At 42.2% G+C, this 280,817-nt stretch overlaps 22 protein-coding genes, 1 long non-coding RNA gene and 1 other non-coding gene across 40 annotated transcripts in view; 14 read left to right on the top strand and 10 right to left on the bottom strand.

Moving 5' to 3' along the window:
* Window positions 1-11,080, top strand: part of ppp6r2a (protein phosphatase 6, regulatory subunit 2a) — a 15,455-nt gene extending 4,375 nt beyond the window's left edge. Inside the window, exons 3-24 of the mRNA XM_026362134.1 lie at window positions 430-684; window positions 769-955; window positions 1,071-1,208; window positions 1,293-1,358; window positions 1,446-1,558; window positions 1,656-1,769; window positions 1,955-2,081; window positions 2,427-2,579; window positions 2,865-3,089; window positions 3,183-3,247; window positions 3,472-3,587; window positions 3,726-3,811; window positions 4,760-4,840; window positions 4,949-5,046; window positions 5,260-5,317; window positions 5,806-5,933; window positions 6,063-6,187; window positions 6,282-6,426; window positions 6,612-6,700; window positions 6,826-7,018; window positions 7,421-7,528; window positions 7,925-11,080. Coding sequence (XP_026217919.1) covers window positions 458-684; window positions 769-955; window positions 1,071-1,208; window positions 1,293-1,358; window positions 1,446-1,558; window positions 1,656-1,769; window positions 1,955-2,081; window positions 2,427-2,579; window positions 2,865-3,089; window positions 3,183-3,247; window positions 3,472-3,587; window positions 3,726-3,811; window positions 4,760-4,840; window positions 4,949-5,046; window positions 5,260-5,317; window positions 5,806-5,933; window positions 6,063-6,187; window positions 6,282-6,426; window positions 6,612-6,700; window positions 6,826-7,018; window positions 7,421-7,528; window positions 7,925-7,973 — 2,691 coding nt within the window. The 5' untranslated portion in view covers window positions 430-457 and the 3' untranslated portion in view covers window positions 7,974-11,080. The remainder of the gene's footprint in view (window positions 1-429; window positions 685-768; window positions 956-1,070; window positions 1,209-1,292; window positions 1,359-1,445; window positions 1,559-1,655; window positions 1,770-1,954; window positions 2,082-2,426; window positions 2,580-2,864; window positions 3,090-3,182; window positions 3,248-3,471; window positions 3,588-3,725; window positions 3,812-4,759; window positions 4,841-4,948; window positions 5,047-5,259; window positions 5,318-5,805; window positions 5,934-6,062; window positions 6,188-6,281; window positions 6,427-6,611; window positions 6,701-6,825; window positions 7,019-7,420; window positions 7,529-7,924) is intronic.
* On the bottom strand, window positions 9,006-58,254 carry sbf1 (SET binding factor 1). 7 transcript variants are annotated; one of them, XM_026362127.1, is made up of 43 exons: window positions 58,028-58,253; window positions 38,954-39,039; window positions 36,876-37,013; window positions 36,629-36,757; window positions 36,367-36,477; window positions 35,031-35,108; window positions 32,577-32,606; window positions 30,636-30,741; window positions 30,279-30,411; window positions 30,019-30,127; window positions 29,009-29,122; window positions 25,244-25,321; window positions 24,939-25,052; window positions 24,648-24,776; window positions 24,216-24,314; window positions 23,899-24,106; window positions 23,385-23,497; window positions 23,088-23,237; window positions 22,901-22,969; window positions 22,577-22,738; window positions 22,221-22,486; window positions 21,950-22,122; window positions 21,769-21,842; window positions 20,599-20,791; window positions 20,362-20,489; window positions 20,095-20,270; window positions 18,261-18,397; window positions 17,949-18,156; window positions 17,648-17,844; window positions 17,386-17,523; window positions 17,186-17,281; window positions 16,758-16,832; window positions 16,043-16,215; window positions 15,740-15,916; window positions 15,504-15,605; window positions 15,237-15,422; window positions 14,947-15,073; window positions 14,732-14,862; window positions 14,262-14,606; window positions 13,828-14,033; window positions 13,554-13,641; window positions 13,328-13,459; window positions 9,006-13,208 (listed from the first exon to the last, which is right to left on the bottom strand). In XM_026362127.1, exons 1-43 carry the CDS (start codon window positions 58,080-58,082, stop codon window positions 13,110-13,112), a joined length of 5,838 nt encoding a protein of 1,945 aa, XP_026217912.1. In that variant the 5' UTR covers window positions 58,083-58,253; the 3' UTR covers window positions 9,006-13,109. The 7 variants fall into 7 exon arrangements, with proteins under 7 accessions (XP_026217912.1, XP_026217913.1, XP_026217915.1 ...); XM_026362128.1 differs by having other exon boundaries at window positions 22,221-22,477; XM_026362130.1 differs by lacking the exon at window positions 16,758-16,832.
* A 9,429-nt stretch (window positions 58,255-67,683) lies between these two features.
* adm2a (adrenomedullin 2a) lies at window positions 67,684-76,661 on the top strand. The gene is made up of 3 exons (XM_026363327.1): window positions 67,684-67,776; window positions 68,061-68,357; window positions 74,721-76,661. Exons 2-3 carry the CDS (start codon window positions 68,260-68,262, stop codon window positions 75,115-75,117), a joined length of 495 nt encoding a protein of 164 aa, XP_026219112.1. The 5' UTR covers window positions 67,684-67,776; window positions 68,061-68,259; the 3' UTR covers window positions 75,118-76,661.
* A 731-nt stretch (window positions 76,662-77,392) lies between these two features.
* Window positions 77,393-79,278, bottom strand: LOC113164168. Its single transcript, XR_003298973.1, has 2 exons — window positions 78,993-79,278; window positions 77,393-78,674 (listed from the first exon to the last, which is right to left on the bottom strand). It is a non-coding gene; the product is annotated as an uncharacterized LOC113164168 (long non-coding RNA).
* Window positions 79,279-85,921: 6,643 nt separating this feature from the next.
* On the bottom strand, window positions 85,922-91,780 carry glt8d2 (glycosyltransferase 8 domain containing 2). 3 transcript variants are annotated; one of them, XM_026364020.1, is made up of 10 exons: window positions 90,180-90,216; window positions 89,975-90,067; window positions 89,571-89,772; window positions 89,333-89,450; window positions 88,998-89,082; window positions 88,746-88,858; window positions 88,494-88,660; window positions 88,286-88,398; window positions 87,970-88,158; window positions 85,922-87,321 (listed from the first exon to the last, which is right to left on the bottom strand). In XM_026364020.1, exons 1-9 carry the CDS (start codon window positions 90,196-90,198, stop codon window positions 87,980-87,982), a joined length of 1,089 nt encoding a protein of 362 aa, XP_026219805.1. In that variant the 5' UTR covers window positions 90,199-90,216; the 3' UTR covers window positions 85,922-87,321; window positions 87,970-87,979. The 3 variants fall into 3 exon arrangements, with proteins under 3 accessions (XP_026219805.1, XP_026219808.1, XP_026219807.1); XM_026364023.1 differs by lacking the exon at window positions 85,922-87,321 and adding an exon at window positions 91,690-91,780 and having other exon boundaries at window positions 87,328-88,158; window positions 90,180-90,223; XM_026364022.1 differs by lacking the exon at window positions 85,922-87,321 and adding an exon at window positions 90,916-90,980 and having other exon boundaries at window positions 87,328-88,158; window positions 90,180-90,223.
* A 944-nt stretch (window positions 91,781-92,724) lies between these two features.
* Window positions 92,725-96,074, top strand: LOC113164640 (ankyrin repeat domain-containing protein 16). The gene is given in 8 exon segments (XM_026364024.1): window positions 92,725-92,800; window positions 92,802-93,067; window positions 93,533-93,753; window positions 93,951-93,993; window positions 94,239-94,347; window positions 94,440-94,601; window positions 95,204-95,282; window positions 95,469-96,074. Coding segments are annotated over 8 exon segments (1,113 nt in total). The 5' UTR covers window positions 92,725-92,728; the 3' UTR covers window positions 95,630-96,074.
* Window positions 93,152-93,239, top strand: trnay-gua. Its single transcript is given in 2 exon segments — window positions 93,152-93,188; window positions 93,204-93,239. It is a non-coding gene; the product is annotated as a tRNA-Tyr (tRNA).
* A 177-nt stretch (window positions 96,075-96,251) lies between the features above and the next one.
* On the top strand, window positions 96,252-104,834 carry gdi2 (GDP dissociation inhibitor 2). Its single transcript, XM_026363764.1, has 10 exons — window positions 96,252-96,407; window positions 100,901-101,008; window positions 101,302-101,401; window positions 101,627-101,761; window positions 101,999-102,197; window positions 102,320-102,451; window positions 102,612-102,711; window positions 102,955-103,126; window positions 103,343-103,542; window positions 103,735-104,834. Exons 1-10 carry the CDS (start codon window positions 96,363-96,365, stop codon window positions 103,885-103,887), a joined length of 1,344 nt encoding a protein of 447 aa, XP_026219549.1. The 5' UTR covers window positions 96,252-96,362; the 3' UTR covers window positions 103,888-104,834.
* Window positions 104,835-105,370: 536 nt separating this feature from the next.
* On the top strand, window positions 105,371-106,499 carry LOC113162845 (ankyrin repeat and SOCS box protein 13-like). Its single transcript, XM_026361081.1, has 4 exons — window positions 105,371-105,544; window positions 105,696-105,852; window positions 105,974-106,153; window positions 106,266-106,499. The coding sequence occupies exons 1-4, from the start codon at window positions 105,371-105,373 to the stop codon at window positions 106,436-106,438; spliced, it is 684 nt and encodes a 227-aa protein (XP_026216866.1). The 3' UTR covers window positions 106,439-106,499.
* A 102-nt stretch (window positions 106,500-106,601) lies between these two features.
* LOC113163007 (ankyrin repeat and SOCS box protein 13-like) lies at window positions 106,602-108,857 on the top strand. 2 transcript variants are annotated; one of them, XM_026361306.1, is made up of 6 exons: window positions 106,602-106,702; window positions 107,243-107,430; window positions 107,564-107,720; window positions 107,804-107,938; window positions 108,170-108,350; window positions 108,474-108,561. In XM_026361306.1, exons 1-6 carry the CDS (start codon window positions 106,660-106,662, stop codon window positions 108,475-108,477), a joined length of 708 nt encoding a protein of 235 aa, XP_026217091.1. In that variant the 5' UTR covers window positions 106,602-106,659; the 3' UTR covers window positions 108,478-108,561. The 2 variants fall into 2 exon arrangements, with proteins under 2 accessions (XP_026217091.1, XP_026217089.1); XM_026361304.1 differs by having other exon boundaries at window positions 106,606-106,702; window positions 108,170-108,361; window positions 108,474-108,857.
* Window positions 108,858-108,942: 85 nt separating this feature from the next.
* On the top strand, window positions 108,943-112,733 carry asb13a.2 (ankyrin repeat and SOCS box containing 13a, tandem duplicate 2). Its single transcript, XM_026361218.1, has 5 exons — window positions 108,943-109,867; window positions 109,955-110,111; window positions 110,207-110,341; window positions 110,442-110,633; window positions 110,989-112,733. The coding sequence occupies exons 1-5, from the start codon at window positions 109,601-109,603 to the stop codon at window positions 111,114-111,116; spliced, it is 879 nt and encodes a 292-aa protein (XP_026217003.1). The 5' UTR covers window positions 108,943-109,600; the 3' UTR covers window positions 111,117-112,733.
* Window positions 112,734-154,747: 42,014 nt separating this feature from the next.
* On the bottom strand, window positions 154,748-180,705 carry net1 (neuroepithelial cell transforming 1). Of its 2 annotated transcripts, XM_026362085.1 has the most exons (12): window positions 180,638-180,705; window positions 180,397-180,552; window positions 174,395-174,458; window positions 168,528-168,590; window positions 158,657-158,764; window positions 158,401-158,565; window positions 157,893-157,955; window positions 157,485-157,658; window positions 157,137-157,394; window positions 156,876-157,046; window positions 156,567-156,753; window positions 154,748-156,468 (listed from the first exon to the last, which is right to left on the bottom strand). In XM_026362085.1, exons 2-12 carry the CDS (start codon window positions 180,534-180,536, stop codon window positions 156,032-156,034), a joined length of 1,830 nt encoding a protein of 609 aa, XP_026217870.1. In that variant the 5' UTR covers window positions 180,537-180,552; window positions 180,638-180,705; the 3' UTR covers window positions 154,748-156,031. The 2 variants fall into 2 exon arrangements, with proteins under 2 accessions (XP_026217870.1, XP_026217869.1); XM_026362084.1 differs by lacking the exons at window positions 168,528-168,590; window positions 174,395-174,458; window positions 180,397-180,552; window positions 180,638-180,705 and adding an exon at window positions 161,394-161,713.
* Window positions 180,706-180,850: 145 nt separating this feature from the next.
* Window positions 180,851-187,247, bottom strand: rint1 (RAD50 interactor 1). Its single transcript, XM_026362083.1, has 15 exons — window positions 186,776-187,247; window positions 186,540-186,665; window positions 186,256-186,371; window positions 185,943-186,116; window positions 185,711-185,851; window positions 185,309-185,498; window positions 185,078-185,188; window positions 184,662-184,887; window positions 184,222-184,359; window positions 183,806-183,900; window positions 183,481-183,585; window positions 183,089-183,306; window positions 182,702-182,882; window positions 182,421-182,539; window positions 180,851-182,142 (listed from the first exon to the last, which is right to left on the bottom strand). The coding sequence occupies exons 1-15, from the start codon at window positions 186,995-186,997 to the stop codon at window positions 181,929-181,931; spliced, it is 2,376 nt and encodes a 791-aa protein (XP_026217868.1). The 5' UTR covers window positions 186,998-187,247; the 3' UTR covers window positions 180,851-181,928.
* Window positions 187,248-189,768: 2,521 nt separating this feature from the next.
* On the top strand, window positions 189,769-191,811 carry prl2 (prolactin 2). Of its 2 annotated transcripts, none has more exons than XM_026363897.1 (5): window positions 189,769-189,790; window positions 190,687-190,874; window positions 190,994-191,101; window positions 191,217-191,396; window positions 191,617-191,811. In XM_026363897.1, the coding sequence occupies exons 1-5, from the start codon at window positions 189,769-189,771 to the stop codon at window positions 191,809-191,811; spliced, it is 693 nt and encodes a 230-aa protein (XP_026219682.1). The 2 variants fall into 2 exon arrangements, with proteins under 2 accessions (XP_026219682.1, XP_026219681.1); XM_026363896.1 differs by lacking the exon at window positions 189,769-189,790 and adding an exon at window positions 190,550-190,574.
* Window positions 191,812-192,582: 771 nt separating this feature from the next.
* hspa14 (heat shock protein 14) lies at window positions 192,583-196,127 on the bottom strand. The gene is made up of 14 exons (XM_026362933.1): window positions 195,977-196,127; window positions 195,378-195,458; window positions 195,167-195,249; window positions 195,020-195,068; window positions 194,799-194,904; window positions 194,564-194,654; window positions 194,362-194,466; window positions 194,100-194,261; window positions 193,863-194,018; window positions 193,575-193,677; window positions 193,280-193,495; window positions 193,032-193,196; window positions 192,844-192,911; window positions 192,583-192,760 (listed from the first exon to the last, which is right to left on the bottom strand). The coding sequence occupies exons 1-14, from the start codon at window positions 196,031-196,033 to the stop codon at window positions 192,682-192,684; spliced, it is 1,521 nt and encodes a 506-aa protein (XP_026218718.1). The 5' UTR covers window positions 196,034-196,127; the 3' UTR covers window positions 192,583-192,681.
* Window positions 196,128-196,267: 140 nt separating this feature from the next.
* cdnf (cerebral dopamine neurotrophic factor) lies at window positions 196,268-197,870 on the top strand. The gene is made up of 4 exons (XM_026362934.1): window positions 196,268-196,614; window positions 196,997-197,124; window positions 197,214-197,355; window positions 197,515-197,870. Exons 1-4 carry the CDS (start codon window positions 196,542-196,544, stop codon window positions 197,685-197,687), a joined length of 516 nt encoding a protein of 171 aa, XP_026218719.1. The 5' UTR covers window positions 196,268-196,541; the 3' UTR covers window positions 197,688-197,870.
* A 101-nt stretch (window positions 197,871-197,971) lies between these two features.
* Window positions 197,972-205,694, bottom strand: helb (helicase (DNA) B). The gene is given in 14 exon segments (XM_026362936.1): window positions 197,972-199,153; window positions 199,389-199,485; window positions 199,487-199,606; window positions 199,853-199,999; window positions 200,092-200,290; window positions 200,388-200,447; window positions 200,694-200,778; window positions 201,234-201,379; window positions 201,543-201,684; window positions 202,028-202,193; window positions 202,523-203,455; window positions 203,694-203,944; window positions 204,168-204,521; window positions 205,398-205,694. Coding segments are annotated over 14 exon segments (3,018 nt in total). The 5' UTR covers window positions 205,609-205,694; the 3' UTR covers window positions 197,972-199,046.
* A 2,267-nt stretch (window positions 205,695-207,961) lies between these two features.
* irak3 (interleukin-1 receptor-associated kinase 3) lies at window positions 207,962-213,801 on the bottom strand. Its single transcript, XM_026364292.1, has 13 exons — window positions 213,485-213,801; window positions 212,743-212,952; window positions 212,316-212,374; window positions 212,185-212,233; window positions 211,776-211,939; window positions 211,338-211,402; window positions 211,136-211,250; window positions 210,510-210,628; window positions 210,169-210,367; window positions 209,919-209,981; window positions 209,062-209,229; window positions 208,558-208,915; window positions 207,962-208,468 (listed from the first exon to the last, which is right to left on the bottom strand). Exons 1-13 carry the CDS (start codon window positions 213,585-213,587, stop codon window positions 208,353-208,355), a joined length of 1,788 nt encoding a protein of 595 aa, XP_026220077.1. The 5' UTR covers window positions 213,588-213,801; the 3' UTR covers window positions 207,962-208,352.
* A 594-nt stretch (window positions 213,802-214,395) lies between these two features.
* On the bottom strand, window positions 214,396-216,863 carry LOC113164746 (beta-2-microglobulin-like). Of its 2 annotated transcripts, none has more exons than XM_026364196.1 (4): window positions 216,679-216,863; window positions 215,913-216,185; window positions 215,337-215,375; window positions 214,396-215,240 (listed from the first exon to the last, which is right to left on the bottom strand). In XM_026364196.1, the coding sequence occupies exons 1-3, from the start codon at window positions 216,743-216,745 to the stop codon at window positions 215,362-215,364; spliced, it is 354 nt and encodes a 117-aa protein (XP_026219981.1). In that variant the 5' UTR covers window positions 216,746-216,863; the 3' UTR covers window positions 214,396-215,240; window positions 215,337-215,361. The 2 variants fall into 2 exon arrangements, with proteins under 2 accessions (XP_026219981.1, XP_026219980.1); XM_026364195.1 differs by having other exon boundaries at window positions 214,396-215,230; window positions 216,679-216,862.
* A 791-nt stretch (window positions 216,864-217,654) lies between these two features.
* On the bottom strand, window positions 217,655-219,825 carry LOC113164593 (beta-2-microglobulin-like). The gene is made up of 3 exons (XM_026363957.1): window positions 219,673-219,825; window positions 218,485-218,757; window positions 217,655-218,224 (listed from the first exon to the last, which is right to left on the bottom strand). Exons 1-3 carry the CDS (start codon window positions 219,734-219,736, stop codon window positions 218,211-218,213), a joined length of 351 nt encoding a protein of 116 aa, XP_026219742.1. The 5' UTR covers window positions 219,737-219,825; the 3' UTR covers window positions 217,655-218,210.
* A 2,202-nt stretch (window positions 219,826-222,027) lies between these two features.
* tmbim4 (transmembrane BAX inhibitor motif containing 4) lies at window positions 222,028-226,248 on the top strand. Of its 2 annotated transcripts, XR_003298918.1 has the most exons (8): window positions 222,028-222,231; window positions 222,798-222,906; window positions 223,015-223,120; window positions 223,288-223,321; window positions 223,404-223,521; window positions 223,649-223,694; window positions 225,122-225,443; window positions 225,477-226,248. XR_003298918.1 is itself a non-coding variant. In XM_026362385.1 (7 exons), exons 1-7 carry the CDS (start codon window positions 222,141-222,143, stop codon window positions 225,326-225,328), a joined length of 711 nt encoding a protein of 236 aa, XP_026218170.1. In that variant the 5' UTR covers window positions 222,028-222,140; the 3' UTR covers window positions 225,329-226,248. The 2 variants fall into 2 exon arrangements, 1 of the variants encoding a protein (XP_026218170.1); XM_026362385.1 differs by having other exon boundaries at window positions 225,122-226,248.
* A 671-nt stretch (window positions 226,249-226,919) lies between these two features.
* lemd3 (LEM domain containing 3) lies at window positions 226,920-236,667 on the top strand. Its single transcript, XM_026362384.1, has 13 exons — window positions 226,920-228,303; window positions 228,759-228,799; window positions 229,030-229,099; window positions 231,252-231,325; window positions 231,708-231,787; window positions 231,872-232,017; window positions 232,192-232,293; window positions 232,841-232,943; window positions 233,064-233,242; window positions 233,465-233,546; window positions 233,624-233,729; window positions 233,824-233,902; window positions 234,466-236,667. The coding sequence occupies exons 1-13, from the start codon at window positions 226,920-226,922 to the stop codon at window positions 234,642-234,644; spliced, it is 2,625 nt and encodes an 874-aa protein (XP_026218169.1). The 3' UTR covers window positions 234,645-236,667.
* An 858-nt stretch (window positions 236,668-237,525) lies between these two features.
* msrb3 (methionine sulfoxide reductase B3) lies at window positions 237,526-245,247 on the top strand. Of its 3 annotated transcripts, none has more exons than XM_026363295.1 (7): window positions 237,526-237,678; window positions 240,078-240,227; window positions 241,559-241,667; window positions 242,188-242,265; window positions 242,507-242,535; window positions 242,857-242,954; window positions 243,343-245,247. In XM_026363295.1, exons 2-7 carry the CDS (start codon window positions 240,152-240,154, stop codon window positions 243,520-243,522), a joined length of 570 nt encoding a protein of 189 aa, XP_026219080.1. In that variant the 5' UTR covers window positions 237,526-237,678; window positions 240,078-240,151; the 3' UTR covers window positions 243,523-245,247. The 3 variants fall into 3 exon arrangements, with proteins under 3 accessions (XP_026219080.1, XP_026219079.1, XP_026219081.1); XM_026363294.1 differs by lacking the exon at window positions 240,078-240,227 and adding an exon at window positions 239,202-239,310; XM_026363296.1 differs by lacking the exon at window positions 237,526-237,678 and adding an exon at window positions 239,202-239,310.
* A 5,914-nt stretch (window positions 245,248-251,161) lies between these two features.
* hmga2 (high mobility group AT-hook 2) lies at window positions 251,162-279,929 on the top strand. 2 transcript variants are annotated; one of them, XM_026364135.1, is made up of 6 exons: window positions 251,162-251,213; window positions 256,277-256,411; window positions 257,395-257,481; window positions 262,242-262,292; window positions 270,374-270,406; window positions 273,681-279,929. In XM_026364135.1, exons 2-6 carry the CDS (start codon window positions 256,304-256,306, stop codon window positions 273,723-273,725), a joined length of 324 nt encoding a protein of 107 aa, XP_026219920.1. In that variant the 5' UTR covers window positions 251,162-251,213; window positions 256,277-256,303; the 3' UTR covers window positions 273,726-279,929. The 2 variants fall into 2 exon arrangements, with proteins under 2 accessions (XP_026219920.1, XP_026219919.1); XM_026364134.1 differs by lacking the exon at window positions 251,162-251,213 and having other exon boundaries at window positions 255,974-256,411.
* Window positions 279,930-280,817: the final 888 nt, after the last annotated feature.

Raw genomic sequence — 280,817 nt, 5'->3', positions numbered from 1 at the left:
CAAAGCTTGTAGACATGTTTTCAGTAAGGCTTAAAGCTGCAATTGCTGCTGAAGTGGCTTCTGCAAAGTGCTGGATTGGAAAGGTCTGCTTACCCTTTATAAAATAGGGATTTCACTTTCTCTTTCTTTATGTTGATATATGTTATTATTATTATTATTATTATTAGCATTAATATTATTAATGATAATACATTTCTCATAATTGGTTACTTATTGTAGATTGAAGGGCAAAAGTGTCCGTTTTTTCAATTCCTACTTAAATGTGTAAAAAGTTAAGGGGTCAAAACACTTGAAGTGATTATATCTCTAACAACATTTAACCCCACGCTCTTTCTTCTCCATGATGTTGTTTACCTTTGACTATGTTATTCTTTTAAATCAGGTTCTCTCCCCTTATTCATATATTTTCTCTGCTGTCCTACCACCCAGGGCTGTGTCCCCCATCCCAGCGGCCACCATGTTCTGGAAGTTTGACCTGCACACCACCTCCCACATTGACCAACTGCTGGACAGGGAGGACGTGACGCTGAGAGAGCTAATGGAGGAGGATGACGTGCTGCAGGAGTGCAAGGCCCAAAACCGTCGACTGCTGCTCTTCCTCGCCCAGGACCACTGCATGCAGGAACTGGTCACCCTTATCACCACAGAGCCTCCCGCTGACTTGGAGGAGAGGAGCCGCTTTAAGTAAGTCCCCCACAGTGGTGACTAAAGCAAAAATAACCAAAACGAACCCTACTGTTCTTATTGTCACTCTTTCTTTCTCATAAGATTCCCCAATATTGCTTGTGAGCTCCTGACTTCAGATGTGTCCATTGTAAATGATAAGCTGGGAGGAGATGAGTCTCTCCTTGAGATGCTGTACCGCTTCCTGGAGCAGGAACCGCCTCTTAACCCGTTACTTGCAAGCTTTTTCAGCAAAACCATTGGCAATCTCATCGCCAGGAAAACTGAACAGGTACATTGAATCACATTATGGCTTGAGAAAAAGTTCCTTGAATAGAGCATGTGGACAGCACTGTTAGTCTTACTGAACTACCATGTGAAAACAAAAGCACTTTGTATGTTTCCAGCTTATAACCTTTCTAAAGAAGAAAGAGGGCTTCATTGGTCTGGTGCTGAAACATATCGATGCCTCTGCCATGATGGACTTGCTGCTTCGACTCATCAGCTGTGTGGAGCCTGCCCCCTTGAGACAGGAGGTCCTCCATGTAAGCTATGTGACCTCTTCAGGGTAAACATTTAAACAAACCTTTCAAGTAACTAATGCACTCCATGCGGTTTCCTCCTCCTAGTGGTTGAATGAAGAGAAGTTGGTACAGAGACTCACAGAACTCATCCACACTGGTAAAGATGAGGAGGTAAGTGGTCAGGTCTTTGTCAGATTAAGACACTTTCAGAGCGTAAATTTAAGGAACTTCCTGTTAATTCAGCGATTTACCTTTCAGAGACAATCAAATGCATCCCAAACGCTTTGTGATATCATCCGCCTTAGTCGAGATCAGGCCAATCAGATGCAGGAAAATGTGGAGGCTGACCCACTATTGGCTGTACTAGAGTCGTAAGTTTACAACCCAATTAATGTCCCAGGAAAAGTAAATTTTACCAGTGCTATTTTTTTTAACAACACAAAATCTAACAGATAATTTGTGTTTCAGGCAGGAGAGTGTAGCATCGCTCCTCAAGAACATGTTTGAAGGGGAGAGGAGCGAGGCCTCCATCGTTAACGGAACTCAAGTGCTACTTACTTTGCTGGAGACCAGGAGGTCTGGGTGAGTCGATGTGTTTCACCTAAAGCTTTTAATTTTTGGGACACCTATCCTATTTTTACTTAATTTAATTTTCTCTTGAGTCATGAATCTTCTGAGCAATAAATCCACATGCTAATTGTGTTTATAATTCTTTTTATAATTTCAAGTCTAGTTTTCTAATGTTTTTGTCTGCTTGTTTCTCCTAGGTTGGAAGGGCTGATGGATCTGTATTCTCAGGGTTATGAAAGGTCTTACACTGTCAACAGCAGTATTTTAAATGCCATTGAGCCCCATTTAAAGGACTTCCAGCAGCTTCTTCTGGATCCCCCCAAGGTGAAACCATATTTCAATGCCAATCAGTTAGTTTCAAAACATAAACACAAAGATGTTTTTAATTACACAATTTTGAAAGTGATCATAGTTAATCCCCAGTAGATTGTAGTCAGTCCCATTATTATTAACTTATCATGTGTAAGTCTTATGTTGAAATAGTGCAGTAACCTATGGTGAATTGGCAGTACACACTTTGAAGGTTTTGCAGCCCTCTGTGTACATTTATAACATTGCAACTCATGCTGTATCAAAACATAGTTTTGTGACTCTGACACAATTACCACTAATATCAGCACTACTACCTTTGTAATACAAGTTGATGTACATTTCTTATTCCATTAACAGAAAAGTGCAATATTGACGACCGTTGGCGTTCTAGAGCAGCCACTGGGGAACGCCCGCCTTCATGTGGCCCGGCTGGTGGCCGCCCTGCTGCAGACCACTGCCCCTAGTCTCTGCCAGGAGCTTTGCAATCTTGCCACCATGGACCTACTACTGGTAGAAAAATCTTAATGTGGCTCTGGATATTGAAACTCTGTAGCTGTACCTTTTTGCTGTAGCACACATACCGAGCAAGATGTGTTTGAGCTGTCATACATTTTAAAAGGTTTTTAGAGGATATTTTACCTGATTCTGTTTGTAAACCGGAATAAGTTGTGTGAGATTTGCTCAGGGTTATGAGTCTTGGTAGCACGGCGTTGCAGCAACACCTCAAAACAAAAGATTTTAAATTGTGATCTGTGTGTGCTCACTCACTTGGTTTATATCTCTCTCTTTCTACAGGATCTGTTCTTTAAATACTCCTGGAATAATTTTTTGCACTTCCAAGTGGAACTGTGTGTAGCGGCTATCCTGAACCACCCTTCATCGGAGGACCGACCTAGCCCAGGCCTCCAGAACCACGATGGGAAGTCTGCAGAGTCTAACCCTCAGGTGCAGGAGGAAGCAGTGGAGACAGGCGGGAGCAGTGACCCACAGACCTCTATCCACAATGCCCTTGTGGCGCATGTAGGTGGCTTAAACAGCACAGTATACTGAGCTTATCACACCATTTTCTTTGTATTTTTTCATCTTCATTCTATGTCTCTGTTGTACCCTCAGCTCTTCCAGAAGTGTCGACTGGTACAGAGGATCCTTGATGCCTGGGAGGAGAATGATAAAATACAGTAAGAGACTCTGTCATTGATTGGTCTGCAATGGGCTTACACAGATTTATATTCAAACAACACAGTTTCTAACTCTACATCATTTATGTGCAGCCGCATTTGTGGTTATGGGCTCCTTGAAAATAACGTATTGATGACATCACAGATTTGTGAGAACTGTTGACACTATTGTTATTGCAGCATTGTTACCGTATTAATTCTATGTATGTATCTGTGACTCACAGGTCTGAGGGGGGCACCAGGAGAGGCAATATGGGTCATCTGACCAGAATTGCCAACATGGTGGTCCAGAACCTGGAGAAAGGACCAGTACAGGCCCAGATCACTGACCTCATTAAAGGTAACCATATATTGAAGTAGGCCAGGTCCCAGACAAGTTATCCAAGATTCAATATTCAAAAACCTTTATTAATCCCAGAGGGAAGTTGGTCCTTTAAATGAGAAATTTGGGAAAAACTGTATGTCCCTGCTCTCACAGAGCTGCCAGAAGACTGCATAGGTCGCTGGGAGAGCTTCGTGGACGAGACCCTGAGAGAAACGAACAGGAAGAACACGGTAGAACTGGTGAGATAATATTTAGTAGCACAACTCTATTCTGATAATTCAATTCAATTATTTATTTATGATCAATTCTTTTTTCTGCATAAAAATGCTTCTTTGTAACTTCACTTGTTCAGAAAAAAATGCACATGGGCACAGTGTAAGATCACCAGCTTCTCAACTAATTGTTATAACGAATTTTCCTGGCAAATTAGATATATAATAAATCTGAAGACATAAGCAACTAAGGTCCATAGTATTTTTCATTAATAAAGAATAGTAGCCCTGATAATACTATACTGTGCGTATACTATGTGGAGTATTTGGACATTGACAGTTTCTATTATTGTTCCTATATACAGCACCACAATGGAGTTGAAAGATGAGGAGCTTTCTCAAAAATGTGGCATTTGCCATTTTTAGCAAAAGAAGCTCAGAAGTACGAGGAAAATTCACTGACAAGAAGTTAATTGAGCAGACACAGTCCATTCCCTACTTTAACATGAAGCAAATAAAGGATGTGGAGTTGATGGCACGTATTGAGTTTGCATTTGGCAGCATTTGACCAATATGAAGTCCAGAGAGATCTCAAAGCAAGTAAAGGTGGCTGGAAAAATAATATAACATAAATCTATTATAAGCATGGCAAAACATGGCCAAATCAACAGTTTCCTACATTTTTAAATAGCAAAAGGCTACAGAAGACAATTAAGATTAGACTTTGCCACACATGTAAAATATGGTAGACTCACTCTTTAATAATGATGTGATTGCTAACAGAAGTAGCACGAGGAAAGCCGAGGTGTACAGGGTTGTACACTCCTGATCACACTTGATTGTTTTATTTCAAACCTTGAAGGAGTATAAGAGCAAGATTGTTATTGTCCAAATACCTCTCAACCTAACTGTATATATTATAAGACCTGTAGTAAACTGAACAAAGTTCACCAAACCTTCACATTGTGTCCTCAGGTGAGCACCCACAACATACACTCGTCCAGTGAGGATGACGACATGGAGAGTCCCTTCCCCAATGATCTGTCGCTACAGCAGGTAGGAATCGACTGAACATGCCAACTAGTTATAATGAGGTCACGTCCCCATAACATCCTGTGTCTTCAAATACATCAGCTTTACTTAGCATCCTCTTGACCTTCCCAGGCCTTCTCTGACTATCAGATTCAACAGATGACCGCAAACTTTGTGGATCAGTTCGGGTTCAATGATGAGGAATTCAGTGAGCATGATGAAAATATCAAGTAAGTTCTAAAAGTGTCTCACAGGTTGTGAGAGAACACGGTTTACTACTTGGCATCAAACCTCAGCAGAAAGTCTTGATTATCTTACAGTAACAATTTTTGATGTATGTCATATAAGATTAATATTGCGTTCTGGTGTCTTATGTTGATCCCTGAGCACATTAACCTACTGCAGTTTAATACTACCTGTTTCTACCTGTTTTCTGTCCTTAGTGCCACATTCGACAGAATTGCCGAAATAAACTTCAATCTAGATGCTGATGATAACAGTGTAAGTGTTTTGCAGGTGCTTGTGTTTTAGTCTATTACTTGAAAGTTGTGTAACTGTGTACAGATACTAAAGCTAATGCTGCTACTAATCGTACTCTGGACAAAATGGTACTTTCTTAGCTTAAAGCCCAAACACAAAGCTAGCTACAACAAGAAATATCAGAATCCTGGGATTCCAGAACCACGACACAAGATCAAGGACATGTGTCTCCAAGTTTCAGCCTTGATTTAAAACCTGTTACACTCCTACTCCTACTGTTGCGAATGCTACTGTCACTGAAGGGTAAATGAACAGTCAACACTGGTAAGGGTAACACCACCAAGTCTATGTCAACCACGGATCCAGGAGCTTAAATTTTCTGTTTTCACTTATTTTTAAAATTGTGCTCTAAAAGCTCCTCTAGTGTGACTCAGCTTGTCAGAATATGTAAGACATAAGGTCTTTGTTTGGCCAAAGCTGAAACATGCAGGTGTCTTGTTGCTACACAGGCCAATGCAGCTGCTTTTGAAGCCTGTTGTAAAGAGAGGATACGCCAGTTTGATGATGCTGAAGAGGAAGAGGACATTTGGGAGGAGAAGGAGATCAACTATGCAACTCAAGCAAAATCCAGAACAAGGTTCACCTGAAGACTTTTTTCCTTCTACGTTTGGTCCCCGTAGTGCTGCTCTGTACATGTCAAGTACTTTTGTCCTTTATTAACCTTCTCATCTTTCTCCAATTTGTCTCCATTGTTTGTCTTTTCCAGGTTTGGGGTCTCTCAAACCTCAGAGGGAAGCTCCAGAAGCAGCTTGGAGAACGGAGGCAGGGAGCGGGACCACGGATCAGAATCCGACGAGGACGAAGACTCCGAGCAGAACACATCAGAAACAGGTAGATGAGAAACAGCAGACGTACACAGAACACAGCCAAGCGTGGCTTCAGGCTGGGAGCAGTGCTTTATAAAAGTCCTTTGTATTGTTCCCAGGTCCAGGATGGACAGCGAATTTCAGGGACTCTGGAGGGACTGTAGCATCCCAAGTCCCAGCGGTGTGGGACAGCTCAGCTGGGGGTGGGCCGGAGACACAGGAAACAGGCTGGGCCAACTTCACTGAGTTCCAGCCCTTCTCGGGGTGAGCAGATCTCCTAGGCTGCTTTAAAACATGTTGTGAATCTTTATACTTTATTGGTCTAATACTTCAGAGACCCACTATTTTATCAGTCCACTGACTTTTCCAGAAACCAGTTTAGGTCAGTTTAGGACAAAACTAAATCTGAAAATGTTGATTCTCATTGTGTACCTTGTGGTTTCCTACAGAACAGAGACTGATCCTAGGTGCAGCTCTCCTGTGGACTCGGGCAGCAGTGATGCGGATAAACAAGCCAAACAAAACCACGAGAAGGGTGGTGAGTGTTTGCCTGCATCTTGTGTCCTCTCTGAATGGACACAAAGATTTCCACAAAACAGTTTAACAATCACTCGGCACATTCGTCGCTCATTACACGCTTTCCTTTTGTTTTGTGTGTGTCAGCTGATGCTAGAGCCTCCACTGGTGCTCAGCCAGAGGGAGAAGGGAAGAATGCTCCTCTCGTGGCCTCTGACAGCAGCTCCTCAGGGGGATCAGACAGCGAAGAGGATGACAAAAATGCTGGGGCTTCCCCTCCCACAGCCATCACCTCGGAAACAACCGCCACTCCTGGCAACAAGACAGCTGACCTCAAAAGGTTTGTATCATGTAGCTGAAAAGCTTTCTGTCAGATGCTGGGTGGCGAAAACCTCCTCTGTTGACCAGTCCACTCTGTGTGTGTGTGTGTGTCTATATTTGAAACATAATTACCACATTGAAGTAATTATAGACTGGATTGGGATGTGAAATTACTGGATTCGTTGAGTTTTGCAGTTCTAAGTAAAGTATATCCTGGGAGCTTCTCTGCTACTCTGTAGAAACTTCAGCTTAAACCAAGATTCACAAGCATCAATATCTAGATGAGCTGTAGGAAAAAGGTGCAATAACTTCATGAGGCACGTGATCACGACTGAATGCTGGGGAAACCGAAACTGAAAGCATGTTCATGAGAAACGAGTAGTCGCTCTCTTAACGTACCTGTCTGTGTTTCGCCCTGCAGTGAGGAGAGTCCAGTGTCTCTGGAGAAACTCTCTCTGTCAGATCCTCCGAAAGCATCAGAGCAGCAGCCCGCTGACGGTTCACCTGTAAACACACAGACTGACAGGAAGTAAGTGCACGTGTTGCTCAAACGTTTGATTGATTGAATTCTCGAGTCAGAAATGATTGACACATATTTGCAGTGATAATGACCGAATAAAAATGAAAAATCAATGTTTCTATGGACTAAATATTGAGAAAAGCTGAATGAACTGATCTTCATGAGAATCATTAGTGGCAGCTTTTGATGACTCATCACTGTAGTAGGATGTTAACAACGTGGAGCTGGAAAAAGTAGTTTGACAGTTTTGTTCTTTGTCAAACTTTAATCGTAGCTGCTGACTAAAAACAGAGGTTCCATTTTTTTTTTTACCATTTCCTAAAAAGCCTGAGCAGCAGTGTTTTCTCTCAGCTCCACCTCCAGGGTGGTGCAGATCTGACGGTTTCCCCTCCGTCCCCCTAACAGAGAGGAGACACCATCGCCCCAGGAAATGTCGGTCAACGGACCCGTATGAGCGCGACCCGCCCCTGAAATCCATCGGCGACGGTGTCGTGGACTTGTCAGCCTCCAGCAGAGGGACCCCCCCCCCCCCAAACCCCACCCCCCCTCTTAAAAAACAAAACAAAACAAAAAAAAACAAACCTCACAGCAACTATGGTGTTTTTACTGAATCACTCTGCCATGTTCTCGGACCTGGACACTGCCAATCAACACCAACAATGAGGCGGCGGAACATGTTTAAAACAAACAAAAAAAAAAAAGCAACAGAGAGAACGGAGTGTAGAGGAATCATCTTCAAAGCCCCCCCCCCTCCCCTCCCCTCCCCTGCCTTCCCCTCCCCGATGTTGCACATAATTACGTGCGGTTTTAATGTAGCAGCGATCTTTGAAACGACAGAATCCGAGGGGTAACATCATCATCATTATTTTTTTATGTCCTCAAAGATTTCCCCCCCTTCACTTGCTCAAAGGTGTTGGAAGCCCGATGTTAGGGACTTTACATCGTCTCCCCTGAATGGATAGCACAGGCTAACTTTTTAATGATGCCTCAACAATAAATACCTGTTTTTGAAACGTTTTTTTTTTTTTTTTTCCCTTCTCAAGCTTATGAAAAAGCACTTATGCAGCCATTTACTGTACATTATAGCACAATGCGAGTGTTCTACCCTCATCTCTGCTGGTTGTGTCTCATCTGTCCTCTCTCTCAGATATCAACGCTGTTCAATTAGTTTTTGTTTTTTTTCTTTTCCTTCCCTCTTCGGTTGCTGTTGATGAAACACCTTGTCGTCGTCAAACCACCAGGTTTTTGAATGTTTTGAAGTGCTTCAGGAGGGTCCGTCGTGGAGTAGGGACGGGTCAACGAACAGAGTTCTAATAGTATTACTGTCTTTTGCTCATGTGCAATAATGTCAATTAGCCATTTTATTTAAAAAATGAGAAAGAATCAGCCTAGCCGAGACTCATCGGGTGTTAGCTTGGGACAAAACACAATTTGGATCTAATCTTAACTTGAGGTTTCTGATTTTAATTCTTTTTTTTTTTTTTTCTTTTAAGTGCATGTATAACCAGTTCTCTGTTGACCTAGCTAGTGAGCTGAGACCTTCTGATTGTATTGACCTTTAAGTTCTTGTTACTACCCCCCTTAAATCAACCAAACATTATCTACCTATATACAAATATTATCTACATTTAAAAGTAATTTTACAAGCAATCTTGAGATTACTATTGTTGTCTGTTCCTTCTTTTTCTCTCTCTCCACCGAGCACTTACAGGGCGGGAGTGGCATCTGGTAAGAGTGACGCTGTATTTTTTTTTATTATTATTATTATTATTATTATTTTTATTTTAGTTTAATTTTATTTCTCTCTGAGCAGCAGAATTGGATAGAGGGCAGGGTCTGGGTTCTGCAGAGCTCCAGGCCTCTTTGGTGTACTTACTTAAATCATTTGACAGCGATCAGGTTCTACGATCATTGTTAAAAAAAAAAAGAAATTGAAATTAAAAGTGTCTGGTTGACCACATTAATACCAAAAACCTCACATTGCCCGTCTGGTTGTGTCTTTCCAGCATTCAGCTGCCTGGACGAGGACATTCAGTTTACGAAGTCTGCACCCTGTTCTAGTTGTAGATGGTGAATTTAGTTCTTTCACCACCTGCAGTTCTTAATATCGCGAGTTGAGGTCACAGCTGAATGTACGTGACGAGAAGCACAACTTAAAGCTCTGTTATGCAAAGAGGAAGCCAAACATCAAGTCCGTGTAGAAACGCTGCCGAGAGCTCAAGTTGAGCGGCTGCATCTTCTGTGATCTTGCAAATGTATAAAAGGTATCGACGCCTCGACTTTGAAGTCGCACAGTGGGCTTTGGTCCAAAACTGCCAATCAAAGGAGCAGATATGAATCAGCTTCTATTTCCAAAATTCAGTCTGTCAACACAGATTATAGTTATCTTACCTATTTCATATTATTCCATTAACAACCATTAACATTACCATGGTTCAACTGCTCAAATCTAAAGCTCCCAGAGGAAAGAGGTTCCTATTTTTAGTGCAGGCATCTTTGACTTTATTTCTTTGAATGGGAAGTCTCCGGGAGTGTTGACGTTATCTTCTCAAACTCTAAATGCTACAGTGATGAAACGGCCTCATATACAACAGCGCCATCGTGTGGACAGTTATGAAAATAGTCCCGTTTTGGCTCCTGAACCATAAGAGGTAGAAGTAGAAACTACTGAAGCCTGATACCACTCTGCCACCTGCCGGAGAGTTTAGAGAAACTCACGTCATTTTCCAGTCGTACAAGATGCACGGAGCTGTCACACTGGAGGAAATGCTCATTCTAGACTAGTGTTGTGTTTACGAAAGTGAAAACGCACAGGTCAGACTGGCTGTAGTGGACAGCTGAGGTGTGAAGGGGATCAGGTGTTGCAGTCAGTGTGGTAAAACAAATACTCTGCACTGACCCCGACTCTCTCTCCCTGCTCTGCTACACACACTCTACTACACTCTGCCTGGTCCTTATAAAATTACAATAGGTAAGACGCCACAAAACTGACGAGTCAAGCAAAAATAAATGTGTGACCCGAGCTGTAACCGTTGCAGCACACAGACGACACAGACGGACGTTTAAACCCATGGTTTTATTTGGATTCTAAAAACTATACTGATATGATTGACAACGTAACCCGGCTCAGAAAGGTCATTTCTAATACAAAAGAAAATAAATAAATAAAAAGAATGATGTCATGTTGTGGTTAATTTAGCTGTTGACTGTTGTAGAGTTACCACAGAGAGATGAGTAAACTAGAGTGAAATGATGAGCTGGGGTCTGACTGGATGTGGATCACAGTCACAACACGAGGACACAGTCTTCCTCCAGGCGGGTTCCGCTGTCCTGCTGCTCACCATCTGGTCCTCAGGGGGGAAAGGATTTGAACTTGCTCCTGACGTGCAGTTGATTTTAGGCAGCCCCGGTAGTTACAGTGTCCCACGTCAGCAGGCCAGTCGGCAGAACCCAGCCCCGGTGAGATTTCTGTGTCCGTTTCAATTAAATCGACTGTAATCCACATAATCCACATCCACAACATCCCACTACTGTGGGAAAGCAACACAGTAAAAAAAAAAAGAAAGTCCAACCAGCCTTTAAAAACCAGCACAAAGGCTTCCTCTTCCACAAACACACCATTGCCACTCTCGCATTAACGGTTGGTATTGAGTAAGGACAGCGTGTTCACATACAAACAAAAAAAGAAAATAAGAAAAGCATTAGTCACATTAATACAGAAATGAACAAATGGCACATTGAATTCCTAATTTCAAAATAAAGTGGTGCTTGAGGAACTTTCTTACCGAGGAGACAAGTTAAATAAATTACTACCATAAATGTTACATACAAATCTGGAGTAGTATATACAAAGAAGTTATTAGACAAAAAAAAAACCAAAAAAAAAATCTACAATTTCAAATTTTATGTTCAACAAAGACAGCAGTAGAACATATTTTACACCGGAAAGTTTGTGGTAACAAGTGTGGGTCTGAGTGGTTCCTGTGTGTGCTGAACAGGGGGCGAGTAGAGGTGGTGGTGGTGGTGGTGGTGGTGGTGGAGGTGTTGGGAGGGAGTCTCACAAACCATTGGACGAGCGATGACGTTTGAAACCTTCCAGCTAAACGTCTGTTTGTCTGCAACTGGTCTTTGTACAGGTTTCAAACTGAAACGCGTACAGACGAGGAGTCGTATCTGAGACTCGGCTCTGAGGAGCCCTGGATACATGTAAACAGTCACTTTTCCTCTCCGAGCATCTTTAAAAACAAACAAACAAACAAATCAAACTACTGTATTCTTCATTTGCTGTCTTATTCTCTAAACTGTGTGGGTCCTGCTCACGTTGCACTCTCTTCCTTTGAGGGACCATCACGTTGTTGTGTTTAATCTCCATCTGAGTCCTTTGGCGTTTGGTGTCAGCCGTATTACACATCCCCACATTCGTTGGACCAGCGACTGCAGCTGACCGCGTGGCGATTTATTTCCTGGACGACCACGTCGCTAACCAAACGTCATGAGAACAAGACATCAGCTGACAAATGACTACTTTCCTGTGCAGTATTCGTCCTCCCCCCTGGATCTCCATAGATTTAGTCACTACAAAATGAATCCCTCCTTTTTCCTACAGCGTCCCTTAAAAATCGGCATGTTTCATAGTGGTTGATTAAAGAGCGGAGCGGGGTTGAGCTTTAGCGAAGGTTTTGTCCACTCTGTAAACACTCGACACCTGACACTCTCCCGGTTTGATCTCTGCGACTGAATAATGGCTTTCACAGTATGTCGTCATCGTCTGCTGAGGGCACGTGATGAGCATTGATCTTCCTGGAACAATTTGGAGGTTTTGGAAAAAGGAAAAAAAAAAAAAGTTAAAGGAAATCCTTCATGAACCATTGAGGACTCCCCTCTCCATCCCCCTGCAGGTGCAACAGCACGCTCCACTTCCTGTAAACCTTCTATATATACTGTGAGTGGGCTACATCGGGCAGTGAGAGGCAACGAGAGCAGAGACCTCTGAGCGTTTGCTGCCACCTTGTGTGTGTGTGTGTGTGTGTGTGTGTCTCTGGGTTGTTTTGGTCAGTCAACCATCAGTGTACGTCCTTCTCCGCAGCAGTTGTGCACGTGGCCGGCGTGATGGGCGACCGCAGCTCTTCCGTCATTCCTCTCCAAAGTGTTTTAAAGGGTGAAGCGGGGTTAGTAACTTTTAACACATGGGAAAAGTCTGGAAAAAGTCTTCATGCTGCTCCAAGCTGCAGGACACCTCACAGAAATGCAACGACGTGCTGTAATATGCTTTATATTTGTGCACTTTGACATCCAGCGCACATAGTGGTCAGACTGTCGGGGACGTGTGAAGACAGCGAGTGCTTCTTCAGGGATCTGTGTTGTTGTTGTTGTTGTTTTTTTTCTTTTCTTACTTTTATTTTTTATAACAAAAACACTGAAACGTTGTGACGCGAGGTTATTAGTTCAACACTAGCGAACAAAACAGAGCTTAAGTGGTCAAAGGCCCCTTCGTCTCCCTGCTTCCCTGGGATTGGCTGGCAGAGATGTTTTCGGCAGAACCGCCCATTTGTTCCTGGTCGCATTGCTCCTTAAGAGTCCAAGCTGCGCTCTAGGCGTCTGACAGGCAGCTCTGAACACTGTCCATCCACAGCTGTGCGTTCAGGCTGTCCTGGGCACAGAAGTTGTACACTCGTTTGGTCGTCTTGAGCTACAAAGAAAACACACACACACACAAAAGGAGAGATTAGTTGTGTGTGCACATGGACACAGGTTTGATATATTGGGAGACGGTTCTCGTTCTGCTGCTGCTGTGACAAAGAGACTCACATCAAAGAAGGCTTTCTCCTCTATGTTTTTCGGCGCTCCCATGGTGGGCGTCCCTGGCGTGACAGACTCCACCTCCGCCAGGTCGATGACCCCCTTGCACTCCTTATCCTGCCGGCTCTCGTAGTATCTCAGCTGGGGACGGGGAGACACACAGAGGTACCGTCTAGCTCTGACTCATAATGTCTGTTTGTCAAGAAGCAACATGGCGTGTACATTCCCCTCCTACCTGATGTTTGGTCTTGTCCAGCACAAACCATCGTGGTTTCCATGGTTTCAACAACGCTCCTTTCTTAAACAGGATGCCTTCAAAACTCCTGTTGGGACAGGGTAAAAACAGATTGTTGACGTTTGCCATTTCTCTGACACTAGCAACTGTGGAAGTGGTAAATGTCTCATGACGTGTTCTTATATTAAATGTGCAGTCTTCACTCCTCAGCAACACGGGTTGTTTCCAAACGCTACAAATCCTCTGAATACGAGTGGCAGTGCTGGGCACCCACCTGTTCTCGCTCTCCGTGCTCTGGAATTGGCTGTAGAGGGTGCTGGTGCTCGGCCGACCGGCGACAGGTGTGGAGGTGGCGCTGGCCTCGCAGTCCAGAGCCAGGTTGATGGAGGATCCCACGCCACTCTCCTGCAGGTAGACGCCCTGAGAACGCCGCTGGTGACTCAGGTTGGACGACATTAGCAGGGAGCTGGAGAACGATGGCTGCGGAGGAAAAAGCATCAGTGAGAGTTTGTAGAAGCTCTAATAATAACAACAAATAATCTTGGAAAACCCAAGTGGTTTCATCAAACACTTTGAAACATGAAAACGATCAGTGTGGCTCTCTAGCTGCATTCTGCTTTTTCACCAAAAGGTGGCAGCACAAACCGTCCATTTTCTTCGCAGCTGTGCAGCTCTGTGCCGACAAAGACACAAAGAGCTCGGTCTCACCTTGCTCTCCAGTTTGGGCTCAATCCTCTGCGTGGTCTTGATTTTGTCCCACGTGTCCTTCCACTTCTCTGACGTCTGGCCCAGCTCCGCCTCCAGACTCTGCAGGTCCTGCAGCAGCTTGGTGATGGCGTCGGGCACCGCCTTGCTCAGGTTGTCGTAACACGGCCACACAATGCGCCGCTGCGACTTGGGCCCGCTGGTGTCGGGCTTCTCTGGCGTCTCCTCCGCCATGTGCTCCTGCCGGCTCCTCAGCTCCCAGTCGTAGGACGGCCCCTCCGACAAAGTCTCCTCCATGTAGAAGTCCCACACCTTCAGGTTGGAGATGAAGGTGTACGGCCGCAGCACCTGGAATTCACAATTACTCACTTTGAATTCCACAACTAATGACTGTTTGGTTAAATGTCCAATCACAACCAGAGAGTTTGTGACAGAATAAAAATAGACTGTTGTGTGTTTAAGCAGGGGCTCACCTCGTCATCTTCAGGAGAGTACATGTAGTTGTAGAAGATGGGCGTTTTCTTGTTGAGTCGGTCGATGTAGTCCCACACAGACTTACACACCTGAGGGCTTTTCCTCTCACCTTTCTCTTCATAAAGGACTCCTACGCATGAGCAGACACACACACGTCAGAACAACAGGAACTCACTGACTAGAGCTGGTAACTCTGAGACTCTGAGGTTCTTACCAAGCTCTATGCGTTCGTAGTCCGAGTCGAGCAGGAAGGTGCGAAAGCGATTGGACACGTAGTGGTAGGCCAGGAACTTTAGGTAGTACTGACTGAACTCAAACTCCATGGGGAACTGGTGGTGGATCTGAGAGTGGGAGAACAGAAACACGCGTACTGAAGATGAAGCTTTACTCAGTGTGTTCACACCAACGCATTTGTTTTTCTGTTTTGAAACATTCTCTAAGAGATTGGTTATTATGTCCATATATGTCCATCCACGCAGCAACTGAGTCAGACTGCAGACCCACCTGATGCACACAGTCAAGGAACTGCAGGAAGACCGGGGTGAAGCCGCTGCTCTGACTGGCTAACGTCTGGGCTCCGCGGTGGCTGAACCTGTGGCCGAACGACAACCACTCTTTCTCCACCAGTAGTCGGAAGCCATCAAAGGTTCTGTAGTAGGGGTCAGAGAGCAGCTGCACCAGGGAGACCACCTGCACACAAAAAAGCCGCCACACTAAGTCTCACTCCGAGAACAGTTTCCAGCGCGAAAATGTTTCTGGCGTCACTCGAACCTGTGTGGTGACGTCCCAGCCATCCTCCAGGCTGACCATGACTGATGAGCCCGTATTCAGGAGTTCCACCACGAGGACAGACACCTGCAGCACCCTGTGCAGCTGCACACACACACACACACACACACAGTTGTTAGAACAAATAACACACCAAGAGCAAAATGAGCAGGGACATGAATGTACTGCTCTGAACACCGACACACACACACAGTGAAGGAAAACCAGTGGGCACTAACCAGAGCCATCCACTCCGAGTCTTCAAGGCTGCGCAGAAAGCTCATGTTGGGGTCAGAGGGCGGGGAGCTCGGTACACAGGCCTTCATCAGCTTTTTAAAGCTGTTTTTCACCTGCCGCACGTCACACACCTCGATGGGAACCACCTCCCACTGCTGGAAGGAGTCCTGCTTTCCTCCCTGAAACCAAAACAGCCTTCAAGTTCATTCACCATCCGCGGAATATTTTCAGAGCTCAATTTTTAATGTCATTTATTTCGGACACACTCCGTTCCTGAGCATCAGGTTAAGGAACATCAGGATCACCTTAAGCTGGGCCTTGTCTCCTATGATGTAGAGGTAGGCCTTCTGCTGGCGGAGGAACAGCGCTTCGCTTGGCCCTCCATTGGGCTGCGGAGACTCTTTCCCAGCCAGACGCGTCCCCACGTCTGGGTTGTAGGCACTTAGACGTCCGCTGCCTCGAATACTTCCCCATTTACCTGTAAGACCCACACAAAGTCATTTTATGTCTTTGTCATTTTATTTTATTCTATTCTAAAGGGACATGACGTAACAGCAGAATCACTGAGCCTCATTTGGAGGTCTTGCCCATGTTAAGCAGCCAGTGAAAGAATCATTCCAGCTTATTAGGACATGAGGTGTAATAATCTGGAATCACTTTGAACACACAGGTGTGTGTAACATTCACAGCTATGTGTAGCCATGCTGGTAAACAAGGCAGAATTGATTGAGAGCTACTGAGTCCTGCCCGCTACATCTAGATGATTGACAGCTACATTATGATCAGACTCTTTCTTGTTGTCGACATTCAACATAGACACAATCAAAAAGGAAACGACGAACATTGGTCAGCTGAGCTGCAGCAGCAGCATGCACACACAGCAGCGGTGACAACAGACCGTTAGTCCCACAGAGATAGCACACTACCAGGGACCACGCCAAACACACGCTGACGCTAAGGTTAAAGAGATCTGATTGGTTAGAGGAGGAGGGAAAGATATGGGGGCGTGGCCTACTGTACCTCTAGTAGGGTTCCTGGCCTTGCCAGACACTTTGGGCTGAGACAGGGAGATGACTTTCGCCCTTTGACCCAGAGCTGAGGTCAAATGACAAAGACGGCTCATTAACCAACAATGATGGATGACAGATGACACTCACACACAGGTCGTTCTATAGTTGTGAGGACACTCATTAACATGATACACATCCTAAAGTTAACCCTTAATCAAGTCTTAACCCTCAAACAGCTCCTTGATGTGAGAACTGGACAAAATGTCCTCAAGATGGAGGTTACAAACTAAAATGTGTCCACACAACCATAGGAAGATGCGCACACACACAGATTCTCTGAAGATGAGATGAACAATGCATCAGCTCATTCAGCATCCTGAAGGACCTAGTGATACTAATGAAGAACCAGGAGCAGTATATGGGGACCTACTGTCTCACCTCCCCTGCTGAAGGTTCCAGGAACGTCCTCTTTGGCTCCCATCACCTGCTTCATCAGAGCACCGATCTTGGGCTGCCTCAGTTTATCTGAAGAGTCTGCGAACACACAAAACAGCTCTACAACTGTCTGGTTCATCCTTTTATGATTGGATTCAGGTGTGACGGGGCTCCTCTGACAGGAACACTTCTGTGTCACTCACCAGAGGTGTTCATGTGCGTGGAGGTGAAGCCGCTGAGTGTGTTTCTTCCGGTGTTCTCGCTATAGGAGGGCATGGAGCTGATGATGGCCTGTAGGTATTTTTCCTGCTCCAAACTGGTGGAGTCTGCCTGGGAGGGCACTACAAACAGAGGAATTGTGAGAACAAACCTTGTGATGAAGTATGTTTCCTGAGGAAATGAGTAGGTGTGACAAATCAATCAGGACATTCTAGATAAGAACACCTTAGCATTATAAGTAGGTACCTGCAGTGGGAGCATTGGGGGACTTGAAGAAGCCCACAACCCCCTTGGCGTGGAGGCCTGCAGAGCGAAGTAGGACAGCCTTAGTTCTTGAATTCCTCCAGCAGACCACAGGGAAGCGGTTCTGTCGGTAGCAGCGGCAGATTCTGTGGATGGTTGTGTCTGGGATGCTCTGTGGCACTATCAGCAGGCCAGGGTAGCTGTGGCAAATACACACAGTATATGAAGCACCGTGGAGATTCAACCTGCACACATTCCAAACCGCTCACCCATCATCTAGCAAGTCTACCAAGTGGTCTCCTACCTCCTGCAGATGGTGTACATGCGGTTAGCGGTCGAAATCCTGAAGGGCTCGTTCTTGGACCGCGTGAGACTGTTACTGAGCGTGCCCAGACCCAAGCGCTGGTAGTCACGACAACACGCCCGCTCCACCACGTTGCTCATGGTCTGTCTGTCCGAAGAGCGTATGGTGGAGGAAAGGGTGAGAGTGGTCTGGTCCACCTCCTCAGACACTGTTTAGACACAGCAGAGCTCAGTAAACTGTCTTTAATTAGAACAAGGAATTGGTTTCTAAACTTTTCTTTTGGAGTCAGCAGAAAACTCCAGCTGTGATTACCTGAGATTTCATCCTCATCAAATTCCGACTGCAAGCTGCTCCTGTTCTCCCAGGTGGGGGGAACGTACTTCTTTCTGGTCACGTACTGCCGGCCAATTGTCCTCTTGGCGCTCTTCACCAGGTTCTTGGAAAGTGTTCTTAAGAAGACAAGAACAAGTCAAAGAGAAAGAGAAGCTGAATAATTTGAAATACATCACAGTACTGATTCAACACTGTGAATCACTATGCCCATTTTAGAGCTGCTCGGCATCTACTTCCTGTCGGTTCTTTTAACACACAAATGCGCATTTAGATTTGAAGCAGTGTCCAACTCCAGCTGACAGTGAGTTGATCTGACTCAATAGTTGCCTCAGTGCTGCTGGTTCAGCGTGCCACAGGGCCAGAGTCAGAATTAATATGTCTGAATGAGGGTTTTTAGCATGCGTGCTCGCGCACACTCGAACAGCAGAGATGGAAAGAAAGGGCCTGATAAAAGGGCTGCCACATTTTCCGCTAATGAATCATTCAAAGGCTTCTTTCATTCTCCAGAAAGGAAAAGAGAGAAGGGGACGGGACAGAGAGTTGGTTTCCATTTGAATAAACAGGAGACAAATTAAAAAGGATACAGAAGAAAAGTAAAATGTATGAGACCCCAAACATACCGATTTCTAAGATTTGAGGCTGTCTAACTGTAATAAACATGGTCACTTTGACTCAAATGACTCGGCAATGCTTTCTCAATGTATCTCATCTATGCATTCTTCCATGTTGTTGCTCCAAACAATTCTCCTGTAGCAGTCACAGCACATTGGGACATAAAGGATGCACTATGGCAGCACAGCCACAGTAAAAGGTCTGAATGCTTAAAGATTTCAGTATTTAATCCAGAATTCTTTTTTTTTTCACTTTGTAAATTGATGGGAAAAACTGCAATTTTATTAGTGTGCCAAACATGAAGGTGTGAATGAGTTAGATGAGAACATAGACAGCATATCAGTCAGTTCAATGTGACAGTATGTGCAGCACCTTCTTAGTTAAGCTTAGCGTTAAACATAAAACAGCTGGCTCGTTCTGAATGGTTTGCTGAATCTGATGCAGGCTGTGTTGGGGGCTTGTGTCACATCATCTAATGATCCTGCGTTGAACAACTCCGGCAGCAATGATTTTATCTCTAGCCGTGACAGTCTAGAGGTAAGCAGCAGTTCATGTTACGCAGTAAACCACCAGGACACACAACTACTTATACAGTGGCAAGAAAAACTTTGTGAACCTTTTGGAATTTCATGGTTTTCTACATTAATTTGTCATAAAATGTGCTCCGATCTTCATCTAAGTCACAACAATAGAAAAACACAGTCTGCTGAAAATACACAAACATTATATGTTTTCATATTTTTATTGAACATAAAGCCCCAAGCCTAATGACTAAATCCAAAAGGTTCACAAAGTTTTTCTTGCCACTGTATGTGATTGGCTAATGCAGTTTCTGGAGGGATGACATCACGTCTCCCTGCGGTGCCGACTCCTGCTGTGTAAACACACTTCTCCATTGAAATAAAAAGGAAGGGCTTTGTTGTTTCTGAACATGGCCTAAGACCCCACCATTACCTCTGCATGTTTTGCTACAGTTGATTTCACGAAGAAGGGGACTAAACATTCTTGAGCATGAGGGTCAAAGGTTAGGAGTGATTTAACAGCCTGTCATTTTCCCTGATAGTAATAACGCTTATGATGCAGACTGATGGTTCCTTGAGGTTCAACTACAAGTTTTCTTCATTCTTTTCTAAGTTTCTCTTGTATAAACATTTCTGGTACTCCCAAATTTCAGAATTCCCTTTCCTAAGTATTGTCTTACTTGAGCGACTGGTTCTTGTCCTTGGTTTTGTGCTCCACCATTATCTTGCCACACTGGCCCACAGTGAAGGCGAAGGTGCCCTGGACATGCTGAGGATACCGCAGCTTGTGCATGTGCTTTCTGAAAACCTCAGCCAGGTCTGATGCAACCTCTTCATCGAACGCAATCTTCATTAGCTAATGGTGAAATCGGAGGGAGAAATAATGTGAGCACAGGCGAGATGGAGGGACTTGATATATGTGGAGGGAGTTGATGATGAAAGAGTACCTGGAAGGTGCAGGATCGTAGCTGGAGCCCCTCCTGGACGAACTGGTCCATGGGTAAAGTGACTGAGATCCTCTTCTCCTTGGTCAAAGACGCAATGGGGAACGAGCGAGTGACCACCTGCTCGCCCACTGCAGGAAGACAACACAGACAAAGAGCAGGATTAGCGGAACAAAATACTTACCTCACACAAACTGCCCACATACTGGATCTTGTTTGAGTGTGTGCAGCACGTCTCACCAAGAGGGTCTGTGGGTGTGCCCTTGAAGATGAGCCTGTAGGTGGTGAGGAAGATGGCACCCTCTGCAGGGAGTAAAGGTGGACCTCCCATCTGCCCAGTGGCCTCCTCCCGGCCGTCGGGAATCAAGTGAACCCTCATCCCATCCATCACCAGTTCTTCCCCTGCCAACAGAGTCGGCCTCAGCAGCTTGGGCTGCACAGACAAAATAAGAAATAACAAAGGAAAGATAAAATGAATTAATATTCCAGTGGGGACTCTGTTAAGTTATTTTGGATCAGAAATGTAATACGGCTGCAATTGTAAACAAAAATCTAATCTAAGTATTGACATAAAATGACAACATGTCCTAACTATGAACCACGGTAACTAGAACTGTCAAGTTAATGTTTAACTATTAGAACCAAACATCACTCCACTCCTCAGAATCTCATGCTTTCACCACCATGCTGATTTACTGGCTACACTGTTTGGGGAGTTAGGGCACACAGACGCGCGCACAACACGCACACAAAGAGAGAAGCTAATGTTGAAATAATTGTATTTCTGTTGCATAACAAACGCGTCAGCCGAGCTAGATCAGTGGCATCTTGGCATCGAAGTTAAAACTAGAAGATAAATATACAGAGAGATACGTAATAATATTCACTCTGGTGTGTTTATGGAGTAGGTTGTTAATGTCATATTTCTTTAAAAATATGTTGTGTTGTGTTGTAAGCAGTTCCCGAGGATAGAGCTTTATTACGTCTGTGGCCTGCTGAGCTCTTCTAAATATGAACAACATAAAATATGATGCTAATGCAGTCTTTGTCTGACCCCTTACAACATTTTCCATTACAGAATTAAATGCTGACAGTAGTTATATGTTCTTGACAAGACGTGTCATGCCAAGCTCCGCGCAGCCACTGTCCCTCTCCAACACAATGCAGCACAGGACTGACAGCACCCTCCAGGAGGCACTCAGAGACCAAACAGCACAGCAGGGGAGAGCAATCACCCAGCATGCACTGCTCAGATGTGCCGTGAAACACACTGTTCTGTCCCGGACAGACGTACCTGCCTTGAGACCATGAGCCTGAGCTGTAGAGATTGGTGGAGAGGGGGGTGGGCGGGGCCGGATGAGGGTCTGCATAACCTTTGTCCAGTGGGATGTAAAAATAGGAATTGGTTACCTTTTGGATTGGAGGCAGCCTCTTACTCTCTCTGTGGACTGCATCCAATGTCTCAATGTGCATCTGAACAATATCTGCAGCAAATAGAGAAGAGTGAAGGTGTGGAGTTTAAAATGACAGATTTTCCAGTGAAGTTTGGTGAAATAATGAGTGTGCGAGGTGTGTCTTGGTGCTTCCATACCTGGTATCATGGTATGGAGAGCCTTAAGATGCTCGTTGGTCACGCCACTCTCATTACAAACTTTGTCTACGAAACGGTTGATGAAGCGCACCACCGAGTTGGCCACATCTGAGCTCTCTGCGTCTTCGAAGCCGCTCTCTGTGTCGTAGCTCTCGGCCATGCTGCCTGCAATACTATAAGGGGAAAAAAACAGCTTTGACCATTTGGACCAAACAAAGAAGTGAGCAAAGCAGACGTCTGGTTCTATTAAGGCCCGCCCCTGTTTGCGTACCTGTTTGTGACGTAGCTGTTGCTGACACTTTCCACGTCTCCAAGGCCCGTGCTCCTCAGCAGGCGGTTCTTGCTGGTGTCCAGTGGCAGCAGCAGGTAGCTCATCCGGTTGGCGTAGTGGATGGCCTGGCTGAACACAGTGCTCTCCTCCTTCTGCACGCGTTCTGCCTGCATTTCCTTGCTGAGCGTCGGCCACAGTCTGTTCTGCTCCGATGCCAGCTCCAGGGCGCTGATTTCCCTCCTACTACTGGAGCCATCCTGCTGCTCCTGAGATCAAACCACAGGAGATTCATTAGTAATAAATCATGTCAAGACAAATAAAATACTCTGCTCAGAAGTTTGCAAATCAGAATTCACCAAGTTATTCTGCTGCCCTCCGTCCTCCGTTTCTAGGTACAGAGCCCTGATGTGGTTCTGGACGTCACTGTAGAACATGGCCTCCCAGAACTGCATGTTTGTCCACAACATGTGCTCCTGTACACAGCTGTAGGCAAACTGAGTGATGCCTGCACCCAGTTTCTGTCAGAGACAATTAACTCAGTGTCAAACAACATGAAACAGCTCTGTCATTATAGCTATTTACACTCAGAGAACTGTAAAGGCTTTGGGCTGTTGGTGTCTTAGCAGAAGTTGAACTTGTGAAACGTGAAATTACTTTAGTGATGCCAGTGAAGAACTTACTCTGCAGAAGGCAGTGACCAGTGGAAGTAGGGCAGCCCCAATACCATGCTCATCCATATGTGAACAGTCCTGAAAAGAAACAGATGTGCCAGGCTTATCACAGACACATTTGTTGCATTCTATGGGCTATAAAATGATTTCCTGTACAAGTGTCCAGTTGACGTGCTGTAGTGTTTTCAGGACTTACCTGTAAAGTGCAGTTCATCATGCGGACTATGTAATCAAACTGTTGGTCATCCAGCACAGCACGGTTCTGTAGGACATGCTGATTGAGCTCCTGGGTCAAACAAATCCGGGCCGCCCGGCCCTTTAGCGCCCGTAGAACAGCTGGCATCAGCTGGACAGAGAAAACAAAAAGCAACAGCTGCATCACATAATGACATTTTTAACAAGCATACAATAAGATGTTCAACCTGAGGCTACATTAAGTATATAGTCAATGTTGCGTAAAAGAATTTTGGCCCAGCAGAGATGTGTCTCTTACCTTTTTGGCCTCAAGCATCTTGTTCTCAAAGATGTATGTGATGCAGTTCCTGACCACCTCCAGCCTGCGGGCGCTATTAGCAATCATGCTGCCGTTTCTGTCCACAATGTCTCCTGCAGAAATGGAGACAGGGAGGTGATCAGATGCCCATTCAACATAAAAAACTCTTTGTCTGTCTAAGTGAAATGTTCTGTGACGTGCAAGGGAAGATGCTAAACTAAGTGGTAGCAGTTTTACCAACACAACTATCAAGCCCAATACTCACAGCCTCACAATCTTCATAATTTCACTAAATATAGTCCATGTTCCCACATTTCTTAAGACCTGTTAAGTACTATATATTTTTTCTGTCTCCACTAAGCATCAGACAATAACAGAAATATTCAAGTATTAAAAGCTATTTCGCCCTGGTATCCGATCAATTTTAGGACTTAAAAATGGTTTTACAGGCTAACAACAGCAATAGGAGTACAATTAACACAGCTTCAGCCCTGTAGTCCCCCCTCCAGCTCACCCAGTAGAGGCCCGGAAGGCACCATAGCCTTGAGCTCTGCCTTGACGACAGGAGGTGCAGTCTTGAGCTTAGCGGCAGCGTGGTCAATGAAGAGCTGCACTGCTACATCATCAAGATCAGGGAAAGGCGTCTGACTCTGTGCAGTGCTCTGGCTGTTTTCTGATGGTCGCTGGACTTTGTGCATGGCCACAGCGGGGTAGGGATTCTCCTGGACGAAGGGGCACACAGATAATTGCAGTTGAAGTAAAAGAAGAGAGCCAAAAAATCAAGAGAGAAGACCAAAAAGTTAAAAGGCAAAGACACTTGTGTGAGCCTACATTTTTGAAGAGCTGCTCAGCCAGCTCCTTTATGTGGTTCATGACTTTGTGTGGATAGGACTCCTCTTGACGTATTCGCTCAACCTCGTTGGCTACCAGCTGTGGAACCAAACAAAGACATAAGTTTACCTCAGATTATATTATCTTCCTTTCATATCTGACTCTGATGTGTTCATATTTGTGTTGAAAGGCATATATTCAGTTATGAAATTACTGATTTCCTGTGGAGTCTGTGGAAGCAAGCAGCAAAACCTACACACACGGGTGATATTCATGGCATTACAGTTTTAAGGTATTCTGCCCATCAACCTGTATTGGCCGTAAGGCACCATGAAATGCAGCAATGTGGCAGAAGAAGCAAAGAAGAAAAAGACTTCTTACTAGCCACAAGCGACAAAAGATTTACTCAAATTGTTTCAGCGACAGACTCACATCATCAAACAGGTCAGTGGCTCTGTAAGGAGGCCCCCGCTCTGACACAAAACCAGCGAACGCCATGCCGTCCAACACCTTCATGAGAAAGTCGTCCTCTGTCAGCGCCCTCTGGCCCAAGAAGGCCGCCTGTGGAAACACATGTTAGCACTGATCTGATCTCACAACGCCTGATTCTTTTTAAATGTTTAATGTTTAAATCTTTGTGTGTTTTCCCTCAGTAAAACACACAGGTGATTGGCCTGCTGTGGTAGATGCACTATTATTCAGAATGAAGTTCCATTTGTGTACCTTGTGGAAGCGGATCACTGGTTCGGGGTGAATGCGAATGATGTGTAAACACCAGCGATAGCCCTGGAAGAGCCGTGCGAACAGCCACAGGAAGACCGCCCGGATCTCCTTATCCTGAAACACACACAACAGTTAAAGCGTGTGCGCACCTACTCACACAGACAAAGAAAAATAATGGAATGAGGAACTGAGCTGGACAGAGAGCTTGGAAAACCTGCTGTTGTCATTAGAGTGTCAAATTGTAATTTTAAAACATCAAGATTAATTTCAGCCCACAGGTTTTAAGCTGTCAGTGTATTTCTTACCTGGATCTTGAGTGCTGAAGGTTGCACAGACTGTGGGGGGAAGGCGTGATCAGCGATTTCTAGCTCTGGATCCAAAATCTACAAAACCAAAAGGCAACCATCAATCACTACTGACTACATCTCCCTACCCTTCTACTCCTGCTCATCCCTGCTGCATCAGTGGCATTTGAGGTAACTGAATCAATAACCGAGAGATTATAGGTGTTTGTTCAATTTCCTCAGAATAGTCCAGGTGTTGTAAATTGTTTAGTCTATAAGATAGCATTTGATTTTGTAATCTAAATTCTCTATAACATTTGTATTTTTGAGAATTTGGTGAATTAGCCAACACATCCAGAGCTCATCAACAAACACTAAACCCTGGAAACAGCCTTTAGTCTCAGGTTCATTACATTAATATCCATACCAGCTAAATGTCAAGAGAGCAGAGCAGCTTAGCTCTGGTTCATGGTTGCTGCTCAACAATCTACAGCATCTTTTTTCCTGCAACCTTCACATAAAGCGGGTTCTACCTTTCAGACAATTTAACAAATTAAAGACGAGACAACCCACTGATCAGTTTTCCAGCGTCGTTATTAGCTATTGGGTCTTGTTTCAGTGAGGGAGGGAGGTAAGCCGGTTAAAACTTCTCAGATAGAGCGACAGTCCTTCAGTTTATACACAGGCCCATACCCCAGTGAACTTCTGTTTGACTCATTTCCAGTTTTCATTCCATCAACTCAGAGCAATCACCACAACACACAAGAGTCTCCAGGTTATAAGTCATAAAGCACACAGAGCAACCAATAAGTCCCAAACAAAAAAACAAAGGACACGATCCTTGACGTTTCATTAGATATATTTTCATGGCCTTGACATCTTAGGCATCTCAGCAAGTAGGTTGTGGTTCAGTGTGTGTTGCTTGAGTTCACTCTGAAACAGCTGCTAACAGTCAAGATTGTAAACAGGAACACATTTGAATGTTCATAGTTCAAGTCTAGAGATCATTCCTGGGTTACCAACAGAATGAGGAATGATTTCATTACTAGTTCACAATTTTACAGTAACTTAAAAATGTTTTCAATGAAAACAGAAGGGTTAAAAAAGAAACAAAGTTGAGTTGATGTTTGACAGAAATACATTGTGTCCTTCTTATTTTGCTTCATTCAAACAATCGTCTATTAGCTGTTACAGTCTTGCAGTCTTCTAGTTGTTACTTTATTGGGGTAACCTGATGATGATTTCAGCCTGTGCTTCCTCCTCCCACAAGCAAAACAGCAGCTGACTACTTCTTCCCTAAATAGTTTTTGAATAGTTTGGAGCTGTGCTTTGGGTCATTGTCCTGTTGTAGGACAAGAATGGCTCCAATAAAGTGCATACCACGGGGTATGACATGGCCAGACAGAAAATTTGAGGATGTTTTCTATGCTATTTAAATAGTTAAACTCACATTAACAAACACAATGGAAGAACTACTTAGTTTTGTTGATGACGAGCATTATGTCTCGATTTGTGCATGTGTGTTACAAAATAAGAGGACTGACAGAGAGCGAGGAGTGATTAACAGGAGGGGGACTTTGAACCGGGCTGAGTTGGAGGAAGGCTTCTCACAACAGATGAGACGTTGGACGGCGTGTGATGACATGCAGTTTTGAACTGAGGATCACAGACACAGTCCACATCAAAGCTTTCAAAAAGCACAGTTTTCACACAACCACACTATGAAGCAAGGCTGACGTTTAAAAATGAAACCATGAGACTGAAAAGCCTTTACAGATGCATTTAGTGTGAAGATTCCCCTAAAAGCATCAGTTGACAGCCAATGAAAGCACCTACAGGCTTCAATGAAATAGTAATACTAATGAAATACTAATAAGTGTGTCGACTGTGCACACTAAAACTAGAGTTTATTGTACTTCTGTCATTTAGCTGCTTAAACATAGCTGTTGGAGTAATAAAAATAGGAAATTGCATTTATGATGAAGATTTCTCTGGATCAAATATAATAAATACTGCAACCATCCGTGGGAAAAGAATGTCCGATTTCAAAATTCAGACAGCAGCCTGCCAACACTGTCTTGGCACATCTGATTCGAAACAGAAGTAAATCCCTCCAGCTTCTTCCAAATAAACACATCCTACCCTCTGCCTCAGTTACATCACGATTCTTTAAAAAAATAATAATAATAATACAGCACTATTACCAACAAGGTCTTTATGCTGGTGCCAAGTTAGTCAATGTTTTACCAGATACTCAGACACTCATCACATGAATGTGAATCACTGTGTTTTGAACGTGACCACATTCACATCATCAAACAAAGCTAATGCTAAAGCTAATGCTTTCCTCTGTAGCTGAGCTAGTGCAATCTAGTTGAAACTAAATTTATATTAGAGGTGGATTGATGGTATATTACACACAAAAAAAAAAAACAGTTCATGGTGTAATATACCTTACATGCATTTATGCATTTCAGACTTTTCTTCAGCTAGTGTTTTGTGGTATTTTGGGGATTTATCATTTAATTATTTCACCTCTTTGAGACTTAAATTATTATTTTAATGATACATTGCAAGAGATTCAAAAGAAGAAAAGTGTCTGTGGGGGAACTAGTAACAACTGGACACTACTTTCTGTAAGGAGTCACGCCAAATAGTGATGATATGATGATTATAGGATTATAATATGATTTATTTTATAAGCTATTAATCTGAAAAGTAGGTTGTGAAGTATAAAGATAAATTAGCATACAAACAGAAAAACTACAGAAGCTGCAGAATGTAACTTTTAAGTCATGATCCACCTGCATGACTTAACAAGGTGACAACCTGCTTTTTCAAATAAAATAATTTCTTGACATTGAATGTGAAACCTGGTTTCTGTAATCAGGTTAGGGGTTTAGAGAAACCTGATTTTCCCACATAGCACTTCATGGTGGTGGATACCATTTACAGGTAATGTGTAATACTGTCATGACGTAATTTATGATATGGCAGCACATGAGCTGGCAGAGCACCAAGCCAGCAAGGTAGATAGGAAAATTTGACTTGCAGTCGAAGATCTGATAGGGTGTGCCTGTGTACGTTAAATTATGACCAGGCAAGCCCAGTGTTATGTGATTATATAACAATTGTGTGTATTTGCTAGTGTATCCAGAAAATAATGTGACTAAACATCTTCCCATAAACTGGGAAGTATTTTCTGCAACAATGCTGTAATAATCTACACATCACTGACATTCAATAAAATGAGTAACAGTAAGTAAAATGTTTACTATGCATACTTTTACTATTTCAAAACTATACACAGTATCCTCGCTAGCAGAAAGCTGTAAAATCATTTGTTTACACACTTGAATATGTGAAAACATTTCTCAGAATGGGGTGCCACTAAAGTACTGCAAGGAACTCTGGAATGCAAGTGTTTGATAGGAGCTGGTTTTGTTTGATGTGTTCAACAACAACAATGCAGTGCAGGCACAGAACTACGCATTAAAGTGATATGGGAATAACTGTAACAGCATCATAAAAACTTAATTCTAACTTAAAAATACAAGACTTAACTCAACGCGAAACAAAAGAAAAATCACTCATCACTTAACAAAACGTCTTTTTGTAAGGTGTTAGCCTTATCTAAAAAAACACAAAGGGGGAAGAAAAACAATCTTCCTGGCATCTCGAGCCATAAAGCACAGCTGGGGAATTTACTGGTTGATGTTAATGAGATTTCCCGGTACTCAGTGTGTATTGTGGGTGTGGTCATTGTTAATGTTGCAGCTCTCTCACCATGGAGAGAAGAGTCTGAGTCTGCTGGAGGAGCGGTTCAGGAAGCGGGGAGATGTGGACACACTCAGGGATGGTCACCGTGCCCCCGTCCAGGTCAGCGATGATCACGTCCAACTGAGGACAAAACCACACATAGAAACAAACTTTTAATTTCTGCTTATTAAAGGTAATTACAGAAAGTGGAAGATAAGCACAGACGGGCAGAGAGAAAACAGCTCTGCCAACTGCTGCTCAATAAATGACATATCAAACAACAACACACACCTTCAGGTTTCAGGAAATGCTGCCCAGACAATTACCTCTGACCTGTGATCCTAATAACTGGTCATCAACTGATAATTGGAAGGTGAATACTGTACAAACAACAGCATCAGATTGTGATGCTGTAGCGAATAGCCACATGGCAGCAGATGTGTCTCTGATCTGAACCACTGCTTCACTAAGAGTTTATATGAAACATACTACCCACTGTAACTGATCCATGATCTATGTCAGAGGAGCTGAGAATATACTGTAAGGAAGTGTATAAAGGCCTCCTGCCACATTTGTTTTCCATAGAAGGACACAAACAGCAGGTGTTCTGAATAGTTCATCTTTCACACGGTGAATGCCAGGTTTTTCAATGATACTGCTTGTTTGTTTATAGTTGACAGAGTAGGTTGAGAGGAGTGGGCATTTTTCTTTCTCTGGCTGCCTGTGTGTTGCCAACATTTTCTGCTGCTTCAGGCTGCATCTCTGGTCGTTTTCCCTTTCACAGTACACAGTTGCAAACAACCATCTTACTTAAGTAAAGAGTATTCTAACTTTCTCTTATCAAGTAGGTCAAGAGAAATGGGTTTTGGACTCCCTACACTAAAATCAAATGTAGAAGAAAGCTGGATCGAAAAGTAAAGCAGTAAACTGCATCTGTTGATATCTATCAAGAGCTTTGATATTCTGCTGCTGTTGTTTCTGTAAAGCAAACTGACTTCATACTATGTGATCTTCAAGTTGTTGTTATGAGAACCCACCAGTTCTTGTGTCTCAGAGCGGAAGAATGAATTGACACCAATGATGAAGGGAGTGGGAGTGCTAAGGACCTCTAGCAGTTTTCCTGGTAGGATGGGAACGTAGGTGAAGCTGAGAGAGACACAAACGAAAAGAGATTTAGCTCATCAGTGGCTGTCAACTGTACCTATACTGCTTTACTGTTTACTGTGATTAGCTATTAGTTAAAATTTATTGCGTAAAGAGTGATGTAAAGACGTGCAGCTGAAGAGGGAAAACACACCTGTATTTGAGGGGGAACATAATGGCCAGCAGTCCACGGCAGGCATCTGTTAGCCTCTGGTAGCTGCTGGAGAGGAACAGGATCTTGTGCTCCGTCAGAGCAGCACAGAACAGACACAGTACGTTGACTATACCTGAGGGAGAGGAAGCATAAAAAATACAAAGTATAAGCTCTGTAAATGTTGAATTTTTATACCAGTCATAAACAAAAACAACTCATTTTGCTAGTGTTTCTTTTTTGTATATGTTACTTTGGTGTCATTTCTAAATAGGTATGACTAAACCTTTTGTCAGACACCTGAAACTATTATTAAGAAATGCAAGAGGCTTAGTAATCCTGTGTTACAATCACTCATACCAAGCTGTCTGAAGAGCTGGGCCACACTGCTGCCGCTGACAGGAAGCGAGTCATTGATGGGAGTCTGGATAACTTGTCTGTCGCCAGCACCTAATGTTATAGTCCTCTGTAACATTAGAGACAGAAAGAGAGGATAGAGGGTTTGAAAAGGTGTCATCAAGAAACTAGGCAGCGAAAGACGTTTTTTCTGAAAAATCAGGGTTTGACAGCTTGATTTAATCAGAGCGTGTGTGCGTCCAGAGAGCAGCGTGAATCAGCGACACAAAGAGAGACAGAATCCCATACGCTAAGCAGGCACACGACAGGTGAGGCACAAGCCATTCTAGCTGATAAGGACACATATGGAGCTGAGCAGGACTCAAAGCCAACAACCTTTACAGTGAAACAACCGTAGCTCCACCATCACTGCGCTTGAATGGGATGTTGACAGCCCAGCAAATAGACAGGTGTCATGCACTGGCAGTTCTCCGCTGCAGGCTAATGCAAGCACAAGCAGGTGGAAAAGGGACCAATCAGGGTGACTATGATTGATTCATTTAGGGTCACAAAGATTGCTATGACCTCCATTACAACTTAAAAATTACGTATAAATGGATATCTGATAGGCACCAAGACAAAGACAACACCAATTTTTGTGTGGTCTGGATAACAGGTGTACCCGGGGGTGGAAATAGGGATGCTGTTAAATCATAAATCTATAGAGTACAATAAAGTCACTGATAACAATGAGAGATCTACAGCACAAAATGGGAATCTAATAATGAAAAGATCACATAAATACTGAACACAGCATACCTTGGGGAACAATTTTTTAAACAATACACTTAAAATGATCTAAATCCCATGTCCTGGTGATAAAAGAAAACAAATAATGGCATGAGTTTTGGTTAACAGTGTCATCGAGTATAAAGATCAATTTCAAGGTTCACAAACCAGTTTGAGAAAGTGCTTCGTCTGGTAGTGGGTCACATTTAGCCAGTCTGTATAACTGTGTGTACAAAGTATGATTATCAGGAGGGAAAAGTGCAGCACTACTGTACGCCATGCTCTCAACAGCAGCAATAGCATCAGCAACCACAGGTGAGCTGTTAGCAATTCAGTAATGTGATCCAACATCTGATCATCTGCATTGTTCAAATGAATGTTTGCCTTTTGAAAGGGATGAATTATTCAAACAACAACTCTAGAATACACTGTTCTGATAGGTTGAAGCTCTTGGTTGTCAACATTGAGATAATTTACTAAGGTAGAGCAAAGTTAATAATTAAAGTTAAACTGAGCAATATTGTATGTGCCCATTTTTAGAGATTCCAAGCAATATATGACCTTTTAATACTGGCTTAGTGTGTCACAGACCTCTGAAAAAAACTTTATAGCTTTGATATACAACTATATTTAAGTATTTTATAACTCATTTACTAGTAAACACTGTAGCTGGAAGCTTCCAGACAAATTTATCAAACCTCACTGTGCTATACAGTTAAGAAAACTCCATGTAGACACATTACCCTCATCTACAAATTAGCTTAAACTCTGTAAATTACTTTTTATTGTACCTCTCCATGATTATGCTTTAGTCCTGGTGTGTATCTCAACTGATGTGGTTCACAATAGACTCATCTAAAATAGTACTGTGGAATCTTTACTACTTTTCCTAGTTTCCATTTAAGCTTTTGAAAAGAACTAATGTAACAAACCGATTTCAGCTTTTAAGGAAAGGTTGGCTAATGCCAGTATCGGGAAAGCACTGTGGTATTACATGTAAAAAACAATCATCAGTTGTTGGTCACATACTGAGTCTGTATCAAAGCATTTTTGATTGGTTCTCCTGCCACAGGAGGTGTGTGCGGATTGGCTGAAAGGAATATTTAGAGATATAGAAAGCTGAGTGAGCTGAGAGCTGATATGTGGCGAACGAGGAAAGAAGTCAGGCTGCCGTACCAATCTCTCCTCTCTCTCGTCTTGGCCCGGCTGCACAAGCACCCAGCAGAGAAACACATACACGCACCGCAGGATAAGACACAGGTTAGAAACACCATGGAGTGGGGGCACACAATGCCCAAAACTTGACAACAATATGACAGTAATGTATCAGCATGGCAAAACAAGGATGCTGCACAAACAATAACATCATGAACACAAACTGCAAGATGAGGTCTGTGTAAAAATAGTAGGCATGAGACACACAAAGAGCAAAACAAATTAAGCCTTGGTTTGGGATCTGGCAGCACAGAGACAGCAACAGATGATTGACTCTGTCATTTCACTTCTAACCTAAAGTAAACACACAGAGATGCTGGAATGTGAATTTGTCATATAACAGAAGTAACAATAACAGAAGAGTTTATTTTCGACTTATGAGAGACTCAAAGTTGAAATGGAAGTGATCTGCATGACCTCCTTGTATGGTTCTGAAATTATACCAACTACACTGGTGTGATAGGGGAATTAAAACTGAGATATTTTAATTCCAAAACTGTAACCACACTCAAGTAGTCAATTCCACTTGGCTGTTTGTCCATAACAGGTACTAAAACTGATACTGGAAACAGCAGAGTTTCTGCACTGCACAGTTCACAGGCTATTTGGCCGACAGAAAGGGGCCAATGAACTGAGAACAACTTGTGCAACTTTCAGTTCAAAGTGTGTTTTTTCTCAGCTATGCCCTAAAGGTCTAATGTGCTGCTCCTAAATCAAATCTCTTAAGTCAGTCACAGCACAAAACTGGAATTCCCGCTGTCACTTTAATTCATTTAAGAGACACAATTACACTTATTCCTGTAACAGCTCAGTTACTAATAGATGGGAAGCACTTGACTGTCTTCCATATTAAACAGAAGTTATCCCCAAACATGGGGAAATCTCACAATACCACACACATGCTCACAAAAGCACAGGTCAGTGGTCAGGGTACAGAGTGTGGGAATTCACCGTTTTCTTTCAGGGGACTTGATAAAAATATAAAAACACAGTGGTTTGTCACTTCTGGGTGTTAAAGATCGTCTTGCCAACCACAAATCTGCCCTGCTGCTATATTTTTTTAATTCACCATTTGGCATATCAGGCATTAGCCTGAAGTTTACTTCATACGTCAGAGTTGTGTGAGATATTCATGGATGTATTATGAAAACTGGACATTGGATTTTAACGTGGAACCCATTCATTCCTAGGAAAGTTGTTTAATGTCTGAATTCCAGCTTTAAAAATTAGGACAAATTGATTTGATGGCTCACAAAGACAGGTCTCTACATTTAGACAGGCTCCATTCTTTAGGCAGAATGAACTAAAATTGAACAAATAACTTACATCAAAATCCTTACATCAACTGCATCTTGACTTTAATAAAAAAAGGTTAATTGATTAGCAGCAGCTACATTCTACAAATCACACACTATTAACTATTAACTAGCTGGCTAACCATTGTATTAGCATATTTATATAGTACGTAAAAAGAAGCTCCATATGTCAGTTACTGGTGCCAACAACTGTTTTTGGTTTGTGTGTGACAGTGTTGCCATGACAATATGCGTAATGGCTGAGATCATTTCGTTGTCACTGCTTGTTGTGCAGGTTTGGGCAGATGTTAAACAGACATTTAGTGAGACTGATAAAAAAAAAAATGTGTGTGTGTGTGTGTGTGTTAAGTGGTCTGTTGTCCTCATGAGGTGGAAGAACAGAACTGTTTGTACTTGGCTGTGTAGCAGCTGAGTCCTGAAGGAGCTGTGTACATACTGTATACTGTATATGGGTGTTTGAGTGAGACAAACTGAGCAACCAGAGTATGTGTGTGTGTGTGTATTTTTTATCATTTTATTATTATTATAATTAAAATGCAGGTCTATTACAACACCACCGCATTTAGCATTCAAGTAAGAATGCATGATGGTAGAGGAATAAGCTTTAAATCTGGTATGTGCACTGATGAGTGTTTCACGTGTGTTAGTTTGTGAGGAGAGCTGTGTAATTGCCTCTGCTGTTTGGGTCTATGTGTACGTTAATGCTAATTAGATCTGATACTCTCATTCAGACACCGTGTCGTCCAGTAGAAAACCATCTGCCGTCCCATATGGTCACCTAGCAACTCAACTACGACCAGCACAGCCACCATGGGGTGTGTGTGTTTGTTAATGGTTGCAACAAATCACATTTCTGACGAACACAAGAGAAATAATGAAAAAATTAAATGTTTGAAATAATGAACATGATCCTGTGGAAACTAATCACAAAACACACAAAAAAAGCAGCTGAAACGCCATCAATCATGTGATTTTAAATGATTTCAAGAAAGAACACATTCATTTAGGAAAAGAAATCAACTCTGTTCTGATTGATTAACAGAATCGATAATATTGAGCTGATTGTTGATTGGTGAATTCTGCAGGACGGTAGAGTTACCTGGAGACAGGCCAGCAGCCAGTCACAGGCCAGGGCCTGAGGAACCATGTCTAAACTACATACTGGGGACTCATCTATCTGTAACACAGAGGAACCAGTGTACAGAAGGGTGTACACACATGACACACATGGGTTATAAATCTGGAAACAACAGTGGGAAGGTTCAACTGATGTAAATTCAGAAAAAGACAGACACTTCCTACTGTGTGTGCACTGTGAGCATGAGTCAATGTAACAGGGATGATTAATTTACTTTTCTTGGACAGAAAACTTTTTTGGGGGGGGGAAACATCATTATAACAAAATATATGTAAAGAAATCAGAAAATGGTAAAAATAGATGGAGAAATGACAAAGAAATTAAAATTCTTTTAAACTGTCGCAAGGAACAAGTTGGAATTAACTGAAATATTATACAATGTTAGACCTGTTGATGCATGTTCATGTTCATGCACAACAAAATACCAAAAATGAAAAGCTTTGTCAATCTGATGGTGTTTGAGTGCACATTGCTGACTACCATCAGCTGAGATTTTTCATGAGATGAGCTCTCGGGAACAAAAAGAGTCTGTCAACATAAAAAGCAGAAGGCTGGGTGCAAGTGATGGTGCCAAAGCTTGTGCCTCAGATATGGTCTGTTATGAGAAGAAAACACAGACATGTCTGTTTTATTTATCTGGTTTTAAATGGAAGGGCTGATGTGTCCTTCCATGGCCAACACTGGTTGATAAATATGATGATTTGGTCTGTATCAGTTAGTGGCATTGATTGTCCACAACAAAGTTTGTGTATACATGGCAATAAAATGAACTAAAATAATGCCAGAATTCAGTGTGTTTACAGGAGCTGTATATGTGCTGTATGAGATGAGATGTGCTGTAAACCCAGCTCTGTGAAGAATATACGTTTCCTTTTAAACATCACCTTTTTCTGTGAACATCAATCTTTTTAATAAATTATGCACAAACTAAATATGCACACGTTACAACCAAACTCTATTTTACATGCGGTAAGGTTTAATGGAAGTTTAGCCATGCTAACACACTAGCACTATGCTAAGTGCGTGAATAAACGGCACTGCTGAGCAAGGCGTAGGGTGACACGAGGAGTGTACACCACCCAGAGAGGCTGCACAGCATACAAACTCATACTGAAGAACGATGTCACATTATTACCGTTGATCAAAATAGCTTCAGTCTATTTAAATAGTAAAGTTTAAAATTTAAATAGTGAGTCTCAGATCATGATCTTTGACCTTTGCCTTTGTAGGGTCATGTAGTGTGTAGTTTGTACAGCTGACTTGTATAAAAAGGCACAAATATAATTTTGAGTTATACCTGAGAACCTCCATCGATTGGGATGATACAAGTGAGGAGATTTCCGATCACCGTTTCCAAGGGAACGGTCAGGCCATCCACATTGACGGTATAGATCAGACCTAGACAGTTCTGTTTAATCAAGAAGGAGAAAGGCAGAGAATTGGTAACATTTATGATGGATAACATTACTGAAATGTTATTAAATTAAATGCAAACTAGCCAAAGCTTACAGTATATCCATAAATATTAGAGAATTAGAAAGTATTCATGTGTGTCGCACCCTGTACACCTCTGTGTAGTCCAGTCGGGACACCAGCACCAGGCTCTTCGGAGCGAAGACCTTAGCTGGCTGGACAACGGACAGCTCCTCGTCCACCTCATCTGCCTCGCTGGCCCCAGCCTTCTGCAGCTGAACAGAGCAAATGCAGCTAAAATCACACTGCACTAAGATAAACTTGATTTACACACAGCATTTCCAAATTAATGCACTAAAAAAAAAAAAAACCATGAGGGTGTATCTGTCTCACTTGTGGGTTGTCCAGGTCCTCCCAGAAGGTGAAGCAGGCACAGTAGTGACGCTCTGAATTGATATCAGTCAAAACCGCTACAAAGAAGGAGGGAGGCTGGCGCTCTGGAACCAGCTGCCAACCGCTGGGCTGACAGAACTAGAGAGGAGGAGGAAGGAAGGAAGAGAAGGTGAAAAGGGGGGTGGCAGCCTTGGGGCCAAACAGAACATAGGAACATGAGTCGGAATGAGATGACAAAAAGAAAGAGTGTACAACCTGGCAAACTTAATGATATATCAGACAGTGGTGGGCCACATGTTCTCAAAGCACCTTAGGGTGATTAAGCAAGGGCTGGGCTGTCATTGACGCATCAAAACAGGTTCTGAAAACGTTCTGTCAGCCTTAATAATATGTCAACGCCACTAAAATCTCTGACTGTACAATCTGATCAGACGAAAGAATATTTCTTATCTCATTATAGTTGCTTCAAAGATGTCATTTTAAAATATTTACTTGCAAAACAACCCACTGTAATGGAGCAATCGACACTGTGGCAGTGCTGACTGGAGTGAGCAAACAAGAGAAAGTCAATATTAGCTATAAAGATATGTCATGGTCATTGTACATTATTCAAGTTGCCTCACTGATTTGATGTCTTGATCTGAAGTTAGCCTGTAATGTGGATGTATAAACATGTGACAAGTGACTTTTGTCTGTGGCTTCTATCTTAAGCCAATCCTGAAAAAGGCTGCTTATGAAGCAATATTTAGTCATCAGTTTCCCATCTGATTCATGAGTTTGCCGACTCTGCAGAACTGCAAAACTGACCTGCAATAATGTAGCAGTTTTCAGGTGTGCACAACAACCCTGAACTTATCTGGACAACACAGGTTAGAGCTAAATGCAACTGTCCGAAGCAGTTGAACCAAATGTAAAACAGACTTTACCCAGCCAGCTCCCTATAACAAAGTGTGTATAATATCCAATTGGGCCAATGTATGAATAGAGCAGGTGACTGTCTGGAGAATTCACTGCAAGTGAGGGGACGCGATTACAAAATTGGCGGTGTAACACTAGATTAAAACCACAGTTTGGTTCAGACCTTAATTTGTCTGGGTTTGGGACCTTTCGAAACACTTCACAACACGGATCACCTACACTCTGAACTGTCCCTGAACACAGCAAACCAGAGTGGCAGGTGGCAGCTAATGCTACTCAGGACACAGTGTTACTTTCCTGGGCATAAAGTCCAACAAAAAAAAAAAAAAAAAAAAGGCCTCATGACCTAATATTGATGATGACATCATCATTATGCTGTTGGAACCCCCATGACCTATGACACTTTCTGACATAACATGTTGCAAAAGGATTGTAGTTTGTCGGTTTTTACCAAATTCAAGGTTTTTCTCTTCCATGGAGCCCACTGCCGCTCAAAAAGCATAGTGCAATCAGGCACTGATGTGCCTTGACCTTGGACTTGGTCGTATCTCTTTGGAAGGTGTCCTTGGCTCTTGGTCTACCATTCACACTGTCCTTGTGTTCAGGCTGTGATTAATTTTCCTCTTACAGCCACATTCAGGGAGATATAGTTCCTTGGCCTTTAAACCTCTTTCTAATATTTAGTCACAAAAACATAAAGCTGGTTGGAGATGGCCCTTTATCATGCTCGTCTATAATTTTCTTTCTTTTCTCCTTAAACAACTCACCATTTCAGCAGGCTGATTACAACATTGAAGACATTGCTTGGTGTGAAATATCAGCATAATCCAATTTACAATCTTTAGTACCAACCCATTGGTCCAGGCCATTTTGATTTGTTGTAATATAAAATATTTTGTTGAATAAATAAAAAATGAAAGGCAACATCTGATTTTTATTTCTTTAATTACTTTTGTCAGGAAATTGTGGGCTCTTATTCTTTCTTGGAAGAACACCTCTCTACCTCTTATCTATGTCAGAGAGTCATCAATGTATTGATTCTTGCAGTAAATCTTGTTCTAACAATTGGACTGGCTACAGAATTAAACTCCTAGTCCTGACATGGTGACCTGCTCTAATCACTGATCTACACAGAAACATGTCTCTGCAAGTTAACTTACCAGCTCTATGCCTTGTGGGAACGGGCTGTCCTCCCAGTCTTTCTCAGGAAACCGCTGGAGAATGCGACCTTGACCTTCACCCTCCACTGCAGAGAGACACAACGAGATAACATATAGAGGTCAGCACTTGTTATTTAGATTGTTTGTTGTCCGTTAGTTTCTACTAATAAACCCATATCAGCACACTGACGTTCTTTCTGTGTTTTATCATTTGTATGTTGCGTATAAATAAACTCCAAATTCAAATAATCATGTCAAAAGAAAACTATGCCTTGTTGCGCCATGCCAAACTAAATTCTGCTGATTTGGGAAACTAGTCAATTATAAAAGAACGGCTCATGTATCATATTATTCTATTGACCTTATGTCATTTTAGGCTTCCGTGCCATTTACAGTCTTTCTAGTATGAGCATAATATGTTACAGACATACTGAAAACTATTTGTGAGTTGACACATTAGTTATATAAAAATGCATATCGTCAGGTTAGTGTTTTAAAGGAGTTCATACAACTCTATCGTAATGTGTTATAATGCTTGTTGGCTGCTGTTTAATGAGACCATTTCCTCCACTGGCCACGGCCTGAATCATCACAGCGGCACAATGACACAACAAAGGCCGACTTATGTAACCACCACAAGCCCGTCTTTCAATTTAATTCCATCTGAAGTCCTGCAGGCTGCTTAATGGCACCGTTCATCTGCAGAGAATACACACTTTATCCTCCTTATACAAAGGAATGGGAATTGAGGATAAAACTGCACAAAACAAAATATTATCCTACCTGAAATAAAAGATGTTTTCACCAGTGTTTAGACCTAACCTGGATGCTTTGTACTGAATTTTGCCTCAGAGAAAACAACAGAGCCTGTGTGTCTTTACCAAGGGAACTAAAACAGAAGCACAGGCGCGCACAGAGACAATACACAAACACAAAGTAGGCCAACTCCCAAAACACACAGGGACATGGTAGCAAACTAGGGACTTGTGAACACTTGTTGGGAGTGTTGATCTGGGATCAGGTCACTAGAGACAATAAGTTAATTTCCTTTTAGTTTCGAGATGACTGGTTCCTAAGCCCCAACCGGCTCTAAGGTGGAGAGGTTCAGTCTTAGTTCCTAAGCCTGCATTATTTTTCATATTACCCTGAAGCAATCTAAGGGGGCAGTTAAAATATCACATTTTTACATCCTGCTTCACTAAGACATGTCAACTGCATTTTTGGATCACAAATATTCTATCAAATGAGAATATTCCGCCTGTGAGACATTAAACATAACACAACAATACACAACCACAACAAGTGTTTGTGGCTGCAAAGTGTACAAATATGTTACTGTGAAGTGGTGCCAAATTTATTACAAGTAGTAAAGTGACAACATTACTGTCACATAACGATTATGAAAACAGTAAACTGGTAAAGTGCACTTCTTATGACAGACTATAATGAATAACCTGAAAGGGAATACGGGAGCTGATTCATGCTGGGACTTGATGTGACCACCCAACAACCTTCCTAGTTATTTAAAAAGCTGATTTTAATGTTGCCTGGTACAGTCTGACATTCTTTAACAATATGTTGTCACTGACTGACGAGCCGTAGGCGTGTCAGGCACACACATACACATGCATTGAAAAAACGCATACAAACTGTGACAGTGCAGATCAGGGCTGGTGCAGATACAATATGAGCCAATTATTGAGCAGGGTGGGGATTCTTCAATTCTTCAACCAGTTAAAGCAAGACATTCTGCAGCTGGGGGAGGAGTACATGAATAAGACAGAAAAGGAGTCTGTTGGGAGTGACACACAGGCCTCTGAACCACACACACTAGAGAGAGAGAGAGAGACACACACACACACACTTACTCTCACTATCATATTTGGTTTCTTCTTGCACTCTGTAAGGAGTGGTTATAAGCAGAGATCCAACTAGCAAACTTCAAACTTCCATGAGTCGAAAAATCCCCATGCTATGAAATAAGGCACTCTCTCTGAGCACATGTGGTCCATTTAATCTACTAATACAAAATGTTATTGTAAATATCACCATAACCATGATTTTACATGCCAGCATATTCCATTATTATGCATATTGTAGCTTTTGGTCATTGAGGCTTCTTCTCAAACTACAAACGTACCATAGCCTTTATCCTGGCAGTTGGCGCAATATAAAAATCAATCCAGATGATATTTGTCTTATACATCAGGCATTTGCAAGGAGGAATAATCACTGCAGTTGACTTACAGTAAAATCACTGTTCTGTGTGCAAGGTGTCATAAAAACTCTGTCACAGCCTTGTTCAGTGCTATCTCAAAACTCTTGTCACTTTCAACTTTCTTTCATTGCTCTGTTTTACTTGTCACCCTTCATTCAAAGCCTTTCTAAAGCCTAACTCACTAGGCCACAGAAAAGGTGCAAGAGATTCTGCAGAGAGCTGCAGAAAAACTTAAGGCACAGAACAAACCGCAAGTTATAAAGCAATCAGTCTTGGCAGGGAGCTGCACTGATATCTCAATTTCACCAGCTTGCACCAGACTTGGCTTCAAACTAGTGCCAGATCTGATGTGATGTAAAAGTTAAACAGTAATTGACAAGCAACTGAAAAAAAGGCTAAGCAACTATGATGCAAATGTTTACTTAAAACAGAAACACTTCGAACAAGTGAGCATTACTGGAAGTGACACACCAGCTGGTATAATGTATCATATCTCTTCAGCTGAACAAAGAAAATTCCTTTAAATAAATAAAACAAAGAAAGACCTATCTTAAAAAGCTCTGATTTTGTTAACCATGAAGAAAAATTGAGATCTTACATGCACCCTAAACAGAACCTTTGTGAAGAATGCTGCCTCAGGTCCTGCTGACTCCCACTCAGGTTTTTTTCTCCACAGAAATTTTAAAACCATATTCAACATTTGAAACTATCTGGCAGTTCTAATGTTTTGGTGGACAGAGGTCAGCATGGGAAAAGATTAAGTCTGGCCATGACTGGACAGGTGTCAGAACACAGCAGCTGAATAACAAAAGATCATGACCCCTGTCCACCACAGTCCAAACATGGCGGCTGATCAGCATACATATCCATCTAAGTCTGGTTTGATACAGGTATGAAACTATTCATATCTGGGCTTCTGAACTTTATGAGATTGGTTGCTGCAGCCAGAATGTGTCTTTGGCAATTCAGACTGTTTGGATCAAACTATTATTAAATTATTTTTTTCCAGCTCTTGCATAAATAGTGCTGCGTGTCACTGGAGTGATCTGCTGTTTGTCAGCTGAGCAATTCTCTACCATCCACAGAAGGCTTGACTTCAAGTTCTAATGAAATCTGCATAAATGCTTCTAAACTGCATGGCATGGGACCAGCCGTGTGTTTCTGTTTACATCTCTTAATGAGGTGGGTATCGTCACATACACAGCAGTGCTAAACTCACTGGATCTCCAAGGCCTGCCAATGAGCGTCCCTCCAGTCAATTAATGTGCTAATATGATTACAGAATTTATTAGTGTGATGTGGTGTAAATGTCAGCCCATAAGTAAAAAGAAAATAATTGTTCAACTAAAAAAAAAGTCTTGCACAGTACATATCTTGGTCACCATTTGAAATAAAAATCAAGGAATCTGTATAAGGATTGTTTGTGTATGACAAGGGTTTATCACACAAATCACTATTGCCTAATGTACTGTTCAGATGTGTTTTTTTAACCACCAAAGACTAATTTTAGTATCTGCCTCAAAAATCAAATATTTACAGTGGCACAAAATAAGGCAGGAATTTAATGTTTAAAATATAATCATTCATGATAAAAACCTGGAGGGTTCCTGGAAGATTACATTAACTTTGAATTTGAGTACATGATTTGAGTACACCCATATCAGTATGGGTGGACAAGTGTGACAACACCAACAACAGGTGTACAACAAATGCATGACTACTGATAATGAAATGAAAAAAAAGCTAATGATGAAAATGATTAAACAAATACTGCTTAATTGTTTGTAGAGGATTCTGCAACATCCCAGGCCGCAATATTCCCACCCAAACATGCTGAATTGCTAAAGATCGCATTTAGAAAGTGACCAGTCAGCTGTTTGAAGTAGATTCAGATACCTGAAGATATCAGACAATGATAATGTATCACATAACTTTATTCAGTGTTACAACACTAAATAAGATTACATTCATATATCCATGCAATTTGGAATCAAGTCGGCTTGATGTGGACGGTCACAGTGCCAGCAATGCCAGGCGACAGCTTGCAAATTTAAGTCTGAAAATCATCGATCTTGAATTGTATTTTCCCAAATATGTGCAAGACCAGCATGATTCTGCACTTCCTTGCAACCGTTGCATCACATGCTCTTTTTTCTGTTTCTGCATGTTTCTTCTGCCGGCAGGTGTTATAAAGTAAAATGAAATTCCCACCCACTAATTTCCAGTCAGATCCAGTTAGATAATCCTAAATGGCACGTCTCCAACAGGCTCTGTGCAAAGCAGCCACCACATACACAACGGCGAGGCAAGCTACTCTTCTAAGGAGGTTGGATTTTAACAAATGCAACATCTCAAAACATAAAGCTTAGAGACTAGCTTCTTATATTTTAAATGTGGGCTTTTCATTTGATGTTTAGTGCTTTAATCACAGACAATCATGACTAATTTCTCTTTTTTTCCTAAGTTTCTGTACTTCACTATCAGAGCTAAACTGCAGACATTCTGCTGAGTTGAAGGGTCATAGGACTTTGAACTTTTCCTCCTCCAGAAACTAGCTGCATCAATTAATTTGCACAAAACAAGTTCTTCAGTTGTCTGAGAAGGATCAGCTTTTTGTAGGCACAAATGTTATATCTTTGCTCAACACTTCCTCTTATACATCTGATAGTTCTTTTTAGACAGTTCAACACAAAAACTCAGCTAGTCTTCAAAGGCAGATAGCTTTACCTGTGAATGTTTTCTTTTTGTGTATCCTGATTACCTGGTTAATGTGACAGGAGAAAGACTACTACTTTAACATTAAGTCTATTGAATTTCCTACTAATCACTTTGTCTGCTGATGATTTAAATGAGGAATCTAACCTGTTTCCTTTATTGTAACAACTTGCAGAGAAATTTCTTGTACTTATTTTTAACTACAATGACCTACTATTTAGTATAATCTTACTCATTTGGTAATTAACGCTAGCGTCAAAGTAACCATTCACCAAACACCTGCTGAAGTAGTCACTAGTCTTACAAGTTCTCTCCTTCTTTAGGTATGGTATGTGTCGCACATTAACTGTTGTATTTTTGCTATCCAGATTCCAGCTGGTATTAACAAAGTAAGACTTTCTGGATTGCTGCTGGAGCTTAGCATAATCTGCTAAATGACTTGGGCGGCAGCTAACGTTATTTTGTCTGTTTTGTAATCTATACATTTTTTATGTATTTATTATTTATTTTCAAAAGGTCTATTAGGGTAATATGTTATAATATGCTATATTATGTGCCTGTTTAAAGAATCACACATTTCTGATGACATTGTTGTGGCTTTTGGGATAGATAACACATTTTCGGCATGCCTGGGAGCTGTACTAATTTGGCATGAATGGTAACATTGTAATGCATTGCACACAATTCAACTTATTTTCGTTATTTACATTATTCATTGAGTCATTGAGATGTGCATTCAGGGACAGTACGGGTCATCAGAACCCAATAGCATTTAGTGTTGCAAATCGGTTGCAATTTAATAAAACAATCCAAACAAAAACCAAGGTATAAACCAAATTGTGGCTTAATAATTATTTACATTTTACATTTATATTTAGTTATTTGGCATACGCTTTTATCCAAAGCGACTTACAAGGGTACAAGGTAGAAGGCAAAGGTAGAGTAAGTATAAATAGGTCATCCTAAATGAATCAAACCATGGATTTGCAGAACCACTACAACTCACAAAGAGCGCTGCTGTTTAGGAAGTATTGAGCATGCAGGCATGACTGCATAACAGAGCTGCTGATAATATAGGACAATGGTTTCCAAATATTCACTATCAGTCTGCCAGGCCAATTATGTAACAATAGCAGGTGACTGGAATGATATTAGTTTCCTTGTCAGTTTTTCCTTACAGAATGTGCCCGACAGCCTGACAATTATGATTAGCTTTGCATTCTGTTGATTCAGGTAATTTCCACCTTTGATGTATATCCTTGAATCTCAGACTGAGGATTCAACCATGAACTGAACTGCAGGGATCCCTTATTCTCCTACATAACCAATTGACGCATGTCATCAACTTGCTGAGACTTGCTGCAGGTCTGTTGCCTCATAAAATCTCACACAACCACCATTCATACCTCACTTTTACTCTCATCCTGTCATTTCAAACAGGGGTAAAGTAACAACACGAAAAACAGTTGTTGCAAGTTACACTGACTGAAAGCACTACTACTACTAACTACAGCCTCAAACCGACCTGATTTAACACCTTTGACATAATAAAACACCTAAATGCCAAACTGACAACTGCTGCGAGGCTCCTGCACTGTATTGCCTCATGTTTAAGATATTTTGTCCCCCTCGTGAATTGGAAGTAGTGTAACACCAGCTGTGTCTTCGCAGCATGAGCAACGCAGTCAACAAGTCACAATCAGTGCATTGAGCTCCTACAGTGCTGGGTAACCAGACCAGTGACGACGGACTTTTCGTCTGCTGCTGGCCTCTCTTTAAGCACTAACCATTGACAGCCAAATCAGGCCTCCTGTTTCTTTTTGCAAAAAAACAAAGTCAATTTGTTTTTATATACAATAGTTCAGCCTGGACATTTTCATCAATGCATTAGTTTAAGCTTTTTGTATCCATTATCATTGCCTTCCTGTTATCCACCTTCACAATCTTGCTGCTCTGATGTTATTTTTCCTTTTTTAAATAACAAGTATGCTAAATCACCAAATACAGTTAGCCTAAACTGAGAAGCTTCACAAAGAACATAAACTACTGTTACTGTATTAAGACTACACAACATTTAAGCAAAGATCAGTTGTTTGTCAAATACAAAAGTGGAGTTTGTAATTAAATTACAGAATTGGCTAGTTTCTAACTATGTCTATGTGAAACAAGAGGACATCCAGCTATCAGATCTGTTTTGTAACAAAGGCAGGTTAATGACTGGAAGGCTAGTAGTTTCCTTGTCAGACCTTTCCTTACAGCTATGATGTTGCATCAGTACATATTTCTGGACAATGCCTTGATTGTCTCTGGATTCTCTTCTGCTCTAATCTGTTCTTGGTTAGAATGTGGGAAATTCTGCACTAATTATTTTATAAGCTAGTGAATAGTATAACCTAATTGTCATTATCCAATTCAGAAATACTTATTTTCTAATGTTTTTATTAGGATTAACCAAACACATTTTATTTTTGTTTTTGACCCACATTAGGTCTAGACTAACTAGTGCGTTTTGTGGTACATTATAAATGGCAATATGATAATAGTTCCAGTAATAATACAATTTACCTAAAGTATGTGCATACATGCACAAACAGTGCTCTAGAGATAGATGAAGAGGAGCATATGTTTCAAGTAAGGTTAACAAGCAAGGTCAACTCCACTAAAATACAACTTTCTCTGTGCTCTACTCCAATCTGTGCGTTTCTGTAACAAGCTCACCCTGCCCGTCGCTAATTTACACAGAGAGCAGAGAGGGGAATTGTCAGAGGAGAGAGAGAGAGAGAAGTACAGACCCCAAGGTTAGGATTTACAGCAACAGAGTGAAAGCAAGAAAAACAATCAGGATTTGATCGATTTTATTTACAGATAATAAACAATGGGCCTGTAATAAATGCCCAGATATGCAATGATGCCAATATTTAAGCATCATTTGATTTTGTTTTAACTTGAAGAAAAACAGCAGCTAAAATGCTTATACTACATAATGAATAAACTAATTTAATCCAGTCATTAAGCAGCATGTCCTGACTCTGACTGCTGGCATATCACCTGAGAAAAAGAAAAAAAAACTAAACATGATACCAAAGTTACCACGAGAGCCTCAGGCAGGAGAGCAACCTAGTAAGCAAGAGGCTCACAGCCTACTTCTCAGAAATAATATAATGCAAGATAAGTCAAATATAGGAGAGAAGAAACAAACTGAGGAACAGCAAGGTAAAGACCATGAAAAGGCCGGAGCAAGAGAGGAAGTGTGGGTGGCTATAAGTAGTGGCTGCGTGTCAGTGTGTAACAGAGCTGGCAATAACTCCCTACACAAATTAGTGCAGCAATGCTCTCTGATACAGGACAGAGGTGAGACAGAGTGGTCATGTGATCAACGACTGATGATGGCCGTCAGAGTTGTAATGAGTGTGTAGCTCAGTGTGCACATCTGTGTGTGTGTGTGTGTGTGTGTGTGTGTGTGTGTGTGTGTGTGTGTGTGTGTGTGTGTGTGTGTGTGTTTCGTGCGCTTGGTGCTGAACCAGGCCGCAGCTTCTCGTTCGCAGGCTTTCAAACCACAGTGACGCGACATCAGGTCGTTTCCACAGCAACGGCAGCAGTTGGGACAAAAGAGCTCTGAGACTTGTGTGTTTTCATGTTTGTGTGCAAGATTGTGCTAAATGTGTGTCCTGGAGCAGGCTCACTATTGCACGTGTGTTGTTGTTGGAGGTCCACTTTTTATTAACATAACTAAATCTTATTTATTATTTTAAAGGTTAATTACTTAAACCGCCTCCATTAGGACCCATGAACATCTTTAAACATAATCACAATGTGCTAAGGCTACTGGGTGAAAACATACAAAACTATGACATCATAATATTCATGCTCCACACCACACCCCCTGAAAGCCTTCTTTCTGCTGCCCACCCAGGCTTTTATTACACACATTCATTTAACACATTAATACACAATGCTTCATGCACCTTCTGACACACACAGACACACACAGACACACACACACACACACAGACACACACACAGACACACACACACAGACACAGACACACACACACACACACACACACACACACACACACACACACACACACACACACACACACACACACAGGACAGTCCTGTTGAGTAATATGATGCAGTGTGAGTCACTCTCTTGATTAAAAGCAGCTCTGCAGTTACAGACCCATACTGGATCAAGAGAAACCAGAACATGGCTTTATGTCACCTCTCCACAGAGCAGCTCATCAATAGGCAACATTTGACATTTGGAGCTGTGTAAATTTGGTGTCAGATGATGGCAATCATGGTGTTCCTACATAAATAAATGAGCAAATACGTATTTAAAAGTGGCTGCCATTTTGGATCTGAACAGAGGGTGAAAACGAAACACCATCTGGCAACCACCACCTCGAGACAATGTAGGACATTTTCTTTGTGCAAAAGCTCTTCAGTAAAGTCACGTCCTTCCTGCAAAGCTAACGCCACCTCCTCTACAACATCCCCCCCAAAAAAAGGAAAAGCTTTCCAGGAGAGGAAATGGCCTCAGAGAGAGAAACAGCCAGAGTGACCAAAAGAGTTTTAGTTTCGGACGGTTGGTTACTTCAGATCTAGCTCCCACTGAAATATCGCAGACAGATGATAAATAAGAGTTTTTTTTTTATTCTCATTCTGCCTCTGCAGCTTTGGTTGGTGAGTGAACAAACAGACTGGGAATGAATGGGGAAAGCTGCCACTACTCACACAATGCAGGTCATCTGCTTTCCAGTCACTCTGAGCAGGCTTTCTGAACAAAGTACATTCAGGATTCATCTACGACTGAACGCAAACATTCATATCCTGGTCATAAACAGCATATCAGTACATTGGTTTGCACCATATTTCACTGCCCTGACAAAGTCCACTGTAGGTAAGACTGAAAGATGCTGGGAATTTTGAATTGTAATTGTGTCATGTATGAAAATAATAATGTTAATTTAGCCATGTGCTGGATAAGTACCTTCAATAACATGTGCTAATACAGAGCTTTAGCCAACCATCCACAAAAGAATCAGCAGCAATCTACAAGCAACAAGTGGATTCACTTTAGCCTTTAAGAGGTAGCCAAGAGCAGACAAGTCCAAAATACAGGAAGCAATTGTAGTTTATTAGCCCTGTGCCAGCATCAGCCTTTATTTAACTTTCTCTGTCTGAGGATGAACTGACCTAAGAAAGAGGCAAGGCTTGTAGAAACTTAGGAGACAGGAGTTGATGGTACAAATGCATTCTCTAAATGAACAGTGTGAGTTTATTGCTTTACCAGCAACAGAGCAAACTGTGAGTTAGCAACAGCTTTGAGACCTTTGTTCCCCTCTTCAATAATGCTTTATTGAATAAAATTGTATAGACTGCACAGCACTGAGCTATTTGGTACCCCTTTCCCACCAAGCTAGGAAGAGGGCTGGTTTGGAGCATCCCACGCCAAAGAACCAGCTCTCCACCACAAAAACTGGCAACAACTCTTTGGATAACTCTTTCCACTTTGGATAGCGTCAAGCGCCAAATAACTATATGTAAATGTACATGTAAAAGCATAGTTGATGGTCGGTACATAGCTAAAGGCTATGGCTAACAAAGGCATTATTATCACATTAACATTATTATCTTACATTCTATAAACTAAAGTTTGCAAATTGAACCAGCTCTGAACTAGCACTAGCACGAGCACTAGTTTGCATCTGTCAAAACGGGTGCAATTATTGTGAACAGCTACCACTAGCTAGTTCCCGCTTATCTAACATGTTAGCTGTGAACTCACCATCTGCAAAACTAAGAATTTTCCTAAAAGTGGTTGTTCTTTCCCATTCACCTATCCACCATGTGACACCAGACAGAGGATGCAAATTAGACCTGGCAAGAATTTAAAAATGAGCTGTGTTTGAAAAGCAGGATTTGCTGCATACAGCGCTGATGTTTGAGATACATGTGAATGAGAAGGAGAAAATCAGAGGAGAAAAATGAAATTGAAATCCCACAATGCCTCGCTCACTATAAATTATCTGCTGAATATAGCCACCATGAAACAGTCAGAAATTCACTGGCTTTGTCTTGCTAAAGTCTTTTCTTCTCTCTCCATTAATCCATCAGCTCGCTCAGCTTTCTCTTTCTTTTTAAAACTGAATCAGGAAACTGACAACAAAGCCTGGTGTACTTTAACAAACAATGCAAAATGTTAACCCATCATCCTAATATGGGTGCTTAAGTACTTCCCTGTTTTATGGCTGAAGTGATATAAAGGTTAAAGAAACCACAGTGTAACAGTCAGCCCTGCAATCAATTTCACAAAGTTCCTGTACTTCAGCAAAGCGACACTCCCAGTTAGGGGCTATTTTTCTAAATAAAAAGTGTTGTAGTTTCACACTATGTGTCAAGAAAAAAGGTCACCAAACGTCAGGAATAAAGTTTATAAGTTAACTTCGGCTTCTGAGGCTGATGTGACATCCAAGAGTGATGAGATGACAGTGACAGAAATGGAGGGAAGTATCTAGCACTCATCAGGGCATGACGATCACATGATGAGAAAGGCACATGGTCTGCATACTGACATGATGCCATCATGGACAATGTCACATCTTCTGGCTGTAAAGGAGCTTAAAGTGAATACTAGAATGCTGAGTGCAATATTAAATAAATAAATTACATAAGTCATAATGTCATTATTTGGACATCCTTGTGACACACACATAACTCTTATGAGAGTTCATTAAAAGTGAAGAAATTAGAGAATTAAGAGGCCAACAGCAACAGTTTTGTTAATGTGTTGATAAATATGTTTATTCACCACAGACACGGTGAAACACAGGTTAATGCAAGCTGTTTCTCAAGAACAAGATGCAAACAAGAGAAATGCAACAGGAAACATTATTTCTGTGGGCTAATGCACTTAAACACAACTTGTGTTTTGGCTCACAGACCTTTGTCTTCACTCAGTAACACACTCCATCCTACTAATCATCTCATCTTCTATCAGCTTTGCTATATTCTCATGTCAGATAGCCATAGCTCCAAATGAATCCCCGAAAATATGTTATACTATAACAGAATTGATCACCCACACATATGGGCCGGAAACAATATCTTAGCCAGGACAGAGACTTGTGCATGCCTCATAAGAGAACAGGAACCAGACACACTGACTGTAAAACAATGGTAGCAGACAATAAGGAATCTGTTGCCAACCGACTTTTTCAGGCTGATCTGAATCTCCAGAGTAATTCCTTTTAGATTTCTGGTTATCAACATGCAGGGAGTCAAATGTGACACATATAATTAACCCCTGTTTGTGGTTGTTGGCAACATTGGCTTTATACATAGCAATGACTGTGGGTTTTCAAAATTTAAAACTTGGATCGTATTTCCGTGTAGTGACTTTTTAACCTAGTGGCATACTTTGTAGACGTGACGTTCAACCTACTTTCAAAAATAAAACAATAGCTTCATTTGAACTGATATTTTGTCACTGTGACCCAGTTGTCAAATTCTTTTAATTTCACACCTGGGTCGATTTTAAAACTTAAACCTTAATTAATTGTTTGAGTTATTACCTTATGATTCCTAACATGACAGCCCAATATATACATTTTATTTCATAGTGAGGCGCTACGGCCATTCAGTTTACTCCAGCTTCGCTATTAAACTGGTGCAACACATTTGTGCTGCTCGTCATTAGTGTTGCTATTATTCAATTTGCTGTTAAAGCCTTTGTCAGTCTAAGAATGGGGATATGCTTGCTTTTTATTATGAGTTCTCGTATCCTGCGTTGATTTGAAGCATTGGTTGTGTGTCCGTGTACGCGAGATGAAATCCCGTGGAGCAGTATCAAATCAACTCTACAGCACCTTTGAATCACCACAACAACAACAACAGAACGTTCAAGCTCAAAGTTTTATTGAGCTTGTATGTAAGTACCTGCATCTAGATATCTGCGCTTTTATGTTTTCATTGCCATTTTTGCTGCCTTGGTCTAAGCATCATCTCTTCAAGTGTTACCATTGCTGAAGTCCACAAAGAAAAAATTCTGCTAGCACTCATAGACGATCTATCTCCCCCCTAGTGGAGTGAGCAAGGGCATTATGTATAAAATGATGCAGTTGACAGCTCTGCTGCTAACTTGCAACTACTTTGCTTTTATCAATCACACAGCAGTTAAGCAAATCTAATAAACGATACACAGATTTTTATCAGTTTTATTTGGTCTTAGTGGTCATACTCCTAACCCCTGACATAGACAGTTCTTGGTTCTAGACCAGCAAAATTGACTCGACTGTCTAAATGTCAAGAACTGTAAAACAAAGTAAAAAATGTTGTTACTGTGCTGGGTTAAGTGCTGAGTATGTCAGTCACATGAAAAAAAGCTTTCATCAGGCTACGCATAGACAACCAAGAGAATTAAACTAGCTCAAAGCCTGGGTTATAACAATAATCAAAATAACCTTAAAAAAAAAACACAGCAGCGAAGATGTGCCACATATACAGTACAGCAGAATAGACATCACAACAAGGCTGGATCAATAACAGTGCTTTTATCTACATATTCAAACCAATCAGAGACTAGATATAGGATTAGATTGAGCACATTGGGTGCCTGGGAGGCAGATCAATTTTTTTAATTCAATTTTTTCTGTAAGACAGATTTGAGCCAGATGCCATGTTAATAAAAGACAAGGCTTCATCTTCTCCAATCTGTATTACGGATGCATTTATTTTGCCATCAGGTAAAGAATTAGTGGAAAGTGACCGTCAAAGCTGTGTCTACTGTTAATATTAAAATTACACTGAAATGTTGGCCTCAGTGTGGGTCTTTCGTGTCTTTCTTTGCATCAGCAAGATTTCTAAGATGCACTGTGAAGAAAACAAGAGAACAAAAACATCCAGTAACTTTATTTTAAATATAATTTTGCACAAAGTATACATTAAAAGTTGTATCTAAAAGTAATGAGAATAATATAACATGAGCAGATGTTTGTTGGGTCCACATACAGTCTAAAGCTCGATCCTCAAACAGCGTGCTGCAGTGATGCGGTCACCACACGAGCCAACCAGCCTCATACAACTCTACTATTCCTAACAACTCTGCTATAGTCCAACCAAAACAGTTGCAGACATGTTGGAATCGCCGCCTAGGGATCTGAACGAGTGCCCCCTTGAGAACCAGCAGTCTGAGATTGAGCAGCATTGATTCAGCCTTTGTCCGGAGAGGAGACTGAGGAATTCTCTGAATTCCAGGGAAACCTTGAAAGCAGCATCAAAAGAGGAAGGCATCCCTGATACCCCCAGACCAATATACACGATAACATGTTTACATGAATATCTTTGCTGTCTGATCCTTTATTTAACTTTCATTTTGTGTTGTCAGTATCTATATTCAGTGTGTTAAAGCTATGTCTGTATTTAAAATGGCCCCATGCACTTGAACTGTGTTTGTCTCAATTTAAATCTATGGCAAAACACCAAGCCCTATGTTGCGCCCCTAGGGTACAGACATGCACACAAAGTTGCCCAACACAGCCTTGTCTTACAGGTTGCCTAGAGAGTATCTGAAGAAGATGGATGTGCCGACAGAGATAGTCTATATGCAAGAAAGAAAGAAAATTTTTAAAAAGCATGTGTGTTGGAGCAAATATGTACACCCCTACCCCCATCATGCACACACACCCTCTCCTCTATATCTGTCTAGCAGGAATGAGGGAATGAGGGCAGCTCTGGGGCCCTGGGGCCATCAGCTCCCTCATGAATAACAAGCATTCAGCACAGCAGGCTGCTGTAACAGAGACACATGCACTCGGATCAGTGCAATGCAACAGTGATATGATGGCTTCATCAAATGGATTCAGTGCAAATGCCTTAATAGAGCTAATGTGGGTTTATCTGCCTTTATGAGATGCCAACGCTAAAATGACTTCCTCAACTTGGTAATAAACGTTGCTGTGGTAACACAGGAAACACACAGAGGCTGCCACAAACCCAGAGGCAGTCATTTGAGTGGCGGGCAGGAGAGCAGCTCACGCCAGCACACAAACACAAGCATCAGTGCACCGCCACGACCCAGTGTCACACTCTGTCCCCCCTATGAAAGGCAGATTGTGAGGGCTATTTCTGGAGGGTCTGAAAGACTGTGGCCCTGCTCTGAGGCGATGGATGAAGTGGCTGGCCACAGGCAGGCACTGCTGGCAGCATCACACACACTCCTCTCTCCTCATGCTCACTCCCTTACTTCTTCATCTAGTTTCAATATGAGAGGTTCTGTTTCCATCGCTTACGTTCATAGAAATAGTTTGCAACTCCGACCATGACATAAATTAGTCATAGCGTTACCACAGTAACAAAAATCCCTACTTCGATTGTACATAAAGTATGTCACGATTCTTAAATACTTTTAAAGAGAGCGTGGTGGCCAAACCCACCCTTAACCCTACAAGCACGTTGTACTTGAATCAGACCCGACCCCTAGCACAGAAGAGTTTGTGTTCTCTTGCTTGACTCTGGGAAAGACCTCAGACACAGTTTCAAAAATCAGCGTCATCCTAACACACACCATTGTAGCTGGCCCACGCATATCCATGAGCCTGCTACAATGACATAGCTGCAGAGATCACATTCATGCTGCATGTCATTCTCCAATTCCTGATCTGTAAAGATATTAATACATCAAAAAGCATTAGAATTTGGTATCCTGCTTTGTCTCCAAGATGAATATGTCTGTATTTCAGGCTAGGGTGTTAAAATCTTCCATCACTTTATAATGCAATAACACAGACATTTATGGAAACAAGCCACTTGACAGATCAAGACACATTAACACATCATAACTGATCAAAACTCATGCTGTAACAAAGTAGTCTGGCTTACTCACTTCCAACATTGCCAACAATGGCTTCGTACACCCTAAAGGATGGAAAGAACCACTACAGTAAAGTGGTATATAAGAAGAGTTAATGTGAGACCTGGTATATACCTGTATAACCTGCTTTGATGAATATTTTGAATATTAAATGCTGTCTATGCAAGAACGTTGAAGAAACACAGACATAACCATCTAAAACTATACTTCAAATAATCTATTAAAAGAATAAGTCAAATCAAATTTGAAGCCAGCCACCTCCCAATAAAACTGGTGCCACAGGTTATATGTGAAACTCTTCTGCTAACCAAGCTGGCGACCAACTGTTACCACAATCACTGCTACAAAAGTGCCCCCCTCAGTTGCAGCATACTGCTGGATGGCTTTGGTTTGTTTACGATAATATCGTAGTACTTTTAAGTCTTACAAATTGTTAGTAACTGCATGACAGTGGCAAGATAATCTGAGTTTAGTAAACACAACCAGGCCACATGCAGGCTCAGCTTGCCCTGCATGTACCTCTTCATGCCCTTGCAGGCCTTTCAAGTTGTGAATGGTCCCCGCTTGAATGCAAGAAGGGGCTGGGCTCTAGCAGAGGAAGTGCTGGAGCTGGAGCTGTCACTCGGGCCTGAAAACAAACATTTTGCGTTTTGTTTAGGATAGCTGCAGCAATGATCAACACTCTCAAACTGCAGCGCCAGAGGCACACAGATGGACCCAAAACAGACCCTCTATGTTAGCGTCTGTGTATTTCTATGCATCTCTTGAAGAAGGCCTCCTCACACAGGCGTACGTAAATCAGCAAGTCCCTTTCCTTGTTTTCAGGCACGCACAGGGGGACAATTTAGAATCTTGCACCAAACATAAGTGTCCCTCGGGTTCCTTTCTGTTTCCTGTTTGGGCCTCGGACTGTATGGAACTGCTGTCAAAACACAGTAACACGCTGTAGTGTTTCTCAAGAGACCCTTGCTGAGAGGACCACACCCCAAAAGCTAGGGAATCTTTGTAATCCACAAGCAACCATCTTGGCTCATAGTAAGATCCAGTGATGGTATAACTTATCTTCTAGGTTGAACACAATGTGAGAAACATGACACCTTAGAGACAATCAGAAAAGGTGAATAGAAGATTCAAGCCTCTGCCCTCAGGTTAGTGTCTTTCAGACAAGCATAACTGTCGCAGACTGTTAAAAAAAATAAAAACTTAAATCATACAGATAAGTCACAGTTTGAACACCTACAAGGTGTTCTTTTGGTGCCCAGAGAGAGAGAGATGAACTGTGATTATGTCAGCCCTAAAAAACCTGTCACTGCCTACGCTTGCAAAGAACATTCCACCGACAATGACAACCTGCAAGCACTAACGCACATGAACACAAAAACACACACATGTACACCCTTAGACAGGATGCATGAAATATTTAGACACAAGAGGAAACTCTACTGTGCTGCAGAATTCCTGGTATTCTTATGACTGATTCCTAGCCAAATGTTTTCTTTATAGCCGTTTAGTTCCAAAGAAACAGATCTGGAAAAATTGAAATGCCCCCCAAAAAACATAAATAATAATAATAAAAAAAAAAACAGTGACTCCTGTTTCAACCCCACACACCTACAACTGACACACAGATATCGATTATTAATTGGTGAGCATGCTTTCAGGAGCCCACATACTAAAATCGCTCTCTATCTACAGGTTGATAATGAAGTGCAGAGGATCCCATGAAACTAGGGGAGCAAAAGACAGCATCAAAAGCATTAACTGTGCAGAAGCATATTGATCTAATTGCAGGAGGATGTAGACTAGTGTAAGTTAATGCAGGCTTGCCAGTGCATCCACGGGTGACAGAGATGAGGATAATGATGGGCGTAATCTCATAGCAGCTACAGCATTACAAAACGCCTCAACCTAGATGCATTAAGTAAAGTTACTGTAAACAGTGAGGCACGCCAACAATCATCATCACCCTTAATTGTTTCACTTTATAAGACATTGGAGTCTTGATCCATTAAAGCCACTGTGGCTTTTATGTCTGGCTCCCAGATGCTTTTTACAGGCCTGTTCTGCTCTGCATTGCACTAAGGCAGGGTAGAACAGGAAGTTTTTCTGCAGAGTTTGCTGTGTCCACGTTATAACATCCTGTATTCAACCACTTCAGAAAATAATACAAGATGCTATAAATGCATTCATGCAATCCTGAATGTGATGTAGGTTGCTCCAGCGTCATCAAGATAAAAGCCTGTTCTCTGCCTGCTGTTAGCCACAGAAGACTTGTCGTGTTACGATTTGCTTCCACTAAATAAATCATAGGTAAAAATCCACTTTAAATAAAAGACTATAGCACGTTACACGCTGCATACTTCCACTTGATAGGCCGGTTGAATATTTCATGATTAAACGGGCCATTATACTGCAAAGATCTAGGCCAAGGCTCAGGCTGAAGGGAGGGGGACTCAGATAACGGTCCAACAACACAAGTGAACTGAGCTTCGGTCCGAGGGGGCTCAGGGAGGGGCAAAGCCATCTGGGTTAATCCACACAAAACACACACGACGAAAACAATCGGCAGCTCCGCCGACTAGAAGCACCGACTTCCAGTTTTTTTTAAAAATCACGCTTTAAAATCCAAATCCGTGGCGTGAATTAGCAGCCTGGATTTTCGGGGTCTGTCTTTCCCAAGTAACCGGTGAGGACCCTGTAGCCACATCACTGACAAGTCGCCGTATAGCCAATATTGTACCAAAGTCTCATTTTTTTAAATGCTCATTAAACAGCGGACATAATAATATGTGTAAACGACAGACAACCGAGGAATAGGAAACTGAAAATAAAACTGATGAATAAATCTGTGTTAGGTCACAGTCGACCAAACAGCCAGCCTCCCCCCCTACGAGCGAGTCTTGCTAATGTTAGCTCTTAGCAAATAAAGTTAGCCTAAGTTTGTTGTCAACAGAGCGAGGCTGCCTGTTTAACTGAATAAAACATGACTGGAAGTTGAGCACTGTAATTAAGTCGAACACTGAATCGTGTCCCCCATCAGAAATACCGGGCACCAGCTGACAGGCTAGCATTTAAGTACCCTAATCCCATGAGGCCTGTGGGTCCCCGGCCTAAAGTTGACGGCTAACGTCAAGCTGACAGCGCCTAGCGCCGGTCAGCTGTGAGTGGCAGCCGGCCCGTCCCCGCCTCCCTCCCCGCCTCCTGTTTATCGACAGCTAATGAAACGCCGTTAAAGCTAGCAGAGCAGGCTAACACAAGCACCCACCTCGTTTGTCGAGGTCGTAACCGACCACCACGAAGTAGTCGGCGAGCCTAGCCATCTTCGGAGCTCACGGCGTTAGGCCTTTTTCGTTAAATCCTCTTTTCTTTTTGCAGTCAGTAGTCCATTTACGTCCTCCCGGCGACAGACACATCACGGGAGACGGTAGCATCCTTCCAGCTGTAACCCGCCGCCATACTGTCAGCCTGCCTTGCCCTGACAGCGGAGAGGCGTGAGCCTGCGCAGTGAGGGACTTCCAGGGAGGGGCTGCTCGGCAGGAATGTCCCACATGAGGAGCCAAACCAGCTCAGGGGCCAAAAGTCTGACCAGAACCTAGAATAAACCCAGAGAAGTTTTAACCATGCCGTCGCTTGAGGGGTGAAAGGTGGCGACGGTTTCAGTAGCTCGAAACTGAAAACTACCCACAAAAATCCTGTTGCATCATTTGAATGGCGGATGCAAGAGCAAAGGCCTGTTCCTTTGGGGGACCAGAATAGCTTTTATACCTCAGATTGTCATGAGATAAACCCAATCCTGTTATAGATTAGAAAAGAATATTAATTCTTATTATTCCACACAGGTAATAGCTTAGTCCATGTTTAAGTATAATCAATGAATACGTTTGTCAAAAAGTTTTAACCAAACAAAAAGGACAGAGAAAATTAAATTGGACAGAAAGTTAATTAGGGACAATTCTTCTATTAGATTGATTGTTATTTCTCAAGCTTGACCGTGTCAATGCTATCCATTCCGTTGTCTTTGTCAGATTTTGCAGTTTTTCTTAATTTATGTGATAGTAAAGTGAATCGTTTTGGTTTAATTCGTTTAACTAAGAAAACGTGGGTAGTGTGAGGTGTATGACATGCTACAAGAGCCCCCCCAGGCCAGAAGTCAAACTGTGGACTGTGGCTGTAACAGATTTCCAATCTTCCCCAACTCCTGAAACCTGTTGAATTCACATTCACACTCAGTTTGACCTTTTTACTGTGGGGTCAATCCAGTATTGTACTAAAAAGTACTAACATTGCTAGGGAGATGTGTATTATGTAGAAAAGGCTAGAAAACCAATTGGCAATAGATTGTCATATAAGCAGGAGCAGGTCTAGAAACTTATTACTGGTCTGGCAAGACTTGGCCTAACACTAGAAGAATAGTGGTACATTTGGAAAATGGGCCAAAAGGCGTCACACTGAAGTTTAAAAGAGCTTTAGTATAACAAGCTGTATGTAAATAATAATTAAAGTGTTGGTTAGTGCTGTATTGCTCATTTCTAAATTATTAAAGCATGCACAGAGTTAGATGTTGCTTCAGTAATTCAATTTCTCCACACTGGCTGCAAAGATCTTCTTCTCAACCTAAGTGTTCGAACAAACGAACGCCCCAAATAGTAAGGCAGTAGCTCAGTCATAATTAATTTGTCATTTGCGCATGTGTTTTGAATGTGCATCAGAAAAGGAAGTGGTTAGGTTCATTTAAGCCTGTAAAAGTTCAGCTGAAACACGCTGTATTATTGCCAGGGCAGAAAAGCTGCACTTCTACTGTTGATCAGGCAACTCAAGTCTTGGGTTTTGGTTGGAAATTAATTTTTGATAAGTTGGAATCATGTGGGCGTCTAAAGGAATAGTTCAGCCATCAATAGAGTAGATAGAGTTGGGTTTTTAGAAGAAGGGCGGCACATTTGGAAAATGGGCCAGAAGTTGCGAAGCTAAAGTTCCACTTCCTTTCTAAACCACGACAGAATCATTATTATTTTAGCTTCAAGAAACATGTCAGTGAGATAGATTTGACCAATCGGCTTGTGCAGCATCAATCTGTTGCCAAACCATTTTTCCAAAGTCTCTTTTATCTCATATATTTACCCAGCTGACAATCATCATTCTGGTTGCAGCCTTTAGTAGCAAGCACATGTCTTTGGTGAGAGAAATAGAGATGCTTATCATAAAATGTTTCTAACAAACATTTGGCTGTGGAGCAGGTTGAATTATGCTATGCTAAGCCACAGAAAACCACAGCATGCTGTGTTGTAATGTCAGTTTGATTGTGAGGAAGAACCTGAGGGCCCACATCCATGTGGCCTGTCCTTGGCTGTCAGGACTGCAACATCCTCCAGAGAATTCAAACACTTCCTGCGCTGTGACCTTTGACCCAAAGTGCTTATCGCTCTGGTTGAAAACAATCCCGAGCATTAAATGTCACACAAGAGCATTGTTTTTACCCACACTCCCACTTTTCTCACCCAGCTATCAACCAACCACTGCTCTGCTTTCCTGCGAACACGATGTGTGTGTCGGGACAAATTTTGTGAATACAGTTTTCAAGAATTCACACTGAGGTCACTGCTGTGGTACTGAACTGCACCTAAGTTTGAACCACTACCTCGACAAGTTGCGAGAGAGACTGGCAGAATAGATAAGAGGAGTCCAGTAGATGAGTCAATTTTGTGCAGCTAAAACACACACACAAGTAAATTACTCAAGAAAATTTTAGATACGACACGATCCAGAAACCAATACAGCATGGTTGGTCCATGGCTTTAATAACCCCATGTCTAAGAAAAGATGTTACAGATGTTTGAAAATGTTCTGGCATTCTTAGAAATTGTTTTGTTATGTATTTATAAATCCATTTCACAATTTCAGTTTGAAGAACTGAACAACTCGGACAGGGCTTGTTGGGAATTGCGTAGCCGGTTTGTTTGGCAAAACCCTTCGAACCCTCGCCGCCCTGTAGGGAAAACACACCAATGCACAAAATATGAAATAAATTTCCTAATTTTGCTGGTTGCTCGGCAACCTCGCTGCAACAAGTACCTCAGGAAGCTGTTGTGCCCAAATTAGATACTGACAAATGAATAACACCTCATCAAACCACAACTAGTCATTGTAACATGTTGGCTTTGTACTAAATAAAGAAAGAGCCTGTATCATGCTCATCCACGTGTTTCAGGTTTGATCTTAGGTTTAACTAAGCTAAACTATTCCTTGATTAAGTTGATAATTGATGCAGTTTTAGATTCTGTACAACTGTAGCAAGTAAAACATCCTACATCAATTGGAACAGCCTGTTATTGAATTCATATGTATTGCATCATTGCTGTTTTAGTATTAGTATTAGATAGTATTCTGTTGTCATAGCATGCTTTTTTAAAATTTCTTTTGTCATCTTTTATTTCTAGGAATAAAGAACAGGCAAGCAAGTGAGGCACCTGTCCCATTACTGATTCTCTGTAGTTTACACATGCAGCCTAATCAGAGCACGAAGCTTTTCTCTGCAGGAAGCAACGGCCACGTGACTTCCTGTAGACTAACCAGCAGACAGGAAGTGGTTTGAAGGCCCCTTGCACATCATTGCTCATCACTGGGCTAATCCAATAGTTGATTTCCCTTCAGCTCAGGTGAAGCATAGCGCCTGCAAATGCTTCATTGAGCACGTTTTGCATTGGTTCCCCAAAGCAGAGTTCAATGTATGGCTCTAGAGAGACGGAAATCATTTTACTACATACTGCTGCTACACTTATTAATCTTATGCAGGTAGTTGGGTTGTGTCGTGTGGTCGGTGCTGTAATTGGAGTCCCTTTAAGGCAATGTGGCAAACTGACTGACTGAGTTAGTAAATAGTAATGTAGCTATGTACACCAAAGGACAATGACTACTGGTAAAAAAGAAAGAAACTAACCAAAAACCATGTAACTGTCAGGTATTTGTATTGTCTTCTGTGACACAAAGGTAATCTATTGCATTGTAAATTTAACTGGAATCCGAGTAAATGACATTTAAAGTGGAATTCCAGCAATTTAGTAAAATTCTGCATGTACAACTCAGGATTTATAGCTTCATCAACAATGGCGACTTGTCCTGGTCCAGGGCCAGCAAAGCAGGCCCAAATCATGATACTGCCACGACCATGTTTCACAAATAGTATGCTGGAATTCAGAGTCAAGTCATCACTAAATATATCACTTCTACAAATCAAAAAGTTTAACTTTGATCTCATCAGTGTATAGAAAATCCGCCCGACAGTCTGTGCTTATCCACGTGGCCTTGAGTAAACCGCAAACAGACAGCAATGTTCGCTTTTCAAGGATAGTGGCTTCCTTTGTTCAGCTTTTTGATGCATACAATCCTTGTTCAATGTTCTCTTGATGGTGGACTCATTGATATAAGCCACCGCAACATAGGCCTTTAGTTTTCTAGATGTTATCCTACGGTTCCTTGGTGACCTCCTGGATTTTTTCCCACCCTGCTTGTGGTGTGCAACAGTAACACCAGTATTAAATGGATTCAGTAGTCTAGCTGTCTGACAGTCGACTAGTAGAGTCCAAACTTTCCTTTGTAAATACTTCAGAAATCTCCCTTTGAGCTGTGTTGTCCTACAGTCCCAGATTTTTCCTCTTCAAATAAGGCAGGGCCTAGAAGACTCACACCTTTCTGTCATGTGAATATAGGATCATATTTTATGTCATAATGTTATATAAATAGAGAAAATTCTAAAAACCTACCTCAGGTTAACTTAAAATAACTCACACTCAATAGCTATGCTCAGACTGAACCAATATGATTTCTTTTCTCTGAACAAATTTTTAAGTTAAATTTGATCATTTTAAAAAAGCGGGTGCAACTTTTTGAAGCTACAATGACACTATAAATTAGACAAAAATCATCCTTATGTTATGGTTAAAATGACATTACAAAAAGACTTAACAGACTCATCAGGGGACTAGACTGAGCTACAGCAACATGCTGTAGTCATAAAGTCAGTGAAGCAACTCCACCATAATATGCGGGTCACACCACACCAATTAGGGCTGGAGCAGCAAAACCTCTGAGAGTAATAAAGAAAAGATTTTATTGCTTGTGAATTTCACTTTTCAGGTTTGAAATATGGATTGAGATATTTCATCTCCCATAAGTTACAGCTTCTCATTCACTTCCTGTGTGCGTGGTTTTGATCACGTTAGATTGACAGTGCTCATGCCAAGTCAACATGCCACCATTAGTAATCCTATTTTGATTTAAACTCTGACTCATGTGACATGTTTTTTTTTTGCAATTGAAATCTACCCGCAACACTTTGGCAGAATGTTGGGTGATTGCGTAAGACCTACCATTCATAATGAGAATGTAATAAGACACATTTTTACAATGGAAGTGATGGGGGCCAACATCAACAATCCTTGTTCTGACAAAGAAAAAGTAGTAAAGTGTGTGTCTAAAGCTAAAATGAGGTTTCACCAGCCTGAGTTTATTCAATCAAGTAGATATCTCTCAAAGCTGAACCCTAATGTTCACCATTAATGTTTAAAAAGGGCTCGGGGTCATGCAGGTGCTCCGTGCAGGTCTGTCAGGTTGCACAAACTCAATTTAAAGTGTGAAACTCAGTTTTTCTTATTAGCTGCTGGGAGTCCTGGGAGCTCCTCTGTTATCAGCCACTTCTGTCCTTTGGCAAGATCTTTCCCACACTGAAATCCAATTCCTTGATTTGTGCACGCATAAAAACTGGCAGAAGACTATCCTGTTAAGCTCCTTCTTCCCTCCCACACACACACACACACACACACACACACACACACACACTTACACCACTACACTGGGTAAGCGGCCGTGCCAAACAAACTTGACCGAGAGCGCTCAGACAGAGACAACATGGCTTTGAGACAAACCCAGTTGTACACCACTTCAAATAAACAAAGTGGAAAAAAAGAAAAAGAAATAGTTTACTAAGGCAGCCAAAGGGACGCTAACAGCGGGAGGAAAAGTCAGACTGCTCCTCATGGGAAGCACCATAACAGACGGATTCTGAGCTGCAGCTGACGAGCAGTGTGTTCTGCTGATGTGACATGAGGTTCACTAGGGGGCAGCAATTATTAGACTTTAGACTGGTTTAAGATCTCCCTCCAAAAATACCCACAAAACGAAGCACACCGCACGCTCTACATGCATGTTCACAATCATATCAGGGGGACACACACACAAAAGATGCACGTTTCCCTGCCGGTGCTCAGACTGTGTCATTTATTTGTTCAAGGAGGCAGGAGGAAGTAGGAAGGTGTTTAATTAGGCGCGGTTTATTTTGCTGGAATCATAACTTAAAACAAACAAACAAATAAAAAGAACAGAAAATCTCTCTGAGGTCTTCTTTTTTTTTTTGTGGCTTCTACTAAAATGAAGGAAAAAAAACCCGCCAGACTGCTCTTTTAAATGTGACCCACGTTTTTATGTGTGGTCACCAGCGATTTCCTCCGTCTGCTTGATACTTGGTAATGGGTGTGGTCGGGCTTTGGCTGGCTGAGGCTGCCAAGGCGAGACACAAGTGCAAGTCCAGACGGACAGCTCGGCGTTCTAGAAACCAACACTGCCTACTGAAAAAACAGCGTTCCTACTCGCCATGGAAGACCACATGCCACTGTGTGCTTGTTTAATCTTAATAGTACTGTATATATTCAGACTGCCAACATGTCTGAAGGCCCAGGAGGATGGAGAAGCTGGGCTCTCTCTCACCAACAGATCCACAACGTTTGGTGGGCACTTGTATTTAATGCTGTGATCCCGTCACCAAAGGTGGATTTTTACAGCTGACTGTTAACGGGGTCAAATTAACATTCTACATCCACCAAATCCACCAGCATGTCCTGCGCTGGTGACATATTTTTACCCCGTAACATCCTGTTCTTTTCCGGTGATGCATCAGCACCTGTTAGTGTTTACACTACGACAGATTGTCACATGGTTTGAGGGACTGGATCATAATTCGTCTTCTGGTCCATTTACGCTGGTATTTAGTCACGTTGCCCCTTGTCTTACGAGAATCCACCCTTTAACTCGTCTGTGCAACAACATCAAAAGAAATGTGATAATATTCTGCGTTTCTTGTAACAAATCCTCTTTCTTATTCTTATCTCTACTTTGGAATTTCATTGCTAACCCAAAGTAGAATATAAACTATATGAATGAACCACAATTTGGCACTGGGTGACGTTTTTCTCCATAATTTTGAATCTCTTGCGAATTTACCGTAGTTCTGCCTGAAAATACAAAAAGTGTTACACACAACAGGTGTGTTTCTTCCTGTTTGAGTAGGTGTTTGAGAGAAATCACTGAAGCTTTTCCTCATAAATGAAAGTGTCGACAGCCCACGTTTGAAGGAAATAGTGATAAATTGATGAGAAGAAACACAGATCAAAGCCAGACTATGTTTCTGAACACACCTAGCGTTTTCCTGTGCGATCACCAGCTACTTGTTCTGTTTTCTACCGAGGCACCTGCCACGAAACGAACTTTACACGCCAGGGAGTTCACCTCGCCGTGGCCAGAGTTTGCTTTTGACATGAGACAACACTGGTTGTTTGCAATGGTTTATGCAACCTTTAAAGCAGACCGCTCTCATTCCATGCAAAGATTCACATTAACAAAAAAAGGACAATCACTCAAACGTCCATCTGCGCTTTGATCAGTTGACTATGTCCCCCAACTTTTTCTTTTCGGACACATTTCAAAGCCCAATCAAAGATAGAGGCTCTTTTAAAGACAGTCTTGTGCTGTGTAGGCCGGCTCCACAGAGGACTCACTAATTGGCACCTAAAACAAAAGAAAAGCCCCAAAGATCAAACCAGGCGGGAAGCCTGTGTTCACTGCCTGAGGCGGACTCGCTGGCTGCTGTCACATGCCAGAAAACTCTTACGTAAACCAGAATCAGGGAGGAAGTGACCTGTTTTGTCGGCCAAGTTGTGAGTGACAGTTCACTTGCTATCAGCTGTTTGTGTTGGGGACATCTGTCGTGAAATCGTTGTGCCATCATCGCCCTATCAGCAGGCACCACTGTTGATAGTGGGTGAAGGTCGAGTGAAGAATAAACACGAAATATTCAATAGGAATGAATGAAACCAAACACCGGAACGAGGTCAAAGGTCAGAGCCGTGCTGAGAGTGTTGAGCGTTACCAAAGATTATAACTTCCAAGCCTGGATTAGTGTGTCACTGCGAGGTCCAGTTGTGTTAGAACTATTGCAAAAGTGCACTCGAAGCAGCATTGGGAGAGGGGATCAAAGAGAGGCTGAGCTCCAAGGCCGCGGTGGTGAGAATTTGGCAACTACCACTAACAGTTCTGTCCCGGTGAATATCGCTCACGTATCTTAACAGAGCCAGAGGTCTTTGTTGGTAAAAGCGGAGGAGACAGAAGAGTCACCACTGCCTTGCTGAAAAAGTGGCACTCAAACGCAAAACAATGACTAGAGCCGGTTGCCAACTAGCACGTACGTTCTGCTTCTACCTGCTGGGAAATAACTCCTCATACCAGCATTAAACAAAGCAGCGTTTGTCACCACGCTCACTCGCCACAGACTATTTCACTTTCTCGTACCAGATGTGAGTCAGTCGGCGTAAAAACCATTTTTTTGCTGCAATGTTTGGTCGAGGTGATGGAAAAACGTGACTACGCTGTCTGCTAGGTTTTCTCATTTCCAATCCAGATGGTTCATCCACAAACACCCATATTTCAACCTTTTACTACTACAACAACGTCTTTCCAGAACCAGGAAAGGTGCCAACTCAACCCACTTGACACACTTTCTAGGAATTTATTGTTGCATAATTTCCTTTGAGGTAGGATCAGGTATCACCCACGTGCAGCTAAATCAGTTAATTAGATAAGGAACGGAGGAGCGATCTTGGACAGGGTGCAAAAGAGGTGAAATGGGCCTCCCACCATTAATCTGCGTCATTAAGCCAGCGTGAAAGATGCATGTTCCAACACGCGGTGTGCAGCATCAGCCTTATCTGCTCTATCTGGTAACAACTAATTTGAAAACGTGACAATGATGCAAATGAATTTTCAAGACTTCTGTTTTCCAGCTGATAAATCAAGCATAGCCCGGTGGTTTCTGAGTGAGCAGTGAAAGCAGCAAAAAAAAAAAAAAACGTGTGAAGGGGAGTTTAGCAGTGATGCTGCTTGGTGGGATGGCAGACGTGACTAGATAACAAAGTCCTGGGGATTCTGGGAAGGGTCCGATATCTATCTTCCACTCCCGGCTGACGGTGCTGATAAGAGATACGAAGGAGGTTTGGTCTGCTGGAGAAATTCATGAAAACCGTCCTCATTATGCACATGGTCTATTCTGATAATGCTGATTAGCAGCAAGTTCATGTGCAGAGTTCTCAGCTACATTGTCCTGTGGATCCATTCTGGTCTCGCTGCATTACATCCAGTGCGTTTGTGCATTTAAAAGCAAGTCCCCAGTGGTGCATGGGGACTTTTAAGACGCTTCTATAAAAACAGTAATAGACCTTTAAAAGGCATTAAAGCGCATTAATGGTGCTCAGTGTTCAGTTTATAGCAAACTTCATAAACACTTTGGCATCTTTGAGCTTCCCTATCACCATCATGTGACCTGCAGCTTTATTATTCCATTTTATTTTCTTTTACAGCCTTTTTTCTACAATATGGCACAGTGTGTTTTTTTTATAATAGTGTGTGTGTGTGTGTGTGTGTGTTAAAATTTCCTGATACTCTGTATCAGGAAAAGTCAGTTTTTGTGTCTGCCAATCCCATCAGTGCCAGCAATAGGAACTTAGTGTAACATGTAACAGCACCTTTGTCTCCACCGGCACATGAGCTCCGCCCACTCACTATTTAAACCGGCATTGTCACCCGGCGCACAGATTTCACACTGGAGAACTTGGTCTGGTCTTGACAAAGACGTTTGAACTCGTGGGGGAAGGAAAAAAAAAAATAAAAATCTTGTGAGCTTTAGATCCTGAGAAGGTAGGAATGATCTTTCCTTATATGATCCGCACTTGTTTTATTATTTCAAATGCAACAGTTGAATAGACTTGGGTGGCACTTTTGGATACATTTGGGAAGTAAGTGAAGTTCATCTCATGCAGCAGTTTCAATAAGAAGAAGTGAATGTGAATAAGAAGCTGATGATAAGCAGGCGTTGTGAGGGGAAATCAAAATCTGTTTGTAGAGTGGGTTTTAAAAGAGTTTAAATGAATTAAACATCACCAGGTGAATTGATCATTTGCTCCATCTGCTTTTTCCCAAAGGTTTCCACTGCTGGATATCTGATCATCAGCCATTTGGGACCATTTTTGGGTTTTTTTCTCCCTCTATATCATTTTTCTCCCCCCCACCCCTCCTCCTCCTCCTCCCCGCCACAACTGTCGGGATTTAAACTTTGCCCAACTCCCCTTGTGGTCACCCCCTCCTTTCCAGAGAGGGTGTAAAGTTAAAGTCGGCCCGGAGATGCGTTCCCTTCTGCCGCTCATTGTGTATTGCATCAGCCTGGTTTCCCTCCAGCAGCTGCTGACTCTGGCGCTTGAGGAGCGTCCCGACAAGAACAGGTAAGACGCGCACGTCTTCCACTTTATTAGGCATAAAAAACTCTCTCCACTCCTCTGATTACCTGAGTAGTTGTGTATTCTGAATAGAAACTGAAGTTAGTTGAAACGTTGTGCGTAAACGGGTACCTGCTTGGTTTGCGCGAACCCAAAACTCCTCATTATCAAACTTAAGCGTATCATTTTGTCATTTAATTGGGCATGAAATGATGCATTGTGCGTGTATTTTAAGAGCCTATAAGTACAGTTTAAAAGTGCAAATCGTTCAGTCTGTGCTGTAAGCATTTGGTTCTCCGCCGCTTTTCCACTTTACGCACACAACTCAACACAAGCGTGACATTCTCAAAAGCTTTTTTCTTTTCTTCTTCTCTGACTTAAAGGATGAGCCTCACCGTTATTCCCGTTATTCTCAGTTTCAGTGTTCACTTTACGCACGCTGTGTGTGTGTGTGTGTGCGCGCGTTTTAATGAATCACGCCGTGGTTACTGTGCGTAAAAGTGAAAGCGCCGCGTCCTCGTCGTTTGCAGATAGTGGCTCGTGTGGACTGCGAGGTCAAAGGCTCCCCCATCGTACAATAAAACACATTCTCGCACCTGGAGATAAGTGCTGCTGAAAAGCTGCTCAGCTATGCAATACGTGACAGTGTGAGGCACTGCTATGTGGAAAGAAACCAAATCATATCTATTTTATTTTAATATAAATATATATAAAGAAACACCAATGTAGTCAAACTGTGTTTATAATAAATAGATTTCACTGTGAACTTTTACATGTTTATTTACTAGCAGTGTAATAGTTACAAGAACTAGGTTAAAGTTGAGGTGATCATGAACTTGAAGTCAAACAGATCTACAGTAAATGTGACCCAGATTCAACTGGACCAGCAGATATGCCATTTCAAATCATTGCTATCAGTGTTGCAGTTATTCTACCTTCTACGCACACTTCAATTCATTGTCCAAACATTTCTCAGAACTTCTCTTCTACCTTGTTCCCCCCCCCACCTCCCAGTTACTCGTGACAACAGCCAACACATGAGTAGCTGTTTATAGAGGTTTTGTGTGGTTTAATCTCCCCGTGATGGAAAATTATAATTTCCAAGGCGGGTAAACCAGTCTGACCCTATGAATAGCGCAGCCAGGAATAAAAGCGTGAGCTACTGTAAATGGTCTTGTTAAGCACCTGCACTAAGGCACATCCTTTCAACGTTAGGCAACAACCAGTGTGATTGCTAAAGCCCAGCACACTTACAGTGTGGTCTACAGCACAGTGTTGTGATACGTGTGTGTGTGTGTGTGGGGAGGCCTGCCAGCACATGTGTGGCATCACATTTCTTTTAAAGATCAGTGAGCAATGTGGATAAGTCAGTATGTGAATGCCCTCTTCTGGTGAGTGCTGGATCCACAGCTCGTGGCTCAGCGTCAGCACTGGTGTGAACCAGAGGGAGGGTGGGCTGTGGACAGAGTGAGCACGGGGCCCTGCTAGACCCAGTCTGACTCTTCTAAAATCCATCAAGTGGATGATAAATAGTACATGTATTAGATTTGATTTCCATTCTGTGGATGATTGAAGAGGGTTAGACGTAAAGAGAAGCACCTACAGTATCATCTAATAGAGATAAGGTAACAGTAGAAGAAGCTCCTAGGGTGGTACTTCCTTTTAGGTGCTCTTCTCTTGCATGTGTTCGCATGTGTGTATGCTCAAAACAGCGAGCACCTGCTGTTGAACTCCAACCGAAAAAAGGACGGAAAGCCAAGCACCTGTATCCGCGCACCTGCCCGGCACAGTAATCCCCCATCATTCCCAGATCTTTGTTTGAGCGTGTCAGCGGTATTACCAGCATGGGTCGTCAGTGTGGTTTCGCATTTAGAAACTGATGGAGCAGCAAGTCTTGCTAGTGTAATTAGTCTGATTCATATTTAATTCAATTCAATTCAATTCAATCTTATTTTCACATTGCAGGGACATCACAAAATTTATCTAAACCTAAAATAATGAAACTGTGAACAGGTCTTTGGGGTACGGTTGGTCACCTTTGGTTCAGACGTCTACTAGATTCATTATCTATAGAAGTAGAGAAATCACATTGGCATGTAAATACTCTCTTTTTGGTGCATATTTCACTCACAAAAACACAATGAGAGGTGTCTCTCCCATGTCACACCTTTCTGCCTGACAAGCCTCGACATCTCACGTAAATTAGCTATCTGTTTTTTTAAAAGGAGAGTCGAAATTCTCCCTCGTTCTCAGCTCTGTAGAGCACAGCTCGTTCTGTTACCATCACAAGACGATAGCACCAGACTTGATTATGTTACATTTTTATACTCCACACGCTCATCGTGTGTGTGTCCATGTTGTCCCCAGCACGTCCTGATAAGGACAGGACAAAATCCCATAAAGGCGACGTAGGAATGCCTGACGGATGGTTTTCAAACAGGGAAAAATGGCATGTTCTGCGGTGAACACACAACACATACCCTTCATTGTCATTTTACATAACATCTTGGGTTTTTTGTTCTGTAAGGGAAGAAAAATAGCGGGTTCCCACAGCCAAAAAACAAGTTAAATATGGCTTTAGCAGCAAAGTGGCTTTACAGCACAGATTCCAGAAGTGGGAAGCTTCAAGACATAGTCCATGTAAACTGATTTGCGGTCAAGCTTTTGTTATACTGACCTCTCCTCTGCCCGGGCCAGGTTGTGACGACACTAGAAATCAGTTTGCGCGCATATGTTCTAGAGGGAACTTTTTCAAGGACAAATAGTCATGTTTTTTCTGCACGATTTGCTAAATCATTAACCTGTGCATGTGTGGAGTTCAGATGTTCCAATAACATAATATTTATCTGAGGAATAAACTGAATTCATCTCATGCAAAGTGGTTTTCTGTCTTGTTGATGTTTGCTGACCCACTCTGTACTTGGGAGTTGGCTTTTGGGTTTGTTGTCTTGATTTGATATCTCCTTTGAGATATGTTTAGACCTTGTCAAGGAACAACCAGTACATTACTCTCTCAGAAAACCACTTTCATGTTTGCAGAATTATTGAAACCGAGATTGCCCTTGCTGTAAATTGTCTCGAGAGAGGCCTCTTCTTGTTTGTCTTCTCCGTGGCTTGGGATTGTGGACTGCTCGGAGGTATATGCGCAACATAAACAGTTGTATGGCTCCGTGGGGCTTAATGTGACCAGAAACAGGCTGAATCTGAGGAGAGTGGAACCTATGATCAAGAAGGCAGAGAATTCCTCTGTGGATTAATGGCTAAGTCCTAAATTCCACGCTCCACATCCCTAACGCACCGGTTTCTTCTCCACAAAGAAAGCCATAAACTTGTAAAGCTCTAAAAGTGCATGTATATAATGTACATACGACAACCGGCTCTCCTTCCTGGGCCACAGCTGCCTTCTTCTGCATCTGATTGAAGAGAAAACACACTGTTGCCCAATGTTAATTGTTTTGTCGACTACCATTACAGTGATAAAGCAGTTCTTAACTTGGCATCCAGTAGCACTAAGTATGTACTAAGTATACCCAATGTCAAGTTTTGCTTGCATAAAGTAAATCACATCCCACTAAGGAGATTATGAAAACAGGTCCTGATTGTTCAGAACTGGTGTTTTGTGTGCAATAAATCACCAGTGCTTTTATTTCTTTCCCATTCCTTTGTCAAATTACAAGTGATTAGGGACGCCGTTGTAAAGCAGCAGCTTCTCTGGTAATCATTTAGTTTAACGGCAGTATGGTAACAGGGTAAGGCTGTGGTAGGACTTAGACTCTGTAGGGTTAGAGTTAGGGGTTAGGGCCATCTGCAGAGATAGGGTTGGGATTATGCTCAGAGAAGCCTTACCCTCTCCAACTAGGTTTAAACGTGTCATCGAACTCATTCCACACCTTAAAAGTAGCAAGGCGGCCTGCTGTGAGGTTAATACAGATGAAAATGTGCACAGGGTAGTACAAAAGAGTTGCCTTGGCCTTTTATCAAACTATAAAACCCCTAAAAATCATCTTCAGTCAAGTGGAATTCTTTCCTGAGGCTTTTATGCTAAGCCCATGTAAGGCGTTAAAACCACAATGAGCTGAACAGTTACAGATAGCTTTAATCGTCTTCCCGTCACGACCAACTCTATTACTGTTGATTTGTGGGATTGGGCTCTTAGCAGTCAAACTCATTTTTGTCCCTCCTTGATTCTTTTAAGTTCTAAAAGAAACATGGCAAACCCTTGGACTGGAGCGGCCTCTTAAAAGGCTGACTCAGAGCTTGGCATTTACTCTCGGTTTGGCCTCCACATACTTCACACAGCCAGTAAAAGAAAATATGACATTTAAATTTGCCTGTATACTCCCATGAGCTACTTAAAACGTGCTCAGGTAATAATATGTCTGGCTTTGAGTGATATAAACAAGAAAGAGCAGTGGCAGTCCAAGCATCGTCATCCAGCTTTGAGTGACTGTGGGCTGTATCAGTCGAAGCTGCTCAATGAAGACAGGGGGCCTAACTGCATCACAGTTAGCTGGATATTCAAGTAATCTAGCCAAGATGACAGAGGTCAACCTTAAACAGTGTAAACAAAGCTGGATTAGCAGCTGAGCAAAGGGGCCATGTGCCTCTGGGTTCCAGACCGACTGGGGCCTAAAGGCGCTGTGTGACAGTCATCAACACTAAATGTGTTACAATAGGAGTCAAACGTCGCCTTTAAAACATGTTGGAATCAGTGAAAGGTTGTGCACTATGTGATCGGGCTGTGTAAAAGAACCAATGTGCACATATACAACATGTACAGAGTATTTAATGTAGGGAGACTAGTGCTGCCTTGTGACCAACGTGAATAGCTTTCCCATGTAGTCACATGTAATTTTCACTCCGCAGACCAGGTGGGTGTAACTTGGTGATGTGGCATCATGGCACACTGAGGCTATCCTGGAAATAGGGCTTGTCTCCGCTGTGGCCTGGCGTTACGCAACTATTTATTCAGCCACTGCTGTCTGCAGTGGCTGAATAAAGACAGCGGGTCATCTGCAGGCTAACAAACATGCCAGCAGCGAGACGTCAGCTGAACGAGGCCCGAGAAGGCCACAGCGCAGACTTGGAGAAGCCGCCTGCTGGGATGTCTCACACAATAACACAAGTCAGTAAAGCAAAAGGGGAACACGCTGTATTATAAGATTAGCGGTGGCTTCTGCTCCACCAAACATGGGTGAGTGGTGCCAAAGCTGCCGCTGTGGGAGAAATTCTCCTTCGACTGAGAGAAGCAAACATGGCCAGTACGGTGCTGTGCAAAACAAGAGGCGAGAGCGATCACTTAGCATTTCCATCGCTTCATCCACGCTGTGCTGGTGATGGGTTAACACTCAGGGAATTCAGTCATGTGCTGTATAAACACAGCGGAGACCGTTCAGCGAGGAGCTGCAAGGTCAAGTCGAGAGGAGGGACTGTCTTTGTCAAACAATGAACAGATGGCGAGTTGGTCGCCGCTGTGTTTGGTGAACAGCTCAGAACCCCGCGGTCCCCAGCGCTGCAGGACGCTTTCGTCTTAACAGCTCATTAAATCCGACGGGAAAAGCCCCAGAAAAGCCTTAAAACAACCATAAAGCAGATTTTCTCTTTTATTTTGAGAGTTTTCGCTTTCACCTCAACACAATGTAAATAAACAGAATTTGATTCGTGGTGCACACTTGAAACACACTGGAAAGGGGACATTTAAACAAACGCGCGAGCATCTTCTCTTTCTGGGAACAAGTTCCTGTTTTCTCTGAACAATCCGCAAAACCTCAATGAGCTGTTACTGGAATGACTTTCTACTGCAAAGAAAAAGAAGAAGTAGCAACGTTTGTGTTTATTTCGCCGGGTAATAGCCGTGTATATTGAGAGATGCATATTGCTGCTGCAAACTGTTTTCAGCTGTAAAGTATTGTGGAAGTGACAGGAATTAACAGCTCGCAATTCAATTTAATGCAACTGAATCAAGACGTAAGAAACCCCCCAAAACAAATGGTTTGTTTGATTTTTTAACCTTCTCCTCTGGAGCTCATCAACACCACTCAGCCACAGCTGTCCGGGCTGAATCTCCCATAGCTACTGTTTGCTGAAATACAGACGGAGCATTAATCTCCAGCGAGGCACACTCAGGGTACATGTTGATTAAGGCAACAAGTCAAACCATTAGCTTTTAGAGCACGGTGTCCGTGTGGATGGGTTCCTGTACGAACCTAAACGACCTGTTTATCAAAGCAGCTCTTGTACGGCTAATCACATTTATGTGGAATTACCAGCGCCCTTACATCATTAGTTGTTATAGTAACATTGTTGGCAGCAGCATGAATGACTGAAGGTCAATTTCAGTATTTCACCCGATTTGTCTTTTCTCCTCAGGTTGGACCTCCTCAATCGGCTCTTCGACATTAGAGAGGACAAAACCTCGGATTCAAGAGGACAGTTGGACAAAGTCGTCCTTTCTCCAAAAACCAAGCAGACCATAATATGGCTGATCAGACACCCGCCAGCCTCGAGAGGGAGGAGAGCCTTGCCCAGCCTGGCGGGGGCCGGGCCCACTGAAGCTTCGCCCATCGAGAAGAGGATGCTAAGAGCTCGTCGCCATGCCCACTCAGGTTTGCGAGGGGGTCACCACGCCCAGCTGATGAGAGTTGGTTGCGTGCTGGGAACCTGCCAAGTGCAGAACCTCAGCCACCGTCTCTATCAGCTCATTGGTCAGAGTGGAAGAGAGGACTCTTCCCCCATCAATCCCAGGAGCCCCCACAGCTACGGATGAGCAGTTTACAGCTCCAAGCACCTACAGCAAGCCTATCTATATCTCCACTTATTTAACTCTTAATGTTTTACTGCTAGTATTTGCATTAGAGTTTGATGTAGTCCATTACTTGTGTTTAACTATCAGAAAATGACAAGTGTAGTCGTCTTAAATGACTGAATTTTGTGCCTCGCTACTTTTTGTGACGATCGATGGATCTGAGGATCTGACGAAGAGGACTGAATCCTTTTTGGAAATCCCTAATTTAACTTCTCACACCACCCTGAGAACATTTTTTTGAAGGACACTGAAACTCTTTTGATTCTCCCACCTGAAGCCAAGGGGCCTCGGTTTGATGTCTTAATCCTGTTAATGTAAGAATGAGGGCTGTCTTCAACACCATACAGTGGCCGGGCCCTGCCTGCCAACTGATCTCTAAAGCAGAGGTTACTCCATGGCTCATTGATCAAACACTTAAGCCCCTAATGTGGATTTCAACCTGCACTCAGAGCTGGAGCCCTGTCAGAACCAATGTATTCCCAAAGAACTTATAAACGACCCATTGAACCCTTTCACCTCGTTTTTGTGTGCCCCTCTTTTTGTTAACTTTGGAACTCCCGGGCCATTTCACAATCACATATGCAACTTCAGTAAGAACGCTGATATCGCTGGGATAGTCCAAGAATTTTAAGGTGGACTGGGAATTTGTCACTCAGCAGGTCTTTGTGTTTCAGGGCCACAGTTAGGATCTAAAACCAGCCACAACATTTGGGTTACACCCAAGTCTAAGAGCATTCTGAGTCAGCACTTAACCGCATAAACTCATAAAAAAAAGCACCCTGTGCTTTGGAAGGAATCTGTGTGTCCAAAGGATCAGTTTTGCATGTTACATTATGGAGGCCGGTTGGCCGGCGCAGTAGGCGTCCAAGTGAACCTTGGAACTATGGATCAGTGCTCTGTTGCACGGCTGCAGAAATATTAGCCCTTTCACATGTTTCATAAGTTCCCTGTACTCTGGGTTGACAGCAGTTTATTAAACCTGGCTCAATCACTTTGAGTCATATGTACCACCACAGCAGGAGAGGGGGGGACCCTGAGTCTCTCATGGTATATAATGAGAAAGGCATGGTTACATGTATCAGCCCTGTCGTCTGGGTTAGAAGTATAAATCTCATATAAAACCTGACTTTGCATAGGAAAACTACAAATCTACTTGTAATTTGGTTAAGATGAATTTACTTTGTATAAAAGCTCACGGGGCTGCCAAGGAACCGATGAATCAAAGTGATTAGGAAGGCAGATCAGAATATGAAGCAACTATATTAATAGTGAGGCCCTCAAGTCCATTAATGCATATTCCAACATGCTTGCTTTTTTCATTTGGTCCATTATAGTGATATAGTGAAGAAAAGGTCAACTAAATGGGTCTAAATGAGTCCTTAAGTGAAATGTTAAAGCTCTGCTGTTACATTGTGGGTTGCTAATGAGAGACCACAGCGGCCAAAATGTTAGCTGTAAGAAAGTCCAATTTTAAATATGCACGACATAAAAAAAAAAAAAAAAAAGTCCTGACATGCCCTTTTCTATATTTATGTCTGACTTTGAAATGGTGGGCGGATTATGGACTGAGAATAACTGAGGTCAAGTGAGGCTAAATGCTAAAATGTGCCTTTAACTTTCCAAAAAAATGCAACCAAAAACTATAAAACACAGATTTTAGTCTGGAAATCATCCACATACAGTAGCTTGGCCTTCCTTCCTTGTACCAGGAACGGAAAATGTTGGTATTACTATGAGCATTAGTTGAAAGTCACCAAATACCTGGCAATACTTGATAAATTCAATGGCTTTGTTATGTGCTCTACATTATATAACAATGATTTTTCATATTTAGCCGCTCAACCTTTTCTTTTTGTTTCTATCTCTGACCGCGGGGGACCTGGAGGTCACAGGGGAATAATCAGTAGTTCTTGAGTCTTAAGTCTAATCTGTTCAAAGGCTTGCTGAGGTGAAACATGCCATTCTCTCTGCTGTAACGGAGCTAATCGATGTCTCGTGACAGATCATTAAAAGGCTTTTCAACTGCAAAACAAAAAAACAAAAAAAAACCCTGGTGGATCTTTTTAAAATGTGCCATTTCACACGTGCATTGTGTGTGTGTGTGTGTGTGTGTGTGTGTGTGTGTGTGTGTGTGAGTGTGTGTGTGCGTGCAAGTGTATGAGCTCAAGTGTGTGCTATCAGGATGCTTATCTCTTGTGTTTGACCTGTGCTCTGGACCATTGTGCACCTAGTATTGTTTTTTTTTTTTTTCTTCTGTGCTGTATGTTTTGTGACATCAGACGCTGCGTCATGCAAAGTTGTGTGAGCAAACTGTGCCCGACCGCTAATACCTCCCCATAGGAACATCCTGAGTCTTTATGCCTGTCTACGTCGCACAGTAACGAGTGCAGAAAGTGAAAATGTTGCTGTTAGTGTTGTACAATGCAAAGTAGTTGTTTATTATTTTAAAGCTGATTTTCCATTTGAAAGTCACACTTTTTTTTTTTTTTTTTCCCTTTTTAGAGTCACGGGAAAGCACTTTAACGCAAGCACGTGTATTTAATAGTTTGCCACGACTTGAATTTCACTCATTGTAATGAACTTTGTGAAAGTCGGACGGGGCTCGCCCCTCCTCCGAAATGTTGCATCTGAGATTGTCTGCGAATGTGTCTGAAGATGTTCAGTGTGCTCCGTGTGATGTCAGGATGACTGTGAACATAGCGTGCACCTGTGAATATATATACACCAAACTATTTAAAGAAGGTTATGTATTTAAGTTATCTGTGTATATTAATATCTGTATGTCACCAAAGACTATTTATCTTATATTTTCCAATGCTCCTTGAACATGACATTAAGGTAGGAAAGGATGTGTTCAATGTAGTTCGAATGTTACTGTTTGACATGCTTCACTCTGTAAAATAAAAGAAGAATACTGTAGTGCGATGGAGTGTGAGTATGATTTAAGACTCAGTGTGTGTGTGTGTGTGTGTGTGTGTGTGCACCCCTACGTGACATAAAGACATACACAACAGAAGAATCACAATATGTTTTATTCAGTCTGTTTTAAGACTCTGCCCCATGCTACTGTGTCCTTGATCAAATTGTTGCTGGTCAATCATTACATGACAACACGACAAATCTAACAGGGGACACGCTGAATGAAACGCGAGATCGGAGCATTATGTGACAGCTGTCACGTTAGCACTGCAGGTCGCACGACAGGACGCGGTTAATGAGTGACAGAAGGTCTGGCGCTCACGAGCCCGAGAGGAGAGAGGAAGTGCAGGAATGTAAGGATGAATATGTTTCCCACTCGCTCGTTTTTGCAGTCTAAACCAATAGCAAATTTGGATTTCAGGAGGCAAAGCAGCATTTGGAAGCACAAGCTCGAGCTCAAATGTTCCACTTGGTGCCTTTTTTAAGTGCCTTCAGCCTTACAGTAGCCAACTCCATTTTTCCACACGGTTCAAGCGCATCAACACATGCCACTGTTCTGGACGGGCTTGTTCCAGGACTTCACTGCAGCTGCAGATGGGCTACGAATGAAAAGCAAAAAGAAAAAAAAAACAACAACTTTAAAAGCTCTTAGTAAGCAGCCTTTCCACATCATCAGCGCGCGTTCTCATTGTTTTGGATGAATGTTGAGTCTTAGATGAAGCACACTTGAAAACTGTTTTGTAAGCCTGTGCAATAAAGTTTGAACCTACTCCCGTGAGCGTCTATATTGCAGTTTCTGCCCTTGTAAAAATGTAATCAGCCTCAGTGTTTGATGTCTGCAAGCCGTTCACAATGCAGCAACTGCAATTTTAGTTACATGTGTGAAATCTTACATGGTCTGACTGATCACTGTATACCTCATATTCCATCGTGTGTCCTCCACTCTCAGAATGCCCGGCTCTTGTCTTGTTTGTCCCCAGAATTAAAGAGAAGTCATAAGGCTGGAGGGCCTTGTCTCCCCTTCTTTTGTTCCCTCCTCTGGAATAACCTCTCAGTCTGACTCTGTAGAGGCTTCTCACCTTCTTCCTGTCTCTCTCTCTCTCTCTCTCCTGTGTCTCTCATTCTCTCTCCCCTTCTGTGTGTTTGTTCCGACCTCTTTCCACCTCTTAATGGTGGAGAGGATGTTGTGTGCCTTCAGTCCTACCTGCTGGTGTCACATGTGTTGCTCTGTTCAGTTCAAACAACATCTATTGCACTTCTGTTTGTCCTAGAAGAGGGATCCTTACTCTGTTGCCTTTTCCCTAAGGGGTTCTTTAGTGGAATCTTTTTTAAGGTCTAAGGACAGAGGGTGTTTTGTCACACACTTCACCCCATGTGTCACCTTTTCCCTTGTTTGTGTGTTTTCCCAGAAACATGTTTTTTGCTATACAATGTCATCTAAATCCAGAATATTCACAAATACAACTAACTGTTTGAGTTTGCTCCACACAAGAAGGATACACTTATGTGAGCCATTCCTCGCCAAAAGGAGCTTTCAGAGACTTTAGCAATTCACCAGTCTACATTTAGGCAAACCATCTACAAATGGAGGCACTTTGGGACTGTGGCTACTCTACCAGGAAGCGTGCGGCCAGTCAAAATGACGCCAAGAGCACAACAAACACTCATTAATGAGGTAAAAAAGCAACCCAGAGAGACAGCCAAAGATTTGAAGGCATCATTGGAACTGTGGCAGGACACCACAGAGGTAGCTGCTGCTTACTAAAAAGTTTGTGAAAAAGCTCATTGACACTCCACAGCAGTATTAGCAGTATTAGTCCACATTTTGTGGACTGGTACTATTTGGAAAGAACACACAGTACTACATTTGGTGTGAAAGACCGTCGTAAAGTACGGTGGAGGCAACATAATGATTTGGGCCTGCTTTGCCGCATCAGGGCCTGGACAGCTTGCAGTGACTGAGGGGAAGATAATTCCTAAGCTTATTAAAAATTCTTCAGAATAATGTGAGTGTTGGAAGAATGGGCTAGAATTGGGAATCCCTGAACAATGTGCAGATCTGATCCACAGCTGCCGGAAGTGTCTGGCTGATGTTGTTATTATTAAGGGTTCACATACTTTTTCCACTAGCACTATGAGGTTTTTATGGTTGTTCTCAATAAAGACATTAAAAGATCACAATTTCCTTGGTGATCTATTCGTTAATACTCTTAAGACTCAGATCATGTTTTCTGACAAATTATTGCAATAAAAACATGAAATTCCAATAGGTTCACATATTTTTTTCTTGCCACTGTATTAATAGGTTTGCCAATTGTTGGGCTTCTACATCTTTTTTTTTTCATAATGTGCACAAGTAAAAAGTGGCTGCAAAACAGAAGAACCACTGAGTTGCATTAATGGAATTATTGGGTCTGGTATTTCCCATTCTTTCTTTTTCTGGCCCTTTATTCTTTTGAGTTTCCCAACCTATGAAGGTTTGCTGGAATAACCCAAACTCATTGGAACATGAGTATTTTATCTGTCTTGTTTTTCCATCCTGGGATTTTCAAACTTATCTCCACCATTTAGAAGTACACTACATTCCTTCTCCGTGTTTATCCTTCAGCCCTGTGCCTTTCTGTTATCACTCCGCTCCTGCATTTTAACACTATGAAAACAACAAATACCAAAGTGTCCACCAGTATAACTTATATCATATTATCCTGTCTACAGCTGATGTATGTCAGCCCGCAGAAACTGTGTCACATACCAGTGACCAAGCTCTCCTCGCACTTACAATTGAGGCTTTTAGTTGACTCTCACTGTCTTGGCGTCACAGATAATGAGAGACTGAAAATGTCATGTAATTTTCTAGACCAGAAACATAACTAGCTTCATCCAAATCAACCCGAGAGTCAAAAGCGCATTGTGTACACACTAGAAAACCGCTTACTGAACCGTGGTCAGGTCAAGTGATTGGTAAGGTCAAGTGATAGATGACTTTTTGCATTGACTTCAAACTATGTGGTGACTGTCAGGGGACTAGATCTGGTTTGGATTCAACATTTTACACGCAGCGGTTCTACACTAACTCAGAGTGGTAAAATATTTCCGCAGCAGTCAGTGAAATGCAATCCCGCAGACCTAGAATAGTGTAAATCAAAGAGCAGTCACTAATGTTAGAGAAGCAGAAGTACAAGCTCTGTGGCCACTTCTTCAGGTACAACAAGCTACTGCAAATTGGGAGGTCCATTTTATTCCAACATATAGAAGAAAGAATATATTTGAATGCTTAGCTCATAGCAGACCTACTTTTATTAAAGTAGATGCAAAGAATTTGTGACTAGATGGGTAAGTGCGGCAGAAAGAACCTTATGCACCTGTCCTCTGGATCCACACTAACCATTTTCTTCAGTCATAACATTTACATTCCAACACACGACATGATTTAAAGCCAACGTTTCTGCAACTGTGTACACTGTATCGCCAACAAACGTCCATACACATACTTTGGGCTGTAACATCTGTTGAGCTCAATCACAGATGTACATTATATCATCACTGGACTGCGCACGTGATATTGAAAACGACTTGCGAGGCGCTGAACGCCACGGGGCATCACGGTCCACACATTTATTTGGTTATATGCCAGAATCCCTTTCTCACACTGGAGGTCCACCTACAGCAAAGCTATCATAAGTGTACAAAATATAATACAAGAAATGCCACTCAATTAAGTTTATTGCCAAAAGTGTGTCCTTGTTCGTAGGTCATACGCAAACCGATAAAAAGCAATATTCATGGGAAAGTGCAGGAATATTAGCTTGTTTTGTATACAGTCTTCTTAGATTTGGGTTTGACGTCTTTGGAGTAGAGATTGTATTTACTCTCGACTTGCGTAGCTCACAAGTAAGAACGTAAGGTTTTATCACTGGAGCTAGTCAGTGTCATGTATTTGTATTTGAGATTTGGGAGGTTTATGCATGATCATGTTGTCGTTGCACAGAGAAACGCCCGCCCTTTTTTGCGCATGCATTTCACAAAGGTCAACTGTGTGGCGTGGCTGCCTGATAAATACATTACCTAAGCAAGCCTTTACTGAGGACCCACCACTGAAATCCAGATAGACAAAACAGGATAAACAGGATAAACTTAAAATATTTATGTTTACCTGTTATGTTAGAGGAACTTAAATAGTTGATATCATCTAACATAAGCTCAGTTATGTTCAATAATAATAATCCAAGTTTTGTAAGGTCATCTGTGTTGGCTAGATGTTCTTTGGGATATTAGATGCACTGCCTCAAACAAGATGAAAAAAGCTCTACTTTACAGGAAGAAACCTCCTGCAGAAACAAGCACACGGTAGGCGGTCATCTGCCTCTACCGGTTGGGGTAAGTGGAAAAAGGAGAAGGCAAGGAAAAGCAGACAACAACAAAAAAAAAAACCAACAAGCAGCAAAAACGCTCTCTTTCTCTGCTGAAATACGGCAGAAGGACGAATGGTAGGTTCAGCTCTGCAAAGGCAAAGTTTTTCTGCACACGTCCAGACGATCATCTTCAGTCTCAGATTCCAGGAAGGTGGTGCTAGAGTGCAGTGCTATTGTGTATTATGATAATGTGTATTATAGGATTTGTGAGTCTTTACAGCAAATATAAGAATACAGAGCAATTTATTGAAATGCTGCATTAACTGTATTCACTCCCAGGTTGTCTCTGAGAGGATCAGGCGATCTGAAACTGACTTGCCGAAAGAACACTTGGTCTTAGAGAATGGATCAGCATTTTAAATACCAAGAAATTGGATGATAACACCACCACTCTCATAACTGTGAGCTGAGCACAGAGCGAAAACCAGGAGTTGAACTTTGTACAAAGAAGAAGCGAAAACATCTAGTCTGGTTTGTTTCCACATTTGACTTTGTGTACTGATTAAATAAAGGAGACAACATGTTAATTGATAGTAGGCTTATTTTTGAACTTTAGACAGAGCTGGCAGTTCGTACCATCCAACTAATAAACGTCTTAAAGCTGCAGTATAGAACTTTATTTTGAATTTTGGACTTTATTTATACTAGAAACATGCTCCACACATTCTCTTATTTTGGAGGGGTGCTGTTGATGCTTGCCTGGCAGTGGTGCAGAGGTGCTTCTAAAAGGTCTTTAAGGGAGAGTTGCAGGAGGAGTGTGCATTGATTTTGAATCTGATCTAGCACCAGAGCGAGGTGCACATTGTAGATCACGTAGCACCTGGCAAGCACCTTCCTTTGGCCTTTGGCCCAGTTGAATTGTGCCTTTGCTTTCAGGAATAACGCTCTCTAGTTCTCTGGTGTCAGGTGCTTTTCGCTGAGATAGAAAAATGGCAGTGAGTCACTGCCTTGAGGATGAAAACGTTACTGTAACCTAGCAGGGGAGGCAGGGCAGGGATATGAACTAAGAAAAAGGTCAGTGTCTCTGGTAATCCACAGTACAATGGTACAAAGCCACGCAAAGCTTCACACGCCCACAGAAAACACAGAATGAAACGTTCAAATATCACGAATGCAGGAGAAAAATGGAAACGGAGGACAAGTGGTGCAAGGAAGGATTCCTGGTGTCATTTCTAATTTGCTTTGAACGTATACAGAGAGAGAGACCAGGCTGCCGTTGTCATAATACACCGCCGCAGCAGGAAGATGCAGCCTGGTTGCCATAAGCCTCCTGTAAAACATCATTTACCTCCAGTGATCACTGTTTTGAACGGATGCGTGGGTGGAAACAAACATGGGATGGGCAAATATTCCCAAGGGAAGGTTGTTTCTGTTAGAGAAAAGTCGACGTGACAAAGCAATCAAGCAAGTCCTGTCGAAGTCCGTCTGCAGCCGCCTGCCTCCATCTCTGCAGCTGCACGCTCACTGAGGGATACACTGTGTTGCAAATAGGTTCACATGCTGGATCAGGTGGAAAAACAGCATTCAGAGGGTGTATTTTAGAAAGTAGATAAGGAAAAGCGAAAGAAAAAGCTATGGAGGTGTCCCAGCAAACACTACATAGGCTCTACTCTTCCACATACATATGACTTTACTACACACAGCTGGGGGCTAACCCTAACCCTAACCCTAACCCAGTGAGAAATAATACCGTTAGCTTCCTCAGGCGCAGTAGCTGTCTGCACAGGCTCACTGATGCTGCGCTACATCTGACCCACCTGTGCCTGCTGGGAGGTGTAGTTTAACCAAAGCGCTGTCCTGCTGCTCACAGCATAACAACATATGACTGCACAGTCACTATATACTGTACCTACAGTAGCGTGGAGGACCCACTTATCCATATCCACCAGATCACCAAGAAAACAGAGAACATCAGCAAGATGGAGGCGGAGGTGGCGGCTTGCTCAACAATACTTTGCCCCGCTAATGATCTCAGCCTTAGTCACCTGTCTGTATTATTTATTAAAGCTCAAATACGCTTCAGGCATCAATTTGTTTGGCAGTTCATTAAGCACACATTATCAGCTGCATCAGTGCATGAATGAAACCTTATCCGCCATCATATCAACTTGGCTACACCCGCAAGACTTTATTAACTAATTATGCATCCAATACAAAATGCTCACTTATGTTGAGGCAGATCAAACCGTGCTGGGTGCCAACAAAACAACGATGTGCTTGCCCGCTTTCCTACCTCCCGTGGGCTGTCGGTCCCCCAGCTCATTTCCACTGAAGCCATAAATGAAACACTTCCACAGAAAGCTGTTTCAGTTTTTCCCAAAACAGCTGATTGCTGTCGTTTTTTGAGAAAACGTTACTCCAACGGGAGGAAGAAGTGCTTATTTTTTTTGTGTGTTGGGGACTATTTTCAGTGGTAAATGAATCCACATTTAGTGCCCAGTGAGTATTTCAAGCAGCAGGATGGTGCATCTGAGTCAAAATAAACTGCAGTGGGTGTACATGGAAAAGCATGTCACACATTGCAAAAAAATGTGGCTCACGGTGTTTTTAATAGTTTTTAGGGTAACGGTGAAGCTCTACAGCACAAATGAATAACACAGATCACATCTGAAGAGCGTCTGCTTATGATGACTCTGTAAAGTAGAGAGCAAACAATTTTGCCAGCACAGCAGAAACTAATGTCAGGCTAAATCCACACCCACCTACAGCACACGCACGCACACGCACGTACGCACACACAAATACACCAGTATTTCAACTTAAATACAACACTTTATACTTATAATTTCCAAAATGCAATTAATGTGTCACTCATGTGCAGTTTCTGTTTCACACACCCTCAGCCTCTGCTCCTCCTGCCCTGCCTGCCAGCTGTGCATACGTGCAGCTTCACACATAGTCTGGGAGGCCACAACCTTTTTCTCACATTCTAACACAAGACCTGGATTATTGGATTCTCTGCTAGTCTCTATGGCGACATGCAAAATACAGATGCAGTTTAATGGATTTGAATCCATTCAATTCGGTATTCAAAGTAGGCTTCTCTTCTCTCTCTCTCTTTCCTTTCATTGTATTTGTTAATTTTTTGGGGATCTCTTGTTTCAGCTCTCCAGTGGATTCAGCATCTATTCGTCGTGACATGCTGCCACAGTTGGGTGTGGTTACTGGTGTAACAGTGCACGCGACTGACTACACCCATCGCTGATGCTCAGTTCACGTGATTAGGTCAGTCTTTTTGTACAGCCAGGTCTACCAAACTATAAATTACACGACTATCAGAAACACTTTCATCAGAAACAAGTCCAGTACACAGCCCCCCCATGTCGCAACAGTGTTGGAAATAACCCGGCACAGAGAGGGGACCCAAATGTAGACACATGACAGAGGTGCAGGTACAGAGGATTTGTAAAACTTTAATATAAACACAAACAGGCCTAGGTGATGAACACCAGGCGGGGAAAAAACGCTTGGCAAGGTCATGGGGGCTGGCAGTGATCGCCAGTAACCAAACAGAGCAGTGACAGGCCATGTGGCAGCCAAAGGCAAAGTCCAGTCACAAGCTGAAAGTCCTATAACAGGCAGAAGGTAAGTGGTAACAGGAAAATCCACAAAAACACTATCTAGGGGACAGGAGGAACAGGTGAGAGATAGATAGATAGAGAGCCACCACGGAGCCACATCATTACAGCACTCTTCGATTCCCCCATTACAACGTTCAGGCTCTGGCATTTCATCAAAGTGGAGCGTAAAGGTCCAACAGCTCCACAACAGCCTGAACTTGAACTCTGACGCTCCGATAACGTAAGAACGGTGCACATCCCCCTCCCTCTGATGCACTGATGCATTCAGTGCCAGTTCTCCAATGTCCACTCTTCCTTTAACAGATTGCTAGAGCACGGAGCAACATACTGTACCTGTGCCCTTAACCCTACTTTGCTACACAAATGTACTGCGTTTGCTCATGACGCAGCACTCGAATAACATCATTCTTGGAATTATACACAAAATAAACAGGGACAGCGGCTCAGTGGAAAGGAACGGCTTCATGAGTCATGTGTTGAGGGTTTACTACAGTGCGTCTCTCTCAGAATGTACACATATTATACACAGTAGCTATTTACACATGCCATTCCTGGCATTGCGTACAGGGATTTAGCACCACCGATATGGAATTATACTTTTGTAAAGCGGAAAGAAAAACACTAAAATAAATCCTAAAACCATAATCTGCAGACTTTCCAAATAACACGTAACGTAACTGTATTATTTGTGATTTCACATAGTCTCTGACTGCTACGGTGGGAATTTGTGGGCTAAAATTAAACAAAAGCAGTAACTTTTATTTTGAAAAGTTCCTTTCCTCTCCTTTTTTTTTCTTTGGCATATTGTAAACATTGCCATTTTTCCCACAGAGGCATTGATTTCATAATTTGATTTCATAACATTGCCTATGATGCCAATGTTGTGTCTAATTATCTCGCCCACCCTCAATGCTTTCTGCCAAACACCAGTCCTCTGCCTCACAGCAGGGTAATCCAGGCTCTCGGCTTACGTCTCTTCAGTCCCTCAGGTGCGTCTCTCCCACGGTAGCAGGCTGGACACACCAGGAGCGGCTTGTGGGCCTTTGAATCTGACATGAGAGGTCAGAAAATCACAGCCTAGAAGGAGAGTTGGCCCCGAAATGATCAATTCCACCTCTTGCAATGACAGCTTGCACAGCCAAACAAGCGAAGAGGCTGGAACGAAGGCAGCATCTTCCATGTACGTCCAGCCGCTTTGCTAGTTTGCAAATGCAGATCAGGTCATCAGAGGAAGCTCTTTACACAGCTGGGTGCTAAGAATAATGTAGATGTTTACAGGTTTGAGCTAATACCCTTTACAACAAAGTGCCATGCATAAGATGTGAATATGAGCATGTTAGAGTGAGCATTAATGTAAGTCTGATGTAAAAGAAACATGTCAGCTGCAACTGCCAGTTAAAGAGCAGCTTCTGCATCAATAAAAACCTTCACACTGCTGCAGGAGCTGCTGTTCAACTGGCAGCTGCAGCTGACACGTTTCTTTTCCCATCAGCTTGACAGTCAGAGCCTTTAGGTTTAGGTTTTTAGGCCTATCACGCCCTCTGGCGGCCACGTTGGAGGTCCTCACATGAGTCGATTCGTTTTTATTTCATTATTTATTTGAGCTTTATTCCTTTATTAACCATAAGGTTAGATCTAAGTATCCACCCTCTAGTAGAAATGCATTATTTAAATAACAAAGAAACTGTTTTTGTATCTTTTGTAAGATCAAATTTATACATTATGAAATTGTTAACATATTAAAATGTTTTGATTTGCACCAAAGACAAAAACTAATTAATATACACATGCATATACATATATGCACTGTGTTTTTCCTATTTTTCCTATTGCACCTTTCACCACCATCCATTGTCCAAGTCCTGAACTTCACATACTTAGTTTCTCCCTGTGGCTCACACCTGTAAAACCTCAGCTGTCGCTATCAGGTCGCACCAAGGAGAATCTTCTGGAGGGGTCTGGGATGAACCACCTCTCCCACAGATCCAGGTGAACAGCGGGGTAATTCCACGGTTTGAACGGGCCGTTCCAGTGCAGCAGATGTGCCTCCTGTAGGAAGCTCTCTGCGTAGCGGGCATCTGGACTCCAGCCTGAACACACAGGAGTGGTTTTTGACACTGATCTGAGGGTAGCGCTACAATATTATAGGTCCATAGGTTTGTCCATGTGTTAGCTAACTGTTCATCTTTTGTGCATGTGCAGGTATGTGGATCTCACCGAGGTGTCTGACGTGCCACAGTGGGTCCAGCGTCGTGTATTTGTCGTGAAAAACTATTAGCATGGGTGGAGTTGCTACTCCTCCTGCCATGGCACTGCTGTATATATTCTGCCTGGTGGAGGACAAAAGGGGACTAATCAGGCAGAGGCTTCTACTGCTCGACAACCAGTTACTAGGAGAAAATCTAATAATACATATTTTCATTACCTGAAATTCTCCTCCATCCAATTCTCCAGCTGTTTGGTGATTTTTTGTTTCTTCCACTCACTAATATCTGCCAAGAAGACTCCAGGGTTGAAGGAGCAGTCTCTAGGGTTAATGCCCAGGTCTTTAACTTCCTGTTTCCTATAGTCCAGGAAGCCCATGTAGGTTGTCTAGGGGACGAGCTCAGAAAGATAAGATATAATGCTGTTGTCACTGGCTAAATGCAACAAGCTGAAAGGAGACCAGAAAACCCACCTGCATGCCGATGCTGCGCACCATCTCATGTGTGGAGGGAAGGTCGCAGTCAGTGGCAAAAGCTGCTGCATGCCCTGGCTCCAGTTTGATATTAAACAGATCCTTGATGTCGCCTGAAAAGCATGAACTCTTAGAACCTTCTGGCTCTAAAAACATGACTATGCTATCTGGATGTGATAGAAAACCAAACAGTACATAGTAATAGGTTGAAAAGGAGTATTTCCTATATGTTTCTCTATGACGTTTACGTACCCTGCACAATGACATCGTCGTCTAAGTATATCACCTTCTTTTGGTCGATGTCAAGCAGAGGTAAGTAAAAGCGCACAAAGTTGAGCTGCAAAAGCAAAAGCACAGTTATTTCACCTCTATGCTCCTGCAACCACATGCAAGTCACACACGCTGATGCTGTTTCGTAGCACATTTCTCTGATACCACTCTGGGTGGTCTTTTTATTCTTTGGCATGGAGAACCTGCTGTTGAACCTGCTGAGGCGTCTGTTACCCCCACAAAACAAGCTGAAACACGGACCTGTTCACTGTCTTTCGAACTGTTTCTGCACAATTAAAAGCAAAGCCAGAACTCACTGGATGTAGCAGATCGGGTCGAGACGAATCTGGCTTTACTTTTCCTCGCAGAACCATGGGGTTGAATTCCAGTATCTTGTACTTAATGTGTTTCAGTGTCGTCTTCTCAATGTATCGCCTAGAAACAGCCAAAGAAAGTAAGATTAGATAAAAGAAACACCACATTTGTCATGATATTGTATAATATTTTGATGTTGGGTCCCTTTCAAGCACTTCGCAGTTTAGACAAGCGACAAACCTTATCAGCTTGACAGCGTCGCGTAGTGTAACAATGTAGAAGAAAACACGGGCATCTGTGTTGCTAAAGATGCTGTTGATAGTCGCCATGGTTGCGCCCACGCGCTCCTCGGATGCACAGATGACAACGGGGATGACATTATCGCTCTCCGGCACCTTCGCAGCGGGAACTCGTGCTGTTCTTCCAAGAGTCTTCCGGCGATCTGAGAGGATTAGAGAGGTTGATCACAAGCTGATGTGAAATTCACAGGTTCCACAGGCTTATGCCACACTAATCAATTATTTCACAGGTACTTATCTTGTAAAACTAAGTATTTCATTAGGTTAAATAGTGGTGATAAACTTATATGTATTTGCTAGACATATGCGTGATAAAACATGTGAATAGCACCTGTGTGGATTTACCTGTGAGTCTGGGCCGAGTGGAGGCTCTGAGCAGCGTGCTGTGCAGAAGGAGACACAGCATCAGCACCAGCAGCACCAGGAGGACACGATTAACTGAAACACACACACACACACACCTGGACGTTTTATGTACGAGTCGGACTGCTAATAGTGATTACTTTCACCATCAATTCACAGCATAAAGACCGAAAAGCTTTTCACATACTTTTTCTCAGGAGAGCCATGTTTCATGCTTGTTTCCAGCGACATCTGCGAACGCACACAGAGAAAGAGAAACACAGAGTTATAAGGCATATGATTGTTGCTGATGTATTTGTTGTATTGTTGTACTGGGCTTTCAACATTTGGCTCAACTGATAGATCATTCACCTGTGTTGCTTTGTGAATCAAGATGTACATAGCATCTGAAATGTTTTCGATGTGTTGCATGTGACTGTATGAATAGGGATGAAATACTCAATAACTGACTGTACACTGAAACCAAATTCTACTTTGTAATAATCTGCTGTTGGTACTATCACAGCAGCACAACTAAAAACATGCTTCATCTGTGTGACTAGATAAGTAAAATACCCACAAATAGACCAAATGTGTATTAATCCGCTACTGAAAATAGCTAAATACCGTGCTCACCTGTTGTCTGTTAGAGGATTCTGACCTGCAGCAAACTGTCTAAAGGGCAATAGATGGACGACACATTCAGCTGCATTTTGTTTAAAACCTTCCACCGCTTCCTTCCTCCCAGATGCCAGGGCTTCATCAAGAAATCTGTTTGCCTGTGAGGCATTTCCACTTTTATATAACCGCATACATAGCGATGCTCACACAACAAACAACATGCACAAGTCCTATTTTGTAATTTGTCCCGATCTCTGCTGCCTGCACTGTGTAAATAACCCTCATTTAACATGATCAGGTAAATAACGGTGGGTTTCATTAACCTCATCATTTGTGGCTCCGTTTTAACACATTAGTTCAATTCGGACACTCCTTCTTCCTCTGTCTGCTTATTGTGCATCTTCAGAAACCTGCAGACTCAAGCTGAGCACCAACAATCAGCTGAAACCAAAACAGGACATGCAGTTTGAGCCATGCGTGTGTGTTTGTCACTGTTTGGGGCAGCCCACAACATCTGGAACTGATTACAGGCAGAGTTGTCTAACATAATGTCTCTGGCCTGCATTGAACAACTGGTAGTACAGTCAAGACTCTTAAAAGTTTGATGCATTTAGCTTACATGGCATTTTTTCACCACTCTCAATGCATTACTAAGCATATTGTCAGTATTTTTGCAAATCTGTGCCACTAAATAAGAATTCTCAAATCATACAAAATCACTTCAATCACACAGAGATCATTCAGGAATACAGCTACATGAATGTTTTTTTTTTCTTTCCAGAAATTGAATGTAAGTCAGTATGAGGAGATGGAAACACGATTCTTCCTCTCTGTAAGTGCTGGTCTCTGCTGTGGTTGGGGGTTGGGGCACCAAACTAAACCATAAAAGTCATCACACACACACACACACACACACACACACACACACACACACCAAAAAGACTAACCTTAATAAAGCAGTCGAGATGTTTTAGTACTCAAAATCATCCTTACCCTGTTTTCACTTGTCTTCAGAGTGGTATTGGATTATGATAAACATAGACATATATCAATAGCAACATATAAGGCTCATTTAAAATGAAATCAATTGTACTTACCAGAAAAAGAGCGTGGTGGTTCTGGTGAGTCTCATTCCTGGAGTTCATGATCCATGTTGTAAAACCTCTGAGGACTGGGGCTCACCCTCACCAACAATCCCAACTTTTTCTTCCCTCCCTCCCTCCCTCCTTTTTTCTCCTTCTTCCTCCCAGATGGGACTTATCTTTGTTCACCAGTTCTCTGACTCCTTGCTGACATCCAGCCAGCAACTGCATTAGCTCACCCGACTTCATGACACGAAAACATAGCAGCAATCATTTAGTTGTGTGCAAAGAGATCTGCTAGTCAGCTCTTGCAGGTTTACTTCCATGGCCACAATTTAAAAAAAAAGCACCATTATCATGATCATCACTGCTACTCTAGGGTATATTAACCTGTGGCATCACATCAAATTGAATTTCTAATCTACAATATAATATTATACAGTACAGTACACGGTAATGTACTATTAAACTTCACCCTTTGACATAACACAGGTGTAAACAGTTGTAGAGGCTTTAAAGCTGACGTTTCTACGGAAACTACATTGCCCACAATGCCGTGCGCGTCACTCTGCTGAAGAGGACAACTAAAGTTTATCCCTTGTTCAATTTAGCTCGTCACATTTATTAAATGTAGTCTCATTAGTTAAGTCTGTGATAACCAACTATTGTTAATATGTAGCACACGACAATCTATTAACGATTATTAACGTTATGAGAAATATCAAGATGGAACAATTAATAAAGGAATAAATACATGCACATGCATTTATGTTAGTAAAATACATTTCTGTGAGCATCCCAATAGCATCCTATTTATTACTATATAGCATATATATTATAATAATAATGATACAAGTAACTTAATGTTTATTTTTTATACATTCCCTTACATTTTTCTTCTTATACACAGTACAGTGAAAGGTCATGTTTGACCACTTAATTTGTGCAACTCGGCGGAAAATGAAGCTAGTGTGCTAGTGTGCAGCACACTAGCACACTAGCTAGTCGGGGACCAGTCACAGTGAGTAGCAGGAGCAGGCTAACCTCCATTAAAATGGACGAAAACTGCCTCAAACTGCTGGTGAAGTTCGCCCAGGAAGGACAGTTAAGCTCCCTGGAGAAACAGGCTCGCTTCGGGCGGTCCGGCAGCGCTTCAGGCTGTCAGGCGACAACACTTCGGCCGCTCGGGAGACACCTTGCTGCACTACGCTGCCAGACACGGACACCTGGACACTGTGGAGTACCTGACGAAGGGCGTGGGTATGGAGGTGGAGGTGCGCAACAACGACTACAAGAGGCCGCTGCATGAGGCCGCGTCCATGGGTCACTGCGCTTGTGTCAGCTACTTGCTCCAGGAGGGAGCCAAGGTGGACAGTCTGAAGAAGGCTGACTGGTGAGGACGGCAGTAAACACTATGTTGAAGCACAGCGCCCTCCTTTGGCCATATAAGGCCTCTGTCCCCGCCGTGTTCTCGTTCCCTTCGATAGCTCAGTTGGTAGAGCGGAGGACTGTAGAGGCGCAGCGCTGAAATCCTTAGGTCGCTGGTTCGAATCCGGCTCGAAGGAGGAACTTTTTCATTTAACATTAGGAGTTCTTGTTGTGAGGTCTGGTTCACATGCGGTACCGCTGTGTTTGTTCTATTTTCCAGCTAGAATGTTAAATAAATATATATATTCCTTATATGAATGAGTGTGCCAAAGATTTATCAGAAAAAAACACCAAGAACTACATTGGTTTATCACAACTCCTTGGACAAACCTATGAAAGCTTGAAGAACTGCGTTTTTATAAACTATATCTAAACTTTTTTTACATTATTACTATTACAAGCATCCTCACTTTTTTTTCTTTTATCATAGGACTCCTCTGATGATGGCCTGTACTCGGAGGAACCTCGATGTGATCCAAGAGCTGCTGTGTCACGGTGCCAACCCTGAGCTGAGAAACAAGGACGGCTGGAACTCATTCCACATCGCCTGCAGGGAGGGCGACCCTCTGGTCGTGCAACATCTGCTCCTCGTCGCACCAGGCGTGTGGAGGACAGAAAGCAAGACAGGTCGGACGCCACTGCACACTGCAGGTGAAGCCACAGTTCCATTCACACTTAAGAGGATGTGCAGACTATAACCGACTTCAGGCTGATCTGATTGTCTCAGAAGACACAATGAGATTTCAAATTCTGAAGCTTTTTAGAGGTGCTCAGATCTTGTCTTCTTTGATTTTTTTTAATTACAAAGTGTCACATTATAACTTATGCACTCTCTGTTGATCATCCAGCGATGCATGGCCGTGAAGAAGTTGTTAGGATCTTGCTAGAGAGGTGAGTAGAACCTTTTTATGGGGAATTCTTCTTCCAAACCGAACGGTAATTGTGCACAGAAATAAAAAGTGTGGTAAACCAAAGAATGCCTGTTGGATTCCTGGACTGACAGAGAAAATCTGAAAGGACAGCTCTTACTCTTGCTCATAAACAGTGGTACAGCTTTGCTTGAGTAAGGCCCTTTAACCCCTAAGTACTCAGAGTTCCAGCTTTAATTTTCCCCACCTTCACTGATCTTCTTCCAGATGTGGCTACCCCCCAGACGGCACAGACAGCTGTGGAGTCACTCCCCTGATGGATGCTGTCAGGAACGGACACATCTCGGTGGCAAGGCTGCTTTTAGACAAACACCAGGTGGGATACAGGTCAAAGCAGGAATGATTCAGCGATGATGTAAAAACTCAGATATTCATGCCTTGTCATGGCCTCACTTGTGTGTACTGCAGGCGTCTCCAACGGCAGCCGACATACTCGGGTCTCAGCCAGTGCACCAGGTCGCTGTCACTGGCCAGGACGAGGCCCTGCGGTTCCTGGTGCAGGACCTCGGTGTAGACGTGAACCAGAGAGCGACTGACATCCAGCTCACTGCCCTGCATTATGCTGCAAAGGTAGGATCAGTGGTTCTCGAGGAGAAATACAGTGTCTGGAAGAGCAATGCTACTGACAGTCACCAGATAGTAGCCTCTCATCTTAGTGTGACCTGATCCTGATACATCTATAATGTTGATATATGTGGATCTGTGTATACAATATTATAAAGTTAAAATGATGCTAGCAGTGTGTGAATTAAATTATGTCAGAAAAGAACATAACCCATGATGTCAAAGATTATAAATGAAATGTAGCATAAACAGCTTTTCATAAGCATTGATTAACACATTTCTCTGCCGTACCATGTCATCACTTCTCTCAACTCTCAGGTTTAAATCAGAAACAACATTTTTTCTAGTGTATCAGTAATTCACAAATTAACTTCAGAATTCCCTTTTTCACACGGAGCTCCTGTGGAACAGAAGAATCAATATATAAATAATTCATATGAATTGAATTTTAAGTGGTTTGCCATGCATGTATTAAAGTGTAGTTTTCTTTATGTATAGCCTAACATCATTCAGCACTGTGTATTCTTAGAGAACCCCCTTAGATTTAGCAAATCTAATTACACTATTGAAATAAACTCTCCTTTCTCGTTTCAATGTGTATTTTTCAGGAGGGCCACACGTCCACTATAAAATCACTGCTAGAGTTGGGGGCAGATCTTCATGTTCGGGACAATAAAGGAAGAACTGGTAGGCAATGTAACAAACAAGGTGTATTTTCATTTTAGTAGACATTTTGTGTGCTGTTAAAATATTATCCATAATATTCATATACAGTAAAATAAATAGTTGTTTACATAAGATGATGAATGAAACCCCCTTTGGTACAAGCAGTGTGTTATTTACCATCTTCATACTCCTGTTTTCTCATGACAGCTCTTCATATGGCCTGCATTGGGCAACATGCAGAAGCAGTGAGGATGCTTCTACGCCTCGGACTCAAAGATTCAGAAGATGCATCGGGTGCGACAGCGCAGCAGCTTGCCAGAAAACCAGATGTGCTGGAAGTGTTTAGATGTGGCGTACTGGATACCTAAGTAGTTTAGATTGTATAAATATGTATATTATAGTGTTGTGCAGTGTATTTTTAATTGACAGAAGTGAGTGAATTAGTCCAATGGCTGTAGTTAACATTTTGTTTTAGTTTGGGGGAGAGGCCACAGTGATGTTTTTTGGACAGGTCCAACCCAGCTGCTTCAGTGAGCTTTAAACATGACACACTGAAGATAAGCGATAAGATAATTTTGTCTGATCGTGTGTCAGTGTCAGTGTAAACACTGTACATCGTCAGTACAGTTGCTAGGATGTTGGACAAAAACATCTAAGCTTCAACCATCTGGTCCTCTGATAATTCTTTTGGCAGATTGAAGTGTATTACTGCACTTGAAAATACTGTGTACGCGTGTAAATGTGTATAAAATAAATGTATGAATAGAGTGGATAAAAACATGTTACAATAATGTTAAATGTTTTACAATAAATAACAAGCACTGGTTATAGGTCATGAATGAAGTTAAAAAGCAAACCCTATTATGAAATATAATGAAATACTGAGGTACTACCACTACTACTAGTAGTATTACTAGTAGTATTACTACTAGTACCTGTCAATCAGGCACTTTGCGCGTTTTCTCACCAGTGATTGACAGCTCAGAAACCCCACCCCCAGGTCGCCTGACGCTGAACCGCAGCCCCTTCTCATTTCCAGCCCCGCAGATCTCCATTTTCTTTCCCCGATATTCAGGAACCGAGGAGTAAAGATTTGGAAAAATGAATGAAGAATACGACGTTATCGTTCTGGGCACCGGGCTTACGGTGAGAAAGATTCAAGCGATTCGCGGAAGTGATTTGCAACCTGTTAACAACGCAGTTAGCAATTGACAGCTTGGCTCTGAGCTAACTGGGCCTAATCAGCAGCGCTAGCGCTAAGTAGCTAGCTTAGCTTACTGAGTGTGCGGTTTAGCTAACTAGTTAATAGAAACTGTAAGCAAAAAAAAGCTAAGGCTAACTGTTAGCAACTTGCTATGTGCTGGTGGTATGTAAAAATATGAACTATACCGACGTTTAACGTACACAAAAGAAGTTCAGACTCTCTGTTGCTGTATCACGTCGACTCTGAATGTAGTTAACCGAGTTACTTAACCGGTTATTTGGGATGTGAGTACTATTTCGGACAGCGTTTCTCAGTCATAAGATTATATGGTGGATGATTAAAGCTATTCCGTTAACGTTAGCCGACCTAAATTAAGCTAAATAATTAGCCTGCCAACGACAGAAGAACGACGTGTCACAGCTTCGTCTACTGAGCTTTCATGCTCAGTGTCTGTTAAGTTATCAGGACGATTTCAGTCTGGGTGTAATTTAACGACGGTAACCAGGTTCCCGATGAACGTTCAAACGCAAAACAGCTTTCTAACTCAAGTCATGTTAAGTTTCCGGATTCAACTGGCAGGCTGTACAAACTTAACCTGACGTTGTTCACACACTTACTGAAGCTACCCGTCGCAAAGTTTACGAATTATTGGCTATTTAAACTAAGCGACATTTGGGGGGGAAGAACGGAAGCGGTGTGTAACTGTAATAGCTGGTTCATAATAGTTATAGCAATAGGTTAATAACCTGCAACTTGAACTTGAAGTCTAACTCCGTGGGTGGTTTGTAACTTGGACACTGTAGCTGACTACAGCTGATCCAGTATGATGTGAAATGGCAGTTTTGGAGCTGTTGTTGCATATGTATACACAGACTTTTGTTTATTCTGAAACTAACTTTGTCAGCGTTAACCAAGCTATACCATCATAGGCAAAATTATACTCCTCGGCAGACCACATGACTTATTGTCAATTCTACATGGTTGGTGCATTTCATAGAAATCCCGTGATGAATTTAGGACTTGACTACAGGCCAAAGGGCAGCCTCCTCAGGCACATGAATCCACTATCCACACTTTCTAGACTGTTCCTTCACTTGGTGATCTCAGTAAACAGTTGCAATGCAGATATTATCTGTGGATGAACCCAGCTTTGTGAACCTTTTGTGTTACTTCTCTTTGATGGCAAACAGTTGCAGTTACAAATTGTTTGGCTGCAGGCCCACAACAGGCAGTTAACAAGGCCTAAGCAGCTAAGCAGAAAGTAGGTTGGTTCAAGTTTGGTGGGCAGGGTGTTGATTTAGCTGACATATGGGTGTGGTTCCACCAAGACTGAGGAACTGAAAGTATGCTGTACTCCTTAGGCTCAGTTAAAAAGAACGTAGACTGACCGCCAGCCTGCCTGCCTGTAAAGCCCTCCAGACTGTAGTAGTACAGAGTAGTTTCACATGGTTTTAGTTCCCTAATGCAAATCAGTGACTTCACTTCTGTATACTTGATAACTTCCCCCTCGATGCTATACACATAAATATCTAGTAATTCAACAGGTTACGCAAAACTCTTATAGGCCTATAATCAGTCATCTAAATAATACTGTGCCATTGTAGTCATAATACATCATACCAAAGGAGAGCATCCACTCATTGTTTCCTCAGTCTTTATCTGTTGCTTGAAATGTATATTTGTGCAATGAATTATTTTAGTGGAACATACTTAAAATCTTAAAAATATTTTGTCCATGTAGTAGTTAACCCCTACTGTTTAAACAGCATTACATGAAATGCTATCTGCCACCACTTGCAAACCATGATTTAATTTTATAACTGTTAGATCCAATCATTGTTGCTGCTTTTCTAGAAGACAGATAATTATTTAAGTCTTTGTGTTCCTCTCATCATATTTGATGGTGACTTAAGGGACTCGCAGAGGAGGGGGCTTCCCCAACACACAAAGGGAGTGTCTTGGCACAAGATATCAAACTGTACCTAAATGCATTGTGGTTTATATTATGATGCGGTCAGTGATCTCAAGTAAGAAGCTTTTAGCCTGAGGAGGAAAAACACAAACTTCAGGGGATGAAGAGGTTGTGGGTTGAGGAATATACATAGATCGCTGTGATCAGTCAGCAGGGACAGATGGAATATCACCATTGTTGATGGGTGCTTGTGTTCAGAAAAATATTAGGTATTTACATAATAAAAGATCAAAATCATTTTTATGCACAAGAAATGAATTAGTTGCTTTTCTTCATGTGAAATATTTTTGAATTTCTTTCAGTTTTGGTCAGTTTTAAGAAATGAGCATGAAACTTTGCATGAAACATTTTTTGTTTCCACTTTACTAGATACATTTTTAGATTCTCCAGCTGCTGCTACAGTTGCCCATCAAAAGAAGGAAATGGTACTAAAGGAAAGGAAATGCACACAATGGTTGCCTTCTCTCACTGTACAATGTAAATGAAGGTCAGCACATGTAGATGTTTCAGGCATTGTCAGTGAAGTAACATCAATCGATAAAGACAAAACTTAAAAACCCACTACTGATAGTTGTACTAATATGTATAGATTTGTAATGCAGCTACAGTACAGTCATAAAAACACTTCCTGCGAACCAGCACATTCCTGTCTAAATTTATAAGCTTGTCACATGTTTTTCGTGTAAAACTTTAATCTGCATGCAGTGAAGTACCAACTTCAGTACAGTAAATTGCAGTAAAAACAACAAACAGTGCTGAATCTATGTGGGAATAGAGAATTTTTGGAAGATAAAAAATGAATAACCACTTAATTGATTGATCTCATTAGCTCTTTGCTCACTGTCACTTCCCCTCAACTTTAAAAATTTTGATTTCAAGTAATTTCCTGCTCCAGTGAGTCCAGTGGATCATAGACCGACACATTGCTGTGACTTATTGGACATTGTCACTCTAGTAAAGTGAAAGCTAGTATCTTTATGCTGTGATAGTTTTGTTCTGTCATGTGATTGTATTGTTTTGACCTGCAGAGACCTGTCCATTTCCTACTTTATATGTTGGACTCTCTCACCTTTTCTCTGATTGAATAATGAAATGGATCAGTGCAGCTGAGCTAGTATGTGCGTCTGTGTGTTCAGAAGTTTGAGAAGTAAATATAGACAGTAGGGGTTTTTTGACCGACTGCTCAATTTCAGCAGAAGCATGAAGACTATGTTTAAACTTTCACTGCAGCTGTAACATGCGAACCAAAACACGTTTCCTCCTTTCCTCTCTCATCTCATTATTTAACCTTCCTCTGTTAAAGAGACTTTTTTTTTTCACTCACACCCTGATCATTCACATCAGGGTCAGAGGGTTTAAATATTTTGGCAGCAGTAGCTCAGGTGGTAGAGCAGTCGTCTACAAACCCAAGGCTTAGTGTTTCAATTACTAGTATGTTATAGCTATGTGTCGAGGTGTTCTTGGACAAGACACTGAAACCCTGTAGTAGTGTCGATATATACTGTCTGGCAGCTGTACAACTACAATTTCCCCAAGGGGATCAATAAAGTATAATCATTATTATTATTGTCTGCCTTAGGCCCAACCATATGTTTCTTCACCCAGTTGAAGTTGTCCTTTGTTGTTGGTCTTTGTCATGTGAGAAGTGAGTTGTATGTACAACCAGAGAGTATTAGCTGTCAGTCAGCAGTGAAACTTGTTTTTACACAGTCTCATGATACATATATATTCTCTTGGACCTATAAACTATAAATAAGGAAATGGTGCATATAGTAGGTCTTTCATTTATGTCTCGTATAAATATGTATAAATAATATAATACATAAATATAAATCTAGGTTTGGTGGGTTTATGAAGTCAGAGATTTTAAAAGGATGTATTGATTTCCATCAAATACAAAATGCTATAAAAATCACATTTCTTACAGTACATAATATCCGCATCGTCCTTTTAGGAATCTAACAAGAAATAGACGACTGTATGTCTTTGAGTATTCTCATCACAACACCTTATTTGGGTCAGTGTAAGAAAAACAAATCACTTAAATGTAACCAATAATTATATAGTTGTTGGAGATCTGTCACTAAACTCAGTTGCTGACCAAAACAAATATCATGTGTCAGTGTGAGAGTCTGAGGAAGACACAATAGCAGTTGTTTCTGTTCCAGCTGGACCCGTCCACTGTGACCAAAACAGTTTATCCATTCAGATCAGAGGATTAAATCCCACAGCTAGACCAGACAGGCTGTGTCTGTGGTATTTAATCGCATTCATTATTCATTTATGTCAAAGTGGTGGTTGATAATCGGCTGTTGTTACAACTGGACATAGACTGTTGTGGGCTCCTGTCTCATGTTCAGAGAAAGAGGAATAACATGTATGTAAATAAAATGTGTGGTTTAAAGTTAATCTCACAGTATCTAATTTATCTGGTTTTATGTCTCCTCTGTTTTCTCCTAACAGGAATGCATTTTGTCAGGGATCATGTCAGTGAAGGGGAAGAAGGTTCTGCACATGGACCGCAACTCCTACTACGGAGCTGAGAGTGCATCCATCACACCGCTTGAAGATGTGAGTGGACCTCTGACGCTTGTGGTTTGACACAATAGGGATGTCAGTTTGGGTTCAAATTCAGACTCAAAGACATTGGAACTGCAGACTAATTGTGACAAATAAACAACTAAATATTTACTTAGTGATTAATTGACCTTATTGTGAAACTGCATTTCCGGAAATTAGCGCTGATTTCCTGAAGCAGCTCCAGCTTTAAAGGTTATCTTGCTTTATGGAATGATCCTCTGGTGTAAGGGCACATTTTTGATTGAAGCTTGTAATAGTTTTAATATTTCTGACTCTCTCTGCAGCTCTACAAGCGCTTTAACCTTCCCGGCAAACCTCCCGAGTCAATGGGAAAAGGCAGAGACTGGAATGTGGACCTGATCCCTAAATTCCTTATGGCCAATGGTATGATTGAATCACTCATCTGTCTGTTACGTTCAGCTGTAGGTTGTAATGTAAACTTTAGATATTTAGCCAAAGGGAGTCTAATGTGTATAAATATCTGCAGTATTTCCATTTATGTTCATACAGTATTGTGGATGTCTGTACTCCCTTAAATACACTATAGTAAACCAAAATGCAAGAATATGCACTTTGAAGTGATGTGATGTTTTAATCTCCCACTTTCAGGTCAGCTGGTCCGCATGCTGCTCATTACACAGGTGACTCGTTACCTGGATTTTAAAGTGATTGAGGGGAGCTACGTGTACAAGGCGGGCAAAATCTACAAAGTCCCCTCCACTGAGACTGAGGCTCTGGCATCCAGTAAGTTACTGTAGAATTCATACAAAAAGTCGGCAGTGAATGAACAATAACCTGTCAAGAAATGCTTGTATTTGTGTTTTATAGGCTCTCACATCACATCACTTCACATCACTTCACGTTCAAGTCATTTGTTGTTTGACTCTAGCCTTTAACCACTGCTGGTTGTGTGTTAGTGTTGATGGTGTAAAGATATCTTTCCAAATGACTGCACAAGTCTGAACTTTGTGTCATCTGAAGGTCTGATGGGCCTGTTTGAGAAACGGCGCTTCAGGAAGTTCCTGATCTTCATCGCCAACTTTGATGAGAATGACCCCAAAACCATGGAAGGTGTTGATCCCAACAAAACGCCGATGAGGGCAATTTTCCAAAAGTTTAGCCTTGGCCAGGAAGTCATCGACTTTACCGGTCACTCCCTTGCCCTCTATCGCACAGACGAGTCAGTGGCTTTACAGTTTTTTTTTAGATCCGCATTTGTTTTACAATAACCTTAAATGACTGTGATGCCCCTAAGTTGTACACTCTTTAAAGTTCTAAATGGTCTCTCTATCTCTCCACCAGTTACCTGGATCAACCTTGCATCGAAACAATTAACAGGATAAAACTTTACAGTGAATCTCTGGCCAGATATGGCAAAAGCCCATACCTCTACCCACTGTATGGTCTGGGAGAACTGCCACAAGGCTTTGCCAGGTAGGTGGGGTGCTCTTTCTTTGGAATGGATCTGAGTTATTATTTCTTTGCTTTCTGTGTGAACCTTTTAAGTGGAGGTGCTGAATAGAATTGGAAAAAGTAAACTTTGTGCCTTTTTTGTTTGTTTTTTTTTTTTTTTTAAATTGCGTTTCCCCTCCAGGCTGAGTGCTATCTACGGAGGGACATACATGCTGAACAAGCCCATTGAGGAGATAGTGGTAGAGAATGGGAAAGTGGTGGGAGTCAAGTCCGAGGGAGAGGTGAGCAATTAGTTCTGATATAACTGGATTCCTGTTGGTGCTGCACGACTGATTTAATCGCAAAGTCAGCATTTGTGATTATATAACAATAAAAGGCTGTGATTTAAGTAGATAAATAATCTGTGTTGCTCACTATCTACACCCCTAATAAAGAGACAATGTTTAATGATAACACATACTGTCTTATTATTATATTCCTCTCTAGGAATTTATCTTGTCCTTTAACCTGTTTACTTGCTACAGATTGCCAGGTGCAAGCAACTGATCTGCGACCCCAGCTACGTCACGGATCGCACCAACAAAGTGGGTCAGGTGATCAGAGTCATCTGCATCATGAGTCACCCCATCGCCAACACGGGCGACATCAACTCTTGTCAGATCATCATCCCCCAGAATCAGGTCAACAGGAAGCACGGTGAGTGCTCAGGACAGATGAGCATGTTTCATAGCGTTTTCATTTCTGTACTACGTTAAAGTGAATATACATCTAGAAAGGAACAAATATATGTCCTAAACCCGGCCAAGGAAGAAACACAACTGGTCGTATGTCAGGTTGTAGTGACCATTAATATGTCACTGTCAGCAGCTGATTAGACAGGTAACATTAAATAATGCTATTTCCTCTTTGCAGACATCTACGTTTGTATGATCTCCTTTGCCCACAACGTGGCAGCACAGGGTAAATATATCGCCATTGCCAGCACCACAGTTGAGACAAACGACCCCGAGAAAGAGATCAAGCCTGCCCTGGACCTACTGGAGCCCATCGAGCAGAAGTTTGTCAGCATTAGTGACCTGTACGCACCAACCGACGTGGGCACTGATAGCCAGGTAGGACCAGTCACAGAAGATTAAACCTTTGGCACCATATGATGCTTGTGGAAACACTTGTGGTCTCAGTTTCCTTTCTTCTTAAAGCCAAATTATTATCAGTTATTTAATAGACGATTTATACACTTGGCGTATTAAAGAATCAAACCATGATGTCTGACCCAGACTGACGTACCTTCCCCCCTCTTTAAGATTTTCATCTCCCGCTCGTACGACGCCACAACTCACTTTGAGACCACTTGCGACGACATCAAGGACATCTACCGGAGGATGACGGGCTCAGACTTTGACTTTGCCGAGATGGAGCGCAGGAAGCAGGACATCTTCGGCGATGCTGCAGAGTAGAGGCAAAGTGTCCGCAACACTCCTGAATATCAAAGACAACGCTGCCGACAACTGAAATCTTACAAAAAATAGAAAACCTACACAAAAATGTACACACCAATGGGCTGGCTGCTTATCCAAGTATATGGTTTGCCCATTGAGGAGGTTTGTGATATATAGAGATAGTATTGTTGGATATGGTTCAGGGAGGGAGCTATGCTTTTTCATGTCACTCACAAGTCTCACTTAAAACTGGTTATGCCTAACATACAGTAAATACCCTCGATTCTTCTGCTTCATCATGTTAAGGTGATGATAGTCCAAAGATGCCAAATAAATGATCATTCATAATCAGTATATTACTGGGGGGTGGGGGGTTGATTTATAACAGCTACACACCAGGTATGTTGTCTCTGCAGGTATTTTTCATGTCAGTGTGAGAGAGAGAGCAGTGGCTAAGTGTTGTATGTCTGAATAAAATCATGTGAGTAGCAGAGTGTTCTTCATATTCACCCCCCTGATTTAGTTTATCACACTGTAAAATGAAATGGTGTAGGGGAGTGTGGCTTTGATACTTGTGTTTACTTGTACCCCCCCCCGATGTTGTATAATCCGCAGCACAGCCAGACAGTATACTGTAAGCCAAGCCACAGAGCCACTGTAGTCCAGCATAAACCACCTGAACCTGATTCAACAGCTTGAATTAAAATAACACATGAGCAAGGATGTATTACTTCTTGTATTATGCAAAGCAACAGAAAACTTGAGCATTAACAGCAGGTCGATGGCAGGCGTGGTTGACTGTAACTGCTTAAGAAGGACCAAATGTGTACTGCAGTAGTATTGAACTGATGAGAGCCCTGTGAAATGTTCTGTTTTCAACAACTGTTTCAAAAAAACATCTGGGGCTCAAATGATTTCTGTACTGCTAAGTAAAAAAAAAAAAACAACTTTGTCAAAAACCAAAACCTGTTTGATGGATTTTTTTCTTACACACTAATGATGTTGGATGTCACTAAAACATTTTAAGGAGTGAAATACATGTCCAGATGGAGCATAATCACTGCTCTCTACAAGTGACATCCTGTGTTGTAGTTACAGCTCGTTTAACATGAGGATCGTGTCACTGGCTGAACTGAGCAGCTCAGAAATACTACGAGGAAAAGTACTTTATTTTTTAAATATGGATGCGACAGGTGAATGTTCATTTCCTGACACTGGTGAGCTCACTTTTAATAACTTACTGACCCACATAGTAGCAAGACGTTTAAGAAATGACAGTTTATCTATCGTCTGTTCACATCCCTGTTCATGCTGTATGGATGACACAGCATAGATTTACTATGCTATGCTATCAAACACGATACTAACATAATCATAATCATACACCCAGCAAATAATGCTAATAATGTTCACAATAAGTAATAAAAGATACATAGAATTTAAAGTGTATAGATATATATATATATATATATCTGTGTCTGGGTAAGATTTCTGGGGACAGATGACTGACTTGCACCGTGCAGCTACCGGTGGCAGAGCCCTGCGGCTGGAACAGCTGATAGAAGCTGGAGACTCGGTCAACATTGCGACGATGGACAACGTCACCCCACTCCATGAAGCCTGCATGCAAGACCACCCCAGCTGTGCCCGCCTGCTGCTGGAGGCTGGAGCCTGGGTGAGCTCAACCTCCATGCTCTTACTTCCCAGTCTATAGGTGACAAAAAGAAATGGAGACACCTTGTTACCAACAGTGGTACAAAGGATTTTCAGTCTAATACAAAGTCAATCATCTAAAGTTTTACAACAAAATACTCTGTTTCTTTGAGGTGGATGTATGGGACATCCGCGGCCGCACTCCCCTGTGTTACGCCTGTTCTTCTGGCAGCCTGGAGTGTGCCAAGCTGCTGCTGGATTATGGAGCCAAAGTGAACCCGTCCCTCACAGCTCTCACAGCTTCACCGCTCCACAAAATCTACATGCGAGGTAGTAAGCAACAATAAGGCAAGGTTCAACCAACAAAAAGTCTTTAAAAGTAGTAGTAAACATACTGCAAAATGAACCTATGTAGGGATTTTTCAGTTGTGACTCCACAAACTTCCTACAGGTGCAGTGAAGTTCTATAAGACAGCTTTGCACCATGCAGCACGACTCAACAAGGTGGACATGATGGAGCTGTTGGTGGAGTTCGGAGCCAACGTGTACGCCAGTGACAACCGGGGCAGGAAACCCGTGGACTACACAACACCTGCATCTCCCTCCTACACCTGCCTCAGGTTTTATGAAAGTAAATTCCTGCATCAGCTCTGATTTACAGTCAGTGAAGGCTGTTGTTATGACGATGGCTGCTGTTGTCACTTTTGCTTTTCAGTTGTGCTAACTTTGCTTCTGCTTGACAGGTAATCCTCTGAGCTTGCAGCAACTTTGTAGAATCACTGTGAGGAAGACGCTTGGCACCAGAGCCTCAAAGGCCATAGATCAACTTAACATACCCAGCAGCATCCACAGCTACCTTCAGTACTGTGATCTTATTCCAAAGAAGTATCCTGGACTACATGTGCCTGTAGTTTAAAACATTTCTGGTTGTCTTTCATAATTATAAATATTATGCCATTGTTGTAATTTAAACTATGTCGTCATATAATGTGTTATTTAACACTATTTATTGAAGATAAATGTTTATTTGATGAGAAATAAAGCAGCCCGTGAAACCACACAGGTGGAAACTACGACTCCCATCATGCTCTACTGCTTCCCCGCTGCTGACGTTGAGCCTCGGCAGTGTTTAAAAACATGGAGGTGATCGCTGCACGTCGCACGTTTCTTTGCGATATCGGTGAGAATGACATGTCAACAACAGGAATTTAAGAGTGACTGTGTATTTTTGCATTTTCTATCCGTGTTCGTACTGTACGTATGACACAGCATAGACGTGCTTTTAAATACGAGTAGATACATAGCTTTTGCAGACTAGTTAGCTACATGCTAATAAAGCTACTAATTACTATAATACAGTAAATAATGCTAACAGTGTTAAAAAGAGTATTGGTTTATTTCCACATTTTTGATTTATACATTATGTCTGTATTTTCAACAGAAAGTGTAGGATTGACAGCAGGGACATGTTGGGACTAGGACAGGGAAGGATAGTAAACATACTCTGAGTCCAGGAGACCAGGTGGAAAGTTAGCAAGGCTAGAAGCTTAGCATCAGTGTTCAGGTTGTTTTACTATGATGTGGATGGGAAGAGAAGAAGACATTCTAGAGTGAGTTAGATGTTGTGATGCAGAGCATCCCCAGAGGGGATATATACATACATATATATATAAATATAGATATGTGTGTGTGTGTGTTTCCTTTTCACTGTGTTTGTTAGGTTTCTGGGCAGACCGGACCGCCCTGCATGAGGCGGCGTCCCACGGCAGAGCCCTGCAGCTGACACAGCTGATAGAAAATGGAGCCTCGGTCAACATTGTGACGGTGGACAACATCACCCCACTCCACGAGGCCTGCATACAAGCTCGCCCCAACTGTGCCCGCCTGCTGCTGGAGGCTGGAGCCCAGGTGAGATCAACCTCCAAGGTCTTACTTCTGGTCTGGTCTTGGGTAAACACTATAGGGGTGTTAATAATCAATACCACCTTCACACACAAAACACATAAGTTTTAAAATAGAGTTGCTTCCCTGGTTCTTTGAGGTGGACGTCCGGACTATCCATGGCAGCACTCCCCTGTGTAACGCTTGTGCTTCTGGCAGCCTGGAGTGTGCCAAGCTGCTGCTGGATTATGGTGCCAAAGTGAACCCGTCCCTCACAGCTCTCACAGCGTCACCGCTCCATGAAGCCTGCATACAAGGTAAAAAAAAAAACAACTCAAGTTATAAGACAGGGTTCAGCCAATTGTTATTCATTGTTGATGAAGCTGCATATTCTTCTCAGGTAATGTCCAAGTAGTAAGGCTGATGATAGACAGCGGTGCTCAGCTGGAGGCATATGACGTCCACTTCGGCCTACCTCTCCACATCGCATGCGCTAAAGGACGCGTGGACTGTGTCAGGGAGCTGCTTAATGCAGGTCAGGAAGAAGACTAAAGGTCAGATAAAAGTCTTAGTAATCGACTACATTTCCCACAGTGCTACCAACAAGCCACAGCTCCACAGATCATTTGAGTTAGATATAGATAACCCTGCAGACTCATGGGAGTCCACTACACTCTGCTATAATCCGCAATGCTCCGCCCAGGTTTTCAGAAATGAAAGTTTTGACTTCATAACCTGAAAAATGACTCACATGAAATTCCTACAGGTGCCAATGTGAATTCAGTGACGTTCCATGAGACAGCTTTGCACCATGCAGCACGACTCAACAAGGTGGACATGATCGAGCTGTTGGTGGAGTTCGGAGCCAACGTGTACGCCAGTGACAACCGGGGCAGAAAACCCGTGGACTACACAACACCTGCATCTCCCTCCTACACCTGCCTCAGGTTTTATGAAAGTAAATTCCTGCATCAGCTCTGATTTACAGTCAGTGAAGGCTGTTGTTATGACGATGGCTGCTGTTGTCACTTTTGCTTTTCAGTCGTGCTAACTTTGCTTCTGCTTGACAGGTAATCCTCTGAGCTTGCAGCAACTTTGTAGAATCACCGTGAGGAAGACGCTTGGCACCAGAGCCTCAAAGGCCATAGAACAGCTGACTATATCCCACCGTATCCACAGCTATCTCCAGTACCGTGATCTTCCTGCATCCCTAGAGTGACACATGAAGAGTTTCTAAACCTGAGAGACTGATGTTGAGACATTACATGAATAAAACATAGCGTCATGGACAGTGTGCCTGTGATTCAAACCATATCAGGTTATCTTTCAGGATGATTTAACTTATGTCATGTGAGCCAGAATCGAAATCATCATTGTATCTTAAACTGTGTCCATGTGTTGTAATATAATGTCAATAATATTATTTATTTTTCCAAACAAATAAATAAAATGTACACTCCTAAGTGTCTGTAATGGCCCATTTGGGGTAAAAACTACATATCCCAGCATGCACTTCGGCTTTCAGGTGTGCCACGTGACTCCAGCCGCATGTAACACGGACGCGGCTGTTTACAAACATCCTTCATTTCACTGTTTCTTCGTCAGTGTTGCTAATTCCGAGCAAACCACAAAGCCGAAGGATGGAAATTGAAAGCACTCAGCCATATTTCTTTGGAGACATCGGTGAGTGTGACAGAAAGGCAACATGGCCGAGGACACCACCGGCTTCTCGGTTCTTGACCCAGTTATCCGGCTGAGGCTGCCAGCGGCCAGGCTAAGAGAACAAGCTACACCCCCCGCATGTCGAGCAGAACCGAGCTGTGCCCCCCAGTTATCATGGACGCACACACATAGCCTTCGATTAAAGAAAACTGGATTCATATATTCATATAATTCGCTATAATCGTGGTGGAAATAGCTCTACGTTTTACGTTAGCCGTCAATAAGTCGCTGGGCTGCACAGCTGATCGATCACCTTTTCAATAGTAGCTTAATCATTCCGTCTGAGACACTTTAAACTCATATTTCATATTTATTTTCCTAATATGATTGTATCATAACGACAACAGAAGCAACATAATCATTTATAAAATGGGTTGCTTTTAATTGTAACCCCAACAAACTTGTTTTTCTGGGTGTGGTCAGGTGACAAAGGTAAACACAAACACACCACTCTAAAAATGAATGAGCATGAACGATGAAAACTGTGCCTCTGCCCAGATGCTTGTGGATTTTCTTGCAGGTTTCTGTGCAGTTTCTGACTTGTTTCCTTGCAGGCTGCTGGTCAGAAAGAACAGATGTGCACAAGGCAGCCTCCCTGGGCCAGGCCTCCCAGCTGCAGGACCTTATACAGAGTGGAGCATCGGTCAATGTTGTGGCGGTGGACTCCATCACACCACTACACGAGGCGTGCCTCCGTGGACAGGCCCAGTGTGTCCGACTGCTGTTGGATGCTGGAGCCCAGGTGAACCGGCGACACGTGTTCCTGCAGGAAGAGGAACAAGTGTTTTTGCATGTTTAATTAATCTTTCTGTCCCATGATGCACCGTAGGTGGATGCGAGGAACGTAGACGGCAGCACCCCGCTGTGTGATGCCTGCTCGGCTGGAAGTTTGGAGTGTGTGAGGCTCCTGCTGGAGCACGGCGCCAAGGCCAACCCCGCCCTCACCTCTCGCACTGCCTCCCCTCTTCACGAAGCCTGCATGGGAGGTGAATCCAGAATCATGGACCAACCTTCTTATATCAATCAATAACTTTTTACGCGACAAATCTGTATAAGACAGAACGTCTTGTTTTACTTTTAGGTAACTCAGACTGTGTGAAACTCCTCATTACCATGGGTGCATGTCTGGAGTCGTACGACCTCTACTATGGGACGCCGCTGCATGTTGCTTGTGTTAACGAACACACAGACTGTGCTAAAGTGCTGCTCAATGCAGGTGGGTATCAGTGCATGCTTTGTTCTTTTAAAGAAGCTTCTAATATTTGAGTATCAGTTACAGAGTAACCATCTTTATCCTTAATGTCCTTCTCCATTAGGTGCTAAGGTTAATGCTGCCAGGTTGCATGAAACTCCTCTGCACCACGCTGCTAAGAACATGCGAGTGGAGATGATAGAGACACTAGTCGAGTTTGGGGCCAACATCTACGCCAGAGACCAGCACAACAGGAAACCTGTGGACTACACCACGCCAGGCTCTCCATCTGCAGCCTGCCTACAGTTTTATGAGAGTAAGTCCATTTTAGAAAAGAAAAAAGAAAAATCAGCAAACCTCGGTTTGTGCAGTGGCCTTTAAAGCTAGAGATGAGTGCAGTGTCCACATGGTTCCAGCAGAGGGCAAGCGGGTATCATTTATCACTTCCAGGAAGTCTCAGCTGGAGGACACCTGTTGTTTATCAAGATGCTTACACAGTAACAGATGAGAGTAGGGAACCTTCAAAATGCCTTATTAAATGACTAATAGTAATATTTTCCAGCTCCATAATTCATAATATTTATATTTCTAACTCGGTATGATGTCCTTGAAATGACAGAACCACTGTCAGTTGTAGTCACTTACATCTTACTCCTTTTTACTGTTTGCAGCTACTCCCATGAGTCTGCAGCAGCTCTGCAGGTTGGCTGTGAGGAGGAAGCTGGGCACTAGGGCTCTGAAGGTCATAGGTCAACTGGAAATGCCGAAACTCATCATCGCCTACCTCTGCTATCAGTGAGTCTTACCAGCAAGAGGAGCTGGATCAGAGCTCGGGGGAAAGACTGGAAATCACTGAGCTGCTGTGGAAAAGTCGGTGCCAACAAATGAAACACGACGACAGTAGTGACAGTAGTTTAGAGACAAGCACAAGCGTGCTTCTTTTCAAAACCGCACTCTCACCTCATAAGTCAAAAGACGCTCAGCGCGACAGAGGCGTGAGGAGCACCATGCTGTATTTGCTAAAAGGAAATGAATTGATTGTTTATACGCACATTAACAACTGATTAGACTATAAGTACTAAGACTTTAAGTAGAGTTAGTGATTTCTGTGTGATGTACAGAATCAGACTGTAGACTGTCAACCCTGTGGTTCCTAAAGTGCTCTGCTGTAAGAACTCCATTTTCTTATCATGTGTTTCTGATTACGGTTCACCTCAGTATTTACATCAAAGGTGCCGTGTGGGGGTTTCTCTTTGCCAAATAAGTTATTGCTACATTCACTGTAACTAACCCTAACAAATGTGACAAATGGATTTCCTTTCTCATGGAACATCTCCAAGCCCCATCTCATGTTTGCATCCACGTGTAACCACTCGGAGTGGTCTGTGAACTTGTCTCATAGGAGCCAAACTGTAAATATAGTAGGTTGAAGTTGCTGAAGTCAGTCAGTTTACGAGACTGACACAGTTTAGCAGCCATAAATAATATTTAACAACATATAACTAGAATAAGTATAAGAAGAGCAGATTATGCTTCTAATGTCAGATGTGAAGGTAGGTGGGGGTTTATTTCAGCTTGACTAATCAAGCTCAGCAGGAGGAAAGAGACAAATGGCATAGTTTAAAGATGTGGTAATAGTCGCTGAATGAAAGCCTGTGTTCACCAGGACAGTGCAAGTAAGTCACCGAGTTTGCAGGTGAACCAGAAAAAAAGGCTGAGTAGCTACTAAAAATATGAAATGAGACGCTGCTTATGTTCCCAGTCAACATTGCCTGGATAATTACAAGTAAAATAAATATCTAGAGCGACAGCGAGGCAGAGTAGGTGTCATAGCAGCACTCGACGTGAAGGTGTCCAGATGCTGCTTCGCTCCGTCTCAGATTCCTGCGATCCCCACCCACAGCTTCAGGGAGACAGCGGTCCCGTCCTCACTGCCTATTTAGAGCCTCTCATGTGTTCCTCCACACACTTTGTGATTTAACATCAGCTGCAAGACAAGTAACAGGGACGAGGAAGGACATTACAAGATGAACTGTACTGATACATCTTCGTGTACTCAGGGTAGTCAAACGCAGAGCACACTGCTGTTTATTTAACTTTGTATTAATGCTGTCTTTATTTGAGATCTTGTGCTGCGTGCTAATAATAGGCTTTTAGTTTACCACATATAGCATACATTCTTCTCATGTTTCTTACAACAGAAAAGAAGAAAAGGTCGTTCTTTATATTTGCAGTGAAGACTCATTTTGAGGCCAATACACATTAATGTGTAAGATCCCTCATAGATCAATAAATAAATTCATTAACAGAGGCGCTTTTAGTGAAAGCTGAGCTGTGTGTATTACTATGAATGTTTTTCTCATGCTCTTTTCCACTATTCCACCATCTGAAGAGCAGTAAACACCGTCCACGTGAAGTTTACTGACATCACCTCTCAGGATTTTTATGTCCACAGCTTTACATTTTTCAAATCTCTCGTTTTTACGTGCGGCTGCCAGCAGGCGCGGTTACCTTGCTTGGCTTTAAGAGGCCACCTGTCGGCTCTCCCGGAGCTCAGCACCTGCGTGTTTTTTACTTTTTACTCGCACAGATCTGTACGAAGCATTCAGACTTCACTCTTGTTTTTTTTTTATTTAATGCTTTTCATGACTTTGAACCTCATTCACTCCCAGCGTTTGGCTCCGTCTCTAAACGTGCCCGGGCTGCACGGTGCTGGCCTGAATATGTAGCTCGTCTGCTGCACTCCATAAATATGCCAGGCTGTGGACGTTTGTTTAATCAGAATATAAATTCCTAGAAACTAATCTTCCATCATAGGAGAGTTGGACTCATTTTCCTGAGCCTGGTTCATTATTGTCTTAGCCTGTAAACAACTTTGAAGCACAGAGCTCTCCTTCAGCACACGGAGCGTTCCCTTTATGGCCTGTTAAAAGATCTGATCCTGATACAGATGGGCTTTGTACCTACTAATAACCATGAGGAAACGTCTTTGGTTTCGGAGTGCTTTAAGGCTACAGAAGGGACTGGAATAAAGGCAGGCACTCAGGGAATGCCCAGTTATCCGAGATGAAAATAGGAGTGTTGAACAGCGATGGGGAGGTCGCTCTGAAACCCTCCTCACTGTGTGTCAGATTAAACTGATTAGAACACACATTTGTCATGAACGATTCTACAAAATGTGTCCTGAACATTTATCCTGTGCAGGCATGTCGATTTATTTACTAGTGTAGGTTTGTTCTCAGGTTTTTGCTCGACTCTGGCTTCACACAACCTCCTAGCTCCTGTGTGCTGTGTATGCTGCGCTTAATGTCCTCAGAAGTCTTAAAAGAATGCTGCTCAACCAGCTGTAAGTTGTGTAACAGGTGTGCAGTTTCCTCCCCTCCACCCCCAGATACAGGTTATGTAGTGCAGTGTGTTGTATACGATCTTAAGGAGAACACATTGCAGTAGATGGAGTCATGTGAAAGTAATCACTGGTCTAGCTGTCTCGACAGAACCACATCATCTACTCAGTACGTCTTAACACTAAGCTGTCTTATTCTCCCTCACCACTAGGCTGCGCCACAGATAAAGAAATCATTAGTCAACCAAATGCTTTCCCAGACAGCCTATGTTCATACTGTACAGCATGTGTACAGTATGAACAAGGACAGAGAAAACAAGTTCCTGTAACTCTCCCGTCTCCCCGAACAGTTTATGGCTTATTGATCGAACTCTTTTAAGTAGCAGGACATACGACAGATTCTGTCCTAGGAGAAACAAATAAATGGGGTTTGCATTTAGAAAATAATGGAGAAGAAGAGATTTGATGAGTAGATTGAGGTTTTGAGGTGCTAAGCAGACAGGAGCTGGTTGCTGTGATATTCCAATGCCACACTTCCCAAGTGCAGCCTGAAAACCTCCCCACCCTGAAATAGGCTGCAGATGTGAGTGGTTGAGGTTTACACAGGTATTTGGAGAGTAAATGCAAAGAACCCAGAGGCAAGCCTCAAATTCAACAAGCTGCAAAAAGTTCAAATTCACACTGGTATAAGTTCATATCTACTAAAGATGAGTCAATGCTGATCACAAGTAATAGAGGTGTGGGAAGAGTTTGGGTGTGGGAGAATCCTGAGGGGAAAGGAAGTGTTCGACTCGCTTCTCTTGCGTCATGATGTCATTACATTTCTTTAGAAATGGAGTGACATTACCTATAAGTGTGAAAGATAAGATAAGCCCCAGCACCACAGTGTATAATCTGTAGTTAAAGAAAAAGATACAGTTCACAGTGAGATATGGAGAGAGTGTGTGTGTGTGTGTGTGTGTGAGGACATGAGACCAGATGTTCATCCTCAACATATAAAGTGAAAACTCGGTTAAAGGGTTAGGCTGAGGTTAGGGCTGGGCAAATGGTAGTTGTGGTTATGGTAAGTCCTTCAGAAAATTAATGTCCATGAGATAAAGTCAGTGCCAAGTTCCCATGAGGAATGAAAACTGTGCATGTGCGTGTATTAGTTGGATTGTGGGGGATCGCCTTCCTCATGGGGGCCACGTGGCAGTCGCGACACGTAAAGCACTGAATTTTAGAGTGTTAACTTTATGTTTAGGGTAATTAGGGCAACGGCAAGTGGTACAATTCCCATAAAAACAGAATGCAATCATTTTCTAATGTCATAAACCAAATTCTTCTTCACATTCGAATGTTTCAAATGAGAAAATGTATTATTTAACTCATTTTGAAACATATGGCAGCAACACATTCAAAAAAGGTTGGGACCAACTCTGTATTTAAAGAAACGGTGGCACAAAAAGTCAGCATAAATCCAGCAGTATCATGTGGTTAGACGTGGTGCTCGGAGTGATGAACACTCATTCCCCCAGGGTGGTAGGGGGGGGGATGCATTTGACACAGCAGCTGCTGTAGTTCTGTCACAAAGTCATGCCCCAACTGAAACCATGTGGAAAAGAAAGAACAGTCCCCGTTGTTGAGGTGTATGTGGAGGTGCGTGATCCACTTGGTTCGCTTTTACACCATTTCCACGCTGTGAGGAGCAGGATCGAAAGAGAACAGAACAAAATAAAAACCATTCTAGCTGCTTAGCTACAGATATAAACTTAAATCTGCTTTGTTTTTGTCTGAAGTTATGCAGTGACTCATCCTGCAAGAGGGTTATTCTCAGTAAATAAGACACATGAACGTTGATAACATCTGATTATACAGTATGCTGGTCACCTAAAATAGGGCTGCATTTCCAGTACGCGCTGAAGTGACTCAGTGTCAGTGTAACCAACCGAGTCAGTGGGAACTCTATCAGATCTGGACCTTTCGCATGTGTGTGGTCCTACATGTTACTGGTATTCGGGAGGTGTCCACATGTTTCTAATGAGATTGAGTAAAAGAGAGAGTGACCATGAACAGTACATCCCACTGTATGACTGAGCCTAAGAGATGACACTCCTTTGAAGTCTTTCCTGAAAGCACATTAAAGAATAAGACTCATTTTTTAGGACGAGAATGCTGTTTGAATTCTCTTGGGCGAACCACGCAGGATTTCAAAGCATTCAGAAAGCGCTCATAAATTCTGCATCGTCTATGAGAAACTTGATATGTGTGACGTCTTGCACTCCCGTCGTCTTCTCGTCTTATCAGGAACACACGACGGCTTGTGTCTCTGAGGGAGGACGCTCTCGCCAAACCCTGTTTCGACATACATTCCACCGAAGAAGTTCCAGCACCACCCACGGAGCACTGACAGGAAGATATGATCTACTGTAAACAAAGAAAACACACTTCTTGTAAATAAGAAATTCAAGAAAACACAGCAAAGACGTCGTGGGAAAACAGATTTAGTCGATTAACACTTTAATTACAATAATTGATTGATTACACCATGAAATTAAAGACGTCTGAAAGTGGTTTCTTGCTGCCGTTAATTGTTTTCAGCAGGACTACAGTGGATCACAGTCAGAGTTGGGCCTCCACCCTTGAGTCTGGTCCCACACTTGCAGTCAGACTGCTTTGGTCTGAGAAAATAATATTCACGTGTCTGAAAGTCAACGCCTGGGGTTACACTCGCACGCATGCACGCACACACTGTACGGGGACACTTCAAAAGCGGCGAGATGACCGAACCATCTGGTTGCATTTACTGAAGGGAGTCCCCCGTCTCCCGAGTTGCCCAATCTTAGCTATAGCCCCTCAAGAGTGAATGAAGTCAGCAGAGTTTCCTTCCCAGCCGCTTTCCCTCCCTGCCTTTGTTTTAGCTGTGATGCATGTCTGCTCAGCACTAGCCCGTTGCACCTCTTGCCTTGTTTTCCAGGAAAACTCAAGTGAATGGCTATACTTTTACACTGATTTGACTGGCAGGATGTCCTTGATCAAGGAGCCCAGTCAAATGCCAACCCACAGTGCATACACAGTATAATAGATTCCCCAAAATAAACAGTAGATGTACCCAGTGTAGATACTGTATGTGCTTACGCGGATTATAAGAGATTAACAGTAAACATTGAGGAGTTCTGCAGTGCTTTTGTACACGTGTCCACGTCCATTTATCTGGTCTTAAGATAGAACCAGAGTATTGAACGATTAATATAGTCACCTTATCATAAATTATTAGTTCACAACTATGCTGCAGTACTTATCGCTCTCTCTCTGCTCGCTGCTCATTGTAAGTGCAGATTCAGCACTAAACGTGTCTCATTCGTCAAAAGACAAACAAGCCAGAGAATACAGAAAGCAATCTAAACCTGAAGGAAGCAGCAGAAGGGAACACAGTCTTCCTGAAAAGTAGCTGGCTCGCACTTTGTGTCTTCTATCCAAGCTACAGAAGATGAATACCTGAAGTTGCTATTTACAGCCCTTCACTGATCCTGAAATCTCTAAGACGTAGCATCTTCACTGACTGCATAACATCTGCCTGCTTGCACTTAACATTCTGGTGTGCACATTCCCTTTTGAAGTCCTTCAAGATTAAATGTTTCCCTGGCAGCCTCAGGCAAGTCCGTTGTATAACTAACCTGCGAAACAGTTACACAACTGATGGAATCAAACTGACAGCTGACAGTCAGGACTCGAAGAAGATAACTAACGTGCACTGCAATGCTCCAATGGAGGTCCAGCCCAAACTATGAAGGTCCTCAAGTGCACCTGAACAACCCGGTGATTAAGATTGAGTTTAGATTTAGAGATGATGTTGAAGCCATTCACATAAACGTATGTGTCTGCATTTGCATTTAGAGAAAAACAATAATTACACTCCAGTTTCTCTGAATCCTGGTTGTTTTTGCTGTAGGTGTGTGTTTGGGTAGATCGTGTGGCAATAAAACAAAGAGCCACTATTAATTCAACAAAGCGTTTTTCTGCATCATTAAATCACTCCTGCTCTTTTAACCTGTAATAACAGTTTATAGGCTGCTGAGATTAGCCCGAGCACATCAGCCTGGCGCCTGTAAGGTGCTGAGAAGAACATTTTACACCTGTGGCAATCCCCCTCTGTGCCGTCAACCCTCACCTCACCTCAGGCTCCTTACTTTGTACTAGGAGGTGAGACTCACTGCTTATGTCACTGTCTGTGGGGTTTATCTGCACGCGATAATGTGTAAGACAGTGTAAGTGAGAGATAAACAATCCTGGAGGTACGGAGGCGCAAAACAACTCATGTTTGTGCCAGATGTAATGAAATTCCTTTGAGGCATTTCTGATATATAAAAAGTTGACGAGGATGGGACGTGCATCATATAAACGAATCAGTTCATATTTGTGCCAAAATGTAAGAAATTCCCTTCACATTTCTAACAAGGATTGGACAAATATAAGGTGAATCTGACCTTGAACTTTGACCTGTGGCCACCAACATCTAAACAGTTCATCACAGGGTCCATGTAGACAGTTCTCCAAGCCCCCCTTAGATACTGTATCTCATTCCTGAGAATTGGGTGGCCATTATCTACAAATAAAAAATGTACATACACATATATATATATATATATATATATATATATATATATAGAGGCTATATAGGATACCAAGTGTGCATACTTGTGTGCTAATAGTGCCTTTGACAAGTAGGCTAATGCCTCACTCAGGCTAATGGCTCCATAAGTAAGAAAACCTGACCTGCCACTGCCCCCCACGCCCCACTATCCATCTTCCTCTGCCTATCTCTATTAACACTGTGAGGAAAGTTAAATGCAGATCTGTCAGCTCACAGTTGACGCAGCGTTTTTCTTTTCCCTCCACATATCCCCCGTCCCACTGCTTCTCATCCGTCTGTTGACAGTGGCGTGGCTGCAGAATCCAAATTACTATGTTGAAAATACAATTTTCCACGGGAAACGCTTACTCACACTTTCCAGGCTCGCTGCGAAAACTGGAAAATCAGTGAAGGATATGAGTGCACAGAAGGGGACCGCTGTAATTTTTCTGGCAACTGCCTCTGCTGTCCATTGCTAACCCATTTCCAGCACTACTACCATGAGTAGTGTGCGAGGGGGTAAAGGTGAAAGGGCACCAGGTTAGGAGAGTGAGGTGGAGGGTTTAAGAGGGTCAGCCAGCTGGGCCTGACATCAGGCAGCTGGTGGAGGGTGGAAGTGCTTTTTATGTTACATTCCAGCTTAGTTTGACCTTTAATATACAGTAACTATTTATGTCTGTGCTATTCTTATATTTCTATTTATATATTATTATTTCTATCTTATCTCGTTTTCCCAAGTGCGATTAAAACTTTGTCTCTAAGTGAGACGTAGTGAGACGGAGTGCTTAAAACCAAAACCATGAGCTGAAAGACGCTACAAAAGGGTTTGCGAAGCAGTTCGTTTTCAGAATAAGAGTAAGTTCCTTCTTGGACTGCTTTTGTACCATCATTATACAATTACATAAGAGTACATTATTTGGGGAAGTGATGCGGAAACCTATCTTGTTCCCATAGAGGCAGGAAATAGAGCATCCTTTGGCTAAAGGTACTTTTTAAAGCTCAACTGTAACCACAAAATAAGTTCCAGACATGCAATGAATGCCACATGCTATATATACCTAACAGTGTAAATGTCCACTAGTGGATTTTTGAGTTTGAGTTAGTTTCAGATATGTCATTCATGTCTGTCCTGATAAATGTCCCCCCGTGACTTTAAACCGCAGACCAGTCGACCAGTCACACAGCGTATTGGCACGTCTGTAAATGAGCAGCATGTATCCCCTCTGGACCCCCTCTCAGGATATTGGGTAATGTCTGGATACTGCATTGTGGCCGAGCAGCACCGTGCTGGCCGTCTGCTGAGGCAGTCTCAAGCGGTGGTGAAAGATCTTGTGATTGTTCCAGACGGCGTACGAAATAACGACGTTAATGGGGCTGCAGTTTTCCACATGAGGTGTAGTGAAGAACGTCTGCAGAGATGGGGCTGAATGCTGGGAAAGCGGACACATGCACCAAGGGATGGACTGTGTGCGTCTGAAGTAGCAAATGAAGATTCAGTACGTGAAGAGCAGTGCACGTGGATTTACTGTGTATGTCTATACATGTGGCAGAGACAGAGCTGAATATAGAAACAGAACTAGTGAGACAAAGTTTTGGCAGCTGGCAGCATTAACCGTCTCTCCAAGTTTATTGGTGTCAGCTTTCTGAAGGAAAACCCTCTCCGAATATTTTACTAGACAATTAAAATTTTTCAGGGTCCATCAAGCAGATCAGTTTCAGGGGATTATGCTGCATGCTGAGACACTGTTGACAGAAGTATTATGGCGGCAGCGTGAGTGTGTCCCCTTAGCGGAGGTGTGTGTCCAGGGGTGGCAGGCAGGTGCGCTGTCCTCAGGCTTTTAGGCCCAAAAAGGTCACGGGTCAGATACTTAAAGAGCAGGTCAGTGACAGCTTGTCAGAAAGTTCCAAATGTAGCACAGAAGATGTCAAGAAGATGGAAAACTAGCTGCTTTTTTTCTTGTTGATCCATTTTCTTATTTTCGACAATGACCTGCAGATACCTGAATGTACCGTTTGTAGGATAGAAACCAAAGGAACACTGTGCACGCCGCAGATTGATGATATAACATTTTCACTGGGTTCCACAATGGGGTTTTGATTAAGCGACGCGTTCAAACCTGTTCACAGTCTTGACCTTATATAACAAAAAGCCACAGCACATCAGACGTGTCATGATTCTGCAGCGAGAGGTGCCATTTTCCTGGTTTGTGCTCGTGATTGTTTTTTAAAGAAGAAGAGATCGGATTACTCCCTTTATAGAATGACACTTTGTTTTGTTTTGGGTTTTTTTTTTTTTTTTTTTTTTCTGGCAGCCAACCTCATCCAACCGTAACCTCTTACGTTGGTTACATAACCCCTGTGCAGACGGAGGAAATGTGTGCCAGCTTCACTAACTGCTGTGTTTTGTCTGTACACATTTTGACAGTGTATATGTGTATTCATCATTGCATTGTACTGGCATTGTGTTAAATCACACAGCAGCAATAACCTCAAGTAAACGCTTGCTGCATCTGTAAATCCGACCTGCATATTCACTCATCACAAGTTAATCAGTAGAGGTGTTAATATGTACTTGCTGGTTTCCTTTAGACTACAAAAACCTGATTAACATACTGTTTCGCATTAGGTTTCACTTTACAAAAGCTAATTTCTTGGCCATGTAAACGCTTAACCTGGATTTTAATGGACTTTGAGGATGATGGGAACAGTTGTGGTATCAGAAAGCCTGTGTAACGAGCTGCTACTTCCTGAAGCAACCATTAATTACACGCAGGTTGTGAACTAACTGAACAAAGCCCTGGCATCTCCTGCATTGCTGCTACAGATCAGTCTGATCTAGGTGTTTCAAAGGAACATTTGGCTTTTTAAATCTATGTAAAGATCTTCCATCAAATTAACAATACCAGATCATTAGACCACAAGTGCGTTCACATATTGACTTTGGCCTTTGACAGCACCTCTCCACATTAAGATATGTTTGGAGCATATTTCTAGAGAGAAAAGAGAATTATAGAGAAAGAATAACAATAACAAACTGTGCAAAACGTTTAGCAGCTGGTGTCTGCATATGTTGACACTTGAATGTCTCCTGCCCGTCATTTTCCACGGGACACTTCTCTTTTTTCTTTCCTGGCCTCACACCTCTCGCTGTCTAATCGTATTTCCACTGTTCGTGCCCCCTACTCCCTCCTTCCACTGTGTCCATACGTAGAAGATGGAAAACAGCTGCCCGCCTCCTGGATTTCCCAGCGTCTCGTCACATTTGGAAGACTCCCTAGTCTGACAGGTCTCACCTGCAGCTTTACGCACTTTGTCGTCTGTATGGAAACAATAACAAAATGCAAACACATCTGCTGCTTTGCAAGGCCTTTGATCCCGAGTTTAACACCTAACGCTTCACGCATGCACAAGGTGTGTTCCCTGTGCATGTACACACTCACACACACAGATGTTTCCAGGCCTGATTAGTTAGACCACATGTTGGTTGGTTTAACCTTATCTTGAAATTAATTATTGCAGAAAAACATTTGTTCACTTGAAATAAAATCGTTTTTTTTCCACCACTGTTGCTTTGTCTCCATGAAGTGTTGCATAATTTGATTAAATGGACTGTTATGATCCATGGCAGCAGGATACAGTCACAAATTCCTCCTCATGACTCAATGACATTTATCAAATTCTCCTACTGTGTACTAGGCCCTGACCCTAGTGGATCCTAGAACTATGTTTAGGCAAAGGTCAGGGCTTTGAACCTGATGGGGGAACCCACAGGAAGCCAGTAGAAAATGCCATAACCGTGATCAAAATTAGACATATTGCTGCATTTCAGATCATCTGGAGGGGTTTGACAGTGCATGCTGGTAATCACATCAGTAAGATATTGCAGTAGCCCAGGCAAGATATGACCAGAGTCTGCACAGTGAGTTGTGCTGCATAGCCCAAAATGTTGGGTCTGATCTTCAGACAGAGGAGATGTGGTTGATGAAGCTCAATTGATCATCAGTGATCAGGTTTCTGGTAGACTTAGAGAGGACAATCACTGTAGACCCTTATGTTGATGCTGATGTTGTGTTTTATTGCAGGTCTGGCTGGGAAGAAAAGAACTCCTGTCTTGTAGAGGTTGAGTTGAAGCATCAGGTATGATGAAAAAAGCCATGTGACTGGATAATGGAACCAAGGAAGGTAGTATAGATGGAAAAAAGTAGAGGGCCAACAACTGAGCCCTGCAGCATACCAGTGGAAACAGAGGGAGAGTTATAAACTTGCCCCCGCCAAGATAACTTGAAGGTTTACCCAGACAAGTAAGACTTAAGCCAGGCCAGAGCTGTACCAGTGTTGCAGGTTTTGTAGCCTGCAGGCTTATAATAGAGGAGACAAATGTAGTACACAGTACATCCAAAATGAACATTTAGCCTTCTCTTGTACCATATGCTGTTTATTGTATATAAATAAACTATGTGGGTGGCAGAGTGGCATGGTGGTGCAGTGGTTAATTCTCTATTCTCAGAATAGCAAGGAATCAAGTCGGCCAGTCTTTACCTTTGTCTCATTTGCTGTTGCAGATTAGTATTACTTGTTACAAGTGTTGTTGCAATGGGTGGCAATAGCTCTACTCAATTTTGGAAAGTTTAAGGAGTTTCTAAAATTAAGTTGTTGGGGTTTCACCATGTGTCATGCGGTATATTGATTTGTAATCCCTGTATCATGATACATATGTTATCGTCATGTTCTTGCCAACACACAACTGCTTCAGTCACTATATATGAACAATCAATCAATCATCAGTGACTGTCTGCCATCATTATCTGTAGCTTAGCCTTTAGCTAGCACACAATAATATCTGAGGAATTAAGCTGTGTGCAACAGACATGTTCTGTCCTTTCCTGTTGAAACTTTTACTAAGAACGTCCATTTCTCACCCTCTCCTCCGTCCAACATCTGCTCTGGTGAGACATTTAATTTCGCTTGTTACGTCAGTCACACACTCCGACTTCCAGGAGAAGCCATTAGAAACGCGATGCTGGATAAGGTCTGAGACGGCGAAACAAAGGAAGCTTTTCACAGCAGCATTAGTTCGGTCCAGATATCCGAAATTACCTGTGACTGGAGGTTAAAATCTGTGTTAGAGCAACACTAGTGCAGGAAACACAGCAGTGAAACCAAAGGCAGTATACGGGAATGGAGGGGTGCAGAAATGTAGAAGGCATTAACACAATGTCCACCAGTGGCAGGGTCTTAAGTCCATATCAGTTGTGATTTTGTTAAGCTTGAGGAAGGAATCACTATAAAGCCATACACTACATTTCATCCTTATTTGGATGGGGTTTACATTATAGGGGGAGGCAGAGTTTGAAATATTCCCCAGGGTCCTTAGTAACTTAACTCACCAGGCTTCAACTCACCGAGAGATTTTAAACTTTGGAAAAATACTGGATCTGGTCTCTAATAGACATGGACATTCAACAGGACAAAGGCAAACGAGACAAAAGCCTCCCTAGGGAGAGACAGGAGAGTTCAAGGGGAGGCACAGATACTGTGTCTGGGAAAAATGAGTCAGTGATCCTCCTTACTTGTTAAACGCAGACATGAAACACATATGGATAACATTCAGTGACTTAAAGAGCAGATTAGAGTAGCACTTCCAATCTTAGGGAGTATGAAGTAAATAACTGATTGCTATGGATACCCTACACTCATCCAAAGAGAAGTTCGTTGATCCAAGCACTTTGAATGAGACACTGACCCAACGTGGGGCCCTTGGCTGCAGCTTAGGTCACTTTACACTGACCTACAAGACTTTCTTTTTACTGCTGCATGACAAAAGAGACTTGTTGGAACTATGCATTAGTTTAGTTTAGAATAAAACCAAATGGAGGATTCCGTTTCTGAAGGTCTGCAGTGACAGCGACTGTACAAATTGTATTTTACAGTGTTTTCATTATTGGCCACTGGCAGAAAGACCAGTCTATTCTTTTTTATTTGGGGTGGGCACACCCAGTGCTGGAACATACTATGAGGCTGACAAAGCCATTCTGGGGAGAACAGGGTGCAGTGGGGAGCAGGGTGCTATGTACTGGCAGATCAAACTGGAAGCTAAAGCTGGAAAAATATATGCTTGGTGAAAAAGAGTGGAAGGTTCTTAGCTGTGGTTGTGGCAGACTAATGGACCGCTTGTGTGTGTGCGTGTGCGTGTGTATGTGTGTGAGTGTTTGATGTGCCAGATCTGTGGGACTATTAGCTGTTCTCAGAGCAGCAGGAAACTGAATCTTTTCATGGCTGCTGTAAGTCATTTTATCATGTGAAACTGCCAGGGTATTTAAACCTGTCTGCTGCATGCATTAGAAATGAGGCAAAATAAATAACCCTTGAACCAGTGTGTGTGTGTGTGTGAGTCGGTGTGTGTGTAGCGCTTGTCCATAGGAAATGAAAGGCCAATTAAACTGGGCTGTGTCAGGCTTATTAGTGCAAACTGTGTTTATACAGGGAGTGTTGGAGAGAAAGAAAAACAAAGAGGAGCGTGAAAAGGAGCTTAGATCAGCAGCAGCTGAACACAGCAGCATCAGCACACACACACACACACACAGAAACACATCCATACATGGATTACTGTAGCTGACACTGGCATTCACTGACACAGGAGTCCACAAAAAGAACACGCAAAACATGTTGGAGATTAGATGAAGGCACAGATCGTCACCTGAGCCGGGGTCCAAGTACGTAGGTGAGTGTCAACGTGACCCCCAGCCTGACAGACATGAGATCTTCATCGATTTCCACTCAAAAGTTATAAATCATAGGTAAACTGGGGCAAATATCTGAGCTTACAGACTGTGACGTGCAGCCATATAACTCAGACTCTTCTGCCAGACAGGTATCAGAAAGTTCTGTACTATATGAGGAGACTGATGTGTTGTGTTACCTTTTTATAATTCAACAAACTTCATGCTGAAATGAGCAGCGCTGTACCGCTCAGTCAAATTCAGTTACACTCACGGAGTCGGAGATGGATGCCAACGACTAAAGAGAAATGCTAATGTCGCCAAGCAATGTGATCGCACGAAGCAGATAAAGTTGGACCCGAACCCTCATCATCAGCAAAAACATTATTTGAGGGCGCTGAGGCAGATGACCATTAAAGGTAGCAGACGTGTGAGCGCCTGAGTCTTCTGTTTATTTGTGTGATGTAGTCATGTGCTTACTGCAAACTTCAATTATGCCTAATTAGCCTAAAGTTTGACCTACTTAACCGGACCCTACCTAGATCCAAAGCCTGAAGCCAGGACACATGACTGGAAGTATTTTAGTAACAGGGCCTAATCGTTTTACTTTACAGTAAAACAAATCTTTGCAGCTGATTTAGATATATGAACATATATTATTGCTCCCTGAAAACATTTGCATAGTCGTTTTCCTATTTGGAAAAATGCTCAATAAGGGGAAAGAAAGAAGAAGATCATGGCTGCATGGTGCACCATGTTCAAGTGAACACAGACAAACCTCCTAAAAACATCACTGTGCACCTGAAGTTTTCCAAAGAGCACCCTGACATTGAACCACACTACTTGGAAAATGTAAAAAAAAAAAGAGAGAACCACATACCAACATGAAAACATAATCCCAAAGGTGAAGCACACTGGAGAGAGCATCATGATTTGGCTCTGCTGCCTTCATCATCATCAAGGGGGGGAGGTTAAATCCAACATTTATCAAGGTATTGCAGAGGATAATGTCAGGGTGGCTGCCCGCCAGATGATTCAAAGAAAAGTAAACCTTTTACAGAATGACTTAAAACTCAGAAAATGTGCTTTGTGGAGTTGCCCGGACTTTAACCCAATAAAAGACACATAGAAGAATGGTCCAGAATTCTCCCTGAACGTTGTGCAGATCTGACTTACTGCCACCAGGAGCTTTTGTTTGAGGTCACTAAATAAGGTTTTAGTTTTTGCACCAACACTATGAATGTTTGATGCATGTGTCAAATAAAGTGCTTTGTCGGCTTAGGTATAGTTTGTTTATCTGGTACAAAACAGTTAATCCTACTTTTTGCCAGTTAATGTGAGGAGAAACATTATTAAAAGACTCCCTGGTGATGCATTTGATGAAGTCAAACATGTTGTTTCAATCATGTGCAGGCTGAGCTCTGGCTGTCTGCCCTCTGCCCCAGCCACGGGGGATCACTTTAGCTTACCATCAGCTGGAGGTCTCGGTGTGCTCATGTGACACAGCACCTTCTGTGGGGTTAAACATGTACGCAGAGTAGAAACAGTAGCTCGGCAACAACAGCTTCCATTCACATGCAGCACATGCAAAAAAAAAAAAAAAAAAAAAGCCTGCGGGGATTACACTATCCCATGATTACAGCTCCACAGTCTGGTGGAGCGTGTCGGACGCCAGCCATTGTTCGGTTGTTCAGTGCTGCATGAGCTCTGCCTGTCAGGGCGCCAAGCCGCATGAACTGTGGATCGGAGGAAGGGAGGGCAAGGAGGGTGAGTGCGGTGCAGGGTGCATAAATTCTGTTTCATGAGAGTGGATGCACACGGTTAAAGCCAAACGGCTTGGGGTTTGGGAGCATTACTAGACATTGATTGTGCACGTGTGTTTAAACGGAGCACTGCAGAAGAACAGACTGACACGGTTTGGATCAGGCTGCACTATAAATACAACTTACAGACTAATACTCCTTCCAAAAAAGTCCGAAGATATTATTTTGTTTCACAAAGACGTTTTTCAGAAAATCCAAGAACAAAAAATGTAATCCGAGTTAGAAGTTGCCAACTGCCACAAAATAATCGAATTCACCAAACTCTCCATTAGTTTGACGTCTACTGTATCTGGTCGTTTTTGGTTTTGATAGTTTACAAAACAAAAAGAGGCAGAAAAGATCGGGAGAAATGAGGAGAAAGGGGGGGGTGGCATGTCGAGGGGGGAGAAGATCGCAAAACCAGAAAGCTGCAAAAAGACTACTGTGCTTCATTATGTGTACGGTCTTTACGTATACAGCTGGATTTCTGTGGTTCAGAAAAGCCGATGTGCTTCCCTCAAAAATTCCAAATGATGCAAGAACCCAGGATCTGTTTTTATCATCAGCTCTTCTTCATTCCATCTCCCGAATGGTTACTTGCAGTCAGGCCTACACAAGTCTGCTGCAGTGTTGATGGTTCATTTTTAGCCATGAAATAATAATAATGAAAAAAAAAAAAAAGAAAAGCCAAGATCAAAATCCACAAAGTCTACTTGTTTGTTGTGGAGCTTTAGACCAGATGTAACTTACCCAGCTAGAAACCTCAGCTTTTAAACCAACAAAGTTGAGAAGTGTTACGAATGCTGGTGTTTTTGTTGAACGCTCCAGAGAAGTGAGTAACCTGGGGCCCGAGTGTAACGTCAGTGAAATGGAATAATAACTCTTTGTAGCTTCTGTAGCGTTCGACATTTAAAGAAACTCAAATGCACAGCTTTTCAGCCGTGTACACCCCCTGCAGAGCAAGATCGACAGGAGCCCAGCTACTCTGCAGTGCAAAGTTCAGAAACTTACACAAATATACTACAACCAGGTGAGAGCCAATAAGGAAAGGCAGGGAACTCAAGGTCATTTTTTTAAGAATTCCAGATTTACATGTTTCATATTAAAGGGGTAGTTGAATATTTGTGGAAAATAAACTCAGTGTATTTGCTGTCTTCCAAAATGTTAGGTGAGAATGTTTGGAAACGGGTGGAAGCAGCTAGCCTGGCTCTATCCTGACAAAACAGCACATTTAAAGTACGCTGACCAGCCAAGGAAATAGTCCAGTACAGTTCACATTACATTACATTAAAGTGATCTTTGGCAGTAAACTTCAAACAAACCAATAATCCAACACTTTGACTGTTCCTAAACAAAAATGATCCGTGGGTGTTGTTTAAGAGGTGTTGCTGGTTCATGTTTAGGCTAAATCAGATATAATTGGCTGGTGTTATATGCTTGTGAATCATGGGATGGTGAAGTGAAGTGTGCAGGCAGAGGGTCGGGGTGTTACATTTGGGGCAACAACCTGTTATAAACTCATGCAGGGTTAAATGGAGACACCAGAGCCTGTAAATGAGAGCCCTACAAATAAGAGGTTGTGATCCCTGTTGAGTGAACAAAGCCGATGTCAGCGTGCGCACGGGGGGACACTGAGGGGTGAGAGTGTCTATGCGCAGTTGGCGGGTCAGAGGCAGAGGTCACCCTGACCCTGCATAGAACGCAACTGGTCTATTTCCTGCAGCCAAGAGGAAAAAATAGACTGGAGCTGAAGGAGAGCATGTGAGGCAGCGAGGGAGGGGATACCAAAAAAAAAACCAAACAAAAAAAACACATTATAGTGCTGAGCCTGGCCAGATTAGAGCTGCCAAACACATGACAGGCTGCAACAAAGGAGAGACGGAGAGAACAAAATAACACAGAGAGCGAGGATCTGGAAAAAGTCAAGGCAGACAAGAGAGCAACACGCCGCACGGAGTGCGTAAACATGCCAAGGGGTTTCTGGCTAGATTGATAAGAACACAAACTTCCCCGCAAAGAAGCAAACGTTGTCCAGCCTTATCTGTGGGGATTAATAGGTTCTAATAACTTTGAACGCCTCAGTTTATCTAGATTATCTCTGTGCATCCCGTTTCCAGCTCACAACAAAGACATAAGATAAGAGATTCATTGTTAGATTGTATTTGTTTTCTTTTTTAGTAGAGAGAAAATCACCTTTACACAAGAGTCAGAATCCAGCGAATGCCAGACACTAAACAGAGGATATGAGAGAACGAGACAGTCTGCACAGTCATCATCTGAGACGTACAAGAGGAGCTTATACGTTCGGGTTTTTTTGGCAGCGGAGGCAGACAAAAGCTCAGCACATCAGACGGCCAAATGTGGGACTAATTTCTGGACGGCGCGCAGGAAATTAGAGTGCGAGAGTGAGTGAGAAGGAAGGAGATGCAGTCAGGCCAACATTACTGTCTGTAAGAAGAAGAGAAACAAAAGGGAGAGGAAGAAGTCCACGTCTGTGATGTGCTGAAGATAAGTGAGTCGCAGACGACGGCGGTGGTGCGAGGTCAAGTCACTGGAAGGGAGGGAGGCCCACATCGAACCTCGTGCTCCGGGCCTATAGAGTAGATGTTAGCGGCTTCGGTTTCACCACTGTTCTGCAAAACAAACACGTGTTGGTGTTTCACGGGGGGAGATGCGTGTCCAGAATTTGAACATGTTCATCCTCAGCTGAAGTTGTTGCGGTTCAACAAAGAGATGAAGGCGTTTGAACTATTTCATCAGATCAGCTGTTGCGTATTTGTTGGCAGTTGGCTTCAGATTGAAGCTTGTCAAGCTTCATTCGGAGTGGAAACAAAGATTAATGTCACTAGTTGCATGTGCATGCTCAAATGTTTTATTTATTTATTTTTTTGTTTTAAACTCATTTGAAGTTTTTCCTTCTGGATCTTGCACAGACTCATCTCTTGATGCTGGCTGGCTCGCTGCAGAGCAGGATATCAGTTAAAGGTCTGTGTTAACAGTTCCAGTGTTCTCCTGTGGGCTCTTCATATTCTAGGCTTTGAAAGGTTTTAAAGAGCTCGTCTCTGTTTACAACAGTGCCGTCTGTTATGGAGGTTCATCACGCTGGACTCCAGGTTTTAAAAAGCTGCACTGCTGCCACTTGGGTGGTTCGATGTTTGACTGTGTTCAGTCTGTGCGGCTATAGACTGAATATAGTCATGAGAAGAGGTTTGTCTACTTTGGGACGAGCAGCACAGTGGAGGAAGATCGGGTTTCAGCAATAAAAAGCTCTTCTCCTTCCTCGTTTCTGCATCTCCGTCAGCCGGCCTCCGGACCCTCCACGAGCAATCAGCACTCTCACCCCTCCTCGCTCCTTTCCCTCCGTGTTGTCTCTGGGTCCGCCATGTGACAGAAAATCAAAGGGCCGCCTCTGCTATGTCAACACCACACGCAGCAGGAGGATCATTGTTAGGTGGAAGGAATGATACATACTGATAAAAACAGGAATTGGAGCAGTGACGGTGTCTCGAGAATCTTTGGCATGAGGTCAGGAATTTGGAGATGAACCGCCAACCCATATAGGTTATAGACGGCCTAAGTCACAGTCGGGCCAGGAGTGCTTTACTCCCTTTCCCTGCTCTGCTACACTCTGCTAATTAGTCATTAGAAACACTGCTACACTACAAAAGTAAAAGGAATCGAGGCTGAATTCCACTTAGGTGATTCAGCTTTGAGGTCTTGCTGTTGGAGCTGACTGGATCGGTCGAGTAGAACAGGACATTACTGTATTAGTACCACCTGTCTGATGTGACACCGATCTTCTTCAACAGGGTATGAAAAGCACTTCATATCTAAAGAAGTAAAAATACGACAATAACACCAGATGGCAACACAATCACTGTGTTTTTAAAGGACCCATTTTGAAGAATGTCCCAAGGAAACAGCCTTTGAAGAGGTTCTGTTTGCTTAACTTCATGTTATTTCCTGTGAAATGAGATCTGGCACACACGGGTTCAGAGTAAACACTAAAGCTTTCAGATGAGGCTGCCAAGCTAAAAACAAGAGTGCTTTTCTTAGCTCCTGTGAAGTTTCGAGCTAAACGCTTTTAGCGCTTCAACAATATGTACACAAGGCTAATGAATAACTGTTTAAGTGGGGTTTGGCTCTTTCCCCTCTCTATCTGTGCACGGGCAGGTCAGTGGACCTCGCGGTGCGGATCCTCCTCTGGATTAGTGAGGAATGCAGCTTCAAACGCACTTTTCATTTCCACAGCACTATCAATAGCACCCTGCTGTGAGCCCGGTGCCTAAAAACAAACTCGACGCTTAGACTGGGGCTCATCACAACAGTGCTACTGTATGTGCAACCCCTTTCTTTATTCCCACTGATGTACAGACAATATGCCGACTATTGTTGGGAGGAGACACTAATCAGATATTCACTCATATGTGTGAGGCGCTATTACAGTTATTATAACAGGTAATTATAGGAGGAAGTTTTCAGTTAAAGCAAAAGTGAAAGCAGAATTAAATCCAACAGAAGGATTACCCGTATGATGTCACTAATCCTTTTGTTGTGTCAGTAAAAACGTAGACAGCGTGTCACTGTTACACAACTGCACAGCAGTCTTACTTTTAATATGACAAAAAAAAAAGAAGCTTTAATTCAACCCGCTGACTCACAAAGTGCTTCAATCTGCCGCTGCGCCCTCTGTTTTTGCCACACCCCCCACCCGGCGACTGATGTCACTGCAGGTGTTCCCCCCCTCTGTCTGAACAACTGTCAAAACACCTGTTGCGAGCCAAGTTCTAGTACTTCTAGTACTTCTGAGTCAGCGTGACTTCACTAGCATCTCTTAAAAATATTAGTATTGGGATTCATGTTGCATTCAGGAGCCTCCATTTGCACTCTCTCATATGCACTCCCATCACTCATAAAGATCGTGTGTGACCATGGGATATAAAAATACAGACGTTTTTGTTCCTCGTTGAATTGCCTGCCTATTTCAGGTACAGCAGCTTTGCGCCCTCTCTTATTCAGCCAAAGAAGAAAGTAGGCCAAAAGGTAAAGACTTATAAAACAATGCTGCAGGAACAAATGACAACTGGCTCATTTCTTAAGCAAACATGTCACCACATTATCCTCAGCACAATACGTTCATACTAGCCTATTCAGCAGCTACTCCTGTTTAGCTTTTGTCCCGCGTGTTTACTACATCTCTGTGGCGAGACTGTTACATCAGGTGGCCCAGGTACTTTCCAGCACTGATAAAAACATCCAGGGTAACGCACGCCGCCACAGACACAGCGGTGTCTGTTGAATCATGTGGAGCGCTAAGTGTCATCCTTTGTATGATCTAAAAAAAGCAGCTACTTCAACATTAATTATTCCAAATGTAAAGCTCAGTATTCACACAGATGCATCATTAGTAGTTAGATAAATGTGTTTTGGAGTGGCCAATCATCAGCTTCCTTCAGGGCGACCCGGCTCTCTGCTCGCTCAGCTGCTCTGAAACCTGTTAGCCTTTGGCCCAGTGAGATAAGAGCACGCAGGGTCAGTTTCCCTGAGGCCGAAACCATTTCCTCCTCCTCTTGAGGCTAAACGCAGCACAAACACAGCTAGAATGTCACCTCTAAAACTCTTAGCGACAGGTAGTTTCACTGCACGCAACTGCTCCACACAACAGAAATCAGTTATCAGTTATCAGTTATTTTAGAACCCCTTGCGTGCACCATACTTTTCTCCTTACATCACTCCCTCTGTTCATGCTCCCAGTTGAAACTTCGCCCAGCAACCGAGCACGTTTCTTTAATCTGTTATAGTTAAAATCTGATTTTCAACTCATTTTCTCGCACAGCTTTCGCTTTCCCGTAGCTAGACGTGCTTGTCTGTGGGTACATGTACGCTGTACGTGCAGGTGCACAATAACACTACGTATATAACGACAGGCTTATCTCAGCCAGATTTCTGCACCTGTAAGCGATATCACAGTCTGACACGTCAGCTGCGTGATCTGTAGAGATCAGTAGTAGCTGCTTGAGTGATTTATTCTCTCAAATGAAAGCATTTGTGGAAAAAAAGAATATGTGTATTAATGTTTATACAGGCCTAATGTGATTTTTGGATGATCTATGAGACAAAAAGAAGGGAGTACAGAGTTTTAGAGACTTGAGCTGGTGATAATTCTCTGTGTGTTTGTCACTTGTAGTGATATTGTTCATGTTATACTACATCCTATAGTTTACTGTTTCTATAAACGTGTGAAACTTCAAGAATCCCCAGCCTTATCATCTTCATTAATCATTAGACACGCTACATTCATTAGGTGAAGCAGCTTGCTTGTATTTTAAGACACTCCCCTTATACAGCCTCTCAAGGTGGAAGGTGGGTCTTGTACTTATCAGGCAGACAGGTTTTCCATTAAGAAACTCAAATTCCTCAAATGTCTGAGAGGAAGCCTAGCGACCTCCTCTTGACCTGGCCCGATTCATCTTGTTAAGCCACCTTACAGAGTGAGAGGCGACTTTGTGACAACACAGGAGCTCTTACTGTTCTCTGGGAGGATGATGAATGAGATGGCAAACGAACGATAAATGCCCCGCTTCCTCTTGCAAAGAGAAAACACATGTGCAATTGAATCCGACCTGCTTTGCTCACGTGAGCCACACACAGAAAGAAAAGTGACTATATGTGTGTGTGTGTGTATGTGTTTGCATGGGCACAAAAGAGCCCTTTGTCATCATTAGGCACCACAGGTGAATGACATCATCCTTTTCACTGTGGGACTGCAGGGAGTTGGGATTAGACGTGTGTGTGTGTGTGTGTTTGTGTTGTTTTGAGTGTCAGTGCGTCATTTGCTATCATTTTTCCCATGAGAAAACGGCAGAGCCACACCAACTGCCACCACAACTGATAAGCTCCCTTGTCGTAACTATATTATCCATTGAGCTAAATTTAAATGGGTGAGCACATTCAACACTATTTTAACATATATTTACAGTTGGGAGTTTGTTTGGATTATCAAATGGGCCCACTGGGCACAGGCTCAGGGGCCCTCACACTTCTCACGCACATAGTGTCTGTGTACAGTGACTGACTTATTGTTTGAAAGCCATGCAACTCACAAACCACAAGGAGATGTAAAGCGATCCCAAGGAGAGATAGAGAACCACAATGACACAACATGACCCAGAATAGACACCAAAAGGCTGCAAAGTGATTAAAAAAACAACTACAACGAGATATTAAAATAATTCAAAATAGCTACAAAGACACTTAACATTACTAGAAGACATCAAACGACTACAAAGTGACTCCGACTTAAAACGATATCAAAGAGACAACAAAAAAACTCAAAACAAGCACGAAGAGTCTCAAAACAACCTCAAAGGGACACAAAATGACTACAATGAGACTCAAAACAGTGACAAAGAGACTCAAAACAACTGCAGAGTGACAAAACAACCACAAAGAGACAGAGAATACAACTCAAAACGACTACAGAGACTCAAAACGACAACCAGTGAGGGACACAACCACACTTGAAATCCTTTTTTGATTCTTTGAGCCTGGGGGTTGTACACGTGAATAACATCCATTTCCATGGTAGTGAGATCCAAACCGTGAGCTGGGCTCTTTCCAAAGTTACGCAAACAGTCTGCTGAGCTCACTTATTAACTCATTTGTTTAAAATACGCACAGAACAAGATGTGGAAGGACTCTGTTGTCTTAGAGAAGATGACTTAATGTTGCTGCTTGTTGCTATTTAACAAGCGCTCATTCATAATGTCTCACACAACACTAATCCCTCACTCATACACAGTGTCAACACAGGTAAACTCCCTGCTTCTGTCCTTGCTGCACATGTGATACGACAACACACGTTGCAGTAACATCACCTCTTGAGATACTCTAACCCGGATACACCCAAACACAAGCGGTCTGTGAGAGTTACCCTGAGTGAATCAGGAGGACTTCTGCAGCCCATGTGTGGTAACACGCTGATAAATGTTATTACATCATCACAATAAAAGCTATGGAAGAAACTATGCAACACTTAAACAAGCTGTACCACATAATAACCACACTGATTTTGGCTTACAGTATGAAAACACCATTTTTTCCATTGTGGTTTTACCAATCACCAATTACCAGTCGCCATACAGAAACAACACTAAGGTTTATATTGCAACGATGAATGGTGCCGGATCATTGCATTTTGCAGTTGGAGCATGTGCTCCACAGGCTGATGAGTATTCCAGCACAGTAATCACACCACGGTTACTTTATCAGATAACCTGGTGACAGTGTTTACATCTGCATTTGTGTGTTGCCTTAGTCGTGTTACATTGAAAACATCAGCGCACACGTGGCTGCGGTGGACAACGCACAGTACACTGCGACTGTGCAGAGGGGTGTTGTGGTTCAGTAAAGCTCCTGATGGACACAGCAGCTGTTGCTCTCCTCTCTGGCTCCCTGCAGCTTGTAACTGAGCAGGATTCACACTGATCCCCCCACATCAAAGGCCATCATGACACGCATACACACACACACACACACACACACACACGCTTTAATCTAAGGTGGTGTAGGTTTCTTCTGTGTGACACTTTGTGCAGCCCACTTTTAAAAACCTGTTTTTTACATTGGCTTATGCCTCTTTGGACACTGTCATGGCTTTATTGTTGTTTTAAACCAGTGCACAAACAGACCTGGATCTACTAAATAGGCTGCATCCCATTTGCACACACAGACTCCAAGGTACAATCTGCTTTGCTCCAGTTCCCTCCTTATTTCTAAGAGCTCGAAGCACTCCTGCACCTGGGTAATAGATCACATCGTCCATTTTGAGGACAACACAGCGCATTAGCAGTTCGAAATGTTTAGTCAATCGCACTTGAGCAGGCCTCAACACACATCACTCAAGCGAAGTGGCAGAGAAATGAACCCGTAATTGAAGGTTGAACCTTCAAAAAGCAGCAGATTAGTGGGAGGAAAGCCGCTCACCTCTGGTCCAGACCTGCTGAACTGGATTTACTGACGGCTTCCAGACATGAAATTCTTTGGTTGACATCTGTGTACAATGCCCAGCACATTTAGTTCCCACATGGGCGAGGAAAACCCTCTAGGTAACACTGACATGTTTGTAGAGTAGAAAAAAGGGTATGTTCGCTATGTATAGTACAGATACTGCAGAAAGTATCCAGGTAAACAAGTTTTTCCGTCTAGTACTGCTTTGAGTTTTGGTGTTCATATGCATATACAATGCATACTGCTTAATTATAAGTTGATAATCGAGCGTTGTGTTCAGGTTCTAGGTCAACGTACTGTTATTTAACAGTTATAAGGCAGTGAATAGGACGAGACTGCCGACAATATGCCAAACTGCACGTGTACCTTGTCATAACAGTGTGAACTGTTTGTGTTTTAACAGATATCCACAGGTGACACACATGCCTCCTTTGTTGCGCCCCCATCTCCTCGCAGACTGCCTCTCTTATCCTACATCTACACCCAGAGTTCAATGGACTGATACCTGCAGTAGGCTGCAGTGCGACATTTCCAGGAACCGAAACGGCAGCAGTTTTTATTTTTTATTTTTTGTAAAGAAGCAGACAGCGGAACGACGACAGGGAGGATAAGAGACAGAAACCAAAGCGGAATCACATCCTATCTGGCAACACAGGAGTGACACAGGACAACTTGTCATCTATAACACATGAAGTCACGTATTTAACTGTTGCCATGCAGTCATGTGTGTGTTATTATTCTAAAACACTGCCCTAATACATGTGGATGGCCCTACTGAAGGAACAAAAGGTTCTCAGTGTGATCTCATCTGCCTTTTAAACAGACTAACGCTGCAATCAGCACATGAGGTGTGCTCTATTTGGAGGTGGGGTATTTCTGCTAGTGTCACACTGTGTTGAGGGAACGATTACGACATAACGCAACAGATTTTATAGGGTGATAATGAAAGCCGTTGTGTAATAGAGACGTAGTGCTACAGTTCCAAGCTGCTGTAGTTAAAAACAGCTGGATACGAAGGCCGAGGAGATGAAACAATAGGATGAAAAAAACGTTCAGATGTGTCACAGAGCTGCAGTGTGTTGTGATGATTTCAGGAGCAACGTGTAGCAGGCAACACAGTACACGGGTACTGCAGTTTCTCCAGCTCAACATTTTATGAAGCAATATAGGAAACATATTACATATAAGTCACGAGTGGTCGTTTGATGAGCGGCTAACACACATTGATTGTTGCAGCTTTAAAATCAAATACAGGAGGCTGAAGAAACATGCAGGCACATGTTCATCCCACAGACTTTACTCCTACTTTGATGATGTTACAAGGTAAGAGGACAATATTGGTTTCCAGGAAGCCCGCTGAGCTGTTATTGAACGCTGGATAACAGCCAATCAATGTCATCTGATGCTGATATGATGAAGCATTGGTATCAAAGCAGACTGTAAACCCTGCAATAAAAGCTCATGGTCTTGGATTTTGTCTTGGATTTTGTGTAATTTAACTACAAAGCAGCTGCTTCAAAGTGACCTGAAGCCTAACCCCCCCCCGCCTAACGTCCACAGGATCCAGCTATGTTGCATAGCGCTCTGGCTCACTTGTGGCTCCATCGCCAGTCTCAGTGTCCACTGGATAAGCAGAGCATCTGTTCTGCAGCTGCCACATTTCTTATGTACTGTAGTTCAGAGCCGTTTTGCCAACATTGTCCATGTTTTGCAGCAGAATAAACACACATTTGTAGCTTATTTGTGCATGAATAACACAAGAAGAGCTGTTTGTCAGATGTAGTCATAATATAATAAAGATTTTATCTGTAGCACATCTCCAGTCATTTACACACTGTTGGTCAACGTAGTGGCCTGTTTATGAGTTGTGATCATATTTCACACTATATCAGACATCTAACATTTTAAGAACAATAATGTTGTGTATATCTGATATAGCCACACGACCTAGAACAACACGCTCCGCCTCAATACGACGCTCATTTTTTCCTTTTTCTTTCTATTTGTTTCTGTCACTAACGTGCAGACAAACAAGTAAAACCAGTTTCAGTGGATAGGGGTAAATACAAAGTCAGTAACAAGTGAATCATCACTGCAGACTCTTGCTGTGGACACTGGAAAGCAGTTTCATCAGGGTGAAGTAGAGTAATCAGGCCAAATCCAACCTTAACCCAACAAGATGGCAACAATCAAGTTGTATTCATGTCTGAAGCTTCAGTGAAAATGAGAACGTCGTTCAGATGATGGGTTCACGTGTGTTTCTATTGTCTGCATTCACAGACAGAAAGAGCTAAATAATACCTGGCAATGGCGCGTGCTGATGTCAGTGTGGGTATAGAACGGCATGCTCTCTTTTTCTGCCAGAGTTAATCACCAAACCACAGCCACCACACGGGCAGCAAAACATGTAAATAACACCAGTGTGACGATATGGAAAACACAGACAACACTTTTGTGCTCCCCGTGTCCGAGTGATTGGTCTCAATACCAAGTAAAACCAATATTTGAGTCAGGCAGTGAAGCCTCTGGCGTTACGTTAAGCTCGTGAATAAGGTTGCTAGGATAAAAATATGGGTGCCTGGTGCCTGAATCACCTGGTTGCAATCCTCTGCCACAAACAGTCTTCAACTAAATACACACAAAGAGCACTTTGACAGTAGCTAGCACTGGCTGAATGTGAAAGAAACTGCTAGAGGAATGTTTTGTACACCCCCATAATGATTAATAGTATTGGAGTGCAAGGTAGCAGGGCTCCTGCCCATCCCATGAACGCAGTTGTGGTTCAACGCTCAAGGACACAGTCAACGTGATGGGCGAGTGATTGAACTGTCAAGCACTCGCGATAAATAATTGGCGACAGTTGCTTTACCTGCTGAGCCACAGAAAACAATGTCGTCATGCGCCACACAAACAGTGCTGCATGCACAGCCTGTACCATGAGTTCCATATTACTGTAAATACTGTGTCCAACAACTGTTTGGCTGTGCTGCAAACAGATATGCGAGAATTGGGGTGTTGGGTATTTTCCATTTTTACTAGATAACATACAGAGAAGATGATTTGCAACAAAAAAGGCTCCTGCCAGACTCTGGGCCACTGCAATTATGAGGTCAGCTTCTTGAGGCCATAGAGAAAGGCATGTTTGCTGCCCTGAGCGTGGGATCTTATTAAAACAAATTTGGTGTTACCACCAGGAACCACAGGTATGACCTTAAGGCTCAAGCACTGTAATTTTATGGCCCTAGCATCATGACATTCAATTTCGTCTGTAGCTGAAGAAGATCATCTTTTCTAAAGTGCAGCACTAATCGCTGCTAGTCCCAAGTTCTTCAAACCAATAAAGATGTAGCTGGGGAAGAACCATTTTGGGTCTGATTGCATGTAATACTGTGTCTGTTGCATCACTCTGACAGTAGCCTACATGGAAAAGCAGATCAAGAGAACAGATTTCAACGCTTTTGCCAGCAACCACAGTGTGTGAGCAGCCTTTCCTCCCTTCTCACGTTACTCTTCTCATGGTAAATTCAGGACTTGCACTGTTTATTCAAGGTGGCGGTCCATTACCTATTAGAGCTATAGGGCTGAGGTGAATAGTTTCTTCTGCCGAAGGCTATCAGAGGGAGTGGCTCCTGCTAACTCAGAGACCGGGGGAGAAAACAAAGCCAGACGTGTCACTTCCTAAACCGACACACTCCTCCACAAAATTTAATTAAAGTTGTCAGAGGAGATAAACTCCACTGTGGCATGACAGATACGTTAGGTAGCACCGATGCATTCACACTGACTCACTCAGGAACAGCAACGGAGTCTAAAACAACTAACCTGTACTAAATACAACACAAGTCCCTTCCCTTCCCTTATAGTCAGACATATTGAACACTGCTGGCAGTGGGGCAGAGATGCTTCTGAAAGTTTGGACGCTCAGCACACAGACTCGTTCACTTTCACCGCACTCCTTGATCAGTCGAGTTCTGCAGCAGCCATTCTTCCTGTTCCAGCAGTCCTAGTCCTCACTAGCAGTGGATGAGGTGACCTCATCTCAGAGTGGTTAGAGGGGGGTAAAATAATCCTGGAGCCACCGCCGAGCTCCTTGATCCTTCAGGCCCCGGTCAGACAGGAAGTGCTTTAATCAAAGCTTCCTGTACTGCCTTGTTTTGTCTGCGGGAAGAGAAGGAGAAAGTGCAGCTGTTGCGAGATCGGACCACTCGCAAACCTTAAATCATTTGTACAGCCCCGGTGCTCTGCACCATCCAGACCACAGTAACATTTCCTGCGGAGGCCCCTTCTCCATTTTGTTCTCCTGGTTCACTGTGATCAGCACACTCTTTCATTGATCTTGTAACTACTTTTTGTGTGACATTGTTTTAATGAAATACAACATCATTACACCTGAGCTCTAAAATAACGGGAAGAGAGGCTTCAAGACTATTTATGAGAGAAACCATCACATGGATCCCCCCCCCCCTGCAGCTCACTGTTGCACCAGATCAGGTGAACTGATCACATGTTATCACATATGGTCCAAATCTAGTCACAGAGGTTGACAAACTCTCCTCATGACTTTGAATATTGGTTTAAATTTCCATGTTTAGACTATCACATCTTCCCACAGGGGCCCTCGCTTCTTTTCCTCTGGTTTGTCTGCTCTTCTGTTTTCAACATCTCGACACGAGTCACTGTTTGGGTTCTTTGGTAGGCTGTGACAATCTGGCTCTTTGAACCTTTACAGGGATCTAGACACTTCTGCTCTCACACCTCCCAACTCTTTGGAGCAGTGCAGAGCCCAGTTTCAAACAAACAGGGCTATTATTCAAACCGCTGTGATGAGAAATGTCACAACTGTTCCCAGTAGACGTCCAGCAGTGGTATGATTTATATTTGTTATATCACAAGACGGGCTCGGATGATCACTCTGTTCGCTCTCGCTTTCAAACCCGGATCCCAGATTGTGGATGTTTGTCACTGATGAATGTACATGCTTCACTCATATTTTTATCTTTTGATCCAAATGAAAGTTTCATAATGTTCTCAGCTTTAACTACTGTACATGTAAGGCACTTGCTTTATTGTCCTCTCCACATTTGGAGAAAGTTGTTTATGGTTTTATTCTTTCATACACTGACGCATGTCCACCCTTCAATCTTGGGCTCTGATAAAACTTTTATCATGGTTCTAGACTGAAGGCCAAAGGTCCACTTGCTGTTAGGTTAGTGACACAAAGAAGGTCAGCGGCTGCTAAAACGCTATTTTAGCACCGGATGGTTTTAGGGATGCCAGTGTTTATTGGCTGGTTGGTTGGTCATAGAAATATTTCAAGAACCACTGTACACACTGCCATTCAATCATCCATAGTCCCCACCGGTTGCAGACTTTCTCTCTCTGTGAACTGCTGACATCAACAGCGACCTTAAGGATTTGCGCCCTGACTAAAACACCACACGTGTCATCAAAGTACAGAGGGAAAGACAGTTCAGCATTGATTCACTGTGCGTACACAGACTATTAGATTTGGCTCAAGAATGTGACTGTTCTGTTCTCTGCGTGTGTGTGTGTGTGTGTGTGTGTGTAGATACTGACACATGCTGAGAGGTGTTTATCTTATCTGGTGATGTGGAGGTTGCAGCCTTTTTCATGTCTCATCCTTTCTGCGGCTCTCAGCCTTGTTATGTCTTCACATCTGTCTCATCGGCGTGAATCACAACGGACCACCACGGTTCCTTCTCCTTTTGTTCTCACGCTGGGAAATCTGAGCTCAAAGCACATCCACAGATATAATGTGTCATATAAATGCGCTGTGAGCATCTTTTCTCACTTAGTGACACCAAGTGTAAATAATCTTCAGTGGGAAATATGATCAGGAATTTGTTGTTTCCACGTTCATTTATTATTTTCCTAAAGCAACAACATGCAACTGAAGCTGACACGAGACTCTCAATCAATCCACTCTGCTTTGCACAACCCTTCAGGTATTAGTCGCTATCAAATTACAATAAATACAAAACGTCAAGAAGTAATCCTCTGATTGGTTAAAAGTTATTCAATAAGAACTTTTAAAAGTGAATATCTCTGCTGCGCCTGGCTTTTAATGAGCCTTAATGGAAGCTTTAACAGCACCTTTCCACTTTAATAAGGGGTTTGGAGCTAATTGCTTTACACTAATCAAATCAGGAAAGAAGTTACATACTGTAGTTTTCTCAGGAACAATTACGAGTTAATAATTCTCCTTTTAAAAATAATAATGATTCGTTATTCCAGTGTAACAAAAACACTGGGGTCATGTTGTATAACACAAGATACAAGGCAAGTCTGAGGGCTGATAAAGTTCAACAATATCTCCATAGGACTGGTTGAAGCTGTGCCACAGCTAAGTCAAATATTGTCACAGCCTGTTCAGATGTGACACAATATCCTACCTCACCTTGCCAACAACATGTCAGCAATTACAATTACGTCCAACTCGTTGTGCTGTATGCTTTTGTGAGGTGACGGACAGAAGTGAACTTGCTGGGATCTTTCTGATCTCCTGTGTTTGGAAGATGAGGCACGCGTTACCACAGATACAGAGTTGTTTGTCTATGGCAACAGCTAGACTGATCTACTGAGTTTTTCAATTTAAAGGCGCCTGTCAATTCAGAGCCTTGTTGCTTCCCATAAACGTTAACTGCTGTATCTCACTCTAATTGTATATTGTTATTATTATTATTATGTGACTGACCTACTCTGTATTTGTGTACTATATTTTAGACTTATTCTAGATCGGTGGGAAAAAGCTAAGATGACACTGTTGTGTAAGTGCAATGTGCAGCTTAAGTCACTTCACTTTTTATGATTCTGGCTTAATTCAACAACCGCGGCACCAGAGTTTGTCACAACAAAGTGATCTGATTCACGTCTGTGACAGGTGTATGCACTGTGGCAACAGTGGCCGAGGATTTTAATGTGATGTCTGCCAAGGGAAATCCAGAACGTGAAGAAAAACCCCTGGAACCAGTTCCACAAGTTCCAAGTATATTTTCAGGCACATTCTGGGAAATCATCAGTTAAAGTCGAAGTAGAAGACTGACAGAGAGAGAAATCAAAAGTAACATGTGGAATGACATATTAACATATTTGTGTATGTTTGTCCCTCATAAGAAAGCATCACTTTTTCCTCAACCCTTCCCACAAACCTAAATCAAAACATTTCCAATTTACCCCCCAGGCCGCAACTGAGATGAAATTAGCAATGACTACCTTTTAATCATTAGAAATAATAGCATCCATCAGCCATGACTTCATCTAATGACCATTTTGATGCGAAGCAACATTGTGTTTATCCAAACAATCAGCAGGCAGAGAAATGAAAATCTTAACCTTCATTACTGTTACCCTCTTCCTGTTTTATGGGAATCCTCCAGGCTCCTATGAACAGAGAGCTGAATAGCTATAATAACGGCTGCACGCTGTTGTTTTGGGTAGACAGGAGGTCACCACCATCGGCTGATGGGGAATGTTGAATGTTTCCGTTTGATTTTTGCCAAGTTGGCTCAGTTACATCAGATCTCCTGACTGAATGGGTGCATTATGTTATCCAGGTAATTGTGACATTTTGGAACCAAGGAAGTGGATTTTAAGATCGCCTATCTGATTCAGCTACTTATTTGGGTATGTAATGTGCATATGTGCTTTGTAAAAACACCAGCGATGTTAGAATTGCACCGTAGTTTCTATGGTGGACCCTGAACAACCTTTAGAGTCAAAGAGTTTCATCCATTTATCATTTAATGCATGAAAAACTGTGATGCAAAAAAAGAAAAGAAAACTACTCTGGGCATTGATTTGCAATCAGCAAATGCCCTCAAAACCTAGTAAATCTAATTTCAATTAATGCAATGTTGTATTTATAATTGTGTATTTACACTTTTATGTACACTTGAAACACCTGAGATCGATTAAAAGGTGTTGGCTAGGTGGTCTATGGAAGAGCTAAGACAGTATTGACTGGCATCAGGCTGGAGTTGCGGGACACAGACGAGCTGACAGATGCAATAATGGTGAGTTATAAAAACAAAAAGGGCAGTGGATAATCATCAGGGAGATATAGAGCACAGGTAGGGGTAATAATCAGAGTCCAGAGGGAGCAGACACCAAGCAGGTGAACAAATCAGGTCACTGCATGGGGGGCAAAGGTCAGAATAACAGGACAGGTCCAAGAGATGAAAGAAAAACAGGCAATAAGGACATGTAGGTTCATATAGGTTCACAATCTGGCAATGGAGTGTGGGTTCAGTATATAATTGTGAGTTGATTGTGTGGTACTGTGTGATGACAGAGAGAGCTGGATAAGTAGGGCAGAGAAAACAGGTGAAGAGAGTGAGAGGATCAGGTGAGTGGGAACAGACGGGTCAGCCTATCAGCTTACAGTAGAATCTGAATAAGGGAGCTGAGTACTGAGAACAGCTGCTTTATAGTTTGACAACGGCTTCAGGCCGTTGCTGTTTTTTAAGGTACATGTAGAAAATGACCTGAGATTCGGTTCCACTGGGGACAGAGCAGAGCAGAGTACTCAGACAGATCCATAATGGCAGTTTCAAAATGTCAATGAGAAACAATAAGTAATCAATCGTCTTTGTCTGCTAGACTTTGAAACAAGCTTCCTGAGGGGCTTGCGTCATTTTGGACTCTATCGGCTGTCGATAATTTCTTCAACACACTTCTTATCAGCACAGTAGTGCCAGAACAGAAAGGTTATCTTCCAACATGACAACAAATAAAACGCCTCTGCAACACAGCTAGGAGTGAATGCAGTGTTGCAACGGTATTGTGTTGGGTTGTATTGCAAGGTTGACAGGCTTTGATGCATATTGAGCAACTGATAGGAGCCGATTGGTAAATATGCAGCACTAAGAAAGAATTTCAGCATGATACAGCGTATTTCATAGCTGTTTGTAGGGATTATTGTAGGAATTCAACCTTTAATCATTCATTTTAATGACTGTTAGGAATTTCCTTTCTTCACCCTTCCAACCTTTCTGATCTGCATTTTAGGTACATCTGGTGCACCACAGGATGCTTCACTCCTGTCAAGCTAATCTCCGGCTTTTTATCTTCCTCCTGGCACTTACCTCGTCACTTGCTTTGTCACTTCAGAGAGGCAGAGAGAGAGAGAGAGAGCTGAGTCTGCAGCCTGCAAGACAAAGAAGGCTTTGTTAAAACTTGTCCCAGAAACATCTAGTGACACAAAAAGAGGCTTGCTGGCTGTCATCCAGAAAGCCTCAAATCTAAGACGGAACATGAGCCAGGTGTGGAGGGACAGGTCACTGCAGGCTGGTGAGTTCACCTCACACAGGCTTTGAACTTCTCTATCTGCCTTTGGAGGAAAAGAAGCAAACAAATGCATACAACATTATAACTTCTAAATAACCAGTTGTGTAGTTCTGTTTTCACGAGGAACAGGCTCTGTTTCTTCCCAATTAGAAGTATACCTTTTTGAGCAATAACCAAATTCCCAAACAATAAGAATAGTTAGCAAACACAGTTTGGATGGAACAACAGTGGTTTGAGCTCTTGTGAAATGCAAATGTGTTGTCTTTTTGGAATTTCTAACAAGTCTGCAGGTCACTGAAAGCAGTCTACAATCTAAAGCAGGCCTAGTTTGTGCTTGGACCAGTGGTGTACAAGATCATATCAGCATATAAATGTGCATTAAGACAGAAAACAAACATTAGTTAGTGTAAGTAAAAAGCAGTGGGTCTGATATTGATCCCTGAGGAATACCTTTATCAACCTTCTGGGAAACCGTCAGCAACAACAGTTTGAACTATCCCAGAGAGATATGACTTAAATTAGGAATAAGCTAAATCCAGAACAAAATGTTCTAATCAATAGTATTAAAAGCTTTGGATAGATCTGTGATGATAGCAGCTCTTGACTTTAATCAATTTATCATGTGATTTAACGACGTTGTCCACAACAGCAGCTATAGTAGTTGCTGCAATGACCCCACACATGTCCTCTATGGCTACTTTGAGCTAATGCCACCAGCTAAGATAACCACTTTTCCCTTTAAGGGTTGCATGGAAAAGAACTGTTTAGTATATCATTTGACTTTTGTTCTTTTTTCACATTTTATTTGCAGTTGGACGGTGAACATTGTTGACCACCTAAAGACCTGCCACTGTTAAAGATCGTTGTACATCCTAAAACCCCCTAATGTTCGTGTTTTAATGTGTATAGTGAGTTTCCTATCTGTTCTTGTTTGCAGACTCCATGTGTTCAACTATTCTTTGACGCATAAATACGTGATCTCTAGTTGTGGCGGCCAGTAGTCGTTCCGTGACAACAATGATGACTTAATCTCTTTATTCACTTGATCATAAGCCTTGCAAATAAAAGGCGGGGAATAAAACATCAGTTTAGACGTAAACAACAGCATTCTGGGTTATATAATGTAGGTTAAATGCATTGAAACCCAACTGATCCTGCAGGCATCTTTGTTTCCATAATCTATGTGCAGTCCCCATCATCATATTTGTGTGAAAGGCCTTTTAGGAATCTGATATCTGTGCTTGTGGCTGTGCTTTTTGATGTGGCACTACCTTTATCTTTATATGGCTTATGGTTTTAGAAGTTATATAACTGTTTTTGTTTTGTTGCCGAATTATTGTTAGCATGTTTTGTTCTGTGTGTGTCACCGGAGGGATGAGAAGGTTTTGTTGAAGCTTTGTTTCTGCTCATCACCGCGGGCGAGAGGCGCTTCAGCTTTGTTGGCCGCCTGACACAAATATGTTCTGCAGTCTGAAACGGAGCAAGAGAGTGAAGGTGTGAGTAATCCGGCACCGGGGTGACTAATGGCTTGAATAATATGGTGTGCTCCCTGAGGTGGTGGAGGATACCCAGGTGGGTTGCAGGAGGTTGACACGCAACAGACCGAAGGAGAACGCTCGGCTCAGGTGAGGTCATACTGATCGAATCAGGTGTGACCTCACTGACAAAATGTGTTTGGACCTGTTTGCAGTATTTTTTGTTTAGTATTATTAGTGAAGATTATTCAAAGCTAAAAGCAATCTTACCCACAATTTCAATTAACCCAATGAACAGGCTCAGGTCACCAAAATGCCAAATGAATTTACTGAATTACTGTAATAAACAAGCTACTTATAGGTCAGACAACTGGCTATTATTTCTTTAAAGGGTAATTTCACAAATGTCTAACTACTTGCTTCCCATGGTTCTAGTTTGGGGAGAGTATCTGAATGGTATCAAATTTCACCTCTAGCTGAAAAACTGAAAAAAAGTTTAGGTGATGTCATCTGATTGCTCATATTGAGGAGGAGGGAGTCTTAGTTCACTCGCTCCTAGAAAACTCCTCTATGACATCATCTCAATAAATAAAAACACTTCCAGATCCTGGATCATCTTCGAGATACTAGGCAGAGAGAGGACATGTCCAAACACCCAAACCACTGCATCAAAAGGCCTACTAGGCCATTAGGGCAGGAGAAGCCCAAGTCAAAGCACCCAGGAGACAGACGCAAGTCCACATCGAAACCAAAACAACTCAAAACATCCACGTCCAAGTCAACGTGCAGACACAAGTCTGAAATGGACGAGTGTAAGTCAACAAACACGACAAATCCAAGTGAAAGTCAAGTTTCCGAAGACCCAACCAGAAGACTCACAGGGCTGAGACATGTCAAATAATATAAACAAAATCTTAAGATAAAGACTGAAGAGACAAATGGTCATTAACAGTTGGAAGAAGCCAGAAACAAGTAATAGCTTAAGTAATAAAGCAGGAGACAGAGTCGCTACTGGGAAATCAGAAACCACACTGACAAGTATCTGACTCCATTTAGATTGACAGATTATTGACAAAGTGACTTTTACTAGAATATAGCAAACATGAAACTCGTGGTAAAAAAAACACATGGTGGGTGTGACTGATGCTAAACGTTCTCAGAGACGCTTCACACCCACTCCTCATGCTGACCAACATGACTGATGCTCTTTGTTTCCGCCACACCACCCATACTCAACCCCCGCACACACACACACACATACATAATCATACATGTGACGACAGCAGAAGCAACAACCCCTGTTTTCATGAGACCAGTAGGACTGGAGGCAGTTTTCAAAATTCCTAGCCGATCTTTGTGTACATGGGTCAGTTGTGTGTGTGTGTTAGATTGTCTGGTAAAGAGGACAAGCAGACTCAATGCTTGGCTGTATAATTCAATAATAAGTTGCAGGGTTACATAAATTCTTGTTATGAAACATAATTGCCGTTAGCGCCTTTCTTCAACCCACACCCTGAGAGTGAATGAATACTGTATGTAGCAGTGTCTGTCATGAGTTGTCTCGTCGTGGGACAATGCTGATCGAACAAATCACCACCAACCTTCGCAGGTGGAGCTGCTGTCAAGACACAAGAGACGGGGATCGTTTTTCAGTGAGTGCTCTCTAGAGCACCTGAATGACAGGTGGTGCTTTGTACATGAAATCTCAGGCATTTAGCCGGCGCTCTCGGCGAGGGTTCCCACACTCAAACGCTTTGAAAGTCATGTTTTAATATGTGTCAAATCAAATCAAATGTTATTTGTAAACTCCAAGTTGGGGCTTTTTCTAAAATGCAATAAAAAAATAAAATCTTTGTTTATCTGACAAAAGTACAAAGAAATGAATTTTCTGTGTTTTCACAGATTTGCAAATATGGAGTTTGATGCCTGGAAGACACCCAAAGGCAAAATGCTTTGACATAAGTTCAAAAAGAACACTTCTCATCGTAAGATTGCAAAGAATGTAGGTCTGTTACCATCCACATCTTAGAATAGTACGAAGAAATCTCGTAAAGGTTGGAGGGTGGAAGCCACTGTTGAATGTTCGTAGCCCTCAGGCAGCATCGCATGAAAAACTGTCGTGCTTTGGAAGCCTGCGTGCTGTGTGTTGTCACTTAACACAGTCCGCCGCTGCATCCAGAAAATGCAGCCTGAAACTCTGTTACACAAGGTCTGATTGGTTCAGCATCCAGTTTGTGGCAAAATAACATTACTCAAGTAAGAGTAAAAAAGTATTCGGTGAAAAGACTACTGAAGTACTGAGTAACTCGCAATGTCCGATTTATTTAGTTATTTTCTTAGAAACTACGTAAACACTGCAGCCAGTGCAGAATGCAGTAATGTAATGCAGACATTGCAAATAATAAAATAAGATGAATGAGGAAAGGTACGCAATAGATCCATACCTGCAGTGGATGGACATGAAAGGTGCTTCTGTCTTTCCTGACCCCACGGATCCTAAAAAGTCATCTTCATCAGAGAGGCTCCTGTTTGTGCTGACATCATCCAACTCTGTGTCTAGATGAGGTCTGATGAGTTCAAGGACTGTGGAAAGATAAAGGGTTTTCAAAAGCATGTAGATCTGTGCATTATTGTTACTCTTCTAATGTACAGGCTGCCTCACTGCTGGTGTTTGACATGAAAAGGTCCCTGAGCTTCTAACTCTCACCACCCTGTGGTTTAGTCACTGACACACTGAACTGCTGATGACAGCAACAATAACAAACAACACATTCAGTTCCATTTGCTAAAGTGAACTTAATCAAAAATATAGGATATAAACAATATTAACGATATAATGAACAAATCCATTCATACAGGACATTTCTGTAACTACTTATCCAGTAGAACAAGTTTAAGAAACTTGTGTTTTTAGCCGCTAGCTTACTTGCTAATTAAATATGCTAACATTAAATGAAACAGCTAAACTCACCGCGACATGTTTCCTCAGATTAAACGTTGAGTTTAATACGCTTAAATGTGAAATGTTTTAACAAAGCTGTTCGTATTCATTGTGTTTAAACGAAATGTTTTTAACATGAGGGGGTTCATCCTCTTCGGTTGTAGCGTCGCTGATAGAGAGCTCCGCCATCTTTGTTCCTACCAGGACTGACGACTTCTTTCCGGTATGCTGAATGTAACGGAGTAAGAGTAGCGTTACTTCTTCACAAAAATACTCAAGTAAAAGTAAAAAAGTATGGTGCAGTAAAACTACTCATAGAAGTACAAAAAGTTACTCAAGTACATGTAACGGAGTGAATGTAACGCGTTACTACCCACCGCCCTTTACGCAGCACTCTCTCGCCTCATTTACTTTTTAAGGGTGGTGGAGTAGGGAGGATGGAGAAGATGAAGGAGGCCAGTGGGTTGATCTTTATCACACATGTTTTGACTAATGCCACATTCCTTAAAAGGCTTTAACTCCAGCTGTACAGCAACACCATCATAACCTGGACGCCGCCATGACAGTCAAACGACAGGCTGCACAAAGCGCCCTGGCACCTGAACGCCTCCTGGCTGCAGCGCTCCGGGCTTGAGTCCGGGGCCCGGGGACCTTTTTGGCTGCAGGTCATAATAAGCATGCAAATGTTTGACAGGCTGAAAATGAAAAAAGATGCTGCACAGACGGCGCTGACTGCATGATTGTTATCTAGGCTGTTGTTTGGCCGTATGAGACCCCACCACATAATTCTGAGGCCCGGCTGATCCAGCTGGTGACAGCTCGGAGGAAAGGGCGACGTTTGGAACACTTGGTTCCTGTCTCCTCACACTAGATGCCCAAACGTTCTCCGAAAGCCTCACATAAGAGCTCGATGCTGTGGTGAAAGGTGTGTTCTCATCTCAGTGTCTTGAGTGAAGGGGCAGCTGATGCCAAGACACTTGAGCAGCTGTGAACCTGTAATTATTATTTTTTTCCAGTGTCTTCTGACTATTTTATACGCGTTATATAATTTTGGAAGAGTAGGTCAAGTGTGATGTAAGTAGATGCTCCAATCAGGTCGTCAGTCACCTCTTATTTTGCACCTTTTTATTTAAGTTGTCATTTGTGCAGAGTGTGATGTGAGTGTAGCAGACAGCAGAAGCCATTACCTGAGAATGCTGCAGCTTTTAATTCCCACTAGACCCATTAAAATAATATTTATGTAAATCATACTGCAGGGTACCAGGCCCTAACTCAGGAAGAGTGGCTCAAATGGAAAATTGACTACGGCTCCTGATGCAGACATGGAAAATTGCAGGGCCATTTATGGGTTGTGGTGCAGTTAGAAAAGGGGGTTGCAGAGTAATAAACCCTCAGTGCAATCCGAGATAATATGGCATTCTCAGGTTTCCTCTGGCCCAGTGATCTTCAGATAATCACGTTTTCAGTATTTGGATGCTTGGACAATCAAGAGAACAGTAAACTATCCGGTGTCAGGCTTAAAAAAAAGAAAACGGGCGCTCACAGGAGGAGCGTTCATACCTGACAGACCCAAGGCAAGCAAAGAGCCTGCCAAGCAGCTATTTCAGACTTATGCCTGATCTGTTTGTGAATGTGTGATATGTGGGGCAGATTCCTGGACGACAGATGCTGTGAGCGGTGGACCAACGAAATCAAAGCACTTACTCAAAGTAACATGGAAAATGCATCTTATGATGTTTGATAACCATCTTGCTTGTAAGTTATTATACCATATACCCGGGGCATGCAGCCTTTAAGCACTTGCTGCCCTTCACCGCAGCCAAAGTGTGCATACAAGGAGCGATCACTCACCCCTACAGTCTCGTAACATCAGGAGCACGGCGAAGGTTTGGCGTTACTGCAAGAGCAAAGCTCACTTTCGCTCAGAGCGAGTGGCCAGCGGCTCAGATCTCCGAAGTCCTGGGCCCCTGCAGGAAATGAAGGAAGGTTTGAAGCTCCTCACAACACAGAAAGCAATCATTCATGTCTTAGAGGATAATGCCATTTCACCCCACACACATGTTCACATTTGTTTCACATTTTCTTTCAACTGGAACCGTAACTATTGTCTACCAAGGCCGCCTTGTTTGCTTTAAGTCTTGGGGCCTAGGTTAAAGGTAAATGTAAAGTGTGCAACTTTGTAAAACATCCCCGAAGGGAAACGTTTCCACCAGGCTTTTTTTTTTTTTTTTTTTTTTTTGAATTGATGAATATTTTTGTGAGCCATTAATTGCAGTCGCTGCAGCATCTTTTCTTTCCCACCCTTGCATGTCATCTCCTAAGGCGAAAGGAAATCCCTGAGACAAGGTGATATTTGTCTGAGAGAGAAAAAACACACTGAGCTGACAGCTCATTTCGTCAGGTTGTGAGTGATGGGAGAACATGCTGCCGGGGCCTGTCGGGGCGAGCGAAAAACAGTGTATTTTGACATAAACATGGAGTCCGGGTCGTGATGGAGAGGCGCTTTGAACTGATTTGACCTCATCTTCTAAGGTTGCCTCCGAGCACCACTGCGCCGGTCAGATGCAGTCTGTTATTGGCTGTGGGTGTGGATTTGGTAAACTGATCTAAAAGTCTTATTCGCAGGGAGTTTCCAGTGCCCTTTAGCATTTAACACAACAGTAAGAAAAGACATGTTGTTGCATTTAAGTGATGCACAAGCGCTGGAAAGCCTTTGCGTGTCCGCATGTTAATCTCACAGAGTCTCTGTTGTATGCTCTCCTCACTGTGTGGGGCTGTGCGGCCTCGTTACCACGCATGAGTAAATGAATTCATCGCCTACGTGGTCCAGCAGCACTGGCGGTGGGCCTTCAACAAGCTGCACTGTCCTGTTGTGCTCCATGAACACATCTTTCTGCTGCTGTTTCACAACCGTTCTTGCATTTAGACAGTTTGTCTCTTTAATACATTTCCCAAGGGCAAGATTTCCAAGTAAAAAAGCTTTAGTTAGGCTTTAAATGAACTACACCAGTCACATGGCTTCAATGTTACCACCACCTGACTTCCTACCCTTTTCTCTTAGTGTGACCGGATTTAGAAGTGGCCATTGCTGTCACAACAGTAGTCTCACATCCTTTTTACAAAGAAGACTGAAAAAGCATACTTAGCATGTGTGGTGACGTGTGATGTTCCCCATGACCTAATTTAGCCATGTGTTCGCTCTTTCGCAGGTTTTCTGTAGAATATAAGGGTGAAAAAAACATCTGGGAACCAAAACACGCTGAAAGACACTACAATTCTGCACCAGAGCTGAGGGAATTTTCCAATAGTGGGTGAAAAAAAGGCACCTTACAAAAAAGTTCATCAAAGTAATAAAAGTTAATACAAACATACTGTATGGTAAAGCAGCATAGTAGTTCCCATAGTAAAGCAGCATCTGAAACCCAGTTTTGGTGCTGATGTGTCACTTGGAGCATCAGAACGAATGTGAATGTACATTTGATTCCTGGAAATGAAGCGTTTGACACCTCGAGAACGGTCTGAGGTATCAAACTGCTGTCATCTCAGCTCCTCGTCACTTGAGCTCATTTCCGGTAGTGGGTGTCACTTCCGCATTTCTATAATGGCAAAAGAGAAACTGGGAAGTTTTTTCTTGACTCTGGCGATTGAGCGTCATCCGGTCGAGTCATTCGGCCCAGATGCCGACGCCGGAGGCTGCATCTGCATGGAGGGGGATGAGCGTCAAAGGATGCGGCAGTGACACACCAATAACAGGAGACTCAGCTGTGCGTGCCTGTCAGTAATCTCACAGCTCTAAGAGACAGGTTTCTCACCTGGCTCGTTTGCCTGTTACAGATGCTGCTTTAATGCCGCAGCATCCTCGAAAGAGCTGCTTTGTTATGTAACAGCAGCTGGGGAACTTAATAGGGTGTCGTACATCATAAAATCAACCTCGCCTGGTTTATTAGGCGGTTGATCAGCACGTGTACGAATACAAGGCGAGCACAAATACCACTTTAAGTGGGGTAAACAGATAAAACCAACCCTCAGTCCATAATTAAATCTTTTTTTTTTTTACTGTAAACCACATTTACTGTCAGACCACTTTAGAACTTATAGAAAAAACTGTTAATACTCCTCCCCCCCAGGCGTAAAACAGCTCCAAATGAGGCTGTTAGTTTATTTCTATTACATCTATTTTTGGTAGAGTTGTTTTCAGTCTTGTCGAATTCATTTTGCGTGTACTTTTGGTCGTTGTGTGTCTCTCTTTCGACGTTTTTTTGCTCCTTGGGTTTATCTTCTAGCTATAAACCTGTGTTTATTGGTTACTTTTCACCTCTTTGGGGTGATTTTGTGTCTATTTTGGAGCAATTTATTATGTCTGTGTTTATCAAAACAAAAGCTTTTAATTGACATAAATGGTAAATGATCTGCTGCTTTTCTACCTAACTGGTACTCAAAGCGCTTTACAGCTGACCTCACTCAACTTGGGGTTCAGTATCTTGCCAAGTGATAGGAAGGGACGGCCAGGAATCGAACCACCAATGCCATAATTGGTAGACGACTGCTCTGCCTCCTGATCCACAGCCACCCCGCAAGTACAGTACATTGACTTAACCCAGTTTCTCAGCTAGTCTTTGGCTTCTGTTCAGGCTGCCCTTGGCTGCCCAGACAAACCTAACATCAGTTTCACTAACTGTAACGCTGGTACACGGTCCGCTTTCATTAAAGTAAATGGCCGACAGTGTGGAGAATGAGCTAACGTTTGGAGAATGCTCTCGGTTTCTGAGAGGCAGACATGAGGCCATTACTTAATAAAAACTGCAAGAGTTCTGGCTGAAACGAAACCGTTTCACTTGTGATCACTTCACCACTTTGTATCATAAGTTAACTCCACACCAGCGTGAAGTGTGCAGCCATCACAGTTTGATATTCTTAAAACTCTGCATAGTCGTGATTGAGAGGCTGCTATGGACCATTTGCCTGCTTTTCCAAATAGAAATGAAACACCAGACAAAGAGGATCAGCAAATACACTGTGTCGAATATGGACCAGGCAGTGATGTCGCCGTTTGAAAAAGCAAACTGAATAATTCTTCCACTGGAAATATTTCTCTTGGCACCTACATGGAACTGACTGTTTAGTTAAGAGTTCGAAATCAGTGGCGATCTTCTTCTCTCTGGACGCTTCAACCGCTTTTTCCAAAATGTTACATCAGAGTGAAGAAAAAGATGAAAACAAAGGTTCAGATGCAAATCTTCCACAGACCTTTATTGTTCTTTTTATTACATTCAACTTGCCTTTTTCTCTCTCGTTTCTCCATCACAACGATAAAATCATCTTGTGCACACATACAAAAACCTTCTTCTTCTTCGTTCCCCTACATACTTTTTCCATCAATTCCACTCTCTTGATTTTTACCACCTATGAGCAAGATCATCACATCAACTTACACAGAAAGTTGTTGGATTTACACATCTTGCACCATCGCTTTCGGTTCCATAACTCAACTGTATCCATCTCGTCTCATCTCTTCAGCCTTCAGACAACATTCTCTTATCTCTCTCTTACGTATTCACATCCTGCCTCGACAGGATCAGCGTCCTCAACTAAAGCTCCATGCAAGCTGCTACACTGAAAAGTTTCAGTTGTGTTTCATTTGGGAAAGTCAGCGTTTTGTTGTTATTGTTGTTTCAAAAACCAACATGGCTCAGTTCAAAATTTTGTTTTAAAACAAAACACCTAATTTTTTTTTTTTCACATCTTATCATTTGTCATCATTATGATTCAAATGGATATTTTTTACTCTGCAGCGAGAAAAGTGAACTCTCGTCTGTTGTGGATTTTAAATGTCTGTTCGTTTACGGAATGTAAAAAAATAAGACCTATTTTCCAATGAATTAAAAAAAATAAATCACACTTTTACAGAAGTTGTATCTTTGCGTGGTACATCTTTTTGACAATTGCCTTTCTTTCTTGCCTCCTAAACAGGTTCAGAATTTCAAATAATTTCCTCTATACGCTAAAACAGTGCTGCTTTAAAATACCTAAAAAAAAAAAAAGGGAAAAAAAAGAAAAACAGAAAAACTAAAATCAATTTTAGAATATGATATAAAACTTGTAAAACTTTCATTAGCCCTCCCCGAAATATTCTAAAATAATACTTAAATATCAAATTAATAGTAAACAGGATTGGATGCTCCATCTCTATTTTCAGGAAATCCACAAAGTCATGACACACAGCTTCGTGGACCTGTCTTTGTTTCTCACAGTGCTTCCCTTTTAAAGTTGATGGAAGCTCTGCCCGTCTCTCCAGAATACTTCTGAGGGATGCACGTGGATGGAGGAGTAAGGTAAATAGCTGCCAAAGAGGACAGTAACAGAACACTGTTGTAATATTACACACACACGCAGACACACATAAATACAAGTCCCACGTTTCTCCTTGTAGTTCTTTAACATTTATGTACAGAAAGTAAAATGTCCGCTCAGGAGTCCGTTTTCTCCAGCCATGGAGCCATGAATGGCTCACACCATCGTCTCTTTTCTCTTTCCTAAAGAATATAGAGACTTCTTATCCTTTTTGGTTTTGTGTGATGTGGACGAGGAAAGAGGGGATGATGAAGGAGACGGTGTGGTTGGTGAAGATGATGAGTCGGATGAAGGGGACGTTGGGGTGGAGCTGTTGCACGGCGAGCTGGGGGCAGACTGAGAGGCCGGCTGCTGGCAGTTCTCGTCCGCTTCCTCCATGTGGATGATGGCCGACACAGAGGAGGGGCGGCGTTTAGACCGAGCGGTGCTTGTGGGTGGGCTGGGGGTGGAGGGCTCGCTGAGGGGCCGATGGACGGAAATGGCGCTGCGGAGGCAGTTAAGCCACTGCTGCTTGTGGAAGACGTCGTTGACCTGCAGCGTGTGGGACTGCGGCTGGTTTGGGTCTTGAGAACGCACACGGAAAATATTCTTGGCTGTGAAAGAAATGAAAAAAAAAAAAACAATGAATTGATGATTTGATATATTTGATAAAGCTTCATTAGGTTCTATAAAGTTTTGACAAATCCTTTACCTTTGTCTGCATTGCTGAAAGCGCCTCTGAACGAGCCGCCCATTCTGACATCTCCATCTTGCAGGTCCTCAAGAACCAGGTCCTGGACTGGGATTGGCTGCCGGTAAACCTGGAAACACTGGCGCTCGTTCCTGGTGACGGGCCGGGTCAGGACCAGCAACTCAGTAAACAGGAACACATGCAGCTTCTGTAAAGAAACAAACATAAGCGCATTAAAACTGAGGCATTCATGGAGGATGGACTAGAAGATGTTTACTCTGATCACATGACATCGTGATGTGGCAGCAAATAGGAAGAGGGTGTGCTCACCGTGCTGCCCTTGCTACGCAGCTCCCCGTGACACAGCAGGCTTTTACACTGCTCAATGCGAGGGTCTTTCTGCCTGTCGTCCAGATACTCCAGCTTGTCAATGTAGTACTGGCATTCAGACTCTCCTTTCTTCATGTTGATGTCAGAGAGCACACCCTGGATGATGGTGATCTGAACACACAAGCAATCAAATCAATCTACAGCCATACTTTAAGAGAACCATTCTAAGGTTAATACTGTTAAAATGTGTCCTCCACCTACCGCTTTCTCCAGGCTGGCAGCATCAGGGTGCTCTGGTGGAGTGTGCCTCTGGATCTCTTTGAGGAGCAGTGGGTACTTGACCAGGCGAGAGCGTGGGATGTCCAGGAAGCTCCACAGGTCCAGCTTCCTGCTAAAAGGCGACTCCAGGCAGCGCTGGAGGAAGTCCTGCACCCGTGGATCCTGTTTCTTCTGGTCCAGCAGCGCCTTGGCTGCCAGCTGGTTGCTACAGTAGTCTTTGTAGGCATTTAACCTAGGCAGCTGGAGGAGAAGGAGGGACATTTAAAAACTACTGCCTTCTTTACTTCAAACCCAGAATCAGACAGTTTCTGATGGCTTGGTGAAACTTACCCAAGTAACGACAATCTGTCCAATCTGGCCCACGGTCCCATCTGGTCCTGTGGCTTTAGACAGCTGGGCCAGCAGGTCCTCATGCAGAGGAATGTAGGCATCCAGGTTGCCGAAGATGTGAGTGAGCTCCTCCTCAGACATAATGGAAAGCTTGAGCATTGGGTCATGGTACGCCTGCAGGGACAGAGAGCCATAATAGTCAAATAATAACATCCCAGCAGGCCAAGAGAGGGTGGATACTAACAATAGCTCAGTGAAGAGATTTAGGGGTACCAGAGAAAGGCAGAGAAATAATTCCTGTCTTTTTATAGTGTCTGACTTGGCTGAGTGGACGGCCTGCCAGACTTTGATTTAATCTGTTTGCTTTATATGCTCTCTCTCTGGCTCAGAGGTCTGAAAAGTACAAACCTTGCGTGCAAGCTGTAGGTCCTCAATCAGGTCTTGTTCTCCACGAGACAGCTCAAATATGGCCTGAATAGTAGACGGAAGCACAGAGAGATACTTTGTTAGCAAAACTCATGAATCAGGACATCATTACATTATTTCATTTTCTTGCTCTCTCCATTTAACACTACACAGAGTATATAGCTGTTGACAACTAGCTAAGATGTGTGTGACATATATAGGACAGGTAGAGAACTAAGGCACTAGTTTGTTGGTTTGTCAACTATATGTGAGTTTATACAGGCCGGGTAATAAACTGTGGACGGCTTCTAGCCTCATTTAGACTATTTCAAACAAACACTGCAGAGTTATGTGAACTCAGTCTGACAAACAGCTACAATTCACTGCTGTCTGGATTAACATCTCATCTTTATACATCTCCACGTTTCCCCTGTGGTGTCCACACATTGTTCTACACTATTATTGTATTTTCTAATGTATTTGTATGTGTTGTGTCAGTGCTGATTTTCACCTCTTGCCGCTTGATCTCTTTGGTGGAGAAAGTCCCCTTCTGGTGGATGTCTAGCGTCTCCGACCACAGAGTACTGTTCCTCCTTTTCGGCGGTGTCGGGGCCGCTGCCTTGCTGCAAGGTTTCTGGGGCACACCCGGCGACTTACCATCGCCCCGAAAGGAGGCCTTCAGAAGGGAGGAAGCAAATGTCAGATAGGCTGTACAGGGAGAGCAGGTTGTTTGGTGCAATGAGGGCTTCTGTTGTTGTGGAGTTTACCTGGATGGTTTGGCCGAAGCGCCGGACGGCCCCATTCTTCACCGGAGATATGAGGTTGGCTAGAGACGTCACCCTGCCGAGAGGACGGACACGCTTGTTGCTGGGTTCCTGAAAGAAAAAAAAGTAATATTAGTATCATGTCATAAAACAGTACTCCTTCACAGAACTAAACATCAGTAATGCCAAGTGTGAGATTCACTGCAACCTCAGCAACACAAGACGCTCCCTTGTGACTGAACACATTATGTCAAGACATAAATAATCGCTATTGACTCCACTCCCTGCTTTGGGGCAAGGAAATAGAAGTAGCTGAGGTCGAGCAGCAGCCAGACAGACTGGCGGAGCAGCCAAGAGACAGAGGAAGAAGCAGCTCCAGCAGCTGCTGGCTTCATCATGTGAAAAGCCTTCAGCCAGGCCAGACCATTGAGCTCTGAAGAAAAGGGTTTTAGTGGAATGCCAGGAATTCACGACCCTGCTCTCAGCTGTTCATCACCCCTCCCCACACATCTCTGCTACTATCCTGGCTGGGCAACAGCAACAACTCCACTTGTGTTCTATCACTCCAACAGTGGGAGATAATGCTTCCTGATTACTGCAGCCCTTTAACTGTTTTTTCCCCAGGGGGCAGTAAGGCACTTTGGGACAGTGTGGCAATGTGTCAGGACTGTTCATAAAACAGACCACCACTGTGACTCGGGAAAGAGAAACAACAGTTGTAAACCAACGGTGAATGGGTCCCCTCTTGAGTGTTTACACAATGCAGCGACACAGGGGCTGCACAGTTGTGTTTATGGCTGCAAGTTGAGACAGGTTCTTCAACTAGCCTCGCGTGAGAGCTACACTACACCTGGGCGAGGTGACCTCCCCTTCCACTCCTCCCCTCACACAGCCCTGAGGCAGGAGAGAGAGAGATCTGCTTGGCCCTATTCCAACAACAACAACAACGAGGCCACAAGAATCACAGAACTGCAGATTTGAGATAAAGGTTTCAGCCCACAAAACCTCTTCAGAAACATGACGGGATGAGACACACAGACATAATCAGCATTTTAAGAACTACGCACTGGTAAAATCGAGTGCCCACTGCTAAAAGGTTGTTTGTTTTCTTGTCCTGATGGATTTCGCTGTGGCTCAGGGAATCTGGAAAACAGAGCGGCTATTAAGGCTCAGGTTCCTGCAGACACAGCTGTGGAACACATCCACTCAGTCTGGTGTGACCCGAGAGAGCTGTGGTTGAGTCACGGTCTGCTGTGGTCAGAGGGGGTCTCAGCACTGGATCAGAACAGCCAGACAGCTTCAAGAACTTTAAGAGACGCCATATGTCAACTGCTTTGACTGTGGTCAACATTTGTATGCCACTAATTTGTGACCTTTTAAGTCCTGAAGTCCAAAGCATGTTAGTCATTATGCTCCATGTTCCTTCGGGAACTAGCCCCACAATAACAAAAGATCCCTAGTCTCAATCACAGCTGTAAAGTAGATGCAGACAGACGAGGAAGCAGATACGTCCAGGAGTTACAGTGAGTCTGGTTCACTTCAGGAAACCACACAGATCCAGTGTCTGTGCTGCTGCTTTGGAAAACTTATCAGTAGAACAATAAGCCTCCAGGTATACATATTGTACACGTCTCCTTAAACTCCTAACCTAAGATAAGAACCTCATAAACCTCAATAGAGTTTATTTTCAAGGGGATTCCAAAAGCTCCCTTCCTCTGTTTTCTCTTTGATGTAACCTGGTGAATCTGGTGTGTGCAGCGATCTAAAACTACAGATGTGTCCCTGCGATTACACCACAGCTTGAGCTGATAGGAGCTGAGAACGGAACAGCCCAGACCACAAATGGAAGCTGATGTCAGCACAAAGAGGAAAGAAATCCCTGCATGAAGCATGAAGCTCGGTTTTTAAACTCTGTAAGAATAATACTCACTTCACAAATTGTTCTTCTCCTTTCACCAAGTGGTTTACTGTCAATGAAACCACATCTTCCTAAAAAACGCTTCCGAATAAGAACCTCAAAACGGGAAACGAACAGAGGGCACACCTGGCTTAAAACACCACTGTCTCTTTAACAGTATTTGCACCTGAACTAATCCTCTCAGGCTGTAGTGTTGAATTTGCATCAAAGACAACCTTATTTACCATCAAAAGTCAGAGTAAAAACATATTCTACACAGGACTGAGCTGAAAGGATGCAGAGTTGCTGACTGAGAGTTCACCCCCCCCCCCGCTGGGTCACTGTTGGGGGTACTTTGAGTCTACCCAGTGTCCACACACTGATCTTTCCATGTCCCTCCAAAGCTGTGCTGCCTGCGGAGTTGCATATTTAAGAACAGACGGGGAATACACGTCGCTGGGGGGTGAGGAGGACTTCAATGTTTGCTTCAAAGCTGCAGTGAAATCCAATCATTAACTTCTCCAGGTTAGACAGTGTCTTAAGCATTGTTCCAAGAGCCTCTGCACAAAGTTCAAAGTCTCATCTTACAGGCACACTGGGCGACTGAAAGCGCACACACGTACACACACGTACACACACACACACACACACACACACTGAGAGAAACACTGCGTGCACAAGCAAGATAACACCAGGGTTTGGCGCTGATTCACTCACAATCTGACACATGACACAAAAGATATGACTTCATCCGAACAAGCTGTGGTCAAACATTTACTGAAAGACATGATACGCACAAATATCACACAACTACCAAGACACAAGTGTGTTTTTGCATCTCACCTCTAACTCTTTGTTGGCTTGGTTTTGGTAGTCTATCACTTGCAGAGATCGTTTGATAGGCACCAAGCTACCCAGTTCATCGTAAGCCACCATAGCTTTAAATAGAAAACAATATCCTTTTTTTTTTTTTTAATCCAGGTGATTCAGCTCCAAGTAATCCACAAAAGAAGGAAAAAAACTGACTGATGAAGAATCAAAAAAGCCTAAATAAATAAATACACCTTCCCCCTTTGTCTTCTTCTTCCCTCATTGAACAGGGCTTTCTGAAAGCTCCCTCTCTCTCACACACACACACTCTCACACTCTCATACTCTTAAACTTTGGTCTGAGTTGAAATGAAGGAGAGAGGGTTTTATACTAGCAGTGTAGACAGGGGAGGAGCCTGTACACAGCCCTCGTGGCTGAAGACAGGGCGGGATCGGGTTAACTTAGAAGTATGGAGTAGCTTCCCCGCGAGCTCTTTTGATTCATAGACAGTGAAAAAAAGAGAGTGTTTTTTAACCCAGTGGGTAAAAAGCTTATAACTCAACACGGTTGAATCAGCAGTGACATTTAGAACATTAGTTTAGATAGTGATTATTAAAGTTTAAAAGAATAATTGATAATAAGTCATTTGTCAAGCTCAACATTTTTTTCCTACCTGGCTTTTCTAACATAAGCTTTTATTGCTTTTGTTTCAAATTGTAATAAGTCCAATATTACGAGCTAGAGCATTGAAAGGACTTTGGCTCTAGGAATCAATTTTCTGGCATTTTACTAGATTAAATAAAGAAAAAATAATTAACTACTATCAAAAGAAAAAAAGTTGGTGTACATTTGTGTACAAGTTGGTTTCTGCCAACACTCAAACGGATATTCAGTATCAATAAGAAGTCAATATCTGTTAAAAAAGCTGTGAGATCATAAAACTTACTTGGCGTACTTCTAGCTGAAGAATCCAAAGTAAACACAAACTCAAATTTTGAAATGTGACCGTGGTCATTCATTAATTATTGTATAAAAACAATTAACTAGTAAAATCATCCATCTTGTACATTTGGTGCTCAAGCCAATGTTCAATCAACGTTGGTCTCGAGTCTATTCTAGTGTCAGGTTCCAAAAGGTTTAAAACTACATGACTTACCCTGGTGAATATACTTTTAAGCAATAAGCTACAAAGTAATTGTTTCTCTGCAATTTGTGTTAGCTAATTAATCATAGCGATGTGCTCTGTGGAGCTGCACTCTCTGCTCTTTCTTTCAAGAAAAACTGTTATCAGTGTCTTCAATTGAAACGGGGGTGGTGATCAATTAGAATATCAATAGCAGGGGCACAGTGACACACTCAGCCAGATGTTTAAACTGAAACCTGTGTACTGAGTACCACTAGGGGGTAGGTTGCGACTGCCTCCCATATGTTGATTAGTCTAATGGGGGGGGAAAGGGTAACATGTTCACCAGTTTCTGTAAACTTATACATTTGTGTGTGCACACCCAGCGAGGAGTCTCAACCAGACAGACGAACTCAGACACAGCAGAGGGACAACCACGCCTGAAGCCTACACACACACCCATACACCCAAACAGCTGGTGCACAAATGCACAGCAAAAAGTGGAGGTGTTAAGAGTGATGGAGTGGCTAATGTGAAGGTGCTGCAAAGAAGAGTGCCACAATGTGTGTGTGTGTGTGTTGGGCAAATGGACAAGCCTGTTCATGACTCCACTTCATCCTCCTGGGTCAACATGGAGGTGTGAAACAGCTAACAGGCTTCATGCTGCTGCTGGGGTGTTTGTGTGTGTATGTGCGCACATAAAACACCAATTCTGATAGGTGTTGGTCAATGTTGACACTTTGTTCTTTTGGGTCTGGAGGACTAATCTGCGGTAGACCAACAGGACATAGAGTCTGGACTATATCACCCTAACCCTTCAAAACAAACTGGAGCAGAATAATGAATCAAGTGGCTTTAGTGTCAGGACAAAGAAGGTTGAGGATTTAGGTTTGTGTGAGCAAAAGGACAGCAGAGAGACAAAACTATGCAGACTGAGCTGTCAGAGGGGATCTCATTAAAAATGAGTTTGTCTGCGTGCAGTCCTGCCGTTACTCACCTAGCGTGGGGAGACCATGGGCTGAATCAGCTGTACATCTGGCCTAGGCACTATAAAAAACAAACAACATGGCTAGACCTGCCTGGGCGCTTTGCTCCAAGTCAGAGTGAACTGTAGCTGCAGGGGAGCCGTCATTTACTCTCCAAAAAACACACATACAGACACACAGCAGTCTGAGCAGAGAGTGGTGCAGCTGGATGAGTAATACAGTGTGTGGTGGAGTTTTACCGCAGTCTGTACTATGCCGTGCCAGGGACAGCTCAAGCTCCAAGAGGCAGAGCTTGACTTAACTTCCACATAAGCTGTAGTGAGTACAGGATGCACAGAGTCTAATTAGAGTTCTGTGGAAGGCGCAGATCAAACAGCTCTGGGCAAAGAAACACTTCTGAATGTACACCAACTTACTGGAAGACAGAACGACAGTGGCGCTTCTGCTGCCCTCTGTTGATCCAAGTCAGCAGCAACACATAGAGGAGAATTAGAGGGAACAATTTGATGATGATGCTTTTATTGTTTAATGGCAGTAACGAAACAATAGAAATATGCTGACAGAATTTGGAACTGGAGTTGAAATGGAGAACTTTATACTGCATTTTAAAACAATTAAGATAAAATTAATTTCTAGTTTCACTTGTCAGAACCTAAACTATAGTTGATCTAACTTGAAGTCTGTGGGGGCTGTGTATTGGCAAGAATTGGGCAATACAATATAAAATATGATACAACTGACATGATGGTTTTGGATTGACCTTGGTACAATGAGTTATTACTTTAGATTGACAAATGTGGTTTTTATAGGTGTGTTTATTGAATTACCAACAATGTCTAAAAAATAAATACATTTAAATTAAATATATCATACAATACTGATTTTGATACTGCAGACTATTCAAGTGAAGCTGACATAGCTGGACCAACAAATCTAAAATCAATCCAACTAAAACACAAGGTAAAACAAAATGCAATATTTAATTGCAACAAAGTTGACGTCAACTTTTAAGGCAGTCTTTTGACTGATATTTAGGTTGAAAAGTTAAAATTTACAGCATGCCCACTGCTCCTTATGCATGAGGTGGGTTCTAGGCAAATATTGAGAAATGTTAAATTATAAATATTTAAATAAACCATAAAGAAGAGCCTGTAATCTGAGCTGAAAACTAATATTGCTTAAATATTAGAGAAACATGTATTCATACTCTGATTATCAAGAAGCAATTGCTAAGAAAATGTTCTTTGCCCTTCAGTTGAAACCATTCCTAGAGGATTTAGATTGAAGTATATCATCTGTGTGTTTAGCTAGTTGATGGATGGATATTTCTAAATCAGGCAGACAAGTGTGATTGAAAGGGTTTTAATCTAGTAAGTTTCTGTTTTGAGGGCAGGGAATTATAAATACCTCCACTCCTCTGTGGTACAGTTTAAATAAAGACACTGAAGTTGTAGACAGTCACACACCAGCCCATAGAAACAATGAAAACCATAGTTCTCAAACCAGACTAGCATTCTCAGGTTACTCACCGTTTTAGATTTTTTTAAGTTATATTTAGTCAGCGTTCACACCCATAGCACTTTGGTTGCTACCAAACACAGCAAGGTAACCAAGACTCACAGAGAAACCACCAATGCTAGTTTAAATGCAACAAACTGATAGACTGATAAGGCTTCAGCTGGCAGATACACAAAAATGAACCACTGAACACAATTTTCAAGCCATGTGTCATGAACTATTCACAGGATGTTGTGTTGTTATGGAACAGGGGCAATATTGAAGAATAGTTTTACAAAGACAGATTGGCAAACATTTGCAACGAGTCAATACGTCTCTATTTTATAATAATAATAATAACATTTTCAACTCAAACTTATATTGTTTACTCTTTCAGAGCTACTGCACATTGAGTTTTCAGTAAAATAACAGTAGAAAAATGTTTTCATTTCATTTGAAAAATACATGCGTCATTTACAGTTAAATTGATCCTGGAAGTACACTCCTGTTTACAACAAATGTCCCTTGGGTGTGATCAAAAGGAAAGTCAAAGCTTCATCTGCCTGGCTTACTCAACGATTGCACACATGTAAATGTCGTAATATGTAAGAGTTCCAAAAAGTTGTTTGAAGATATTATGATACTCTAAGGCATTGTAACTTTGCATGTTCCCATAGATTTTATTATATCCCTTTTCCTATGTATACACACTAATATTTTGTTGGAACAACATAAGCTTTGATTACAGCACACATTCACTGTGGTTCATTTAAATAAGCTTCTGTAATGTCACAACATTTATTCCCCGTCCAGAGTTGCATTAATTTTTCGCCAAGATCTTGTATTGATGATGGGAGAGAGAGAGATGGGAGACTGCTGCACAAAGTCTTTAACAGCAGATCCAAAAGATTCTCAATAGGGTTAAAGTTTGGACTCTGTGGTGGACAATCCATGTGTCAAAATGATGTGTCATGCTCCCTGAACCACTCTTTCACAATTTGTGCCTGATGAATCCTGAATGTTATCTTGGAATATGCCCATACCATCAGGGAAGAAAAAAAAAATCAATTTATGGATCAATTAATGGAATAACCTGGTCATTCAGTATATTCAGGTAGTCAGCTGACCTTATTCTTTGGACACATAACGTTGTTGAACCTCGATAACTGCAGCAACCCAAGATCATAGCAAATTAAAAAATTGCAGTTTCAGGATGTGTAAATGCTTCACAAGAACAGTGATGCTAAAATAAACGTTTTATTCCTTTGTATGAAACCAACTGCCAGTTTATTGTTCTGGCACATTTGCAGTCAATGCACTGGCACTGCTGACAGTGTGTGCTGACCCAAAGTCGTTTGCCTGCACACAGACGTCCATAGAGCATGTGCCTGGAGATTGACTGCTTGAGGAAGTGACAAAATTTACAACAGGCATAGCACAGCGAACACATGGACGCAGAAAATACAATCTGACAAACATTCCGATCTGGTTATTTTATCTATACAGCTTATCAGCTTCTTTGTTTCTTTTGTACAGTATCACAATGCTGTGTCCTGATATGGTGATGTCATGTTAAACATACTGTGATAGAGGCTCATTCCTGGTTAACAGGTGAGTGTGTTTGTAGTCAAATGTATCTGCACAAGAGAGTAAATAGCTCACAATAGCTCTCAAAGCTGACCGTCATTGTGCACTTGATGCTACGACTTCACCATAGCTAGCTCGGGGCTTAGTCCAATATTCCAAGTTAGTATTATTACTTACGACTAGACGCGTCAGAGAAGCTCCCATTTTAGAAGCTAGAATTAAGAAATACTGACATTTAAAAGGGGATTGTATGGTTGTCAGAATACTTGCAGATTAGTCTGTAGATCAACTAATATCACTTTGGATCAAGATTATATTGCTTTGGCTTTTGAGAAGAAAAACAGCTCCATTAGGAGTCAGAGCCAAAAGACAGCTATGTTCCAGCACTGTTTGGGGATTAGACCATGCGGTTTGACTTTTGTTTAGCTAAATCTGAGCAACTGATCCAACAAGTTAAGGATGTTCAGGCAACAACAACAACAACAGTTTTATATGTTTTTGTAAGCACTGACAGCAACCAAACTAGTACACTTTGTTTTAAACGTGCAACATATTGGTAAAAGAGTGTCAGAACTGTGCCTGGAGCTAGAGCGTGTTCTTTTACGAAAAGTTAATTCTGCAGGGAATGTCGCTGACAGTGCCGACTTTGTGCGCATATGTGTAGGTGTGCTCATTTAACACCCACACACCCAAGTGAAGTACATTTTCCAACCTGGCCAGTCCTGCCTGTCAGATGCCTGCTTTGGAACCTGCTCTGGCGTAACCAACAGCAAATCGCAACAGACTCTTCAACAAACAAATACAGGCTTTATCTAGATGTATTTCACTGACAAGCTTAGTCATCTGAATAAACAGGAGAAGCACTGACCTAACATAAGCTGTTAGACAGATTAGATCTGGATTCAACACTGCGAGAGAGACATTTGACAACTCCTGGCTAAAGTTTAAATGTCAGTTATAGTGTACATATCAAGAAATCTTTTGGTGCACAAGAAATCAAACTAATGGTGGTACTTAAATAGGTTAAAGAAGACAACACAGGAAAAACCTGTTTGAATAACCCAACAGTAAACGTAATTTACAAACTAGTGATTTGATGCTGCTCATAAATGCTACCCACTGGGTTTTTTGGGTGATACAAAGCGGGAAGCAACTGGCCAATATTAGTGACAGTTCATATACTAATTGATAGATAGTATTATTATTGGTAAATAGTATTCAATTTACTTAGTTCTGTTAATGACTTGACTTAGTAAAATTGTTAACCTGGATGAGCAGCAAAAATATAAATTTTTGATTTCAAATAGGTGCATTTAGCAAACGTAAATATACTGTAGGTCTGTATAAAGAGGGCTAAGGAAGATAAAATATTAAGACAATCTAATAACATACAATTAACATATAACACACACAAACAGTGATAAATAGTGATTTTGACACATCCTTATTTTCTAACAACAACTTGCTTAAAACACTGAGGGTCCCTGATTCAGAACTAACTGATCGGGATTTCTTTACATCATGTGAACAATTTATTTATTCATTTCAACTTTCCCATCATAACTTTACTGCTATTTGCCCCCTATGATGTATATTTCTATTGTAATCATTAGAAAAAAGAAACAATACAAGAAATTGGATACAAGAAAAAAAAATTTGTAACCTCTAGAGAGGCCAGTGTTGTGTTATCCCTTTTGCACCAAACCAGAGGGCTTGTTGCCCTAAGTGCCTAATATCAAACCAGTTCTTTACAGTTCAACAGACAGAGAACCAGCTCTTAGCCACTAAAGCTGGTTACAGAGCAGCACCAACTCTCTGCTGGTTTAGGACCAAGAACCACAAACTTATATCTGGCGCTGGCGGTAGAATTATCGTGACCAAACAAACTGAAACTTTGTTTTAAAGACAAAAAACTGTATAGGAATTAAGTAATGCTGAGTAAAATTTTCATATTTTGTATTGTAGCTTATTTACCTTGAAGTCAAAGCTGCACAGGCTGACTGCATCGCTGTCATCCTTCTCTCTGTGTTTCCGCTTCTGTGGAAACAGATGAATGGACAAGATGTTAGCTGGATCTTGCTGGTGTAACATCAAACATCACTGTGATGTTCAGTGTGATGGATGCTTACACAAGCAGCACCGGTCTGAAATACACATTCAATCCACAGTTTTCTATCCCTTTTGATCTGGGAGTCCCAATTTACTATAGTCTGTAGTAACCACATTGTTCAGCTCTCTTTCATGATCTCATCTGCATTTCTTTGGAGATCCCCGTTTTAAAAAACAAAGCTCTTGCATATGAGAACAACTAACATGTAGTGTGTCTTGTTTGCTTTGAGGTGTAGTACACATCTGTGTCTGGGTGCTAATATCAGACTAACATCTAGAGAACTTTAACACCATTCTCTTGTAGCTCTATTGTACACTGCTGCTCCTACAGAGAACAGGAAATGGGTAATTAGGCTGCAAACACTTGCATGTGAACTATCAGTAAGGGAGAGTCAGTTAGCAAGTGAGAACACCAGTCTTGCCTATTGAAGCAGAGGGTAGTAAAAACCCAGAGAGTAATGGTGGCCTTTGGGACCCCCCCCCCCCAGGGTTCCCTTACTGCGCTCCATTAACCATTTAAGCAAGACTGGTTGGACACAGGACGACACCACCTGATTGATCAGTGAGGCGAGGAAGGTAAAAATAGACATCCAATGGGCAAGGGTGGCCAACAGTTGATTGTTGAAGAGTGTGCGTGTGTTTGTGTGTTAAAGTGGGGTGATGGTGTTGGGCATTTCCTCTTTGGCAAGCCAACCTGTTTATTTTTCCACATCCATAAAAATTTAGGAGCTATCTGCCCTGCTCAACAGTGTCAACTAATTGCTGTTAAATATTTTTCCCAGCATACTTGGCAGCAGCCTTAACATAACAAATAGCATGGTTTGTTCAAAGGTGGTTGCATCTCAATAGGGGGCTGTGAACAGAGCTGCAAATAAATTGCTGTATATTTCACTCTTTCCACAGCCAAGTGAAAAGCTTCACTGTTAGTATTCAGGCTAGGTAAACAATGAACTAGTGCGCTAACAGGACATAGATAAAGCTACTAAAACAAACCAGATATGAAATGACAGGGACTGTTTAGTGTTCTGTTACAATGCTTTTCAAAGACATCTCTAAACTGAAGTGATAACAGTCTGATAATAACGACCGCTTCGGTTTCACCTTTTAGCCCATATAAAATAGATGAATCGGACAGACTGTCAATTGTCCAAGTCTGCCTTAAAAATAATAATCAGATTCCCATTTGAACACTGAAAAAGGTTTCTATTTGCTGAAGACATTTCTCCTGTCCATACTGTCCAGGAACAGATTACTCCTGTCCACAGTGACTGTGCAAGGATTTATTTAAATGTGTATCTAAAGGTCTTTTGATGCTTCAGCTGTGTGGAAACCTTTCAAAAGTTAAAAGTCTCTTTAGAGTCTTTATGAAATTCCCTCTGTATTTCCTGTTGAGTTGCAGTTAAAGACAAAATAAGAGTATCTGTGTGCAGGAGTTCTACATGTAAGGGTCACATTGGGACTACGGTACGAAGAATGAAGTCATCAGTTCATAGCCCATGAAGTGTGCGTGCTAAGTGTAAATGTGGTGCCCAAGTTAAATATTGCCTTAAGTCTGGATCTTACACATGAGATAAAAAAGACAGTGGGGTAATCTCTGTGCAAAAACAGACACAGTGGGGGAAAGGAGGAGAAATGTAGGCATCCTGTTTCTTTCACCTTTGGAAATCCCTCTGTCAGGAGAACCCAGATGGAATAACAGACACACACCATGCAGCAACTTGTTCAAACTGCTGGTTTATCGTAAATACTCTGACTCAATATCCCCACCCCCGTCTTTTGAGGAGCGCCTGACATTTCATACATTTAAAAAAACAAAATGTGCATTTAAAACAGAAACTTAAACAGCCATGATGAACAACCTACACTACAAGTCAATGTTTCCAGTGCTTCAGTCACAGACAATCAGGGGTTTTGCTTTCCTGCCTTTAGATACAATATCACTGTCCCATATTACCATGACATCATGGGGTGAATGTTTAAAGAAAAATAAACCCATCCTGTGACCTGAGAATATGCTCATTCTGATCCATTGCTGGATTAGAGCAGAGAAATGTTACACACACAGTTAGGTTGGAAAGAAGATAAATATGAAGTGTGGACAGGAAAGGGCTAAAGAGTGAAACGGTAAGATAAGATACATAAGACACACAGAAAGAGGAAAAAAGACAGACTATTGTATCTGTGAATGAAATTTAAATATCTAAAAGGCACTGAGTCTTGTTTGACACTTCTACCGAAAAGTGTATTGACCTAAGAAAAGAGAGTGAATGATGCATGTTTTGCAAGGGGGAGGGTGGCATAGCAACTAACTGGGTGGGCAGCCCCCACCTCTCTTTCTATCTGCATTGTTCTGCTCCATCGCAGTGACACATGAATGACAGTAAAACCATATGCTGGCAACGAGGGGAAATGTGGAGCTTCATGTATCCTGGGGTCATACTTGCATTAAAAAAGAAAAAAAACTAGAAAGCTGCTTGCTTGACTTGTGAAAAACACAATTAATTATTGTAACAATGCATACATACAGTAGCATTAAAAAATGTTTAGGTACTAAAAGTGAGCATGCCTTAAAGAATTACGCTATGATTCATACAGAGTGCCTTAAAAAAATGTAAGCACTTGATCACCAATAATCACCTTAATTTTGTATGATGACTAATAAGATAAAGATGGCGCCTAATCACTTGGATCAATGGCTTCTGGGTCTGCTACCACTTGTGTAGCCCATGAGCGTTAGCGTTTACCCTGATGGCCCCATCTGTACAATTCCGCTGGGTCTGTACACTTTACATTGAGATGATGTAATGAAAATAAAAGTTACTGTTCTAAGCTATGGGTAATATTAAACCTCCATGATTCACAGCCTTCATTGCGTAATGTCAACACTCGAGTTTACAAATTTACTGACCTGTAATGTGAATCTGTGGAGCAGCAGTGGTCACTTCTGCTTTGCTTTTCTATTGTATTTTGCAAACTAGAACAGATCAGATGTATGTCATTAAATTACTAGTGTCATTTGCCATTAAGACATTGGAAACCATGAAAGTACTACATCTAGGGCCAAGCTACATGGAATTAAAGAGCTGACAAGAGGAAAATTCATGTTGGATTTCTTTTAAAGGAGATAAAAATGGATTTGATATAATCTATCAAAACTCAGTAAAACATCACAGAGAGCTTATACAAACAGGTAAAATTTTCATTTTACTTGACATGTGTTATCAACTATGAGGAGGCATGAATCCAAGATACTGAACCACTGCAAAGCAACATCAAAGTGCAATGTATCTGCAGGGGGATGATCCAGCTGTACAGGGTTCTCTCTTTGAAATTAATGAGAATCCACTGCATCCACCTTGGATGCATTATGTGTTATCAAAGTCCTTCTTTCTGTGGAATGCTGGGGAATCGTCAGACAGTTGGCAATTAAAGAAGTCATCCTTTGCTTGGACATAAATTCATATTGATGTGGGATGAGACCTTCCCACAAAAATCATCAGTTTTTGTGCTAAAAGCCAGACGCGACTTAACAGCTGACAACCATATTAAATCACATCATCTGATTAAAGCTGGAATGCTGCTTATCACCACTCTTGAGGCTGACATCTCTGGCCGCCTAAACTTGTTGCTTCAAGAGTCAGAAAGCTGTGACTCTTACTGCCGTTAATTATACCTCACATTCCACTAAATGGCAGTCTGGTCGGATCTGCTCCACCTTGGCATCAAGCTGGAAACCTGATTCACATTCTTGCCAGACACAAAGCCCCTTGAGGTCTCGTTTCTGATGTAGTCTGAGAGAATGCACCAAGCACCTGGGGAATGCTTGCCACGCGACCTTCCAAGGTTCGCCTTGGGCTCCCACTTACTGTATACCTGGTCCTGCTCTAGCTAGGAGTAAAACAATCCACCCCTAATCACTTCAAACTCCAAAGACCTGGCTGAATTCTTCTCAAAGCCTTGGCAAAACCTTCAAGCTTAAAGTGGCAAGGTTGAGATAAGAGTGGCAAAGAGACAAGATTCTTTTGTTGTTTGCTCTTTGGTAATTTATAAATCCAGATGAAATGATGATGATGGGGTGAGGGGGAAGTAAATAGAGACATAATGAGGTCCACATGGTTTTGGTAGATGAGTTAAGAGTACCATGTTTGCAAATTAAAGGCAGCAGCCTGGCACAAGATAAAGAGCTGCTGGCCTTCTCTCAATGCTTTTATTTCTCCTCCTCTGCCTTTGTGTTTAAAGCAGCTGTAAAGCCTGGAATGCCTTCACTCTCTTCAGCTCTAATCTGTTCGCTCTTTTCTGTTTCTAATCAGCTCATCTCATTTAAGGCTGAATATAAAGCATGAGCAGGTCAGTCTTTTAGAGGTTTTGGCCATTATGTTCCTCTGGCAGAGGGGGGATAAGAAATCAAAGCAGGTTGAATTTCCTTTATCCAGCATTTAGTCTCTGGCTACATTAACAGGCTTTGGTTCAGTCATGAGTCCCTGAGTGAGGTATTAGATGGATAACACACCCAATGCTGTAGCTGAAGAATGTAGAGCAAATTTTATTTCACAGCACTGATAGCACTCTAAAACCAAGGTACAGGATAAGGCTGGCGATTGCTAGGAAGGTTGAGTGTAGAGCCCAGTGCCTGTATTTACAGAACATCATAACTCATATAGAGTGAATAAGAAAAAACTAACAAAACTTCGTTTAGATACACTTAAGTAACCTGGTTACAGTCTGCTTTGTTTCTTGTAAACAAGAAACATAGTTTCTGTTATATTCAGGAGATTAGTCAAAATTGATTTCCTTTCAGTAGATCGTCCACTGATTCCTCTGGGTTCCTAATCAGCTTTTTAAAAGTGCACACGCTTGGACATAGGTTCAATAATTATATTTGAAATATACTCATAAACAGACATTTTGTTTAAATGTTGACTATATATGATTCTGACATGTAACAATCAGCTGGAGAGAGGTCTTAACATATGTTAGAACGATGAAAACATTCAGTCCACTTGTGATTATACTGTGTATACTTCATACTTCTCAGAGAGGAGCTCCTTTAGTTAAAGATGATTGGCTGAGTGCAGACAATAACTGCACAGAGCCCTTTAACCAGATAACAGTTCATGTTAGTAGCAAATTCAATAATTTGAATAGTTCAGATGACATCATCTGAACTGAAAAACTCCTCCATAATTTTTTTAGCTAGATTAAGTTAAGTAGTTATTTTGCTATTAGCTATAAAAACCTACACATATATGGCCCAATAAAGGGGAAACAGAGCCAATGGTACTACAAAAGAGGCTCTAACAACAATGTGAAGAATTTCATTTATCTTATTTAGACAGTTTTGAACTAATGTTCAAATGTCGCCAGTGTAAATGGGAATAAGTAAATAAGACATTTGTCCTCTTCTAGGTCACAGTGGCTGGGGTCCAACAAGACGCTGCCTTTCATCATTGTGATAGTGAACAGTGCCAAAACACACTGTTATTTCGGGAAGAGGTGTTCAAGTGTGCTTCCAGTTTGCAAGACAGGAGAGAAGTTAGCCAGGAGCCAGATCAGAGATGTGCAGATGGGAAATGTGGATAATTATTGCATTTATCATGTGTGTATTGTATATTTCATATAAAGGTAAATACAGAGGTGTCTCAGAGCAGATAAATATTCATAAGTGTTCTGTATGTCTGAATTAAGTCTATTTAGTTATGAAAAAAAAAGGAAAATATAAGGCATGTACTTACCAAACTGAAGTCCCACTGTGGTCCTGGGGTGAGGAAGGTGAAGGAGTTACCTCTTCGCAGTGACCTACATGATGATAATTACAAAGGAGATCAGAGGCGAGGGTCAGAATTATCAGGAAATTAATTACCACCATTTAATTCATGGCCTGTTAATCATGGCCCTCCACTGTGGTTGCAAGTTTGGCCTCAGTATTCATTTAAAAAGGCAAAAAGTACATAGCACCTCAGTGGATTGGTGTGTTTATAAGATAAGAGTGACTCAGGGAACAGTGGTGTTCTAACAAAACATTCACCTCCTGTTACCTACCACAGTCTCAGCATGGTGTAACTGCAGCAAAGGAGAACTCAAGGCTATATCATAAAAAAAGCCTCATCAACCACTAAGCTGTCCCCTGTGACACTTGAAGGCCGAGCCCCTAATACAGTTCCTGCTAAAGAATTGGGCAGTACCCAAATGTCCATTTTTGTTAGGATATTGTGAAAGGGGACAGGTTTGCCTTTTTGGGAATCTATAGTGGGACTCTCTGGACTAAACACAGCCATGCGTACAATAAATCCTACTTATGTCAAACAACTCATCTTTGTATTACAGCATAAGGTCACAATGAGGACAGTTACACAATACATCGTGCTCAGGGAATGGATGACTATGCAGCAAGAAAAAAAAAAAACATTTCAGTTGCTTATGCTTATGATGTGTCTTGTACTAACAATTATTAATTTTTTATTCACCTTTTTTATTTACTTTACTAATGATGAAAAGTCACTTTTATCCACACATGGCTGAGCAAGACCAAACCATGATAGTGGTAAAGGCCACCACCTTTAACAGATGGGATGAGGCACTTATACTGGAATGCAGAGTTTGTTAGTGACCAATCATAACGCTTTTCATTCGAGTCAAAAAGTTTTACTTTTGTTTCATCTGTACACAGAACATTTTTCCAGTGGTCACCTGGATTATTTGTGTTCTATAATGTTCTTCTGATGGGGGACTCAGAAATATTAATATTAGACACTGCAACAGATGCCTTTACTTCCCTTGCTCTATGTGATCCTCCTGAGATTGGAGAGAGACACAGCTGATGGTGCAGTGGAGAGTAACTTCTTTAGATTTTTACGAGTTTAATGTTCTGTCTGACTTTAGGTGGACTTTGATTTCAAAATAAGACAGCATCGCTTCATAATTTATGAAGTTGAATGTAAAAGTATGATATGGGACACTACAGACACTAGCAGATACTGATTATGTGGATACAGCAATGGCACCATATGAATATGCAAACAAAAGTTCAGATTTATGATGTCGATTCAAGTGTTAGATTATACTGAAGATTTGTGTCTTGGGGCCTTAGATGGTGGGACCTAAAAAGCTTCAGCATCTAGAGAATGCTGAGCTGCTGAGAAACACTTGTGCATGTCTGACAAGTGCTGCTAGTACTGACTCATTCCAGTCATACTGTTGCTCTAGTCCTGCTGCTTGAGGCGGCATTTAAGCAATGACACAACAACTGTTCTTCTACAGTAAGCGCTGCAGGTTCATGTTGGGACCACCCATGTTGGAAATGCATTCACTGATGTTACTGTAAGGTGAAGATGCTGTGGAATAACAAGAGAGAAGAAAACCGAGAAGCTCCCTGGGTGTCCTAAGGCAACTTAGGGAAAAGGTCACTGCAGGTGTTGTTCAGTCCTAACTGTCAAAGTGCTGAATGAACAGGATACTTCTGGACAAGGTCCTACGGTAATGTCCTTAACCCCCCCCCCCAACCAGACAACTCAAAATGTCAATCTTTATTCTTCTACAAGAGATGATGTAATGTTTGACTAATTGGACAATGAAAGAAACGCTACTACTGTTCTCATAACTGACTAAAAATATCTCAAATGGCTCTCCCCCCTTATGTTATCTTTTCCTTAGTAAATGGCATAGCGGACATTCTGGGTATCTGTAAAACTTGTAGGACAGAACGAGAAATTTGACAATGTCACTATAATACTTTATTTATCCTCATGAAGAAATAGTTAGTGGACAGCATCTACTTTTATCGGCAATAAACCCTACAATTTATGGACAACTGAAGTGAGTAGGGCCTTTGTTTGTCTTGAATGATTTTAAACTTAATATTTCTGGGGTTTTGGCAGCACAGCCTGACTGTGGTTAAAGTCATGACAAAAATGCCTGTCATGAGGGTAAAGATGTGAAACACAAATATCAAGTTGACACAGATTGTTTATCTGTTCATTTGATTTTCTTCTAAATTATCAATTTAGTATTATTGGTCCCACCATGGCAGCCCAACTATGAACAATGCACACAATGTATATACAATGCAACTAACACCTACCCTATCAAGGTGTATCAAGGCGTATCAAGGCAAATCCCCACATACAGTTGTATGCAATATTTATCCATCCAATAGCTTTAGCAAAGTAGAGGTGCAATAATGGCACACTGCCTCCTCAGAACCAAAGTACCTGATATACAATAGGAAATGGGAAAGAAGTAGTCAACATGTCAACATTTTCGCTAGCTAACAGTACAATCAATTAAAAAATAGTTACGGCTATTTGCCTTTCAAGTTATAATCTATGACTGTGAATATGAAATATCAAAAAGTTGAATTGTTTTCCAATGTACCTTTTAATCATGGCGTATATATTTCAGCGGAAACCATTTGTTTAGGTTATTTGATTAGTTCTCATGTTAAGTACTTGTTTGCAGGGCATGCCACAATATGCCCAGTTAGATTCTGACTGACAACACACGGTGAATGACGCAGGATGCTGAGTTTACAGAGAAACAGGGCTGTGTGCCGAATGTTCTGTGGAATGTACAGAGCCTCTAAAGCAACAACAGTGTATAAGATTCAGGGCATGCTGCCGAATAATGACAAGAATTGCCCAAGAGCCAGAGTGGACCACATTCATTGTGCGATATGTGTTGCATCATTTGGCTGGTGGCCAAGCCATCATTTCATACTCTGAATGAAATATATGCTGGGAATCTTGCAGGAGATGAGAGCCTGCAGCAATTAAACATGACCGCCCTTCCGCTCATTCATTTAATATCTCACTGCAAGTGTGTAAGAGCAGGTTGTGCCAGAGAAAAGACATAGAAGAATGCTTGTAATAAAAGAAGTCTGAGGAAGTAAGCTCATCGTCAGAAGGTGACAGGCTCTGCTCCAGATTTAATGAGGTAGACGTCACACTGGAAACAGACTTAAAACATCACCAGCAATGGCTGAGCATTTATGGAGAGACCTGATGACACAGCGATCAAGGCTGGATTTAAGACCTTGGTAAAGATACTAAACACATGGTATACCATGCCCTCATGGATGTATTACAGCCAGACTGCTTATTTATGGCTGTTTGGCCGAATTGGAATTAGGGCACACAAGTTTGTGTTACAGTGTGTTACTCTGTGTATTACTTGGTCTCTGAAAGCACTTCACAAAGCAGTAAATACCTTATGCAATATTTTCACCTACTGGACCTGTTTTACTTCTATCAATGGCCTAGTTTTTGGTGAGATCAGCTCATGAGTCTGCAGGGGTCAGTCTTTGAAAGAGTCATATTGTGTACGTCCTCAGTTTTTTCAAAGTGTCTTGGTGAGAAACCAAATCTCTGCTTACTCTTTGTAATCGGCCTGTGGACGAATGATCAACAACTAAATGTCTGAAACTATATTCCAAGTTCCGACAATCTGAGCTCTTAACAATGGGTACAAATATGCCGTTGGTTGAATTACTCATTCTGTGTAGAATGTGTAAGCATCAGACCATAAATATCTCATTAGAAGTTCATTTTTGCAGTGTTGAGTTTGTACAATAAACTGTTCTGAAACCTAAGAGCTTCTGTGTGTGTAGCTTTTCATGCATACGTGATTGGTGTCACTGCCTTCAATCGTGGGACAAAGGTCAGTCTTCTTCCTGTACCTGCTCGTATGAATTGAGGAAAGCGTGGCCCATGACTCAATGGATTAACATCCCAGTTAGCCCTGCCCTTGTTTGCTAAGGCTAGCTAATTCTGAAACTGAGCTATCCTTGCACTGATCCCCACCTGCACCCACATCTTTGTGTGTTTTAGACACACAGATGCTGGCAGGTCAAGAACTCATTGAGATTACCTCACAGGGGCATGTGCATTATAACGTTATATGACATTTGCGCAAAAGCTTCTCCAGTTTTATGAGGCAAACACTACGCCATAACAATATAAAATTGTCTCCTCCCATTCAACGTGATGTTTTAACCACACTGCTTTACATGGGCAATGAACTAAGAATGCAGAGTTCATAAGCTTTGAACCAAGCTCGTTTATTTCTGTGGCTTGAATCATGCACGTGCTTGGCAACAAGGCCACTCAGAACAAGAAAAAAAAAGAGAAAGAAAAAAGTAAATCTACTTCCAGGGAAGTATTTGAATGCCAGCCTCACTTGGGAAATTAAGTCTTATTTTCTCTCCCTCAACATTTGTGTTTTTTTCCATAAAACGTTTTTTATGGGGGTCAGACATTGGGTGACGTTTTTCCATGTTTGTCTGCAGAACCAGCCGGGCACTGGGCAAGGCTGGGAACAAAATGAAAATGGACTTTCAAAAGAATCCAGTATAAATACTCCCAGAGGTGTATTATATTACCAAAGCATACTGATTGCTAGTATGTTAGACACCAGTTTAAAAACTTACCCGAAAAATCGTGTTAATATAAATGAGGAAGACGTTACCTAAAAAGAAATAGTTGTGCAGAACAACAGTCTACCTAAAACACTAGATTTTTGCTTATTTCTAATGTTCTAATGAGAGATAGGGTTTTGCAGCCACTACGCAGGAATTTCAACTCTATAAATTGAGATGCACCAATAAACTGTGTTTATTGGTGCATATAACTTCATAAACTGTGTTCATTGGTGGATATCAATTATAACAACAATCAAATTTATCAGTCAGTTATTAACTGTTCATCTTCTTTTCAAACTAGCATTGTTCATTTTTTCAGACCAACAATAGCAATAAAATCAGATCAAATGTTTGAGTTAACAATAATGCAACAGGCGGCTCACAAGTTAAGCCTAATAGTGTTTAGTGTTCCAGCTTTCTCAAGTGATGAAGCACCATAATGAAGACTGGAAAAAAGCTGTATGGAACAAAATTTCTTAAATTAATTAAATTATTTTGTTGTACCATAAAGGGGTTTTTATACACTGTAGACTGTAGAGTATGAGTAGGTGAAAGGATCAGTATGAGCTACCAACAGCTGAACACGGAGGAGGAAGTCTAAGAATGTTTTTGCTGGATCCAGACTTGGACGTTTGCACAAACTGACCAAATTGTCTACCTCAGCATTTAACAGTGGCATACAATACGTTTATGGTCTATGCCTAGCTGGTTAGGGGTTCTTTCTCTGGCAGAATAACACGCCAAAACCAACCTCTAGGCTATGTAAAAACCCATCAGTCTGACTTGGGATGACCTGGTTGAAAGCAAAGAAACCTACAACTACAACACACAGCATGAGCAGTAGTGTAACACAACTTCAACACAGCGGATGAGGGAGAGGTTCACAGCTCTGTGCATTTATTAGCTGGTAATGCACAACATTTGAAATAAGGATTTCCAAATCAGATCAGTGGACAGACCTGCGGAGGACACAAAACGGCCTTTTGCTGACATCTTGTGGCGTTTTGCCGCAACTGAAAATATTAGTGCACATTTGCAAACGATAAGATGCGCCTGTCTTCTGTGTGTGTTAGCTTGACATGTCTAAGCTAACACCGGATTTCGTAGTGCTCATTGCTAATATAAATTACTTATATAAAGTACTGTTGAGCTTAAACCAGGCTAGCTAAAGCATAAAAGTCACCATTAGCTTAATAATGGCTAACAATAGTTCGGCACTGTCGGTTCTAGCAGTTTTATTCGTTTTAATACTGTTGTTTTAGCATTTTTACCTCCATGGCTACACTCGTTAAATGAACAAATGGCCGCTGAAGACGGACTCACCGCAGGTTTCTCTTGTTGTTCTCTGTCGGAGGGTCCTCTTCCTCAGCTGAAAACTTCCTCTTCAAGTTTCTTGAGCTCGGTTGTCTTTTCGGTTTCTCTAAAGTGGAAACGGGAGCTTGGACTTCACCGGTTTCACCCATTTGAAATGTCAGTGAACTGCAGGATATTTAAAGGGTTTAACAGAACAACAACAACAACAACAACAACAAATCTCAACACAACAGCAGAAGTTCGTGACTACGTTTGAATATGGCGGAACTCCTCAGTTGGACCAATGACAGGCGAGCAAATGAGCCCGTTGCCAGGATATTACGCCAACTGGGCGGGGCCAGCGTAGTTTAGGGAAGATGGTGTCTCACATTGAATGCTGCAAAATAAAAGATTATTTTATTAAACTGTCACAGCTTTTTACACTAAAGAGTAAATATTAAACACTGAAAGCATGTTTCTCATTTGACTACAACAACCGTGTTAAACTCTGCAACTATGTTTGTTAGATTTTTTTTTTGTCTTCCAGAAGTTTGAGGCATTTAGATCCAAGTGATTATACACTCTCAGTGAAGCATAGGGGTGGAAATGTAATGATCTGGTGATGCTTTGGCAAAGGGAGAGTGAGTGATCTTGAATTGTGTGCAAGTGATCACTATCACTACTGATACCACTCCATACTGAAGAGGCTTTCCCCTCCCTCTGGGCAATGACTGACTGACAACTTCATTCTGCAGCAAGATAATAACTCAAAGAATTCCTTCCAAGACGTCCTGGTTGTATAAGAATTAATTAGAGAATAAAGTTGCTGCTGAAAACCTTCTCTGTGATGGTTTGGACGACTCAATCACTAGATCTGAACCTCATTGAGCTGGAATGAGAGAGACTGACCAAAGGGTTTGGTCATACTCCTTAACCAGAATAGGACACTTTTGAGAAGTGCTGCAAAAGACCTGGAAGGAAATCACATCTGAATATCTGTAAAAAATGACTAGTAGAACGTCACAGATTTGTCAGGAAGTTATTGCTGCAAAGGTGTTTTTATGTAAATGTTACATGCGGATATGATTTGACCAATATTGTGTGTTTTACAATCATTTGATCAAATAAGACCAGCAATAGATAAGCAGAATACAAGCATGTAGGTGTTTCCAAACTTTTTTTTCTATATTGTAATTACAGAAGCAAGTTGGAGTGATTACAGTGGTATGGGCTTTCCTTTACCCCAATATGTAGTGAAATGTTATTTTAGCAGAAATACAGTATGTTTCAAACATGTATAGAGGGTCTGTGACTCAGACTCACTAAACTGCTCTGGCAGTACTGAAGTCCCTTCTAAAGGTTTTTGAGTGAGGCTCACCCTTCTAAACAATCACAGAACACCAATTACTTCTTCTTGAATGTTAAGCTTTGTTGTAATCTACCTGATGGGCTGGGCAAAGCATAGAGGAGGGTGCATTAAGTGAACAGGGAGAGGAGGAATTTTCAAGCTTGAAGATGAAAAAAGGCTGAGCAACACCAGCAAATATCTCCAGGTGGAAAAGTCACTGTCCAGGTAAGGAGGCTTTGAGGTTGAGGAGAATCAGCACATCACAGGGTGCCAAACAGTAAACCCCCAACTCATTCAATGCAGACTCCGGTGAAGGATCCCCCGTGATTGCCCAGTCTCTCACCTCCTCCGCCGACTCTTTAAGGAGATTCCGCAGCAGGAGAGCAGAGCCTATGTTAAGACACAAGATGATGTACGCCTCCTTAACACTGTGGAGAGACAGAACAGGTGGAGACAGAAGTTATCCTTCCCCTGGACATTTTCGTTTACTGATTCTTTCATTAGTATCTAAAGTTCAATGAATATTTGATTAAGAAGAATAGTAATTTGCTATTGTCATTTTACAGTATGTGCAGAGATGTAGACATGAGGTTTACTAATATACAGTAATATAAGTTCACTGGTGCCACCCAGGGTCATGGTCCGGCACGCGCAGTTACATATATGAACACAGACTTAAATGCACAAGATGGCAACAATGCTTAACTGCTTAAAGAAGTTCTCAGGTCTTTTGCAGTAGTGACCAAACAGAGGAAACAGGTTTCTGGTCATGTCGAACTGAAGCTGAGCTGCCCCTCCATCACTGAAATGGTTGGACAGGATCACCTGAGGGGAACACATGGGGCAGCAGTTTAGTAGCAAACAATGCAAAAGAACAAGCACATCTGTCCCATTTATTGCCACTGTGAGTCCATACAGTCAAGCTTTACCATGCATGGTATGGCATCATGTCTACTTTAAAATCATAAAAACCCAACATAGTCTTACATCTTGGTAGAGAAAGTTGTCGAGTCTCTCCGCCAGGCCCTGCCAGGCCAGCTGGAACAGAGAAAGACTAAGGACCTGATGAAGATGCAGCAATCTGTCCCGCACACACAGCATCATGGGACACGCTGAACTGGACAAAGTCATGGTGGACTGGTCATGCTGGGATGGTAGAGACAGCCACCTGAAGGCAAAATAGAAGCAAAAAGAGAGAATCTATCAGTGCTAACATTTATTCTTTGCTCAACTGACAACTCTGTCTATAATGAAATCATAGTGTGAAAATGAAAGGTGCTGTACACTCGGTCTAAATGATAGCTCATCCACTTATCACAGTGTAGACTGAAGGAAATGTGTGTGCACTAGAAATGTACTTGTCTGACGTCTCACCTGTCCTGGCAGTATGGTTTAGCGTTTTCTGTGATTTCTCTCATGGTCCATTCCAGCAGTCTTCCCATCATGTCTCCTTTCAGTCGATCCAGCAGCCCCAGCAGGCCTTCAAACAGAGAGCCCTCCAGAGAGGCCAGGCGACCCAGCTCTATCACCCCGAGGCCCTGCAGCACCTCCTCACCAAGTGAAACTGCAGCCTGCTGCAGCTGCAGGAAAAACTGGAGAAAGAAAAAAGGAACAGGTCAAACTCTAAGACTGGTGTTAAACTCTTGCTCAGTTTTATACTTCTCTTAATCTTTTAGATCATTTGTGAATCAAACCACAAATCTACCAATTCCAGAATAATTTTTTTCTTTTTAAGCAAGTGAGACCTGTCTGGAAACTCCACATACCACATTGTCTCCCCAGTCTCCAAGGATGGTGGAAATGTAGTTGACAGCATTGAGGATGGCACAATAACGGGGACCGAGCGGGCACCGAGACTCCTCTTTCATTACCTGGGAGGAATAAAAACAACCACATCTCATTCATTTACATCCATCTTCCTGGAACTTAAGAATTAAAACAATAGGCACAGAACAAAACTATAGCCCAAACCACAAACTGTGGAAAAACAAACCATTGCCTTCGTTTGTGGGACATAGGCTTAGGGTTAGGCTGCCCTGTAGAACCAATTAATGAGAGAATAATTAACTGTTGCAGAGAGTCAGGTGTTACCTGGGTGAGTCTTATGCGGAAGTCATCCACCAGTTCTCTCTGTAGCCCCAGGAACTTCAGTTGTGCAGAGGGACAGGGTAAGGCCCGGTACCGCTCTGAGTACAGTACAAAAATGTTTTATATGCTTTGGCAGAATGCATCAGAATAACAATTGGCTTAAGGGTCCTCTGTGAAGTCTTTTACCAGGTGTACACCTTTGGAGCAAGACTCTTTATTGTTTCTATCTCATGTACAGCAAGCACACAAGGACATACATTCAGCACAACATGTTCCATGTTGTTTAATATATCAAGGTGTAAATATACAAATTACTAAAAAAGACTGTTTCCACCATGACCTTCTGCTGCTGAAAAGATCCATAGCTGCTGTATGTACAATGACTCAAAGATCAGACTTACTGAAACGAACGGTCTTACCAGTGATGACCTGTAGCAGAGTCATGAACGTCTCAGCACAGTCTGGAGCCTTCAGCTCATCCATATCACTGATATCTTTGTACTGAGAGCTCCAAGCTCCCTCGGCCGATAGCATGGCATCCATCTTTTCCACTGCCACTGCACACACAGGATAATTCAAAGTTAGGATGTTCTTTCTTTTCTGTCTTGTCTGTACTCAGCCTAATATGTTTTGTGAGGGAAGAACCTCTACTCTGTAATCCTACTGTATGACCATGAGTGTTTCAGTAGCTCCAGCACATTTTCTCTCTCGTCATGGCATCACATTCATTTTAGGAGTCACAGGCCCTCATTATGCATTTATTAGCCTGTTAAGTGACTATTAATCACACCACTGTGGGCACAAAATACTGCTAGTCTGTAGATTAACTCTTGCAGCAGCTGCTGAGCACCCAACTTACTCTTCTTTTCTACAGTTAACCACTTCTGTAGGATTGCGTCGTCGAGCAGGAGGTGAAGCAGACCAGGCAGCACTGCTGGGTATGACTGGTTGCTCCGCAGCTCCTTCTCAAATTGAAGCACCTCCTCCACCAAGTGACAGAAGAGCACGTCATCATACAGCAGCCTGGAAGCATCGCTGGCCACCTTCTCCTGGACCAGACACAACAGACCTCGACACAGCTCCACCTACACGCACATGAACAATGTCATAATTAGTGAAGAAGTGAATTGAACGCTCAGTGCAAAGAAAAAAAAAACCTTAAATCTCTTCTTAAAGATCTCTTCTAACATGTAGTCTGGCAGTGATTAGACTGGTTCACAACCAGACTGAAGAAATACCTGTTTAAGCAACACTAGTCATTATAGAGTAACAAACCCTGGCACTGATGGCGACCCCAGCTCGATCCAGTATAGGCTGGATCTTCTCCTCCATGAAAGCTGAGCTGTTACTCATCCACATGAGAACCTGCGTGAGGTACCACTCTGGCTGAAAAGCACACAGGTAGACGGTGAGGACCAGAAAATGTGCATGAACATGTGAAGGGTCTAGGTCTGAAAAGCTCAGAATAATAAAAAAAAAACATTTCGTGTTCTGTGTGTCAGATACCTTGCTGAGGGAGTTAGTCTGTCGATTCCCATAGAAGTGGTATCTGAACCTCTTGCCGAGTGGCAGGAGCATGATCTGGATGGGCAGACAGAGGGGAGGCTCCTGGGACAGAGGTGTGGCTGTAGACACCATCTGGGTAGAGGGTGCACCCTGACTAGAGGCGGATGCCCTCTGTGATATGAGGTCATCGCTGGCAGGAGAAGTTAAAGAAACTACTACATGCAGCATATGCAATAAACTACTTGTTAGAATCCTTTAAAAACACACTGATGAGTAAATACAGAAGGTTTACCACAGATGCAGACCATTAGCTAGTCTCATACAGGAATTCTAGATTAGAGTTTGATTAAAGTACAGTTCTGAAACATGTTCTTCTGCATTAAACACCAAATAGGAGGATACGAGGTCTGCAGGGCGAGCAGCTGAGTGACTAGCAGATCCAGCTGGCTGCTGATCTCCTGACTATTGGCAGCAGGTGTCAATGACTGAGTAGGAGGGGAGATGATCGGCCAGTGAAGCTGAGTCAGGATTTTCTCGAAATCACTGAGAAAGAATTGAAAAGGAGGATTTAAATCGGATTTTTCTGCACATTTACACACAAAGTGTCGGAAAGAAACACCGTGGAGGCAGGTACTTGGCCAGGCGGTCTTTGATGATCTTGTGCCAGAAGTGAAGCGTTTCTCTGAGGAAGTCCTGAAGGTGAGAACATCCAGACTGGCTAAGTCCGGCATCCAGCGCAGCCATGCTGTCCACTGCTCTTATGGCCTCCCAGACGCTGCTGGTCATCAGACACTGCTGGACTGCGGCGCTGCGGGGACACAACACGTGACACGTTACCGTTTCTGTCAGCCTACGGCGGACAAATCAGACGCATCACAGCAGAGCACCTCCTCTCCATCATAACTAACTGATCTGCGCCTCCGTCCCCTCACTCTTGCCTACAGTACCTGAGTTCCTCTATGTGTTGGAGGCAGCGGAGGTATTTCAAGTGTCTCTCTATGATGTCCACTTGGTTAAACGTCTGGCCAAGACGATCCATCCACGGCTGGGCTCCCTGTAGGTGCTATAAGACACAATAATCATCATATTGGGTATCGCATCACCACATTTTTGCCAATACACAGTCCATCAAGCCAAGTCATGATGTCCAGGATATCAGCTGGACTTTAATAGTGGAAATATGCTTTGTAACAGGCCAACAGAAGCTGCAGTACGTTATGAGAGTCTCCACCTGGTGCAGTTTGTTAGAGACCAGTCGCTCCCTCTGCAGCAGCTCCTCCAGGGAACATCTGGCCTCCTCAGCAGCACACAGAGCTGCAGACACTTTGGGAGGCACTGAACTGGACACACTCAGAACCTGAAAGACACAAATATAATGAATTTACAAACCTCGCATGTTTTATCCTTTCTGGATTCTTTGTTATTTGTCATTAGCTGCTTAGCAAGATGTAAAACCAGCTATGTCACCTGTTCCTCCAGTGCCATGTTTTCTTCTCTCAGCTTTTCCAGCAGCTCGCCGACATTCTTCAGGGACTTCAGGTCGCTGCCGACCTCTTTGACCACGAAATCCACCACAAAGTCCGGCGGCTCTTTCGGAGCCACAGAAGACGTTTCGCTACCATGGTTCGTTTTGTTAGCGGGGTTTAGCAAACTGTCCGTCGTTCGCTCCGCTGCAGCGGGCGCCGCCATCTTTGCTCCCCACTGCTGTCAACAAACGTCCTACGCTGCGGCGGGGAGGGAGGGAGACGCTCGATTCGTGTGTCAGCGTGAACCGCGGGCGGTTACGCTGTCTTGCCCTCGCTACTTCGGTCTCGCTCATGTGTAAACTTCGAATCAGGAGAAGTGGAGACGTGGGTGTCGCTAAATCTGTATATTGACAAGTGAGTTCTTGTGGGCCTCCATCACCAACACTGAGTCTACGGGACACGGTGATCCAATAAACAACTGTACCTTTCTCCCTGCTAACCAAAGCCATTACACGTCATCACACATATGGATGGGTTGGTGCTGCGTTCACTGCACATCGGAAGTTGGAACGTTCCCAGTTCAACATTTCCCATTGCTACAGTAGTTCCACACTTTCCACTACTCGCAGTTAATGAATAAGTGAATTAAAAAAATGAAATAAAAATCCAGGTATCAAGGCAGGTAAATGTCATTTGACATTATTAGCTTATTTTCAAATCTTACACTAAACTACTGCGCATGTAATCTACTAAAATCAAGGCCAAACCAAAAGATAGCGTTCACTTGATAATAAGCACATTTCATGTAATATGCTCAGTGACATCCTTTTATTAAGCGACGCTGTCCTTATGCTACAAACAAACCGCAGAGGTGCATTTCATGCCTTAAAGCATCACTAAGCTTCCACTTTGTAAGACTTAATACTTTCCATAAATACAACTACACAACAGCATGATGACCTTTAACCTCTGTGGTCTCATTTAGCCACTTGACCTGGTGTCAACCACACATTTTATTTCAAAAATCTAACCAATGATTTAGAAAAAGAATTACTATAGGATAAGAAAACTGGAAGCAACAGTAACTTGTGTAACTATTGCAGCTTTAAATAACATCAGTTTTCTGCAAACAGCTGCTTTTAATGGCCACTTCAACCCGAGACCACAGACTAACTTGTTTCAACTTTTCCACAGAGAGTCTGATCTGAAGTAACAGTTGCACACATGCCCTTCTCTGTAGCCCTGGGTGCATTCACTTTGGGTTTCTGCCCATCACTCCTCTTTTTCCCTGGCCGCCTTCTCTCACCACTACTCTGACTGGGGGTAGGATCTATGTTCTAGCCATCTATCTAGGAGGTCTCACCTCCTTCTTCTACCGCAGTGATGCTGTTACCCAGTCATTAACCCGTCGCTGGATTTTACCCCATCTGATCAAGTTGACGTCTTAAGGAGCTCTAATCAGCGTGCAGCCCCTGGTCACAACCCTTTCCATTTGCTCCTAATCACTTTCCCCCTTGGTATTCTAAGACGCCCTTCCTCCAGCCACTAGGGAATCTCTGCAGTTGTCTTTTCTCTGCCTTTGATATTGTGGCTTGCACTGAGGTGCCCTCCCTGCTTATTGTCAATTCCATTCCCAGGTCGATCGCCAGGGGTCCTGCCTGTGAGTCACGATTCACCCCTGCTTTCCCCCGACTCTCTGTGTAAACTCGTTCTCTCTTACTTTAAATGGTGTAGCCTATAATACTAGACCACTGCCATCACGGATCATCATTCCCTGTTGGTTTAAAAGAAGTCCAATTCCTCCTGTTAGACTGTTAGAGCCTCTCTATTCACTGCTGTACCTAAATAATGTTAGGATGAATATTACAGGTATCAGTAAAATGCCCTGTAATTGTAAAAGATGTCATTATCTAGGTCACTCTGTACATACAGTGTCTCTAAAAGGAACAGAATGAGAAGGCTAAGTTATAGTTTCTAACTACGTACTGTCATCAGCTGCTTGTGCATGTTGCTCAGTACACCAGTGGTTTCTTTCTTTTGCAGGCGTGGCTTTGTCTGGTGTTCGTGCAGCGTCTCATTAGTTTTCATGTTGATGCATTCTCTTCACAGGTAAAACCCAAGACTAAAACCAAAAGCGGTCATTTAGAGCTGTTAATGGTTTGAAAATCAATCTTAAAGGACACCCCTGGGTAACAAGAAACAGCTGTCAGTCACACGTTTCAAACTGCTCACATTCAAAATGTGTTATATTCTCGGCTGCTTAACATGTGAATGTGAACATATAGCATCAAAGAAAAGCTCAAATTCACATCTATCTTTTAATGTTCAACCAAGATGTATTTAGTGTAAAACAAAAAACTTGTTAATTAGATTTGTATAAATGAGATAAGTGAAATGAGTCTCTACAGGTCTGTACTATAACTATGATCTGTGATGTCTACTTTCTCTGACCACAGATGAACCCTTAAGGAAGAAAACTACATTTCGGTGTAGTACAGTACCTTCAGTTCCTGGCTGGTCTTCTCAGGAGAACTTCCTGTGCTGTTAAAATGGAGTGAAAGGCCAAAGCCACTGAGAGTGCTGGCCCGTGGGCATGTGCAGCTGTAACAGTCACCCCGTTACTCTGCAGGTCAGCCTGAACATGACAACACGAGACCATCTGCCCAACAACGCTATGGTCCTGTGTGTATGTCACTTTGTTAGTGTGAACGTGCAGCAGAGTCACATGGAGCACCAGCCTCTGGTCATCTCCGGGAAATTTCACAGTGAAACATGTGCACACCTACAGCGGCAATGTTGCGGCAAACACACGCCGACCTAAAGTGCGCTAGTCTCATTTTATGATCATTCCTTCATTCACACAAATATATGTGTATTAACAGACAGTTTGGCATCAATTCAGCCAAAAAGTCTAGTTAAAGCCTATTGTAGTACATGTATATGTGTGCATGTGACGTAGATCCTCTTTCCACTCACTCCAACCGGTCAAGGCAGATGACCGCCCACCCTAAGCCTGGTTCTGCTGGAGGTTTCTTCCTTTAAAGGGAGTTTTTCCTCTGCACTGTCCTTATGGAAGTCTATTATGATACTTAATAACAACAGTAATAGAGGTGACAATCAATCGTGATTTATTAAATGCATTTAATCAGTTCTCGTCGGGTTTAAGGTTTTACATTCACATGGGGACATGAGGTCTGTGCATACAATGGTTTTTAATGTGTTTCCTTTCAAAACGCTTCCTAACTTTTACTGTACTTTCTTTATGCTGCATTATGTTTTGTTTTTTTTACAGGTTAAGGTCAGACCAGCACGTAACAAAAAAGGTGAGTCAACTGCCTGTAACAGAAGGGAACTGATCTAGGCCACAACCACTTGACGTCATTCAGCTAGACCTGAGCCAACCTAAAATGTCAAATACCCAAATGTGCCGGACAGACAGTCCAGCGATGCTCTGCTGGAATGACGTCCTCGCTTGGTGATGTCATTGAGTAGTTAACAACCACCGGAAGCCAATTCCGCGTATTCATTGCCATACTTGGCAAAAAAAAAAAGCTGATTCTGATTCCATCTGACGCACAGAATAGTAGCTGCTGATCATCGTAAATGTTCTACCCCTCCGTGCCCCCTCTCTCTCTCTCACTCTCTCTCCCTCTCTGTCTGTTCCTCCCACTCTTTTTCTTAGACATTCAAGTGTGTAAAAGGGAAAAGGTGACTGAGGGGACCCTCATATCAAGCTCCTGCACCCTCTGCTCTGAGACAGAAGCTCGTCTGCAGGATGCCCGGAAACATCCGAACATCAGGTAGCTGCAGCCGCCTGTTCCTCCACTCACGATGTTCTCTGGATCATTTCATTCACTTCTTTTATTACTCTCCAGAGTCTCTGTTCATGTCTTGGTCTTTGGTTTCTCCTAGTGTCTGCTGCATGGGTGGTGTTGGTCTGTCTGGTATTCTCCACCAGGCTGACCCGCATGGGTGCAGCACCCATCTGCACCAACGGCCAAGCTGGGTGCCACGTCCTCTCCCTGGCCAACCTGTTTGACCGGGTCATCCAACACTCGGCCAGGATGCACGGAATTTCCAACGACCTTCACTCCGAGTTTGTAAGTCTCCTCCATCTTGTTGCATTTTTAAAAGTGAGAGTGTTAAATGTGGGATTTATCACTTTAATACTAGCATTTAGAGGACACCTGACCTCTGACATTTCATTCCTGCATGTCAGGAGCAGTACTTCCTGCCCAGCAAGAATCAAATCGGCCGGATCAGTCGCAACTGTCACACGTCCACCATCCTCACCCCAAACGGCAAAGAGAACGCTCAGAGAATGGCGGTGAATTCACTTTTCAGTGGCATAAACCATCTTTGCACTAATAAAGCACAACAACAGTAAGAGTAACGAGTGTTCTGTGTGTGTGTGTGTGTGTGTGTGTGTGCGGCTGCTGCAGAGGGAGGAGCTGACCGAGGTGATCCTGAAGCTCCTGCTGGCGTGGAGGGACCCTCTGTGGCATTTCCACCAGAGCATGGCTCACCAGCACGACTTCAACAACTTCAGCTCCAACAAAGCCCTGGAGATGAGCGACATGGTGCACGAGCTGCGGAAAGGCGTCGAGAAAGTGGCCGAGAAGGTGCGTGTGTGTGTGTGTGTGTGTCATTGTCAGACAGAGAGTTGTTGGTGTCAGTGTCAGTGTGTGACCTTCCTTTCTTTCTTTCATTCTATCTTTCACATCTATGAGTGTGTATGTGTGTGTGTGTGTGTGTGTGTGTGTGTGTACGTTGAAGCACTATAATGCAGTGTGGTGTAACTGCAACACTGACGTATACACGTGTGCATCCTCTCTGCTTCAGATGCAGACGCTGGGGATAATCAGCAACTCTGTCAGCAGCCTGGCTTCCCCCGAGGCCTCGCTGCCGTCCGACAGCGCCGAGTGGCGCCTGATGAAGGACTACGACCTCCTCTACTGTTTCCGCCGAGACTCCAACAAGGTGCAGAACTACCTGAAGATCCTGAAGTGTCGCATCGTGCCAGACCATGGATGCTAAATTAAAAAAATAAAGTGGAGGTTGGCTTGAACTTCTTGGAACACGAGCTCGGATAAAGACTGAAGAGCTACTGGGAGCCAAAGATTGGGCCCATCCCCCACTTCATGCTGGACTGGTAGAGTGTGGACGTACATGAGTTGAGCACAGGAGGGACTCTGTGTATTACATGTTAATATAGACTACAATGCATATCATGTTACTTATAGTAATAACAGAAAAAAACATTTCAAGAAAAAATAAATCCACTGTTTTAGTGATTTCTCTGAGATTCACTTAGTAAAGAATCAATTATTCATTCATTCTGTCATCATACAGTACTTGTATATGTGTATTCTGGTGCAGGAATGGATCACACAGCTGTGATGAAGAGGAGCAATGATCCAAACTGGCTCCTTTAACGTGGCTTTGTACGTTCTGTATGACGACAGACTTACCAGTGAATCTATGGACGTCTTCTTTCCCCATGTTTATGACTCTTATGACATTTTGCACTTCCTATGAAGACTTGACGTGTGAGGAGACTTTTAATCCGAGACATGAAGGGGAAACACTTGGATTCTTATTCTGTAATAAAGTTCATTTTCATCAGCAGACTGTACTTATTTGTGATTTTGTGTTTGGTCCCTGTAGTATGTGTGCACACACCAACACCAGATTCAATCCAATTGGATTGTTTTGAAGGCATCACAATCCACTATTCAAATACTTTTATTGATGGTATTGTTCATTAAAACATCCCATGATTGTAAAAAAATCCAGAAGTCATGAATCTGAGCATTTAGTCTGAGTTTAATGTTGTTTATTGAGCGAAACATAAAAAAACAAGACACTGCACTGTGTGCTCATGGTGGTAATCTCCCTTCAAAGGCTTCATGATGCAGCTGCTATGGTGATGACCTCTGACCTTCCAGTGCTCTGCTCCACGCAGGAAACATGAACGGAGCCGTCCCTGCAACATAATCAAACAGCGGTATGAGAGTTGTCACATCATGGTGAGCTGTGTGCTGAGATCATGGTGGGGTTGGAGGGTACCTCTTCATGGTCACCACGGTGTCGATGTTGTGGTTCTCTTCTCTGGGCTGCAGGTCTCTCAACACGATCTGCAAATTATACACACACAACAGTGTTCATTGTTAAAACCGCTACAGACACATTTACTCCTCCTGTCCGTCTATCTACACTGTGTAGGTTGTGTTGTTCCTGGACTCTGCATGCGGTACCTTAGCTAGTTTTTCTGGCTGCTCCGTGACCAATCTCTGGTATATCTCCAGACAGAGGGACGATAGTTTCCCTGCTCCGCTCATGATGTGGTGTCTGCGAGCGGGGAGGGGCGTGCCCGATGGAAGAACAACAGTGAACACCTCAGCCCCGGAGTCATCCAGCTCCTGTTAACAGCCACACATCAACGCATCATTAGTGGAACTGACCGATACCTTCACTGCTACTACAATCTCAGGTTGTGTGCTACCTTCACTAGTATGTCAGTGGCAGAAACATCCACCGTGATGGACTCTTCCTCAGGGACAAGGCTATCTCTGCCGACCAGTAAGCCTGCCTGCAGGGCAGCTCCCACGGCGATGACCTCATCGGTGGGCGCCGAGCTGAGAAGCTCCACGTCCGGAAACATGTCGCGGATCATTTGCTGGAGACGAGGGATCCTGGCTGAGCCGCCGCACAGAACCACCTACGAAACTTCAATATTTAGTCATCTTTGTCATATTTTATTTTCATGACGTCAGGACGACAACCACCTACACACCCACCTTGTTGATGCTGCTGGTGGAGAGTCCCGCCTTCTCCAGCAGGGTTCTGATTGGCTGGATGCTCTTGTTGAAGAGCGCGGAGCAGAGCAGTTCAAATCGAGCTCTGAGGAAACAACACTCTGAAATCATCATGTGGGTAGCAGCTGTTCATCTGTGCAAACTGCGTGAAACAGGCTGAGACGCACCCGGCACTGTACTTTCCACTAAATCTGCTTCAAAACATCACATATCCGCGACGAGCAGCTCTAAACAAATCAGTCTGTGCGCCTCCGACCGGCTGCCACTCACCTAGAGACGTTGCATTCAAAGTCGATGCCGTCGTGCAGGGAGTCGACGAAGCAGTTGGCCGACCCCAGCGTGGACAGAGAGTGTTTGGCCATGTCGGCTCCGTTCATCAGCTTCAGCATCGCCCGGGCGTTCCCGCTCACGTCATGCCTGAAGGTGCTGCACAGCAAACATGTGAACAATGTGAATCCTCTTGCATGGGAGAGATTTCAGTGTTTCAGGGGGCAAAACAGTAGCTACCGTTTGAACTCAGAAGCAAGGTGCTGGGCCAAGGCCTGGGTGAAGCTCTCTCCTCCGATGCTATGGTCGGTGTGGGTGCTGAGAACTCGGAACATTCCTCCATTGACCTGCAGCGCCGTCACACTCAGGGATGTCCCGCCCAGCTTGTAGACCAGGACGTGACTGTCGGCACAGAGCAGATCAGCGGGAGGGAAAATAGCAACATTCAGTGTTGGAGGTGGGAGTAAAGTGCCAACTCTAGTAAGACAAGCTGCTCTTTCACCTCTTCCCAGAAGAGCTGTCCTGTCCAATGTTATAGGCCAACAGAGCGGCCGCAGGCTCGTGGATCAGCCTCAGCACATGGAACCCTGCAGCTTCAGCTGCGTCTCTGCACAAAAACAAATACACCCCCTTTTATTTTTTTTCCCCTTCACAAAAAAGGTGCAAGTTTCCCCACAATAAAAAAAAACAAAAAAAAAGCCTACCTCAGAGCGCGCTTCTGAGTGTGTGCAAACTCAAATGGGACCGTGATGACGGCTTCGTTGACGTCGGAGCCCAGAGCCGACTGAGCAGTTTCTGGGAAAATGGGAAGATTGAGTCAGCTCATGGTGTGTATAACTTCATCTTTTGACATCAAACCAGAAACGTTTTCAGTCTACAGCAAGTTTAAAGGAACTGGCCTCAATATTTGTGGAGGGGAGTGCGCGTGTGTCCCATTACCTTTCATTTTGTGGAAGATGAGTTTTGCAACATCCTCTGGGGCAACATACCGTGGATTTTCTCCTGCTGTAATCTCATAATAAGGCTTCTGTTCTCTGTTTACCACCTGAACACAGTAGTTTCACTGCATTCAATATCAAAACTGCACAACTACATGAAAAATAACTGAAATCAAAGCATTTAAAAATGTGTACGTAGGGAAAAATACAGAACGCACTCACCTGACACTTAGTCTCTGTTCTGTGAGCTTGTGTCTCTGGATCATCAAAGCTGGTAATTGAGATTTAAATTGAATATGTAAGTGATTTCGATCAACTGACTGAGTGACGTTGTGGATGTCTGTGATGTGCAGGTGTCGAAGCACTCACCTTCTCCCCAGCACCTGTTTCACTTTAACAACAGTGTTGGCAGCGTTGCGGACCCGTCCCTGCTTTGCAGCAATACCCACGATCTGCACGAGACGGAAAATGAAATACGAATCAGTCAGTAAGCAGAGAGGCTTTTAAACGTTTTCTTTTTTTCCCCACAGCGAGATCTGTGTCTGTGAGCTGACAGGAGGAGAAGTGAAGCCCGCTGTACCTGCTCCGTGTCTCTGTAGGCCACCACGGCTGGAGTCACTCGGTCTCCTGCATCATTAGCCACCACATCTGCCCGCCCGTCCTGAACAACACACACACACACACACACACACACTTTCAAGCTGCAGCCATTCATGTATCACTGAATCATTTTCTGTTCTGAAAGCACAACTTGCTTGATTTCAAGATCCTGAAGATCAGTAAATGACGTATGGCAGAGGATGAATACAGCAGGTGTTCTGCTCAATGAAAGACTTAAAGATGAGTTCAGTATCACAGTTGTTATTGATTGATCCACTGATCTAAGGAATCCATTCAAAGCTTTGCTGTAGTTTCTACTTTTATCAGCTGCTTCACGACAATAAAGTAAAGTAAGGTAAGAAGAAACAGTGCAGGACTATATTACTATCTCAGGCAGTAGATATTCATCTTGTATTCAGGCTAGTTAACGTTACGGGGCTCAAAATTAGCACCAATGATCCCGGTGTGATGTCAGCGTGAGTAGCAGTGATATTCTGAACGTGAGATTAATCCTATCACTTTCTTATCGGTTTAAACAACAGGCATAACGCGTCAGGAGTTAATCAGTGTTAAACGCACCTTAAATATCGCCACACAAGCGCAGGTATAACCGAAGTGAACCCCAATCGCCGCCATGCTGGAGGATTTCTGCTCACCGGGCAGGAACCGGCTGGACCATGCGCTCCTAGGGACAACTTCCGGTTGAATGGTTTCAGAATAAAGGCCTTTAGAGTTTCCGCTATTTTATGCTTTAACTTCCTGTCTGCGCCGGAAGTGTTGTGTAAATTGTAAAACTTATATATATATATAAATAAATGAAGCAAAACAGAAAATACATACTGATCTAATCCAACTTATAAAAACAGCAACGACGTGATGGATAATTATCAACACGTTGCAATCAGTTAATCAAAGTATATTGTGATGTCCTTGACAGAAAGAGTACAGAAAGTGTAATATTGGGATATTAAAGCTGGGTGCACGAGTGATCGATGGATTGATTCATTCTACTTTCTGTAAAATTACAATCCACATGTAGTGAATCAATAAATAGCACGGTATTCTGCTATGCAAATGAGGGGGAGTGCTGTGAAGTAAGTCAGTAGGAGTGCGTCGGGGCTCTGTGGAGTAAACAGTCGGCAGCATGTCGGTGCTCCCACTCGTCTTTCTGCTGTTTTGCAGAAGCTTCACTTATTCTGCGGCTGACGACTGTGAAGGTTAGACAGCATGGTGTGAGCACAAGCTACTTGGACAGCCTGGTTCTGGTGTATTCGGCTACGTGCTATTTTCAAGCAGTGATATCACCGGCGCACTCTTGTGCCACCATAACCTGAGCTGCATGTGCTGCATGTGCACCCTGGTAAATAAGTCCTGAGAGTGACTGTGGCTGCAGAGTCACTGGGGATAGATCAGAAACTTCCACATTTTCAAGTGAAGATGAGAGACAAACAAGTGCATCAGTAATTATAACAAAACATATATCACTCAAAAATGACATGTATTCATTTATACAATACTTTTGCACTTTTACATAAGTAAATATAAGTGTTTCTAGAGTGGATATAGCCTCACATGTACTAACAGTGAACTGGTCCACAGTGTGTCTGGGCTTTCTCAGCAGACTGTACACTAGTCTGACCTCCACCCACGCCGATCTCACTCCTGCCCTGGTGGAGGAAGAGCTGATCCAGGCCTGCACGGCTGCTCAAGGCAAAGAGGCCAGGCTGGTGAGAACACAAGACAAACGCACAGAAACACAGCGTCACGTCATCGTTCGGTCAGATAACTGGCACTGAATGCTCGTGTGCTGTCCTAGTGTTACTACCTCGGAGCCAGCAGTGATGCAGCAACACGCGTCACGGCGTCGGTGTCTCGGCCTCTGGCCTCCCACGTCCCAGTGGAAAAGATCTGCCAGCGCCTCAGCAGCAGAGACACGCAGATCTGCCAGCTCAGATATGGTAAAGTGTGTTCAAGTGCAACAACAATAACAAGACAATCATAGATGGGGGTTAGACATTGGGCCCCTGGGTTCAGACCTGTTAAAGGCCCCTTATCCCCCTGGAATAAACAGCATTGTTTAGAAACACTCCGTTTGTCTTTTGTGTTTGTGTCTCCAGAGCCTCAGCTGAAGAATCTGAGCACTGATGGACTCAAGAAGATGAGAGTCGTGGAGCTAATGAACATTTTAGCCTCGTGGGGAGAAGAGTGCCGAGGCTGCCTGGAGAAACATGAATTTGTGAGCCTCATCCAGGAGAAAGCACCACTGCATGCTCACAGTACAGAACTATGAAAGGTTATGTGACCTTTTATACATCCACACAAACAAAAATGTTAATCACCTAGACTTGATTTTAAACAATATTGCTAGTATTGTGAGTGCTCTGGATTTATCCGTGTTAATCATACAATCATAGTTGATATTGTTTTTACAGTATTTGACATAAATCTTTTCCAAGATGGCAGTAGCTGTACTCCCTCACCCTTTTTGTCATCATGTGTGAAGATGTGGGATTTTAAATTGGTAGTTTGGCTCTTGTGAAAATACTGAAGAGAAAATCTAAGAAAACGTGGCTGTGTTGTTGTTGTTGTTTATTCTGGTGTCCAGGGGCGTGATGTGTACACACATTGGTTTGGTATCTTGAAGCCTTCTGGATCCACATTATTTTACGTATCATTCCATCATCAACAGAATTTCAGTTATTTGAGAACATTTATGTATCTTCAGGTTCTTAAATTAAACTTGCAATGAAAGCACTCTCTCAGCTATTTAGTATTCAACAAACGTGAGTCATATATAAAACTCTTAAAAACACAATTTGCATTTGCAGTATAGATTACATACAAGCCCTAAACGTCAATATCAATGTAATTAAAATGAGCTGACATAAGTTATTGCAATGATAGTGATGACAGGTTATGATTTCCAATTAATTCTTAATGTATTCAGTAAATAAAAAAAGAATCTGTGTGTAGAATAAAAACAATAAATAAAACAGAGTGTCTTCACTTCTGGTACATATTAATGGTAATGGTGCTGTCGTCCGTACGGCCACATCTACTGCCAATACTGTTGAAGTACAGTGATAACAATGACCAGAAAAGTGTTAATGTAAGAAAGAAGCTTTCGGATATTAAATGAAAAGAAGAGAATAATCCAGAAGTCAGGCCTATGTCAACAAAATCAAGCTTCTGGAACTACTGGAAGCTATGAAGTCCTTTCAACTTTATAAAATAACAACCATATATGTCATTTGTCCCGACCCTCTCCCTTGGCCCATATGAGAATTTATAGTAAACGTGACCTTGTGTACAGCAGCAGGCATCTCTTGAAACAGTACTCCTTAAGGAGTCTGGTGCCAAAATGGCAGCTGCCGCTTCACATAATGTCATCAAAATGGCAGCTGGTGTGACAAAATGCTGGATAACAACTGTGCAATCAAAGCGATTTGATTTAGTACAAAGACACCTGGCATAGGATTAGGAAAATAAACATAACTGAAATAATAATAATAAAAGTGACAAATGTTTGCCTTAAAAATGGCCGCTTCCTTCACTTCACATGATGTTTGTCAAATGTTAGTGCAGCACTGATTGCAGAGGAAACAGACCAGAGAATAACTGCTTCACTGCTGTCTGAAACACATCAGCATCAACCTGATTGATGTTGTTTGCACGGCACTTCCTCATGTTCTGGCGAGTGAGTCCTTTGCCTTTTGTGGCCTGCTGACATTGCTCCTTCTTTTTCCGCTTCCATCCCTTCACGTGTGGCCAACTCTTCTGCTGTGGAGCTGCACACGTTATCCCCCGCAAACGTCTGAGCGGCCTCCTCATCTTCATCACGCTTCCACAGGCGTTTAGGCGGCAGTGGTGTGGACTGAGAGTCGAAGTGTGAAGATCTTCCTGGGGTTTGTTTGAGTAGAGGTGTGGATTGTTGAGCTTTACAGCTTGTGGGTGTCCCCTTTTGGTGTGTTTGGCTGGGCCTGTGGCGTGCCTACTAGCATCTCAGGCTGCACTATCTGATCTTTGACGAGAGCTGAAAGCCTGGTTTGTCTTGGGACCTCTTTCTTCTCAATGGCTTCTTTAATGGCATCTTTCTTTGGAGACCACATAGACACGTTTCTGCCCCCGTGTTATAGCAGTATAGATGTGCTTCCATCTCTGGGCCCAGGAATCTCCCACTACATAGACAATGGTCTCATTCTCTGAGCCCTGAGGGATCCCAGAAAGAAATGATTGCAGCGTTAGATAAAGAAATTCACTAAAACCTTAAACAGGACCAAAGGATCTGTTTTTTAATTTGTCGGGAACCTCTCTTGAAATGTATCAACAAAAAAAAATCTGATTAGAATCACCCACACATTTGCCCATTTATCCATAACTAAATCAACTTTGTAAGACAGTAGTATAGATAACATTACATAAAAATCAAAATGAAACCAAAAAAGCTATTCATACCTGGTAGGTGTGGATGGTCCTGGCCCAAGCGTGCTGCAACCTGCACTTTCTCTGTATTTCTTTGTAATTAACCGTAAAAACGCGTCCGTCACCATCATCCAGAGTCATGAAACGGCTGCGCTGTTTGCCATCTACTTTAGTTGTGTCCTGTGTGTGTCAGTAAATGCACATGGAGCAATCAAACATCCAGGACCATATAGAATTTCATATAGGAATTATACAGTGTCCATCACACTGACCGCTCTAATAAAGAAAATCTCTCCGTTACAGAGACGCAGTCCAGGCTTTTCTTTCTTCTTTTCCCCACTTTGCGTTTGGTTTGGCGCATCTGTCTCGTCCAGGTCATTACTGTCGTCCTCTCCTTCAACTCCAACATAGCCATTCCTGGTGCAACAGACTTTGTCTCCAGGCTGAAACTTCAGCTTATTTTTATGGTTTCTGTAATCAAGCAGAGGAGATGTATGTGTTCTTGTATAATGCAATAACTATGGACATTTTTGGCAGGTATGTTATTCTTTGTGTGTGAGACACTTACTTAGTTGTATGATTGTTGTAATGCTTACAGCAAAGCTCGTTGATGAGTGCTACATCATCTCTGTAAAACAAGAGATTTACATCAGAGGAAATAATAATAAAAAAGGAAAACTGTTAAACTTCCAAAACCTCTTTTTTTCTGTAATACATTTTTTTCTGTAATAATAAAAAATAGGCATTAGTGTCAGTCACGACTTTCTCATTATCTTTTTTTGTCACCCTGTTCCAAATTCCTTGCAGATAGCCATTTCCACACTTTGTGACACATGCTTAATTTTTCCTCTCACATATATATGTATGTATGTACCTTTTGAAAGTAATGAACTGTGAAGTTGTATGGTCATTCAGCCCAGGAGCAGTGCCAATCAGGAACCTGGCAGCCTTCTGTAAATCTGGAATTCAATGTGCATGTACAAATCACTGTTAGGTACATAAATGAGGATCCTGATGACTCTAGAGGTAAGCTAGAACTACTTTGTTGGATCTTTCACTCCTACAATATTAGATCATTACTGTGCTGTAATGACATCCATCTTACAGCTGGACTTAGTATCCAGTATTACCAAGAAAAGCTACACAAACAGCTCTGATAGCCATGAATGAACGAACAAAACTTCAAAAGCTTCAAAGCTATGGAGACTTTAAGGATTGTTCCTGGTCTAATTGCAGTCCCCCCCATGTTAGACGCTGTACTGATAATGTCTATTGTGTGACATCAGCCTCTATTAAGTGGTGAATAAAAGAAAACAAACAGGATTACCTCTGTGTTTATAGCAGAAGACAGTTGTAACATCTATCTATAGAGTTAGGGTGGTTGAACAAAATAAATGCCAGGAAATACACTCACCATCATCGGAGCCTTTTAAAGGCATACGAATGAGGATGAACTTCTTGTCCGCAGTAAGGGTATCATGAAAATCATCTAAATCCACTATGGCATCATACTTCAACTTAAATCCATAAGTGCTGGACTTCATCCCGCTGTCGGCAATGCTGCAACACATCAGGAACATTCATGAATACCTTGATCATCTACCTAACAAAGGTATTGTGTAATTTATTTTAAGTAAGCATATATTCTACATACTGTAGGTCTGCTTGTTAACCTTTTCAGTTACATACATCAATTAAATTAAATAAAAATGTGAATATTTACATTCCAGCATTTTCAACAATGAGTTGAGACTCTGCACGGTGGTTAGTCTTCATCTCAATAGCCCACCCGACCCGTATGAGACTGCTAAACAGGTCGTGTAGAACATTCCCAGGCTGGATACTGGGAAGCTGTCTGACATCCCCTACACGAAAACACAAAGACTTCAATATGGCTAGCTTTAATTCCCTGTCTGTTAAGCAGAGATGAGCTCAGCGGTCAGCTGTTGGCTGATTCTGACACAATTATCCGATTACACACAAGCCTTTGACTTATTAGTGTTTTGATGGTATTATTATCAAGAAGTGGCAACAATAAATGGTACAACACTAGTAACTCCAGCTTGCTGCACAAATACTGGACACAAAGCCTTTTAAACACTTGAGGTTGCACCAGCTTCTATTGGCCTTAGTATAAAAATTTCTTCATTAACAAAGTCACAGTTCAAACCTGGTTTCCAGTTATAAAGAGTCAATGTTGTTACTCACCGAGTATAATGAATTTCCTAAGTGCAGAGTGATGTGTAAGTAACTTGAGGACAGAGTAGAGGAGATGGACAGGGACCATGCTGCCCTCATCTACAACCAGAATACGAACATCCTGGAACTCCCACAGTTCAGGATTTTTCTTTGTTATCGTCAATCTAAACAGCACCTAAGGACAAGTGACAACATGGAAAACACAGAATTAGTAACTCCTAATTATCCTTAAGTCCTAATATCTACGACATCATTTAATATAACATATGCAGCCTGCGATCGAACAAAAAAAGAAAACAAAAATCTACTGTGACTTCTGAATGTCTGCCCCACTCCCAATGTCCTAAAAACAGCTGACAACAGAACTCTGTAACTTAGTATGTGAAAACCCCAACCTCGCTTGGTGTGCACTGTGGCATGGGGAACTTTGCAGATCATTGGTTATCTGCATTAGGACTGCTAGATGAACAGATTTGGTGTTAACAGAGCTGTAGTTATCTGTACCTGATGCAGAGTGTATGCCTGGAATTTGGTCTTCTTGGACAGCAGAGAGGCTGCTCTCCCTGTAGGAGCAGTCAAAAGTATCTCCTTATCGCTTTGTATAGGTCGTCGCTCATCTTCATCTGGCCATGACAATGGAGAACCTCCAGTATCATTCTCGTTGCCTCCCCAGGCCTCATGTGTTTTCTGCTGCTCCCAGCTGCCACGCATCACAGCAGCTCTGAACAGCTCACTGACCACTGTGGTTTTCCCACAGCCAGCCTTTCCACTGATGATGGTTATTGGATTAGCACAGATCATCTGTGCAGCTTGAACATGGTCCGGGTCCAGTTTGATGGGACTGCAGGTTGCGGACTGCTGTTCCGGGAATGCACATGATGGGTTTCGGGCTATTTGATCTTCTGATTTGACTGAAGGGCTCTCCTTCTCACAGGAAAGTAAATCAGGTTGATTTGTAGGGGCCGCGACTGAAGGGCTACCTTCAACTGGGTGACTGGTGGCTTCCTCTGATTTTTTTATGTTATCTCGCCATCTCTCCTCTGCAGCTGCTTGCAGCACCTCTACAGGATTAACTGGGATGTTCCATGGTCCACGTTCTACAAGTTTTCGGAGGCAGTTAGCAATGCCTGTCTCATATTCATTAAAGTTAAAAAGTACCACAAGACGCTTGTCAAGCACCACTATAGTCTGTTCCTTGAGGAAATCAATGGCTTCCCAAACATGGTCATCAGACATCTTTTCACCCTTTGTAAGTTTTTCACGAAGCTCATTTTCATTTAAGCAGGTACTGCCTGTAGAAAAACAATGCTTTTTCAGATGATCATATACCATCAGGGAGCAACGGTGCAGTGGTAGCATTTTCTGAAGCAGGTTGCATTCCTCAAACGCCCTGAGTTGAGCTTCACAACGCACAAGTTTCAGTTCCCTATAAACAAGCTGGTGAGAAAAGAGTGATTTAGAACAGTTAATCAAAAAAATTACCACTAATCACAAATTTGAGACCAACCCACAGTAAGGCTCTTCTTCCTGTATTTACTTTTTTTTTTTCCCCACAAACTCATAAAATGATTCCGACCAGAGCAAATGTACCAAAGTGTGAAAATGGAAACATGTGCTACTGGATGAAGTCAGTCATAAGTGAAAAACAAATCAGTAACTAGGCCCTTGCTCTTACACGGGTAAATCCCAGCTTCCACACATCATTTGCAATGATGTGTTCCAGTTTAGCCAGGACGCCTTCCTGTTCCTCTTGTCTATCATCACCTTGCTGTGGACTCATTCCAGTCTGTGTGGTGTTTGTCGCTGGTAGAGTTGGACTTCTTTTTGCCATTCCAAGCAGGTTGGTGAATTGGTGAGGCAGCAGGGTGGGAAGGTATTTCATTACATGTGGATACAGACAGGATGCTTGCACTTGCAGCCAAGCATCTAAGACAAAACAGTTTGGGTGTTAAAGAGATAATACGTCATAGCTGGCATATTAAGCAACACAGTTTTTACTGCCTTTGTTAATTATTATGTTATAGGTGTGCAGACTGATCAGCACAACGGTTTTACAATATTCAAACTAGTTAGGTCCAGTGTTTGAAAGAGGACGTTGCTGTTCATTTTAAAAATATGGAGGTATGTTTTTAAGTGACGTTAAACAAACCTGAATTTAAAAGTCGGGTTCTAATCATCTGTGCCTGAGCTTCATTTCCCGCTTTGGAAAATTCATCAAGGACTTCAATCAGGTTGTTTAAGGAGACATTTCTATTTGTTGGTAACCAGTCGAAAAACAGGCTCCTGTTCTGTTCTTCCACTCCACAGGCTGTCAGGAACAGGGACACAATATGGATCCAGTCTTGTCTGTCCAGATCAGAACGTAGCTTGTAAGAAGGAAACCCCTTCACAACCAGCCTGTCTCGCTGTTCCACCACAGAACAGGTCACCTGCCACCATGGAGCCCTGAGAGCGAAGCGCCCCTCCACCTGGTAGTCATATCCAGAGATGGTCCGGAACTGAACTGTAAAAGTGAGGAACACGGTGTTAATATAATTGTGTGTTATATTTTTGTGCTTTCTTTTAGATTTTCTTTTTTATGTGGTGCCAAGAGGGACAAAGACAGAGAGAATTAGAAAAAGATCGCGTTGATGAAGTTATGTTGGAGGGACCTGCAATGCACACAAGATGGCGCTGTCCTGTCGACGCCATTCTTACCTCGACTTTCTTTCCCGTTACTACACGTTTTTCTCGCTTCTCTCTCGATTAATGTCTAAAATCATCGTTTGTGTGGGTAAAATCTTTGCCCTGTTAAATACGGTGGTTCACTGAATGTAAGTGGTTCACTGAATGTATGAATGTTATCAATGTGTCATACTTTGCCAAGTTTAGTTTAATCTAATAAAATAGCTGCTTATAATAACTATACATACATATATAACTATATGTTCTACAGGCAAAGAGAAGACTTCACTTGTTCTTTACAAACTCCACAGGGGTGCATTATTTGGCAACTCTGGGGCGCCGAGCTCTGCATCCCCCACTTTAATCAGGGAGGGGGGTGCAACATTAGCCTAATAAAGCTGCAGCAGGAGCAACACTTATAAACTAGCATGGACTTGTAACCCGTTAAGATCTCCAACATAGATCCTATTGATTTTACACCCTTGTTTGCCTAACAAATTATTTGTTCCGGGGTTTGCGTTTAAGCCGTGCGCGCTCCCGCTTGGTGAACGCAGATCTAGGCAGGCATGCAAAACTCGGCATAACACCTGGGTTAGCCTACAGACATGTACAGACCTAACCCGCAGCAACAAAAAGAACATGTTAATGCTATATGAGGACACTTGTGTAGTAGCGGTTCTACCTTCAGACTAGAGAAAACGACAACTATGCTGACCTTTACAGAGAGGCACCCATGACTGGAATAAATGTCCTCCAGAAGAAACTTTGTCAATTTCCGCTACATCCAGGAATTCAGGCTGCTGCTCTTCCTCTTCATTTTCCTCCTCGGAGTCGTCGGCCTCGTCGTCTTCCGTTTTGTTTTTAGGTAAAATGTACCCTTCCAGTGTCCCCAATCCACCTCGCAGCTTCCCCCTTCTCGCAGACATGCTGAAGCTGAATACGTGGAGTTTAAATAGAGCAAAGTTTCAGGACGTTACAGTTTGTTTGCACTCGCCGCCGCAGACCTGAGGCGACTCTGAGCTCTGATTGGTGGATTTGCTTGGCGCTTAGAATCACGTGACCGAGACATGATCGTAAACAAACATTGGCGCCATTCATAATAATAATAATAGTAATAATAATAATATTAGTAATAATATATATACATACAGTACAGACCAAAAGTTTGGACACACCTTCTCATTCAAAGATTTTCCTTTATTTTCATGACTATGAAAATTGTAGATTCACACTGAAGGCATCAAAACTATGAATTAACACATGTGGAATTGTATAAATAACAAAAAAAGTGTGAAACAACTAAAACAATATGTCATATTCTAGGTTCTTCAAAGTAGCCACCTTTTGCTCTGATTACTGCTTTGCACACTCTTGGCATTCTCTCGATGAGCTTCAAGAGGTAGTCACCTGAAATGGTCTTCCAACATTCTTGAAGGAGTTCCCAGAGATGCTTAGCACTTGTTGGCCCCTTGGTGCCTTCACTCTGCGGTCCAGCTCACCCCAAACCATCTCGATTGGGTTCAGGTCCGGTGACTGTGGAGGCCAGGTCATCTGGCGCAGCACCCCATCACTCTCCTTCTTGGTCAAATAGCCCTTACACAGCCTGGAGGTGTGTTTGGGGTCATTGTCCTGTTGAAAATTAAATGATGGTCCAACTAAACGCAAACCGGATGGAATAGCATGCCGCTGCAAGATGCTGTCGTAGCCATGCTGGTTCAGTATGCCTTCAATTTTGAATAAATCCCCAACTGTGTCACCAGCAAAGCACCCCCACACCATCACACCTCCTCTTCCATGCTTCACGGTGGGAACCAGGCATGTAGAGTCCATCTGTTCACCTTTTCTGCGTCGCACACGGTGGTTGGAACCAAAGATCTCAAATTTGGACTCATCAGACCGAAGCACAGATTTCCACTGGTCTAATGTCAATTCCTTGTGTTCTTTAGCCCAAACAAGTCTCTTCTGCTTGTTGCCTGTCCTTAGCAGTGGTTTCCTAGCAGATATTCTACCATGAAGGCCTGATTCACACAGTCTCCTCTTAACAGTTGTTCTAGAGATATGTCTGCTGCTAGAACTCTGTGTGGCATTGACCTGGTCTCTAATCTGAGCTGCTGTTAACCTGCGATTTCTGAGGCTGGTGACTCGGATGAACTTATCCTCCGCAGCAGAGGTGACTCTTGGTCTTCCTTTCCTGGGGCGGTCCGCATGTGAGCCAGTTTCTTTGAAGTGCTTGATGGTTTTTGTGACTGCACTTGGGGACACTTTCAAAGTTTTCCCAATTTTTCGGACTGACTGACCTTCATTTCTTAAAGTAATGATGGCCACTGGTTTTTCTCTACTTAGCTGCTTTTTTCTTGCCATAGTACAAATTCTAACAGTCTATTCAGTAGGACTATCAGCTGTGTATCCACCTGACTTCTGCACAACACAACTGATGGTCCCAACCCTATTTATAAGGCAAGAAATCCCACTTATTAAACCTGACAGGGCACACCTGTGAAGTGAAAACCATTTCAGGTGACTACCTCTTGAAGCTCATCAAGAGAATGCCAAGAGTGTGCAAAGCAGTAATAAGCAGAGCAAAAGGTGGCTACTTTGAAGAACCTAGAATATGACATATTTTCAGTTGTTTCACACTTTTTTGTTATTTATACAATTCCACATGTGTTAATTCATAGTTTTGATGCCTTCAGTGTGAATCTACAATTTTCATAGTCATGAAAATAAAGAAACCTCTTTGAATGAGAAGGTGTGTCCAAACTTTTGGTCTGTACTGTATATATATATATATATATATATATATATATATATATATATATATATATATATATATATATATATATATATAATAGATAATATATCCTACAAAACATAATCATTTCACATTTCCTAACCCACAGTATTTAGTATGTTTTCCCATTCAGTTTTAGTGCATGGACGCACTGAAAGCTACACTGTGTGAACGTTGAGTATTATTTGCATACAGGGTGAATGTGAATGCAAGAGGTTGTGTTCATTTGAGGCTTGATCCCCTCACTGTGCTCTGCAGCCAGGGGTGTAGCCAGAGGGATGCCCAGGGGTGGCACAGGGCCCTGGTGCAACCTGGAGTCAGAAGATCGTAGGAGCTTATGATTTTAAATCTGTGCAGAACTTTCAGCACCAGAGCAATTCAATGTCATGATGTGTCTTTTGCATTATTGTCGCACATTATTGTAGAAAACATTTAAGTTAAATTCACAATGGATGTCAACAAAGGATGACCACACTGAAACAAGCTGAGGTAACTGGAGAATTCAGTAGATTTACTGGGGCAGTTTACAGGAGCAGTTAAACATCTTAACTTAAAAATATTTTAACAGTCTGGTCAATGATAATATTAATAATAATGACTCATTATGCTACGATTATTCTACTGCTACACCACTACAATAAATTAACATTACCCCATTGTCCCCTTGTAGCTTATCTATGTTAGTCTGCTTGTAATATTTATTAAAATAACATGTTAAGTATGTGAATGAGAACATTTTCGGGTGTCATAATGTCACGTAATGAGCTGTACCATGATATATAAGTGGATCCCATGAGGACCAGCCGCTAACTAACAAGGATTCTGCAGTAGACAAATGCACACAAACACACAGTGCACAAAAAGGAGCTTCAGTCAGGACTACTGCAGTCCTGTCTCAGAGAGCATCTCCTCCGTGTGAATCAGTCCTTTGTTATAAAGATTCAGTTTGTTTCTCACTTTCTGCTTGGCAGCATTTTCCACCACGCAGAAGTCAGCTGGAACACAGGAAGCACAGCAACAAATGACTCTGACTGCAACAATAACTCATTTGTCCTCTGTGAGTAGGACTTCTAACAAGACTTACTCGGAGGACTGTCCATGTGGTTTGAGCTGAAGCCGTTGGCCCTGCAGTCCTCGCAGGCTACGCCGCCAGTCTCAGCCGGGCAGCTGCACTGTACAGGCCAGCTGCAGTACAGGTCGACTACAGCCTCACCATCAGCACCCACAATGTCACTCAAATATGTCACCTCGGACTGGCTGCATTCACAGGGTCCTGCATGTGATGGAGTGCCAGGGAGGCTGTGCTGTTCGTCGTCCTCCACGGGTATTGAAGATGAGACCATGTGCTTATCAATAATACAGGCTCCATCGTCCAGACTTTGGGGTTGGTCAGCAAGGGGGCAGACAGGTGGAGGAAGCAGTTGGCTCAGTACCGGAAGTACCTGAGTATAAGAGGGAGGTATTCATGCTCACATGCTTAAAATTCAATACTTACAATACAAAACAGCTGTGGAGCTCTGAGTTAAGAATATTTTGTTACACACAGTGTGATATTCCTAAAGGTGCAAAATGAACCTGTAATGCTCACATTCTCCATGCTTGGCCTGTTGCGGTGGCGGCTAGCGGCGCAGTCCAGGGCCAGACCCAGGAGGCTGAGGGCCAGAGCGGTTGGCCACTTGCCAGCTGTCTTGTCCAAAAAACGCAGACAAGAGTCCACACCGCCACTGTCCTCCACCTCAGTGATGAGCAAATCCCTCTGATGGAGCGCACGCAAAACACAGATGCCACGTGTTTAGTACAATAAGAATGAAACAACACTGATTCAACCCCGTCAGACTCTGTACATCACCACATTGAATTTAAAATGAAACACTAAACATGTGAAGGAAGTCAAGTCACAGCAATATTCAAGCAGTTGCATGGACAGTTGTGGCCTTATTCCTCATTATTATTATTATTATTTCCCCTTTATAACTAATCAAGCAGATAAGACAGCGGTTAAATAGAAATTGTTCCAACTTAAATAAACCATAAAAAATTCATGGGGGGGGGGGGGGGGGTGCTATGAGGGTGTTATGGCTGCAGACAACTAGAAGACTGCAAATGTTTGTTGCTGCAGCTTAAGAATCAGTGTAGGACACATCATCATCCGCCATGGTCAAAGTTGCGGCCTCGCGTTCAGTGCCCTCTACCTGGGAACTTGCGTGAGGTTCAAGTCTGGGAAGGACAGGTTGGGGGAAACTACTCTGTCCAATAGTTAACCAAATAAAGAACCTAGATACGACCACAGTGCTGAATCCAACCCACTTTCACACAGTGTAACCAAAAACTGGAAGTGACTGTTACACAAGCAGTGTGGCCGTTTTTATGACCCATTATAGTATAAGTAAGTATAAAACCTTATCACTGTTTTCATAAAGCTTGATAATGTGAGTGTTGACTCACCAGCTGTGTTTGTTTGGGCCCATCCTCAGTAACCTTCCGTCCTGTTACTGTTTCCAAAATCACCTGAGAGCAAGCAAACCGTAATTAACAGCAATGATAATGCACACCAGTCAGCCACAACATTACATGGACCTGGTGGTTTAACGTTGTGGTGGACCACTATGCTTTTACTTTGACACTTTCTATATATGTGCAGTCTGACGCAGCCTGTTGATGCAACACAGTGTAGATATAAAGTCTTTCTAATTACCATTCCAAAGCTGTAGACGTCCAGGCTGAAGGACAGCTTGCCATCTCGGATGTACTCCTCGGGGAGGTATCCCAGGTTGCTGTGGTAGCTCGTATCGAGGGTGATGGTACAGTGCTGACTGGTGGAATGTGGACGCAGGCGAGCCAAGCCAAAGTCAGACAGCTTGGGCTGTAGGTCATCATCTAAGAGTATGTTCGCACTGTGCAGAGAGGTCATACAGGCACTGTATCAACTCACATAGTAGATTCTTATAAGTTCAGTTATTGATCCCTTTAAGACTGCAACAAGTTGGCTTGTAAAACTCGTGCTGGTGAGGTCAGTGTATATTTAGTGGCTCCTACCTGGAGATGTTGCCACAGATGACTGGGCACGGCTGGGCTGTGTGGAGGTGATGCAGGGCCTTTGCGATTCCCTTGATGACATTGAGACGCTCTTGCCAGGACAGAGGGGGAACTTGACCCTATTCAGGGACAACAAACCACTTCATATATAAAAGTGATCCTAAACTTTGACGCTGTCGTGTATAATTTGAAAATATGCTTTTAAATAGCGGTGGGGCAGCGGTGCCTGCAGGAGGAGCTGCAGCACCCAGGCTGCTGATGGTTACACAGGTTTTAAGGCAGCTTATTAAAAGTGTTGTGGTCCATTGTGCTGAGCTGGAAGGAAGTGGGATGAACGACAGACCTGCATCAGCAGCAAGCACAAGGTCTGTGGTGAGGTGAGGTGAGGTGTGATGAGGTTTCAACATTTCACTACTGATAACAATTGAAATAAGCTGGGTGTTTTGCTTAATATTGCTGACTTCAAACCACCGTACACTCATCCACAGTGAGTTCACTTCCTGTTTTTGCGTTTGACTCTCAAGGTGTCACCTAGCAACAAGTCGCACGCAGGAACAGGCTTTTTGTGGTGGACACACAGCGGGATGAACATCCTCAGTAGGGAGGCAGGTGAATTCCAAATCTACCTGATGGTGAAGCCTTTGGAAGAGTGATCCACTGGGGAGGTAAGGATAGACCAAACAGTACCGGCCCTCATCAGAAAAACAGCCCAACAGCTCTAGGATGTTGGGATGCTGATACCTGTAACACATAGCGGCAGCGATTACTGATGACGCTCTATCAGATCAACAAAGAGAGGTTTGTTTGACAGCGAGGGACAACACGTACAAATGATGAATCTCCATTTCTTTTCTGAAGATGTCCCACAGCTTCCTCCACGACGTCGCGTTTCCCTGGAGAGTGATCGAGAAGGAACACACATGAAGGAGCACATAGGAGGTAAGCTGCTATAAGCGCATACATGAAGATTCAAAATCATGTCACAGGTTGAATCATTTGTGAAGTTTCCACTGGAAGCATCTCATGGCTGTCTTTGAATATGTTCCTGCATGAGCAAACTGAGCAAATTCAACTTCCTGATATAGATGTGAAACTGTTGCCAAGAGCAAGAATGAACTTTTCTCACTTCTGCGTTGAACATATTCCAGAATAGCCTGTGCACTTGACACACACACACACACACACACACACACACACACACACACACGTAAGAGGCTTTCACTGTAAATTAGCACATTGTTGAAAAGAGTCATGATTAATAGTCACCTGTTTAAAAAGCTTCACCACAAATGTTTTATTTCCCATCTGCGCTCTGTAGACATCAGAGAAGTGGCCTTCTGAAATTCTCATTTCATGGTGAAAATCTCTGGTTCCCTCTCTGACATCCTGAAACGTGATCAGGGGTGGTTGTTTTTCTCCAGAAGGCTTCTCTGGAATAAGGAGACATCAATGTGAGGTCATATTGCATAACACACACACACACACACACACATAAAATGATGTCAAGTTCATAAATGCGTGGGAAACATTCTGCTGTTATTTATGCTTCTGTCTAGGTCAGAATCCCATCTTAACTAGGTTCCTGCAGTGGAAACCCATCAGAGAAACCACTTCCAGATGCCACTTCGGTGTCAGTATGACCCTTAAACCTGAGAATCTCCACACATGTACTTACTGGGACTTAATGCTGGACTTGAAGAACTCGCCTCGAGCTGTAGGGGCTCCTTATGGGAGAGAAGACAGACATTTATTCTTCCTACGGCTCTTAAACTAAACCATATTCAGCAGTGGAACAAGCCCTTCTACCTTCACTTGAACTGCTGCGGTCTGCCCTTTGGTATGAGTGCGGACGGGCAACGGTGACTCTGAAACAGAAATTACATTGATTATTAATATTGATATTTATTTTTATAAGTGCAATAAGGAGAGGCTGCTGACATCATGCACAAACCACAAAGAGGAACAAAGAAGAGGATTTACATTTCCTCTTATTTATATAACATGGCTCATTCAGTCTCGTGGGACTTTGCGAAACTCACTCAACAATCACTGATGCGATAACTGCTACTAGTTGTAATAATTTGAAGATGGCACGTGTATTTTGACAGTTGTCAGAACACACATAGCCAGGATCCTTGTCCACCACAATATTAAACCCACGCTGTGGCTCATCAGTAAACAGTAACAGACGAATATGAACATTAGATCTCCACCTGTTGGAGTCTGCACTCACCGTCAACAGTTTGTGTCTGGACTTTAACTTGACCCTGGATGAGCTGCAGAGCCCTGATGTGGCCCATGTCCTGCAGCACGTTCAGCAGGTCCTGCACGGTTGAATTCTGCTGGGCCCAGGACCACAGCAGCTCCCTGGTGGGACTCCGGCCTGCAGCCTCCACACGCTCCAGCATGCGAACTTCTAACAAGCTGGAGGCGATCCGGACAGCTGGTGGCCAGCAAAAGATGAGAAGTGATATCAAGCAGTGTGTGGGGCTATTTATAACAAACCACATCTATTCATCCACTCTTTTTCAAAACTTACACATTAAAATGACACAGAGGGAACTTTGAATGCGTCATTTTCTATTAATGTAGCATAAAAAAAGCTGATTACAGGTTAAGTAAATAGGAACATGCATTATAGTGTAGTTATAGAAGTAATTAAGTCTAAACAAGGTTTGATCAAATGCAGTGTGATGAAGAAGTGATGGATGTCGCTTTAACATCTTCATCAACGATCAGCTGATCTGACAGAAATCAATATGATCAGTCATCTGCTGTCATTATAAGCTGACTTCCTGTCACTCACAGCTACACTGTGAACAGCCAAATTGTTCATCTCTGTGTTTAAGCCAGTCCGCACTCACACACACACACACACACACACACACACACACACACACACACACACACACTCGTTTTATGTGGCTGCGGTCGACCTGCGAGCTCTAATGTGCACAACTGTGTGTGTCGCTCACCCAGCGCACGCCATCCGAAGCTGTCCCCTCCGCTGTCCAGGACCGCACAGAGCCTTTCGACGACAGCCGGGGGCACATCGTAAAGAAAAGTGGAGGAGTCCATCAGAGCAGCTGCTCCGCGTTCACCGGACGACGGTTCGAGCTCAACTGCACAGGGGCTGAGTGTTGCTCAAATACGGAAACTCCCTCCCGTTGGTGGCGGTGACTCAAAACACGGACCCTGAACGTCACACCGTGCGTTTCCACATCAAGAAAATCCCTGATTCCTCCATAGATGCCGGCGCCAACACGTCCAGCGTGTGGCTGCATGGAAAGAGATGATATTTTATAGTTTAGAAAGTAGAGTGAGTTCAGCTACAGTTGAGCATTTGTTGGCAAATGCAGCCGTGCAGATGTTAGACAAGAAGAGTGGGTCTGAATGCTAAGCTCCTCTGTGGTTAACGTTGTTTTCATTGCGAGGTTCTCACTTAAATAAAGTTTTTCTTTATTCATTCAACTCATTATTTATGTTTCTTTTTTAAATGCAGACTGTAAAAATAGAACATTTTCGTTGGATTACCTTAAATTAATAAAGCAATGTTGCAGAATGACTATAATTCCCCATGCATGTGCACATATAGATATGTAGTTAAAGAGATACACTCTAAAATTAATTATTTGAAAGACTTAATATTCTTAATAACCTCTACATTACAGCACAACTGCCAATGCAGAGCCTTATTGTGAACATATAAAGTATAAAAATATCAATATATTAATACATAAGCCCAGTATGAGCAGTGAAATGAATGCAACGCAGAATTAAATGTCACTGGAAAATAAGAGTAGGAGAAAACTATGATCTATTCCAGATGACAAATGTTTCTCATATCTGAAAATCAAGAGGGACAGCATGACAGACACATGACACATTTCTCTCCAAATGAATTTAATGATACAATGAACCATTATTTAGAAAATACAGAAATGGTCTAAGATCAAACATATTTATATATCTATCAGAATGAATAAGGCAGAAAGGCAATAATCCTCCCTTACTATTTTACTATGTTCATAGAAAAGTTCAAGATAATTTGAATTTGATTTTCCATGATCTAAGTGCTGAGATCAGCTAAAAATAAGCATAAAAACACACTAATAAATGTAAACAGTTACATTTCCATTCACCCAAAAAAATAAAAATAAAAAGAACCTCAAAGCAATAGTTTTTATATCAACAACGAATCAAATCATGATTTCACATAATAATAAAGTGCTCATGCACATTCTTTTTGAGAATTAAAAAGCAGGAACTCAGATATTTACTTCATTTTGTCTATAACTTTTACTTATTTTGTGATCAAATTTAATTCATAAGAGTTACCCCACCCTTGCTTTATATAGGATCTTATAGGATTCTGAACATTTGCACACTATTCATCCATCAGGATCACCAGTTTTTACAGGTATTAACCAGGAATTCAATGTTAAAACGTTAGTTATTTTTGATATGCCAGTGAGCTACCGCCACTAGCGTTAGCTGAGCCACTGTGACTTCACACTGTAATATTAAGGCATGGCTATATTAGATAAAGCGGAGACAGTATACAGCCACTCATGATGCAAACATTTTGTTGCAAATTTGTTGTACGCTACAGTGGGTGAGCAGCATTCTTTGGGGCATTTTTGATTGGTTATAGTGGTTTTTTGTTGTCTTCCTCTTCACAGCTGTTATTTAAAATGGTTTGGCCATTCCAATCTTCGTGGCTAAGTAGAAGTGTAGACAAAAAAAAGGATTAAAGGTATGAACAATTACTGAAAAAAATAGTTATTCACTGGATGGAATGATTTAAACAATGACTATGGTACATACCTGAAGCAAGGCGAGAGCGCAGAACTTACACATCAGATTCTGTAGAGTGAAATTGAAACAAGTTAAGAAGCTGTTCTATCTAGCAGCTCACACCTGGACAAAGTAGACAACCATCCAAACAAATACAAATACTGTAATCATGACATCTCAGCAAGGAAGGAACACCTTGGTTGTAGATCACATGACTTAAATCACTGTCATGAGGACTCCACCTTGTGGACATCTCTTTCAGTGAGTTCACCCTTTTTAATTTTAAGATTTTCATTTTTCTTTTTCAAAGAACATAGATTTGTGTCTAACATGTTGACACTATTACAGACAGGTAATAGTTAATATTTTAATAGCTTTTAATAGCTTCCAATTATTATTAGTAGATGTTCATGTGTTAGGCATGTGTATTTATGTTTGATTGAATTTAACACTAGTTAAAAAGTAATGACTAGTGATTAGAACATGGATCTATACGGTGAGCCAGAAAGAGAAAAAGATGAAAATTACTATTATTACTTTTTACGACGGACATTTGTGATTTGAGCATATTGACATCAGTGTGTAGACTGACATACAGACACATACCCCAAGTGTATATCCTGGGCTTCCCTAAGTGAGTCACCCTGCAAGAATAGGTTTCGTCTTTGTTTGGGGTGAAGGTGGCATGTTTGGTCAGGTGGTAGTGCCAGTCCTCCTCAAAGGCCAGGTCGGTCTGCTTGGCATGGGGGATTGCCTGGTTGTTCCGGAGCACCTCAATTTCGATCTCAGGTGGGTAGAATCCGGTCACATGACAGATGAGGACGTTTTGTTTCCCGATCTCTCCTGGCAAACGGCTGTACACCTGAACCTTAGGTGACGCTGCCAAGAAATGATTCGTAAATGTGAGGGAGATAGCAAACACTAATAACTTCACTGTACCTAGTTGTACACTATTTCCTACATTGCTGTGCTGTTGTGTTATCACACACTGAACACAGGATAATATTGGTATATGTTAATTAGTTGTTTATGCCTTTTTACAGTATTAAAATATAATTTTACAACGTTTACAACCACCTTGCTAGTTGTTTAGCTGAAACGATCCAGCTTCCGTGTTACACTGAACACGTCATGGCGTCTTTACATTTAACTAAACATCAGAGTACTAGCGTTGTTGCTAATATTACATTTAAAAATTCTTATTGTATTTTCCTGTAAGAGAGCTATTCCTTAATGTGTGTCTTCATATCTGCCGTCACTAAACTGAACGTCCCCTCGGTTGTTATTGTCAGCTCCCTGCCACAGTTCAACACGGCGCCATTTGTAAAAACATACACAAAGTACAGTTAAAACGCGGTAGTTAGTTACTTACATTCTTTCGCCATTGACAGTTCGAGGAAGACAAGACTGAGGAAGACTGCGCAGACAAATAACTTCATGGTTTCACCTTCACTCGCTCTCCCTACACTGAGAAGGTTGATGTATAATGTGTTTGTTAAAAAATGGAGACGGTAAAACCGAAAGTAAACTGTCTTCTAAAAACGGCGAAGCAGACTGACGCACCGCGCCGTCCCGTTTCAGTCGGGCGGTGCTTAACGCTAGCGAATCAAGCTTTCGGTTTGTACCTCCGTCCAGCTAGCGCGACTTCGGCGTGCCGCTATGACGACACAAAAGCGCACCCTCTCTCCAACCAATAGAAAAATTCAGACGGGTTGTTGCCAGGTAGCACTCAGTCCGACATGTTGTGTCGTTGCGCAGTTTAAATAAAAATCACGTCACGTTTACTTGAGCTCATTTTACGTTGTATTATCAACTTAATGTGTGTTATTTGTCACACAAACAATCACCAATGACACATCTATAGATGTAAATTGTAGATAGATGTCCCTACACTCTGGAATTGTGCTAATAAGACTATAATGTAAGTGTTTATCGTTCATATAGGTCATTTGTTCACAGCCATACTGTGTCATTGAAGTGAAGTCATTGATCTGACGTCATTCCAACACATGCATATACAAATTTGACTTGACTGGATTATTTCTATTTCTCACCTATATACTACTATACAAAAATCACTCTACATTTACAATAAGGTGAAATCTAATCAACGAAATTATGGTTTGCAGCAATAATGAGCTATTTACCAGATTCACTGGTGTGTAGCTTTCAACAGCTGATTTTTATTGCTTCTAAATACAAGATCAATATGTAAAGAGAATAATAAAAATCAAACTTGTGACTGATTGAGATTTTTCATGTTATTAATAGCATCAAGTTAAAATATTTGTCCATGATGTGTCCATAAAGATGAAATATTGATCTTATTAAAAACTATGACAATGGTATACTGTATTTTAAGAGGCATTTATTTACTTATCAAATTAACATATACCTCATGAAACAAGTGTGATCTAGCAAGAACACCGCATTTCTTTATTACTAATTTGAGCAATCACCAATTTAAATGTCTGATAGAAAAACAGTTAAGTTGTAGAACATATATATTACAGACAAAACAAACAAATATTCACTTAACTCTAATATACACTCAATTTATTGTATAAAAGATTGGAAAGTAAAGCAGCCTAAAGCTACATGCTGCTAAATTACATGACTAAATGATCTGCAGCCCGCACATTGTCTGATCTTGAAAGAGTAAGTGAACATTTACAATCCCCTTGATGTCATATCGATATTGGTTTTTTTTTGTGAGAAAGAAAGTGAGAAAGTTCCGGTTGATTGAAGACAGGGGGCGACTAAACAACAGCTGTGCAGCACATCTGATGTCACAAGAGTCAATGATGTCACATTATCACCATCAGATGGCTACGAAGTCATGATTATCTGTGGTAATCAAATGTTCCACTCCTGGTGTAGGGTAGAGTGGGCGTCTGCTGACAGTTACATGTTTGGCTCTGGAAAAAAAAAGGGAAAGAAAAAGTTATTTTTCATGTTTTCATATTTTTTCTTTTAAAACATTGACTATTTTTATTATCATTACTTAATTCCTTTCGTCCTATTGTGAGTGTTTATTGTCCGCCTAAATGAGGGGTTGCATGCTATTTAACTTGAAAGTTAAATAAACTACATTTATGTTCAACTTAAATAAGCCAGTTATGTGCAATCTTTCATTTTCTGATATTGTCATTTCTGTTTGGGCAGATTTCGAACTTACCCCAGGAATAAACATTCTTTGTGGATCCATGAGTGACCTCGCAGGTGAAAGTCTCTCCCTTCTGGGGCTTGAAGGGGACGTACTTGGTCACACGGAAGCGCCAGTCCTGTGCGAAGGACAGGTCGGTCTGCTTGGCGTCAGGGAGTTCTTTTCCATCCTTCAGAATCCGGATGGTGATGTCGGGTGGGTGGAAGCCGCTGGTGTGGCAGATCAGGGTGTTTTCCTTGTTGTACTCTCCTGGGTCACGGCTGTACAACTGAACCTTGGGTGGAGCTAGAGGCAACATGGAGAAAGGGAAATGATGTCAACTATTGTAAACCACACAGTTATTTTACCTGATACAACATGCTGGAAAAATATGAAAACACTCATTAGTATCAGAGGAGGATGAAATTATCCTCGTCTCACCCCCCGGTGAAAACATGAGGGCAACCCATTGTGAAAACATCGAATGAACAAATAATATTTGTTAATATTTCATCCTTCCAGCGCGGTTCCACACACTGTCGGGCAACGAGCCACTCTCAAAGCTGCTTCTTTTTTCCCGATCTTGCGGTTCTCAACTATAAAAGTGAACGTCCACTCCGAAAGTATGAAGGGAAAACAGGAAACTTATCACAATCGAGTAGGGCGCCATCTTGATTTAAGAGACTCGACGGAGTTAAAAATGCTCCACCGTCTTCCGTTTCTCACGAGACACTGACTTCTTTTTTTTTAAATCCTTTTTCTTTTCTATAACAAACCATTGGGAAGATTTATTTCACTGAGTTTGAATTTGAACTCACAAGATTATTTACTTTATGTGTCACCCAGTGAGGCAGAGGCTGTATTACAAGAAATCGAAACTAAACCCAGACTGTCGAGGGGAATTCCAGAAAAAAAAAAAGGGATACATGTTTTATACATGAGGCTTTTTAACAGATTACAAGCAGCTTATTACAGACATACAACTTATTGCCTGCCTTGTATTGTCTATGTTGGCTATTATAAACACACGGCCTAATTACTCTGTAATGATCTGTAACGTAGTTTGAGACATTAACGCAGGTAAAATAGAAACTTATAAGAGATCCAGTTTATTCAGAGGTATTCTTCTTCCTTGTAGCAATCAATTACAAAGAGAACTGTACTGGAGATGCAGTGTTATAATAAAGTCGAATGGCAGAGTAGATCAATAATAGTACTTACTTCTGACGGAGTCCACTGTGCAGTAGACAGCAGTCAGAGCTGCTAGACACAACAGGAGTTTCATTTTTTGTCCGGTTCTTCTTCACAGAGGCTGAGATGTGTGCACTCACTGGGTGGAGAAGGCAACTATAAAGTGAAAGCACAAAGAGCACTGAGGCAAAATAAAATGGTGTGGACCTGCCCACTGTGGGACTGCAGGCCAATCACAAATTTCTATCTCAGTGTCTCTGGGTAAAAAACCATCACATAGGTTTGGTTCTACTGTGGAGGAAAAAACTCCCCGGCTCTCCAGATTCAGCAAAGTCACATGATCTCAGGGAAACTGCAAGTCAACAGAGCAGCCAGCCCACCACCACAACAACAAGTATACAGTAGGATCCTAAGGTTCTCAGAGGAACCCTTCTCCAGTCTCCCCTTTTTCTTTATTTTTCCTCACCCTCTTAACTCATTATTTCCTGTGAGTCCACATATATTATAAAGTCATGTTGTGGAAAGGTAAAAGCCAACTCCTATACAGGACGATTAGACTGAAAGAGACATAAAGCAATTGAGGTCATGATGTCACCGCATTAATTTCACCATTGTTTAAAACACACCGTTTTCTTAGTGGAATACTTTTACTGCTGTATTTTAAGTAACACATCAAGGCTGTATTTTAGTACTTTTACTAGAGTAAAGGGTAATTTTATTGTAGTCTAGTAGTTTTTTGGGCAGGTACTGGGACTTTTACTTCAGTTTCGAGTTTGTTGTTTAGACAGTTCAGTAATATGGCTCTGCACTTGATACCATCACTTTAATAAATTGATTTTGTATGTTAATTAGTGTCTATTTGTTTGCCAGTGTTTGTTCAATTCTTTACAGTATGTGTGTAGTTTTTTTTTATATAACAATGAACCACATTATTGCATCATTCTGTTATAAACAGAAAGATGTTTATTAATGCAGTATTGGGAATTAAACACAAAATCCTACGCTGTTCATCCGGAGGAGTGGGCCTGAAGTCAAAATCAAATGAAGCGATCGGGGAAATTTGTTTGGAAAGTCAAGAAAAAAACACATGCATGTTTCTCTGAGCATGTAAAACCTGTTTTTACAAGCTTTCTTTAATGACTTTGGATTTCCCCTGCTATCACACGCATCAGAGCGGTGGCAAACAATGTGGCAAACTGAAACTAAACTCGTTTGCTTGGTGTTTTATTGTGGTTACGCACTAACAAAAGAAAATGCATTAAAAGCAACACTATCAGTAAAAGATTTCACAGTGACAGCATCAACGATGCCTTAAGAGTTATCACCATGTTTACAAGTTGCACCTGTAGCCATAAGGTTACTTAGAAAGCAAAGCTGTGATATGTATATCATGATCATATGTCTACAAGCAGTAGTTCAGACTGTGAATGCGTCTCCCTAAAACCATCAGAGATCGCTCACTGGGTGATTTGCCTGTTTTTTTTTTTAACACATGCAAATGATCTGCTTGTTTGCAACTCTATACAACAGCACATTGAACATTGAATCAAACAGCCCTATCCTCCGCTTGGCTGCAGCAGGACAACTTATTAATATAAGAACTCATAATTACATAAACAAGCTCTACTGGCATAACACTCATCCATCTTCTTTTCGGCTTATAGTTTTTAGGTTATCACAGCTGATGATAGATTCTAGCGAGAATTATCAACAAAACCTCTCTGATTTTATTGGCAGCCATGGAAGTACCTTACCTGCAACTGCTCGTTTGGTAACACAATATTTGTGTGAAGATTTTCCAGCTGAACTAATTTTTTTTAGAAGCACCATAGACCACGGAGCCCATAATAGTTAATGGTGGCCGAGCACCTCTGTATCCTATTAGAGCTTTATTAAAATGAGAAGTAAGTGCATCTCGTAACACGTAATTTTGTCTGATTTACAGCTAATTAGTTATATTTAAAGACTTATTAAACTTCTGATCCATTTTGCCACTTTTTAAAACCTCTCTAAGACCAGTTTAACCAGCAACATGCAGTTTTCACGTTGCCAAAGGGTGATTAAGGCCAAAATCGCTTTATTCAAAGATAATTTGTTGCACCGTTTAGCCTTTTGGGACTCTGATGAGGTTTATTTAAAGAAATATTAAACATCTTATCCATTTTACCATGTTTCATGCTTCTGTAGGACCCCCTAAACTAGTAAAATGCTGTTTTCACATTGCCAAAAAGTGATTAGGGCCAATATCTTTTTAGTGAAAGGTCCTTTCTTCCTTGGTTTAACTTAACTGAACTCTGCTGGGTTTTATTTACAGAATTATTAATTCTCTAATCTATTTCTTACCACTTGGTGTGGGAAGAATCAGGATGGAGTCGTGTCTGCGCATGCGCTATGTGGCGTACACGGCTGACGAGCGGTAGTACGCAGATTACACAGTAGTCTTTTTCGTGTTCTGATGAATTCATTCTAGCTGTATTTTGTACACTTACAGCTACACGATGAGTTCTGAAAAATACCCCAGGTCTTCCATTGAAGACGACTTTAACTATGGCACAAATGTTGCTACCGCCAGTGTCCAGATTCGTATGGGTAAGTGAAGCGTTCGGTGAATTGTAACGTTAGCATTGACAGCACCTTGACACGTCAGCTAACGCTAAGCTAATTCATGTAGAAATGTAAAAAAATATGCTCTAGCTATCTTTAACAGCAATCTATTAACGTTACTTTGGAGCCAGCAGAAAGCTAGCTGGATAACACCGGTTAAAAGATTATGTAAATGCTACAGTTAGCATTATTGTTAGCATTGTTGACATGATGTAAACACAACAAACATTAGAAAGCTTTAGCTACCTGCATCGTTAGACTGAAGTAGCTAACGCTAACACATCAACGCCAGTAAAACAAGCTGCTTCTACTGGTCAAAAGTCAGCATTATTATTACAGAAACATAAACAGCTGTTAACACAAGTTGACCGAAAAAATAGGAAGTGTTGTCACTGGTTTAGTTTAAATCATATGTGGCTTTAGCTAGACGCTAAAGGGAGTTGACGCTATATGCTAACACATACAAACACAAATTGTAGTAACATACATGTCCATCTGATGGTTCAGCACACTGTTCATACTGTGTCCTTACTGGTGTGTCTGTTTCTCAGACTTTCTCAGGAAGGTGTACACCCTCCTGAGCCTGCAGATCATCCTGACCACAGCCACCTCTGCACTCTTCATGTTCTCTCAGACCATCAAGGAGTTCGTCCATGCTAGGTAAGGATGGTCTGTCTGACCAAGATGTTAATTGTTAAAGGGTAATGTCACACTCCTAAGGGTTTTATTTGGCCATGCTGTCTGATTGTCGTGTTGCTCCTTCTTCAGCCCTGCTGTTGTTCTGGTTTCGGCTCTGGGTTCTCTGGTTCTTCTGCTGGCCCTGGCCATGTACAGGCACCAACATCCGGCAAACCTCTACCTGCTGTTTGCATTTGTAAGTTTTTTTTTTCTTGTTTCCACTGTGTTAAGAGCTTGTAGATAGTTTTGTTTCACTAAAATAGGACAATCAGATTAACTGGCTTGTCAACAGTAGTAGTTGGTCATTTAATAATGGCTCCTAGCCCAGCATGCAGTCGACACTAACCTGTGTGCTGTTTGCAGACTCTGTTGGAGGCGGTTTCTGTAGCCACAGCATGTAAGTAGCTTTTTGAAGGAGTCAATTTCTATCCTCTGAGCTTGTTGGTGCACTTGCTTGACTGCAGTGTTTCTCCCCTCAGTGACCTTTTATGAGTACTCCACTGTACTGCAAGCCTTGTTCCTGACCTGTGCTGTGTTTGCTGGACTGACAGCTTACACCTTCCAGTCCAAGAGAGACTTCAGCAAAATGGGAGCGGGGTGAGTTTGTCTATTCCCACATAAACATTGTCTAAAGGCATCTTTGGGGTGCAGTTTTTATTATTTAGCACATTCCTAAAAAATTTGCCATCCGAGTTACAGTATGTGGTCTGTTCTTTCCTTACAGATTGTTCACTTGCCTGTGGATCCTCATCATTGCAAGCTTCATGCGTGTGAGTGACAGTAACGCCTTTCACTCTATCTCTGTTTTTGAACAGAGACACCTTAAATGACTCGGCCACATTAACAGAACTGTAACACATTACGTATGAATAAAGAAACCGAAATTAACATAATGATAGAGAAAGTGAAATAAAGGCATTGGATAAGAGAGAATGTTCAAGTACGGTCGCTAACCAGATCTAAACATTTAACTTTACTCATAGTTGATAATGGTTTTGACACAATCAGTTTAATCTGTACAAACATGGCTTCAGGTTTGTGAAGTGACTGTGTCTCTGTGGTGTCTTTAATTTGTCACTAGCTTTCCTCTGATTCTAGCTCCATCTTTATTAACCAGTTGAAACAAAAGCAGGAGACTGTAACCACCAGGAGTCACATAATGGAGGCTGTCCCTCTGTCTTTTCTTAAGCTGCTATCATTATTGAAGCAGACATTCACACAGGGGACACATTGGAGTGCGTTGAACTTCAGCTTCTTTCTGTTTACATCTAGCATTAAAATATGTTTGTCTGTGTATTATACAACTTTCAATTACCAGTATAACCATTGTTAGCAAACTGAGGTAGAAGTAGGCAGGGGTTGTGTAAGTACCTCCCTAAGAAATACAGCACAACAAATAGAAGTAGCACTTAATATTCTTTACTCTAGCTGAAGAGCTAAGCACATGCTTTAAAATTTAGTTAAAAAGCACAAATACTTCACTAACAAACTCTGAATTTGATGCTGTTGAAACCATGAATGGACAAGATTTATTTGAGAAACTCTAGAGCAGAATTTAACCACTTAAAATACATTTTTTAATTGATTGTGTCAACAACTTCCATGAAACAGAAACAGAAATGTGTCAGTAGAAAGGAAATTAGGTTAGGTAGGTTATCAAAATGAATTACAGCATTAATATCTAACTTAAAATATCTAAGCTAAATATACTTAGATATTTTAAGTTAACTATTCATTTCTTCAGTGTGTATTGTAGTAGAGCAAAGGAAGCAGCATGAAATGGAAATACTCGAGTACAAGCATGTCAGAATTTAACTTAAGTACAGTACTTGAGTAAATGTGCTTAGTTACTTAGCACGCATGTAGCTAAAAAGGGAGCCTGTGTGACGTGATGAATTAATAGAAAATACCTTTTTGTTAATAATTTGTTTAAAATTAAATGATAATAATAATTATTATTATTTATTTAGATGTTTCTGCTTGCCTTGTACCTCACTTGTAAGTCACTCTAACATTATAGTGAGTAAGATGTTTGGATGAGGTACGCAGCCCAAGACTGGAGGCTGTACAACAGGATTAACCACATACTTGTTGCCATTCTGTGATGAACACTGATGCCAACTTTCACATTAGCCGGTCCATGCTCTGTTCCATCACACATTCCTCTCATTTCACACAGACTCTGTGCTCTTTTCAGTTCTTTTTCAACAGCGACAGCACAGAGCTGGTCTTTGCTGGAGCCGGAGCTCTGGTTTTCTGTGGCTTTATCATCTATGACACTCACCTGCTGATGAAGCAGCTGTCTCCCGAGGAGCACATCCTGGCCTCCATCAACCTCTACCTGGACATCGTCAACCTCTTTCTGCACATCCTGCGTATGCTTGACTCTATGAAGAAGCACTGAATGCAACTTATTGTCAATCCTAACTGCCCCACTGGAAACCCATTGATCTGTGTGTGCTGTGATCAACGTGTGTTCATGTAAACAAAAATTTTAGGGGAAACTTCATAAATAAAGAAAAATGATTGTGCTTTTGTATTAAGACCTACAGTATAACAGTGAAGTAGTTTTCTTCTGAAAACAAAATGTACACTACTAGATTTGATGTCGACAGCCACCTAAATGCTCCTCACCTCATTGTTTTTGGAACATTCCTTTTTTTAAATTAATGTTTTAAGATATTTCTCAATGGGGTCATAGAGCTACATTTCTATTAATTTATTGTCAAAGTGAATTTATTATTGAATGTTTTCAGTATAAAGAATGTGCAGTACTTATTCCATCAGTGCACTGTTCTAAGTACAACTACACCCCTCTCATATTCCCACGTTTATTAATGCTGTACATGTGACGTGTGTTCATTTTCGTATCATTTAAGCTAGTGCATGACTGGATTTATCATCATCTCTGATTGTACATGATTTTAATGGTGTAAATGTTACAGCGCACAGCTTTTGGGATCAGGAGCTAAATCCTGTGAAAAAGCCTTCACATAAAACTTTGAGAAAAAGTGTATGATTAACTGCTCTACGGGTATGTTATTATGAGGGAGTTTGCTCTGACGGTTCTTAAACCATGTGCAATGTTTTTCACTTTCAAATTACACATATAGATAACTTCAATGATATGATTCTTTTGTTTTGTACTGGACTAATCGCAGCTTGTTACTTTGGCACAAGCTTGTCTTGCTAATTATGATTTATGATGAATGACTGTTCTTTTCCTTTTTGTATGATTTTATTTGCTCATAAGCTTAAAATCGTGAGAGTGTTTATTTGCTTCTATATTATTGTCAACATTCCAAAATAAGAGTGAAAAAGCAAGAAAATGTTTGTTTCATCATTTTTTTTAAAGAAAAAGGCAAATATATTTTCATCTGAAATAGATTGCCAGGTAAAAACGACATTAAATGAATAGAAAAAAATATATATATTTATATATATATTTATATTTTATTTTGTGGTGTACAGCCAAACTCCGTCGCCTGCAGCGACATCTAGTGGCACATAATTCTTATTTATCCCAATCAAAATCATTCCAATTTTTAAATTAACTTAATTTAACTAGAAATCTAAAAAATATGCCCACAGTTTTCATTCTTTTGCACCTTACTATTGTTTTCTAGCTGTCGTAACAATCGAATTTCCCCACTGTGGGATAAATAGATTTATTGTATATTTACGCGGCTTTTAATTGTATTGTTTGATATTGATTCCGCGTTCTGCATAATATATAATATATGAAATACATTTTTATTGTTTATGCTTCGGGTTTACAAAAATGTATCGATGACATTAGCCTTTTAAGTGATACAGCAAGGTGTAGGGTATGTCTCTTAATTAGTTTAAACAAGGTTGGTTTGAGGACTGTGGCCATTAAGACGAACTTTTATCAACAGCCCACTTTTGACTTTGAACGCAGCACAGTCGGCCGACTGCCGCTTTGTCCCTACGTCATTTCCGTCACGCAACCGTCTCCGAGAGTTTTGTCTAAGATGGCGTCAGTGCAGTTAACGGATGATGAGCTTTTCTCCGAACTAAAGCTCCTTGGTTTCACTCCGGGCCCGGTTACCGAAAACACACGGCCGGTGTATTTGAAGAAACTGAAGAAGCTTCGCGAAGAGCAACAGCAGCGGGGCTCCAGAGCCGGTAAGAGCCGTAGCAGCGGGGCCAATAACAGCAGCACTGACGGCGGCAACACGGCGGGATCCAGGCCAGCCAGCCATGACGTCACGCACCTGAGCTCCAGCAGGAGACCGAGCCGGAAGTCCTCCGTCCTCGGCTTCAGCTCCGACGAGTCGGACGCTGAAACTCCGCTGAAACGAAAGGGCCTCAATCACAGCGGCAGGGCAGAGCGGGGCTCCGGGTTCCAGCAACACCCGAAGATAAGGCCTGTTACGGCGTCTGGGCTGACTATCAAGAGTCGCTATGGCGCTGGGAGTAACGTTACGCTAATTAGCAACAAATCTTCTCCAGGTCTGGACGGACAGAGAGGGGTCTCTCTGGGCTGGAGAGTCTGTTCCAGATCCAGCTCCCAGGCGGAAGGGAGGGATTACGACGAGTCGGGAGAGGAGGACGACTATGACGGGGAACCAGAGAAGAACTCTCGCTCTTTAAATGGTTGCGGGGCGTCTCACTTGAACACTAGCAAGCTAGCTGGGGATTACTCGGACTCAGACGAGGACAAGGTTGGGGGCCTCGACGCCGGAGACCGACAGCGGGACAGACCGGAGTGTAGACGGAGCCCCTCCAAAGTGGCGTTCACTTCCTTCGGAGTCGGCCGGGGGTCTCGGACGGGAGGGGCAGCTAGTGAGCTTAGCCCTGGGAGTCGGAACATGGTGGGAAGCCGGAGGGAGGACGAAGAAGAAGAGGAGGAGGAGGAGGAAGACGAGGTAAAAAGAAGGGACTCGGGCCCGTCGGGAGGCTTTCGCAGCCACAACTTCCCCAGGAAGACCATCTACGTGTCCCTCACCGACAACCACGGAGGGGAGACCGGCGGCAGGAACAACCACGTCGACAGCGAGGACGGAGCCTCGAGAAGCGGCAGGTTCAGCATTGGCTTGAGACCGCGCTTCCCCAGCTACAGCAGCAGCAGCAGCAGCAGCAGCAGCAGCCTGTCCCAGACGTACCGGGCCAACCACTCCAATCACACCGCTCCCAACCACTCGTACAGCCAGGCGCCGCTCAAGCAAAAGCTGTCCGTCCCGGAGGACGAGCTGCTCCAGCAGTTCAAACGGGAGGAGGTGACCTCCTCCGGCAGCTTCAGCGCTCACTACCTGTCCATGTTCCTGCTCACGGCAGCCTGCCTCTTCTTTCTGCTGCTGGGCTTCATGTACCTTAGGATGAGGGGCTCAGGGTCCGCTGAGGTGGATGGAGTCAGTAAGTGTGACATGCTGTGCTGTTGTAGCTTTTGATGTCACTGTTCATTGGATTGGATCTGGATTTCTAACAAACACATTGTCTCTCCCTCCATTTGAGACACATTTTATTGCTAAAACAGTTTGTTTACACCCAAATTTCACTGGGAATTGAGTTGTTTTACCCCAGAGGTGGTTGGAGGGGTTTTGCGGTGACATACCCAGCAGTGATATTACTCACAGTGTTGTGGAAGCTCAGGAAAGGTGCCTTGTATTAAGCGCCTAGCCGATGTGGTGAGGTTACATGTACAGACACTGACTCACATGTTAATTGATGTCTGAGCTACCCTCACATTCCATGTCTCCGACCATGCTGTCTTATTGTAATTCAGATTCAGGGCTTTTTTTTTTCCTTTTTTTAAACACGTGTCCTGTGGTTTTTATCCTCTGACTGTGTCTCTTTCTCCTGTGTTGCAGTTAAGAGCCACCCTTTTGGCCCACAGTTTGACTCTTCATATGTAAGTAGATATTCTCCTCGGATGTCCTCCTTTAGTTCTGCGTGCTGCAAATTTGTGTTGCAGAGTGAGCGTAGCTTAAGCCGCCTTGGTGTTTAGATGGCACAAGTCCTGAGCCAAACCCAGGCAGGCATATTTTTCTGGATTGGTATCTGGTAGCAGGAAACTCTACAAATGCAACAAAAATTAGGGCACTTGTGTTGGTGTGTTCACTGAGTGTTTGTCATCTGCAGGAGAAGGCGGACAAGGACCTGATCCTGAAGCTGCTGCTAAGTCTGCACGACCACCTGGCCGACATTGCCGGTAGCTATCACCTCTCTGCTCTATATTCTGTGGCTACTGACAGCCTGTTTTTGTTTAGTACTTCTCAGCAATAATATACATTCTTCCATATTTATATTCATTCAAATATTCATTCAGAGGGATGAGCCAAGTTGTATGAGAGCATGATTCAAAGGCAGTTTATAGCACTGTGCACATTGAAGGGCTGGACAATATACAGAGCCTATTAAAAGTATTTAGCTCTTTGGATGTTTCATCCTTTTATTGACATTATAAATCAGTCCTGGTCTATAAAAGCTGGCGACTGCCAAAAAAATACCTCATTGATGTCAACGTGAAAACAGGTTTCTACAAAGTAATTTCAATTAAATAAAAATATATAAGGTGAAATCAGTGTTTGGCTGTAATCACAGCATGGAGTCTGTATGGACAGGTCTCAATTAGACTTGCACATCTGGACACTGGAATTTTTGGCGTTCTTCTTTGCAAAACTGCTCAAGCTCTGTCAGGTTGTGTGGGGATCGGGTATAAACAGCCCTTTTCAAGTCCATCCACAAATTCTCTATTGGATTAAGGTCTGGGCTTTGACTCGGCCACTCCAGAACATTCACCTTGTTGTCGGTAAACCATTTCTTTGTAGCTCTCTCTGTATGCTTCAGGTTGTTGTCTCCCAAGCCGTATATGTCTTGCCGACTGAATAGGATTGTCCCCTATTTTGCCACATTCATCTTACCCTCTACCTTAACAAGCCTTCCAGGGCCAGCTTCCAGGAAGCATCCCGACAGCATGATCCTGCCACCACCGTGTTTCACAGTGGGGATGGTGTGTTTGTGGTGATGTGCAGTGTTTGGTGTGGCCCAAACATAGCGTCTTGTCCGATTAGGAAAAAAGCACCATTTTATTCTCATCAGACCAAAGAACCCTCTTCCACTGGACCATAGAGTCTTTCACATGCCTATTGGTGAACTCAATTTGAGATTTAATGAGTTTTCTTCAACAGTGTCTTTCTCCTTGCCACTCTCCCAAAAAGCTTTGACTGGTTAAGAACCGGGCAACAGTTGTTGTATGTACAGTCTCTCCTATCTTAGTTGCTGAAGTTTGTAACTCCCTCAGATTAGTCATCAGTGTGTTAGTGGCCTCTCTCACTAGTCTCCTTCTTGCATGGTTAGTGTGTGTGGACATATTTTATCATTTCTTGATGATGGACTTTACTGAACTCCAGGGGATGATCATTGCCTTGGAGATTTTTTTGTATCCATCCCCTGACTTATGCTTTTCAATGACCTGTTCTGAGTTGCTGCGAGTGTTCTTTTGTATTTATGGTATAATAGTAGCCAGGAATACTGATTAGCCAGTGACTGAACCTTCCAGACACAAGTTTCTTTATACAGCAATCACTTGAGACGCACTCACTGCAGGTGATCCCCATTTCACTAATTGTGGGACTACCACCAAATATCTGGAACTCTGTTGGATTGGCTCAGGCATTTCAAAGGGAGTGAATATTATTGCAAACACTGATTTCACCTTAGATATTTTTATTTAATCGACATTACTTTGTAGAAACCTGTTTGCACTGTGATATTAATGAGCTATTTTTCAAGTCACTAACTGTTATTGACCATGATTGATTTATGTCAATAAAAGGATGAAACATCCAAGGGGGTTAATACTTTTTATAGACACTGTTAGCAGCCTTAAAGAGTGGCTGCCGTTGTCAGTGCTTTTAATGATTAATAAGAAAATAATGCACATTTATTAGTTTATTGATTAACTCTGTGCACTGATGTAGCATGTAACACTGGCTAGCATGAGGATATCAGTGTTCCACTGAGAGAGCCATTATAATGTAGACAATCTGTCCAAACCATACATTGCCAGACTTCTAGTCCTTTGGAGCAACATGTATGGAAATGACATTTGGATACATTGCTTCACGTAAGCTGTTAGATAGTGTAGTGGTAAGATCCTAAGACTGGGGTTTGAATCCCTGCTGTGGCCAGCAGTATGGGTTCTTAGGCAAGACCTCCATAAGCATACCCTGCCTTGTGGCTTGAAAATGCACCATTCGTGCCTCTCATGTCACCATGATCACTAACACTAGATAAACAGTACAGGAAGTTGTAGTTGATACAAGCGGTTATCACAAGAGTGTTCTTCTTTGTTATTCCAGGCCAGCACGACTGTGGAGATCAGAAGCATCCAAACAGGAGTCTGTCCATGGACGAGGCCACTGCGTATTTAGCGGTACATCCACACTGACATCCCGCACCGTTTGGATAAAAAAAAACACTTTTGATTCAGTAAATTTCTCCTCATGCTCCTGGTCAGAACTCAGGCAGCAGAATTTAACTGTAGCTGAGGTAGAATGTTTTTAGGTAGATCAGATAGGAGAGCATTACAATAGTCCAGTCTGCTGGACAGAGAAGTGTGCAGTCGTCCTTCTGTGTTGCTCAGAGAGAGAGAGAGAGAGAGAAATGGCTGCACCTTGGCAATATTTTTCCGATAATAAAAAGAATGGCAGCATTTACTTACTTTACCATAGAGAACAGTGGAGTAAAGTACATGGAAGCTGAGATAAGGCTCACTTTGCTCTCCCTCTCATCAGCACCGTGTGTCTTTTGTTCAGGCTCAGAATCAGGACTTTGGAAACTTCACTTATACATCTCTGGAGTGGATCATCAGAACAGGCCAGGATGTTGGGATCAGGTAAGACACATTCTCACTGTGTGTATGTGTGATAAAGTGACCTGGAGGCGCTCACCCTATTTGTCTGTGTCTGTCTGCGTACAGACTAATTGGGCAGAAAGCCGACGAAACAGTGACTGACGTGTCGGAGATCTCCCACCTAGAGTCCACACATCCCAAGATGCCCTTCACGTGCCGGTTCCGCAGAGCGTTCCTCACCGTCATCAGCAGAGTTATCCTCATCGCAGTTGGTGAGATAAAAGCACTTGTTATTAAGATTGTATATCACAGCTAATATCTTATACTGTATATCCAGTTAAATGACACCAGGGACCAGATCTGTACAAATATATAAGCACGGTTCCCCGTAAGCTTAGCAGATATGTTTGAACTTATCGATCCCGTGTGTGTCTGTGTGCGTGCAGTGGTTGGCTTGGTGTGTAGCGTGGTCTGCTACATGAAGTATCGCTGGAGGAGAGAGGAGGAGGAGACCAGACAGATGTATGACATGGTAGAGAGGATAATCGGTAAGGAAGGCCACACTTTCACCACACTGTCAGAGTGTAGAATGGTTCCAAACTCAGTTTCTCTTCTCTGTACATGCTAACATATCCAGCATCATCAAGTCCTGCTGCATGGTCTTTTCTTGGATAAGGCTTTCTGGTAAAGTCAGTTCAAAACCCTCTTGAAAACAGGATTAAAAAGCAGGATTCAGTAGAGATGGCACTACCAGACATGCAGTGAAGAATTTAAAGATGTAACTCAGCTTCTTTTTAGATTTATTATTTATTTGTCATTCTACTGAGTTCACGAGAGTTGAACAATAAGAACTTGCTAGCATGCTGTAAGTGAGAACATGCATGCATATTGATGATTGATTATTTAATAATCTTTTTATTTTGGAGGGAAACAGTTGTCAGGAATGTCATCAGACTATAGTGAAACTTCACTCTGTGCATTTATATGTTTATGATGTCCTGCCAATTGGTTGCACTTCATACACTTGTGATGTTTTCAAGTTCTGTATTTTAGCATCTTGCTCGACTCATTTTATTTTTCTTAACTATTGTTCAGATGTGTTGAGGAGCCACAGTGAGGCGTGCCAAGAGAACCAGGACCTCCAACCCTACCTGCCCATCCCCCATGTCAGAGACTCTCTGGTTCAGCCTCAGGACCGGTCAGTACAGAACCATCAGTGCCACAGCTCAGTCTGAATCCAGACAGAATCTAGAAAAGCACATAGGGTCCTGACATTGATACTTGATAGAAGTTGTCTGACAAACTGTATGATTTACAGGAAGAAAATGAGGAAGGTCTGGGATCGGGCTGAGAACTTTGTCTCAGCCAATGAGTCCAGGATTCGAAAAGAAACTCAGCGGATTGGGGGAGGGGACTTTCTAGTCTGGAGGTGGATCCAACCGTCTCTTAGTTGTGACAAGGCCTCCATGATGCCCTCCAAAGTGTGGCAGGGAAAAGGTAGCGCACACTAAAGCATTTCATTTAAGCTGAAGCAACGACTCTGTGAGAAAACTGAAATGTGTTGGGGATCTCAAGACTTGACACTTCACTCCATCACAGTTATTCCCAGTTTCAAGATTTAAACATCTAAAAGCTCCAGCATCCTCTGTATGAAAAGCAGTGTCCCTGTGTATTGTAATGTGATCTGTGGTTTATTGAGACCCTGTCTCTCCCCTTCAGCTTTTCCTCTGGACCGGAGGAATTCGCCTCCCAACAGTCTGACTCCATGCCTGAAGATCAGAAACATGTTTGACCCTGTCATGTAAGTTCTCGTCTCCGCGGCAGGTTTTTGACGAGCTGTGAGCTTTTCTGCTCATAACCTGTGCTTTGTGCTGTCAGGGAGGTTGGAGAGAACTGGGATCTAGCCATCCACGAGGCCATCCTGGAGAAGTGCAGCGACAACGACGGCATCGTCCACATTGCTGTTGACAAGAACTCGCGAGAGGTACGCGCCGTGACTGCGACTGAGGACACTTTGACAATGTGCAATGTCTGTGCTGTTGAGTGACGTTCCACTCTGCTTCCCATTCTCTCCACAGGGTTGTGTCTACGTGAAGTGTCTCTCTGCAGAGCACTCAGGGAAAGCCTTCAAGGCACTTCACGGTTCCTGGTTTGATGGTAAATTATCTACACACTTACAGCAAATCAGCAGTAACAAAAAAAGGGGGGATAAGTTGAAAAGGGAGTGTGTGTTGCTAAAGGTAGTCGGAAACAACAGACTGGCAGACTGGTTGCAAAAGGGTTCCTTTGAATTATAGTATTCTTCAGTCTGTGTGACATTGTAGAGCAGAATTCAAGCATTAATAATCAAAGCAGTTGTACTGGTTACACTTTGGCTTTGTTCTGCTGTCCACGTTCACCATGTCTATAAAAAAAAAAAAAAAAACCTGCATTACAATGACCTAAGACGTGAACAGATATACAATTAAGCAGATGAGACAACATAAAGGATTTTTTTCAGCTGAGCTTCTGTTCACAGATAAATAGCTTGAATTTGCTTATGAACAGAGAATTCTTGGTGCCAAAAACTGACACAGGGCATTAGTCGAATACTGTTCTGAATTCTCAGCATATTGTCAGACAGACTTTTTTTTCTTCATTGAATGTATTTATTTATCTACTTACAGAGTATAAATGTGTTGTGATTGGTCAGTGACGGGCTCTGTCTTTTGCTTCCACAGGTAAGCTGGTGACGGTGAAGTATCTGCGCTTGGACCGATACCATCAGCGGTTCCCACAGGCGCAGGGCTGCACCGCGCCCCTCAGGGCCTCCAGCTTCCCCGCGAACACCACAAGCTCCACAAACACTACGTCCCGTCTGCAGCACCACGGCTTGGCCAGCTCTTCGGGCTTCTCATGAGACGCCGACGGGCATTCGATTTTCATCCTGTGCGCCCTCCCGCCACTGCAGCGTTAGCCTGCTGCTGCTGCTGCTGCTGCTTCACTGCTTTGTAACAGGGAAGATTTCAGTCCGTCACGGGAGAGCCTTTTTTTCCTTAACACAGGATCTTTACAAGAGAAACTGTTGATTGGTTTAATGGTGCAGTGTTGTTTTTTATAATCTTTGTATTAGACATGACATGGATTTAACACTTGTGGAATATTTAAGCTACTAGCCGAGACTCTCAGCCTCCCTGCTTCTCTTCCACACTCTGATGGAGTTCATTTGGGCACCGTATTGAAATGACTGCATGTTTGTTCGCCCCTGTGTAAGCTTCCAAACCAACACAGCGTGGGTGTCAATTTCCTGAAGTTGCTCAGTGTACTTCTAGTTATTATTATTATTATTATTATTATTATTATTGTGGTTATCATTTAGTCAAGCAAGGAAGGCCTGAACAGACTTGTAGAGGATGTGCTGTAAATACATGTGAACAGCGGCACAAGCTTTATTACATCCTCTCTATTAAAAGCTAATTATAAGCTCATGTTTTTTTTTTTTTTTTCCTTTTCTTTTCTTTTCATCCCTTGCTTGTTGTGGAGGATCCAGAACACTCCCCCTAAGAGGCTGCAACAGCACAGACGCACTCACAGAACAGATGTGGTGTTAGAACCGGGCTACAGTGAGAATGTTGATTCAGCCACTGTGTTTGTTGTTTGTCGTTTTTTTTTTTTTTTCCCCCCTCTCAGTCCTGGATTTAGTTACAGCATCTGAGGAGGAGGAAATAGGGAGTGTTAACAGTCACCTGAAGCTTTCTGCTACAGATATAATCCCATATATTCACAAGTTGTCGTTATTACTTACTATATTTATTATTTCCCTCTTTCCTTGTCGGGACATTTTTACAGTTGGGGCATCCCGTGTAGAATGAACCTCTTCAGAATGGATTGTGTGTGCACATCACTAACGGACCACGAAAGCACACTGAAGTCAGGATGTCTCATGCCCAGTTTACAGCCTGTGCTCGTCAGCTGTTTGGAACCTGATTGCCGCACCATCGTTTCGTCCTAAGGAGCACGGCGGGACATTTTGGTTTTATAATGCTCGATTCCAAATATTCCTAACTCCTTGTGTTGCCACTGTGCTGACCACAGGGACTCCTGACTGCTCGTGTTTTACAGCATCCTCAATGCAGTGACTTAAAAGTCGGATTCAGTACTTGCAGTGTGAAATTACAGATGATGCACATTTACCGATGTTCAGAATCTGCTGCGGTACTTTGCAGCAGACGAACCCAACAGTGCCTTAAATTTGTGCTTTTTGTTTTTCTCTTTTTCTTTTTAAAAGCCTGGCACTGCATTACTGGAGAATGTACTGCATTTAAGAAATAGTTAGAAAGTGTTTAAAGGGTGAGCAAAGCCTGCCATAGATGTAGTCCTGTTAATTTTTGTTTTCTTTTGATATTAAACCAAATGCTTCTTTCTATTTATTTCAATTTTTGTACACAGCTATAGTGATGTACTATTTTAATGTCACTAGATCTGTCATACGTGTCAGAACCCCCCCAAAGGCTCGACCTTACATCGACTTCCAAGCAACAAAATAATGTGAACACTTTCAGAAATAAGCCACTTGTTAGTGCTTCACTGTAATCTATTTTTGTACGTCTCCAAGCAGCGTCTCGGCTCACACTGGCTGTAAATGAGGTGAAGTGTAAATGTTGGTTTTAATGCGGCGGCAGCCTCTTCAGCCTCATACTTCACCTATAAAAACCTTTTTCCTCTGATGTATTTTATGTAAACACTGTACAATATTAAAGCATATGTACCATTATATGCAGCTTTATATCCATTGCGTTGTATGTTTGGATTTCTCAGTATCCCTAACCTGCTAGCCAGAGGGGGACGTGTACAATACTAGACATTTAAAAAGATTAGATGTTTTAATGTAATTTGTCGATTGTACAAACGGCTCGAAATTAAAGATTTATTAGTTTTGGTTTTTTTTTTGGTTTGTTTTTAAGTTTTTGGTTGTGCTTTTCTGTCAGTCGCACACACGAGAGAACAGTTAATAGACGCGGCCCTCTTCTGTGCTAAGGTATTTGTAGAAGGAATTGAAATCAATATATATTCCTCAGGGTTTTAAATTATTGGTGTTGAGGTCTTTTAATCCCCACCTCAGACGAAAGTGTGCATTAAGTTCCCTGCTGAGTATTTTCATCTCTGCAAAGCTATACTTTTTTTTTTATTTCTCTGTGTTTCCATTAAATTTTAGCAGAGGCGATAGAAGTGCAAGTACTCTCCGATTGTCTTCCTCAATTTGAAATTCTAACTACATACTGCAAAATGTACTTGAGTACAAAAGTACAAGTAATCTGCTTGACATCAATCTGACACCAGGAAAACTCCCCTTTTAAAAGAAGATAATCAACCTGATCATTCTTGTGTTTTGCAAATTGCAACGTTGACAAATGTTTCGTAATAAAAAGTAAAGCACAAATATCTCTTGTTGCTATAGCGACTTGATGTGAAATTAAAAACCGCACAGCTGATGTGCTGTGGAGCCAACTTGTACTGTACTATCACATGGTCAATCCATAATGAAACATCATTCTTTATTAATAGATGAGCTTTTTTTCTGCTGAGAATCTGAATCTGCAGAGTAACTAAAGCTGTTAAATAAATGCAGTGCAGCAAAAAGCGCGATTTTCTTCGGATGGAGCGGAGTTAAAGCAACAAACTAGTTTGTTCCTTTCACAGTCCGGTCCAGAAGGTGGCGGTCGTGCACCAACGACCCTGTTTGCCAGCCTGCGATCAACAGCGGGCGAAGAAGAAGAAGACGCATTCCTGGCCATAATTGGAGATGTGCGCGTCCCGTCGTTCCGGCGCAGCCGAGCTCCTCGTCAGCTCGTCGGCGTGTGTGAGTCCCAGGTCCCGCTGATGTAGAGACCATCCACCGGCGACTCCACCACACCACACCGCACTGCACTGGCAGCTTTTCTCTCCTAAACCCTGTGAGTTTTTAAAATGTCATATTCTATCTAATTTACAGCTGCGACGAGGATGACTGGCACGGTTTTGTTGTGGAGCGTGAAGTTAAACGGCTTTAGTTTCCCGACAGGCACAAAGACATGTTAGCCGTCTGTGGCAACATTACATCCTAGCTTAAATGTCTACAGCATTAAAATAAAAAATAACAAAAAGTGTATTAACAACGGGTGTTTTTTATGTTTTAGACACGGCAGTTTCCTGCATAACTCGGGTGTTTTACAATGTGCTGTAACTCTGATAATTCAGTGAAGCGTCATAACTGATTGAAGCGGTGCGAGCGTCCCGACAACAACATGGCGCAGCCAGGGCCGCTTCTGGAAGGGTCGGGGCCGCAGGCGACACAGTCAGGAGCCCCCCCCCCCCCCGAGGAGTGTGGAGGGGTTTAGAAATGTATTTAACTGCAGTTATATAGTTATTTTATTATCAAAATCAGAACTCCATTAAGGAATTAACGCTTGGATTGAAATTAAACCTAATGCATTAAAATACAATTCATATTTTTAATCATCCTTACATGCGTGTTAGCCCTGTGCTTTAACCGTGTTCCGGCTAACATATTATTTTATTTTTTTAAACGATGCACTGAGATATGGCATCTCTGTGAATGAGGATTGAGGCAGATCATCACACCGACAATAAACTGAATGGCAATCCAGCAGCTTCTCCATTCAGGTGTGATCACCGGCTGCGTGTCGCTGAAACGGCTTCAATGTGTTTTTTATTTGGAGCATAGCAGGCTAATTTGATGGCTGCTGATCTAAGAGAAAACACTAAAGTTGCTGGTTATGTCGAGTGGAAGTCTCCCTTCTCCTTTTCACTGTCTGTGTTCTGTTTTTCACAACGTAGACGTTGCAGACTTTAAAAAAAATAGACCAAGAGCTATTACAAAAGGCTTGATCCCACTATTTTGGCAGCCCGTCAGCTTGCATCCCCTTTGTCAACTGACTGGGTGACAAAACATGTCATTGTGTCATGTTAGAGTACACTGATAGATTTCAGATTTAGCACCTACTTAATAGTAGTACATCTGATTGACAGAGAAACTAAGAACAACATTCTTGACTCAAAGGGTCTGACCACCTGAGATCTTGGAGGTTACCTTGGTGTGTCAAGGCCTTTCAAGTATAGTCAGTGTTGGCTACATTATGTAGAATACGGTTTACCTGCAGATTATTAGTAGTCATATACTGCTGAAAACACAGCCATATTAGGCCATCTTTGTAGAATTGTTTTTCACAAAGCACCTCATAGAGTGTGGGACTTTTACTATCTGGCTTTGAATATGAGATTAAATTTAGTTCAACCTTCATCTAGCTGAGGTAATGATCAGACTTTTTATAGGCACTGAGAGCATTCATCATAGTCAAAGGAACAGTCAATAGATCACACAGTGGATATTTTTGGGTACAGAACGACTAAAATAACAAGATATATCTAAATAACCCATCTGCTGTGCTCCTCTGTGTGTGTGTGTCTCTCTCTTTAGTTTCTCATGGCTGTGCTTCTTAGACGGGGGCTTTTCATGGCCCTTCATCATGCTCTTGGGCAAGGCAGCAGCTCGGCCTGCCACCCTGCACTGCCTGCTGCTCTTCTAGGTAGAGTAACCTGTTAGCTTTAGTATTATATTACTATGGACTCTCCCTTCTAATTAGAGCAAACTAATGCACAAATTTAGGCACAGAGCCATGTTAGCTGCAGTGACAAACATTTTTATCAATTAAACAAATTGAACTAGGGCACCAGGCCTCACCACGTGTTGGGCGTAATTTCTAGAATTGTACTAACGCAGATAAGCAAAAAGGCAAAATAGGCTATGCTGAATTGAATTGGATTTAATTGAATTGAATTGAATTGAATTGAATTGGATTTAATTGTAAGGCACACGGACTGCAAGTGTGCTTTCCTCTCTTTGAACAGACACTGGGTTAAAATGTATATTGTTAGCGTAAGCAGAAATTATTTATATAAAGGATAGGAATGTAACATTTCTGAAACTCAGGCTGCAAATGCGATGCAAACCATCTTACATCTTAACGTCCAGGTCCCTCCAGCATCCCGGCACTCCCATATTATTCTGGTGGTTCCTGTGACTGTGGAACAACGTGTTACAGTATCAGAGGTTCACTTGTGTATGTTGATTGTAATAAAGAAAGTATAAATGTTTTTTGTTGTTCTAGCCATGTCCATGTTTCTCATGCCTGTTAACCAATGTCCTTCAAGTTCTGCATGACCAGTGGGAATCTGGAAGCGATTCAGATGACATGCACTTTCATTCCACATCTAGTCTCTAATGCTGTTCCGAATCTTGACCTATGTTGTTGTTACATGTTGTTTCTCCTTGTGTCTGCTCCCATTCATCCAGCTCAGTCCTTGGTGTTTCCCTGCTGAGTGGTGTTTGGTTCTAGTGGTTTTCTGGATTACCTCTCTCCAGCAGCCATGTCGGGCTTCAATCTGCTGCATCTAATAACCAAGAGTCAGCCTGTGGCTCTGAGGTCCTGCAGTCTTCCCTCAGGTCCACTGACTGGGTGCTGTGTGCCTGCTGTGCTCTGCCTCTCTAGCCTCTCTTAACACTTGGCTGGTGTGTCAGCATGTCTTTACTGTCCCAGTCCGTGTGTGTTCACGATGTTGTTAGCTGCTTTCACTTATTTTCTTACATTTGAATTGGAACAGTGATAATTTTTTTTTGTCTAGCAGTGCTTGAACAGGATTGGTTATTGGACCTCAGTATGTGAAAAACAAACAAACAAAAAAACTAGCCCTTTTTCTTTCATAAATGAAGTAAACTGTTTTGATTGTGTCATTAATTGTCCAAGTCACATTAAAGTCACATCATTGCTTGGAAATGTATATAGTATTTCAGTGTTGTCCAGTAGGGAGCAGCATAAATCTGCCAGTACTGGTTTTGTGGGTTGTGATTAGATTTTAATGTGGCAAGAAAAAGCAATGAAAGAAAGTTCAACAGAAGTCCTTTAATGTATTTTTTAAAGAATCATGACACTGTAAAGTCAACCACAAAAAGCAAAAAACATAATAGAATAATGTTTTACTAACTTGAATATTTGGTCTGTTGTTCCAGGAGTCAAATCTGCAGCCAATTGGCCAATAGCCAAAGTGACTTCACATCAAGTTTGGAACACAATGTCCTATTAGCTGCATATGAATCACAAAGATTGAACAAAAAGAAAATCCTGTTTTACTAGAATGTGTTTTGAGGAATAAAAGGTAAAAACAAGAATAAAAGAGCACACTTTTCTTCAGCTGGCTGCATCGCCCATCTGCTCTCAACGTACTGATCTAAGATGCAAAGATTTGTGCCACTAGTGATGAAAACATCTTATGGTTAAATTTAAAAACGGTCCATGTATCATTTCAGTTTAGCATCTGTTAATTTGTAACTCTAGTTATGTTCTCCTTTCAAACAGCTGTAGTTTCAACTGCTAACAGAATAATCCAATGATTCACTGCTTGGCTTTCTTGCAGCTTGCTCTGATTGGTTTTGTTTAAATTGACAATGTTGAAGGGTTTCGTTGCTCTTAAGTTGTTTTTGTGTTTGAGTTTGGATGAAACCAAAGTGTTGCATTCTTAGTCAGTTGCACAAAAAGTGTTTGCATGATGAAACAGTGATGAAGAGGTCTGGAATTATTTCTATATCTACTTATATCAAAAAAAGCTGAACCACTTAACACTGTTTGTCACTGCCAGCTTTTTAGGATACAACCTCGTATGCACATGGCTATACTGCATATCATCTTGTAGTTCTTTCATAAATAAAAAGCTTTTATGACGTTTTTGGCGAAGGCCTGCATAGTTAATATATTCTGTCCTCCTTACCTCATCCTTCAGGAGCACGTAGGACTAAGAAGACATGGCCAGTGACTTTTTCTCAGGAGGAGCTGAAGAAACGCCTCACGCCAGTGCAGTTCCATGTTACGCAGGAGAGAGGAACTGAGAGGTAGGACAAGCCAGTGGAACCGTCAAGACACTGGGTGCATTCCAGTTCCTAGAACTGCACCCATGTTCTCCTCCTTTTTTCTTTGCGCCTTATGTTTATTTAAAGAGGCAACTGTCGACAAATCTACCAAAAGATGTGTCCTTGATCTTCAGAACAGAAATAAGCAGTCGAATCTGGTTGCAGACAAAGATGGTGCACTGACCTCTGCAGGAGTAGTCAATTTTAGTTGGTGATTCACTAGTGGTTCGATATTTGGGCTCACTGTCTTGTTGCAGAATGATTTTGGAACCAGTCAGATGCCTTCCTGATGGTACTGTGTGATGGAAACTGAAATCTATCCACAGTACTGTCTTTTGAATAGACTTCCACATAGAGGAACTTGTTAGAGGAGGGTGTGATCCCCATCTGACTCACACTATCAGCCTTTTGTTTAGATTGGGAACCCTGATGCTACCACTGTAACAATCACTCATTTTTTTTTATCATGTTTCAGTTTTACTGATACAGTCTTCTTCCACAGTGCCTTCACTGGCGAGTTCACACACCATAAAGATGAGGGCACCTACACGTGTGTCGTCTGCGGCGGCCCGCTGTTCAGGTAAAAGCTGCACTGTTTCTTCGCGTGAGCTAATAGATGTGCATGCGTGCCATGCGCTCACGGAAGTGAAGTGAAGAAGCGATGTGGCCTGTAGCCACATCGTGCCCATATAGAAAATCTGCAGCTGTAATAATCTATTCAATGACCTCGGCTACATGGCTTTATTTTGAATTGAAGTACCTCATTTTTGCTTGTAATGACTCGAAACGAAATGTATGTAATATTTTGTCTTCTTTTACAGCTCTTGTACTAAATTCGACTCGGGATCAGGTAAGTTCAACTCCCGTTGTTCAGTTTTTAACATCTCTACTCTCTACGACATTTTTACAAGCTGGACTGCTCTTGCCAGGACATCTAAAGCCCCACATTATTTTGGATGTACAAAATATACAGTAAAATCCTTCTTTCTGCATTCATGTGTGTGCTACAGTGTCACCACCTAGTTAAGGCCTAGATAGTATGAGGTCATTTCTATTCAGCCCAAACACTGTTTGCAGCAGACTGCACTAAGGACTGTGAACTTGATCAGTAGCTCATGTCAGTTTGTCTGCGTGCTAACATGTTCCCAACATGTAATCATCATGTGTTCAGGTTGGCCTTCCTTCTTCGACCTTCTAAAGGAGGAGTCTATAACTTTGTCAGATGATTTCTCCTATGGGATGCACAGAGTGGAGACTACCTGCAGCCAGGTACACTATAAACACTGCATTACACCCTAACAGCTTCTGTTGTTCATACCTTTAGCACAGAGTCAGAGGGAGAATAAAAGTAAATACCACAGCTTGCCTGCAGCAATGAAATAAAAAATATGCCTGTTATACATGCACAGACTTGGTTTTGGTTCATGTGTGTATCAGTCTTCCTTGAGAGAGGCAAGTGTACTAATGTGTATTACCCTTTTGTCATTTTATTTTTATACATTACGTTCAATGCCTGGAATTGGATTTTTATGATATGCCTCACGCATGGATGAGAACACATTTATTACTCTTTAAAGTTATCTCTAAAGAGGCAGACACCAACATGTCCACATGATGTATGATGCTGAATGCCAGCCTTTCCCATTTGCTTTTTCAGTGTGGTGCTCATCTGGGACACCTGTTTGATGATGGACCAAGACCCACAGGGAAACGCTACTGCATTAACTCTGCCTCGTTGGCTTTCCAGCCCAACGACTTGGCTTCCTCTACCTCCCAGTCCACAGCCGAGGTGGAAGATGTTAGCAGCTCAGTGAAGGATGAAAAGACAGAGCTGTGAAAGACAGACTGTGGACACAAGGCAAACTGATGATTGAGCTTGTGTAGGGAGAGTTCAAGGTTAGGTCCAAAATGATTTGGAAATGTGCTTTAAGTGTACTGTCAGTTTGAATTGAAGTTTTGCCTAAAAATACATTATAAACAGTGTTGTAATCGGACAGACCGGTGTAATCATAAAGTGTAGTATCGGTTTTAATATTCAGTTGCAGATATTTTATAGTCGGGGACGAGAGCTCAGAGACATCACCAGATGCTGGGTTTCCTCCCTGGTGATGCTGCTTTGACTTCTCCTCCCATCATTCAAGTTGATTTACATCTTGATAAAATACTCTGTGTTTACTCACACAGTGTAGGCTAACCTCCAGGAAAGTGTTCTTGGTGTGTCTTCTGTCGTCCACCACAGTTGTTTTCTGTGGTCTTCTGGGCAGTTTGATATCCCTGAGCCCACCTGTGTGTTCTTTCTTTTAAAAATTCTACAAAAACTTGATTTTTCCTTTTTTCACTGTTGGCTTTGTTTGGATTTTTCAGCCGATCACTGGCTTGTTCTCTGGCAGCAACACAACTTTGGACTTCATACTAACAACCAACATTTTTCATGCCCAACTTTAGAACTCTTGTATATGAACTAAGGGGAAGGGAATAACGTACAAATGGATGTGGAACAGCTGCCTGGGTCTACTTACAGTTGAGCTGACAGCCTACACTCAAAGCACATCATGATTCTTTCATTTTACAAATTCACTGTGTTGGTGTACAGAGCCAAAGTCATAATAATTGTGTCACTGATCTGTGTTATGATTCCCAGTATAAGACCAGACTATGTGATTATATTGCTAAAGGTAGGATGGTCATCAGGCCTCAGACGAGATACACACTGATATATAATTGTCACGAGTAACGTGCATGCTTCCAATGGAGCCATTTTGTAGCCACAGTCCCAGAAACACGACGCACCATATACGCTGATTACCTTTTAAGTGAACTTTCAGTATTTTTCAGCCTGGGTGTAAGTCTCACTCAAGTTTTCTGTGTGATGAATATTGGTCACGATAACACTGTATTTGTAGAGATTTGGGCAAAAGGGGAGCCACGGCAGATAAAGAGAGTAGGATTACTCTGTGTTTACATTTGGTATGATTCAGAAACAAGTGCTTATGCTTCTTTCCCCAATTAACATTGATCTGGCTGCATTTCCAACTGTCTCCCAACACATGTGATGGATAAAACGTTATCATGACTGACAACGGATATGGGCAAGAAAAAAAATGGAACACCCATGTTTACAAATACCAAACGTCCCTCTTAACTCCCTTTAATTTCCAGGGTCGGGTTGTAGCATTCGGTCTGCTAATTTAAAGCGGGTGCAGTGCCGTGCTGTAGACACACACACATATTTTATATGTGTCTTCGTACAGTTGTGGGGACACACACTGTTTGTAGGTGTGCGCATGCTTTTCATATGCTGACTTAATATATTTTCTTAGAGTATATTTTTGAAGTGATATTTGATACTTGTGGCTTGATGTAATGATATCTATGCAAGTACTCTGCCTGTGTCACTGAGTAACTGAAAGTGACGGAGCATACTCTGATAGATGTACTGTGACCTTTAGGTCGCTTCCTGTATTTTTCCCTAGTCTTTTGCATTAGGTTGTGTTTTCAGTTACTGTTCACAGCTTGCATTAAATAAGTTACTGGATAAATAAAACGGACGAGAGAAAAACTATGACTTTCTTGTTCTGTTTTTGGAAAACTGGAAATGGGTGTATTCAACAAAATAATTAAATAATGAACTCAAGCTCTACTTTCAGAAGTTTAAATGTAATTTCATATTTTACATTTTGGTCACAGGGTGGCAGCATTGAGTCAGCTGTGGTTATTCTGCCAAGACACTACCAATTGTATTCTGGGTATTTCTTCCTGTTTTCGGTGCGTAGATGTGGGTAGTTGAAGAACAAAACGATGATACGAGTCAACTTAAATAACTTGTGAATGAGCTTTTAAAAGTATGCATGAATAAACATCTTAAAGACTTTATCTGTGAATATGTAGCTTTGCTAGATGGCTTTTAGACCTACAGGCTACAATTTGTTTATTTATTTCAATATCCTGTGTCCTGAGCCTTATACGTCACTGTCTGTAAGTACATCTAGAGGGTAGTGTAGCTGTAGATCTTCATCCGGAATCAAATCCACAAGCATTGAGTCAAATCCCAAAATAATGGATGAGATAATTATAAGCTGCTGATAAAATGCTGCATTCTAGTGAACTGCTAAACTGTCACTGGCATCATTTCATCTAGCTAAGCTTCTGTCTACCTGGTGTGCTTCACGCTACACTTGGTAGAACTGGTGCTAAAAATGATATCAATCCCTCAACTACTACAGAGGCACTAAACCTGCTCTGGTCTGCTGCTCTTCATGGGCCACAAAACTTAACCATACTTAACAACGCTACATGCATGGGAGCCATTTATAAGTTAATGTTTTAGAAAGTCAATCAAACATTTACCATGTGCATTTATTTAAGATTGTTCTTGTGTGGCAGCCCATGCAGGCATCACAATATAAACTGTGCACTATGCATCAACACGTGGAATTAATTTATTTTAATGTATTACTATTGTAACACAAATTCATTTTTTGACCAACTATGACCTCAACTTCTTCAAATAATTACATAATCCAGTCAAATGTGGATAGTATGATGCCTGAGGAACAAGTAGAAACAGTGTCAACCTTGTTTAATAATGACTTAACCATATGTTAGGTGTGTGTTCCTGTTAAATAAAGGCAGACCTACTGGCTGGAGGAAACCAAAGAATCTCTGATGTGGAATGCATGTCTAAAGTGGTCTCTAACTGACCACAAGGTTAAATGTGGCCTTTAACTACGTACAGATAAGTGCAGCAGCACAACAGTCTTTATCTGTTGACCTGCATCCTGCTGAAGGGTTTCCATTCATGCATGAAAAGTCAATGTTTGCCTGGCACACGTTATCTATTTCCTGGAGGAGATAAGTGCTTGGTCGAGTAACATGCACATCTGCACAGCTGGAGTGTAGCTGAAGTCATGAATTTCCCTTCATCGTTGTTACCCATTATTTATTGGCATGAGTTACACATAAGCCCACATCTACACGATTAATCTAGACGTACAGCGTTTCTTCTCACTTTAAAATCTTTAAGACCAGAGTTCTCCTTCAACATCAGCTCCCTGCGCTAAAGGCCTCTTTTCTTTTGCTGTAATCTGTTTGTTTAGGGATTCTTAAAACACGATTCATTTCTCATCATGTTATCAATAATTATGACAACCAGGAAGGGGGATTACTGTACAACCAGCTGTTGCAGGCTCTTTCTTCCTCAACATGACCTCTTAAAGTCAAGATGCACCCAAGTATGAATTTACACATAATTCAATAAAGTTTGTTTTCTTAGCATAATATTCTATTTATTTATCAAAAAAAAAAAAAGGTATTCACACGGAAGAAGTTTTGAAATGTATAATAAATAGGAATTACAAATTCTTATAATCGAATAAACACTGTGCAGTATGTTCTCTGTTGGTCTCTGAGCAGCTTCAGTGTTTTTGATTGTCCACAGTTTGCAGCTATTACTAGATTAGAGGCCTTCAGACACGTGGTGCTACTCTAAACACTGGAGGTCACTAGAGGTTGGAGGTGTGGAGTTTGTGGCTGGCGTGCAGTGTGTGAGTGTGACATCAGTCAGCTCCGACTGTGGGAAAAGCTGGCGTCTAAGCCTCAGCAGAGAGAGAACGTTTACGTTCTGGATAAGGGAATATTTACAAGGTGAGGTGTGTTTAGACTGCAGAGGGGCAGTGTAAAGTTGGGTGGGATGGGGAGGTGGCTTAAGTAGGGGGTGGGTTGGGGGGTGTGGGAGGGCAGCTGGAGCATCTCAAGCGCCAACATTTTACAACGTGTCACCTGCATCCTGCAGTCACACAAACACGGAGAGGGCATCGGTAAGAGGAAACGATCTATTTACAGATGAGTGAGGGAAGTCGGGTCGTAACCAGTTCGTAGCCATAATGTTAAATTCCAAAAAGAGGTGAAAGGTGAAAATGCAAAACACTGATTAGTTGATGTGCCTGTAAACTATCTATTAATGGACTTCTGTTGTATAGTGTGGCTGTGGGTACGTTGGTAGAGCAGCTGTCCACAACCTGCAGAGTGGTTGGACTTCCGGCTCGTGGTTGCTCCTGACCACATATTGAAGTGTCCTTGGACAAGACACTGAACCCCCCAAAGTCGTAGTACTAGGACTGTAGCAGCTGTCCACTACTACAACTTCCTCTTCCTGCTCGTCTTACTAACAGAATAAAAAAAAAAAAAAAAGGAAAACACTAATAAGTAATTGTTCCACCTCCGGCTTGATAATGTCAGTATGGACTGGTGAGTGTTTTTGCTGTTTGGATAGTAACCTTGTTGACCCTAAAAAGGTCTGCTCTCACATTCTTTACATTCTCCAAAGCCATCCGCAACCCCTATCCCACCATCCCCCTGTCCTTCCACCTCTCAAAACAGAACCCCCCAGAGCCGCTCTGGCCACACACGTCCTCTAATTGGGTCTGGTAAACCTTGATGGGTGGTACAGGGTGGTGGACAGAGCACTATATAGACATAAAAATATAGATACCTAAAGACATGACTGATTAGAATATTTTTTGTATTATTATTTCAGACACATATTATTTGTTACCACTGGATTGGATGAAGATCAGATCATGTTTTAAGACAAATTAATGGAGAAAAACCACAAGTTCACCTACTTGTTCTCGCCACTGTACATGAGGTCACAGTGACCTTGACAAAATCTAATCAGTTCATCTTTGAGTTCAAGGAGAGACTTTTAAAGAATTTGCAAGACATGGCCAGAGAACATATTTCTGACATTGCATTCAATCAGTTCAAGTAAATGAATTTCAATCAAATCAATTAAATTGCATTGATTGTGCAGAATTTCATTAAGACTGTGAAGACTTCCTCTGGACTTGGCTTTTAATCATCATCATCATCATCATCATCGTCATCTCAGGCCAAAAACGTAATGACTGTCACACCCTTTCCTTTCAGTACAAATTTACCAACGATACATTTTATCGAAAGAATAAATTGTTTCCTAAAACGCTAAAAGTCAACGTGTGAAGTACTTCACAGGGCGAACCACGTAAGCATCGCATGAAACGAACTGGAACTGGGAAAATAGGAGGAAATCCGTCGTTTTGCTTGGACAAATAAATGTGTTTTTTTTCCAGGAGGGTCTGGCTAAGTGGCGGCGTATTTTTCTCTGTCAGGCGAACAGAGCGGGGCTTGAAATGATTGCGGGGTGGTCAGGAATGTGCAACAAACCTCCAGGCTCTTGTGGACAGTTGAGTGTGAGAGGGACGACCTCCATGTGCCGCTCGGTGGCTGAGGCTTAATTGAAGAACAGAGCAGACTTCTCTGCAGCCTAAACAAAGCCTCTGTGTGACCCGGAGGAGGCTGGTTTATGATAAACTGTGAGATCTTGTGTGTGACACATACGGGGGAGAGAGAGAGGACACTTGTGTGCGAGCGCGTTGGGAACATCTCGGGCGTTCTGGAAACATTTGGAAAAACACTCACCTTCAAGGAAAAACTCACAAGCCTGTGGTTTATTGCATGCTGCCAAAATAAGACTAGTAATTTTGTTCTCTCTATACCTCACTTCATTCACTGGCTGTACGTGTTTGTGTTCTACAGGAAATAGAGGGAATTGCTGTTGCTACACGATTGAAGACGAGGACAACAACTAGCTTTTACTTGCCTGGGAACAGCAGAGCAGAGCATAGCAGGGAGGATTGATTTCAAGTCGCTGGTTTAGAATTGTAGCATTAAGCATAGAAATCTTTAACTTTAAAATTACATTTAAATGCGGTCACATCCACGTGGAGGGTTGGTAATGGTGAGCAGAGTGAATCTAGTCAGTGGAGTAGCAGTATAGTAAGAGATATGTGTTATATGTGTGTGTGTTCATGTTCATGTCCCAAAGTGATAACAATGCCCTGAACACTTAACGTGGCTTAGTGCAAATTTAAACATCCGCTGTCTGAGACGGGGCCTGGAGCATGAGAAAAGAAAGACACCTATGTGCCTGTGTGTTGGCTTTGACAGTGAAGTTTGTCCAACGAGCTGCTGCTGTCACTACTGCAACATGTCTATCCCGCTGTAGACTGAGCCTTCCTCATGCAAGGAATATAAAAATTAAAATGCTAGAAAATCCAACAGAAGAAGCAGAAACGCAGTCCGTGAGAGAACTATGAGATGCCCTGGAGGCCTGGACACCAGCAGATGGAGCTGGCTGCCTAGTACTGTGAACCAAGTCCGGTGCCTCTTTAAAAAAGAAGGTGTCTCTGATATTGATAATGATGTTTGCACGTTAGAAGGCAAACAGAAATTCACTAAATTACTCTGAAACCATTCGAACACTGTCAGAAAGTCCCTTTGAAACCTGATAGGATTCCTGCAAAATAGGCCTTTAGCAGCAGCAGTCTCTTTAGGGTGCTAACTCTGAGCCCTTGGGAGAGACCTCTATGTTGCAATGCGACCCCCTGACCTCAGTGGGTGTGGTGGCTGGATTCCACGGCAAATTTGCTCGAGTTCTGCATGCATGCATGGCTCACTGTACTTTTTTTGTTGCGATCAGCCTTCCCCCGTTTCTTCGTTAACAAAGAGCAGCTGAAGAAATGAACGAGAGAGCAGACTGAGAACGTGGAGGTAAAAAACAGAAGCACCATGTTGACGATTACCTCATTGCTCTGAGGGAATCCCCGAACCCAGTCACTTCCACTTCCACCTCTTCCCAACTTTGGTGGAAAAACAACCAATAATGCTTGGACGTGGTCCAGATGTGTAAGGCTTCCTCAGTTCTAACTGACTGATGATGGGGGGAGTCCTAGGCATGTCACTTCTGTAGAGCTGTTGAGTTGTTTATACCTTGACATTGTTAAGGTCACTTAAGGTGGCTTTGTTGTTGTCCCACCCAGACATCATGTATTGTCGTTGAACTAACTCTGTACAGTGTGGTGTGCTCACTGTTTTCTCCCATGCAGATAATTCTTGTATGTTTTGAATTTACAGTAAACTAAAATGAAAAAACCCTTCATATTCTGTCTTTTGATTGACAGCTTGGCGTAGGGGCCATCCTATATATCCGGACCTATTCTTACTGTCCTATTCTTCATTGTCTTTCCTTTTCCTGGATCCTGGTGCTTTTCCCGGTCTCATGACTAATTCTACTCCACATGTGGAGGAAATATTCATGCTAACATCCATTTGCCCCAAGTGTGACATTCATCTCCCACTCCACCTGGGAGACCATGACGTTAGCTCTCTTAGCTACGCAGCTATTTGAATAACGTCTAAGTCACAATAATGCAGAGCAACAGCCCTGAAGAGCAAAGATTCAGTGACGGGTGCCTAACCTGATGTTACCTCACAGCACCTACCACTGTAGGACCTGCACCTCATTGGTGACCTGCAGCATGTTGCCATTCTGATATCATCCATAATGTAATGAATCCGTTTCTTTGCTCTGCACAAACAGCATCTATTGCATTTCTGATAGTCTGATCTGTCCTGTTCTTCCATTTTTTTGCAGCCCTACTGGATTTGCAAGGCTCAGCATACCCTTGAAGAACCTTAGCACACCGGGTGGTAAGGAATCATTTAATAACTCCTAATAGATTATTTGAAGTTGGAAGAACCCTCTTTAATAGCTCACCCCTACATAAATCCCCACACTGTGGATGCACTTAGTGAAAAATACAGCTGATGCTGCTACTATTTCTAGGACCCCTCAAAGCAGATAATGCAGCATCTGCCTCCAAGCTCCCTGCACGCAAGTTACTGGGGTTCAGCTCTCGGAATTGTTAATGAACACACTCACTATCCCCGTTGAACGTACAGTGCTGTAGACTCACTCATCAATGATTCTAAGGTGGCTCAGGTTGGTCTTCTCAGGTTTAAGGTCTTTATTGGGACCTAGATTTCACAGATTCAGGATCTTCTTGCGCTGGAATGACCTGGTACTAGAGTTGTTTCGGTCGTGAACGATTCGTTCAATAAGAACGAATCTTTGCTATGACTTGGGAGTGATTAGTTCTCTCAGTAAGTGATTCGTTCATTTCCAGTTCATTGCAGTACCTTCTCTCTCCACATGGCAGCAGCTGCATAAGCTCAGTCAGCAGGACAGGAAACAGAAATGATTCGTTCACGACTCACTCAACTGTGACTCAGCTCCTCGTTCTTTTGTCACGTGACAACAGGCCGCTCAGGCTCTGTGTCAGCAGCGCTATAGTTCGTTCACGAGTCGTTCATACGGATCATTACAGATTCATTCTTTCGTTCATTTGTCACGTGACAGCTGGAGCTCCGCTACAGAGCTGTGGACTGAGAAACAAGGAAATGAATGATGTCTGATATCTGACGGTGATTTATTGTCACCTGACGCACGACAGACATTATTTATTCATGGAATCATAATTAATTAGTTGTCTTTGATTCTTGTAGATGTGTGTAGTGATTTTGTGTAAATAATGTAAATTATGTTTGTACATAAATACTTTCGAAAATTATAAACATGTTAATTGTGCTATTCTCCTCCATAAAATAATAAAGTGTAACATTATTAATAACAACAACAATAACATCAATAATAATAATGATAATAATAATGTCGCGTTTTGGACACAATAAATGCACCATGTAAATATTTTCGGGAACTTGTTACTTGTTGCTTTAAAAGTCTAAACTCATTATCAATAAGTTAAACTTTCACTAGTCGTCTACCAGCCGACACCGCTCAGGCTGCGGCAGCAGTAACTGGCTCTCGTTCATCGTTCATCGTTCACTGCTCTCGTTCATCGTTCTTCGTTCATCGTTCACTGCTCTCGTTCATCGTTCTTCGTTCATCGTTCACTGCTCTCGTTCATCGTTCACTGCTCTCGTTCTTCGTTCATCGTTCATCGTTCACTGCTCTCGTTCATCGTTCTTCGTTCATCGTTCATCGTTCACTGCTCTCGTTCATCGTTCTTCGTTCATCGTTCATCGTTCACTGCTCTCGTTCATCGTTCACTGCTCTCGTTCTTCGTTCATCGTTCATCGTTCACTGCTCTCGTTCATCGTTCTTCGTTCATCGTTCTTCGTTCACTGCTCTCGTTCATCGTTCTTCGTTCATCGTTCTTCGTTCACTGCTCTCGTTCATCGTTCACTGCTCTCGTTCATCGTTCTTCGTTCATCGTTCTTCGTTCACTGCTCTCGTTCATCGTTCACTGCTCTCGTTCATCGTTCTTCGTTCATCGTTCTTCGTTCACTGCTCTCGTTCATCGTTCACTGCTCTCGTTCATCGTTCTTCGTTCACTGCTCTCGTTCATCGTTCACAGCTCAGGCTGCAGCAGCAGTTCACTCGTTCATGGATCGGTCTCTCGTTCATTTGTCACGTGACAGCTACAAAGTCACTGCTGCGCTGTTAAACAACAATATCAGGGAGGATGCAGGAACACAAGTCACTTTATTGTGGTGTGTATTTGCTTTCCTAGGTTTTCACATGGTTTGAATTGCTTGTGGCATTTTGTGTATTATAATTTGTCAGCTGAACAAACCATGTTGTCTTCACTATATAGTGTCTGAGAACCGCGGCCATTTTTACATCGCCCACTAGAGGGTTACACCGCAACCCGCTGGAAAATGAACGAAATGAACGAAATGATTCGTTCACTTTAGAGTTCGAGACTCACGAATCTGAGTCAGTTCAAAGACTCGTTTTTCCCACCACTACCTGGTACATATTTGCACACATAGGAAGTAAAGGTTTAATGAAGATTTCAAATATGCTTCACATTGTAGATTTCTCAAAGCAGCCGTTGTTTGCCTTGATGACATGTCAGTTGTGTTTTGCCAACGTAGCGCTGGATCTCACCAATAGCATTTTCCACCGAATGGTAGCTCCTCACCTCAACTCGACTCTACTCACTTCACTTCTAGTACCAGGTACCATGATTTGCCAGATGGTAAAGCAAAATAGTTGAGTTGGGTCAAGCTGGTACCACGTGGTGGAAAAGTGCTAGAATGTAGAAATCCACATTATATCAGAAACTGCTTAAGAAAGTAGAGACAACTTTGAAAAGTTTCCTCAAGACCACGATTCGTTTTTCAACAGCACAATGACCCAAAACACGCCTCGAGTCGACGTTCAAGCTATTTGACAATGAAAGAGAGTGATGGAGTGTTACGTCAGATGACTTGGCCTTCTCAATCATCTGACCTTAACCCAGTTGAGATGGTCTCGAATAAGTTGGACGGCAGAAAGAAGGAATAGCAACAAGTGCTCAGCATATGTGGGACTTCCATTTGAAAACAGTTTGAAAAGCATTCCAGTCGACTGCCTCGTGATGTTATGTGAGAGAATCTCCGGAGTGAGCACAGTAAAAGATGGCTGCATTAAAGAAACTAAATGTAGAACACGGGGAATGCGTTTGCACTCTTATTGCTTACCACCTCATTTCATGCGTATGGCATCTTATCTATATATTTATATTTTTTAGAAGATACAGAGTTAAACATTTGCACAACCAGAAGGTAATCATTAAGCTTAATGTGTTTTTGTGAGTTTGCATATACATTTTTAATTTGCATAATGCTTCACAGTCTGCTATAAGAGGAAAGAGGAAAACAATAATTTACAACAGAGAAAGATAAAGAGTTCCTTTCATCTCAGTTCCTGAAAGAACTCTGCTGATTAGGGGTTCATTAGAAAACAGCATTTAAAGCAGTTAACAAGCGTAAAAATATTACTTTTCTTTAAAACCTTCATGTATCTGTTTGCTCCTTAAGGGTGCTCCAACCAAACAAGGTGAAAGGTCACTGGCTTTAGCAATATAACCACAGTGCTGTGTGTGTGTGTGTGTGTCCCTGCTGCTGAAAAAAAAAAAAAAAAAAAGGTTCACTCTACCACACACACACACACACACAAACACTCCCACTTAAAGCTTTCCATTTCAGTGCAATAACACATTTATTTCCCTGTTTCATTGTGCCTCAGCTGGCTCAAATAGAGCCGCATGCCCAGCAGAGACGTGTGCATGAAACCACCCTTAGGTAATGGATCTGTGCAGCCATTGATTGTATTGGTTTGATGCTGACGCCGCTCTGTCTGAAGGGGAGGGTTCTGCACAGAAACCCCTTCTTTGGGGGTCTAAGGGCTGTGTTTTTTTTTATGAATGAAGTGAATACCAGCTATGAATTAACCACAACCTAAATAAATCGTCCCTGTGGAAGGAAGTTATGCAGAGGTGATATAAAAGCACAACAATGTGCATTTTGCTGATAGCGTTGTTACATTTCACGAGGCTCAGAGTATGGCACATACTCACCTAGTACGGAGCTACTTTTTGGCCCAGTGCTATGCAGTGAAAGCATGGAGAGCATGGCTACAGGATCGTGGGAAAGGTCTCTCACGTAAGACACTTTATTCTTTGTGCCTGTTGTTCTTGGGTAACTGATCTGAGTCCGCATCGACGGTGGAGTGCTTCAAAGGCCCACGCTTCTTATGGTCGCACCCTTACATCAAGTGGAAACATTCTCCATGTGCCCTGTGCATTGTTTGACGTGCACCTCCCGGCATCAGACATAGTTGGTGTAGTCAAGTCCTTGACAGACACATCAGGAACAGTTCACGGTTCTGGTTTTACTGCATTGCATTTGCAGAGAAACCCCTCTCGCACACATATTGTGTACTTCTATGTGTGTGTGTGTGTGTGTGTTCTGAATCAGATTTATACAGCAGATTCAAAATCTGCTGTATAAAAAAAAAGTACATCAGATAGTCTTCAAATATGAGAGTGCTCACATTTATAATGCACATTTCATTTCATGCATGCAAAATGCAAAGCTTTATTTGTTTGATCAAGTTCTTTTGTACCCTTCTTCTTCTCCACTGGTGATTAACTTTGCGGCACCATGACCTCTGCTCCCGTGCTGCAGCCTGTTTTTCCGCGGGTGAACTCTGAATGGCTGCTCGGTGTCCGACGGCGGCGGATTCCTCTGGAAACGTGTGAAAATGTGAATTTAATTCATAAATACGGGGGCCTGCCATGCGTGGCCCGCTGCCAGGATTCCGTCTCCTCTCTGTTTTCTCTGGCTCCCATCCAGACCCCCTCCGCTCCCTCCTCTCCCCCCCCGCTTTGTGTTATCCACCCACGGGAGAGATGATTTCTTTCTTTTCTTTTTTTTTTCTTTTTCTTCTTTTGCAAAAGGAAGAAAAGAAAAAAAAAATCTCATCCTCATTGAGTGGAGCTTGTTTTTTTTTTTTTTTTTTTTTTTAGTTGGAGTGCGGATGCGGTTGTTTTGCCCACACCGTCGTGCCGTCACGCCTCCCCCCGCCCCGCTCCGCTCCACGATCCAGCCCGGTGCCGCGGAGCGTTGTAGCCGAGTTTGAGTCGGAGCTCCTCGGTGTCTCGGACTCCGATGTCCCCGGTGTTCTGCCTTCTTACGCTCGCTGAGCCAAACTTTCCAGCTGCTCACTGGCTCACTTTATCCGCGTCGGATCCTCCAGTCCCCCAACCCCACCCCCCCCCCCCACCCCGCCTGTGGACGACTTTCAAGCGGACCCCAGAGCTGTAAAAGCGCTTATTGAAGCTATCCCCGCCGGCTCCCTCTCTCTCTTTCCCCCCTTTTCTTTCCTTTTTTTTTTAAAAAGTCTTTTTCTTTTCGCCGGGGAGGACGGAGGCGCCGCAGCACCGGGAACCATGAGCGGACGCGGGGAAGAGGCCGGGGAGAGCTCCGGCACCCAGGAGCCCACGGGGTCCGCGGAGCCCCAGAAGAGGAGGCCGGGGAGACCGAGGAAGCCCCAGAAAGTAAGTCCGAGTTGGGGTCTCGCTGCTGTGCATCTGTGCGTAAGGAAGGATTGAATTCACATTATGTTTACGCCGCTTTTGCGCGTCTCTCTCTCTGTGTGTGTGTGTGTGTGTGTGTGTGTGTGTGTGTTTTAAATAAAATTTGGACACTCTACTGAGGTTGGAGAGTAAAACTAAAGCTGGATTACTGGCTGCTACTTCTTCACGGTGCCCGATCCACCATCGCGTCCCTCACGCTCCCTAGGTATGGCAACGCCAAAGGTGCACATTTCTGCCTGCCAACGAGCGCCGTTTCCGCCGTTGGGTAAAGGGCTCCCGCTGTTTTGATACACTTCGTGAGCTGAATAGTAGCCTGCTTCCGCGCAAAACAATGAGGAATGCCTGTTTCAAGTCTTAGCACTCGCAGAGGACTTTTAATTGACAACATGAGTAAGAAGAAAAGCCATGAATCACCGGGATATCTGCGAGGGCTTTGAGCGTCTTTGTGACTGTCCATGTGTATGATTCATTGATGAGTCACATTCCAAACTAAATTTCACACCAGAATCACGTTCATTGAGACCACAGGCTGCGCCGAGCACTGTGGCTGCTTTAAACAACTTTTTTTTTTTTCCTGTAGCAGCCTAGGGCTTGTTTTTATGCAGAGCTGGAGCTGAATGAAGTATGTGATGCATCTTGCAACTATGAAGTTGCCTCCGGGGCTGCGTTCAGATTTTTAGGATAGTAAAAATATTTATTGCAAAGTGTTTTGAAGTTGAGTGTGAAATCAAAACGTGCAGACTGAATAGTGTCTCTCATTCATTCCGTCTATGGTATGTGCCCACACATGCGCACATCATTGCCACACACACACACCCACACACACAACCTTTGTTCCTCTTTTGGTCTTGACCCATAAAGCAATGACCAAATGGGGGGTTCAAAGCTTTGTTTCCTGTCCTTGACACCCATGTCATGCCCCCCTGCCTCCACTTCTCTTTCAGGAGCCCAGTGGAGAGCCTGTCCCCAAGCGACCGAGGGGCCGCCCCAAAGGAAGTAAGAACAAGGGCCCCTCAAAGGTAGCGCAGAAGGTGAGGAGCCACAGCACCTGAATTGCACACACGCTTGCTAATGTTTAGAAGACATAATATGTTACAGTCCATCACCAATAAACAGCTTAGAGAGCAGACACATGTGGGGCCTATAACTTAAAAATCAACTTTTCAAATTGCAAATGTTCTGCTCTAGTCAGCACATATCATTTGAATTCCTTTTTCATCAGCTGGTGACATCCACATCACATTTCAAATTTAAAACTGGTGTGTGTTTTGAAATCCAGATCATTCAGATTTCAATAGAGAATGTGCAGTTGTGAGGTTAATTTACAGGAGCCATGTTGTGAGGATGATGCGTGATCAAAGCCATTGCCTATAACCCCATAGAATAATTACATTGCTATTTTATTTTGTTTAATATATATATAATACCTTTGCAAATATCACTGTATTCTTGCAGTTTTGCAGTTGTTTTGTGCAGATTTTGCACCCAGTTGCTGGTAAACTGTGCATCAGCTTCTAGGGATTTATAACTGTTTAAGTCATGCAAAGTGTATACACTCAGTCCAAAAGTGAGATCATTTATAATATGCAGGTAGTGGAGGGAGTACACTGAGCCAAGTCATATGGACCCAAATATCATTGCTTGGTATCGGGATTTAATTTCTCCCGGTGGGGTTTCTTTCTTTTTTTTTTCTCCATCTTAACTTCTTCAACAACCTTGTTGCTCAAGTTTCTGTGGCTACCATTTAAGTCAAATCAAATTTAATTGTTTCATTGCTCAAATTGTAGCTTATTTTTAACTGTTTTGATACTTATTGCAGTATTTGTGTGGTTAATCATCACTCTAATCATAATCCATGTTTTCTCTCTGTCAGTGAAATTAGTTTAAAGGGGTCATATGGGGCTTTTCGTATTCTGATGTTCCATAAATAGTTTGTGACATTGGGTGCCAATATTACACATAGTCATATAAATCATATAATCTTGTATCTAAATCTAAATCTCAATATAACCAATAACATAAAGCATTTTATAGCAGCATGTTTCATTCTTGGTTGTGTTGTAGCTTTTTGCAGTGCGTTTCAGTTTTGGTTGTGTTGTTTTCTGAATGCTACACCTATGTTATTAGGTTTGTGAAGCTGTATTCTTAATTTTGTTGTGTCTTGTCTATTTGCATGTGTTTTGTTAAGTTGCAGCGCGATGAGCTCTCAGGGCCACTGTACTTTTAGTGTACCAGTTAATTTTGTACACTTGTACAATGTAACAAAGCTCTTTATGAAGCTGTCCTTTTACAAATCATTGACAATTATGGTAACATGTTAAATGTTACCTTTGTGTTGCAGATAAGGGGATTTAAAGAGCAACAGTAGTAGTGCATGAAAAAACATCAAGTTAGCCAAAGAAAAACTGTGGAATTTCCCTGTGTCTTCATTCGTTAGTTTGATGAAGGTGCGATAGGCTCACAGTAACAGCAGCCATAGTGTTCCACTGTAAACATCCTCAGCACTTCTTTGAAAAGTGAACCCATTTATTTTTGCCATAATCCTGTCAATTCTCATCTGACATTGTTATGATAAACACTGGAGACCTCAGTCTTTCCAGATGAAAGGAGTCCTGGGTCAGCCCACACCTTTAACATATACTCTTTAAAAGTTCACTTCCCCTCCCTATATCAATCACATGTGCAATCTCTGACAGATTGTTTCAGCTTGTAAGAAGAAACAAATGTGCTGCACACCTTGATTGGACTGTTGCTTATTTTACTATATACACTACTTTCTAAACTACTAAAAATACATTATTTATAGACAGTTTTAATGCTAGGACATAAGATCCCAAAATACTTACCAATGTATTTGAGAGTGTGTGCACCAGAAAATGAGTGGGATTAGTAGTTTGTTTAATCTCTTACAGTAACCTTTTGCAAAATGACAGTTGCACCATTACTTCCATTAGGGTGTCAGGGTGGCTGGATTAATGAACCAAGTGTGTGAAGGTCTGAGTATGCTTAAACAAAGAGGAGTCTGACCTGTTTTGAGCGGCTACACTCAAAGGCAACACCTCAGAAAGCTCTTTCTTGTAGGCAATCAGAATGTTGCACATATTGTTAATCTTGACGATGAGAATATTCTTATAAAAATAATATTTTTAATGGTCACGCCCGGACAGAGGCAGACATTTAATTTTTATTGAATTGTAGTAGAACTACAGTGGGAACAATGTAAGAATAAAGTGTTAATGTTAATTAATGTTAATAATAGTCATGCTAAGAGTATGGGGCAGAGCTTCCGATTGATTGAACACACCAGATTCAGCTCATCAATAGTGGGTAGGGCAGGGATGATAGCCAAGCAGGGCAGTGGGTTGTCCTTTGCTTTAAATTGAAATATATGTAATTTTAAGAACTTGCACTGCGCACATGGACAGGTCATTTGCATTTAGTCATTTGGCTGATGGATCTTATCTAGAGTAACTTGTAAGGGAGGTACAAATAGGCAAAATAGAGTGTTACTCTGATTGGGATTTGAGCCGGGGCCTCAGCCCCATATTGGCACAATATGCCTTTTAAACCAGTCAATGGTGAAAGCTGCTCGGCCATTAGGGGCTACAGAAATGTCTCACCTGTTGAATGGTTTCCCCTTAGATTTGGTCAAAGTAAAAGTTCTTATTTGTGCTATCCTTTACGATTAGACTACTAAGAAACTAACATTTCCTTCATCCTCATCCTGTAGTGTAGGAGGTTGTGGCAGATGGATGGATGGACATCTGATTGCTTGCCATTTCCTACCAAGAGTCAGTGCTTGCTTTTCTTTCCCTTAACCAAGTAGTTATTTTAGGTTCCCTAAGCTTAAGAAAGTTTCAGACCCAAGCCACAATCCCTTTCTCACCCAAAACAAGTCATTTTTTTACTGTTCTTTGAAAGAACATGTCCAATTTAGCCCCACTTAACTGGCTCAAGTTTTCAGCTGAACTAGTTTAGCCAAAGCCATAATGAATAAATAGGATCACATTTTGCATGATTCCACGGGTAATGGTTACGTCTTTTCTTATAGGTTCCTCCATAGGACAAAAAAACAAACAAACAAAAAAAACCATTAATTTAAAGCAGGTTTCCTCATCTGATTCCTGGGTATGCAGGAAAGCTGCAGACATGCTGCATCTCAGGTCAGACACACTGATGATTAATTGAACGTGGTGTTATCTTTCAGACCATTAAATCTCCACATTAAAAATGCAGCATCCCAAACAGGTGAACTGGGATTACAGTACACAGTTTGGCTTGGTAGCAGTGTGATGTGTCACGATAAACGCATGCTAATGAACGACACGTGACAAGACTATAATTTTGTTGTAGCTTAATATACTTATCTAAACTGGAAGGATCCTGTCTAGCCCCTGGTCCCATAGTTATTCCTATTATCTGATGTGAAATGTGACTGATTTTTCAAATTGAGAAGCTTTCAAGAAGTCGATGCAACAGAATATAATGAAATCCATTTTGAAACAGATTGTGTTCACTTACACAGCAGGTAGTATGAAACATAAAGAAGGCAGGCATGTGCAAATTGGGAAGAAAGACTGCCTGAGGTCACATGGGTGCCTCTTTAAGCGGTGAGCTGACTGTTTTACTCTGTGAATAAACTCATATAAGATAAAGCTGGTCCACCTGCTGCCATGTGATTAGACTGTACTCTGTGTCAGGCCGACAAAGAGCTGGTGTTGTTTACTGAGGCAAAGGGCTTCAGAAAGCCACATACGTGCCCCAACATCACCATATCACTGACACTGGCTTTTTGCTGGTCATCATCTGCAAAATTCATCACAGCTCAGCGATTTGACTAAGATTTCACCTGACTCTCAGCCAGCAGGCACAGAGCTTGGATGTATCTCATGAATTATTGACACTGGTTTGCTCCTTTGAATTGGGGATGACTGCGGGGCTTGGCGCTCTGGCTGTGCTGGACAGTCCAGTCTTCCCGAGTTCTAACAGATTCAAATCATTCTGTTGCCTTGATAAGTTAGTTAAAGCTGAATGGATCCATTTTACAGTAAGAATTTCAATCCCAACATTTCCAGTTGTAGAATTGATTCTTATATAAACAAGATAAATATCTAAACTCTGTAAAAATGTGTATTTTTCCATCATCAGGGCACACAATAGATGTTTATGTGTGAACTGTGGTTCTGTTAATCAGAGCTCTGTAGATGCAAGAGTTGCCACAACAAGGGGTCAAAAGCGCAGATCTTTCTAAATCCACTCTTTCTAAAAGAGCAGAGAACAGTGTTGACATTCTCTTCAAACACCTGACTTAGTAAGTGTGGTAATGTAGAGAGAACAGGTCAAGAAGAAGATGCTGTTAGGGCGAGGCAGACTTTCATCAGACGCCCAGGTACAGTGAGAGTGTGTAGCTATGGCAACAAGTCTGGTTTGATGTTCACATTCAATCAGCAGGAGTTTGGCCACTTTTAAAACTACTGTCTGATGCTGTTTAATGAAAAATTACATTAATAAATTGTGAAATATAAATGATCGCAAAGTATCTTTGAAGAGCTTTAACTGTTAATGCATGTTGGCAAATGTGTTAAACACAATGTTTTTGCTTTTTGTTATTAACTTGATTTATTAATTCAATTAGTTGAGGGAACAAAATTACCTTTTAATTAATTAATTTTACTCACATCACTTAAAAAATTATTGCTACACTTGAGTATTGCAATGCATGTTTATGTCGTGTGTCATGAAGTCATAGAATAAAGACTGATTTTATTGCTCCTAATTGGTGTTTTCACAGAAAGTCGAGGCAGCTGGAGAGAAAAGACCCCGGGGGCGACCCAGGAAATGGGTGAGTCAGTGGTTCTCTTAAGCTACTTGTAGGATGCCTTAATTCGCACTACGCATTTTAATCGGCCTTTGTGCTTGGTCAGGAACTGCAACATCTCTGCTTATGCTGTACGGGCCAATGAAATGTTCACACTTTAGGGTGAGATCCGGCCTTTAGGTGATCCTAGAAAACTTTTCCATGTCTTCATGCTTCTAGTGAAATTTCCCAGTAGCTAGACAGTCTGGTTTTGATGTATAGAGGTCTAAGTGGCTGAGGGACTGTTTCACTGTCTGAACATTTTGTGCTATTTCTTGTTACTAACTTTGATTATGTAGCCTGGATACATTCAGACTGTCCTCTCTAGTTATTGCTGGTCTGTGTGTGTGTGTCTGCTCAGAAACATCTCCAAAATGTTTGTGTTATCTGTCAAAGAAAATGTTTACTGTCTACGCTGACTTCAGGAATACTAAAATAATTCCACTGACAGTTTAAAGGCGCCAGCGTTTATCTGCTCGAGTGTAACAGGCCTTGCTGATAGTGCACAAAAAAGCAGCTGGCAGTTACAAGTGTCACCAGGAAGGGCGAGGAGCAGGCATGGACTGGCCATTGAGCATACTGGGCATTCTCCCTGTGGACTGTTGGGTCTGTGCTGCATATTTTTGTCTTTCACTACCAGTCCATAGAGCGGTTGAATGCTGTGTAATTGGTCCACTGGTTTGTCTGTCATCGCTCATCTTTGGACCATCACTTTCCCCCATCAACTGAGAGATACAGAGTAAATGCACAGGTCAATGCAGAGCAGGAACGTACAGTAGACTCTAAGCCATGAACTAAATAATAGAACAGCAACACACATGTGGCCTAAATGCATTAAGTTTTTTGGGGGGACCATTTTTTGCCTTTATTTGACAGACTGTAGTGAAGAGGTAGACAGGAAACAACAGAAGAACTGCACACTGCTCCATCTACTTCTTACCAGTCTTGCTGTTTGATGGGCATACATAATATTATACAGTTCAACAAAGGTTATAGGGACTGGAGAATGGAGACAATTCTGCTAGTATAACTACTTATACCAAAACAACTCAACATTCATCATCAGCTGCTCCTATGAAGGGAGCTGAATCATGACCTTTCAGGCAGCTGGTGGACGGTGACTGTGACTGGAGTTTGTTGGAGTCATTTTATATCCATCTGTACCAGCTGACAGGAACTGCTAGAGTTAGTCAGACCCAGCTAATCCAGGGTTAAATCCTCATTGGTATGCTCCTCTGCTGTTTGGCTTCCCCTGTAAGCAGGTGCTGAGATGGTTAGGAAGACCGCTGCCAAACTGACCAGCTTCCTCTGCTAGTAGAAGCTTGAATGGGAGGCTCACTGTTCTCCAGTAGAGTGCATTCATCAGTTGTTTGTAGCCGTTCCCCTTTTCTGTTCCAAATGGCTACTTTCAATAGGATTTGATGTGTTGGTTCCTTTACAGATAAGCTAAACTCTTGTAGCTGTTTCTAGCCCAGTCACAGTAAAGCTTTTGCCTCCTCAGCATTTGACTGCCTGCGACTCTGTTGGGATGTTGTCTAAAATGCAAATAAAAACAGAATGCAGTGATTTGCAAATCATTTAAATCTATATTTGTCAGGAACACCTGTCACTTAAAGTGGTCCATCGTGGTCTCAACAAATTAAAATGTTTTTTCATGCAAAGAAAAAAAAAAGTTGTACTATGTCGTTGTACACTGTTACGACTGTGGTATTTTTACTTTTACAATTAGAAATCCACATTACAGGTCTAATACCTGGAGAAGTCAGTGTTTTATTTCAATTAGTTCTTAATCTCTGAGTAATGCTGTGCCTGCTCTAGTGGAAGGTGCACTGATTAATTATCTCCATTCTTCTACTGGTGGATTTTGTCACCATCCCACTGTCTATGTCCTGTCAGTGCTTTTATAACAGTGAATGTCTGTCATGGAGGGTTATTGGATAAATTCAATTTGGTATTTGTGTTTTGTTTGATTGAAATTAAGATTAATTCACCTACTGAGCTGCAATGACATGCTAGGTCATGCTCAACCTATAGTGGTCTCCACTCAGCTGTGCCTTTGGAGGCTAAGTGTAGGTGTAACAGCCTTATTAAGTATTAGTTCTGCTGAATAATGATTTAAGTGATGATCCTGCAGTTCAGTGGTTAGTTCTCACTCATTATTGTGCCCATAGTTATGCTTCAGTAGGGCACCTACTACCGACCAGTAGGCCAGTAGGATAGCATATCATCAAACCGTGTGCTCCTTTTGTGACTATTGAAAATAAGACGTACATTAAAGGCCTAAATGTAACTCAATTGTAGCTCCAATGATAACCACAGCTGGGACATTATCATGTGTATGGACTGGTAAGAACATAAGGCCACTAGTTTTCAGTATATTCAGTGGCTTGAATCAGGTACAAACTGATGAAACAACATTTCAGTCTGGAGATCATCCTTGGGTTTTGTTAATACATTTATTTAGGGGACATCATCATTATTCAACATCACCACTTCTAGTTGTGATTTGCTGCCCTTTCCACCGGTCAGCCTGTTCCTCCTTGCCAGGGTTTGGAAGCCAACCTGTTTTGCTGCACTTGCGTCATACTGCTGCCTTCCGCACAGTGGCCTTCCACACAGCTGCCTCCTTGTGTTAAATCCTCTGCAGTAACACACGTGCAGTACACTTATACCCATCTCTTTTCTGTGTCAATAAAAAACCCTCATTGGTGTTAAATGGAGTCGACTGACTAATGCCCACAGTGTCAAATGTGCAGAAATGACTAAGTGAATCACCAAGTGCTGTGGCATGAGTGTGTTAGGGTGGTGTTGTTCTTGGCTTGGGGTCAGATAGAAGGCAGGTGCCAGGCAATAGTTTCAGAGCTATGGGGAGAAGAAAGAATGACACTCTGGCGGAGGTGTTGAGCCCCATGGCTACTGGTCACGTTTGTCCAGAACCTGGAAAGAGCCTGGAAAGTCCTCAAAAACTAGCAACATTCTTCCCTTTGACTGTTTGCGTACCCATGTGTAAAGCATGGGTAATTGTGATATTGTGAGCAGTGTCAGGCTTTAAAAGCTTTTCATAGCTTTGGCATGCCTCATAGAAAAACTATGGAACTTGGACTCTAGAGTTTCTGGGCAACAGATCCAGATGTGACCTCCAGAGTGAGTCAAGGGCATGAATCAAGGCTGTGGTGCAGAAACAAGTATGAAGCTTGCTGTGTGGGATGACAGGCGGGTGTACAAGCAGAAAACGTAATGTGTTGATTGGTCCGTGGTGTGTGTTAATGCTTTGTGCTGTGAATGGAGTTCTGCTGGGATTTCTAAAACTGTGCATCAGACAGAAAATACTAATGGAAATCTGACAATTTCTGGTATGATCCACAGCATGTCAGGCCCACTCTGCATCCTCCAAGCTATGTGACACTAAAATCTCCAGTTTCCAGAGTGTTGATACACATGGGTAATTAAGGCTTCCAGTGAGGATGGGATTCTTGTTGTCAACTGTGACAACTGACCAAGCTCCATTTGTTGATGAAGACCATGAAATGCTGTTGACATGTGTAAAAACTAGTAAGTAGACTTTAGTTAGTGATGTACCTATTAGTAATAAGGCTTTAAAATGCTTTCAGTAAATGCATTGTTTTGATATAATCGAGCAAATTTGAGGGATCCTCTGACTTTTTCTTGAAGCACCAGCATCACGCTGACGTTTCAGTGTGTGCAATACAAACTAATCATCGTGTAATTAACCTCTGCTGTACACTGAATTTATTGCTAATTAGAAATCATCAACATTCTTTGCTTAGCTGTGGCTCATCAGCAACATTCATCTGACCTGAACATCTGCTAAATACAGAAGCTGATTGTATGTAGCTTGCACTCTGTTCGCCGGTGCTGCCTGAGCTGACCTAGATAGCTCAGCTGTCTACTCCGGCCTAACTGGCCAGATTCCAGGGAATGAACAGTAGAACTGTGTGATAGCACATATTTCACATTTGTTTCTATTCAACTAGAGTCTAATGCATGCATGTTTTCGCAGTTACCTGAAAACAGAGCCAGTGATGGAAAAGGTAATAGGGCAAATTGACAAGCATCAAGATCTACTTTATCATGTTAAGATATGAGACATACACTCTGGTCACTTTATTAGGTACACACATACAAGCTAATGCAATTCAATACTGCAGCTCTGCCGCAAATTTTTATTTTACAATAACAATAATGATAACTGAGCATCTTTCTTTATCTAGACCTGTGATACTAGTCTTGACTTGGGACATGGCTGCATGGCTGCAGGACGTAAAGTTGCAGGAGGATTTTGTGGCTTAGCTATTGCATACATCCAATTTTTCTTCTCTCAATTCTAAACAAAGTTATAGGAGCTTTTTTGTGTCTGTGCTCCTCTGGATGAGGTGCATTTAGCTATTTTTAGGTTGGTGCTGTTGTGTTGCACTCCATCCCTAGGCTATCTGTAAGAGCAAGAGACAGAGAGAGAGGCCACAGAGAAACACTGAAAGGCATTGGGGGTGGGCAGCAGCATTGCTTCATTCCCTACATTCTCAACCCAACACCTTCTTGCAGTCTGAGCTGCTGCCAGGCTAAATTCCCGCCACTAGAGGCCTTTGTTCAGACAAGCACTCTACAAACATCAGGAGTTCTCTGGGACCATAGCGGATTTCCACAGGTCACCTATGCCTTCCTCCTCCAACTCCCACCCCCTTTTTTTCCTGCTGCAGTATAATCATTTCACTCTGAGTCTTTGGCTACAGCAACAAGGCAGTGAGCTTCTACACACTATAAAGTAGAACTGGATGTCAAAAGCAGCAACATTTGCTGTCATAATGATCAACACATTTAGCGCATTTCTGTTTTACCTCTATCAACAGAGTTAACATGCATGCAGCTGCTGCTGGATGCAGTGCGCTCTTTCTCTCGTCATCTATGTCCATCAACAACATGAGTTCCCCGTGATGGTGTCTTTAAAAATTAACTTTGGTTAGTTGGGGTTTTCCTTTGGTTACTGTGCCACAGACACAGTTACCTGAAATGATTACGGTTGGAAACACACTAAATGGTTCGTCTGTGCAATTTGTCTGTTTGCTTGACCGTCTTATATTTTTTTCCCTGACATTCTGAATTCGCTCCTTCATTTGACGAGGGTTGGGTTAGTTTTTCTTTTAGGTAGTAACCCTGGCGTCTAACTGTTAGTGTGACAGCATGCCATTCAGACACTAAGCTGACACATTTAAATGGCTTCAGATAAGTCGAAAGGACTCCAAAAAGGGGCTTCTTATTTACCACAGTCAGGGTGGTTTGCCTGGCAAAATTTAATATAACTTTTTGCCAATTTTACAATAAAATGTTGGTCACAATTATTGGTAAAAGCTGCATCAAATTGTTCCATGTCCCAGGTTTCGGGGTGTAAGGAGAACACTTACCTAAAATACCCCCTATTTAAAGTTTTGTTTGTGTAGTGATTCACAATGCAGTTCTTTCAATTTCGTTAAACAGATATGGACATTTATGGCATTAAAGTGTCCCTGCTACCACTATTAAGAGGCAGGAAGTGAGCCGTACCAGGCATGACAGGTTAATTTATAACATCTGCAACACTCTGTTAAAACAAGGCAGTGCCATGTATAGAGTCCTTCCTGTTTCAAAGTAGCCACGCATGCACGATAGGAAGCAGCCACCTACGTGTTAATCAAATGGTACCAAGACACCACAGACTGACAAAATATATGCCGAACAAAAAACGGACCATGTTTGTGGCTATTGTTTTTTTTCTGTAAATGCAAAATCAACTAAACGAGAACCAAAGAAAGATTTGGAAAGTCTAAGCAGACATAATGCATCACCTTTTTCTCCTACTTTTCTTCCGCTTTTCCTTTGAGATACTCTGGGAACAGATTTCACTTCAAACAGCAGAGGCTCCTAAATGGAGCCGATCCAATTTGTCTGCGCCTTTCTTTCCTTTCAAAGCTCCCTCCCAACAAAAGGCTGCTTGTCTGCTAGGAATTTTCCACATTCCTTGCAACGACACACATTTTTCTCCTCTACAAAGGGCCCTTCGGCAAATTCCCCCTAATCGCAGGATTTAGTTAGGCCCTGTTAGGTGCAGTTCATAACTCTCGTGGGGCATTGGCCAGGGGGGTGGGGGTCTGAGACCGGAGAAGGGTAGTGGCACTGGACAGTGGATGAGGTGGGAGAAGGGCAACATCTTTTTAAAGATCAACTTTAGAGGATGATGAAGCCACTGCTACTTGTGCGTGACTCTAACTTCAAAACTTTATTTTATTTCCATTAATTCTGATTTCTGTTTTGCATAGGATGCAGCTTTTATCCTGCATTGTGATGGCTGGTGAGGAGGGAAATGTACAGGGTAGGACAGGTCGTGACCATAGTCCCATATAATTTGCGTAGTTCTTTTGACTGTCTTGTTTGGTCTGCTTTCTGGGGTTAAGCAGCGAGTGAGTCAACAGAAATCCCCCATATTTCCATAAAACCTCTTCATTACCTTTTGAATACAAAACAATAAACTTTAGAGGAAGACCAGCATGTACAAGCAAGTTCAATCTGGAGACCTAGACAACATGCTGTAATCAGACTCCAACAGAAGATTTACGTTTCTGTGATGCCTCCAGATCACACAGAATCATCTGACAAATGTAGTAACTTTCTAAAACAATGTGACAATCATAACCTCATACTAACTTTGAATTTTTTGTTGTTTTTAAAAGAAGAGCAGATTGATTGAAAAACAGGGCAGGCATTGTTAGTGTTAATAACTTCTGCAGCCGGCATTCGCATCTTTAAACGTAGGGGTTCGGTTTCATAAGTGGTTTTTAGAAATGTATCAGTTGAGTATTGGATTATAATTAACCATTTTAAAGTAGTGTACAACTATTCCAGTGAGACAATAGAAAACTTAAACAGAAAAAAAGTTTTCCAGACGAACAGTTTATCGTGAATTATCAATTTCTTTCCAAACCTTTCAGATAAGTCCAATGTTTACCTACCTAAGTGCTCTATTAGGCAAAGTTGTTACACTTTAACTATTTGAATGGTGAACATTCGCGGTTTTAACGCTCTACACGGCTTTTCATGTTCCGCATATAATGACGGCCACTTCGTCCGGTCTTGTTTGTGGATGGAAGGTTGAACTTAGTGGGTCAAATTATGCGTTTGACATCAAAGGAGGTCCAAAGGTTAGCAGGTCCGGTAACGGTTAACCAGAGCAAACAGCAGCAGCACCTATTTTATGGGGTAATTAACACTCGGTCTGCAAGGATAGCAGGAACACCTACAAACACACAGTACACTGTCTGTGAAGTACAACCAGGTACTCTTAAAGGCATACAGGTAAATCAGAAGATGGTGATGTGTTGATAGGGCCAATAAGAGGAAACTTCAATGGATCAGCACTACTGATCCATTTTAAGAGCTCTGGCTCCTAACCTGGGGGTCTCTACTTCTGTGTCTCCTCTCCGATGGGCCCCTCCTTTCCCTACCCTCTGTGAGGAGCATTGATGGGAGGGGGTAAGTTGCTCTGAGACAAACACAGAGTGGAGCAGCTCAGTGCAGGTTTTAATAAGACTGGCTAAGGGACCTTCACATTCTTGAGAACCAATGGACTACACCTACTTTGAAATTCTGGGACAACAAGTTTGTTTTGTGGTTTGTTTTTTGTGCCCTACGCTCTTTACTGTCCATGAACTCAGCGCATGGGAGCAGCACAAAACAACACGTTGCTTCTTTAATGTACAGGCTACACACGAGGATACAGGATAACCCAGTGCAATAAATGTCAAACAGACAAAGAGCTTTCCAAACACTACACGTAACACTTTTGCAAACACACCTGCCGACCCTGCTTGCCAGTGGTTCAGAGGATGACGTTATAGCCACATATAAACAGTCTTGTAAATTATTAGCTACATGAAAATTCCTCTTGAGATATGTAACAATGTAAAGCTTGAGTAAATACTTCACTGACTAATTTATCTCTGTGTCACTTCGGTCTCTGAGTGAAAAGAAATCATGGATGGAAACGACCCTAACCTCTCTATCCTGCTCTTTTGCAGCCACAGCAAGTCGTCCAGAAAAAGCCCACTCAGGTAAGAGCTCCCAGGGATCACACATGAACACCCATTACGTGTTATTCTGTATTTTAATGCATTGCTCAAACACTTTAGGATACAGTTGTGGGATATGCATGTTTGCAACTGTACTTTGCATGCTCATAGCTCAGCTGCTAGATAAGAACTCTGGCTTAGCTCTTGATCTTAATACAGGTGTGTGAAAGCCGTGAGTTATTTCTGGCGCTCTTAGTGACAAATGCCAAAGTAAACTGCAGTTCTTTCATGCCTCACTGTTCACATGTAACAGATAACTAGAAGTTGTTTTGTGTTGCTGGTGTGAGCGCCCACATCAGAGGGGGGGAGAGCGAAAGCAGAATGGTAATAAGTGAGTGAAACATGACACAAGACCCCCACCCCCAGCATTCCCTCACACTCCAGGAATCCACCAGCCTCCCTCCTTTCGCTGGTGTGGGCCACTTCTTGGTGTGAATGCATAACTTGGCTCAGATTTGTGGCTGTGTGGGAACAGTGCAGAGGTAGTTGGGAGGCGCTGTGAGGCCCTGGGAGCTGTAAGCCATAAAAATGTCATTTAGCTCTCCCACTTTGATAGGCTGCTTTATATCAGCAGCCTACCACAACCACCAGCCTGTGCAAAACCTCATATCCCTTTTATCAAGAGCTCGGGATGGGGTAAGTGTGGATGCATGACTCAACCAGAAGCAACAATCTTACACATAGTAGACTTTCCTAATGAAATTTCAGCTGCTTACCAGATTCTTCTCTTCAGTCAACAGTCAGAATAGTCTCACAACTCTACAGTACTGTGGTGCATCAGGGTTGCTTTTAGGGACACCTAGATGAGTGCTTAGAGCACCACCAGCTGGAGAGCTGCCAAAAGAGGAATAACATAGAAATATTCTCTAGTTGTTCCAGATCTGTTCTAACTCATGTTAAGTGTACCTGTTGCACTCTTAACAAAGTGCTGCAGTAAACACCTTTGTGTTTCCCTCTTTGTATTTCCCTGCTGAGCTGCAATAGAAGGAAAGTAACAATAAGGTTTTCTCTTTTTTGTGTTTTTAATTAGCTTCCTTTTTTTATTATATGTGTATGCTTAAGAAACTGTAAGTTGAGCTCTCGGGGCCATCATAAATTTAAAACTAAAAACACACGCGACTTTGCAAGAAATCCACTCAATGTGAGTAATCTCCACATAAAACCTTTGCACAGACGGGGCACTGTAGATTATGGCTCCCATCACTTACATTGGAGGGATCTCCTCCTAAAGGCCTGCATGAACAGGAAATATGGCCTCAGCAGGATAAACCTGCTCTGAACTGTAGTATATGTAATGTAATGGCGCAGAAAGCAGCTAAGCTCAACGATGCTTTCACCCATCAGTTTAGTCACATAAGTCAAATAAATTGCAGCGTTTAGCTATGCTCATCTTCGTTTTTGTAGATAGATGGTGTGAAATCGTGTAGGTGGGGGGACAATATGATTGATGATGATGAGCTTATTTGTCCCTCCCCACCACCAACCTTTTTTCTCTCCTGTTCTCATTTGCCCTTGTCACACATGGTAGCATTTAGCGGGCCATTCAAATATGAAGTGTGTGAGCATTAATGAAAGGAGTCTGAGCTGCAGAATGCAGACAGGTTTTAGCTGTAGACCACTGCTGAATGGCTTGGGAAAGCCTGGGAAAGGAAGTGGGCTGTAAATTGTGTCAGTTAGCCTCCCCAAATAAAATGAAGCCATGTGGAAAATAAAATCCATTTCATCTGAGGGTGTTGTCTTTTGACATCTTTTGAATCCAGCTGGAAAAAATAAAAAAAGCTCCCTACAACCTTAGTGTTTGCCATACAATCAACTTAATTGCTGTCTGTACTGGATCTGCTATTAGATGTTTTAGAATGAGAATAAGTAAAAATGACTCAGCTAAAACTCAGAGCTAAAGTCTTTAGGGTTGTCTGTGAATGTGTACAGGGGCTATACAATCACAATACAATCTTAAAGCTTTATTAATTGATTTAATTTTCTGGTTTCAAGTATAGTAAGTGTGCAGATGAATCTTGAATCTGCATAGCAGTAAAAAATTATGAAACATTTCTTAAGGGAAACATTTTTTAATAGAAATGTGTTGGTCCAAGCATAGAGCCTTGTGGAATTCCATAACTAACTTTTGTGGACATGGGAAAACTCGAAAACTGTTTAATATATAACACTTTGGTATTTTGGTACCCATTGGTGTCAAATGTAGCACTAAACTAACAAACGGGATAACGATAGAGGCAAGTTAATTGTTAGACTTTAACCAGTGCTGTTTCTCTAGTATGATGTACTCTAAATCCTGACTGGAAATTTTCAGTCAAAGCACAGTACATCAGCAATACAGCAGCACCTGCTTCAGTCCTCCATCAGTGTCTACACAGGGTGCATTCATTGACAGTATTTGTGGTACGTAGTTATTGAGCCAAAAGAAAGAAAACTGAAAATGGTAAAGAATGTCTAGGCCACAGCTACATATGTCAAACACATGCTGTCTGTAAATGCCTGTTGAAAACCTGTGGATAGTTTCACAAGAAACTTTCTCACAACATACACTGCCCATCCACAAGTCACACACAGTCCAATATTTCGTTGGACTACCTGTAGCTTTGATTTTGGCACGCAATCTCTTTGATAAGCTTCTCCGATGTCACAACATTTATTCTTGCCCAGAGTTGCATTCATACATCAAGATCTTGTATTGATGATGGACAGTGTATATTATATAGTATCAAGTCACAATATGCAGTGTACCAGGCTAGGAATGGAGGTAGCAGAAGTACCCAAATTCAGTACTCAAGCAAAATGCAAGTGCTCGTTCAAAAAAGTAATCCTTCTACCACTCAGAATTCTTTACTGAAAGTAAAACCGTAAATAGAAGCTCTATACTTAGTAATTAATTAGGATAATGATGAAAAATAGTGGCGCTGAGAAACAGAGAACAAAGTAAGAATCATTTTAACATTAACTGACTGAAATAACTTAAACAGTGACTCAGGAACCCTTTGCTATGGCGGTTCTGCATCAGGGATGGATGACTCTGTCCCAGACTTAACCGTTTCCGGTCGAAGATTAAACATGTACTCTGTGATCACATTGCATTTAGCTGCTTCATTAACCTCAGCAACAAGTGGCCGAGCAGCTCTGCTTGTGGTCATCCTCATCTTCAAATGAAACTGTGAGCCACTAGGTGTGAAATAGCCATTGTGCTGTCTGACACAACTGAATGACTTAGACCATTTTGTTTTTTTTTTTTAATTTACAGGAAGAACAAGAAGAAGAGGCTGGAGAGTCCCCAGAGGAGGACTAAGCTTCCACACCATAAAACCTCTACCTCATTCAGCTGTCAGGTCTTTCAAAGGGAAAAGACTGCCTTGACCACTTATTTTTAACTTTAATCGAACATTATTCTACTTGGTTTCATTTCATTTAGAGAATTTCCATGTCCAGATTTTTCACTTTTCAGTCTTTGGGTGCATCCACACTGATCAGTCACCGAACAGCAAGAAATGTTGAGTATATGTCTTTAACAGAATGCAACAACATGTGTAACATAAAAAAGGTCCATATCGTCATTAGCCCTAAACAACACACGTACTCTCCTCAGTGAGAGACGACTAAAAACAATCAAAAACATACAATGAGAAGGTGTGGATTCACCCAAAATGTTGAAATTGGTTAAAAATGTTCAGAGCATCATCGTTACCTTCAGGGTAGGGGGTGTATCAATCTGAAGACTGCACCTTCCCACTGAGGTGCAAATCATGTGCACCCACAGTGCACTGCAGTGCTTATTCCCTGTCTCACTGACACACATACACACACTCTTTCACACAGCCCATCACCAATGACTGATTCTCCAGACACTGAGAGCAGTAAAGAATATGACACAGTCTGGTTTTGTCATCCAGAAATGTAGAACAAATGTCTGCAGTTCCAGTGTATCACTGTTGGCTCCAAAACAAACCAGCCACCCCTCAAACTGGTGTTAGACCACCAAAGACAGGGAGACACAGATAACTTTCCTCAGGGCTATAGTTTATCTATTATGTACAGTGGCAAAAATAGTATGTGAACATTTAAAATATTTGTATTTTGTATTTTCTGCATTACTTTGTCGTAAAACATCATCTGATCATCATCTCAGTCAAGAGTATTAACGAATATGTAGAGCCACACATACAAGACATCCAAAGACGAACCGACCACATGATGTGATCACATTTTTCTGATAAATTAATGCAGATAACCATGAAATACCAAAAGGTTCACGTACGTTTTCTTGCCCCCGTATGTTTTAAGCCATTAAAAAAAGTTTCCTGGAAGTTGTTAGCTCAGATTTAGCTTTAGGATCAGACAGACTCCCCATGAACAGAACACCTACTACCTACCAGTAGGACAGTGGTTTTTAAAACCATCTACACCTGTAGAAATTGGCGGCATCTAGTGGCCATAGTAAACATGCCAGAAGCAGGACCAGCACTTTGTGGTGTTATTTACTGTAAAAGTGATAAAGACAGTGTGGGTATGTGTTCAGGGTGGATGGGTCGGACACAAAACACATGACTTTAAAAAGACACCACACTACGCGTCATTGTAACCATGATGTGGAAAACCACTGGTAGGTCGAGAAGAGAGAAGGTGCTACAGAATAGCTTGATGCCATTTATTAGGGTGACCTTTCTCAGTGCCCTCCCTTCATGATGTATCTCACGTGAGGGTAGCAAATACCCAGCCATGCTACTAATCAAGACTAGTTGATTTGATTATTTAAGAGTAAGGATTGTTCCTAAATATAATCAGCTTTTTTAAAATTAAAAAAACGTGACAGCTTTAAAATTTCACAATTTAATCTAGGATTGGGTTGACCTAGGCAATTGACAAAGACAAAATTAGTTAAGTTCTGAGGCTGATAAATTATTATTATTGCTATGTAGGTGACTATATCAGCCGTGACATGCCTTAAATGGCTTTTGTCTGGTGAATGTGCTTTCTGCAGGCCAGAGGTTGTAGTTAGCCAAAGATTAATGTTTTAAAGACACCGCTCTCAAGCACCACTTTCGCAAAGTAATGGTGTGTTTTTTTAAATTGTATTTATTTTTTCAACCAACAAGGTGGCAAGTCTGCATGCTTTCCACCTTGCAGGCTAGCTGCAGCCTCAATCACATATTCCTATTTAAACAGTACAACAGATACCTAAATGGATTCAATTTCTATCATACATTCAAAAATGGGCAAAGGATTCATATACATTTAAAATCCTGATCCTAGTGAAATTGCAGCCAAATTCACCTGACCTCAGTCAGTTCAACAAATCCATAATGTGAACAATCAAAATGATTACATTTCTTGTAAAAGAGGGGGACATGAAATGACCGATCAGTAAATTGCCCGGATAGCCCAGTAGTGCCTCATGCTGGATATGTATTATAGCTTTAATTTTGGTCACGACTTGACCTAGGATGGTTTCAGTTTTACTTGGTAGGGCAGAACATCAGAATACTTTACTCTCCCTCTCGTTGGCGGACTCACACTCTTCTTTTAATGGGTTTAAAAATGATCTGCGAACCTGTTGATACTCCACAACCAAACTGCTTGACATTTGCGTCTCAGCCTACTGTACACCATTCGCTCAGATTACGATTAGAAAGCTCATTCAGTTTGTTCTTAGTGCACACATAGCTTTAAAACCTCAATTCCATTCATCCATGTCACACTGCAAAGAATGATCTGCCTTGCAAACTCAAGAACAAAAACCACAAGAACAAAAAAACCACACATTACCTCATGACACACTTGATACCTGGGTTTAGTCGCAGTGTGACATTGGATGACTCATCTCACACTGTAACTCCAGGGAGCCTTATGTTTATGGAAACTTGATGGTATGCCAGTGCTTTGTGGTCACTGAAAATGAATATCTTCTCATGATTTCAAACTACCTCTGACTCAGCGCTACCAGCTTATGTTGCTCAGTACACACAAACCAATGCACAGGAAGGCAGTGTGCGTTCAGATGTTTGATAATGTGTTTTAACTTTATACTGTTCATTCAAGCGAGGTCATGCCGGTTGTTGTCTTGTCATGGGGCAATTTGTCTACAGCTGTTCTCTTTGATTCAGTCAGGTAAACCCTATGTCATCCGCAAAGAAACAAAAGTCAAAGATGGCAGAGTCATGTGCATCAACGTTAAAGGAAAATTCAGCTTTTTTTTCCACTAATGCTGCCCTATTTTCTCACTTATGACCTTGTTTCCCATTGGTTATGATGAATGTTTAGTAGAACTCATAAAATATGCAACATTTTAACAAAAATAAGTTGTAGCTTTTCAGATTTAACCAAAATTTTCACATTCTTAATGGCAGTTTAAAAAATAAATTGGTTGAAAAAAAAAATTACCTGGATTTTCCTTTTTATTGGAGACAGACTCTAAAACCTGCACCAACATTTGCAAATTCATTATGTTCGTATTTTCAGATTTCTTTATTGGCAATAAATAAATAAATAATCAGAATAAATGTAATATTTGAATGTGGTCCCAATCAACATTCATAAATGAAGTTATTCTTAAGATGCAGTCTTTACAGTGTGTCTCCATCAACACCCATGGCCCTGACATACCTGACATTTTTCTTTCTCCAGAGATTCCTGGAAAAAGCCTAGATTCAACAGTTGGGTTTTTTTTATACTTAAAGCACAAAAGCAGCTAACCTATTAAGTACTGTTTTTCATATTTACCTTAATGTTAATTTGTATCTAAACATTGTGATGAAACATATATTTCATTATCTGCAAACTGGGACAAACTGTTAACTTGAATTTACAGTCGCTTCAGACCCTTTCACGTTTTGCACTTTATTGTGTTGTACTATAAAATTGAAATCTCTCCTTTATAAAAAGCGTTCATCAATTCTCTATTTCGGCTGCGTTCGTTGTTCTTTTAATTCCAACCAGTCAGATATTGAACTCGAAGCAGGGTTAGGCAACCAATTAAACCACTAACTGTCTAACCATCAATCAAGACCTGATTGATGGAGATGTTTGTCTTACTAGCAGGTTCTTCCATATCTGTCTAGGACTTCTAAAAGTCTGTTGGAGTTACTGTCGCATTAAAGGCCTTTTTCCAGTTACTCAGTTTGAACGAATGGCTACTCCATTTATAAACTGATTTTAGAACACAATAAAACATGTAAAAACCAAAAGGGACTAAATATTCTCTGAAGCGACTGTATTTTGTACTGATTTACACAATGGTTAAATAAGGATCAAGTGTATGTGTGACACTACATGATATACAGTAACTACAAGTGGTGTTTTTTTTTTTTTTTTGTTTTTTTATTCTTGGCTTCGAGTACTTGTTTTTCCTGAGTTATGTACTACCTATATGTTATGTACAGACCTCAAACAGCCTGGTAAAAATGGACTAATCAATTGACAAATACCTACCTCCACTGTTACTTTCAATATGTGTTACATTGACGTATGATATGATCAATATCAGGACTGCAGAAGCTTTTTATTTAAAGTATTGTTTCAGATCATTCAGACTTTCAATCTCAGTACATTTGGGTTGTCACCTTCAAAGTGACTATGTTTGGATTTTGTATATTACGTTCATGAATATGTTTTCTTGTTTTTACTTAGTAGATATCAATATACTGTACTTGATTAGCTATTTTTCTTCACACAAATGTGACTTTCTTCTCTTGTTATATTGTTAAACCAGACGTATATGGAATTGCTTTTCACTTAGTGATAGATTAGACCATCTTTCACCTCTCACCATGGCAACATTTGGAAAGTTAACATGGTATTATGACCTGGGCCAGAGGTAGAACCTCAGAGGAGCTACATTGATTCTGTCAACCCGTCTTCATCAGCAGCACACTCTACTGTGGCAACTATTATTTGAACAGAAGTTGAGGTAAACTTTCCCTAAGCAACAATGTGCACAGTGCTTTGGACCATAAAGGTGCCTTCAACTAGATGCAAAGCAATTCGTCACCATGCTTTGTCCAAACTTGACCCCTGTACTTTGACCCTTGTTTTTCGCAGTCTGTGTTTATTCACCAGAACCAGCACATTGCATAATGACAAGTTAATAAAACATTTCTATTGCCCTCAATAACTAACCTATCCAGACACTGTGCAGTCTAGGGACAGGATAATCATTCAAATCTAATCGGAGTGATCCACAAGCTGCTGTTTAACTTACTATCTTGGAAGTACTGTCAGCGGACTGATCAGTAGCCTTGAACAAATTGCTTTGAAACAGGTGGGCTTCAACATTTGAGGAATCATTAAACATCGTGCTATCCATCAGCCGGCCAGGCCCCACGATGCGGTATTATCATGTGATCTTTATCTGTGTAGATAAGGACAGACGAATGTTAAAGGGTAACTCCTACCTCAAGTTCTACAGACGATGAGTTGGGGTGTGTATCCGGATATAGTGAGTAACACAGATGGTTAGGGGATGGATTGCATTGAACCCCCAATGTGTGTGTATGTGTTACACTAGTGCACGTCTTCTTGTTGGTGACTGGCTCATTGTTTGGAGTGCCCACTGCAGTTCTACTGATTCAGTTGGTGGGCTTGCAAATGTTGCTAGCGGTAGGCACAAACGGGGGCTATTGTATGGGCAGCCAGCGCTCCACAGTTTACAGTGCACTAGGCGTGTGGAGCGAGACATTACATAACACCTTAGAGTTTTGCCTCTTACATCATCACTTATGGAGGAGCTACAGGATTCAGCTCAACTGCTTTACGAATGCATTCAGTACTACAAACAAATCAAGGTAGTGTGGAGGTCTTCTGCAATAACTGATGATATGAAATTGGATTAAGAGAATGCAGCCAGAGATCACATGATAATACTGGATATTAAATGGGGTCTAATAGAGCTCCCAGCTTTGAATTGTTGAAGTTTGTCCCTTCATCAATGCAGACTGGACTTCATGTTACCTTGCTGTTGGGCGGAACACTTGTAGAAGCCACTGTTGATGAGCTTTCAGCTCTGGGAGTCTTAATGAAGTTGATCGTTTTTTTCTTCATGGTATCATGTTCTAGTACAATCTAATACACATTACTACCTCCAGAAAGGCCTACTTTTACCTCGTTATCAAACTTAAATACTGTTTCAATTCAGGTGTCCAAGAGCATACGGAGAACATCTGAAAATGTTATAAATATATATATATAGTTTATTTTTGTGGGGGATGAATTTTATAAGACTGTTTTCTCTGCCTCTCAGTCGCCATTTGGTAAGACTGGAACTGTACCCTTTGAAAAGGAATTCAAATACTTTATGCAATATTACGTAGTTAGCTGTGAGGGAAGTGCAGAGATTTTCCCAGCGCCCCCTCAGCATCGCTCTTTCTGTCTTCTTCAGTATCTAATCTTAATTGCTTTGTCTATCCACATAGTATTACTACTTGATTTCACTACAGATTTTGCTTGCTTGCTAATTAAAGTCTTTATAGATATTCACTGTTTTATTAAGCACAATAAAAAGTATGGCATCCATAACGCAGACGTGTGAGTTTTTTATTTTTTTATATTATTATGTTATGTGCTATGGGCCCAACTCAATGAAAGTTGCCAAAGATACAGTAGAAAGCAAAGCACAGTTAGGATCATAGCTAGATATAGAATACTGTGCCTGCATCAGTTATTTTTTTATAGTAGGGTAAACCTATTTCCCATTTCCATTTATTTAATATAGTTATTTTATGTTAAACATATGTTCCATGAATCCCTTTGGACCTCCAAGAGGAAGTCATAAATTTTAGGCATTTAGGCAGTAACGTATATTTCCTGGCTCTCTTGGCTCGCTTGGCTCTTTATACATAAGGTTGCTGTGATCAGGTCACATGGGTCATAAGCTTTGTGCCTCTACGCATCACAAACATGTGGTCAATGTGGAAAAATGGAAATCAAATGTTCCTAATGGACCACAGTGCACGAATAGGCATTAAGGGAGAGTACAGAACAACAAAATAGGTGCAAGTTAATCTACTCCCAGACTGGACCAATCAGAAAAAGCGTGGATAACGCCATCTGGTTACCCCATGTGGGGATAAAGTACGGCTCTGTGAAGAGGGTGAAAATAGAAACATTAAAGATTTCCGCCAAAAGGATATTCAACCCAGTCTTATGGCTTTTCAGTTTCAAACTATGTGCAAAACCAGTATGTACGCTAAAGCCATATTTTGCATGCATGTCAGACAGACATACTTTATTTTCTTTTTGTTTTTATTCATTGAATCAATTGTATATGGATGTGTGGGACTTGTGTGGTTTAGTTTTGCTGATGTTCTAGGTGAGTGGCAGTAGTACGACGTCGATGTCAAAGCAGTGAGAGGAGTCCAGGCATGAAACAAGGCCGGCGTGGTCGTTAGTA

The sequence above is a fragment of the Anabas testudineus genome, chromosome 23 (assembly GCF_900324465.2).
Source record: "Anabas testudineus chromosome 23, fAnaTes1.2, whole genome shotgun sequence".
In the NCBI taxonomy this organism is placed as follows: Eukaryota; Metazoa; Chordata; class Actinopteri; order Anabantiformes; family Anabantidae; genus Anabas; species Anabas testudineus.
This window is presented reverse-complemented; position numbering and strand designations above follow the sequence as displayed.

Bases quoted from the DNA above. Each gene is read 5' to 3' on its own strand.
- gdi2 (XM_026363764.1), top strand. From the start codon at position 96,363: ATGAATGAAGAATACGACGTTATCGTTCTGGGCACCGGGCTTACG. The intron at 102,198-102,319 runs GTCAGTGGCTTT...TCTCTCCACCAG, and splicing joins GCCCTCTATCGCACAGACGA to TTACCTGGATCAACCTTGCA. The intron at 102,452-102,611 runs GTAGGTGGGGTG...TTTCCCCTCCAG, and splicing joins CTGCCACAAGGCTTTGCCAG to GCTGAGTGCTATCTACGGAG.
- LOC113164593 (XM_026363957.1), bottom strand. From the start codon at position 219,736: ATGAAACTCCTGTTGTGTCTAGCAGCTCTGACTGCTGTCTACTGCACA. The intron at 218,758-219,672 runs GTAAGTACTATT...TGTTGCCTCTAG, and splicing joins CACAGTGGACTCCGTCAGAA to CTCCACCCAAGGTTCAGTTG.
- adm2a (XM_026363327.1), top strand. From the start codon at position 68,260: ATGCGTTCCCTTCTGCCGCTCATTGTGTATTGCATCAGCCTGGTTTCC. The intron at 68,358-74,720 runs GTAAGACGCGCA...TTTTCTCCTCAG, and splicing joins GAGCGTCCCGACAAGAACAG to GTTGGACCTCCTCAATCGGC.
- irak3 (XM_026364292.1), bottom strand. From the start codon at position 213,587: ATGGACTCCTCCACTTTTCTTTACGATGTGCCCCCGGCTGTCGTCGAA. The intron at 211,940-212,184 runs GTAAGTACATGT...TCCTTATTCCAG, and splicing joins AAGTCCAGCATTAAGTCCCA to AGAAGCCTTCTGGAGAAAAA. The intron at 210,629-211,135 runs GTAGATTTGGAA...GTCCCTGAATAG, and splicing joins TCCAAAGGCTTCACCATCAG to GGTCAAGTTCCCCCTCTGTC.
- lemd3 (XM_026362384.1), top strand. From the start codon at position 226,920: ATGGCGTCAGTGCAGTTAACGGATGATGAGCTTTTCTCCGAACTAAAG. The intron at 229,100-231,251 runs GTAGCTATCACC...TTGTTATTCCAG, and splicing joins CCACCTGGCCGACATTGCCG to GCCAGCACGACTGTGGAGAT. The intron at 232,944-233,063 runs GTCAGTACAGAA...TATGATTTACAG, and splicing joins CTGGTTCAGCCTCAGGACCG to GAAGAAAATGAGGAAGGTCT.
- rint1 (XM_026362083.1), bottom strand. From the start codon at position 186,997: ATGGCGGCGCCCGCTGCAGCGGAGCGAACGACGGACAGTTTGCTAAAC. The intron at 186,117-186,255 runs GTACTGTAGGCA...GTGTCCCCGCAG, and splicing joins CAACACATAGAGGAACTCAG to CGCCGCAGTCCAGCAGTGTC. The intron at 183,901-184,221 runs GTAAGACCGTTC...TACTGTACTCAG, and splicing joins TCTGCTACAGGTCATCACTG to AGCGGTACCGGGCCTTACCC.
- LOC113163007 (XM_026361304.1), top strand. From the start codon at position 106,660: ATGGAGGTGATCGCTGCACGTCGCACGTTTCTTTGCGATATCG. The intron at 106,703-107,242 runs GTGAGAATGACA...TGTGTTTGTTAG, and splicing joins CACGTTTCTTTGCGATATCG to GTTTCTGGGCAGACCGGACC. The intron at 108,362-108,473 runs GTAAATTCCTGC...TCTGCTTGACAG, and splicing joins CTGCCTCAGGTTTTATGAAA to GTAATCCTCTGAGCTTGCAG.
- net1 (XM_026362085.1), bottom strand. From the start codon at position 180,536: ATGGGTGAAACCGGTGAAGTCCAAGCTCCCGTTTCCACTTTAGAGAAA. The intron at 157,956-158,400 runs GTGAAAATCAGC...TCTACTATTCAG, and splicing joins AAGAGATCAAGCGGCAAGAG to GCCATATTTGAGCTGTCTCG. The intron at 156,754-156,875 runs GTGAGCACACCC...GTTTCTTTACAG, and splicing joins TGCGTAGCAAGGGCAGCACG to AAGCTGCATGTGTTCCTGTT.
- prl2 (XM_026363896.1), top strand. From the start codon at position 190,550: ATGCCCGGAAACATCCGAACATCAG. The intron at 190,875-190,993 runs GTAAGTCTCCTC...CCTGCATGTCAG, and splicing joins ACGACCTTCACTCCGAGTTT to GAGCAGTACTTCCTGCCCAG. The intron at 191,102-191,216 runs GTGAATTCACTT...CGGCTGCTGCAG, and splicing joins AGAACGCTCAGAGAATGGCG to AGGGAGGAGCTGACCGAGGT.
- LOC113164746 (XM_026364196.1), bottom strand. From the start codon at position 216,745: ATGAAGTTATTTGTCTGCGCAGTCTTCCTCAGTCTTGTCTTCCTCGAA. The intron at 216,186-216,678 runs GTAAGTAACTAA...ATTTCTTGGCAG, and splicing joins ACTGTCAATGGCGAAAGAAT to CGTCACCTAAGGTTCAGGTG.
- sbf1 (XM_026362127.1), bottom strand. From the start codon at position 58,082: ATGGCTAGGCTCGCCGACTACTTCGTGGTGGTCGGTTACGACCTCGAC. The intron at 30,412-30,635 runs GTATGAGTGATT...CCTCTCCCTCAG, and splicing joins CCAGCTCTTCAGACAGCTTG to GTATAGTCAACGTACTGTGT. The intron at 16,216-16,757 runs GTACAGTAGGCC...TGGGTCTTACAG, and splicing joins GGCCAGGAACCCTACTAGAG to GTAAATGGGGAAGTATTCGA.
- glt8d2 (XM_026364023.1), bottom strand. The intron at 89,083-89,332 runs GTGAGTTCTGGC...TTGCTTTTGCAG, and splicing joins GACCCGATCTGCTACATCCA to CTCAACTTTGTGCGCTTTTA. The intron at 88,661-88,745 runs GTGGGTTTTCTG...CTCGTCCCCTAG, and splicing joins TGCGCAGCATCGGCATGCAG to ACAACCTACATGGGCTTCCT.
- hspa14 (XM_026362933.1), bottom strand. From the start codon at position 196,033: ATGGCGGCGATTGGGGTTCACTTCGGTTATACCTGCGCTTGTGTGGCG. The intron at 195,459-195,976 runs GTGCGTTTAACA...TGTGTTGTTCAG, and splicing joins CTTGTGTGGCGATATTTAAG to GACGGGCGGGCAGATGTGGT. The intron at 195,250-195,377 runs GTACAGCGGGCT...CGTCTCGTGCAG, and splicing joins CCTACAGAGACACGGAGCAG to ATCGTGGGTATTGCTGCAAA.
- asb13a.2 (XM_026361218.1), top strand. From the start codon at position 109,601: ATGAAAACTGTGCCTCTGCCCAGATGCTTGTGGATTTTCTTGCAGGTT. The intron at 110,342-110,441 runs GTGGGTATCAGT...CTTCTCCATTAG, and splicing joins TAAAGTGCTGCTCAATGCAG to GTGCTAAGGTTAATGCTGCC. The intron at 110,634-110,988 runs GTAAGTCCATTT...TACTGTTTGCAG, and splicing joins CTGCCTACAGTTTTATGAGA to CTACTCCCATGAGTCTGCAG.
- msrb3 (XM_026363294.1), top strand. From the start codon at position 239,208: ATGGCTGTGCTTCTTAGACGGGGGCTTTTCATGGCCCTTCATCATGCT. The intron at 241,668-242,187 runs GTAGGACAAGCC...CTTCTTCCACAG, and splicing joins CAGGAGAGAGGAACTGAGAG to TGCCTTCACTGGCGAGTTCA. The intron at 242,266-242,506 runs GTAAAAGCTGCA...CTTCTTTTACAG, and splicing joins TGCGGCGGCCCGCTGTTCAG to CTCTTGTACTAAATTCGACT.
- LOC113162845 (XM_026361081.1), top strand. From the start codon at position 105,371: ATGACTGACTTGCACCGTGCAGCTACCGGTGGCAGAGCCCTGCGGCTG. The intron at 105,853-105,973 runs GTAGTAAGCAAC...AACTTCCTACAG, and splicing joins CCACAAAATCTACATGCGAG to GTGCAGTGAAGTTCTATAAG. The intron at 106,154-106,265 runs GTAAATTCCTGC...TCTGCTTGACAG, and splicing joins CTGCCTCAGGTTTTATGAAA to GTAATCCTCTGAGCTTGCAG.
- cdnf (XM_026362934.1), top strand. From the start codon at position 196,542: ATGTCGGTGCTCCCACTCGTCTTTCTGCTGTTTTGCAGAAGCTTCACT. The intron at 196,615-196,996 runs GTTAGACAGCAT...ACTGGTCCACAG, and splicing joins TGCGGCTGACGACTGTGAAG to TGTGTCTGGGCTTTCTCAGC. The intron at 197,356-197,514 runs GTAAAGTGTGTT...TTGTGTCTCCAG, and splicing joins GATCTGCCAGCTCAGATATG to AGCCTCAGCTGAAGAATCTG.
- tmbim4 (XM_026362385.1), top strand. From the start codon at position 222,141: ATGAGTTCTGAAAAATACCCCAGGTCTTCCATTGAAGACGACTTTAAC. The intron at 223,322-223,403 runs GTAAGTAGCTTT...TTCTCCCCTCAG, and splicing joins GGTTTCTGTAGCCACAGCAT to TGACCTTTTATGAGTACTCC. The intron at 223,522-223,648 runs GTGAGTTTGTCT...CTTTCCTTACAG, and splicing joins TTCAGCAAAATGGGAGCGGG to ATTGTTCACTTGCCTGTGGA.
- hmga2 (XM_026364135.1), top strand. From the start codon at position 256,304: ATGAGCGGACGCGGGGAAGAGGCCGGGGAGAGCTCCGGCACCCAGGAG. The intron at 256,412-257,394 runs GTAAGTCCGAGT...CTTCTCTTTCAG, and splicing joins GACCGAGGAAGCCCCAGAAA to GAGCCCAGTGGAGAGCCTGT. The intron at 257,482-262,241 runs GTGAGGAGCCAC...GTGTTTTCACAG, and splicing joins CCTCAAAGGTAGCGCAGAAG to AAAGTCGAGGCAGCTGGAGA.